General features: G+C 39.4%; 4 protein-coding genes, 1 long non-coding RNA gene, 2 other non-coding genes and 4 pseudogenes across 8 annotated transcripts; 3 read left to right on the top strand and 8 right to left on the bottom strand.

The window, feature by feature from the left end:
- Positions 1-23,575: 23,575 nt before the first annotated feature.
- Positions 23,576-27,415, bottom strand: LOC150012925 (protein SPATA31F1 pseudogene; annotated as a pseudogene).
- Positions 27,416-42,776: 15,361 nt separating this feature from the next.
- LOC150012924 (uncharacterized) lies at positions 42,777-80,005 on the bottom strand. Its single transcript, XM_090275194.1, has 4 exons — positions 79,972-80,005; positions 79,688-79,861; positions 52,251-52,572; positions 42,777-43,699 (listed from the first exon to the last, which is right to left on the bottom strand). Exons 1-4 carry the CDS (start codon positions 80,003-80,005, stop codon positions 43,534-43,536), a joined length of 696 nt encoding a protein of 231 aa, XP_090131320.1. The 3' UTR covers positions 42,777-43,533.
- Positions 80,006-105,204: 25,199 nt separating this feature from the next.
- Positions 105,205-111,944, top strand: LOC150012923 (protein SPATA31F1-like). Its single transcript, XM_090275192.1, has 3 exons — positions 105,205-105,304; positions 105,778-105,838; positions 106,649-111,944. The coding sequence occupies exons 1-3, from the start codon at positions 105,205-105,207 to the stop codon at positions 110,421-110,423; spliced, it is 3,936 nt and encodes a 1,311-aa protein (XP_090131318.1). The 3' UTR covers positions 110,424-111,944.
- A 32,434-nt stretch (positions 111,945-144,378) lies between these two features.
- Positions 144,379-144,538, bottom strand: LOC150012922 (U1 spliceosomal RNA). The gene has a single exon (XR_016510845.1). It is a non-coding gene; the product is annotated as a U1 spliceosomal RNA (small nuclear RNA).
- Positions 144,539-144,712: 174 nt separating this feature from the next.
- On the bottom strand, positions 144,713-175,979 carry LOC150012919 (uncharacterized). The gene is made up of 4 exons (XR_016510541.1): positions 175,488-175,979; positions 151,817-151,883; positions 146,141-146,182; positions 144,713-145,356 (listed from the first exon to the last, which is right to left on the bottom strand). It is a non-coding gene; the product is annotated as an uncharacterized LOC150012919 (long non-coding RNA).
- LOC150012921 (nascent polypeptide-associated complex subunit alpha pseudogene) lies at positions 152,880-153,535 on the bottom strand (annotated as a pseudogene).
- On the bottom strand, positions 157,519-159,089 carry LOC150012920 (importin subunit alpha-1 pseudogene; annotated as a pseudogene).
- Positions 175,980-176,437: 458 nt separating the features above from the next.
- LOC150012916 (DENN domain-containing protein 4C-like) lies at positions 176,438-281,492 on the top strand. The gene is made up of 33 exons (XM_090274071.1): positions 176,438-176,534; positions 203,039-203,360; positions 209,295-209,547; positions 210,396-210,465; positions 212,188-212,357; positions 216,179-216,417; positions 217,926-217,992; positions 219,538-219,596; positions 220,456-220,600; positions 223,323-223,498; positions 229,085-229,185; positions 229,504-229,722; positions 235,322-235,467; positions 236,653-236,688; positions 236,773-236,903; positions 238,953-239,085; positions 241,337-241,543; positions 248,761-248,889; positions 249,070-249,214; positions 249,473-249,619; positions 253,961-254,083; positions 254,975-255,121; positions 258,306-259,465; positions 266,247-266,424; positions 267,144-267,253; positions 267,537-267,712; positions 271,949-272,131; positions 272,914-273,109; positions 274,971-275,216; positions 276,320-276,437; positions 279,448-279,598; positions 280,625-280,689; positions 280,942-281,492. The coding sequence occupies exons 2-33, from the start codon at positions 203,056-203,058 to the stop codon at positions 281,076-281,078; spliced, it is 5,868 nt and encodes a 1,955-aa protein (XP_090130197.1). The 5' UTR covers positions 176,438-176,534; positions 203,039-203,055; the 3' UTR covers positions 281,079-281,492.
- Positions 245,322-245,425, bottom strand: LOC150012918 (U6 spliceosomal RNA). The gene has a single exon (XR_016510930.1). It is a non-coding gene; the product is annotated as a U6 spliceosomal RNA (small nuclear RNA).
- On the top strand, positions 271,137-271,294 carry LOC150012917 (U4 spliceosomal RNA; annotated as a pseudogene).
- Positions 281,493-284,584: 3,092 nt separating the features above from the next.
- On the bottom strand, positions 284,585-288,148 carry RPS6 (ribosomal protein S6). 2 transcript variants are annotated; one of them, XM_090274069.1, is made up of 6 exons: positions 288,066-288,148; positions 287,425-287,556; positions 286,764-286,974; positions 286,502-286,648; positions 284,819-284,976; positions 284,585-284,726 (listed from the first exon to the last, which is right to left on the bottom strand). In XM_090274069.1, the coding sequence occupies exons 1-6, from the start codon at positions 288,069-288,071 to the stop codon at positions 284,631-284,633; spliced, it is 750 nt and encodes a 249-aa protein (XP_090130195.1). In that variant the 5' UTR covers positions 288,072-288,148; the 3' UTR covers positions 284,585-284,630. The 2 variants fall into 2 exon arrangements, with proteins under 2 accessions (XP_090130195.1, XP_090130196.1); XM_090274070.1 differs by lacking the exon at positions 288,066-288,148 and adding an exon at positions 287,948-288,059.
- Positions 288,149-288,358: the final 210 nt, after the last annotated feature.

The raw sequence follows: 288,358 nt of genomic DNA, 5'->3' as shown, positions 1-288,358 counted from the left end.
AATGTTTCTTATATTTTGTATCTTCTTCAATAAGCATCTCTGTTTTTCATATTACATGGCTGGATACCTTCTGGAAAGGCATCATCTATAAGAAAAAACAGAAGATATACAAGGATATTCATTGCAGTTTTGTAATTGCAAACTTCTCCAAGAGAGTGACACTTGAGCTGAACCTTAGAGGGTGACTAAAAATTAACCAGGTTTATTGGGCAAGGAATAGAAAGAGGAGAAGGTGTTATAGCTATGGGGAACAGCGTGTACTAAGGTACAGAGCTATGTGCCATTCTGGTGCATTGGGGAATTATAAAAAATAGGGAATAACTGAAGCAAAGGGTGTATTGCTGATTGGGGGTGGTCAGGGACATGGCTGGAAAGGTGGAAAAGGTCAGAGGCAGAACAGAAATTAATTTCTGTTTTAAGAATCACAGTAATTCTACTCTTTGAGTGAAAATCACGTTCTTTAGGTTGGCATGTATACACAGAGAGATGAGAAATCTAATCCTGCTTGCAGGAAATTCAAACCAAGAGAAGTAGTGAACTACCCTTGAGTTTCTATGTTACTTGAAACAACAAAATAAGGAAGATTAATGAATCATCCTACTTTGATGTCAGATACAGTGGTGAAAGTTCAAGAACTGGTTATCTTCATAAAAATATTACTCTTCTCTTTGCAAGGTCATCACAATGGTTCCCAAGCAAAAAGTTATGTTTTTAGCCAAGTTCATTGTAAAAAAATTTTTGTGTATTGTTAATGGACTTATGTCCACTTGTATAATAAAAGTTACTCCCCAATTTACCATTATCACATCAAATTGGTCATTACCTGCTGTTGTTGCCACTTGTCTGTTTTTAAACTTTTCTAATTCCCTGTTTATCCACCCTATCTGCATATTTTTGTCACTTCTACTGCCAAAGGAAGATTTTTGTTTCACCTCTTCCCACAGCTTAATTGTTCTCTGATCACAAAGACCAAGACCCAAACCAAGTGCCACCATAATAATACCATATATTGCATGAACAAACACTGGGTCAATGGCAGTACTTGCTCACAAGCGGAAGGTTATCAGACTCACCTGATTGGTGACTTGAAACAATTGCATCTTAAAATGTCCTTTTGTGATCCTCAAGTATTTAAGAGTCTCATTGATTCTGATGGAATAATTCATGGTGAAAGAATCAGTGTCACAACTTGGAATCATAAGATTATAGAATTTTAGAGGTGCACACTAGTGTGCAATTCAGAAATTATCTTATCCAGCTTTTTACAGATGAAGCAGGCTGAAGGACTTTGGACAATTAACTTATTTTCTCTTTGTCTTAATTTTCCTATCTAGTAATTTGATCTTAGCAGTAGCTATACCTCAGAGGGTTATTGTAAGTAATAAGTGAGATTATGCAATTGAAGAACTCATAGCGGTGCTTAGCCCAAATATATCATTCAATAAGTGTTTATTGTTATGAATATGGGTACAAGAATGAGCAAGGGGTCCTGACTCTGCTGTTAATTTACAAAGAACTCGGGAAGTTCATCAGTTTTAACAATCGGTGAAATGAGGTTGGACTAAATCAATGGTTTCAATTGTACTGTAGAGCCCTAGGGCTCCTCTGAAGAACTAGAGAAAGGGGGTGGGAGACCAGCAGGCAGGCAGCCAATACCCATCCTCCCTCAAGCAAAGCTGTTTAACTTTCATTTTACTTCTTATATTTTTGTTTGAATAAAAGAGTTCTCAAAAAAGAAAAAACAATAGCAACCACGTAAGGAAATAGTCTTTAAGGTTTTCTAAGATCAAGATTTTATAATTTCACAATGGTCACACTGTGTTCCTCTGTTTTCTGGTTTCAAAATAACTATAGGCACAGAGCCAAGATGACTCTAGGTCTCCTGACAGTAAGGAAGAGACATGATAATCTCTTGAGGTTAATGGGAAGGAGATCCTCGTACGATTAATGCTCAGTAATGATGTCTTGCTTATAGGGAAACAAATCTTGCTCTTTTGCTTCTTAGTTTCCTCTTGGATTGTTCAAGAGGTGCATATTCTTTTGAACAGTGCTGAGGACTATCTACTCTATGATTACCACATTTATTACCCAATCCCTTCCTGGATAATTGAAGATTCAAATCCTCAAACTGAATTATAGTTTGTTTGTTTGTTTGTTTTTTGAGAAAGGGGAACTTTAAGAGAAATTTCACCATCACTTCTACTCAGATTAATTTTTTAAAATAAATTTTTAGAGTAGTTATTGCTGTATTATTGAAACACCTAGGTGAGGTTTGTGTATTTCAGATGTAACTCTGATATAGTTCTAATTTTCATTGAGCACATCCCAGTTTCAAAACTCTAATCAAAAAGGAAGTTGTAGGTATGTCAAAATATTAAATGAGTTAAATTTTCAGCACACAGTAAGCTTATGGTGTATTTTCTATTGGGTTAAGTTATTACAGTAGTCCTGTTTTCCCTGTGTTTCACATTTTCTCAGGATAAAAAATGTTTAGATTAATAAGTACTATATCAGATTTCAGTATATTAATTTCATACTGTTCTTTCTAGCTTGCCTTTTTAAGTGTCTCTGAACTAATGTTTACATTGTATGAAATAGTTAAAGGACATTGATTTTCATAAGACAAGAAATGTAACCCTAAAAGGCGTGCAGTTTTCTACCATGTAATTTTAATTCTCATGTAGAACACACCTAATTCAGACTGTGTTACAAGGTGTTGTAGTCAACATAACAGATCTAAAGGTAAATGAAATAACATGCTTTTTTCTGCATTTTCATGACAACTTTATTAAAGCCTAACTTTCATAGTATTCTTTTTTAAATTTTATTTTTCAATTACATTTACATTCAATATTATTTTGTATTAGTTTCAGGTGTACAGCATAGTGGTTAGAGAATCATATACTTTACAAAGTGGTCTCCCCAATATTTCAAGTATCCACCTGGCAGTATACATAGTTAGTACAATATTATTAACTATGTGCCTTATGTTGTACTTTATACCCCTGTGACTATATTGTGACTACCAATTTGTACTTCTTAATTTCTTCATTTTTTTCACCCCAGCCTTTCAACCTCCCTCCCCTCCAGCAACCATCAGTCAGATCTCTGACTGATGAGTTCTTTTTTTCTTTTTTTTTTTTTTTTGAGGGATAGGGGAAGGGAGGGAGAAAGAGAAGGAGAGACTCATCAATGTGTGAGAGAAACATTGGTTGCCTCTTGCACGCCCCCAACCAGGGACCTGGCCCACAACCCAGGGATGTGCCCTGACCAGGAATCGAACTAGCAATCTTTTTGTTTGCAGGCCAGTGCTCAATCCACTGAGCCACACCAGCTAGGGCTTATTTTGTTTGTTCATTTATTTTGCTCTTTAGATTCCACATATAAGTAAAATGTTATTTGTCTTTCTCTGTCTGACTTATTTCACTTAACATAATACCTTCTAGGTCCATCTATGCTGATACATATGTTAAGATTTAATTCTTTTTTATGCCCTAATAATATTTTATTGTATATATGTACCACAGCTTATTTATCCACTTGTCTATTTTTTTATTAATTAATTTATTTTTTAACAAGGTTACTTGATTTTACTTTATTTTATTTTATTTGTCTGTTTTTAGAGAGAGGGGAAAGGAGAAAGAGAGGGAGAGAAACATCAATGTGTGGTTGCCTCTTACATGCCCCCAGCTGGGGACCTGGCATGCAACCTTAGTCATGTGCCCTGACTGGGAATTGAACCAGCGACACTTGGTTTGCAGGCTGATGCTCAATCCACTGAGCCACAGCGGCCAGGGCTCCACTTGTCTATTGATGGGCATGTGGATTGCTTCTATATCTTGGCTATTGTAAATAACTCTGCAATAAACATAGGGGTGCATATATTCTTTCTAATCAAGGTTGGGGTTTCTTCAGATACCCAGAAGTGGAATTGCTGGTTCATAAGGCAGTTACATTTTCAATTTTTTGAGGAACCTCCATACTGTTTTTCACAGTGACTGCACCAATTTGTAATCCCACCAACAATGCAAAAGGGTTCCTTTTTCTCAACAACCTTGTCAACATTGGTTGTTTGTTGATTTATCGATGGTAGTCATTCTGACAGCTGTGAGGTGATATCTCATTCTGGTTTTAATTTGCATTTCTCTGATGATTAGTAACATTGAATATCTTTTCATATGCCTATTGGCCATCTGTATGTCCTCTTTGGACAATCATGCTTACATACGCATTTTTTTTCAATACAGTGGAAAATATGGTGTATACTATGAAAAGGAAATCTTTTGCCTGGCCATGGCCCTTGTCTCTCAGTTCCCTTACCGTGAGATGACCACTAGTCCCAGTTTTTTAAATTTGTCCTTTCATATATACATATATAAATGCAATTTTCTAATATAAAAAAGCAAAACTTAAATATACATTTTTTAATTTAATCCTAACAAAAATTCTGTAAAGAAGGCAAAAGATGTTTCCTCCCTGATCACAGAAGCGAAAAAGGCTTAGAGAAGTGACTCAGTGATTATAACTATTCTACAACTAATAAGTTGATCACGCCATCAGTTAGTTCTTTATTAAGTATTTCTTTCACCTGGGCATTGGGCTGAAGGTAGAGACAGAGCTTCAAGGCCAAATGCATTATACCTCTATGGTGCTTCTATTATGTGGAATGATTCTTGAATGCTTTACTTTAAAATACTGAATGCTTTAAAATTTGGGGAGGCTTTCTTATAATGTAAACATGCAGGTGTAATAGAGAAATCTTAATTCACAGCGTATAATATACCCAACACCATTCTGCAACATCCAAGGGGAGTATAAAAAGATCTGTTTTTCTAACTACATATTGTATTTGCCTGCCTAGGCATCTAAGTTTTTGTTTTAAAGATTTCTTAGGAAACCCCAGCTGTTACAAGGAAGTGTTTTTGGTTTAATGTTTATGCTGTTAATGTACTCCACCCTCAAATGATCTTAGTGACTAATAGGACTGGCACCAGTTCTCACTTAACAGATGTGAGTTTCACTTAACCAGCCCGTTTTTGTGCCTTCTGCTAATTTGCAGTAATAGACAAAACTAAAGAACTTCTTAAAAATAAACAAAAATAGACAATGATGCAGTTGCTCTTTAATTTTTAAATTGGCCCAACCCACTGGCCTCACCTAAAAGTCATACAGTCAGTTGGTCAGTCTTATGTTCCCTAACATTTAGAGGGCCCTCCCCTGCTGCCCACAGTGACTCAGAAGGCAGCTGCAGATAACCAGAAGGCCTGAGGTTCATGTGACAAGCCATGTGCCTTCACCAGGGCAAACAAAGCAGGTGGGCCATCTCTATGACCCCAGCTTTACATTGCCATTCAGGGATTTTTTTACTTTGCCCTCCTCACACTGCTCTGAATTTTCTCTTTGACCTAATTTCATCTGTGGAAAAAATGCTGTTCAAAGGACCTGCTGAGATTTTGTCTGGGCCTGCCTCCCTGAAGAAAGCCAATAGTTTATTTGCACACCAGGAATGGAAAAAATGTTTCTGTGCTTCAGAGTTGACTGAACACACTCTTTACAGAATCAGTCAATTTCTTCCAGTGGGGATAATTTTCACTAGTTGGGAACATGAAACTCAATATTCAGTAGCCAACCTCTAGATTTCAAAAGAGAGCACACGTTTTCAACGTTTCTTCTAGCTTTTCTTTTCAAGGTTTAAGTCATTTTTTCCCCAAAGTGTGGCCTAAGGACCACCTACATTAGAATCATAAAGGTTAAAGAATCATTGTCTTTGGAGAAGGACCCAGTAATCTGTGATTTTAACAAGCACTACAACTCGTTTTTATACATAAAATTAACTCAGCTGCATCAGAGTTCAGAAGCCTGGGGAAGAGGAATGTTGTTAATACCTCCCCTTGTTCTTACCCCTCTATTTCCTCCTGTCCAACCCCTCAAAAAATGCCATTTCTGGAGCTGTTGCGTGGTCACTGCAGAAGGAAATAGAGGAAAGAATAGGAGCTAAGGAAAGAGCAATGTTCTCTCTTGATTGTACCTGTGTGGGACTGGATCCCCAGCCCATGCTGGGAAAGAGGTCAGACTCCCAAGCTGGGCCACACAGGAAATGAAGAAGACAGACCAGCCAGTGTAGAACAACAGATGCTTCATCAATGTTGTGCCAACTCTTTTTTTTGTAATCTTGGCTTTCTCTAAAAATGCCACCTGGTCCAGTCAAAAAAAAAAAAAAAAAAAGATTCCCACAAATGCGTTAAAAATAGTCATTTCTAAAAGGACTGACTTTTAGAAAGCAATAGACCAGAATGGTTAATTATTCACAAGGCTTGTTAAAAACGCAAATCCCCCTCTCCACTCTAACTCAGTAGGTATAGTGTGGGTTCTGGGAACCTGCATTTGTTAAGGCACCTAAAGTGATTCTAATGCAGATTGATCTGGGGGTATATTAGAATGTTTTTTGTTTAATATACTGGAACCTGGAGCAAATGATAGATTGGGAGAAGGTACTTGCAATGTCTACACCTAACAGATTTAATAGCTAGAAAAGCATATTTCGAAGTGTACTCTCTGGACCCATGGAGACTCAGAGAATTTTCAGGGGGTCTGAAAAGTAAAAAATATTTTATAATAGCACAAAAATTTTATTTGCCTCTTAAAGTGTTGACTTTTGCACTCATTGTTCAAAATCAATGTTGGGTAAAATTGCTGGCCTGGGTACTTAGTGGATAGGGGTGAAGCAGAAAACATAGGAAAGTAGCCTAAGCGGAAGGAAAGACTGATTCTGTATGTATTGATTTTGAGGTGCCTATGTGACCTCCAGATGGAACTGGCAGGTAAGCGTTTATGGATCTGGAGTTCAGCAGAGTTCTGAACTAGACATATTATACAGAATCGATCTTACTTAGGCAAGACGGGTCGTAATTATGCTTCTCTTTCCATATACCCCAATTCTCCAGACTAGGTTAAATATCCCTGAAATTTTCTTTTTGCCCAAGCATACACTTTACCCATCTGTGTGACTTTAGGCAAATTAAACAAACAAACAAAAAAAGCCCTCTCTATTTCTCAATGTTCTCATCTATAAAATGAGGCTAAAGGACCTTTATTATAGGATTACCGTGACAACTAAAGGACTTAATGTGTATTAAATGTTAAGAATATAGCAAGCACTCGATAACTATTAGCTATGTTTTGCAATTATGGCACCTGCACGTTCTCTTTGTAGCACTATCACCATTGTTAGCATATGATTACCAGGTTATAGGCTGCATAAGAATTTGGGTTCAGGTCCCTGCAGTATCCCTAGCACTAGTACATAACAATAGAGGCTAAATAAATACTTATTCAATGAATTAATAAATACGCTTCCCAGGGTTGTGGTTGTACTATTGTAAATTCCTTTCCCTCTTTAGCTTGCCCTTAATTTAACTCAGATCAACAGGTTGAAGTGAGTTCACTGTAACTTCTTGGCTTTGTACATTATTGTGTTCCTAACAATTTATCTGATTGTGCATGTACACAAGGGGTCGATAAGAGCTTAGGGGTTGGTTGAATGATATGGACTGATCCTCATCTCCTGTCCCAACTTCGCCTGTTGTCAGATAACAAGGAAAAGAGCAAAATTAGGGAAGCAACTCTTAGGTTACAGAGATCAAATCTTTTCTTGTATTTTTTGAAACATTAGTCTGGCATTCATAGGAACTTGCCTATTTGTCCATAACTGGTCTGAAAAATCAAAAGCCTAGTGGTCAGTAACCAACTACTTCAGTGCCTCAATATTACAGACAGCATTAAATTCCACACATGCCCCGTGTTGTGAATTAATAGATGTTAGTGTATTCACTATTCTATTTGTTGTACCAAAATCATAACTATATCAGAGCACCAATAACTCACTAGCTATGTCCTGGCTGGTTTTGGCTCAGTGGATTGAGCGTCGGCCTGCGAGCTAAGTGTCGCTGGTTCGATCTTCCAGTCAGGGCACATCAGAGAAGGAAAACTCTGACTCCAAAAAACCTCCGCTGCCTTGCGGCATACCTCTTCAGGGGAAAGGCTAAGGGAGTAAACCCCGACAGAAAATCCGGAGCCGGAGTCCCTAAGGCGGTTCGACGTTGTAGTCAACACCGGCAACTCCTGCGGCGCACCTGAAGCCAAGCTGTATTGACTCCGTCTTTCCCTTGGACCCTTCAGCTGCGAAGAGAGGGGGGGTCTGCTGCATGGGTAACAGCAGACCCTCCATATCACCCTGCCCAGGCTTTGTAGCTTCACTGGAGAGGACACTCCAGCGTCATCGCAAGATGTCGATTCAACACGGGAGGAGACAGATACCGTGTCACTCCCGAGCCGGACTCCACGACCATTCTCGGCGGTGCAGATATACTCTTAAGAAGCTACACCATCGTCTCTCGAGACGGACGGCTGCCGACGAGTGTATTCACTATTCTATTTGTTGTACCAAAATCATAACTATATCAGAGCACCAATAACTCACTAGCTATGTCACTTCGGGTAAGTCATTTATATCTGGAAGTAAATTTCCTCATCGATAAAATGAATTTCTTGGGTTCTGGTCTAAGTTCTCTTCCAATTCTAACATCTTTTTTCCCCCTGTATTCGTCAATGCACCAGGCCAAACAAATTAATTTTTGTTCAGTTTTTCCCCTCTGTTCACAGGGAAAAGAGGTTTATCTTTCTTTCTTTCTTCCATAAATCTGGAGATAAACTATTTAAATTGGGCTTATGAATGACTACAAGGGACTTTTCCTTGAAAATAAAATACTGAAAATATAGACTTTTTTCCTACTTGGCCATTAGGTGTCGCTAAACATCCAGGAAGTGTAAGGAACCAGTCAAGGATTATAAAATTCTGGTTTGGTCCTCCAGCTCACCCCATTCCCACTGTCTCAATTTGTGGTTTGCTTAGTCATGTACTGATATTTGTGCATCAGTGTCTTGCCGTTTGTAGCCAAAAATTTCCTCAACCACCAGAAAATGTGTTTTCCCAATGTCTTAATTTTGCTGTTTAATACAATGTATAGTTATTGAGCATTTGATTTACTATGTATAGAACCAAGGCACTCCACAGTAGAATTCCTACTCATCCTTTAAGACCTAGCTCAGTGCTCCTCCTCTGTGGAGGCTCATCTGAACCTCACCCTCGTTCCTAACCCAGAGCATTGTAGAAAAACCTTTGTCACGATACTTTTGTATTGTGTCTCCCCAAATTCTGGAAAAGACCCGAATTTCCTTCATAATAACGGAAATGCACATTACAGCTACAAAGAGAAGTCATTTTCACTTTGGAGTTTGGCAAAAATCTACAATTTTATGTTTGATTTAGGCTAACAGGAACTCTCATCCACTCTTGGGAGTATACACTAGTTTCTGCTTTCTGGAAGACAATTTGGCAATACCCATCAAATTTTAAACACAGCAATTCATCTTCTAGACATTTTTTAAAAGATATATAGTACTTTCACACATGGACAAATAACTGTATAAGAAGATATTCACTGCAGAATTATTTGTGGTTAAAAAAAAAAAAAAAAGACTAGTCATGACCTAAAAGACTGGTTAAATTGCACGTCTTAATAGTGAATTACCAGAAGTTATAATAGTCAACATTTATTGAGCACTTTCATATGGAGTTTTTCACGATGGCTGGATAGCTCAGCTAGTTACAGCATCTTCCAGATATGCCAAGGTTGAAAGTTGGATCTCCACTCAGGGCAAATACCAGAACTGGCCAATGAATGCATAAATAAATGGAACAACAAATCAATGTGTCAATCTCTCTCTCACACTCTCCCCATCCCTCTTCCTCTTTCTCTCTCTCTCTCTCTAAAACAAAAAGGGGGGAGTTTCTAATGTACTTTTCATAAAAGCCCTAGGAAGTAGGCATTTACGTTACAGATGAAACTGAGGCAAAGAGAAGTTAAATAATTTGTCTAAATCCTAGCTCTTTTTTGGAAGAGCTGATATTTAAATCCAGGTGGTCTTGATTTCAGGGCCCTTTCTCTTAATCATTATGTTACAGAAACAGAGGAGTCCAAAAATCCCTGGAGTTTGAGGCTGGGGGATGGGGAGAAGGAAGCAGCTTTCAGAATGCCTCCACATGCCTGAGGCTGATGGCTGGTGTCTTTCATTATGTAAAATTGCTTGGATGCTTCCAAGGCCTCAGGTGGATGGGAGGAGTCTTGAACAAGGTGATGGTATGGAAAGCACACAGAGCCTACGTGGGGTTCTGTGAATGGTCAGAACTATTGGCAACACCCACTGCGTCAGAGGACGCAGTCAGGGATATATAGGCAGCTGCGAACGCTTTAGGGGGGGGCGCGCTCTGGGGCTGTCTCCCTCGCTGGTGGGTGTTCGCAGAGGTGCTCTGGAGAAGGAGAGGAGATCCACGCGGTTTACAGAAAGAAGACAGTTTGCAAGGAGGCTGAGAATCCACTCGGTTTTGCATTGAGAGCTGGAGGGCACCACAGCACAGAAAGGACCTCGCCAATCAGATTGAGTGATTGGCAGCTGCTGGTAAAGCTGAACTGTGCCTAGGAAGTAGGGAAACGGTGTTTCTGACCTCCCTAAAACTGGCTAGGTTGGTAGAGGGGAGGCAAGGATATGTGTAACTGTTAAATAAACAATTTTCTTTTCACTTAACTATAATATTCAGAGTTGTAATTCTGGCGGCGGGCAATCGGACCCCTAACTAAAGAGCCCGTGGGTTTGTTTTCCAGTGGAACAGCCCAGGGGTTCTGTAACAATTACACTATATTTATGTGTAGTACTGTAGCGGACATATAGGTGCAATGTATATGTGTGTGTATGTGTGTGCATGCATATATATAGCAGGGTGTATGTATATTTGCCATATATATTTGGATTCAAAACAGCCTGGTAATGGTGGCTGCATCGGGCAAGAGAATTGGGGCTAAAAACCAAGGGTGGGGGGGAAAGTTTCTTCCCATTCTACACCAGTGGTTCTCAGCCTTGAATGCATGTTAGAATCATGTAGAGAACTTCAAAAAAATACTTTTGCCTGGGCTCACTTCAGGTGAATTAAATGAGAATCTCTGAGAAAAGGGACCAAGGCATTGGATTTTTCAAAGCTCCCCAGGCAATTCAAATGTGAAGTTAGCATTAAAAAACACTCTCTATACTTTCTTACACCATTTGAGGGGAAAAAAAAAAAAAAAAAAAACTTTAACAATAACAATGTTACTGTAAAAAGAATCTCACATCCTGACCAGCTTGGTTCAGTTGGTTGGGCGTCATTCCTCAAAGTGAGAGGTCGCTGGTTCAATTCCCGGTCAGGGTACACACCTGAGTTGCAAATTTGATCCCTGGTAGGTACAAGAGCGTCAACTGATAGATGTTTATCTCTTACATCGATGTTTCTCCCTCTCTCTTTCTCCCTTCCTTTCCCTCTCCATAAATAAATAAATAAGAATCTCACACAGGGACATTGTGTCTTATGGCATGGATCTCTGGAGAACACAGTATCCTCGTTGACAAGCTTCTTTATTGTGCTAAAAATTACCTCACTAAAAGCTGGTGTATTAGACTGTTAATTTAGCAAAACCCAAACATTTATGTTTTTACCCAAATCCTTAATATATACACATCAATAGACATATCACCCATGACCTGATAAAAATCTTTTGAGTTCTTTATATTTCCTATAATAATATAAAAACTTTTTTTGGCCTAATATGTCTTTCATATAATAAAAATTTTGTTTCAGCTATTATCTGTTTCTTGTTAAAATAGTGGCCGACAAAATTATTTAAATATATTTTACTTTTATGTGCCTGACATCTTTATTTCTCCTTCCTTCATCATATCACTTCCACACAGAAGCATCTTTGTGATCACACAGTACAAAAGAGCTCTAAGAGAAGTTAGCAATTTACACATAAAACACTTTCAGAAATGACAAGTTAATCAGTCACAATTCTGTTCTCTCTTTTTTTAAAAGATTTTGTTTATCTTTAGAGTGAGGGGAAGAGAGGGGGAAAGAGAGGCAGAGAAACATCAGTGCGTGGTTGCCTCTTGCACGCCAACTGAGGACCTGGCCTGCAACCCAGGCATGTGCCCTGACTGGGAATCAAATCAGCAACCGTTTGATTCACAGGCTGGCACTCAATCCAATGAGCCACATCAGCCAGGGTTCTGGCCTCTCTTTTATTGACATAAAACAGCCAGAGATGGACATTCCAGAAAACTCCAGTGAAGGCTTTACTAGGGGTAAAGAAGTAGGACACATACCACTAAACCCAGAAGAAAAGTTCGCACCAGGTCAATGATTTCCGGGTCCTAGGTTAATGAACTGATAAGACTTGGGATGAGGAAGAATAACAGTAGCATGAATGCATTTTTGACAGACCTAAGTAGGGGAAAGGGAATGTTGGCCTGAGGGAAGAGGGATGGGGCTAAGTATGACAGCTGGCAGGTGGATATCAAAGGTCCACTTACACCATCAATACCTAGAGTAGTCCTTACCAACTCACAGAAATTGTCTTTTTGATCAGTAAATTGGCATCCTCTAATGTATCTCTTTCTCCCCTTTGGAAAAAATAGAAGTCCTGGTACTCAACAAATCCAACTCCCTTCATTCTTCAGAATGCTGCTGTTTATAGTGGAGACATTTTTCAAAATCATTTTACTGTAGTTGGTCATGCATTTTACAACCTGTACTGGGAAACTGGGACACAGCTGAAGACTTTCCTACAAAGTGTCCACACCATATTTCTGCACAGAACCTTGAGTATAACCATGGTTTCACTGTGAACTTTGATTTTATCAGATGAAGGCTGAATTTCAACATTGCAATTTTGTTTAGCCATAGTGGATTACTTAATATTTGTTCTCATTTTTACAGATAAAGTGGCCCTTCAGCAAAAGGCTCTCATTTTGCTACAGAGTGGGGGTCTTCAAAAATCCCGAGAGCCTGTAGGTTGGGGAATGGGGAAGAGGGAACAGCTTTTAATATGCCTTTGCATGACTATGGCTAGTAGCTAGTGTCTTTGTTAGGCCAAATGGTTTGGTTCTTCCAAAGCCCCAAGGAGATGGGGTGGGGGGGGGTTGACCATGGAATGATGCAGAAAGAGCACTGAGCCTGTGCAAGGTTCTGTGAATGGTCAGAACTGGTTAGTACGCCCACAGCGTCAGGGATTTAAAAATATGTGGCAACCATTTTAGAGAGGAAGAAGAGGAGAGGAGATCCACACGGTTTTTAGGAAGGAGAGGATCTCCATGTGACTTAGCAGGAATTTTGCTAAAACTGGACAATACAGGGATGAACACAAGAGCCCAAAAGCCAGGGCTTAGTTGAAAAGAGAGTTCAGAGGAGCCCGACTGAAGTTTGGTTAAGTAGAGCCTCTGTCAGTGATAAGGGTCACAGAGAAAAAATCAGATCCCAGAATGGAAGGAAATTAAATTTCTTGTGTACGTGAACCAGCTGCGTCACTGGACTTTCCTCCCGTGGTCCATCAGCGCTCATTCCCACGCGAGGTCACCAGCTGAACCACGAGGGCCCCACCTCGAGACGCAGGGGGCGGGGCGCGCCCACTGGTCCCAGAGATGATCTTGTGCAGAGCGCAGGCGCCTCAGCGACAGGGCGCTGGGAGGGTTGTTGTGCTCGGGGCGCGCGCCTCTAACGCCTCAACCTGTTGCTCACCCCGCGAAGTCAGCTCCGTGCGCTGGTCCCAATACGCCGTCTACGAGCGGCCGCAGGCAGCGCGGGGCACGCGGTGTGACACCCTGAAGGTCCGGGTAAGCAGGAGCGGGGGAAGGGGTGGGGGAGATCCCGCAAACACCCTATGGGTCGTGTCTGTGGGCCTTCTAACAACCCTCCGGAAACTCTGAGGTGGGAGTCGCCCCCAAAGGAGTGTCTGTCTGGAGAGAGATTCCGAAGGCCCGCTCTGTATTTGCTGCCATGGGAAGGGTGGGCCAGTGTGGAGGGCGGCACAATATGGAGGGCACCACAATATGGAGGGCACCGTCCCCAGAGTATCATAACGACGGTTGGAATTGCCTCAGTGGGAAGATCGTTTGGGAACATAGGGGAGCCCCAGGTGCCTGCGCGGTGGAGATGGATCCCTATGTAAAGGAAGACCTTAGAATTTGCCTTAGAACTGTCTGGGAAGAACCTCTGCTGGGACGTGGGCATCCTGCCATGGGATCCATGCCAGGAGTGACTTTCCCTATCCCCTGATGTCTTTGGCCTTGGCCTCCCTTCTGACTCAGTGAGCCCTAACTTGTGTCCCTACAATGTGGTCAAGAGGCAGGGGTGGGTGGGGTGTCCTTGTGGGACTGATGGTTCTGTCCATTTCTCCTCATTAGGATTTTTATTTTAAGTGGTAGCCCAGTTGGCTGCAAGCTGGATTTTAGTGGAGGCAGGAACCTCTATAAAAGCATAGATCGCAAGGGAGGGGAGGACCAGTGAGACCTCTGAAGCAGAGATAGACGACTTGTGTCCTGTTCTGGACCATACAGAGGAAGCAGCAAGATAAGGTAGAATAACTGATGTTGGCAGGTCCTGGAAGAGAAACTCCTTTCAAGGAAGGAAGAAAATGTGTGTAGGTTTTTTGGGCACCGATGTGCCTGGCAGTATAGTAAGCTATGTTTAAACATAAAAATCTTACTCTAGCCTTGTGAAATTATCTTCTGAGAGATAATTAAACTGAGATTCAGACTTAACAACTTGAAAAGGTTACAAAGGTTTGAATCATGAAATCTGTTTTTTTCAGATTTTATTTAGGAAGAAATATCAAAGATAGGCAGAAGGAAGAATGTATGTTTGCCTAAGTTTAAGAGCTAAAACTCTTAGAAGAAAACAGGGGAAGATCTTCATGACCTTGGATTTGGTAATGGGTTCCTAAGTATGACACCAAAAGCACAGACAACAAAGAAAAAAAAAAAAATTGACTTCATCAAAATTTAAGAATTCTGTATATCAAATGACACTATCAAGAGAATAAAGAAAATATTTGCTAGTAATATATCTGATAAGGGATTAATGTTCAGTGTATATAAAGAACTCCTACAACAAAAAACACCCAATTCAAAAATGGGGAAAGGATGTGAATAGACATTTCTTCAAAGAAGTTATACAAATAGCCAACCAGCACATGAAAAGATGCTCAGCACCACTAGTCATTAGGGAAATGCAAAGCAAAATGTGAATCTAAATATTACTTCACAACCCACAGATGGCAACTCTCAAAAAAAAAAAAAAAAAAAAAAAGGAAAATAGTGTTTGCAAGGAGAAATTGATTGTAACCCTGGTGCAGTGCTGGTGGAAATGAAAAATTCTGTTGCTATTGTGGAAAATGTTTCATGTTTCCTCAAAATTAAAAAGAATTTCCATATAACCTAGCAATTCTACTCTGAGGTATATAGTCAAAAGAAATGTGATGTGGTAGGGAAGCTGGCTAAATTCCAAACTTTGGTAGCTCTCTCCTGTGTTAAGAGAAATCCTCCATATCGGTTATGTTGGTTACCTATCATCATTCCTGCTAACCTCAACTCACCACTAAGGCTCTACCTCTGACGAAGCACAGTGGATATGAGATCATTATTACATAGTTTCTAGAGATGAGTTCCGAAGAATAGGTCTTCTCAGCCCTCTCTGACTGACTTTGAACTAGAGAGAGGGTATGCTTTGCTTTCCCCAGTCATCTTTGCAGCAATTCTTCAAGAAAGATTTATTAAACACTTGTTCTACGTAAAGCAGTGGGAACTATCCTGATTGTTTCTCCTTCTGAACTCAAAGGAAATCTGGAGCTCCTTTTTCTACCTGTGACACCCACTAACTTGGGTTGCTTTCCCTTTTCCCTTTTCAGAGGTTTCTTTTGCTTTATTACTGTCATGTTCTACAAGATCAGTGTCAGCTACATTTTGGGGGCCTTTTACAAATATCTGCCACTCCCTTAACAAGAATCAAATGAAAGCATGTAAGGGTAATTTACATTTAACATGCAGGATAAGGTGGTCCTAGCTTATTAGGAGGGCTGAAGATCTTTCACAGCTGTGTATCTTTATAGAATGAGCTGAAGGAGAGGCGTTCCCTAGATGCCTTTTTCTTCCCTAGCTCATACTGTGGAACAGCCTCCACTTGCCTTTGTAAATAATTCCACTGCATTTTTAGCAGGTGCTCTGCAGAGGATGAATGTGTCTTGCACACTCACAAAGTCTGTGCTGCCCACATATACCTTATTACCTGACACACTTCTCTTATCTTCAAGGCTACAGCAGTGCGTTAATTTTCTGTTACTGTGTAACTAATGACCACAAATGTCACAGTGATTTAAAACAACACACAGTTTATTATCTCACAGTCTCTGTGGGTCAGGAGTCCAGCTTGGTCCTCTGCTTAGGGTCTCACAGGCTGTAATCAAGGTATTGGTTGGGATGTGTTCTCATCTGGAGACCTGTCTGGGGAAGAATCTTCCAAGCTCACTCAGGTTGCTGGCAGAATTAATTTCTTTGTCAGACTAAGGGTCCTGGTTTCTTGCAGAATATCAGCTGGTGGCCACCCTCAGCATCTAAAGGCTACACACAGTTTCTAGAGGCCAACTGCAGCTCATTGCCCATCTGCCTTTCCAACATGCCCACTTCATCAAGCCAGAAAGGAGAATCTTTAGGGTGAGTATACTAAAGGACAGTCTTTGTAATGTAATGTAATGTAATGTAATGTAATTGAGTATGACGGTGACATCCCATCACTTTTATCATTTGTTGATTAGAATCAAATCTCAGGTCTGGCTACACTCACAAGAGGATAGGATTACACAAAGCGTGAACAACAGGAGGTAGAAATCATGGGGGTACCCACCTTAGAGACCGTCTCCACAAACAGTACCAAGGAAGTTTAGGTTGTCATCTGTTCTCATTTTTTCCATTTCATTCTGCCAAGTGGGCTTATTCTTCTTTCTTGTTCCCACTGTTATTTACCACCACCTGCCCCCTGAAGTTTTCTCCAAGTCCTTCTCAAGTTACCACAGATTCTTCAACATTCACATTGTCCCTGTGATACTATCTTCTGTATCTCTTTTCTTCCTTTATTAGGAAACAGAAAACCCATTCCACCTACCAGTTGAAGAAGCAAACAGTAAGCATAACTTATGCGGTTTTTGTTAATTGAGTTTCTTTTTAACCTGAGTGTCTCTCCTAGATTTCTTTGAGCATGCGGATAGCCAGTTTTTTTCTCATCAACCATCTATTTTTACCCATTGCTGATTACTGCTGGGAGAGGCAACCTGCCACAGGCCTTCTGCATTCTTGTATATTCTTACAGGTATGGCAAGAATGTAAGGTAATGATGTTTACCAGTTGTTTCTCAGAATTGTATTTGCAACGAGCAGCCTTGACAGATAAGGTAGTATCTCCCCCTGGACAAAGACCAGCCTTGCTGTTTCTTACTATAAAAGCAGTGAATCCCCAAACCTCAGCTATCCTGTCCTGTAACATAGCACCCTGCATGTGCGGACATCTATCATAGATCCTGTGCCACCCACATGGCACTTAGTACACATGGGGACCTGAAGTACAAAATCGTACTAAAACTTTTGCTAAGGCTGTGCTGTCATGAAGTCCTTTATATCTGACGCAGGAATCTGCCAGCATTCATGAAACAGTAACAAGATAACTTGTTAACTCATAATAAGTAAAGTAGAGACCCTGCAGTGTTCTTGACAATTTCTACCACTTGTTTTTCTAGAAATTAGAGCTGATTTTATTCTTTTCTTTTTTTTTTAAAGCACCTCACCTGTATATTTTGGAGCTCACAGCCCTGAACCAAGTCCCTTCCTTGGCCCTCAGGCCAGGCTAAATGTAGACACTGGGGAAAGGGACAGGGAGACTCAGATGGCTACACATCTGAGATGTGAGTGTCCCCCTAAGAATTCGAGTCCTGTGGGTGAAGCTACTTCTTGGTGAGTTGTTGAGAGAGCCTGGGGAGTATTTGACAGTCTCTGGGGTAGCCGAGGTGCAGAGGAGTGCTACACTGGAGCTCCTGGTGCCTGGGCTGAGACATGAGGGATGAGGGAAGTACACATGGCTGACTTACCTCTGCAGTGCAGAGGCAGATTTAACAGCAGGTGCCCCGGGCCCTGACTTCTGAAGGGCCCTGCAAAACCCCAACTTTACACTTTTTTCTAATGACACCAAGTTTGGTTTCATATGTGCAATTTTAATTACATACAAGTTTACAATCAGCAGTAAAACCTGATAGTATGTTTATATTCACTTATTTTCATTATTGTGCTGCATACTATACACTACTACGCTGTGTAGGCCCTGCGCGGCTGCGCTACCACTCATCGGAGCAATAGAATCGTATCTGCTACTTTGTACTTACAAAGGTTCTCCTGCAGTTCAGACTTATGATATACACAAATACGCAGGGATGTAAATTAGTTTGTGGATATGTACTTGTTTCATTTACGGGTTTAAAAATAGTTTTCTGTGCATATAAATAAATATTCAAAGTAAGTTGAAATTATATTAAACTAAAATTAATTCCTGTTGAAATTATATTAAGATAAAATTAATTCCTGTTGTTACATCAGCACCTGGATTTTCGTAGTTTATGAATAATTTTTGAATTTTAATTAATCATTAATTTATTGCACTATAACGAAAAATCTCTTCTCTAGTAATTCTAATCATTCAGACTATTAAATTTTATATTTTTCTTTTCGTTGGTAGCTAGAAAAATGAAATGACATGAAAACTTTGTGATTATTATTATGCTATTATTAATTATATTATACATATATTCAAATTTTATTGTAAATAAAACATTAATAGTACATAATATTTTTTATTTATTTAAAAATATGGTTAGCATGTACTTTTATTTTCCCTGTCTCTCTCTCTCTTTTTTTAAGGGGCCTAATATTTTCTTCTGCACCCAGAGCCTCAACTGACCTTAATATGCCTCTGCTGCAGTGAGTTCAGAATGCACATACCTGCCACCAGCTTGAGATCCTGAAGGTTGGAGGGGGGATGCTATTTCACCCCTACTGGGGTGCTAATATACCCCCACTCACCCCCAGTGTCAGAAGGCCCACTACCTCTTTAGGACAGGTACTGGGGCCAGGCTGTGGGGGTGCAGCCCTAGGAGTTGTGTTGCAAGAGTCTGGAGAGCCACACTGGGAAATGATCACTTGCCCTTTGGCCCCAAACCCCAGGCTCATTTCCTTGGCAGGCAGGAGCTGGGGAGAAATTTTACCTCAGAGGCTGGGGTACTTTTGGAACAGGGCTTGGGGTGGGCTGGACCACTACAGGCGAACAAGGGTCAAAGGGCTGGGTGCCTTGGTGCTCCCGGGTTCTCAGATGAGCCTTGGACCCTCCAGGGGCAAGCTCCTCTGATACTGTGCAGCTGTTACTAAGGGGCCTCTGAATTCCTGGAGCACAAATGAACCTTACCTTCCTAAGTATGTGATATTTGTATGCCCAGTGCAGTTGCAGATACTAGTCAGTGTGTAGCTACCTGGGGTTAGGGTTGCGGTTCTACTTAGGTTAGCATTGGTGCAGTGGTTACAGTTGGGGGTGGTAAGCCTAGGGCCGTGTAAAGATTATTGGGGAAACACCCACCAGCATTACCTTGACAAAATGTGTCTATCTGGCTTACTCTTTCCTTAGAGTCTGTGTCTGCTGTGTCAGAGGGGCTGGGGGATCAGGACTCTGCAATAAACTGGGGACACTCATGGGGATGAGGATGGATGTGTAGGTGAAGGATGGAGCTGCTGCAGAGGACAGTGACTCACTTGCAGACCTTGACATTCTTTTAAAAGCACACAGCCAAGTTGTTGAGGCCAGGGGTATGCATGTGAATCCAGACTATCCTTATTAAAGGGCAAGCAGTGGGGCAGAAATGACAAACTAGAGTTTAGAGAAAGGATAGTCCTGGTCTGAGGTGGCCAAGGAGGATTTATGGAGGAGAGCAGCTCTGAAGGATGGACTTGGACTGCGTTTGTGTTTGAGGGTCTGCAGGGTGGGCTTTGTGTGTCTGCATGTGTGCTTGTGCCCGCTTGAGCATATGTAACTCAGGGTGTTCATGAATCTACATAGATGTGTTTCCTGGACATGCCTCTTGCAACTCTAAACTAGTTTCCATGTGGCATTGTTGAACTTGCGTCTTTCTGTGTATGTATCTGTGTGGCTGGGTGTCTGTGTCCATGTGTCTTTGTGTGTGAGGTTCTGCCTGGCCTTTCATTTCCCCTACCACATGCCCCTGATGCACCTCAGCAGCGAGTGCTATTTACACAAGGAATCTTTTCCCGTCTGGATCCCCACGGGTCTAGCTGCTTGCCCAGGGCCTTGCCCCTGTGGAAAGCCCGCAATATGCACCTTGCCCGGCCATGGACCCTGAGAAGTTATAGTGCAGGAGAAGGACAAGGCAGAAAATGGGGCCAGCTGGCAACCCCCACCCCTCCTTCTAGAAACAGAGATCTGTCTCCAGCCCCTTGCCAGGCACACTATTTCTTCTGCATGCTCTTATCCAGATGAAACATGCAGAGTCCTGGCCTCACTGTCTCTGTGGGTGAGAATGAACAATCTTCTGCAAGCCCAGGCAGTCAACAGCAGCCAGGGTTCAACTACAAGATCCCCAGCATCTTATGTGCCTGTACTGTACTCATTTCTCATACTCCCACCTGAACTCAAAGTTGTCCCCCTTTCTTTCTGCTCCCTGGGGTGGGCATAGGAGCCATTCTTGTCCTTTAGTCTCTGACAGTCCCAGCCTATGCCATGGGTCCCTGAACCCAGCTGCAGCACTAGGCTTTGGATGGCTGGTAAAGAGCCAAGACCCAGCCCCGCTCGCATTGTGCAGGAAGCGGTATCTCCAGAGGGTTTACTCCTGTGCTCATCTTGTGTGTGCTGCCTTTCCTGTGTGGGCTGCGGTGAGCAGGTACACAAGTGAATCAGATGTGGTCTCTATCCTCTAGGACTCCGAGTTTAACAGAAGAGGTAATTTAGTGGAGAAGCCACTGTCCTCCACTGCAGGTGGTCAGCTGCCTGAAATTCCCTCCGTAGAATTCTGTAGTGTCCTGTGCAGAGATCAAGGGAAGGGCTTCAGGAGGAGACGGCCATTCACCATGATGGTACTCAGAGGGCCAGAGGTGAACTTACGCTTCCAAGCGAGCACAGATATATTCCCAGCACCTGCCACACATTCTGCAGTAGTAAATTCTTGAGTCTGTGCTCTCCATGAGGCTTTTAATTCAGATTTCACCCCTCTTAAACCCAGGGGTTGTGCCAGGGTTATGGGATGGGATGAGCAAGGCTTCATCACTCAACAACATCCTACATGAAATCATAGGCTTTGACCCTATCTTTTCTCAGCTTTTCACTTTGCTGAAAATTGAGAATCCTGAAAGTCTCAGTTTCAGCTCATCTCTTTGTTCCCTAACGCTTTGTTACTGGGCTTTGGTCAGCACTATGAACACATGCTGCTCCAGGGCAGGTAGGAGCCTATGGGGGACCATGGGAAAGGGCCTACTTTCCATAAGCTAAGATGTGTGCACATTAACCTTGTCTTCCCACCTGAGGTTGCTGTGACCTTTTTGGGTCACTTCCTTTGTTCTGGGCCCCCCTATAATCTCCCTTGCTCTGTAGCTCTCTACCCAACTCCCACCAGGCAAGGAGGATGTGCCTGTCACAAGACCTCCAATGATCTTTGGGGATAATTTAGGAAGTCACATGGAGGGTGTTGGCTCAGCAGGCCTGGGCCCTAGGCCTCCTCATCCCTTAGGCACAGCATAACCATTCAGAGGGGGACACGTTCTTGTTTCTTCTCTGGCTTTTCTACATCCTACTAGCAGTGAACACATTGTGCTAAGTGCCGGGGTCCTATCAAGAGGAAGGGAGCTCTGAATTTCCTTAGGAATCAGTAAGGAGGGGCAGCCAGTTTCCCCTACCACATTACAAGGAAGTGATAGTACGTCCTACGCTTCCTCCCGTTCTTGGCTCCTCTGTGGGTAAGAAGGTGGGAACGCAGAGGTGTCCAAAACAGAAGTCCACCTCATACTCTCAGGGTAGCTTCTTTGTATGTTTCCCAGTTCTCTGGTCCCACCCCCATGTACCCCTGGTCTCTGGCTAAACACCAGGATGCCACACCTGTTCTCTTTCTCTGTTTCAAGCCCCATCTTCTTCCTCATGCTCTGTGCATCTAGACTCAGCTTTCTCTGCCATTTCTCCCACTGTGTTTCAAGAGCACCCACTTTACACATATGGTCACCAAACTTAACCACTTCCCCACCCTCCAGGCTCACAGACTGCTACCAAATTCTTATGCCCTAAAAACAAAACAGGAGACTTCTGGTCAAGATGGCAGCATAGGTAAACACAGCTTGCCTCCTCGTACAATCACATCAAAATTACAACTGAATTATAAAACAACCATCACCCAGAACCAGCAGAAATCAAACTGAATGGAAGTCTGACAACTACAGAATTACAGAAACCACATACATTCAGACAGGTCGGAGGGACGGAGACGCAGAATGGGCTCGTCCCACATCCATGTGTGGTGGTGATAACCATTCAGGAGGGATATCTCAGGGGAGAGGAATCCCAGGATTTACTGATGAATTGGATGTGATTTTTATGAAAAAACATCAAGGATGACACCAATATTTTCCTAAAGACATGGAAAGATGGTAAAGGTCAGACGTGAATTCCATCTTGGCTTCCCATGGTATCATTGGGCCCTGAGGTGCAATGTGGGCATGAGGATAGTGCTGACAAGAAGGAGTGGCCGGGAATCAACAGGCAAAATTCAAAGTTGCCTTTAATTGAAATGGTGGATACTATGATTGGAGCATGTTTTGCATGTGTGATTAGGTGATGGTGATGGGTGGAGAATCAGGAGTTCCATTTTTTATTTTGAGATGAATATTGGACATCCAAGTATCTATGTTGGTTAGACAATTTGGGCATGAGACACTGGCTATCCCACGAGATCACAAGCTTTGTTGTGCAAGTCCTGTGTCATGTTCATTGTTGTGTTTGCTACAGTACTTTGCATATAGTAAATACTTAAATATTTTAATTGTTGAACATAAGATGCTTACCAAGGTCATTTTTATTGTGATCCTTCTGGAGTCCTTATCAGCAGAGGATACCCCATTTCATAGTGCTTATCATATTAACGTAACGATTCTCTGCTTCCCCTGGCCAGACTTTGGATTCAAATACTATTAAGGCTTTACTATGTGCTAGTCATTATCCTAAGCCCTGGGTATATGAGATACTATTGCAATTATTCAGGCAAGAACGAATGAGAAACTGAACAAAAGGAGAGGTAGTGAAAATAGAGGAGAAGGTGGGGCTGGGAGGAGTTGGTGTGGAATGCTGACTGTGCTTGAGTGTGGGTTAAAGCTCCTTCCCTGGACAGGAAGGACATTTTAGCCTCCCTCCTGCCTTCCCTTAACACACCAGAGCGGAGAGAAGGAGCAGACCGACAAGCCTTTGCTTAGAGATTTAGACTGTATTTTGGGTGGCCCCTGCCCCACCTGCACATAATCAAAGTGACAGGAGCAGTCCATTTCAAGGGATGCACATGCTGGGGAGCCTACATCTTTTAATTGTGCTGGGTGTTCCTGAGCGGGCCAGCATTTCCCTGACGGGAGAATTGAGAGTTGGGTGGGTTCCCAGACTGGGTAGCACAAGCCACTCGAGGACAGTGCCGAGGGCAGTGGCGGGGGTGGCGCAAGCCTGAGGCAGAGTCGAGTTTATTGGAGCAGGAGAGGTGACGGAGCTTGCTGTCTGGGGAATGGGAGACATCCAAGAATAGGCCCACCTGCTTCTCAGTAAGGGGAGGTTGGGCCATGGGGTCCCCTCTTGTCTTCTTCTCTGTCTTTGTTCTCTCTATGGGACTTCTGGTTGGAGCTAGCCTCTTTTCTACATTTTCTTTTCTGGTGTTGGCCATTTTCTCAGCTGTTGAAAACGTGGGTTCCCTTTGCCCTTTGCCTTTTGCCTGAAAGTTTATATATTGCAGAAAGCATTTCATCTTATTTCTCCAGCCCGATTCTGGAAAGCTGGGCCTGTTGTGACAATGGGCTGGCATCTCCTGCCTCTGCAAAGTTTGGTGCTGTAATGGCTTACGCTGAATAAGAGGGCCCAGGGAAGCATGGCTCCGTGACACCTGGATCCCCACACGCTGGACACTCTCAGGAGTCCTTGCTGGTCTGAGGCTGACATTGAGCCTGGTTTGACTGTCTTGCAGGTCATTCTTTAGATTCCCCCCCGTAGGGGCTCCTGGGCGTGGCTCTGGGGGTTTAAGCTGAGCATGGTGCTGGGACCTGTGTGGACAGGGAGCATCAAGGTGAAAGCCATGTTTCTGTCGCCAGGGGCTTTGGGGAGTCCTGTTCAGAAGCGTCCCTTCTGGCCTCTGGGCTTCAGCAGGGTGGCTTTTTTCTCTTGCTGGGGAGAGCACAAACCCTGCATCTCCTTCTCCTTGGTCTCCTGCCAACTTTGGCTTCCCTGAATTCTTTTCCTTTTTAGCCAGCATGGAGACTTGGGTTGAATATTTGCTCTTGCCAGGGCTTTGGGACTCAGGGCTCCAGGGCTCCTCCAGGCTGGGCCTGTTCACACTGGCCTCCAACTGAACACAAAACACCTCGCCCTCTGTCACATCCCCACTGGGTTGTGACATCTCGGAGGACCCGTGGACAGAGCCAAAGGGTGCTGCTCTGGGACTAGGTTGCTTCTGGTTCTGCTGCACCGCCTTTAACTCAAGGCCCAGCTGTTCTTTAAGGCAGAGCCATTTTGGATCTGGGGCATGGGGAGTGTTTGGTGGGATGGGGAGTTTCTGGAGCAGTGATTTTCCTTGGTTGTTTAGACTCCCAAGAGGCGCCTGTGGGGGGGTGTTCGCTGAGCATCCAGTTTGTTCCCTGGACTCCCGGGCCTTTGTGTGAATTCCCCATTGTATCTCTAGGATTTTCTTTCTCAGATGGAAATTTAGTTTGGCCAAGAGGGATTCCTTGAGTAGACAGGGCCTAGCAGACTCTGTCTGGCTTTCTCGAGGCTCCTCCATCTCAATCATTCCTTCCACTGGCACTTCAGGTTGAAAATCATCTGCAGTGTCTGCACAGGTCTCATTGGCACCTTGAAAGCATGGCCCAGGCCTTAGACACTGCTCTTCGGGTAAGGTCATCTGAGTCGGAGGTTCTGTTAAGATTTTGACAGGTTCAGGTACCACCTCTATGGTTGTAGTTCGAGTAGGTTTTGCTGAGGTCATGGCCTCGGAGGGAGCCACAGGATAATCAGGAGGCAGCCCTGACGAGAAGGCCAGATACTTCTGCCGTAAAGTTGTCTTCAGGCTCTCCATGACTTCCTTGGTCAGGGCTTGGGCTGGCTGAGGATGTTCAGTGACAGCTTCTGGGGAGGTCTGTTGTTGCTGATCAAGGGACGCTGGCATCTGGGGCATAACTTTCTGCTGTTGGTCAGGGTCTGTTGCTGCCTGTACCTCCAGTGGTTTGCTTTCTGGGATGCAGGTGAAGGCAGCCACTTCGAGGCCTCCAGGAATAATGCACTCACGAGACCTATACACACGGGCAGGGACCTTGCCCTCGTGAATCTGCCCACATTTGGAGTCGATGTGGCTCTGCAGTATTGCCTTGACTTGGTCAAATAAGTGTGGTATGCGGACTGGGTCCTCAAACGGAGAGCAAGGGTCACCAGCACCAGTGGCTTCTAGGGCCGAGGGTTGGGGGACACTCACACTGGCTAGGGCTGTGCTGCTCCAGGATGGAGTCTGCTGGTGAGTGGGGGACAGGAGCAACTGGAAGGACTGCTGGACCTTTGGGGGCAGACCCCAGCAATGGTGACTCAGCTGCCTCTGGAGGTGGAATTTCAGCAGCTTCCGGGAGTCCACGGTTGGGCAGACAGAGTTGGGCTTTCCTGGAGTTTCTGGAGACTGGGCTGTGTCACAAGGCTTATACGGCGCAGGGGTCTGGGTGTGCTGAACTCCCTGGAAAACAGCTGGCAAACTCCACTGATGCTGCAGCTGCCTCTGAAGCATGTGCCACTCTAAGGCTTCACACTGGGCCAGAGTCAGGAATGGGACATTGACCTGAGCTGGTGGATGGTCACATGGCATGACACAATTTGGGGATGATGATGGGGGACAGGGTGGGTCTGACTCGGGTGGAGTCTTAGACAACAGAGGGAGAAAGGAGAGCTCCCTGAGGAAAAGGGGATCCTTCAAGGGGAGCTTGGACAGACTCCCGTTTGTGGAGTGAACTTGAGAGCCCAAGGTGTCATCCAGGGACTCACTGTGCAGAGAAGGGAGGCCACAGAACAGCTGGCTGTATTTCTGCTGCAGATGGCCCACTGGGTCATTAGCTTTTTTCCGAGGAAGTAGATAGAGGCCACTTAAGTCTTTAAGAGCTGCAGAGGGCAGAGCCAGAGCCATGTGGTTTGGGTTTTGGTGGTAGCGGTGTCTTTGTATTGGGTCTATAAGGGACCATTCAGAAACCCAGAATGCCTGGGTTGCCTGGCCAGCCATACATGAACCCCAGGTCTCGTAGGAAATTATGGCAAATTTCTCAGCAGAGAACCCAGAAGTATCATTTTGGATGAAAGAAGCTGGTTGGTTATTCACTGGTTGGTAAAACAGTGGCAGGTTTGACATGAGCTGCCTCAGGGACTTCTCTACACGTCTGGGCAGCCCCCACCTCTGGAAATGCATCCATTTTTTAACATGTACCTCAAGGAGACTCAGGACTTCAGGACTGGGGAATGGCTGGTGGACAGGCAGGACAGTGACCATAGGCAAGGCTATAGGATGTGTCAGGGTAGTGCTATCTTGGTTCAGAGTCAGCAGCGAGACCCGGGGATGCAAGGGCTGCTGACCTTGGTTCCCGCACACAGGGCTGAGGTTTTGCTGTATCATCTCTTGTGGGTTTACTGGAATCCTAAGCCCCTCAAAGCATGAAGAAGACATAGTGTCTTGGAGCTGGGGCATATCTGACACTTGAAATTCTTGGACATTTTCAGCCCAGTAATGTTGCATACTAACTGTACCAGGTGATTGGGCAGCTGACCAGGTAACTGAGTGTTCTAAATATTCCTGATCCATTAATTGTGATGCTGAAGGGGTTGCAGATGGAAGTGAAAGTTCTTGAGAGCATGTGGAAGGATGCTCCAGACTATGCTCAAAGGACACGTCAGACTGGGACAAAATCTCTAGGCAAGAGGAGCCCTGTGATGGCCCCGGTGAACTGGGAGAGATCAGGGCGTTCTCACCCACCAGCAACTGCTCGATCTCCAGAGCCATTGCATTGCAGATTTGGCAGGAGGTGTCTGCACACAGTACTCGCCGCACACTTCCGTCATGAGGAAGCCAGCTCTGGCTAGAAGAGAAAACATGACTACTGTTAATGATGGTCTCAGGCAACCCATAGCAGTACGGGGCCATGACTGACTGGGAGGTGGGTGAGTTGTCTGCTGTCCTACATTGTGAAGCTCAACCAGAAGATGGGAACAAATGATGGAGAAGCCAATGGTTAGCTGATAGGGAATCACCAGGGTCATCACCAGGTAGAACTTGCACTCAGTCTCATTTGGGTCTGTGAAGGCCACTGCATGGTATTTCATATTCCCCAGCTGTGTAGAATGAGGTTCTTGTTGGAACTCTGCTTCCTGGGGACTGTGAGGTGTATACAACATGTCTGAGGAGCCAGTCTCATTCTCTAAAGTTTTTAAGAACAGGATGAGACGACAAGAAACTGGGCTTCCTCGAGACAGAAGGCGAAGCAATGTCAGCAGTTTTTAGGGGTCTGCCCTAGATAGAGGGGAGCTGTAAGGAGAATATGACAATGATGCCTTACTTATGCACTTAGTCACCCGTTCTCTTAGCCGGCTAAGTTGTCTTGTGGCTGAGTACAATCCCATGTAGGGTCTTTTATGAATTAAGTGCTCGTCAGATTCTGAATTCTAGAACCATTGTGAGCCTAGCCTAGAGAAGAACTGGGAGACTCCTCCCTCATAGATGTCTGAACCCCCTTTTCCCCGGGAACCCTCTCAGCTGGTGCTGCAGCCTCCACTGTGTGTGACTCCCTCCCAGCCATTCTCCCTCTTCTCCTTATCCCTGTCTCAGGCCAAGCAGAAAAGTCATCACAGTCCAGGCTGGAGCTGGGACACTACAAAGAGCGAGTGATCACCTTTTCATGATAGACAGCAGCTCCCATGGCTTCTCAGCTTCTTTCCAGGAAGGTCTCCTAGCTGAGAAACCATGAGACAGTGTTATATGAAACGAGAGAGCATTCAGGGACATCCTGTAGGAAGCTAAAGGCCTTTGAATGAGAAGAGACTGAACATCCCAACAGTCCATGCTCTAAGGCACATCTGCGTACAGCTTAGCCAGTTACGATGTGCTGTCCTGGACCTAATCTCATTAGATCTCCACAGCCATGCTGTGCGTGAGGCTGGGTCTTCAGATGCCCATTTCATGGGTAAAAGACTGAGATCTGAAGTGGCTTTCACAGGGTTATATAAATACTAAATGGCACCGTTAAGGACATCTGTCCTTCTTCCTTATTCTTCACTCCCTGGGCAGAGGTGTTGAATTTTGGAACAATCCCAGGCTCTGATTCTCCACCCAAGAAATTCTGCTAGGAGAATGTCAACTTGAGGGACCAAATCTACAGAACCTTGCTCATAGTGGAGGGGAGTGAGAGAAGACACTGGGACTTTACCTCTTAATGCTGCATCTCTAGCCTTTTGCCTGATTTTTCGGTGACGCTTAAAGACAAAAAAGTTAAGAGTGTGAAGCTGGGACACCGTGTTCTTTTTCATGGTCATAATAAGACAAAACTAATATAAATTTCCAAATCCCTTTCTGTGTACGTCTCTGTTTAATACACTCATGTACATTTCCTTCCTCTACTCCATGCTTTTTACCCCAACGTCTTATTTTCTAGTTATTTCTCATTTACTTCAAGGCTCTCCTTATTCCTTACTTCCTGTCCCCTTTCCCAGGACTAGTTCTCTAGGGGGCTAACCACGACACAGGAGGAATAGTGGAATAGATTAAATGGTGATGGTAATTAGTTCTTACAGCCCTAGGACTTTTGCTTACTAAGTCTACCAACCAGAAGAAGCCCACATATTGGGATGTCCTCTGAGATCCAGTGAGGTAGATTCCATTTCATCCAGGTCTCAACCCAAGGTAGAGACTTGAGAAAGGTAGGCTCTAAGAGAAGTACCATATTAGAATAACTGAATGTATGGTATAAAAATTGGGGAAGAATGTAGAAAGAGACTCTGAGATTTTAAAAGCTTTCTATCTGAGACTTAATTAGTTCAACAGTGGTGTTAATGTTTCCCTACCAGGCAGCAGCTTGTTTTAGGTTCGAGCCTTAATCCATGGTATCTCCTTTTCACTTGCCAGATAATTAGGAAAATAATGAAGAATGTGCCGTATATACGTAAGAAATATCCAACATTCCAAAGAACAAAAGTAAAGTTTAGCATGACCTAAACCTTATTAGTTTGAGGAGGCTAGCCATCCCTATATATAGGCGGTCAGGATCCTAGGGCCTAAAGACCTCACAGAGGATGGAACCAGGTCAGCCGACTGCATCACAAAGCCCTTCTGTTTCACATGGCAGGTGTAGTGTCAAAGACTTTTACCTGTTTTAGGGAAGCTTATGTGGTGATTCAGTTTGTAGATTACGGTGTCTGGTTTTCCGTAAAGATTGCAGAGCCAGAGACTAAAAGTGCCCGCTCACAGGCAGTGTCTGTGCTCCCCTTTGCCTTCACTCTCCACACCCTGCAACAGCCTGACGGCTTGGCTCTCTCCTTCATGACAAGGGTCTGGTCACCCATCCCCAGAAAACTGAGTGTCTAGGGACACAGGGCACCTTGAAAGCATGGCCCAGGCCTTAGACACTGCTGTTCAGATAAGATCACCCGAGTCAGAGGTTCTGTTAAGATAACCATACCTTTCTGAATTCCAAAAGGAAAAATCATGGAGGAAACTTAAATGCATATTACTAACTGAAAGAAGTCAGCCTGAAAAGACTACATACTGTATGATTCCAGCTACATTCTAGAAAAGATAAAAGCATGGAAACACTAAACAGATCAGTGATTGTCAGGGTTTTTTGGGTAGCAATCGATAGGCAGAGCAAAGGTACAGAGGTACAGAGGAAACTCCACCAACTCCCCGGCTGGTACTAGAAATGTAACTGAGAAGCACTCACAAGCTTAGGGAAGGCAGGGTCTGGTTATTGCTCAGCAATGAAGAGTTTTGACGTGACAGGCAATGGTGATTGGAAATCAGAGGTGCATAAAGGGGAGCATAGCTGATGTGGCAGGAGAAGGCCACTGTGGTAGTATCTCTAAATTTATATCTGTGAGGGAAGGGAAGCCTTCATTGTGGTGGGAAGAATTTTTAAACACTGCTTTTAATGAGGCAAGTAGATTTGGCTCACTTCTGGAGCACTGTCTAGTTGTTGTAGTTATTATTGTTGTTGTTGTTGTTGTTGTTGTTATCATCCTAGATCTGCCTCTACTGATGTGACAGCATTCTGCTTGATCAGGAAGATGATTTTCTATAGAGATAAGTAACCAGTTCCAAATAAGGGTCACAACATAATTGCTGCTTGTGGACCTACATATCTTCTCTGCATGTGTGCTGTTTACCTGAGCAGTTTTGTTTTGTTTTTAACCTGATTTTGGTCTCTTTTTGGCAGGACTTTTTTTTTTTCCCAACCAGCTCCAGGACCTATCACTTCTATACCTTGACTATTAATTAATTGATTAATTAATTAATTTTAAAGATTTTATTTACTTTTATTTTTTATTTTAATTTATTTTTTATTGTTTTTCTATTACAGTTGTTCCATTTTTTCCCCCCTTGCTCTCCCCTGCTCCACCTACCTCCCCCCTCTCGCACAGTCCATCCCCATTTAGTTGTCCATGTTTATGGGTTCTTTATACATGTTCCTTGACTAGACCCTTCCCCTGCTTTTCCCCCTTCTCCTCACTCCCCCTTCCCTCTGGTCACTGTCAGTCTGTTCCTTGTTCCCATGCCTCTGGTTCTATTTTGCTCATTTGTTTTGTTCATTAGGTTCCTGTTATAGATGAGATCATATGGTATTTGTCTTTTGCCGCCTGGCTTATTTCACTTAGCATAATACTCTCCAGTTCCATCCATGTTGTTGCAAAAGGTAGGTGTTACTTCTCTTTTTCTGCTGCGTAGTACTCCATTGTGTAAATGTACCATGGTTTTTTGATCCACTCATTCACTGACGGGCACTTAGGTGGGTTTTTTTTAAAAATAATTTATTTATCGATTGATTTTGTTTTGTTTATTTATTTTTAGAGAGGGGGAAAGGAGAAAGAGAGGGAGAGAAACACCACTGTGTGGTTGCCTCTCACTTGGGCCCCCAACTGGGGACATGACGTGCAACCTAGTCATGTGCCCTGACTGGGAATCGAACCAGCGACACTTGGCTCGCAGGCCGACACTCAATCCACTGAGCCACAGCAGCCAGGTCATTGTGGTTTTAATTTGTATCTCTCTGACGGCTAGTGATGTTGAGCATTCTTTTCTATGCCTGTGGCCCTCTGTATGTCCTCCTTGGAGAAGTGTCTGTTCAGGTCCTTTGCCCATTTTTTAATTGGATTCTTTGTCTTCCTGGTGTTGAGTTATGTGAGTTCTTTATATATTGTTAAAGGGTATTTCTTAGATGTCTAGCCAGTAAGATAATCAGCTGAACCTGGGTCCTGGGAACCAGACCCCCGCAGTTGTATGCTTAAACCAAGCAGAACAAGGAACTTGACCTAACTGTTCCTCCTTTGAGCAGTGACCTATTCCTTTGAGCAGTGACTTAGGGAATAGCAGTAACCGATTCCTCTGAGCAATGACTTGGGGAATAATGGGAAAAAATTTTTTTGCTTACACAAGCTGTATTTCTGTCCAAGTTTTTGCACCTGCATGCACCTGAAATGCTTTATAAACCCCCAATCCCTAAGGCCGGGGCTGTCCACCTAAGTCCAGCTTGTGGACTGGTGGGCAGTCGCTGGCCAGCTAATAAAGGCTCTTTAAATTCTAATTTGATTGTCTCTGACCATTTGGTTCTCGCACTTACTTCACAACATTTGGAGGCCCCAGCGAGATATCCAGCCTTGGCTGGGCACGGGTTGTGAGACGGGCCCGCTGCCAGACCCATCTCAAGGGGAGATCTCTGAGAGACGTTCCTCAGCCCCGAGTGGGACGCTGGCGGACGGGTGCCCTCCCTATCCTGATTGACTACATAGAGCCATTCGGATTCTTACCGGTAAGGACCTGGGTAGGGCCATATACACTGAGGGAAAGGTGTGTGTGTGGACAGGCCCAGGGCAGGTGCACCAGGGGAGCCCACGGGAAGGCTGGACGCAGCATTACTTCCAGGGCTCGGGCGAACTACACGACGGTGGGTTCGGCCCATAGGTTCTGTGTTCTGTGGTTCTGTGTCTTGTTCAGTGTCTGTCTTGTACGTCGTTTCCTAAGTGACATGGGGCAGTCGTCGTCGTCGTGTTCATCGTGTTCGCCCCTTCAGTGTTATCTTAAGAATTTCCAGGATTTCCGGAGGCGGGCCTCCTTTTATGGGACGCCTGTCAGCCCCAGACAATTGCGGACTTTTTGTGAATCGGAATGGCCGACTTTCCCAGGGGTCTTTTGGCCCTCTGATGGGTCTTTTGATCTTCGAACGGCCTATGGGGTCCGCCAGGCTTGTACCGGGAGGCCTGGGCACCCTGACCAAATTCCATACATTCAAATCTGGATTGATATTTTAGAAGACCAACCTAAGTGGTTAAAAAGCTGTCAGAAGAAGGTTGCTGTCTTAGAAGCCTCCAAACCGAAGGATGGTCCCATTTCGGGCCCCCCTCCGGTTCTCCCTGACTCACAGGGAAGTCCCCCTCCTGTGAGACTCCCACCATATCCCCGTGCCACCCCAAATTCATCTGGGACAGGCAGAGATCCGCCTTTTAGTCCCCCTCATACACGCTCGGGTCGGGACTACCATCCCCCTCCTGATTCAGGGGATGGGCCAGCGCCTCTTTTGCCTTTGCGGGAGGCTTCGGCCCCTGCCGAGGAAACTGGGCGCCCCTTCATGGTGTATATCCCTTTTTCCACCAGCGATTTATATAATTGGAAGAATCAGAATCCCTCCTTTTCCCAGAACCCCACTGGCCTGATTTCTCTTTTAGAGTCTGTCTTCTTTACCCACCAGCCGACCTGGGATGATTGCCAGCAATTGCTCCAGACTCTCTTTACTTCTGAAGAGAGAGAGAGGGTGAGGGGAGAAGGACGGAAGCTTGTCCTGGGGCCGGATGGTCAACCATCTGCAGACCCAGTGAGACTAGAGCTTGTCTTCCCTCTAGCCCGGCCGACCTGGGATCCGAACAGCGACCAAGGTAGGGAGGCCCTAGGCCAGTACCGCCAGATTCTCCTTCGCGCACTTTGTGCAGCAGCCTGAAAGCCTACCAATCTCTCAAAAGTCACTGAGGTAAGCCAAAGCCAGGGCCCTAATGAGTCACCAGCTGCCTTTCTTGAGCGCCTTCAGTAGGCATATCGCCTTTATACTCCTGTTGATCCTGAGGCACCTGAGAATAGGCAGGCCCTAAATATTGCTTTTGCTTCCCAGTCGGCCCCTGATATTCGAAAGAAAATACAGAAATTAGAGGGGTTTGAGGGAAAGGCCCTGGCTGAGTTGGTAGAAATCGCCCAGCGTGTCTTTAACAGCCGAGAGAATCCTAGGGAATTGAATAAAAGGATGGCCTGAGTCCTCCTAACCATGGCCGGAGAGCCTATGAAGAAAAGCGGCAGACCCAAGAAGGGCCCCCATGCCAAAGGTCAAGGCAGACCCCCCTTGGGACGGAACCAGTGTGCCTTCTGTAAAGAGGAAGGCCATTGGGAGAACGAGTGCCCCAAACGGAAAACTTTAGCCCCCTGCACGGCAGTCCTGGCTCAAGGGACTCAGGACTGACGAAGCCGGGGCTCCGCATTTATTGGCCCCCAGGAGCCCAGGGTACGAATGCAAGTGGGGGGCCGATATATAGACTTTCTTGTGGACACTGGTGCAACTTTTTCAGTACTTCAAGAGGCGCACGGTCCCGTATCCCAGGAGAAGACGCCCATTCAGGGGCCACAGGCAAGACTACATCATATCCATGGACCCAGGCTAGAATAACGGACCTTGGCGGCCACACAGGCACCCATTCCTTTCTTGTTATGCCTGACTGCCCATTTCCCCTCCTGGGTCGAGACCTTCTCCACAAACTGAGGGCCACAATTTCATTCCATCAGGAGGAGCCGGAAGTGACCCTGGGGGTTGCCCCTGCCTCAGTTATGGTCACTTGCCCGCTCGGGGAAGAATACCTCCTCTTAGCAGACCAGGCACACTCCCAGCCCTCAGACCTCCTGGCTCAGTGGCAACATGACATACCAACAGTTTGGGCTGAGACCAATCCCCCACCCCCACCCCACCCCCGGGCCTGGCGGCTCAAGTCCTAGCAGTTGTTGTAACTCTTTTAGGGAATGCGGTGCCCTGCAGGCAGAGGCAATATCCTATGCCAATAAAGGCCCAGCAGGGAGTTGCGGTTCATATTCGGCACTTGCGGGAAGCCGGTATCCTAAAGGCTTGCAAGTCGGCATGGAACACCCCACTCCTCCCAGTTCAGAAGCCAGGCACTGAAGACTACCGCCCGGTACAAGATTTGAGGGAAGTCAATAAACGGGTTGAAACTGTCCGTCCTGCGGTGCCCAACCCTTATACTCTTCTCAGTCTTTTGCCTCCCGATCCGAGGGTATATTCGGTTTTAGACTTAAAGGATGCGTTTTTCTCCATACCCCTGGCTCCAGTCAGTCAGCCCCTCTTTGCATTTGAATGGACTGACCCCGACACCGGGGAACCAGGTCAATTAACATGGACTCGTTTGCCCCAGGGTTTTAAAAACTCTCCAACCCTCTTTGATGAAGCGCTCAGCAGGGATCTTGCCCCCTTCCGAGAGGACAATCCACACATTACAGTCCTTCAGTATGTGGATGACATCTTATTGGCGGCTGAGGACCTAGCCAGTTGCCTGGAAGCAACGGAAGCATTACTAAAATTACTAGCCCACCTAGGGTACAGGGTGTCGGCCAAAAAGGCCCAGTTATGCCAGAAGGAAGTCACTTACCTAGGGTATACCTTAAAGGAAGGTAACCGGACCCTGTCCCCTAGAAGAATCCCGGCCATTTTACAGATCCCGGCCCCCACCACCAAGCGCCAAGTTCGTGAGTTTCTCGGGGCTGTCGGCTATTGCCGCCTATGGATTTTAGGATTTGCAGAACTAGCTAAACCTCTTTATGCCTGCACAGGGGGAACAAAAGAGGCCATAGTATGGACTAAGGCAGAGGAAGGGGCATTTCAGGCGCTAAAGGAAGCGCTCGTCACCGCGCCGGCCCTGGCGCTACCAAGGCTTGACAGGCCCTTCCAGTTACATGTGGCAGGAAATAGGGGTATAGCAAAGGGGGTTCTCACGCAGTGCCTAGGACCTTGGAAGCGACCTGTAGCTTACCTTTCTAAGCGGCTAGACCCAATAGCCGCTGGGTGGCCCAATTGTCTACGGGCTATAGCTGCCACAGCACAGCTAGTAAAAGAGGCTACAAAGCTAACGTTTGGACAGGAGCTACAGGTCATCACATCACATGCCGTAGAGACTTTATTGAGAAGTCCCCCTGATAGATGGTTCTCCAATGCGTGCATTGTGCAATATCAAGTTCTGCTCCTCGATCCAGACCATGTCAAGTTCCTACAGTCAACAGCCTTAAACCCTGCTACCCTCCTCCCAGATGACGACCCACACCAACCTCTCCATGACTGTGTTGATGTACTCACTGCCCTCACCAACTACTGAGAGGATCTCACAGACCTCCCTCTGACTAATCCTAATGTAGTCCTGTACACTGATGGCAGCAGCTTCGTCCAAGAAGGAGTCCGGTATGCTGGGGCAGCTGTTGTAACAAGTGACACTGTCATCTGGGCCCAAGCGCTGGGGCCTGGCTCATCTGCCCAGAGAGCTGAACTCATTGCGTTAACACAAGCGCTTCGCTGGGCAAAGGGAAAGCGGGTAAATATCTACACAGACAGCCGGTATGCCTTTGCTACAGTACACGTCCATGGGAGCATATATCAGGAAAGAGGGCTCCTAACTTCAGAGGGAAAACGTATAAGGAACGCCCAAGAAATCCTTGATCTCCTTGCAGCTATTTGGCTGCCAAAGCAGGTTGCTGTAATTCATTGTAAGGAACACCAGGCAGCTCAAACACCGGAAGCCCAAGGAAATGCCTTCGCAGACCGAGAGGCCAGAAAGGCGGCCCTACAACCAGTGGGGCCTCTAAAACTCCTGCCCCTGGTTCCACCGCGGGTGCTTGCCGGGCCCCCGGTATATTCAGCCAGGGATCAGGAAGTTGCTGTCAGAATGCAGGCTGAAGGCACTCCAGGTGGTTGGAAACGCCTCCCAGACACTCGCATTCTAGTCCCAGAGGCCCTTGGGCGAGAACTAGTCCGGTAAATTCACCAAAGCACTCACCTGGGGGGGACGAAGCTTGCTGAACTCCTCCAATCAGCTTACTTCATTCCCAGGTTGTTTCAGGAAACAAAGGAGGCGAGCCGGCGGTGTCCCCAGTGCGCTGCAGTCAATCCAGCCCCAAGGACCCCCCAACCCCCTCGCCACCGTCTCCGCGGGAATGCTCCCAGAAAGAAATGGGAGATCGACTTCACTGAAATGCCGCCAGCACGGGGAGGGTACAAATACCTCCTAGTCCTATTACATACCTTCTCGGGCTGGGTAGAGGCTTACCCCACTCGGTCAGAGTCAGCTTTAGTAGTGACTAAAAAGTTAATACAGGAAATAATTCCTCGATTCGGCCTCCCTCTAGCCATGGGGTCCGATAATGGCCCGGCTTTCATAAGCCAAATCACCCAACAACTCAGCAAAGCATTAAGTATTAAATGGAAGTTACATTGTATTTACAGGCCCCAGAGTTCAGGACAGGTAGAAAGAATGAATAGGACCCTTAAGGAAACATTAACCAAGTTGAAATTAGAAACTGGCGGAGACTGGCTAGGACTCCTTCCCTTTGTCCTCTTAAGGGCTCGCTGTACCCCTTATTTCCAGCAGTTCACGCCCTATGAAATTATGTTCGGTCGTCCACTGCCACTCTTACCTAAATTAGGACTAGACATTTTTGCTTCTATTACTAATCAGGAGCTTCTAAAGTCCCTACAGGCTTTTTCAGAAAGCACTCAAGACCTGCACTCCCTCCTTCGGGTGAATCGCCCGGTTCCAATCGCAGGGAATCCAGAAGGACCACTGGCTGAGCAAGGGGATCTCGTGTGGGTCAAGCGACGGGACCCTGGAACGTTAGAGCCACGGTGGACTGGACCATACCAGGGGGTACTGAGCACCCCAACGGCAGTAAAAGTAGCAGGAAAGAAGTATTGGATTCATCGTTCACAGGTCAAGCCAGCCAGTGACGCGGGCGAAATTTCCGAAGAATGGACTGTAGAGCGCTCCAACCACCCCCTTCGGGTGCGGCTGCGGTGGCGCTCCCCTCAATCCCCTTAATCCTCCTCCTCCTCTCCCTTGACTCTGCCATAGAAAACCCTTACCGTTTAACCAACTATGCCTGGCAAGTGTCTAGGACCACTGATGGGGCCCTAGTAAGCCAAATCAGTACCCCGGGAACCCCAGTGTCTTCCTTTGACCTCTGCACTCTCCTTGGGAGCAAGTTCTACCCTGTTAGTTGGGGGCAAGGATGGGCCAAAAGACCCCCAAGTCCTATGGGCGCCCACCTCGGCACTGGAGTCCTTAACAGGGTAACTGGGCCAGGGTGTGGGACCCTACAGGCGGAAAGGAAACTACAATCAGTCCAGGTCTATATGTGCCCCTTACCAAAGTCCCCCCAGTGCCAGAGCCAAGGGGAATTTTTCTGCCCTAAGTGGGACTGTGTAACCTTAGCACCCTGGAAAAAGACGGATCCCTCCCTTGCTTTTGATCGTCCCCGTAGTCCGAGGGAGTGCTCTGTGGGGGCTTGCAACCCTTTCAAGCTATGGCCCCACACCCCCAGGCAAAATGACTGGGAAGGGGGAAAATCCTGGGGTCTGCGGCTCTATGTATCCGGCAGAGATCCGGGAGTGTTATTCACTATTCAGAAGCGCCGTCTCCCCCAACTAAGTCTCCCTGTGGGTCCCATAGCTGAACTAGGTCTTCCCCCACGGCCAAAAGTGCCCTCGCCTCCACCAATTCCTAATGCTAGGACGGAGGGTAGGGAAGGTGGGGATTCTATCCCGACCAAGGAAACCATGACCCCTCCTACCCTGTCCAGAGATCCGGGAGTGTTATTCACTATTCAGAAGCGCCGTCTCCCCCAACTAAGTCTCCCTGTGGGTCCCATAGCTGAACTAGGTCTTCCCCCACGGCCAAAAGTGCCCTCGCCTCCACCAATTCCTAATGCTAGGACGGAGGGTAGGGAAGGTGGGGATTCTATCCCGACCAAGGAAACCATGACCCCTCCTACCCTGTCCAGAGATCCGGGAGTGTTATTCACTATTCAGAAGCGCCGTCTCCCCCAACTAAGTCTCCCTGTGGGTCCCATAGCTGAACTAGGTCTTCCCCCACGGCCAAAAGTGCCCTCGCCTCCACCAATTCCTAATGCTAGGACGGAGGGTAGGGAAGGTGGGGATTCTATCCCGACCAAGGAAACCATGACCCCTCCTACCCTGTCCAATGAAGGAGGACAAAAGCAAATTTACAGAACACTACACACTGTTTTCCAGTTCCTGAACCAATCCCACCCTAATATGACAAAAGACTGCTGACTATGTTTAAACCCTGAACCCCCTTACTATGTCGGGTTAGGAGCGAACCGCAGTTTAGGGACAGGAGAAGACATCAAAAACCTTACTCTTCCTCAATTAAGCCAGCAGCCCGGCCACTGCTCGTGGGGTCGGTCCCTCAGACTTACTTTAGGATCTTTTGAAGGTCAGGGGGCCTGTTTTCTATCCTCAGGCTATAAGTTATCCGCTTCCCCTTATCGGGACTCCTGTGCTCAGAGAACTATACTGCCCCCTAGCGACGTGACAGAGGCAGTCCTAGTTGCTCCCCAAGGCACCTGGTTTGCTTGCACGAGTGGGTTAACGCCGTGTGTTTCTTCTTTACATTTCCTGCTTGAGACCTCCTCTAGCTCCCCTGAACTTTGTATTTTAGCACACCTCTTGCTACAGGTCTATTACTATTCTGGAAGCCAGGGAAGGAAACGTTTAGGACTTGAAGGGCTCAGCCGGTACAAGCGCGCTCCCGTCCTAGTAGTCCCAGTACTCCTAGGCTTAGGGATAGCCGGGTCGGCTGCCGCAGGAACATCAGCCCTCATAACAGGAAGTAAAAACTTCAAAGACCTTAGCACCCAAATAGACCAAAATTTAGACACTGTTGAAAATAGTGTAAGTAAACTAGAGGATTCCTTAAGCTCACTTGCTGAAGTAGTCCTACAGATTAGGCGGGGCCTAGATTTATTGTTCCTTAAAAAAGGGGGCCTTTGTTTAGCCCTAGGGAAAACCTGTTGTTTTTATACTAACCATTCCGGAGTAATAAGAGACAGTCTTAGTCAGCTTCGGAAGCGGTTACAAGATAGGGAGGAAGACAGAAAACAAGGAGAAAATTGGTATGAACGGTTTTTCTCCATGTCCCCTTGGGTCACTACACTTCTAACTGCGCTCGCAGGCCCTCTCCTTCCTTTACTTCTAGCCCTAGCTATTGGTCCCTGTATAATTAATTGCCTCGCTAATTATATTAGACTGCGTATCCAAGCTGTCAAGCTATTGGTCTTTAGAAGTCATTATGTCCCCCTCGAAGCTCAGGATTAAAGGATTTGAACTGTTCCATACAACCAGTGGGGAATGTTAAAGGGTATTTCTTAGATGTCTAGCCAGTAAGATAATCAGCTGAACTTGGGTCCCGGGAACCAGACCCCCGCGGTTGTATGCTTAAACCAAGCAGAACAAGGAACTTGACCTAACTGTTCCTCCTTTGAGCAGTGACGTATTCCTTTGAGCAGTGACTTAGGGAATAGCAGTAACCGATTCCTTTGAGCAAAGACCTGGGGAATAATGGGAAAAAAATTTTTTTTGCTTACACAAGCTGTATTTCTGTCCAAGTTTTTGCACCTGCATGCACCTGAAATGCTTTATAAACCCCCCAATCCCTAAGGTCGGGGCTGTCCACCTAAGTCCAGCTTGTGGACTGGTGGGCAGTCCCTGGCCAGCTAATAAAGGCTCTTTAAATTCTAATTTGATTGTCTCTGACTGTTTGGTTCTCACACTTACTCCATAACATATATTTTGGAAATCAAACCCTTGCCTGAGGTATTAGCAAATATGTTTTCCCATACAGTTGGTTCCCCTTTGATTTTGCTGGTACTTTCTTTAACTTTTTAGAAGCTTTTTTGTTTGTTGTAGTTCCATTTATTTATTCTTTCCTTTATTTCCCTTGCCGTAGGAGATATATCAGTGAAAATATTGCTATGTGGGATATCTGAAATTTTACTACCTATGTTTTCCTCCAGGACTTGTATGGTGTCAAGGCTTACATTTAAGCCTTTTATCCATCTTGAGTTTATTCTGGTGTATGAGTGTAAGTTGGTGGTCTAGTTTCATTTTTTTACATGTACCTGTCCAGATCTTCCAACACCATTTATTGAAGAGGCTATTTTTACTCCATTCTATGCTCCTGCCCCCTTTGTCAAATATTAATTCAACATGGAGACCTGGGTTTATTTCTGGGCTCTCTATTCTGTTCCATTGATCTATGTGGCTGTTCTTATGCCATACCAGACATTTTGATTATAGTGGGCTTGTAATATAGTTTGATATCAGGTATTGTGATCCTTCCTACTTTGTTTTTCTTTCTCAAGATTGCTGAGGCTATTTGGGGTCACTTTTGGTTCCATATAAATTTTTGAAATACTTATTCTAGATCTGTGAAATATGCCATTGGTATTTTAATAGAAATTGTATTGAATCTATAGATTTCTTTGGGTAGTACAGACATTTTAATGATGTTAACTTTTTCTATCCATAAACATGGTATGTGCTTCCACTTATTTGTAGCTTCTTCAATTTCTTTCTTAAGTGCCTTATAATTTTTCAAGTACAGGTCTTTTACATCCTTGGTTAGGTTTATTCCTAGGTATTTTATTCTTTTTGAAGCAATTGTGAACGGGATTGTTTTCTTAATTCCCCTTTTTGTTAGTTCATTATAGGCATTTAGAAATGCAATTGATTTCTGGATATTAATTTTGTATCCTGCTACTTTGCTGAATTCATTTATCAGTTCTAGTAGTTTCTTGGTGGAGTTTTTTGGGTTCTCTATGTACAGTATCATGTCACTTGCAAATAAAGACAGTTTTACTATTTCCCTTCCAATTTGGGTGCCTTTTATTTCTTCTTCTTCTTGTCTGATTGCTGTGACTAGGACTTCCAGTACTATGTTGAATAAGAGAGATTAAAGTGGACATCCCTGTCTTATTCTGGATCTTGTAAGGGGCAAGGAAACTGGTGACCTTCAAACCAGTAGATCATTAGCAGCAAAGGGCAAATGTAATTAGATTACTCTGTTTCATAATTTGTTCTGGGCATCAGCAGATGGTTGCAACTTTTATTCCTTCTGTAAAACAAACTCATAAATCTCCTTCTGTCTCTGGAGTTCTCGTCCCCTGTATATCAAAGAAACAGCACATCACCCCCTTAAAATTTTCTTGTGAGAACAAGGGGTGCTGAGTTGAAGAACCAAGCTTCTGCAAAAATATCTCATAATTGTGGGTCACAGACGTTATCTTTAAAGCAAAAAGCAAAAACTAAACATCTTGTGACCATTGCCATTAAGTATCACTGTTTTGTCCTTAATTTGCTCTATTTTCTATTATCTTACGCAAAGTGTACTTTTAAACATTTCTCTGGAACTTGTTTTACAGGCATGCCTTCAGAACATGACTAATAGTTTCTTAATATTGGACTACAGGCTACGTGACAACCAAAGCAATGAAACACTTAAAGTCTATATCTATATTTCTAGACTCTATGATCTAATACCTATACATGTTTATTGTTAACAGCCAGTTTCAGTAGTATTAAGCCACTATCAGTTAAAACATCCAGCTCATAAGGGGCACCAACCCATCACAGCTGACTTTTTATAAAACTGATGTACTTAGCGATCTATTTTACTATATTCTTGTATTTCAAGATTTTTCTTGCATGTCCTTTTCACCTGTACATTATGCTAATTATGTAAGGTGCTCTCCTTTATATTTTACAATTATTTTCTTTATTATTTGGAGTTTTACTTTCAAATCGTTTTGCATTTTTTGAAGGTTTTATTTATTTATTTTTAGAGAGAGGGGAAGGGAGGGAGAAAGAGAGGGAGAGAAACATCAACGTGTGGTTGCCTCTTGCACGCCTCCAACCTGGGACCTGGCCTGCAACCCGGACATGTGTCCTAACTGAAATTGAAATGATGACCCTTTGGTTCGCAGGCTGGTGCGCAATCCACTGAGCCACACCAGCCAGGGCTGCATTTGTTTATTTTTAATAAATGAATGCCAAGGTTGATTTTGCAACTCAAATTGATGGATGAAAGTACAGTTCATTCATTCATTTCATTTATGGTATATGTAATACTTAAGTAACTAAATCACAGGTTCTATGACTACCTTCATAGGGTGAAAAAGTGGAGGAAAAAAAAGTGCCAGCCCTCTCAGAACTATAGAAAGTATCGGCCTCGATTGCTAAGAGACGAAGAGAAAAAATCATAAAGAACAGGCCCAGACAACCCCTCCTGGAATGACTGGCAAAGGCTTGGAAGGACTCTCTGCCTTCACTGTGTAGCCTTTAGATTTCTTTTAGCTCACTGATGCTATCTGTTAGCCTCCATTTGTCAAAGCCCAATAACACGAACAAGAGTTTGCAGGCAAGGAAGTAAGGATTTATTAAGGAGATGGCACCCTGTCCAGAGTCACAGGTAGCTCATCCTCAAAGACCTGGATCCTCAGTGGCTTCCAGGGGATGGGTTACATAGGGGAAAAAAAGCATTATTCATGTTGACTAATGGAGTTTGGGGCATGGTCTCTACTGAGAGAGCAGTCGGTTCTAGGATAGGGGGAACTGATCATTGTATCAGGTCCTGATGTCAGCCACGGAGTTACACTGTCTAATTTTGCAAGGATTTGTTCTATGGGATCATTCTTCTTTCCTGGGTCCAGAGCTAAAACACAGCTGAGACCAAGATATTGAAACTGGAAAAGCAGGTGCTCATGCTGCCTTCATCCACCAGACCCAATAAGCAGAGGCAGGGGTTGAATCTTTATGGGCGCTTTATTCAGATGGTTGGGGATCTGAGAAGACAGCTGGTTTGTACCCTAACAGACCGTCGTAAATTCTACTATAAACCGGCCCTTTTTATAAAGAGAAGAGGAGGTAAGGGGTTTGGAATTCAGGGAAAAGGTTAATTGGATAAAAGCTGCAGCTTTCGTTCATCTGTGCCCTGGGTGGTGGTCTTTGTGTCCTGGACTGTGGAGGACAGACTGGAGTACGATGGCCCACATACTGTCTTGATTGCCGGCAGTCCTCCTGAGGCACAAAGCTGGAACTGCTTATGGGAGCCTGGAAGGCTTAATGATTAAGCAAAGGAGAGAGAGGTGAATGAGTCAGGGTGCTAGGTGAGGCCAGTCTGAGTCAAAGGAAAAACAAAAAAATTAAAAGGCCAGATTAAAGAAAATAATATTTCTGCAATGTTACATTTCTTGATTATGTGCAGGAAAGCAGAGGCTTAGCAGGAAGGACACATCAGAAGAGAGTAGAATTGATTGCAATGATATCCATCTCACATTGTAAACTATTTTCCTGAGCCATTAGTTTTTGGTTCCCCCACATGCTTTCATTTTAAAGTTAGCAAAACAATTGATTCTTGGGCTCAACTTGCTTCACAAAACTGAAAAACTGTGGTAGTTCAAAGATGGCCACAGCTTCTTTGACACTCTTTCTGATGGGGGACTCAAATGTTGGAAAATTTTACTTTCAGGTAACAGCTAATAAGTTTAGTAATCATTGGATGTAAAAAGCTATTGTTTCAGGAACTGGAGGTGTGACCCACCTTGACTCCAGGTAACCATAAGCAGTTCCACCTCTGTGCCGCAGGAAGGCTGACTGTAACAGAACCCACAGGCTGTCCCGATTGAAAGAGAACCACGGGCTGTTCAGTTAGTTATTAGGGGCCCGATTGCCCGCCACCAGAACCATAACTCTCAATACCAGAGTTTGGTGAAAATAAAAAGAATTGTTTATTTAATGGTTATATAGATTTAGATTATTTGTGGATTTCTGCCGTTAAGTCTTATTTTCTTTAAAACACGCACAAACACATAGTTCTGCCTCCCCCTGCCAAACCAGGCTAGTTTTAGAAAAGTCTTCCTACTTCCCAGACACAGTTTAGCCTTACCAGCAGTTCCCAATCATTCGATCCTGACTGGGGAGGTTTCGCCTGTGTTGCGGTGCTCTCCAGCTCTTAATGCAGAACCACGTGGAGTTCCCAGCCTCCTTGTAAACCGCATGGAGTTCTCCCTTCCCTTTCCAAGCCACATGGAGTTCCTCAGCCAAAATGCCGCCTATTTTTAAACCCCTGACTGCATCCTGTGACACACTGGGTGGGGTACCCAGTTCTGACCATTCACAGAACCTTGCGCAGGCTCTGTATGCTCTTTTAGCACCATTCCATGGTCAAAACCCCTTCCATCTCCTGGGCCTTGGAAGATCCAACGCCATTTGCATAACTGAGAAGCTAAGCTACTAGCCATAGTCATGCAAAGGCATGTGGGGATCTGGCCCACAACCCAGGTATATACCCTGGCTGGGAATTGAACCAATGACCCTTCCTTCCCAGGACAGCACTCAATCTACTGAGCCACACCAGCCGGGGCTGAATTTTTTTAAGGAACTTAAAGTTACTCTAAAATTTTAAATATATATATATATATATTTTAAATCCTTAACCGAGGACATGATGTGAGGAACACTGACTGGTTGCCTTCTGTGCACCCTTGGACTGGGGGTTGTCTGTGCCCCGACCAGCAATCAAACCTGCAACCTAGGCATGTGCCTTGACTGGGAATCAAACCTGCAACCTTTCGGCTATGGGATGACACTCCAAACAACTGAATCGCACTGACCAGGCCTAAAATTTTATAATTTTTAAAATAAGTAACTATAAGTAAAAAAATTCCATGAGGAGGAAACTTACAGATATAACACAAAGACAGAAAAATAAAAATATGATATTGACAAAATGAACAGAACACAAAGTGAGGGGTACATAAGAACTTGAGGTGTACATGAGATTAAAAGCCTAAATATCAGAGGTAAAATATCAGAAGAATATTCAGGAGAAAAATTTTCATGTCCTACAGATGGGAAAAACTTTTAAAACAAGACTCCAAAAGCACAGATCATAAGGTTTAAAGTTAATAGATGAGGACAGCAAAATTAATGATTTCTCTTCAAGGAATTAACATCAAGAATAGTTAAGGCAGAGATCAACAAGAAAAAGAAAGCTTTAATATAAAAATGGGCAAGGGATATAAACAGGCGATTCACAGAAAATGCTGGAATAACAAGAGATACTCAAAAATGAGATACTGCTTTATACTAATTAGAATGCAAAAATCAGAGAAGTGATACCAAATGCTGGTAAGGAGGTACATAAATGAAAATTCTTAGACACTACTAGTGGGAGTGTAACCATCTGGAAAGCAATCTCCCAGTGTTTACTGAAATCATGTAAGAAACAACCCAATGGTCTCACTCCTAAGACTTATTCTGGGTGAAACTACTTCACAAGTCCAGAAATAAGACATGCATTTTACAGTGTACAAGAGGGAGGACCCTAAAAAATCCAGAATTATCTTCTGGAGGACGGGCCCCTTATAGTGCAGGCTTTCCCCACTAGGTGAGTGTTCTAGAACCCATATGTATCAGTGTACCAGCTGGCATTGTTGTGAAAGGCTGCGTTCAGCTTCAGTGAATTTTTTTGAATACTCTTTCAATGCATTTGCCCATTTCATGATGGGCGATTTGCAAGTGTACCTGCTTACACTGCACTGAGTGACTGCTCAGCTGTTTTTGACCAAAACAGCATGACCCCCATGCTCCACCCTCCCTATTCACCTGAGGTTGCCTCCAGCAATGTTTTTTATTTCCCCATATGAAATAAAGTCCCTAAAGGGAAACGTTTTGCCAATGTGGAAGAGTTGAAACAAAAAATGGCAGAAGCACTAAAAGGCATTAAAATCAACAAGTATTGTTTTGAGCAGTGGAAAAAATGTCTCAATAGGTATATTACATCAAATGGAGAGTACTTTGAAGCTGACTGAAGTTTAACCATGTAAGAATAAATATACAATATTTTTATAAATAAAATTCCATTTTTGAGATCTCCCCTCGTATTGTATCACTGAAATGGTATTTTTAACAACAAAGAACTGGAAGCAACTGAAGTATCCAACACTAGAATAATGGATAAGTAAAATGAAGTATTAACTTCCTGCCAGAGAAAATAAATAAACTAGATTTACATACAGCAATCCAGATTTTAAACTAAGCCACAAAGATATTTTTTTCACATTATTCTTATAAGTTAAAAATACATAATCCTGCAAAACAACATATTTTATAAGGACATATAGTCACGGATATACCACAGGCAGCACAATGTCTTTACTGGATAAGGCAATGCGAATGGGAATGGGCAGGGAGAGGAAGAAAATAGAAGAGGGCCTTTGCACAAACTACCACTACTATCAGGAATCAGAGTATGATTTCTCTCAGCTCCACACCTGAAGCTAAAAGGAAAGAGAGAAAAAACCCATACAATTGGACATTTTTTATTATTTTATTTTTAAAAGATTTTATTTATTTATTTTTAGAGAGAGGGTGAGGGAGGGACAAAGAAAGGGAGAGAAACATCAGTTTGCGGTTGCCTCTCGCACATGCCCAGCCGGGAACCTGGCCCACAACCCAGGCATGTGCCCTGACTGGGAATCTCACTGGCAACCCTCTGGTTCGCAGGATGGTGCTCAATTCACTGAGCCACACCAGCCAGGGCTGGATATTTTTTAAAAGCAAGTAAAAGCAGACAATAATATGAAGTTCATTTGCTCCATAAAATAAACAGAATATGAAGTATAATTACTTAGGTCAGCATAGCTACCAAACTCTCAATTATTTACTTAATGGCTGATTATAGATAGTCTATAATAGATCATTCTCTTGAGACATAGAATTTTATTTATTTTGTTGATCAAATTTGGAATTACAGTTCAATTACTGTACAGGTAAAACTACCAGTTTATTGCCTTGCTTACATAAGATATCAAGCAAATTCAACAAAATGATTTATTATTCTGATGACAAGATTTCTGTTACATGTCATTCTGAAATAAAAATATGTTCACAGCCACTTTTTCATGAGCAGAAGCAGAACTTTTACCTCTATTGCACAATTCTGATAGATGCTAGACATGCTGGTGTTTTGAGAAGAACCATGATCTGATTTTTCACACACACAGATAGAGAAAGAGAAAGTTAACAATAATTTAAATCTAGGTGGAATATATGATTCTTTCAACTTCTCAGGAAATTTGAAATTTTCATAATAGAAAGTTAGATAAAGTAGAATTATAGTTAAAAAAATAACACAGAGCTAAGACATTTCCGTTGATACAGCCCAGGGATTCTCAAACTCTGATATGCATCTGATTCACCCAGAGAACTGGTTAAAAAACACACATCTCTAAGGCCCTATCCTATACACTCAGTCTCAAAAACTTTAGCCTAGGACTTGGATATTTATATATATTTTTAAGCAAATTCCCCAGGTGACTCTGATACACACTAAAGTTTAAGAACAAATGATATAATCCACAAATAAACACAACTAAAAATAAAAACACTAAGTAACTGTAGTGCTTGTAGATCATATAAAATAATAGTGATAGTATGGTGTGGCTATATTAAAATTCTCTCAGGTCATCTCAACAAATGAGGCTTATTGTATGTGTGGTGGGAGAAGGGAAAGGTAAGAGCATATAAAATAGAAGACAATCCTTCTCCATACTTGCTGAGTAATGCGATTTTCCTACATCTCCACTGCTGCTGCTACTGCCAAGGCTTGTGTTGCTCTGGGTAAGTTCACTGGGGACCAACCCTGAGATACTTGTGTTAGGTGACATATTCTCCTCCAAAATGTGGTCTTCAAGGCCAGCTGGGAAGCTGTAATCTCTATTAATTTCCTCCTTTAATTGAAAAGAATAAAATCACACACATAAATAATATGTTCACCAATGAGAATATATTTACTTCACCTTTTTCAGAATTAAATCATCGGCCCATATTTTCAAAACATTAAACAACTTCTATTATTTGGAATTTCCCTTCCAAACTCAAACATTCAAGTGATGACCTATATAGTATTACTTTAAGATTGTGTTGTGCCCCTGGGGTATGTTTCGGGTGCGGGGTGTCTTTCAATATTCAATGTATAAAATGAAGGAACTTGCCCTTGCTGGTACAGCTCAGTGAATCATTCAAACAGAAGTGTCACCGGTTTGATTCTAGTCAGGGCACATGCCTGGGCTGCTGGCCAGTCCCCAGTTGGGGGTGTGAGAGAGGCAAACGATTGATGTTTCTCTCCCTTTCTTTCTCCCTCTCCCTTCCCCTCTCTCTAATAATAAATAAATACAATCTTAGGGGGAAAAAACAAGCAAACAAGTAAAACGAAGGAACTCTAGAAGCTCACTGCCTGCAGTGGAATCAGGGAGGGCAGCACAAGTACAGTAGGGAGCTTTGGAGTCCGACACAGCCAGACTATGATCTTGGCTTCTGATCACGTTACATGACCTTGCAAAAATGACTTCTCTAACTTTTAATTATACCATCTGAAAAATATGGATAATATAAGACCTTTAAAATAAAGTTGTTGTGAGACTTTCAGCTGGGATTATGATTGTTTGGAATAACCACCACCAATAGGAGAGACATAAAGTATGAAGTTCCAAACACTAGTTCTTGACCACGGTGACTGCTCAAATAAAAATTATTTCAATAAGCAGTTTCCTTTCTAATTTTTGTTTTAAAGACAAAACACTTACATCTTCTGTTATACTATCAAATGATAAAAAATTTAAGTACAGATATGCAAAACAGGAAATAAGATCACTTAAGATACCAACACCCATAGAGTACAACCAAAATCTCAATATATAGTCTTCTAATCATTTAAAAATATGCATAATACATTTTTACAAAAGATCAACCATTTTTTAACATATTTTGTCATTAATTTTTCTACATTGCTCCAACCAGCGTGGCTCAGTTGGTTGGGTGTTGTCCTGCAAAGCAAAAGGCTGCAGGTTCAATTCTTGGTCAGGGCACATGCCTGGGATGCAGGTTCAGTCCCCAGTCAGGGTGCATATGAGAGGCAACCAATGGATGTTTCTCTCCCTTTCTTTCGCCCTGCCCTCCCCTCTCTCTAAAAATAAATAAAATCTTTTAAAAAAATCTTCTACATTATTTATACCCTCCATCCTAATCGAATTTACTGATATATTATTATGTATTTAGTAAGTCCTCCATTGCTTAACCATTCGGAATGCTTTAAATTTTGTATAAGTTACACTGATGAATTCCCTTGTGCTATTTTTACACATACTCCTAATTTTTTCCTAAATTCTGGTTAATAATTATAAACATTTTATAGACTTTTTATTCATTTCTTTCTTTCTTTGAAAATATTGGCTATATCCTATTTGTTATTGCCAGGCACTGGTATCATGAGTATAGCAATGAAAAGAAAGATTAAGATCTGTAACCATTTGGAATTTACAATCTTATATTGCAAGTTCAAATTACTCCATATGAAAAAATTTAAAAATACCGTTAGATAAAATTTAAAATATAAAATGGCTCACTCTTTTTTTTAAAGAATGAAATATCTAGGAATAAATCTAACCAAAGATGTAAAAGACTTATACTCAGAAAACCATAAGACACTGAAGAAAGAAACTGAAGAAGATACAAAGAAATGGAAGCACATATTGTGTTCATGGATAGAAGGAATAACATCATTAAAATGTCCATGCTATAGGTTCAATGCAATTCCTATCAAGATTCCAATGACATATTTCACAAAACTAGAACAAATATTTCAAAAATGTACAGTAGTCCCTTGCTATATCGCAGTTCACTTATAGCGGCCTCAGTGTATCACAGGATTTTAAAAAATATTATATTATTTATCGCGTATTTTTCGCTATATCGTGGGATTTTGCGGTACTGTATACGTATGTTGTTAAGTAGGTTCAAGAGTGTAGAATAAATTTAAGGTTCCTACTTCGCGGGGTGTCTGGAACATAATACCCATGATAAGTGAGGGAATACTGTATATGGAACCACAAAAGGCTCTGCATAGCAACAGCAATCCTGAGAAATAAGAACAAAGCTGGAGGAATCACACTACCTAATATCTAACTACACTATAAGGCTACAGCAATCAAAATAGCATGGTACTGGCATTAAAAAGACACATAGACCAATGGAACAGAATAGAGAGCTCAGAAATAAACCCACACCTTTAAAGTCAATTAATATTCAATAGAGGAAGCAAGCACATACAATGGGCTAAAGATAGTTTATTCAGTTGGTGTGGGGAAAATTAGATAGACCACCTTCTTTCACTATGCACAAAAATAAATTCAAAATGGATTAAAGACTTAAATATTAGACCAGAATCCATAAAAATCCTAGAAAAAAACAAGCATTTAAAATCTCTGACAAAGACTTCCGGCCAAGATGGAGGCCTAAACAGACACGCTGGGTCTCCCTCCACAACTTAGAAGGAATACAACTACCTCAAAACTGGAGGCAACCAGAAGTTCCAGAATATCAAGCTGCATGGAAGTCCAACAAACAAAGATATAAAGACAATATTGTAAAGATGGCAATACTGCCCAAATCGATCTACAGATTTAATGCAATCCCCATCAAAATTCCAATGGCATGTTTTGCATAACCAGACAAGCTGATCCTAAATACTTTCCAAGACACTCTCAGGTGCATGTAATATGTTTGTTTTTTAAATTATTTGTTTGTTTATTTATTTATTTTAAAAGAGAGGGGAAAGGAGAAAGAGAGGGAGAGAAACATCACTGTGTGGTTGCGTCTCACTTGCACCCCCAACTGGGGATCTGGCGTGCAACCTAGTCATGTGCCCCGACTGGGAATCGAACCAGCGACACCTAGCTCACAGGCCGACGCTCAATCCACTGAGCCATAGCAGCCAGGGCTTCCTGTAATATGTTTTTACGAACTAAATGCAATAAACAGAACAGCATAATATATGACATGTATATATGGAAAAATATTATGTATATTCTAAAAGCACATTTGGAAAAAGGCTTTTACAAAGAATGTTCATTAGCTGTGGCCTACATAGTAAATATCTCATAACAACTACACTTCTTCTACACTGTAAATACCCTCCTTCATAGCACTAAAAACCACACATCACAATTACACTTTTTTAAAGCAGAATGGTCCTTTGTTAAGTTCAGGACTTTGATAAAACCCATCACATAACCCAAGGAGCTCTTTTAAAAAACACTGTCTCCCTCTTGACTGGTGTAGTTCAGTGGACTGAGTGCCAGCCTGAGAACCGAAAGGACACCATTTCGATTCCCAGTCAGGGCACATGGTCCCCAGCTGGGGGCGTGCAAGAGACAACCAATCAATGTTTCTCTCCCTCTCCTTCTCCATCCCTTCTCCTCTCTAATAATAAATAAATAAAATCTTTTTTTAAATATTGTCTTATATTATAGTTTCTTGTTCTTTTATGGTTAATTAATAAGATATCTGATAAGCACAACAGAAATGAAATCCCATTCCAGGCTCTAATGTCTTAATTTCAATATTCTTTTGAAAGGAATTGATCTAATGATTCAGGTACAATGCAAAGAAATTCAGTAAGGGTGGACAGAGATATGTAATATCTTATAATACTTCAACCTGAAGTAACAAATAATAATAGAACTACCAAGGATTTCAAATTCCTATTTCCATACACCTTAAATAAACTTTTCCCCTTTCACTATAGCAAAAGAAAATAAGTCATAGTACCCAATGTCGGTAAGGGGTGGTTTCTCTCTCCCTCTTTTATAACAGAGGAACAGTTCTGGGCTTTTCAGACTTCCATAGTTCAAGTTTGCTTGGAGAGCTGATAGAGTGGCTTCAACACAGGTGTAACCTTCAGGTACTGTTTCCCCAGCTGATTTGTTAATAACTGCAATGTCTGTAATTGGAGCTTTAGGTCCAGTTGACTTAGTATCTAAACGATTTATTTCTTGATCCAATAGAGTAGATGTATCAGTGAGACCTGCCACAACGAAGCAGTCAGTCACTCTTGGCCCTTTGTCTTCTATCATGGCTGCTGCTATATTTCCTAAAAGAGGGAAAAAAATCAATTAAACAAAATACTTTATCCTGACATAGTAAAATTAAAATACTCTGTGTTAACAGGGATTAACTAACATACTTTCCAGTTGGATTTATAATCAAAGGGTAACTAACATACTTCCCAGTTGGGTTTATAATCAAAGGGCTGTCATGTTGTAGAAGCATGTGTTAGTATTATCTTGTGAGCTTTTATTTCCTACAATATATAAATTTGCAGCATCAATTAATTTGTAAGGCTACTATGATCCTTTCATGTGCCTAAGCTTCTGTTAGGAATAATCAGACTATCAGAGGTGGACTATGGTACTTTCTGTTGAGCAAAATGCACTTCATGAACAATCCTTACACCATTTTAGAAATCATTCTCTTTTAAGTTACAGAATTCCTAGAGCTAAACTTTACATTTAAACAGAGTTCATCATGAACTATCAAAGTCCAACACACACAAAAATGAAGGTAATGGTAATAAATATAATTAAACCAGTTTCTTAACAATCCAGTTAGGAGTCTATCTCTAATAGTTAAAGAACTTTATGTAAACACCGTGTAAACTACATTTAGAAATCATTAAATATTTTATATGTAAATATCAGATAGAGCATAAAGAACTATAACCAAAGAAGACAAAATTATATAAAATACAGATTAAGAGACTTAGGCACTACATAATAGAAACCTAGAAAAATGAACTTTGAATCAAGATTTCTATTATCTTTAAATTCAGTACCTCTAAAAAGAAAATTAAGTTTTTGAGTTTTAGATACTTCCATAGATTTTATGTGTTTTTTTTAAGTTCCATCATTTCTTGACCCACCCCCCCAAGATTTTATTTATTTATTTTTAGAGAGAGGGGAAGGAAGGGAGAAAGAGAGGGAGAGAAACATCAATGTGTGGCTGCCTCTCACGTGTTCCCAACTGGGGACATGGCTCACAACCCAGGCATGTGCCCTGACTAGGAATCGAACCGTGGACCCTTTGGTTCACAGGCTGGCACTCAATCTACTGAGCCACATTAGCCAGGGTGATTTTATGTGCTTTTTAAAAGCAACTTTCTTGAGGTATAATTTACATGCAATAATACACACATTTAAAGTACAATTTGGTAAGTTTTCACAAATGTTTACATATGCCCATGAAACTAGTAAATATTATCCATCAATAACAAACTTCTCCTTACCCCTTCATTATTCCTCCTCCTGCTCCAAGAGAATGAATGATCTGCTTTCTGTCACTATAGGCTGGTTTCTAAAATTGTTATACATGGAATCATTATAGTACGTATTCTTTTTTGTCTAGCTTATTTTGATATTCATCCATGCTGTTGTATCAATAGTTCATTCCTTTTTATTGCTGAACCTCTGAGTGCCAACATCGCTGTGAGCGACGCTGACAAATTTTCCCAAAAGTGCCAGTGTCGCCCCCACTGATTCTTTTTTCTATGGCTATAAATGTTAATGACAATGGAATAATTTGTATTTTATGTTTTGTTCTCTTTTTTTTGTACCTCAGGTTACATATTGATATAACTTTTTCTCATATTGATCCAAATTTCAAATTACCCATGGCACTCAAAGGATGAATAGTCCACTGTTTAATATGCCTCAATATGCTTATCCATTCACCTATATAATAGACATTTGGGTTATTTTCAGTTTGAGACTATTAAAGCTGTCATGAACACCATGTACAAGCCTTCTGGACATATGCTTTCATTTACTGTAGGTAAATTTCTAAGATGGATCACGTGGATCACCTGGTAGGTATCTGTAGTTCTAAAAAACTGCCAAATAATTCTCTAGAGTAAGTCTACCATTTTAATTCCTACCATTAGTATATGAGAGTTCCAGTTGTTCCACATCCTCTCCAATACTCTTATAAAGTCAGTTTTTGTCCTTTATAATCCTCACCCAAGAATATATTTATTGATTTAAGAAAAAAAGGGAGAGAGAAACATCAATAGGTTGCCTTTTGTACGTACCCCAACTGGGTATCAAACCAGCAACCCAGGTACGTGCCCTGATCAGGAATCAAACCTGCAGCCTTTTGGTGTATGGGACGATGCTCCAACCAACTTAGCCACCCAGCCAGGGCATGGTCAGACTTTTTGATTCAGACATTCTAATACATCTATAGTGATACTTAACTATAGTTTTAATTTGCACCTTTATTAATAGTGATGTGGACCATCTTTTTATGTGCTTATTTTCCATTCATGTATTTTCTTCAGTGAAGTTTCTGTTCAAATGTTTTGCCAATGTTTTAACTGAATTGTTTGTTTACTAATTATTCAGTTTTGAAGATCTTTATATATTCTACAGACAAGTCATTTATCAGGCATAGGTTTTGCTAATATTTTCTCCCAATCTATCACTTATCTTTTTCTCTTTAATAGTGTTTTTTGAAAAGAAGTTTTTATTTTTGATAGGGTCCAATTTGTCAATCTCTTCTTTTATGGATCATGCATGTGGTGTTAATATTAAATAAATCATTGTCTAATCCAAGGTCACAAAGGCTTTTTTCCCATGTTTTCTTTTAAAAGTTTTATAACTTAGGTTTTACATTTAGGTCAATGATCCATTTTAAGTTCATTTTTGTACATGGTGTGAGGTATGAAACAAGATTCACTTTTTACATATAGATATCCAATTTTTTTAGCACCATTAGTTGAAAAGACCATCTTCTCCCCTTATATTAACTGTGTTCAAACACTTATTTCTAATATGTATGTTTATTTCTGGATTTCCTGTTTTGTTCCATTGATTATCTGTCTATATGTCAGTACCACGTGGTTTCAATTAATGTAGCTTTATAATAAATCCTGAAATCATATAGTGTTAGGCTTCAATTCTATTCTTTTCAAAATTGTTTTGAAAAGACTCTTTGCATTTCAATAAGCATTTTAGAATCAGCTTCTTCAAAAAAAAAAGGCTTAGTAAGATTTTCTTCCCTTTTTGCTACAAAGCAACAGAACCTTTATTAACACTTTGAATAGGGTCAGCTATTACTGAAACCGGTAATTTCTAAACCTAAAATTGGGACAAATAGCTAAAATGCAGACTAGTTCCATCACTGGGCACTATGAATACAAAACTGAAGAATTAACAGCCACTTTTTGAGGATAGAACCAGGTGCAGGGTGGCCTCTTTCTGGATGATGTAGTCAGAAAGAGGGGGCCATCTTCTAGCTGCATGCCTGCAAAGATGAGCCTCTGCTGGTGTGTGTGGGGGGTGGAGGATGCCTTTCTTATCCTGGATCTTGGCTATCACATCCTCAGTGGTGTCTCTGAGCTCCACTTCCACAGTGATGGTCTTGCCAGTCAAGGTCTTCACAAAGATTTGCATTTTGACCAGTTAGCGAGTGCAAAAAACACTAGAAGTCCAATCATGTCAAGCCACTTCAACGCACTGCTCTCTACAATGCCAGTCACTTCTAAGTCACCTAGTTAGATTTTAATTGGGATTATGCTGAATCTGTAGGTCAATTTAAGGACTGACATCATTGAGTCTTCTAACTTGTGAACAAAGTTTAGTTCCACTTTTATTTAGATTTTTAAAAATTTCTCTCATCAATATTTTAGTTTACAACATATAAGTCTCTCATATCTTTTGTAAGATTTACCCTTAAGTACTTAATAATTTAGAGACTACAGTAAATGACTATTTCTTCTTAAATCAAATTCCAATTGTTCACTGCTACTATATAGAAATATTACAACTGATTTTTATCTATTGATCTTATATAATAAATCATGCTAAAGTTGCTTATGAGTTGAAGAACATTTTTGTAGGTTCCATCAAATTTTATACACAGGTAATGTTTGTGAATAAAGACAATTTTGCTTCTTTCTTTCCAATGTAGTTGCCTTTTGTTTTTTTTTCTTGCCTCACTGCACTACCTAGAACATCCAATAAAATGTTTAAGAGAAATGATGACCAAAAAATATATACAAATAACCAATAAGCATGTGAATAAATGCTCAACATCATTAATCATAACAGCAAACAGATGAATGGATAGGTAAAATGCAGTATATATCCATACAATGGAATATTATTCAGCCACAAGGAGGAATTAAATTTGATAAATGGTACATGAATGGACTTGGAAAACATTATGCTAAGTGAAATAAGCCAAACAGACAAGGAAAAATATTATGTGATTCCACTTCATGGATACACAAAGTAAAACAGAGATTACCAAGGTTTGGAAAAGGGGAGAATAAAGAATTATTGTTTAATGGGAATGGAGTTTACATTGGGAATGGTGAGAGAGTTTTGGGTATAGACAGTGGCAATAGTTACACAACACTGCCCATGTATTTAATGCTACTGAATTGTACACTTACAAATGGTTAAAATGACATATATTACATATGTACATTTTACCACAATAAAAAAAGAGAAAATGCATCAATAATAATCTCTCCGTATTAAACTTATGAGTTCTGTTAAGTTATAGAAGAAATTACTAGTCAGCTTCCTAATTCAGCGACTATAAATGCCTACGTAACTATTGTTATATGTTACCTTCTTGTTTTTTGAAAAGAATATACCAATTTATCATGACAACAATAATATATCTATTGCCAGTGAGTGTTATAATTGTATTTATTTGCAGTATTAAGAGTAAAGCTGTTGCGGGAAGATTGTTTAAATATACATTTCTTTGATCACAAAAAGGAGAGAGGGGCATATTGAGAGTGGACATCTGTTTTGTTCCTAATCGTAGGCAAAAGCATTATTTCTTTTATCACTAAATATAATGTTACTTGTAGGTTTTCCATACATGTTCTTTTTCAGGTTAAGAAAGTCCCTTTGTATTTCTGAGACTTTTATCAGGAATAGATGTTGGATTTTATCATACACTTTTTCTGCATCTACTGAAATCACGTGCTTTTCCTTTTTAGTTTTTAATATGGTGAATTACACTGATTATCTTCCAAGTTAATAACCAACCCTGCATTCATGAGATTAAGTCCCACTTGATCATGATATATTATCCTTTTTATATATTCTGGATTCCATTTGCTAAAACTTTGATTAAAATTTTATATTTTAATAAGGGGTATTGGTCTGTAGTTTTCTGTTCTTATTCTGTCTTTATCTGCTTTTGGTAGCAAAGTAATGTTAGTCTCACACAATGAGCTCGGAAGAATTTCCTCTTCTTCAATTCTCTGGAAGAGTTTGTGTAGAACTGGTATTATTTCTTCCTTGAATGTTTGACAGAATTCACCTGTGAAATCATCTGGGTTCGGAGTTTTCTTTATGTGTAGAGCTTTTAACTATAAATTCAATTCCTTTAAAGTTTACTCAACTTCTTCTTGAGAAAACTTTCACACTTTGTGTCTTAGTCCATTCAGGCTGCTATACCAGAATACCACAGACTGGGTGGCATATAAACAGCTGAAATTTATTTCTCACAGTTCTGGAAGCTGGGAAGTCCAAGATGAAGGCATTTGCAGATTCAGTGTCTGGTGAGGGCTGGCTTTTTAGTTCACAGAGGCTTTTTTTTTTTTCTTTTTTTTCTTTTTGCTGTAACTCCACATGGCAGAAGGGAGCCAAGGATCTCTCTGGTCTCTTTTAGAAAGGCACTACAACAAAGCACTTTCAAAAGCCCCACCTCCAAATACCATCATATTTGGGATTAGGTTTCAAGACAAGAAGTTGAGAACGGAGTACAAAAACATTCAGTCTATAGCAGTGTCTTTCAAAGAATTTGTCCACTTTATCTAAGTTGTCAAATTTCCTGGCATAAAGTGGTTTATAATATTCCCTTATTATCCTTTTAATATCAGTAGACTGTAGTGATGTCATTCCTCTCATTCCTGATTAGTAATTTGTGTCTTCTCTCTTTTTCCTGGTCAGTCTGGCTAGAAATCTATCAATTTTATTGATCTTCCCTAAGAAATACTTTTCAGTTTCACTTTCACTAATGCTTCTCTGTATTATTACATTTAATTTCTACTTTGATCTGTATTATTTCCTTTCCTCTGTTTAATTTAATTTGCTCTTCTTTTTCCAGTTTCTTAAGCTAGAAGCTGAGATCATTAATTTGAGATCTTTCTTCTTTTCTAATGTAGGTATTTAGTGCTTTGAACCCCTTCCCAAGCAACGTATTTAGTGGCAGCCCACAAATTCGGTATGTTGTATTCTCTTTTCATTCAGTTCAAAATATATTTTAGTTTCCCTTTCTTAAAATATTTTTTCTTTCACCAATGGGCTATTTAAAGGTATGATTTTCAGGTGCCAAATTTTATACTTGGGGACTTTCCAAGAATCTTAGGTTACTGATTTATAACTTAATTACATTGTGGTCAAAAAATACAATGTAGACAGAGGCAAACACAGAAAGATGAGGAGACAGAGAAGTATCACCCAGAAGTGGGGGCAGATCAAGGTCCCAGTGACACAACTAAGCAATGAGCAGATAGCACACCTAACAGATGAGGAGACAGAGAGCTTAACAGAGGCAGAGTTTAAGGCATTGGTGATTAGGATGCTCACAGATCTGACAGCAGAGATTAAACACGATAGGGAAAGAATGAAGGCTATCCTGGCTGAAATGAAGGAAAAGCCATACGAAACAAGTGAAGGGAAGGAAACCAGGGTTCAAATCAACAAACTGGGCCATTAGGAAGAAACAGTCAACCAGTACAGAAGAAGGAAATGAGAATTTTAAAAAATGAGGAGAGACTTAGAAACCTCTGGGACAGCTATAAACATGCCAACATCTGAATCATAGGGGTGCCAGAAGAAGAGGAAGAGCAAGAAATTGAAAACCTATGTGAAAAAATAATGAAGGAAAACTTCCCTTATTTGGGGAAGGAAATGGACATACGCATCCAGGAAGCACAGAGAGTTCCAACAAACTAGACCCAGAGAGGACCACACCAAGACACATCACAATCAAAATGCCAAAGATTAAAGATAAAGAGAATCTTAAAAGCAGCAAGAGAGAAGAAGAGAATGACCTACAAAGGGGTACCTATAAGACTGTCAGCTGATTTCTCAAAAGAAACTTTGCAGGCAACAAGGGACTGGCAGGAAATATTCAAAGCGATGGGAAGCAAGGACCTACAACCACGATTACTCTACCCAGCAAAGCTATCATTCAGAATGGAAGAGCAGATAAAGTGCGTCCCAGACAAGGTAAGGTAAAGGAGTTCATTAGCACCAGGCCATTATTATATGAAGTATTAAAGGGACATATTTAAGAAAAAGAAGATCAAAAACTGAACATTAAAATGAAAACAGTATCACAACTATCAACAACAGATGTTAGGGAATGGAAACAAAGGTAAACTAAGCAGACAACTAGAGTGGGAACAGAATCATAGGTATGGGGAACATGTGGGGAGAGGTTGGCTGGCGGGGGCAGGTGGGGAGCGAGGGAATTGGTGCAGGAATTAAGCATAGTAGAAGGGTGGGGAATGGACAGGGGGATGTTGAGAAGAGCTTTATGCATGACCCATGGACATGGACTAAGGTGGGGGAGCTGCTGGTGGGAGGGGCATTGCTGGGTGGAGGGGAGCAAAAGGAAATAAATTGGGACAACTATAACAGCATAATCAATAAAACATACAAAAAAATACAATATGTATGACTTGAATTCTTTTACATTTATTAAGACTTATTTTATGGCTAAGAATATTGGTCTACCTCGACAAATATACCATCTGCACTTCAGCAGAACGTGTGATCTGTTGCTGTTGAACAGAGGACTCTACAAATGTCAATCAGGTCAAATAAGTTCACAGTGTTGGTCAAGTCTGCCATATCCTTGCTGATTTTCTGTCCTCTTAGTCTATCAACTATTAAGAGTGGTGTTGAAATCTCTGGCTATAATTGTATATTTGCCTATAAGTTCTATCAGATTTTGCTTCATGTATTTTGAAGCTATGGTATTAAGGGAATAAACATTTAGAATTCTATCTTTTTGATTAACTGACCCCTTTATCTCTGGTAAATATTATTGTGTATTAACAAAAGCTTTTGAAAAGAATTAAACTATTTGTAAAAACAAGATATACAGTTTAATAATTACATTACTTTTTCCAACTATAGCTGAGATAATCTTTTGAAGTCAATTTCATTTCACCTTACTATTTAATGGCACACATTTTAATTCAAAAAATGCCGATGACATCAACAAAATGTTATTATCTTCAATTTACAAGGCTGAATGTAGTTTACACAATTCCTCACTCTAACAAGACTTTTTAAAGCTTCAAAAAATCTGTGTGTTCCCTTGTGTTCCAAATCATGCAGAATGAATGATGAACTCTGTTTAAACCACAAAGAAACTACAGTTGTATCAGTTATTTGCTACGTTTAAGCAATTTAAAATAGGTCCTTGGTGATTCCATTTAGAAAGCATTATCAACATCAGTTACGCTGGCTGGGTCATGAAACTACAAAACTGAAAAAGTAAGTCATTTCAGATAAAATCAGTTCCTTTTTCAGGACACAAAGCAGTGTAATTCTCTACCATTGCACCTGCCACTGAAAGTTTTGTAAAGAAGTAGGGTTGTAAAGGAGGGTTGCAAACACAAATGCCTAAAGGGGTCAGCCAGGATAGGAGTCTTGGGAACTAGAGAACGAAGGCAACCACTACCAGTCAGACACATCCAATTGTTGCCAAATGGATTTAGCAAAGCCAGAGCTTCCTTTTCGCCTTTTTATGAGAAACCAGAAATCAGGATTTCTATGCAAATCTCCAGGTTTTAAAATATCAGGAACTAATTCAAACTTCTTAAACACTAGTAAGGTCATACAAAACAGAGAAGCACGGTATATGTACTCTAAAGGTTAAGTCTAGGAAATAATAATTTCTAAATTTCATTTTAAAAAATTGACCTGATTAAATACCTAATTTCACCATTAAAGATATGTGAGCCAATATACCAAACTTCATATCAAATTGGCAATATAACCATAAAAAAGGGGATGAAAGAAGAACTAATCCAAGTAACTTCTGAACAATTCACTTTAACATGAAGAAGTGAAAAGAAATCTTGATTCCTGGCAGTGTGGCTCAGTGGATTAAGTGCCTGCCTGCAAACTTAAAGGTCACCGGTTCGATTCCCAGTAAGGGAACATGCCTGGGTTGCAGGGCATGCAAGAGTCAACTGATCAATGTCTCTCTCGCACACTGACATTTCTCTCTCTCTCTTTCTCTCACCTGTCCCCTCTCTCTAAAAATAAGTAAATAAAATCTTTAGAAAAAGAAAGAAATCTTGAACTTTACTTAGAAGGTTTGCCTTTAACACTGGTATGGTTACAGCAATTCTAAAATTATTCTGTATGTATTCTATAATGGAACAATTGCTGGAAAGGGAGGTATAAATATGAAATGGGAGATAGAAAGTGAAATTTGTATATTACAATGGAATTAGAAATATTGACATGAACTTATAGCTTCAAAATACATAATATACTAAATGTAATGTGGTACCCTGAACTGGATCAAAGAACAGAAAAGCACAGTAATGTAAAAACTAGTGAAAATAAAATCTGCATTTTAATTAATTGTAATATAATAATATTGATGTCCTAGTTTGACAAATGTATCATGCTAACATAAAATGTTAACCAAGAAGGAATAAAGAATGCTGTAGTACCTTTTCAACATTTCTGTAAACTTAAAATAATTCAAAAATAAAATATTTTAAATATGTGTATCAACATTATTGGTAATAGACAAAAAGTGGAAATAGCCCAAGTGTCCAACAACTGAAGAAGACATAAATAGCTTTTCTGCACACACCAGGTCCAGCAGAGGAAGTCACAAGCTATGGATCGCTGATAGCTCCAAACCAATTGACCAGTGCTACTCACAAGCAGTGTCTGACGAAGACCTGCACCAGTGTCTTTGCAGATCTAATACACAGAAACAAATACAAAGCAGCAGCCAAAATGGAAAGACAAAGAATCAGACTCCAAATGAAAGAACAAGAAATTTCTCCAGAAGAAGAACTAGAGCAGCAGTTCTCAACCTGTGGGTCGCAACCCCTTTCACAGGGGTCACCTAAAGCCATCGGAAAACACAGATATAATTACATATTGTTTTTGTGATTAATCAATATGCTTTAATTATGTTCAATTTGTAACAATGGAAACATATCCTGTATATCAGATATTTACATTACAATTTATAACAGTAGCCAAATTACGGTTATGAAGTAGCGACGAAAATAATTTTATGGTTGGGGGTCACCACAATATGAGGAACTGTATTAAAGGGTTGCAGCATTAGGAAGGTTGAGAACCACTGAACTAGATGAAATGGAGGCAATTTATCAGAGAGTTTAGAGTAATGATTATTAGGATACCCAACAGCATGGAAAAAGACATAGAAACCATAAAAAAGGACCAGTCAGAAATAAAGAATGCAGTATCTGAAATAAATAATACACTTGAAGGAATAAAGACTAGGTTAGATGAAGTAGAGGATCAAATCAGTGATTTGGAAGACAAGGTAGAAAAAACACCCAAGGAGAGCAGAAAGAAGAAGAAAGAATTTAAAAAATGAAGAAAACTTAAGAAACATTTTGGATACCATGAAGCATAACAACATCCACATCAACAGAATACCAAAAAGAAAAGGAGAAGAGAGCAATCAAGGGATCGAGAACCTACTTGAAGAAATAATGACCAAAAACTTCCTTAATCTGGTGAAGGAAAAAAACACACATGTCCAAGAAGCTCAAAGTCCCAAATAAGCTAGACCCAAGGACCTACACCGAGACACATCATAATTAAATTGGCAAGGCTTAAGACAAGGAGGGAATCCTAAAAGCCATAAGAGAAAAGCAGGGAGTTACCCACAAGGGAGCACCAATTAAGACTGTCCTCTGATTTCTCAACAAAAACATTTCAGGCCAGAAGGAACTGGCATGAAATATTCAAAGGGATGAAAAGCAAGGACCTACTTTACCCAGCAAGGCTATCATTTAAAATAGAAGAAATAATAAGCTTCCCAGACAAGAAAAAGCTAAAAGGAATTTGTTAACACCAAAACAGTACTGCAACAAAGGTTAATGGGCTTGCTTTAAGAAAAAGAAAAAGAGAAGGAAAAAAAAAAAAAAAGAGGAAAAGAGTCATAATAAAATGGCACTAAATATGTATCTATCAATAATCACCTTAAATATAAATGGCTTAAATGACCCAACAAAAAGACACAGGGTAGCTGAATGGATAAGAAAACATCCCATATATATGCTGCCCCCAAAAGACCCATCTCAGATTGAAAGATATACACAGGCTAGAAGTAAAGGGATGGAAAGATATTTCATACAAATGGAAAGGACAAAAAAGCTGGGGTTGCAGTATTTACATCAATAAAATAGACTTTAAAACCAAGGATATAGTAAAAGACAAAAAAGGACACTACATGATAAAGGGAACAATCCAACAAGAGGGTATAACCCTAGTAAACATTTACACACCCAAAACATGATCACCTAAATATGTGAAGCAAATTTTGATGGATATAAAGGGAAAGACTGACAGGAATACAGTCATAGTCAAAGATCTCAACACCAATGGCTAGATCTTCCAGACAGAAAATCAACAAGGAGATAGCAGACTTAAACAACACACTACATCAAATGGATTTAACTTATATTTTCAGAGCATTTCACCCCAATGCAGCAGAATATATATAATTTTCAAGAGCACATGGAATGTTTTCTAAGACAGACCACATGTTAGGACACACACAAAAACTCAATAAATTTAAGAAGACTGAAATCATATCAAGCATCTTCTCTGATAACAATGCTATGAAATTAGCAATCAATCACAAGAACATTGAAAGACATGGAAGCTAGATAACATGTTATTAAACAATGAATGGGTCGATAACCTGACCAATGAAGAAATCACAAGACTTAAAGAAACCACATCCATCAAGATGAGTAGGAGGCCCACAGACGCAGAAAGGGCTGGTCTCTCACCACGTGTGGCAGATAAAATTTCAGGTGGGATATCTCAGGAGAGAGGAGTCCCAGGCCCACACCAGGACCCCCAGCCCAAGGTTCCAGTGCCAGGAAGTTAAGTCCCCACAGCTTCTGGCTACAAAAACCAGTAGGGATTGAGTCGGGGAAAGAAACTGCTGGAGCCCCAAGCAGTTCCTCTTAAAGAACACACACATGAACTTACTCAAACTTACTCCCTCTGAGCTTCAGTACTGAGATGGCAGCTTGAAAGGCACTAGTGGTATACATGGAGAAATTGAAGTGTCTAGCATCAAGGCAAAGAGAGGCCATTGTCCTTTATCTGAGCCCTTTCCCTTCAGGGCCACGGAACCAGTAGGATGATGCCATATCTGAGACTCCATCAACCTGACCTGCCTTGGAGATCCCCAGAGACTTTGCCCCATCCAATTTATGGGTCCACCCAAACTTCTTTTCCATATAAATGGCTGCTCTTGGCTCATGCTTCACAACTTCCTAAGTCCTACCAAACAAGTAACAGTTGGTCTCAGTAAGCTCCAAGCCCCACAGAAGCTACAGTCAGCTTAGATTCATAGTTTGGCTTTGCCTGCGATTCCCCAAGCCCACCCTAAGTAGCAGCCATCTAAGATTGCTTTATAGCTAAGGCAGGGTGGCCCCGAGCAAATCACGGGTGACCTGCACCACCCAGGAAGCCCCAGAGTCTGCACACCCAGTGGATAGTTACAGACCATGTTGAAGGACCACCACCATGCCCCTGCACAGTTGATCCTCCACAAAGGGCAGAATTTGGTGGTCATTGGTTCTAGACACTCTTTGCAGCTGACTGGCCTGGATAAATCCCTCCCATTGATCTGCCAACAGCAACTAAGACTCAACTACAAGAGAAGGGTGTATTCAGCCTACACGAAGGGCACACAACAAGTACCCAGCTTGGGTGATAGGGGAGGCTGTGCCACTGGACCCTAAAAGATACCTACTATATTAGGCCATACTACCAAGACACGGAATCATAGCAGCTCTACCTGATACACAGAAACAAACACAGGAAGGCTGCCAAATTGAATAGGCAAAGAAATATGGCCCAAATGAAAGAACAGAACAGAACCACAGAAAAAGAACTAATGAAATGGAGATGGCCAACCTATCATATGCAGAGTTCAAAACATTGGTGATCAGGATTCTGAGAGAAATGATTACGTACAGACACAAAATAAAGGATGAAGTGAAGGTTATACAAAGTGAATACAGAAAAATATACAGGGAACCAACAGTAATGGGAAGGAAGCCAGGATTCAAATCAACAATTTGGAAAATAAGGAAGAAATAAACATCCACCTGCAACAGAAAGAAACAAGAATTGAAAAAAATACAAGGAGAAAATTAGGAACCTCTGGGACAACTTTAAACATACCAACATCCGAATCATAGGGGTGCCAGAAGGAGAAGAAGAAATGCAAGAAATTGAAAATATATTTGAAAAAATAATGAAAAGAAAGTTCCCGAATTTGGTGAAGGTAATAGACATACAAGTCCAGGAAGCACAGAGAGTCCCAAACAAGCTAGACCCAAGAGGACCACATCAAGACACATCATAATTAAAATGCCAAAGGTGAAAGATAAAGAGAGAATATTAAAAGTAGCAAGAGAAAGCAGAGAGTTACCTACACAAAGGGGTGCCTATTAAGACTCTCAGCTGATTTCTCAAAGAAACTTTGCCAGCAAGAAGGGACTGGCAAGCAGTATTCAATGTGATGAAAAGCAAGGACCTACAACCAAGACTACTCTATCCAGCAAAGCTGTCATTTAGAATGGAAGGGCAGATAAAGTGTTTCCCAGAAAAGTAAAGCTAAAGGAGTTCATCATCATCAAGCCATTATTATATGAAATGTCGAAGGGACTTACTTAAGAAAAAGAAGATCAACAGCATTAACATTAAAATGACAACAAACTCACAACTATCAACAACTGAATCTAAAAAATGAAAACAAAATCCAACTAAGAAAACCAGAATAGACACAGATCATAGGTATAGGGATCATTGGAGGGTTATCAGCTGGGAGGGAGGAGGGGAAGAAATGAGGAAATGGTGCAGGGATTAAGAAGCATAATTGATTGGTACAAAATAGAAGGGGGGAAAGTTAAGAATGATATAGGAAAGGTCGAAGTCAAAGAACTTTTATGCACAACCCATGGACATGACTAAGGAGGGTGCGATTGCTAGAGGGAAGGGGGGTACTGGGCAGAGGGGAGCAAAGGGAAAAAAAATTGGGACCACTGTAACAACATAATTAATAAAATATACTTTAAAAAATAATCAAACAAACACACATTGATGGGTATCTGTTAAAGGAATACAGGAGTCAACTGAACAAGCACTCAATAGCTAACGCTGGCTACTTTGAGCAGGTCAAGTAGTACTGGATTATAGCCAAAGTATAAAATAAATATCCGTAAGTCCCTACTGATATAAATTAATGATATGAATATATAAAGGAAGGAAAAGAGACAAATGCCTCATGCAAAATAATTCCAAGTAACTCATGTACATATTCTGTCTTCAAAAAGTGAGTATAACTCCCTACTGCTTAAGTGTAGGATGAGCTTAGTGACTTCTTTCCAAAAAATACAGAATGAAAAGAAGGAAGAGGGGAAGAGTTACAGTGGAGAAACATGACAAACACTACCCCAGCAAGGTAATCAAGATCACCATCAAAGTCATAAATCATGTTCGTAGTATGTACCTTGGATATGATGTCATAAAAAATGGCACTTTAGATGGCAGAGACTTCCGGCCAAGATGGAGGCGTAGACAAGACACGCTGCATCTCCCTCCACAACTAAGAAGGAATACAACTACCTCAAAACTAGAAACAACCAGAAGTTCTAGAAAATCAAACTGCATGGAAGTCCAGCAAACAAAGATATAAAGAAGAAATACTCATCCAGCCAGGTAGGAGGGGCAGAGCCACAGTGGAGAGGACACGGTGTGGTGGTGGCAGCAGCAGTGGCAGCAGCCGTGGCAGCAGCGGTGACAGCGGCAGCAGCAGGCCGGCCGAAAGCACAGTCACACGTTTTAAAAAGTCAGGAGCGACACCTGAGGAGCATTCCCAACTCCTCACCAGAGCTTGCAGCTCATGGTCCCAGCACTAAGGAAGGTCAAGCCTCATTGCTTCTGACTGTGCAGACCAGTGGGGGTTGGGGTGGAGGCAGAAACTGCCGCTCTCAGCAGAGTCTGCTTCTTCAAAGGGCTCCCACAGTCCTGGATTATCCGCAGACCCACCCTAGCTGGGAATGACGGTCCGGGCAGCAGTTAGAGCGCCAGTTCGGTTCGGAAGTGGGAGAGGTGCCTGGAAAAGGGACGAGTGCTGGGAAGGCGGCATTGTTTCCTCTCGGACCCCTCCCCCACAAACAGCGCCACAACGTGGTCAAACAGGTCACCCTGTACTGATGAATCCCTAAGGCTCTGCCCCTTACAACATAACAGGAGCGACAGCTCTATCTGGGACGTAGAGGCAAACAAACACAGGAGACTGTCAGAATGAGGAGACAGAGTAGTATGGCCCAAAAGGGGAAACGGATCAAGCTTCCAGTGGGAGAACTAAGCGACCAGGAGATAGCGAACCTCACAGATGAGGAGACAGACAACCTAACAGACGCAGAATACAAAACACTGGTGATAAAGATGCTCACAGGCTTGACAGATATGCTTAAGTACAGCAAACGCATAAGAGAAGAAGTGAAGGCTATGCTAAGTAAAATGAGGGAAAATTCACACAAAACCAATGCTGAAGGGAAGGAAACCGGGGTTCAAATCAATGATTTGGAACATGAGGAAGAAAAAAACAGTCAACCAGTGCAGAATGAGGAAGCAAGAATTGAAATAAATGAGGAAAACTTTCCAAATTTTGCGAAGGACATGGACATACAGGTCTGGGAAGCACAGAGGGTCCCGGGCGAGCTGGAACCAGAGGGGACCACACCAGGACGCATCATGACTGAGATGCCAAAGGTGAAAGATAAAGACAGAGTCCTGAGGGCAGCAAGAGAGAGGCGGAGAGTTGCCCACAGGGGAGTGCCAGTAGGACTATCAGCTCATTTCTCAGAGGACACTTTGCAGGCAGGAAGGGACTGGCAAGCAGTATTCAATGTGATGAAAGGCAACCTGCAACCAAGATTACTCTATCCAGCAAAGCTATCATTTGGAATGCAAGGGCAGATGAAGTGCTTCCCAGACAAGGTGAAGGTAAAGGAGTTCATCATCAGCAAGCCATTATGATATGAAACGTCAAAGGGACTTACTTAAGAAAAAGAAGATCAAAACTATGAACACTAAAACGAAAACTCACAACTATCAACAACTGAATCTAAAAAATAAAAACAAAATCCACGTAAACAAACCAGAATAGGAACAGAATCATAGGTATGGGGATCATTTGGAGGGTTATCAGCTGGGAGGCAGGAGGGGGAGAAATGGGGAAATGGTCCAGGGACAAAGAAGCATAATCGGTTGATACAAAATAGACACGGGGGTGTTAAGAATAATACAGGAAAGGGTGAAGCCAAAGAACTTATGTGCACAACCCATGGACATGAACTAAGGGAGGTGGGATTGCTGGAGGGAAGAGGGGTACTGGGCAGAGGGGAGCAAAGAGGAAAAAATTGGAACTACTGTAACAACATAAGCAATAAAATATACTAAAAAAAAACAACAAGAAACACTTTACCTCTGTAATTTTCCTCACAAAAACCCATAACCTCAGTCTAATTCTAAGAAACATCACAAAAATTCTAATACAGGAAGGGACATTCTACAAAATGCCTGACCAGTACTCCTGAAAACTGTCATGGTCATCAGAAACAAGGAAAGAGAAACTCTCACACCCAACAGTAGCCTAAGGTGATACGACAACCAAATATAATGTGGTATCTGGATGGGATTCTAGAACAGAAAAAAAGACGTCATGTGAAAAAAACAGAAAAATGTGAATAAACTACAGACTTCAGTTAATAGTAATACATCAATATTGGTTCATTAACTAGTATGGTAACAAATATACCCTACTAATGTAAGATATAAAATAGTAGGTCTGGCTTATACGGAACTCTCTGTAAAAATCTCAATCTTTCTGTATATCTAAAACAGTTCTAAAAAATATAGTTATTTTCAAAAAGGTACAAGGATTGAAAAAGATAGAACATGTAAATTTTAATCGGAACACAGCTAGACTGGCCACACTAATAACAGGCAAAGGAAGACTTCAGAGTAGGGATAAAGAGAAACATTTCATAGTAACAATAAAAGTTAATCCATCAAGGTAGAACAATACTAAACAGGTATATATCTAACAAGAAAGTGTCAAAGTCTATGAAGCAAAAACTGACAAAATTAAAATGAGAAATAAACAGATCTAGAATTAAAAAGAGTTCAACACTCCTCACTCAGTAATTCACAGAACAAGTGTACAGAAAATCAGTTAGGGTACATAAAACTTGAAGAACACTATTAACTAACTAAACATATTTAAATCTATAGAACACTCCACTCAACAACAGCAAAATAGAAGCTCTTTTTAAGTGCACATGGAAAATTCACCAAGATATACTATATGCTGGCCCATAAAACAAGCCTGGATAAACTGAAAATATTATAAATCATATATGGAAGAATCTGACCACAATGGAAGGAAATTTAGAATCAATAAGAGAAAGATAGCTTATAAAATCTCCAACTATTCAGAAATCAAACGACACTCTTCTAAATAATCCATAGATCAAAGAAGAAATCACAAGAGAAATCAGAAAAGACTTTGAACTTAATGGAAAAAAAAATCAACTTGTGAGCTATATAAAACAATGTTTAGAAGAAAATTTATAGCTTTCAGCACTTACATCAGAAAAACGTTTTTAATAAATTATCTAAGTGCCCACTTTAACATACTAAAAAAGAAAAACAGTAAACCAAGAGTAAGCAGAGGGAAAAAATTAAAAGCAGAAATAAATAAAATTGAAAATGAACAAGAAATAGCAATAGAAATCAATGTTTCTAAGTCAAGAAAAAAGCAAGAGGGAGGAATTACTAACATGAGGAATGATAGAAGGTATATCATTAATTCTTTAGACACTAAAAACATAACAATAATATTATAAACACTTTCATGTCAATATATTCAACAACTCAAAAGAAAATCTAAATAAAGATTGTCAGCAACCACCAGAAATAAGAAGCAAGGAAGGATTCTTTCCTATAACTTCATTCTGAGGGACCACATACCTGCTGACACCTTGATTTCACACTTATTTCCAGAAATGTGACAGAATACATTTCCTTTGCTTCAAACCACATGGTTTGTGGTCATGTAAGGCAAGCCTAGGGAAGCTTTATGAATAATATTTTGGATGCAGTGGAATAAAAAATGCATTAAATTTAATGTCACTAATTTTTAGTGTGGGGCTACATATATGGCTTAACACTATTTCTAGTGAATAGCCCCAATCTAGCGAGTAACAATAAGGTAAGAAAAAGGAAAACGTATACTGATTGGAAATGAAAAAGCAAATCTGGCTTTCTCTGTAGACATTACAATTGTGTGTGAAGAAAATCCTAAGAAAGCTACATAAAAGCTACTAGAATTAAAAAGTGAATTTAATAAAGGTAACAGAATACAAAGTCAATATACAAAACAATCAACTATTTTTATATACCATTAACGGGAAGAAAATTTTAAATACAGTATCACAAAAGACAGTATCAAAAATAGGAAATAATTAGAGATAAATTAAATAAAATATGTACAGGACCTACAAAATAAAAATACCACAGAAAATCAACTAAAAAACAAAATAAATGGAGAGATATGCCATGTTAAAGTATCAGAAGACTAATAAGCATTAAGATGTCAATTCTCCGCACAGGTTTTTTTGTTTTTAGAAACCCACAAGCTTATTTGACAATTTATATGAAAATGTTACAGATCTAAAATAATCAAAGCAACTTTGAAAAAACACAATACCGAAGGACAAACACTTCCTAATTCTAAGACCTGCTATGAAACAATAGTAATAAAGACAAGATAATATTGGTATATGGATAAAAATATAAACAAATGGAACAAAAAAAGAGGCCAGAACTGACCCACACTAAGGAAAAAATAAAAAGGAATCAGATTGCATATTAACTTCCAACTAATAAGAGGAGAGAGAGAGAAGGAGGGAGGAAGAAAAGGAGCAAGGGGGAAGTTCTGCAGAAGAAAATAAAAAGGTGCTATGATAATATCTATCTCCCTAACGAGAGAGTGTGATTAGGAGACTTCTCTCAGAAAAAGTAACATGTAAATGGAAGAGCATATGTAAGGGCTCTAAGGGAAAGAACCTGAGAGTAGGCTGGTATAACAGTTGCACAATAGACAAGCAGAAAATAGATAGAGACAGGGCTTTCAAGCCAGGGAAAAATGTTTGTATTATATAATAGTTCTCAATTCTATCCACTTTTTCATCCATCCCTACCACTGTTGTTCTCAATTCTCACCTAGATACCTTTAAGCTGTCCTTTCAATTCATCCCTCACAATAGAGCCAAAGATATTTAACAGCTTAAAATCATTAAATGGCCCCCTGTTCCTCACAATGTATGGTCTTAATTTCTTATTTGACATAGCTTACACCCCACTTCCCTCCAAAACTACCTGCATCCAAACACTAAATTACTTGCATTTAAAGTAATTGGCCAAAAACTCTGTGTGGCTTTTTACAATAAAATGAAAGACCATTTTTCATTTTCACCAATAACTTTACTGGTTTAGATATTTTGAGTATGTTGGCTATCTCCCATGTGGTAGAACATTGTTCTCAATTAACATCTAGATGTGATTGCTATCAACTTCAACTGGTCTATTTGACTGTGGAGCACAGTCCAGTGAGAAATCTCCAGCACGAAACTTTGCAAACCACTTTGCAAACCACTCTGGACTTGTTCCATCAGTCACAGCACCTACTCCATACACTGCGCAAATCTTTTTGTGCGTTTCATTTGCGTTTTCACCTTTCTTGAAATAATAAAGCATAATATGCCAAAAATGTTGCATATTTTCTTCCATCTTCAATATTAAAATGGCTACACCAAAAACTCACCAGTTTGGTAAGTTTTTTTTTAAATCACACTGATATGACAGCTGTCACAATACAATTAACAAAATTGTTTGAAATGAAGTTAAAGACAACTAAGCACTACTAGAGCCATCTTATAGAAAAAAGAAGAAACTTTTTGGCCAACCCAATAAAATCCATCATTCTTTCATTACCTGGTGCCTTTTCACATCATTCAAGTTTTAAATCAAATGTCTCCTATGTAAATCACCTCTAATTGACATAATTAGGTATTTTCCTCTTCTCATAGCATTGTTTGCTCTATTCTAGATTTGTTAGGTTGTAGTTATGGTGCTTATTTATAAGATTTTATCATACTAGACTTTAATATTCATACTGTATGTTATTCATCTTTCTATCTCTAGCAGATAGCATGGTACCTATTTAATAATTTTTCATAATTAGAAGATACTCATAACTCTTATGCTTTTAGTATTTAAATAAGCATCCCTAAATTAATATATAAACTGCAAATACACAATTTAAAAAATTGATTCAAGGAATCCTTTAAAATATTTCATATTTTTATAAAAATCCTGTAAAATGACTTTTCTGTAAGTCAAAAGATTATAAATCCAGATTTGTGAGGTTTGGTTGAAATAAGGTACACTTAGAAACACATGTCCTGCAATAAGAATTCTTAGAGGAGCCAGAGCCAGGTACCAGTTCAATCGGTTAGAGCATTGTCCCCAAATGCCAACGTTGCAGGCTTGATCCCTGATCAGAACACATACAAGAATCAACCAATGAATGCATATATAGGTGGAATGACAAATCGATGTCTCTCTCTCTCTTTCAAATCAATGAATTAAAAAAAAAGAATTCTTATAAGAACAGTACTTATTACATTGTAAAAGTAAAATTAGTAGACATAGAAACTTGTAGCAAGTCAGTAACAGTAAGAATTATGAATTTATACTTTGATTCCTACTCAATAGAGTCAAGTCAATATGCACACCAACAGTTTTCCACCTTGCTTTAATTCAGTTCTCAATTAAATGTTGTATTATAGAAGCCCTAATGATCCACTGCAAAGGAAGTTCAAAAAGTGTTTACTTTTTCAAAGGTGAAGGATTAAGAAGTACAAATTGGTAGTCACAGAATAGTAACGGGGATATAAAGTACAACATGTGGCAGGTATTGGGATGGTCAAAAACTCCATTAAGTTTTTTCCATATTTTGACAGCTGTCGTATCAGTACGCATTAAAAAAAAAAAAAAAAAAAAAACACATCACTTCCAGCCAAGATAGAGGCCTGGACAGACACGCTGCATCTCCCTCCACAGCTGGGAGGGAATGCAACTACCTCAGGGTTGGAGACAACCAGAAGTTCCAGAGGATTTAGCTGAATGGAAGTCCAACAAACAAAGATATAAAGAAGAAATACTCATCCAGAAGGGGGTGAAAGGGGAGCAGAGCCGGGGCGGAGAGGACATGGTGTGGTGGCCGCAGGCTGGCGGAAGGTGCAGTCACACATTTAGGAAGGTCAGGAGGCACACCAGGGGAGCACTCCCAGCACCAGACTAGGCCGTATAATTCACGGTCCCAGCACTAGGGAAGGTAAAGCCTCATTGCTTCTCACTGTGCAGGACACTGAGGGTTGGGGTGGTGGGGGGACAGCCTGTGTCTCGGCGGAGTTCACTTGTTTGAAGGGCCCCCACAGTCCTGGAGCGTCAGCAGACCCACCCACCCTGGGAACGGCAGCCAGGGGAACAGCTGGAGAGGTGCTAGTCTCGTTTGCAGGTGGGAGAGGTGCCTGGAAGGGGGGGGCGAATGCTGAGTGGGTGGCATTGTTCCCTCTTGGACCCCTCCCTCACATACAGCACAGCAGCATGGTGGAACTGGTTGCCCTGTACTGATGAATGCCTGGGGCTCCGCCCCTTGGAATGTAACAGGTGTGACAGCTCTACCTAAGACACAGAGGCACACAAAATAGGAGCTTGTCCAGTTGAGGAGACAGAAAAGTATACCCCAACAGAGGGAATGGATCAAGGTTCCAATGGGAGAACTAAGCGACGAGGAGATAGCCAACCTAAGAGAGGCAGAATTCAAAACGCTGGTGATAAAGATGCTCACAAACTTGACAGATATCCTTAAGTATGGCAAATGCATAAGGGAAGAAGTGAAAGCTATGCCAAATAAAACGAAGGAAAATCCACACAAAACCAGTGGTGAAGTGAAGGAAACTGGGGTTCAAATCAATTATTTGAACACAAGGAAGAAAAAAACAGTATACCAGTACAGAATGAAGAAACGAGAATTGAAAAAAATGAGGAGAGCCTTAGGAACCTCTGGCACAACTTGAAACGTGCAAACAACTGAACCATAGGGGTGCCAGAAGGAGAAAAGGAAAAGCAAGAAATTGAAAACTTACGTGAAAAAATAATGAAGGAAAACTCCCCAAAATTGGTGAAGGAAATATGACATACAAGTCCAGGAAGCAGAGAGTCCCAAACAAGCTAGACCCAAAAATGACCACACAAAGACACGTCATAATTAAAATGCCAAAGGTTCAAGATAAAGAGAGAATCTTAAAAGCAGCAAGAGAAAAGCAGAGTTACCTACAAACGGGTGCCTATAAGACAATCAGCTGATTTCTCAAAAGAAACTTTGCAGGCAAGAAGGAACTGGTAAGAAGTATTCAATGTGATGAAAAGCAAGGACCTACAACCAAAATTACTCTATCCAGCAAAGCTATCATTTAGAATGGAAGGGCAGATAAAGTGCTTCCCAGACAAGGTAAAGCTTAAGGAACTCATCATCATCACCGAACTATTATTATATGCAATGTCAAAGGGACTTACTTAAGAAAAGGATCAAAATTATGAACATTAAAATGACAACAAACTCACAACTATCAACAACTGAATCTAAAAAATAAAAACAAAATCCAACTAAGAAAACCAGAATAGAAACAGAATCATAGGTATGAGGATCATTTGGAGGGTTATCAGCTGGAAGGGGGAGAAATGGGGAAATGGTGCAGGGATTAAGAAGCATAATTGGTTGATACAAAATAGACAAAGGGAAGTTATGAATAATATAGAAAAGGTTGAAGCCAAAGAGGTTATATGCACAACCCATGGATGTGGACTAAGGGGGGTGGGAATGCTGGAGGGAAGGAGGGTACTGGGCAGAGGGGAGCAAAGGGAAAAAAAAATTGGGACAACTGTAACAACATAATCAATAAAAAATACTTTTAAAAAACTTATCAAAATCTGTGAATTGTGTGCAGTCGTTTTAATATTGAAGATGAAATAAGATGTGCAACATTTCTAGCATATTATGCTTTACTTCGAGAAAGGTAAAAATGCAACTAAAATCTAAAAGAAGATTTGTGCAGTGTATGGAGAAAACGCTATGACTGACTGAATGTGTCAAAAGTGGTCTGCAAAGGTTCTTGGGACAATTGACATTTTGGCCAAATAATTCTTTGCTGTGGGGCTGTCTTATGCATTGGAAGATGTATAGCAGCACCCCTGGCCTCTACTCACTAAAAGCCAATAGCAGGAGATAGCCGACATACTCAAAATATCCAAATCGATAAAGCTATTGGTGAAAATGAAAAATGTGTCTTTTATTTTACAGAAAAAATGTAACAGACTTTTGGCCAACCCAATATATAGTCAACAATATTGTAATAACTGTGTATGGTGCCAGGTGGGCCCTGGAAATATCGGGGGGAACATATTGTAAAGTATATGATTGTCTAACCACGATATATACACGTGAAACTAATACAAAATAATATGTAAATTGTAATTGAAAATTTTAAACAGAATATTACAGGAAAAAATCTTTTTCTTTTTAATGCTTACCCAAGGACATTTTTTCTCATTGCTTTTAGAGAGAGGAAGGGAGAGAAGAAAACAGAAAGAGAACATTGATGCCAGAGAAGCAACCATGGTTGCCTCCTGTAGGCTCCTGTCCCAGAGATCAAACCCTCAACCTAGGTATGTGCCCCAACTGGAATTGAACCCACAACCTTTTGGTTACTGGACGACGTTCCAACCAGCAGAGCCACACAAGCCAGTGGAAAAAAAAATACTTTTTTAAAGATATAAAAAGAAATTTTGTCTTGTACCATCATGTTAGCAAAGTGATTTCATTATAGCATTATTTTGAGTACAAAAGTGGAATTAATAAAATGTCAAAAAAATAGGAAGAGATTAAATAAACTGTGGTAGTAAAACTACTACAAAACTATAAGAGTAACATGCACCACCAAACAAAACATGTTATGTTTAAAAAGACAAGTATATGAATATTAACAGAATTATAATCAAGTATAGATATAACTAATATCACACCAACTAATATAGTATGCAATTATACTAACCACTATGCTGCACACCTGAAATTAATACAATATTGAAAGAAGAAAATAAACAATATTTTAAAATATATATTATACAGGTGTAATAGAATTAAAGTACAGAAAAATGTAAATGTTAAGAGAATTGATTTTTTTAAATTTCTTTTAATTATGTTATATTGTTTTCCAATAAGAAGATTTTCAAATTCCACATTTGGCTCTATCAGTCCTACTTATATAAGTCCCATGTACAAATATAAGTAGAAAAAAAGTTAAGTTTATAAACTACCTAACATTCATTGCCCCGCAAAAATAGTGTTTTAAAGTTCAAATAATAATGCTAAAGACCTACTGATTCATGCCGGCTACACTATTTACAACTCTTTCTCCAAGTTTTAACTCTTATAAAGTGATCACCAATTCCAACAAGACATCCCATTATTACAATTCTGTCAAATTGAGAATCTGAAAGAGGTACAAATTGTGGCACCAGTATAGAGAAAATAAAGTTTTAATCCATGTATTGCTATGAGAACTATGTGCCCTTTACTATTTAAATTTCAGTAACCATATTATATTGAAACTTTAAATTAGAAGGACCAAATGAAAAAAAACCTGTCTCTCTGACTCAGCAGCTTCTTCACTTTACAACCTGTGCTTAAGTTGCAAGGATAAGACTGAAACCTAACTTTCAAACTTAGCAGCAAAGCCAATGTGAAATCATTATCTGTCTTGGCAAGAAACTCTAAAGGAAAAACAAAATGTTTTGGTCTTTAACTGGCAGATGCATGAAGTGCAAAGGTGCCTTGTTGGGTTATTATTTACCATGCAGAATCCTTTATATATGGCTAAAATTAGCTTTTATTACAGACACTTAACATGTTTCTTTATAAAGAATACCTCAAACAAATAACTTCCAAGTCTGGCACCATGAATTGTTACAGCCCACACATCACTGCAGTTCCTTGTAATTTAAAACATTTGCGTTTTAAGAACAATCTCCACACACCAACTCTACTGCCAATTTCTTCAGCTGAAAGCTCAAGTTTATATTACAAAAGACTATATTTACTCTCAACAACACAATACACTAATTTACAAATTATTCAAGTGTAAAATATTCCAAAATACAACTTCAACATTTCTAACATAGATTTGCTACTATCCAGATTAACAAATCTAAACAGTAGTACACTAAGTGAGGTACTACGGTCAAACTCAAAAGACATTATCAGTTCACTAATATCAGAAATACCAAAGATCAGATCCCTAATCCAAAATGTCCACAGGAGATATCAATTAGGGAAAAGTGTAGATTGAGTTTGCCATTACTAGAAAAACGAGTCCAAGAAACCTATGAGAGGCTTCCGCATGAATACAAATTGAAGTTCATTTCTGAGTTTCTTGTCCCACACGAAGAACGCAGTTTACTAACATTTTTAAAATACCAAGAAAATAATATAATAGGAGGGGTTGTTTTTTCATGGTTATATTGATAGAGAAAAGGTACTAAGGCTCAGAGATGTTCTCCTTTAGTAACTAATTTTGCTCCTTATCATGTGTACACAGAAAATTGCTCTGTACTTCAGATGGCTGCTTAATATACAGGATCACCTCAAATCAAGTATGTGAAAACTTAGCGTCTTCACTAATATTCTCCCCTATCTTACAATACTATACCTTTCAACTTCTAAACCCGAAGACTGAAAGGGAGGACCTACTTCTGTAAACTGGGAGCCTCGGGAGACCGCCTTAACACGGGTTTGCACACAAGTCAGTCAATTTTCCAGACTACAAGGCCTAACAAATCTGCGGCAAAAACACAGACTGCTGAGAGTTTATTCCTGGAGAGGACACTTTCCCTCACATTTGCACAAGGAACTGGTAACTGCCCTAAATTTTACCGTGTGAAACAAACACAGGATGGGGGCGGGGGGGAGCTACTATTAAAAAACTGGGTCATTCCTTATTTGTTCTGAGGCACGGTGTTCGGGAGGGAAAGGTCTGTGAAGCAGGAAAGGGGAGAAAAAACGACAGCATCCTCAATACAGAAAATTACAACTCTTTATAAAGTCAGCACTAGGGGCTCACGAGTTGGTTTTGTGTTTAATCACTTAGAATTGGACGGAACCTGCCTTCCTGGAAGTCATCCCAACAAAGAAGTCCTGAGGAACGGCCACGGTGAGGCAGAGGAGGAAATGCTCTCGATTCACCTGCGACACCTGCCCGAGCCCCCAATTCACCCCCACTGTAACCCGCAACCCCTGTGAAGAATCCGTAGCTCCTCGCCCGCCCCGCCCCAGCCACCCACATCCCCGCCCCCTCCCCACCCTGCCCCCACCCAGGAAGCCGTCGCCCGGGTATAGTAACCCGGGCCCAGGCTCCTCGCGTTTCCACGCAATTGGTTCTCAGGAGCCCTGCGGCGCGGGGAGGCCCTGCCTGGCACAGCCTCTCCCCATCACGCCCCGCAGGATCCGGGGATTCCCTGCCCCCGGAAACTGCGGAGAAACTAGGCCGGGAATGCCAGCACCGGCCACTCTCCGCCTGCTTGGCGACCCCTTGCACGTAGGCCTTCAGACCTCCCCACCTCCGAGGTGCTACCTGCCCAATGCCCTCCTCGCACCGGAGCGCGGGCCCGGAGGGGTGCACACGGGGATCCTCCGCAAAAGGGCCTTCACGGCAGACTCACCTGCCGCCCGCTCCTCCTTCAGCGCCACCCGGACACAGCCCCTTCCTGCGGCATGAAAGCGCCGGCTTCGCGGCCTGGGAGCCCTGGGCAGGGCCGGGCAGGGGACTTGCTCTCGCGGCCGCCGCCGCCACCACCACGGCCCTATCTGCGCCTGCGCCGCCTCACTGGCCGGGTCTCAGGGGAGCCGCATGCAGGGAGCGGTTACGGCCGAGAGCGCGAACTCGCGCCAGCGCCTCTTCTCACCGGAGGCTGGCCGCAGGGGCGGCGGGTCGCCTAGCAGTTGCCACAGGCACAGCCGTCCAGACAGCTGACGGCCATATTTCTGTTTCCTTTTTTTTCTTTCCTCCTCTCCTTCCGCCCCTTTCCCCAGAGCAGCACTTTACTACCCTCCTCCCTCCCCTTTTCCTACTGCGGGGGCGGGTGGAAAAGGGCGTAGGGGAGGGTTGGGGCGGGAGGATGCGGGGCGGGGCAGCACTCGAGCCCCGCCCCCGGGGAAGGCCGCAGCCCGGCAGCCAAGGCCACTCTCTTCTTCGCCCGCTGTCGCGACCCCCGCGCGCGCGATGGACACCACCCCAGCCAGCTAGGGGTCCCCTGCTCCGCTTCTGAGTTGCGGGCCAGGAGCAGAAACAGCTGGGGAGAAAGGGCCCAGGGTGCTGCCTTGCACCCGTTTCCTTCGGGGCCCAGACTCGCCGCGTGCTGAAGGCTTATTGCTTTGGCCTCACGCAGGTGGCGGCTGCTTCTCGGGTCTTTCAAAGATTGGGAAAGTGAGGCCGAATCGCTCCAAGTCACGGAGGAGAGTGCCGGGAGGGATGCTGGTCTCTCTGGACGAGAAAATTCCTTCCCAAGGTGGGAGTTAGAATTTCCACACATGACTGTGGGCCTCCGAAGCCGGAGAGAGGCCCGCCGACTGGTGCTTCCCGGCTGCAGCGCCCCGTGAGAGTCCTTGGCGGCGCGCCACGTTACCAGCCTCGGCCGAGATTTCAGAATGGGAACTCCGAATGTGGAAATCGCTTATTTAAATAATCAGTGCTCTCCTGCCTTCTAAGTAAGTGTAGCTTCCTTATCTACACGGACACAGGCATGGTCCTTTGGCCTTCATGAAAATTTTGCGAGAACTTTTTGGCAACATTTTGAAGTGATAATACGTGAGAAGGATTAACAACTAACTAGTTATTCGATAAGAAGCAAGTGGTTTGAAACAAATTAGAGCCCTTACCTCCTGCCCCCACCTACTCCCCAAAATTGGCGCGTGACTTTACAGATTCCATGGCAGGTCAAAATTAGAACTGGTAGGAACTCTGCACATCTGCGTATTCACATATAATGACAGTTTTCCTGAGAATCACTCTCTCAGTCTGTATTTTTGACAAAAAATATGAAATCAAACCTCGGTCGTGAGGTTTGCTTGTGTGTATGGTTAATTTGAATTTTGTAGCAAACAGCAGAAACTGTTTTCCTAACCACATTAGCAGTCTGAATCCATTCAGTAGAAATGCACAGCAATAGAAATAAGGCTTATTTAGTAATGCTTTTGAGTCATTTTGAATCCATTAGAAACCAATCTTGGACATTGACAATGTAAACAGAAGCTTAATGCTTTGAAATTTAGCTTGTGGACTTGTCCTTCCTTTCTCAAGGTCAAATTATTTAATAGTTTAAAACAGTTACTATAGCCCTGGTTGGTGTGACTCAGCTGGTAAGAGTGTCATGTGGTAGACCATCACAGCTCTGGTTCCATTCTCCCTCAGGATAAAAAAATTTTTTTAATAAAGAAACATTTAATATAGACAAAAAATTTTAATGGGTACATTTTATTAACACTCATGATTCAGAGTTCTTTCCTCTTTTCCTGGTTTTTTGCACCCACAGAAGTGAATATGAAAGAAGCCAGTATATCTCTTTCATTTGATTGTCAAGTTTTTCTCAGTTGGCAATGTAAGATTTAAGAATTTCTGTTGTTTCAAGATACAAGATAGAAGAATCACTCAGCCCTTTGCGGAAGAGAATATAGATATCTGACTGGGCATGGTCACTGCACATTTCTGTGGATCAGCAGTGGAAAAGAATTGAATGGAAATGTTGGAATTTTTTTTACATAGGATTTTTATAATAGGTTTTTTTTCGACAGCCATCTTCAATCCTGCATCATGCTGCATTATTTTCATCTTATTCTCTTCAAAAACTTCTAAATGTTGCTTTTCATGGAAATGTTCAATGATCTTTATACTTCTATACTTTTTTATGTTTTGTTCAATTGCATGTTTAACGGAAGTATTATACCTCTAACAGCTCAATCTGATTATTGTAATTATTATTGTAATTTCTGAATTCCATACTATATTGTAAGCCCTGTGAGATCAAGGTTGGCATATGTCAAATGTGTACTCCCATATCTTGTTTCTCTTCCAGATCCCCAGTACCTAGCAGAATAACCAATATATAATAAGCTCTTAAAAAATATATGAACGACAGAAATAAATCAGTCTATGTTTCCCCTGCTTTCTTCTACTTCATCCTTAGGCAAGTTACTTAATTCTCCTAATCTGTAAAGTGGGTAGAATGGTATTTATAAGAACTGTTTATTATTCATTCATAATACGCTATAACTATCAAACACTAGTTCAGTAATCAATAAAGTACTCAGCATGTGATAGGCAGACTGTCCCTGTAGCTTACAATAATCCCTCCTGGTTTATGCCTTTGTGGGGTAGACTTATTCACTTTTTTTTTTCATTTGGAGTACATTTATAAAAGGTAAATAAACATTATTTCAACACACAAGTTTAATAAAACACAAATGTAAATTGTAAAACATGTTATTTGTAAGAAAAAGATTTCTTGTATTTACAAGGCTCTCATGTATAGTTTTCTATCATCCTTTTAAGAATGAAGCATTACATTCTCAAGAAGGAATAAGTTTAATTAATTAATTAAAATAGAAGCCATTCAACACGTTTTAAAAAGAAATCTGATTTTTGGGTCCTCTCAAACTCCCAGTTGTCATAAAATACAATAAATGCATTTCAAGCAAATTCACAAATCAACTACACAGTATCACATATACAGACTTTTATAAATTATTCTTGCTGTACTTTTCCTACCATTATTCGGAGAAATCACTAAGACGTTCACAGAGTTAATTTCCAATAAAAGGATAAGAAAGCATACAGTCTTATGGAAATTGTATGCATAATCAGGACACACTGAACACATTTCATCACATGATTTCCAGTAATAAGTCACTTCTTATACTCATTCATTTTAAAGATTACCAACTTCATTTTTCTTAAACAAGAACTAATTTTCCACTTACCTATAATTTCCATTGAATTAAATGAGAGTGAAGTTGTTATAAATATTTACAGATGAGTGAAGTAAAAAGTTATCTTTATAGCCTAAAGATTTTATACTGTACACTTTGCAAGAACAGAGCAAATTGATAAGATAAACACTATAATAACAGACTACAGTTTCAACAAAAATAATAATCATATTAATTAGATATTTATTACCTTAACTTCGGTGTTCTTTAGTACACAGAAAATAAAATTACTATATGCCCATAAAAACCAAAGATGAAATAATAAGTCACTATGGGTGTTTCTTCTATTTCACCAATATTAAGTGAAACTCAAGGCAAAGGTACACAAAACAAGTATTTCCTATATTCAAGTAATGCATAATTCAAGAATAACTAAACTGCACAAGGATTAAGAAATACTTTCAACAGTCCTAAATTCTAATAATAAACAGAAAAATAGGGATAAAGACAGCAATGATCAATGCTCCCCAACTATATGCCATCAATCTTTGACAATTACTCTGCAGAAGTCTTTATAATATATACTGTTAAAATTAATCAGAAAATACATAAACGGTTCATTCTTGAATGCCAATACTATGACGTTTAATAAAAATCATAAATATGAAAATGCACCGTTATAAACACAAAGCACTAGAATTTTATAAATAAAGTGAATACCCTAGGATAAAAATAACTGGAATGAAGAAACAGGTAAATTTATAAGCAGTAATGGGGACTGGGAACTGCACTTAAAATTTATATTATGCCAGCCATGTCCTCAGACATAATATTTAATGTTCCATAAAAAGGAAGGAAAGGAGAATAAATGAGATTAGCCTTACCACCACCGATACAGAAAAGTTATACCTGAAAGCTGTGGTTTCAACATTTTTTCTCCTTTTATCATAAATATATTTATGACCTTATGTAATACCTGGCTTACGTACACAAATCACTACTGGAAGCATTGCCTATTATAGAAGGGCTTTGTCTTCTGTGTTTATTACAAAATATAATTCATTTAAAAGGTGAATTATAAGCTCAATGGGGAAAATAAGCAATGAAAGTTATCCCAGTTATGTAAATATATGTTTTTGGCTCAGAAGATAGAAATTAAGGAAAATCAGGACAAACCTACTTCAATTAAATACACTCAAGATTTTTCTGTATATGTGTGGGAAGGAGAAGTAGAAAATGTAAAAATCTTACAATATACCGATCCCATACCCAAGTTCTTACTTTCTCTGCCTAGTAGAACAGTGTGTTATAGAAAGTGATGAGGATTACAATGACATTATGACAAGTAGGAATGAAATCAATGCAGATGTAGTAGGTTAATCTAGCTTTTGAGAAGATAATGAGTTTTATGAATGGTTTTGTTACAGAAACAGGGGAGTCCAAAAACAAACCCCAGAGTTTGCAGCTGGGGGATGGGGAGAAGGAAGCAGCTTTCAGAATGCCTCCACATGCCTGAGGCTGATGGCTGGTGTCTTTAATTATGTAAAATTGCTTGGATGCTTCCAAGGCCTCAGGTGGATGGGAGGAGTCTTGATCCAGGTGACAGTATGGAAAGCACATAAAGCCTATGTGGGGTTCTGTGAATGGTCAGAACTATTGGCAACACCCACTGCGTCAGAGGACGCAGTCAGGGATATATAGGCAGCTGCGAACACTTTGGGGGGGCGTGCTCTGGGGCTGTCTCCCTCGCTGGCGAATGTTCGCAGAGGTGCTCTGGAGAAGGAGAGGAGATCCATGCGGTTTACAGAAAGAAGACAGTTTACAAGGAGGCTGAGAATTCTGGAGGTTTTGTATTGAGAGCTGAAGGGCACCACAGCACAGAAAGGACCTCCCCAATCATATTGAGTGATTGGCAGCTGCTGGTAAAGCTGAACTGTGCCTAGGAAGTAGGAAAACGGTGTTTCTGATTTTCCTAGGACTGGCCAGGTCTGGGAGGGAGAGGCAGGACTATGTGTAAATAATTCTTTTTCTTTTCACCAACTCTGGTATTAAGAGTGTAATTCTGGCGGCGGGCAATCGGACCCCTAACTAAAGAGCCCATGGGTTTTGTTTTCAATTGGAGCAGCCCACGGGTTCTGTAACAATTGGTACCCCAGATGGGACTCTGTATCAGTTTTATTGAATTGTAAGCAATTAAAAATGATTTTAGAGACTTCAAAAATTCAAAAAACTGTTCATAAGCATTCTCATTCAGAGATGGTAGTTTATTTAATAAAACCTATTTGAAAAGATATACATATTTAACTAAAAGCCCGATTTCTTAGAAATTGACTGAACTTTCCCCTGAAAATATAATTTTTGATAGCAGAGGAAAAGAACTCATTTCTTGTAACTTCTTAAAAATATTATGGCCCAAATTTCCAACAATAAGCAGAACTGTCATACTGGCCCATGTTAGTGGCTTAGCATCCTTATAGCCAGTGTTTTGAACTCTGCATCTGATAGATTGCTTATCTCCATTTTGTTTATTTCTTTTTCTGGAGTTTTGGTCTGTTCTTTCACTTGGGCCATGTTTCTCTGTCTCCTCATTTTGGCAGCCTCCCTGTGTTTGTTTCTATGTATTAGGTAGAGCTGCTAGGACTCCCTGTCTTGGTATCGTGGCCTAATAGAGTAGGTGCCCTGTAGGGTCCAGCGGCACAGTTCCCCTATCACCCAAGCTGGGTACTTGAGGTGCATTCTTCGTGTGGTCTTAGTATACCCTCCTCTTGTAGTTGAGCCTTGGTTGCTCTCAGCAGGTCAATGTGAGAAATTGATACAGGTCAGTCAGTTGCAAGGATTAGATGTGACCACTGGCCACCAACCTCCATCCTCCGTGGAGGATCAAGTGTGCAGGGGCAGGGTGGTGGTGCTCCAATATGGTCTGTAGCTGTCCACTGGGTGCATGGGCCCTGGGGTTTCCTGGGTAGTGCAGGCCAAGGTCAGCTCCAATCTGTGCTCTCCCAGGGCCACCCTGCCTGGGCTATAGAGCAGGGGTCTCCAACCCCTAGGCTGCAGACCAGTACCAATCCGCCGCCTGTTAGGAACTGAGCTGCACAGCAGGAGGTAAGTGTCAGGCGAGCAAGCGAAGCTTTGCTTGAATTACCGCCTGAGCTCTGTGCATCCCCTGCACTCTGCTGGTCTGTGGAAAAATTGTCTTCCACAAAACCGGTTCCTGGTGCCAAAAAGGTTGGAGACCGACCAGTGCCATAGAGCAATTTGAGATGGCTGCTTCTTGTGCTGGGCTTGGAGATTCCCAGCTGAAGCCAAGCTGTGAATCTAGGCTAGTTGCTGCTAGTGCCATGCGTGGGGCCACTTAACAAAAGGCACAGGGGCTGGAGCTCAATAAGGTCAGTTGTTGTATGTTTGAAAGGATATAGAAAGTTGTGAAGCTTGAGTCAAGACCAGCTTTTTCATGTGGAAAAGCTACTGTTAACAGCTATGAGTTGGGTGGGATGGAACCTCAGAGGATCTCCAGGGCAGGGCAAATAGTGTTAGCCAGGTTGATGGAGTCTCAGATACGGCACCCTACTAGCTCTGTGGCTCTGCCTGCTTTCTGTCTCAGGGAAAGCTGTCCCCCAGCTCTCACCTTGATGGCAGCCACTTCAGTTCCTCCCTTACTGCCACTGGTGCCTTTCAAGCTGCTACCGTGGTGCTGAAGCTCAGAGGGAGTGTGTCTGAGCAAGTTCGTGTGTTGATTCTTTAAGAGGACCTGTTTGGAACTCCAGAAGTTTGTTGCGCTGATTCAATTGCTGCTGGTTTTTGCAGCCAGAAGTCGGGGGAATTATTTTGCTGGCACTGATACCCTGGGGCTGGAGGTCCTCCCGTGAAGCTGGGACTCCTCACTCCCAAGATATCCCTCCTTGATTTTTATCCACCACACATGTAATATGGGGCCAACCCATTCCACATCTCCACCCCTCCTATGAGACTGGATGGATGTAGTTTCTTTAATTCCACAGTTGTCAGACTTCCATTCAACTCAATTTCTGCCAGTTGTGAGTGATGGGTTATTCTATAATTTAGTTGTAATTTTGATGTGGCTGTGAGAGGAGGCAAGCTGTGTTTACCTATGCTGCCATCTTGAGTGGAAGCGACTAAGTGATTTACTTTCATGTTTTACTACTCCAACCCTTTAGGGAAATTGTCATTGTGGTTTGTCATGAGATAATGTATGTAAAGCCTCTGTCATATTGACTGGCATAGTATTTTTTTTTTCAGATTTAATGTGTTTTATTGATTAAAATATTACATTTGTGCCAATTTGCCTTCCCTCTGCTCCCCTCCACCCGGTGGCCCCCCTCCCTCCAGTTGTCCCCCCCCCTTTTAGATTATGTCCATTAGTTGTGCATACAGTTCCTCCCAACCTCTCTCCGTCTATTCCATTCCCTCCTACCTTGATCCCCAATTCCTATATCATCTCCCTCCCTTTCCCCATTCCCCCTCCCTGTTGACCTCCCCCCAATATGCTTCCCGTACCCACAGTTCCTTTTCCACTCTCGTTGCCTATTTAGTTTGCCTTTGTTTCATCTCCCTAGCTTCTGTTTTTTTAAACCAGTCCCTTTAACATCTCATATAACAGTGGTTTGGATCTAATGAACTCTTTCAGTTTTATTTTGTCCTGGAAACACTTTCTCTGTCCTTCTATTCTGAATGACAATTTTGCTGGATAGAGTATTCGTGGTTGTAGGTTTTGGATTTTCATTACTTTGAATATTTCTTGCCAGTCCCTTCTTGCCTGTAGGGTCTCCCTTGAGAAGTCAGCTGATAGTCTAATTGGGACCCCTTTGTACATAATTCTTTTCTTCTCTCTTGCTGCTTTTAAGATTCTCTCTTTATCTTTAATTTTTGACATTTTGATTATAATGTGTCTTGGAGTGGTTCTCCCTGGGTCCAGTCTCTTGGGAACTCTCCTTGCTTCCTGGACCCGCAAGTCTATTCCCTTCCCCAAGTCTGGGAAGTTCTCCTTTATTATATTTTCACTCAATTTTTCAAGTTCTAGTTCATCTTCCTCATTCTCTGGCAAACCAATGATTCTTATGTTGGGTCTTTTATAGCTGTCCCAGAGGTTTCTGATCCTCTCATTGTTGCTTCCCATTTCCTCTCGCTGCATTGGTTGACTGCTTGTTCCTTCTCCATATTCCAGTTTGTTGAAATGAACTCTGGATTTTTTCTCACCTTCTATCTCGTATGCGGTTTTGTTCCTTTCGTTATGAATGTTTTTCGCTTCTTTCTTATCTTTTTCCTGCTCTTTTGTGAATTCTGTAAGCCACCTGATAACAATGGCCCAGAACTGAGCCTCTGACAGGTTTCTTATCTGTTCATCTGTCAGGTTCTCTATCTGCTGCCTGGTGAGTTGTGTTACCGGGATCTTTATAGTTGTCTGCCTCATTTTGACAGATGCGTTTTGTTTTCTTGGGCCGGCTGTTGGGGCAGTGCCTGTGTACTCGTAATGACCCAGCGACCGGCGCCATTTGGCGTCACAAATCAGCGACCGGCGCCTGCCTGTCCGCGACCTATTTCGCAGCCCTGTGGTGCTTTCTTTGGGGGCGGGGGTCCAAGATGGATTCACACAGTTATTCAGCTAGGAGACCGGGATCCGTCCTCCCATCCCCCTGGGCCTCACTGTTCAAGGCGATGCGGCGGCCGCTCTCCCCAGCGCCGGGGTCGCGCACCGCCAGGGGCTTGTGCAGCCGGGATTCCTCGCCGCCTGCTGCTCAGGGTGCGACCGCAAACAGCACTGCCCTCTTTAACTCTTACCTGCCCAAATGGCACCGCTGGTTTATAACTTCATATGTTGGACTTCCGTGTAGTTTTATTTTCTGGAATTTCTAGTTATCCTTTGTTTTGAAGTAGTTGTATTCCTCTCTAGTTGTAGAGGGAGACCTAGCGTGTCCGTCTAAGCCTCCATCTTGGCCGGAAGTCTTGACTGGCATAGTATTTGAACAGGGTTTAGCACACAGCCATACCCATTTGTTAACTATTATCTATCACTGCTTTTGCACTACAGTGGCAGATTTGAAGAGTGTGTCAGAGACTATATGGCCAGCAAAGACAAAAATATATGCTATCTGGTGGACTGAATGTTGGCCTGTGAGGCAAGTATCGCTTGTTCAATTCTCAGTCAGGGCACATGAGTAGGTTGCACGTCAGATCCCCAGTTGGGGGCGTGAGTGAGAGGCCACCACACAGTGATGTTTCTCTCCCTCTCTTTCTCCTTTCCCTTCTCTCTAAAAACAAGCAAATAAATAAATAATTTAAAAATATATATATGCTATCTGAATCTTATTTATTTATTTGTTTATTTATTGTAGACAGCAGACATTTTGGCTGAGGAACTCCATGTGGCTTGGAAAGGGAAGGGAGAACTCCATGCGGTTTACAAGGAGGCTGGGAACTCCACGTGGTTCTGCATTAAGAGCTGGAGAGCACCGCAACACAGGCGAAACCTCCCCAGTCAGGATCGAATGATTGGGAACTGCTGGTAAGGCTAAACTGTGTCTGGGAAGTAGGAAGACTTTTCTAAAACTAGCCTGGTTTGGCAGGGGGAGGCAGAACTATGTGTTTGTGCGTGTTTTAAAGAAAATAAGACTTAACGGCAGAAATCCACAAATAATCTAAATCTATATAACCATTAAATAAACAATTCTTTTTATTTTCACCAAACTCTGGTATTGAGAGTTATGGTTCTGGTGGCGGGCAATCGGGCCCCTAATAACTAACTGAACAGCCCGTGGTTCTCTTTCAATCGGGACAGCCTGTGGGTTCTGTTACAGTCAGCCTTCCTGCGGCACAGAGGTGGAACTGCTTATGGTTACCTGGAGTCAAGGTGGGTCACACCTCCAGTTCCTGAAACAATAGCTTTTTACATCCAATGATTACTAAACTTATTAGCTGTTACCTGAAAGTAAAATTTTCCAACATTTGAGTCCCCCATCAGAAAGAGTGTCAAAGAAGCTGTGGCCATCTTTGAACTACCACAGTTTTTCAGTTTTGTGAAGCAAGTTGAGCCCAAGAATCAATTGTTTTGCTAACTTTAAAATGAAAGCATGTGGGGGAACCAAAAACTAATGGCTCAGGAAAATAGTTTACAATGTGAGATGGATATCATTGCAATCAATTCTACTCTCTTCTGATGTGTCCTTCCTGCTAAGCCTCTGCTTTCCTGCACATAATCAAGAAATGTAACATTGCAGAAATATTATTTTCTTTAATCTGGCCTTTTAATTTTTTTGTTTTTCCTTTGACTCAGACTGGCCTCACCTAGCACCCTGACTCATTCACCTCTCTCTCCCTTGCTTAATCATTAAGCCTTCCAGGCTCCCATAAGCAGTTCCAGCTTTGTGCCTCAGGAGGACTGCCGGCAATCAAGACAGTATGTGGGCCATCGTACTCCAGTCTGTCCTCCACAGTCCAGGACACAAAGACCACCACCCAGGGCACAGATGAACGAAAGCTGCAGCTTTTATCCAATTAACCTTTTCCCTGAATTCCAAACCCCTTACCTCCTCTTCTCTTTATAAAAAGGGCCGGTTTATAGTAGAATTTACGACGGTCTGTTAGGGTACAAACCAGCTGTCTTCTCAGATCCCCAACCATCTGAATAAAGCGCCCATAAAGATTCAACCCCTGCCTCTGCTTATTGGGTCTGGTGGATGAAGGCAGCATGAGCACCTGCTTTTCCAGTTTCAATATCTTGGTCTCAGCTGTGTTTTAGCTCTGGACCCAGGAAAGAAGAATGATCCCATAGAACAAATCCTTGCAAAATTAGACAGTGTAACTCCGTGGCTGACATCAGGACCTGATACAATGATCAGTTCCCCCTATCCTAGAACCGACTGCTCTCTCAGTAGAGACCATGCCCCAAACTCCATTAGTCAACATGAATAATGCTTTTTTTCCCCTATGTAACCCATCCCCTGGAAGCCACTGAGGATCCAGGTCTTTGAGGATGAGCTACCTGTGACTCTGGACAGGGTGCCATCTCCTTAATAAATCCTTACTTCCTTGCCTGCAAACTCTTGTTCGTGTTATTGGGCTTTGACAAATGGAGGCTAACAGATAGCATCAGTGAGCTAAAAGAAATCTAAAGGCTACACAGTGAAGGCAGAGAGTCCTTCCAAGCCTTTGCCAGTCATTCCAGGAGGGGTTGTCTGGGCCTGTTCTTTATGATTTTTTCTCTTCGTCTCTTAGCAATCGAGGCCGATACTTTCTATAGTTCTGAGAGGGCTGGCACTTTTTTTTCCTCCACTTTTTCACCCTATGAAGGTAGTCATAGAACCTGTGATTTAGTTACTTAAGTATTACATATACCATAAATGAAATGAATGAATGAACTGTACTTTCATCCATCAATTTGAGTTGCAAAATCAACCTTGGCATTCATTTATTAAAAATAAACAAATGCAGCCCTGGCTGGTGTGGCTCAGTGGATTGCGCACCAGCCTGCGAACCAAAGGGTCATCATTTCAATTTCAGTTAGGACACATGTCCGGGTTGCAGGCCAGGTCCCAGGTTGGAGGCGTGCAAGAGGCAACCACACGTTGATGTTTCTCTCCCTCTCTTTCTCCCTCCCTTCCCCTCTCTCTAAAAATAAATAAATAAAACCTTCAAAAAATGCAAAACGATTTGAAAGTAAAACTCCAAATAATAAAGAAAATAATTGTAAAATATAAAGGAGAGCACCTTACATAATTAGCATAATGTACAGGTGAAAAGGACATGCAAGAAAAATCTTGAAATACAAGAATATAGTAAAATAGATCGCTAAGTACATCAGTTTTATAAAAAGTCAGCTGTGATGGGTTGGTGCCCCTTATGAGCTGGATGTTTTAACTGATAGTGGCTTAATACTACTGAAACTGGCTGTTAACAATAAACATGTATAGGTATTAGATCATAGAGTCTAGAAATATAGATATAGACTTTAAGTGTTTCATTGCTTTGGTTGTCACGTAGCCTGTAGTCCAATATTAAGAAACTATTAGTCATGTTCTGAAGGCATGCCTGTAAAACAAGTTCCAGAGAAATGTTTAAAAGTACACTTTGCGTAAGATAATAGAAAATAGAGCAAATTAAGGACAAAACAGTGATACTTAATGGCAATGGTCACAAGATGTTTAGTTTTTGCTTTTTGCTTTAAAGATAACGTCTGTGACCCACAATTATGAGATATTTTTGCAGAAGCTTGGTTCTTCAACTCAGCACCCCTTGTTCTCACAAGAAAATTTTAAGGGGGTGATGTGCTGTTTCTTTGATATACAGGGGACGAGAACTCCAGAGACAGAAGGAGATTTATGAGTTTGTTTTACAGAAGGAATAAAAGTTGCAACCATCTGCTGATGCCCAGAACAAATTATGAAACAGAGTAATCTAATTACATTTGCCCTTTGCTGCTAATGATCTACTGGTTTGAAGGTCACCAGTTTCCTTGCCCCTTACAAGATCCAGAATAAGACAGGGATGTCCACTTTAATCTCTCTTATTCAACATAGTACTGGAAGTCCTAGTCACAGCAATCAGACAAGAAGAAGAAGAAATAAAAGGCACCCAAATTGGAAGGGAAATAGTAAAACTGTCTTTATTTGCAAGTGACATGATACTGTACATAGAGAACCCAAAAAACTCCACCAAGAAACTACTAGAACTGATAAATGAATTCAGCAAAGTAGCAGGATACAAAATTAATATCCAGAAATCAATTGCATTTCTAAATGCCTATAATGAACTAACAAAAAGGGGAATTAAGAAAACAATCCCGTTCACAATTGCTTCAAAAAGAATAAAATACCTAGGAATAAACCTAACCAAGGATGTAAAAGACCTGTACTTGAAAAATTATAAGGCACTTAAGAAAGAAATTGAAGAAGCTACAAATAAGTGGAAGCACATACCATGTTTATGGATAGAAAAAGTTAACATCATTAAAATGTCTGTACTACCCAAAGAAATCTATAGATTCAATACAATTTCTATTAAAATACCAATGGCATATTTCACAGATCTAGAATAAGTATTTCAAAAATTTATATGGAACCAAAAGTGACCCCAAATAGCCTCAGCAATCTTGAGAAAGAAAAACAAAGTAGGAAGGATCACAATACCTGATATCAAACTATATTACAAGCCCACTATAATCAAAATGTCTGGTATGGCATAAGAACAGCCACATAGATCAATGGAACAGAATAGAGAGCCCAGAAATAAACCCAGGTCTCCATGTTGAATTAATATTTGACAAAGGGGGCAGGAGCATAGAATGGAGTAAAAATAGCCTCTTCAATAAATGGTGTTGGAAGATCTGGACAGGTACATGTAAAAAAATGAAACTAGACCACCAACTTACACTCATACACCAGAATAAACTCAAGATGGATAAAAGGCTTAAATGTAAGCCTTGACACCATACAAGTCCTGGAGGAAAACATAGGTAGTAAAATTTCAGATATCCCACATAGCAATATTTTCACTGATATATCTCCTACGGCAAGGGAAATAAAGGAAAGAATAAATAAATGGAACTACAACAAACAAAAAAGCTTCTAAAAAGTTAAAGAAAGTACCAGCAAAATCAAAGGGGAACCAACTGTATGGGAAAACATATTTGCTAATACCTCAGGCAAGGGTTTGATTTCCAAAATATATGTTATGGAGTAAGTGTGAGAACCAAACAGTCAGAGACAATCAAATTAGAATTTAAAGAGCCTTTATTAGCTGGCCAGGGACTGCCCACCAGTCCACAAGCTGGACTTAGGTGGACAGCCCCGACCTTAGGGATTGGGGGGTTTATAAAGCATTTCAGGTGCATGCAGGTGCAAAAACTTGGACAGAAATACAGCTTGTGTAAGCAAAAAAAATTTTTTTCCCATTATTCCCCAGGTCTTTGCTCAAAGGAATCGGTTACTGCTATTCCCTAAGTCACTGCTCAAAGGAATACGTCACTGCTCAAAGGAGGAACAGTTAGGTCAAGTTCCTTGTTCTGCTTGGTTTAAGCATACAACCGCGGGGGTCTGGTTCCCGGGACCCAAGTTCAGCTGATTATCTTACTGGCTAGACATCTAAGAAATACCCTTTAACATTCCCCACTGGTTGTATGGAACAGTTCAAATCCTTTAATCCTGAGCTTCGAGGGGGACATAATGACTTCTAAAGACCAATAGCTTGACAGCTTGGATACGCAGTCTAATATAATTAGCGAGGCAATTAATTATACAGGGACCAATAGCTAGGGCTAGAAGTAAAGGAAGGAGAGGGCCTGCGAGCGCAGTTAGAAGTGTAGTGACCCAAGGGGACATGGAGAAAAACCGTTCATACCAATTTTCTCCTTGTTTTCTGTCTTCCTCCCTATCTTGTAACCGCTTCCGAAGCTGACTAAGACTGTCTCTTATTACTCCGGAATGGTTAGTATAAAAACAACAGGTTTTCCCTAGGGCTAAACAAAGGCCCCCTTTTTTAAGGAACAATAAATCTAGGCCCCGCCTAATCTGTAGGACTACTTCAGCAAGTGAGCTTAAGGAATCCTCTAGTTTACTTACACTATTTTCAACAGTGTCTAAATTTTGGTCTATTTGGGTGCTAAGGTCTTTGAAGTTTTTACTTCCTGTTATGAGGGCTGATGTTCCTGCGGCAGCCGACCCGGCTATCCCTAAGCCTAGGAGTACTGGGACTACTAGGACGGGAGCGCGCTTGTACCGGCTGAGCCCTTCAAGTCCTAAACGTTTCCTTCCCTGGCTTCCAGAATAGTAATAGACCTGTAGCAAGAGGTGTGCTAAAATACAAAGTTCAGGGGAGCTAGAGGAGGTCTCAAGCAGGAAATGTAAAGAAGAAACACACGGCGTTAACCCACTCGTGCAAGCAAACCAGGTGCCTTGGGGAGCAACTAGGACTGCCTCTGTCACGTCGCTAGGGGGCAGTATAGTTCTCTGAGCACAGGAGTCCCGATAAGGGGAAGCGGATAACTTATAGCCTGAGGATAGAAAACAGGCCCCCTGACCTTCAAAAGATCCTAAAGTAAGTCTGAGGGACCGACCCCACGAGCAGTGGCCGGGCTGCTGGCTTAATTGAGGAAGAGTAAGGTTTTTGATGTCTTCTCCTGTCCCTAAACTGCGGTTCGCTCCTAACCCGACATAGTAAGGGGGTTCAGGGTTTAAACATAGTCAGCAGTCTTTTGTCATATTAGGGTGGGATTGGTTCAGGAACTGGAAAACAGTGTGTAGTGTTCTGTAAATTTGCTTTTGTCCTCCTTCATTGGACAGGGTAGGAGGGGTCATGGTTTCCTTGGTCGGGATAGAATCCCCACCTTCCCTACCCTCCGTCCTAGCATTAGGAATTGGTGGAGGCGAGGGCACTTTTGGCCGTGGGGGAAGACCTAGTTCAGCTATGGGACCCACAGGGAGACTTAGTTGGGGGAGACGGCGCTTCTGAATAGTGAATAACACTCCCGGATCTCTGGACAGGGTAGGAGGGGTCATGGTTTCCTTGGTCGGGATAGAATCCCCACCTTCCCTACCCTCCGTCCTAGCATTAGGAATTGGTGGAGGCGAGGGCACTTTTGGCCGTGGGGGAAGACCTAGTTCAGCTATGGGACCCACAGGGAGACTTAGTTGGGGGAGACGGCGCTTCTGAATAGTGAATAACACTCCCGGATCTCTGGACAGGGTAGGAGGGGTCATGGTTTCCTTGGTCGGGATAGAATCCCCACCTTCCCTACCCTCCGTCCTAGCATTAGGAATTGGTGGAGGCGAGGGCACTTTTGGCCGTGGGGGAAGACCTAGTTCAGCTATGGGACCCACAGGGAGACTTAGTTGGGGGAGACGGCGCTTCTGAATAGTGAATAACACTCCCGGATCTCTGCCGGATACATAGAGCCGCAGACCCCAGGATTTTCCCCCTTCCCAGTCATTTTGCCTGGGGGTGTGGGGCCATAGCTTGAAAGGGTTGCAAGCCCCCACAGAGCACTCCCTCGGACTACGGGGACGATCAAAAGCAAGGGAGGGATCCGTCTTTTTCCAGGGTGCTAAGGTTACACAGTCCCACTTAGGGCAGAAAAATTCCCCTTGGCTCTGGCACTGGGGGGACTTTGGTAAGGGGCACATATAGACCTGGACTGATTGTAGTTTCCTTTCCGCCTGTAGGGTCCCACACCCTGGCCCAGTTACCCTGTTAAGGACTCCAGTGCCGAGGTGGGCGCCCATAGGACTTGGGGGTCTTTTGGCCCATCCTTGCCCCCAACTAACAGGGTAGAACTTGCTCCCAAGGAGAGTGCAGAGGTCAAAGGAAGACACTGGGGTTCCCGGGGTACTGATTTGGCTTACTAGGGCCCCATCAGTGGTCCTAGACACTTGCCAGGCATAGTTGGTTAAACGGTAAGGGTTTTCTATGGCAGAGTCAAGGGAGAGGAGGAGGAGGATTAAGGGGATTGAGGGGAGCGCCACCGCAGCCGCACCCGAAGGGGGTGGTTGGAGCGCTCTACAGTCCATTCTTCGGAAATTTCGCCCGCGTCACTGGCTGGCTTGACCTGTGAACGATGAATCCAATACTTCTTTCCTGCTACTTTTACTGCCGTTGGGGTGCTCAGTACCCCCTGGTATGGTCCAGTCCACCGTGGCTCTAACGTTCCAGGGTCCCGTCGCTTGACCCACACGAGATCCCCTTGCTCAGCCAGTGGTCCTTCTGGATTCCCTGCGATTGGAACCGGGCGATTCACCCGAAGGAGGGAGTGCAGGTCTTGAGTGCTTTCTGAAAAAGCCTGTAGGGACTTTAGAAGCTCCTGATTAGTAATAGAAGCAAAAATGTCTAGTCCTAATTTAGGTAAGAGTGGCAGTGGACGACCGAACATAATTTCATAGGGCGTGAACTGCTGGAAATAAGGGGTACAGCGAGCCCTTAAGAGGACAAAGGGAAGGAGTCCTAGCCAGTCTCCGCCAGTTTCTAATTTCAACTTGGTTAATGTTTCCTTAAGGGTCCTATTCATTCTTTCTACCTGTCCTGAACTCTGGGGCCTGTAAATACAATGTAACTTCCATTTAATACTTAATGCTTTGCTGAGTTGTTGGGTGATTTGGCTTATGAAAGCCGGGCCATTATCGGACCCCATGGCTAGAGGGAGGCCGAATCGAGGAATTATTTCCTGTATTAACTTTTTAGTCACTACTAAAGCTGACTCTGACCGAGTGGGGTAAGCCTCTACCCAGCCCGAGAAGGTATGTAATAGGACTAGGAGGTATTTGTACCCTCCCCGTGCTGGCGGCATTTCAGTGAAGTCGATCTCCCATTTCTTTCTGGGAGCATTCCCGCGGAGACGGTGGCGAGGGGGTTGGGGGGTCCTTGGGGCTGGATTGACTGCAGCGCACTGGGGACACCGCCGGCTCGCCTCCTTTGTTTCCTGAAACAACCTGGGAATGAAGTAAGCTGATTGGAGGAGTTCAGCAAGCTTCGTCCCCCCCAGGTGAGTGCTTTGGTGAATTTACCGGACTAGTTCTCGCCCAAGGGCCTCTGGGACTAGAATGCGAGTGTCTGGGAGGCGTTTCCAACCACCTGGAGTGCCTTCAGCCTGCATTCTGACAGCAACTTCCTGATCCCTGGCTGAATATACCGGGGGCCCGGCAAGCACCCGCGGTGGAACCAGGGGCAGGAGTTTTAGAGGCCCCACTGGTTGTAGGGCCGCCTTTCTGGCCTCTCGGTCTGCGAAGGCATTTCCTTGGGCTTCCGGTGTTTGAGCTGCCTGGTGTTCCTTACAATGAATTACAGCAACCTGCTTTGGCAGCCAAATAGCTGCAAGGAGATCAAGGATTTCTTGGGCGTTCCTTATACGTTTTCCCTCTGAAGTTAGGAGCCCTCTTTCCTGATATATGCTCCCATGGACGTGTACTGTAGCAAAGGCATACCGGCTGTCTGTGTAGATATTTACCCGCTTTCCCTTTGCCCAGCGAAGCGCTTGTGTTAACGCAATGAGTTCAGCTCTCTGGGCAGATGAGCCAGGCCCCAGCGCTTGGGCCCAGATGACAGTGTCACTTGTTACAACAGCTGCCCCAGCATACCGGACTCCTTCTTGGACGAAGCTGCTGCCATCAGTGTACAGGACTACATTAGGATTAGTCAGAGGGAGGTCTGTGAGATCCTCTCAGTAGTTGGTGAGGGCAGTGAGTACATCAACACAGTCATGGAGAGGTTGGTGTGGGTCGTCATCTGGGAGGAGGGTAGCAGGGTTTAAGGCTGTTGACTGTAGGAACTTGACATGGTCTGGATCGAGGAGCAGAACTTGATATTGCACAATGCACGCATTGGAGAACCATCTATCAGGGGGACTTCTCAATAAAGTCTCTACGGCATGTGATGTGATGACCTGTAGCTCCTGTCCAAACGTTAGCTTTGTAGCCTCTTTTACTAGCTGTGCTGTGGCAGCTATAGCCCGTAGACAATTGGGCCACCCAGCGGCTATTGGGTCTAGCCGCTTAGAAAGGTAAGCTACAGGTCGCTTCCAAGGTCCTAGGCACTGCGTGAGAACCCCCTTTGCTATACCCCTATTTCCTGCCACATGTAACTGGAAGGGCCTGTCAAGCCTTGGTAGCGCCAGGGCCGGCGCGGTGACGAGCGCTTCCTTTAGCGCCTGAAATGCCCCTTCCTCTGCCTTAGTCCATACTATGGCCTCTTTTGTTCCCCCTGTGCAGGCATAAAGAGGTTTAGCTAGTTCTGCAAATCCTAAAATCCATAGGCGGCAATAGCCGACAGCCCCGAGAAACTCACGAACTTGGCGCTTGGTGGTGGGGGCCGGGATCTGTAAAATGGCCGGGATTCTTCTAGGGGACAGGGTCCGGTTACCTTCCTTTAAGGTATACCCTAGGTAAGTGACTTCCTTCTGGCATAACTGGGCCTTTTTGGCCGACACCCTGTACCCTAGGTGGGCTAGTAATTTTAGTAATGCTTCCGTTGCTTCCAGGCAACTGGCTAGGTCCTCAGCCGCCAATAAGATGTCATCCACATACTGAAGGACTGTAATGTGTGGATTGTCCTCTCGGAAGGGGGCAAGATCCCTGCTGAGCGCTTCATCAAAGAGGGTTGGAGAGTTTTTAAAACCCTGGGGCAAACGAGTCCATGTTAATTGACCTGGTTCCCCGGTGTCGGGGTCAGTCCATTCAAATGCAAAGAGGGGCTGACTGACTGGAGCCAGGGGTATGGAGAAAAACGCATCCTTTAAGTCTAAAACCGAATATACCCTCGGATCGGGAGGCAAAAGACTGAGAAGAGTATAAGGGTTGGGCACCGCAGGACGGACAGTTTCAACCCGTTTATTGACTTCCCTCAAATCTTGTACCGGGCGGTAGTCTTCAGTGCCTGGCTTCTGAACTGGGAGGAGTGGGGTGTTCCATGCCGACTTGCAAGCCTTTAGGATACCGGCTTCCCGCAAGTGCCGAATATGAACCGCAACTCCCTGCTGGGCCTTTATTGGCATAGGATATTGCCTCTGCCTGCAGGGCACCGCATTCCCTAAAAGAGTTACAACAACTGCTAGGACTTGAGCCGCCAGGCCCGGGGGTGGGGTGGGGGTGGGGGATTGGTCTCAGCCCAAACTGTTGGTATGTCATGTTGCCACTGAGCCAGGAGGTCTGAGGGCTGGGAGTGTGCCTGGTCTGCTAAGAGGAGGTATTCTTCCCCGAGCGGGCAAGTGACCATAACTGAGGCAGGGGCAACCCCCAGGGTCACTTCCGGCTCCTCCTGATGGAATGAAATTGTGGCCCTCAGTTTGTGGAGAAGGTCTCGACCCAGGAGGGGAAATGGGCAGTCAGGCATAACAAGAAAGGAATGGGTGCCTGTGTGGCCGCCAAGGTCCGTTATTCTAGCCTGGGTCCATGGATATGATGTAGTCTTGCCTGTGGCCCCTGAATGGGCGTCTTCTCCTGGGATACGGGACCGTGCGCCTCTTGAAGTACTGAAAAAGTTGCACCAGTGTCCACAAGAAAGTCTATATATCGGCCCCCCACTTGCATTCGTACCCTGGGCTCCTGGGGGCCAATAAATGCGGAGCCCCGGCTTCGTCAGTCCTGAGTCCCTTGAGCCAGGACTGCCGTGCAGGGGGCTAAAGTTTTCCGTTTGGGGCACTCGTTCTCCCAATGGCCTTCCTCTTTACAGAAGGCACACTGGTTCCGTCCCAAGGGGGGTCTGCCTTGACCTTTGGCATGGGGGCCCTTCTTGGGTCTGCCGCTTTTCTTCATAGGCTCTCCGGCCATGGTTAGGAGGACTCAGGCCATCCTTTTATTCAATTCCCTAGGATTCTCTCGGCTGTTAAAGACACGCTGGGCGATTTCTACCAACTCAGCCAGGGCCTTTCCCTCAAACCCCTCTAATTTCTGTATTTTCTTTCGAATATCAGGGGCCGACTGGGAAGCAAAAGCAATATTTAGGGCCTGCCTATTCTCAGGTGCCTCAGGATCAACAGGAGTATAAAGGCGATATGCCTACTGAAGGCGCTCAAGAAAGGCAGCTGGTGACTCATTAGGGCCCTGGCTTTGGCTTACCTCAGTGACTTTTGAGAGATTGGTAGGCTTTCAGGCTGCTGCACAAAGTGCGCGAAGGAGAATCTGGCGGTACTGGCCTAGGGCCTCCCTACCTTGGTCGCTGTTCGGATCCCAGGTCGGCCGGGCTAGAGGGAAGACAAGCTCTAGTCTCACTGGGTCTGCAGATGGTTGACCATCCGGCCCCAGGACAAGCTTCCGTCCTTCTCCCCTCACCCTCTCTCTCTCTTCAGAAGTAAAGAGAGTCTGGAGCAATTGCTGGCAATCATCCCAGGTCGGCTGGTGGGTAAAGAAGACAGACTCTAAAAGAGAAATCAGGCCAGTGGGGTTCTGGGAAAAGGAGGGATTCTGATTCTTCCAATTATATAAATCGCTGGTGGAAAAAGGGATATACACCATGAAGGGGCGCCCAGTTTCCTCGGCAGGGGCCGAAGCCTCCCGCAAAGGCAAAAGAGGCGCTGGCCCATCCCCTGAATCAGGAGGGGGATGGTAGTCCCGACCCGAGCGTGTATGAGGGGGACTAAAAGGCGGATCTCTGCCTGTCCCAGATGAATTTGGGGTGGCACGGGGATATGGTGGGAGTCTCACAGGAGGGGGACTTCCCTGTGAGTCAGGGAGAACCGGAGGGGGGCCCGAAATGGGACCATCCTTCGGTTTGGAGGCTTCTAAGACAGCAGCCTTCTTCTGACAGCTTTTTAACCACTTAGGTTGGTCTTCTAAAATATCAATCCAGATTTGAATGTATGGAATTTGGTCAGGGTGCCCAGGCCTCCCGGTACAAACCTGGCGGACCCCATAGGCCGTTCGAAGATCAAAAGACCCATCAGAGGGCCAAAAGACCCCTGGGAAAGTCGGCCATTCCGATTCACAAAAAGTCCGCAATTGTCTGGGGCTGACAGGCGTCCCATAAAAGGAGGCCCGCCTCCGGAAATCCTGGAAATTCTTAAGATAACACTGAAGGGGCGAACACGATGAACACGACGACGACGACTGCCCCATGTCACTTAGGAAACGACGTACAAGACAGACACTGAACAAGACACAGAACCACAGAACACAGAACCTATGGGCCGAACCCACCGTCGTGTAGTTCGCCCGAGCCCTGGAAGTAATGCTGCGTCCAGCCTTCCCGTGGGCTCCCCTGGTGCACCTGCCCTGGGCCTGTCCACACACACACCTTTCCCTCAGTGTATATGGCCCTACCCAGGTCCTTACCGGTAAGAATCCGAATGGCTCTATGTAGTCAATCAGGATAGGGAGGGCACCCGTCCGCCAGCGTCCCACTCGGGGCTGAGGAACGTCTCTCAGAGATCTCCCCTTGAGATGGGTCTGGCAGCGGGCCCGTCTCACAACCCGTGCCCAGCCAAGGCTGGATATCTCGCTGGGGCCTCCAAATGTTGTGAAGTAAGTGCGAGAACCAAATGGTCAGAGACAATCAAATTAGAATTTAAAGAGCCTTTATTAGCTGGCCAGGGACTGCCCACCAGTCCACAAGCTGGACTTAGGTGGACAGCCCCGGCCTTAGGGATTAGGGGTTTATAAAGCATTTCAGGTGCATGCAGGTGCAAAAACTTGGACAGAAATACAGCTTGTGTAAGCAAAAAATTTTTTTCCCATTATTCCCCAAGTCATTGCTCAGAGGAATCGGTTACTGCTATTCCCTAAGTCACTGCTCAAAGGAATAGGTCACTGCTCAAAGGAGGAACAGTTAGGTCAAGTTCCTTGTTCTGCTTGGTTTAAGCATACAACTGCGGGGGTCTGGTTCCCAGGACCCAGGTTCAGCTGATTATCTTACTGGCTAGACATCTAAGAAATACCCTTTAACAATATATAAAGAACTCACATAACTCAACACCAGGAAGACAAAGAATCCAATTAAAAAATGGGCAAAGGACCTGAACAGACACTTCTCCAAGGAGGACATACAGAGGGCCACAGGCATAGAAAAGAATGCTCAACATCACTAGCCGTCAGAGAGATACAAATTAAAACCACAATGACCTGGCTGCTGTGGCTCAGTGGATTGAGTGTCGGCCTGCGAGCCAAGTGTCGCTGGTTCGATTCCCAGTCAGGGCACATGACTAGGTTGCACGTCATGTCCCCAGTTGGGGGCCCAAGTGAGAGGCAACCACACAGTGGTGTTTCTCTCCCTCTCTTTCTCCTTTCCCCCTCTCTAAAAATAAATAAACAAAACAAAATCAATCGATAAATAAATTATTTTTAAAAAAAACCCACCTAAGTGCCCGTCAGTGAATGAGTGGATCAAAAAACCATGGTACATTTACACAATGGAGTACTACGCAGCAGAAAAAGAGAAGTAACACCTACCTTTTGCAACAACATGGATGGAACTGGAGAGTATTATGCTAAGTGAAATAAGCCAGGCGGCAAAAGACAAATACCATATGATCTCATCTATAACAGGAACCTAATGAACAAAACAAATGAGCAAAATAGAACCAGAGGCATGGGAACAAGGAACAGACTGACAGTGACCAGAGGGAAGGGGGAGTGAGGAGAAGGGGGAAAAGCAGGGGAAGGGTCTAGTCAAGGAACATGTATAAAGAACCCATAAACATGGACAACTAAATGGGGATGGACTGTGCGAGAGGGGGGAGGTAGGTGGAGCAGGGGAGAGCAAGGGGGGAAAAAATGGAACAACTGTAATAGAAAAACAATAAAAAATAAATTAAAATAAAAAATAAAAGTAAATAAAATCTTTAAAATTAATTAATTAATCAATTAATTAATAGTCAAGGTATAGAAGTGATAGGTCCTGGAGCTGGTTGGGAAAAAAAAAAAGTCCTGCCAAAAAGAGACCAAAATCAGGTTAAAAACAAAACAAAACTGCTCAGGTAAACAGCACACATGCAGAGAAGATATGTAGGTCCACAAGCAGCAATTATGTTGTGACCCTTATTTGGAACTGGTTACTTATCTCTATAGAAAATCATCTTCCTGATCAAGCAGAATGCTGTCACATCAGTAGAGGCAGATCTAGGATGATAACAACAACAACAACAACAACAACAACAATAATAACTACAACAACTAGACAGTGCTCCAGAAGTGAGCCAAATCTACTTGCCTCATTAAAAGCAGTGTTTAAAAATTCTTCCCACCACAATGAAGGCTTCCCTTCCCTCACAGATATAAATTTAGAGATACTACCACAGTGGCCTTCTCCTGCCACATCAGCTATGCTCCCCTTTATGCACCTCTGATTTCCAATCACCATTGCCTGTCACGTCAAAACTCTTCATTGCTGAGCAATAACCAGACCCTGCCTTCCCTAAGCTTGTGAGTGCTTCTCAGTTACATTTCTAGTACCAGCCGGGGAGTTGGTGGAGTTTCCTCTGTACCTCTGTACCTTTGCTCTGCCTATCGATTGCTACCCAAAAAACCCTGACAATCACTGATCTGTTTAGTGTTTCCATGCTTTTATCTTTTCTAGAATGTAGCTGGAATCATACAGTATGTAGTCTTTTCAGGCTGACTTCTTTCAGTTAGTAATATGCATTTAAGTTTCCTCCATGATTTTTCCTTTTGGAATTCAGAAAGGTATGGTTATCTTAACAGAACCTCTGACTCGGGTGATCTTATCTGAACAGCAGTGTCTAAGGCCTGGGCCATGCTTTCAAGGTGCCCTGTGTCCCTAGACACTCAGTTTTCTGGGGATGGGTGACCAGACCCTTGTCATGAAGGAGAGAGCCAAGCCGTCAGGCTGTTGCAGGGTGTGGAGAGTGAAGGCAAAGGGGAGCACAGACACTGCCTGTGAGCGGGCACTTTTAGTCTCTGGCTCTGCAATCTTTACGGAAAACCAGACACCGTAATCTACAAACTGAATCACCACATAAGCTTCCCTAAAACAGGTAAAAGTCTTTGACACTACACCTGCCATGTGAAACAGAAGGGCTTTGTGATGCAGTCGGCTGACCTGGTTCCATCCTCTGTGAGGTCTTTAGGCCCTAGGATCCTGACCGCCTATATATAGGGATGGCTAGCCTCCTCAAACTAATAAGGTTTAGGTCATGCTAAACTTTACTTTTGTTCTTTGGAATGTTGGATATTTCTTACGTATATACGGCACATTCTTCATTATTTTCCTAATTATCTGGCAAGTGAAAAGGAGATACCATGGATTAAGGTTCGAACCTAAAACAAGCTGCTGCCTGGTAGGGAAACATTAACACCACTGTTGAACTAATTAAGTCTCAGATAGAAAGCTTTTAAAATCTCAGAGTCTCTTTCTACATTCTTCCCCAATTTTTATACCATACATTCAGTTATTCTAATATGGTACTTCTCTTAGAGCCTACCTTTCTCAAGTCTCTACCTTGGGTTGAGACCTGGATGAAATGGAATCTACCTCACTGGATCTCAGAGGACATCCCAATATGTGGGCTTCTTCTGGTTGGTAGACTTAGTAAGCAAAAGTCCTAGGGCTGTAAGAACTAATTACCATCACCATTTAATCTATTCCACTATTCCTCCTGTGTCGTGGTTAGCCCCCTAGAGAACTAGTCCTGGGAAAGGGGACAGGAAGTAAGGAATAAGGAGAGCCTTGAAGTAAATGAGAAATAACTAGAAAATAAGACGTTGGGGTAAAAAGCATGGAGTAGAGGAAGGAAATGTACATGAGTGTATTAAACAGAGACGTACACAGAAAGGGATTTGGAAATTTATATTAGTTTTGTCTTATTATGACCATGAAAAAGAACACGGTGTCCCAGCTTCACACTCTTAACTTTTTTGTCTTTAAGCGTCACCGAAAAATCAGGCAAAAGGCTAGAGATGCAGCATTAAGAGGTAAAGTCCCAGTGTCTTCTCTCACTCCCCTCCACTATGAGCAAGGTTCTGTAGATTTGGTCCCTCAAGTTGACATTCTCCTAGCAGAATTTCTTGGGTGGAGAATCAGAGCCTGGGATTGTTCCAAAATTCAACACCTCTGCCCAGGGAGTGAAGAATAAGGAAGAAGGACAGATGTCCTTAACGGTGCCATTTAGTATTTATATAACCCTGTGAAAGCCACTTCAGATCTCAGTCTTTTACCCATGAAATGGGCATCTGAAGACCCAGCCTCACGCACAGCATGGCTGTGGAGATCTAATGAGATTAGGTCCAGGACAGCACATCGTAACTGGCTAAGCTGTACGCAGATGTGCCTTAGAGCATGGACTGTTGGGATGTTCAGTCTCTTCTCATTCAAAGGCCTTTAGCTTCCTACAGGATGTCCCTGAATGCTCTCTCGTTTCATATAACACTGTCTCATGGTTTCTCAGCTAGGAGACCTTCCTGGAAAGAAGCTGAGAAGCCATGGGAGCTGCTGTCTATCATGAAAAGGTGATCACTCGCTCTTTGTAGTGTCCCAGCTCCAGCCTGGACTGTGATGACTTTTCTGCTTGGCCTGAGACAGGGATAAGGAGAAGAGGGAGAATGGCTGGGAGGGAGTCACACACAGTGGAGGCTGCAGCACCAGCTGAGAGGGTTCCCGGGGAAAAGGGGGTTCAGACATCTATGAGGGAGGAGTCTCCCAGTTCTTCTCTAGGCTAGGCTCACAATGGTTCTAGAATTCAGAATCTGACGAGCACTTAATTCATAAAAGACCCTACATGGGATTGTACTCAGCCACAAGACAACTTAGCCGGCTAAGAGAACGGGTGACTAAGTGCATAAGTAAGGCATCATTGTCATATTCTCCTTACAGCTCCCCTCTATCTAGGGCAGACCCCTAAAAACTGCTGACATTGCTTCGCCTTCTGTCTCGAGGAAGCCCAGTTTCTTGTCGTCTCATCCTGTTCTTAAAAACTTTAGAGAATGAGACTGGCTCCTCAGACATGTTGTATACACCTCACAGTCCCCAGGAAGCAGAGTTCCAACAAGAACCTCATTCTACACAGCTGGGGAATATGAAATACCATGCAGTGGCCTTCACAGACCCAAATGAGACTGAGTGCAAGTTCTACCTGGTGATGACCCTGGTGATTCCCTATCAGCTAACCATTGGCTTCTCCATCATTTGTTCCCATCTTCTGGTTGAGCTTCACAATGTAGGACAGCAGACAACTCACCCACCTCCCAGTCAGTCATGGCCCCGTACTGCTATGGGTTGCCTGAGACCATCATTAACAGTAGTCATGTTTTCTCTTCTAGCCAGAGCTGGCTTCCTCATGACGGAAGTGTGCGGCGAGTACTGTGTGCAGACACCTCCTGCCAAATCTGCAATGCAATGGCTCTGGAGATCGAGCAGTTGCTGGTGGGTGAGAACGCCCTGATCTCTCCCAGTTCACCGGGGCCATCACAGGGCTCCTCTTGCCTAGAGATTTTGTCCCAGTCTGACGTGTCCTTTGAGCATAGTCTGGAGCATCCTTCCACATGCTCTCAAGAACTTTCACTTCCATCTGCAACCCCTTCAGCATCACAATTAATGGATCAGGAATATTTAGAACACTCAGTTACCTGGTCAGCTGCCCAATCACCTGGTACAGTTAGTATGCAACATTACTGGGCTGAAAATGTCCAAGAATTTCAAGTGTCAGATATGCCCCAGCTCCAAGACACTATGTCTTCTTCATGCTTTGAGGGGCTTAGGATTCCAGTAAACCCACAAGAGATGATACAGCAAAACCTCAGCCCTGTGTGCGGGAACCAAGGTCAGCAGCCCTTGCATCCCCGGGTCTCGCTGCTGACTCTGAACCAAGATAGCACTACCCTGACACATCCTATAGCCTTGCCTATGGTCACTGTCCTGCCTGTCCACCAGCCATTCCCCAGTCCTGAAGTCCTGAGTCTCCTTGAGGTACATGTTAAAAAATGGATGCATTTCCAGAGGTGGGGGCTGCCCAGACGTGTAGAGAAGTCCCTGAGGCAGCTCATGTCAAACCTGCCACTGTTTTACCAACCAGTGAATAACCAACCAGCTTCTTTCATCCAAAATGATACTTCTGGGTTCTCTGCTGAGAAATTTGCCATAATTTCCTACGAGACCTGGGGTTCATGTATGGCTGGCCAGGCAACCCAGGCATTCTGGGTTTCTGAATGGTCCCTTATAGACCCAATACAAAGACACCGCTACCACCAAAACCCAAACCACATGGCTCTGGCTCTGCCCTCTGCAGCTCTTAAAGACTTAAGTGGCCTCTATCTACTTCCTCGGAAAAAAGCTAATGACCCAGTGGGCCATCTGCAGCAGAAATACAGCCAGCTGTTCTGTGGCCTCCCTTCTCTGCACAGTGAGTCCCTGGATGACACCTTGGGCTCTCAAGTTCACTCCACAAACGGGAGTCTGTCCAAGCTCCCCTTGAAGGATCCCCTTTTCCTCAAGGAGCTCTCCTTTCTCCCTCTGTTGTCTAAGACTCCACCCGAGTCAGACCCACCCTGTCCCCCATCATCATCCCCAAATTGTGTCATGCCATGTGACCATCCACCAGCTCAGGTCAATGTCCCATTCCTGACTCTGGCCCAGTGTGAAGCCTTAGAGTGGCACATGCTTCAGAGGCAGCTGCAGCATCAGTGGAGTTTGCCAGCTGTTTTCCAGGGAGTTCAGCACACCCAGACCCCTGCGCCGTATAAGCCTTGTGACACAGCCCAGTCTCCAGAAACTCCAGGAAAGCCCAACTCTGTCTGCCCAACCGTGGACTCCCGGAAGCTGCTGAAATTCCACCTCCAGAGGCAGCTGAGTCACCATTGCTGGGGTCTGCCCCCAAAGGTCCAGCAGTCCTTCCAGTTGCTCCTGTCCCCCACTCACCAGCAGACTCCATCCTGGAGCAGCACAGCCCTAGCCAGTGTGAGTGTCCCCCAACCCTCGGCCCTAGAAGCCACTGGTGCTGGTGACCCTTGCTCTCCGTTTGAGGACCCAGTCCGCATACCACACTTATTTGACCAAGTCAAGGCAATACTGCAGAGCCACATCGACTCCAAATGTGGGCAGATTCACGAGGGCAAGGTCCCTGCCCGTGTGTATAGGTCTCGTGAGTGCATTATTCCTGGAGGCCTCGAAGTGGCTGCCTTCACCTGCATCCCAGAAAGCAAACCACTGGAGGTACAGGCAGCAACAGACCCTGACCAACAGCAGAAAGTTATGCCCCAGATGCCAGCGTCCCTTGATCAGCAACAACAGACCTCCCCAGAAGCTGTCACTGAACATCCTCAGCCAGCCCAAGCCCTGACCAAGGAAGTCATGGAGAGCCTGAAGACAACTTTACGGCAGAAGTATCTGGCCTTCTCGTCAGGGCTGCCTCCTGATTATCCTGTGGCTCCCTCCGAGGCCATGACCTCAGCAAAACCTACTCGAACTACAACCATAGAGGTGGTACCTGAACCTGTCAAAATCTTAACAGAACCTCCGACTCAGATGACCTTACCCGAAGAGCAGTGTCTAAGGCCTGGGCCATGCTTTCAAGGTGCCAATGAGACCTGTGCAGACACTGCAGATGATTTTCAACCTGAAGTGCCAGTGGAAGGAATGATTGAGATGGAGGAGCCTCGAGAAAGCCAGACAGAGTCTGCTAGGCCCTGTCTACTCAAGGAATCCCTCTTGGCCAAACTAAATTTCCATCTGAGAAAGAAAATCCTAGAGATACAATGGGGAATTCACACAAAGGCCCGGGAGTCCAGGGAACAAACTGGATGCTCAGCGAACACCCCCCCACAGGCGCCTCTTGGGAGTCTAAACAACCAAGGAAAATCACTGCTCCAGAAACTCCCCATCCCACCAAACACTCCCCATGCCCCAGATCCAAAATGGCTCTGCCTTAAAGAACAGCTGGGCCTTGAGTTAAAGGCGGTGCAGCAGAACCAGAAGCAACCTAGTCCCAGAGCAGCACCCTTTGGCTCTGTCCACGGGTCCTCCGAGATGTCACAACCCAGTGGGGATGTGACAGAGGGCGAGGTGTTTTGTGTTCAGTTGGAGGCCAGTGTGAACAGGCCCAGCCTGGAGGAGCCCTGGAGCCCTGAGTCCCAAAGCCCTGGCAAGAGCAAATATTCAACCCAAGTCTCCATGCTGGCTAAAAAGGAAAAGAATTCAGGGAAGCCAAAGTTGGCAGGAGACCAAGGAGAAGGAGATGCAGGGTTTGTGCTCTCCCCAGCAAGAGAAAAAAGCCACCCTGCTGAAGCCCAGAGGCCAGAAGGGACGCTTCTGAACAGGACTCCCCAAAGCCCCTGGCGACAGAAACATGGCTTTCACCTTGATGCTCCCTGTCCACACAGGTCCCAGCACCATGCTCAGCTTAAACCCCCAGAGCCACGCCCAGGAGCCCCTACGGGGGGGAATCTAAAGAATGACCTGCAAGACAGTCAAACCAGGCTCAATGTCAGCCTCAGACCAGCAAGGACTCCTGAGAGTGTCCAGCGTGTGGGGATCCAGGTGTCACGGAGCCATGCTTCCCTGGGCCCTCTTATTCAGCGTAAGCCATTACAGCACCAAACTTTGCAGAGGCAGGAGATGCCAGCCCATTGTCACAACAGGCCCAGCTTTCCAGAATCGGGCTGGAGAAATAAGATGAAATGCTTTCTGCAATATATAAACTTTCAGGCAAAAGGCAAAGGGCAAAGGGAACCCACGTTTTCAACAGCTGAGAAAATGGCCAACACCAGAAAAGAAAATGTAGAAAAGAGGCTAGCTCCAACCAGAAGTCCCATAGAGAGAACAAAGACAGAGAAGAAGACAAGAGGGGACCCCATGGCCCAACCTCCCCTTACTGAGAAGCAGGTGGGCCTATTCTTGGATGTCTCCCATTCCCCAGACAGCAAGCTCCGTCACCTCTCCTGCTCCAATAAACTCGACTCTGCCTCAGGCTTGCGCCACCCCCGCCACTGCCCTCGGCACTGTCCTCGAGTGGCTTGTGCTACCCAGTCTGGGAACCCACCCAACTCTCAATTCTCCCGTCAGGGAAATGCTGGCCCGCTCAGGAACACCCAGCACAATTAAAAGATGTAGGCTCCCCAGCATGTGCATCCCTTGAAATGGACTGCTCCTGTCACTTTGATTATGTGCAGGTGGGGCAGGGGCCACCCAAAATACAGTCTAAATCTCTAAGCAAAGGCTTGTCGGTCTGCTCCTTCTCTCCGCTCTGGTGTGTTAAGGGAAGGCAGGAGGGAGGCTAAAATGTCCTTCCTGTCCAGGGAAGGAGCTTTAACCCACACTCAAGCACAGTCAGCATTCCACACCAACTCCTCCCAGCCCCACCTTCTCCTCTATTTTCACTACCTCTCCTTTTGTTCAGTTTCTCATTCGTTCTTGCCTGAATAATTGCAATAGTATCTCATATACCCAGGGCTTAGGATAATGACTAGCACATAGTAAAGCCTTAATAGTATTTGAATCCAAAGTCTGGCCAGGGGAAGCAGAGAATCGTTACGTTAATATGATAAGCACTATGAAATGGGGTATCCTCTGCTGATAAGGACTCCAGAAGGATCACAATAAAAATGACCTTGGTAAGCATCTTATGTTCAACAATTAAAATATTTAAGTATTTACTATATGCAAAGTACTGTAGCAAACACAACAATGAACATGACACAGGACTTGCACAACAAAGCTTGTGATCTCGTGGGATAGCCAGTGTCTCATGCCCAAATTGTCTAACCAACATAGATACTTGGATGTCCAATATTCATCTCAAAATAAAAAATGGAACTCCTGATTCTCCACCCATCACCATCACCTAATCACACATGCAAAACATGCTCCAATCATAGTATCCACCATTTCAATTAAAGGCAACTTTGAATTTTGCCTGTTGATTCCCGGCCACTCCTTCTTGTCAGCACTATCCTCATGCCCACATTGCACCTCAGGGCCCAATGATACCATGGGAAGCCAAGATGGAATTCACGTCTGACCTTTACCATCTTTCCATGTCTTTAGGAAAATATTGGTGTCATCCTTGATGTTTTTTCATAAAAATCACATCCAATTCATCAGTAAATCCTGGGATTCCTCTCCCCTGAGATATCCCTCCTGAATGGTTATCACCACCACACATGGATGTGGGACGAGCCCATTCTGCGTCTCCGTCCCTCCGACCTGTCTGAATGTATGTGGTTTCTGTAATTCTGTAGTTGTCAGACTTCCATTCAGTTTGATTTCTGCTGGTTCTGGGTGATGGTTGTTTTATAATTCAGTTGTAATTTTGATGTGATTGTACGAGGAGGCAAGCTGTGTTTACCTATGCTGCCATCTTGACCAGAAGTCTCCTGTTTTGTTTTTAGGGCATAAGAATTTGGTAGCAGTCTGTGAGCCTGGAGGGTGGGGAAGTGGTTAAGTTTGGTGACCATATGTGTAAAGTGGGTGCTCTTGAAACACAGTGGGAGAAATGGCAGAGAAAGCTGAGTCTAGATGCACAGAGCATGAGGAAGAAGATGGGGCTTGAAACAGAGAAAGAGAACAGGTGTGGCATCCTGGTGTTTAGCCAGAGACCAGGGGTACATGGGGGTGGGACCAGAGAACTGGGAAACATACAAAGAAGCTACCCTGAGAGTATGAGGTGGACTTCTGTTTTGGACACCTCTGCGTTCCCACCTTCTTACCCACAGAGGAGCCAAGAACGGGAGGAAGCGTAGGACGTACTATCACTTCCTTGTAATGTGGTAGGGGAAACTGGCTGCCCCTCCTTACTGATTCCTAAGGAAATTCAGAGCTCCCTCCCTCTTGATAGGACCCCGGCACTTAGCACAATGTGTTCACTGCTAGTAGGATGTAGAAAAGCCAGAGAAGAAACAAGAACGTGTCCCCCTCTGAATGGTTATGCTGTGCCTAAGGGATGAGGAGGCCTAGGGCCCAGGCCTGCTGAGCCAACACCCTCCATGTGACTTCCTAAATTATCCCCAAAGATCATTGGAGGTCTTGTGACAGGCACATCCTCCTTGCCTGGTGGGAGTTGGGTAGAGAGCTACAGAGCAAGGGAGATTATAGGGGGGCCCAGAACAAAGGAAGTGACCCAAAAAGGTCACAGCAACCTCAGGTGGGAAGACAAGGTTAATGTGCACACATCTTAGCTTATGGAAAGTAGGCCCTTTCCCATGGTCCCCCATAGGCTCCTACCTGCCCTGGAGCAGCATGTGTTCATAGTGCTGACCAAAGCCCAGTAACAAAGCGTTAGGGAACAAAGAGATGAGCTGAAACTGAGACTTTCAGGATTCTCAATTTTCAGCAAAGTGAAAAGCTGAGAAAAGATAGGGTCAAAGCCTATGATTTCATGTAGGATGTTGTTGAGTGATGAAGCCTTGCTCATCCCATCCCATAACCCTGGCACAACCCCTGGGTTTAAGAGGGGTGAAATCTGAATTAAAAGCCTCATGGAGAGCACAGACTCAAGAATTTACTACTGCAGAATGTGTGGCAGGTGCTGGGAATATATCTGTGCTCGCTTGGAAGCGTAAGTTCACCTCTGGCCCTCTGAGTACCATCATGGTGAATGGCCGTCTCCTCCTGAAGCCCTTCCCTTGATCTCTGCACAGGACACTACAGAATTCTACGGAGGGAATTTCAGGCAGCTGACCACCTGCAGTGGAGGACAGTGGCTTCTCCACTAAATTACCTCTTCTGTTAAACTCGGAGTCCTAGAGGATAGAGACCACATCTGATTCACTTGTGTACCTGCTCACCGCAGCCCACACAGGAAAGGCAGCACACACAAGATGAGCACAGGAGTAAACCCTCTGGAGATACCGCTTCCTGCACAATGCGAGCGGGGCTGGGTCTTGGCTCTTTACCAGCCATCCAAAGCCTAGTGCTGCAGCTGGGTTCAGGGACCCATGGCATAGGCTGGGACTGTCAGAGACTAAAGGACAAGAATGGCTCCTATGCCCACCCCAGGGAGCAGAAAGAAAGGGGGACAACTTTGAGTTCAGGTGGGAGTATGAGAAATGAGTACAGTACAGGCACATAAGATGCTGGGGATCTTGTAGTTGAACCCTGGCTGCTGTTGACTGCCTGGGCTTGCAGAAGATTGTTCATTCTCACCCACAGAGACAGTGAGGCCAGGACTCTGCATGTTTCATCTGGATAAGAGCATGCAGAAGAAATAGTGTGCCTGGCAAGGGGCTGGAGACAGATCTCTGTTTCTAGAAGGAGGGGTGGGGGTTGCCAGCTGGCCCCATTTTCTGCCTTGTCCTTCTCCTGCACTATAACTTCTCAGGGTCCATGGCCGGGCAAGGTGCATATTGCGGGCTTTCCACAGGGGCAAGGCCCTGGGCAAGCAGCTAGACCCGTGGGGATCCAGACGGGAAAAGATTCCTTGTGTAAATAGCACTCGCTGCTGAGGTGCATCAGGGGCATGTGGTAGGGGAAATGAAAGGCCAGGCAGAACCTCACACACAAAGACACATGGACACAGACACCCAGCCACACAGATACATACACAGAAAGACGCAAGTTCAACAATGCCACATGGAAACTAGTTTAGAGTTGCAAGAGGCATGTCCAGGAAACACATCTATGTAGATTCATGAACACCCTGAGTTACATATGCTCAAGCGGGCACAAGCACACATGCAGACACACAAAGCCCACCCTGCAGACCCTCAAACACAAACGCAGTCCAAGTCCATCCTTCAGAGCTGCTCTCCTCCATAAATCCTCCTTGGCCACCTCAGACCAGGACTATCCTTTCTCTAAACTCTAGTTTGTCATTTCTGCCCCACTGCTTGCCCTTTAATAAGGATAGTCTGGATTCACATGCATACCCCTGGCCTCAACAACTTGGCTGTGTGCTTTTAAAAGAATGTCAAGGTCTGCAAGTGAGTCACTGTCCTCTGCAGCAGCTCCATCCTTCACCTACACATCCATCCTCATCCCCATGAGTGTCCCCAGTTTATTGCAGAGTCCTGATCCCCCAGCCCCTCTGACACAGCAGACACAGACTCTAAGGAAAGAGTAAGCCAGATAGACACATTTTGTCAAGGTAATGCTGGTGGGTGTTTCCCCAATAATCTTTACACGGCCCTAGGCTTACCACCCCCAACTGTAACCACTGCACCAATGCTAACCTAAGTAGAACCGCAACCCTAACCCCAGGTAGCTACACACTGACTAGTATCTGCAACTGCACTGGGCATACAAATATCACATACTTAGGAAGGTAAGGTTCATTTGTGCTCCAGGAATTCAGAGGCCCCTTAGTAACAGCTGCACAGTATCAGAGGAGCTTGCCCCTGGAGGGTCCAAGGCTCATCTGAGAACCCGGGAGCACCAAGGCACCCAGCCCTTTGACCCTTGTTCGCCTGTAGTGGTCCAGCCCACCCCAAGCCCTGTTCCAAAAGTACCCCAGCCTCTGAGGTAAAATTTCTCCCCAGCTCCTGCCTGCCAAGGAAATGAGCCTGGGGTTTGGGGCCAAAGGGCAAGTGATCATTTCCCAGTGTGGCTCTCCAGACTCTTGCAACACAACTCCTAGGGCTGCACCCCCACAGCCTGGCCCCAGTACCTGTCCTAAAGAGGTAGTGGGCCTTCTGACACTGGGGGTGAGTGGGGGTATATTAGCACCCCAGTAGGGGTGAAATAGCATCCCCCCTCCAACCTTCAGGATCTCAAGCTGGTGGCAGGTATGTGCATTCTGAACTCACTGCAGCAGAGGCATATTAAGGTCAGTTGAGGCTCTGGGTGCAGAAGAAAATATTAGGCCCCTTAAAAAAAGAGAGAGAGAGACAGGGAAAATAAAAGTACATGCTAACCATATTTTTAAATAAATAAAAAATATTATGTACTATTAATGTTTTATTTACAATAAAATTTGAATATATGTATAATATAATTAATAATAGCATAATAATAATCACAAAGTTTTCATGTCATTTCATTTTTCTAGCTACCAACGAAAAGAAAAATATAAAATTTAATAGTCTGAATGATTAGAATTACTAGAGAAGAGATTTTTCGTTATAGTGCAATAAATTAATGATTAATTAAAATTCAAAAATTATTCATAAACTACGAAAATCCAGGTGCTGATGTAACAACAGGAATTAATTTTATCTTAATATAATTTCAACAGGAATTAATTTTAGTTTAATATAATTTCAACTTACTTTGAATATTTATTTATATGCACAGAAAACTATTTTTAAACCCGTAAATGAAACAAGTACATATCCACAAACTAATTTACATCCCTGCGTATTTGTGTATATCATAAGTCTGAACTGCAGGAGAACCTTTGTAAGTACAAAGTAGCAGATACGATTCTATTGCTCCGATGAGTGGTAGCGCAGCCGCGCAGGGCCTACACAGCGTAGTAGTGTATAGTATGCAGCACAATAATGAAAATAAGTGAATATAAACATACTATCAGGTTTTACTGCTGATTGTAAACTTGTATGTAATTAAAATTGCACATATGAAACCAAACTTGGTGTCATTAGAAAAAAGTGTAAAGTTGGGGTTTTGCAGGGCCCTTCAGAAGTCAGGGCCCGGGGCACCTGCTGTTAAATCTGCCTCTGCACTGCAGAGGTAAGTCAGCCATGTGTACTTCCCTCATCCCTCATGTCTCAGCCCAGGCACCAGGAGCTCCAGTGTAGCACTCCTCTGCACCTCGGCTACCCCAGAGACTGTCAAATACTCCCCAGGCTCTCTCAACAACTCACCAAGAAGTAGCTTCACCCACAGGACTCGAATTCTTAGGGGGACACTCACATCTCAGATGTGTAGCCATCTGAGTCTCCCTGTCCCTTTCCCCAGTGTCTACATTTAGCCTGGCCTGAGGGCCAAGGAAGGGACTTGGTTCAGGGCTGTGAGCTCCAAAATATACAGGTGAGGTGCTTTAAAAAAAAAAGAAAAGAATAAAATCAGCTCTAATTTCTAGAAAAACAAGTGGTAGAAATTGTCAAGAACACTGCAGGGTCTCTACTTTACTTATTATGAGTTAACAAGTTATCTTGTTACTGTTTCATGAATGCTGGCAGATTCCTGCGTCAGATATAAAGGACTTCATGACAGCACAGCCTTAGCAAAAGTTTTAGTACGATTTTGTACTTCAGGTCCCCATGTGTACTAAGTGCCATGTGGGTGGCACAGGATCTATGATAGATGTCCGCACATGCAGGGTGCTATGTTACAGGACAGGATAGCTGAGGTTTGGGGATTCACTGCTTTTATAGTAAGAAACAGCAAGGCTGGTCTTTGTCCAGGGGGAGATACTACCTTATCTGTCAAGGCTGCTCGTTGCAAATACAATTCTGAGAAACAACTGGTAAACATCATTACCTTACATTCTTGCCATACCTGTAAGAATATACAAGAATGCAGAAGGCCTGTGGCAGGTTGCCTCTCCCAGCAGTAATCAGCAATGGGTAAAAATAGATGGTTGATGAGAAAAAAACTGGCTATCCGCATGCTCAAAGAAATCTAGGAGAGACACTCAGGTTAAAAAGAAACTCAATTAACAAAAACCGCATAAGTTATGCTTACTGTTTGCTTCTTCAACTGGTAGGTGGAATGGGTTTTCTGTTTCCTAATAAAGGAAGAAAAGAGATACAGAAGATAGTATCACAGGGACAATGTGAATGTTGAAGAATCTGTGGTAACTTGAGAAGGACTTGGAGAAAACTTCAGGGGGCAGGTGGTGGTAAATAACAGTGGGAACAAGAAAGAAGAATAAGCCCACTTGGCAGAATGAAATGGAAAAAATGAGAACAGATGACAACCTAAACTTCCTTGGTACTGTTTGTGGAGACGGTCTCTAAGGTGGGTACCCCCATGATTTCTACCTCCTGTTGTTCACGCTTTGTGTAATCCTATCCTCTTGTGAGTGTAGCCAGACCTGAGATTTGATTCTAATCAACAAATGATAAAAGTGATGGGATGTCACCGTCATACTCAATTACATTACATTACATTACATTACATTACAAAGACTGTCCTTTAGTATACTCACCCTAAAGATTCTCCTTTCTGGCTTGATGAAGTGGGCATGTTGGAAAGGCAGATGGGCAATGAGCTGCAGTTGGCCTCTAGAAACTGTGTGTAGCCTTTAGATGCTGAGGGTGGCCACCAGCTGATATTCTGCAAGAAACCAGGACCCTTAGTCTGACAAAGAAATTAATTCTGCCAGCAACCTGAGTGAGCTTGGAAGATTCTTCCCCAGACAGGTCTCCAGATGAGAACACATCCCAACCAATACCTTGATTACAGCCTGTGAGACCCTAAGCAGAGGACCAAGCTGGACTCCTGACCCACAGAGACTGTGAGATAATAAACTGTGTGTTGTTTTAAATCACTGTGACATTTGTGGTCATTAGTTACACAGTAACAGAAAATTAACGCACTGCTGTAGCCTTGAAGATAAGAGAAGTGTGTCAGGTAATAAGGTATATGTGGGCAGCACAGACTTTGTGAGTGTGCAAGACACATTCATCCTCTGCAGAGCACCTGCTAAAAATGCAGTGGAATTATTTACAAAGGCAAGTGGAGGCTGTTCCACAGTATGAGCTAGGGAAGAAAAAGGCATCTAGGGAACGCCTCTCCTTCAGCTCATTCTATAAAGATACACAGCTGTGAAAGATCTTCAGCCCTCCTAATAAGCTAGGACCACCTTATCCTGCATGTTAAATGTAAATTACCCTTACATGCTTTCATTTGATTCTTGTTAAGGGAGTGGCAGATATTTGTAAAAGGCCCCCAAAATGTAGCTGACACTGATCTTGTAGAACATGACAGTAATAAAGCAAAAGAAACCTCTGAAAAGGGAAAAGGGAAAGCAACCCAAGTTAGTGGGTGTCACAGGTAGAAAAAGGAGCTCCAGATTTCCTTTGAGTTCAGAAGGAGAAACAATCAGGATAGTTCCCACTGCTTTACGTAGAACAAGTGTTTAATAAATCTTTCTTGAAGAATTGCTGCAAAGATGACTGGGGAAAGCAAAGCATACCCTCTCTCTAGTTCAAAGTCAGTCAGAGAGGGCTGAGAAGACCTATTCTTCGGAACTCATCTCTAGAAACTATGTAATAATGATCTCATATCCACTGTGCTTCGTCAGAGGTAGAGCCTTAGTGGTGAGTTGAGGTTAGCAGGAATGATGATAGGTAACCAACATAACCGATATGGAGGATTTCTCTTAACACAGGAGAGAGCTACCAAAGTTTGGAATTTAGCCAGCTTCCCTACCACATCACATTTCTTTTGACTATATACCTCAGAGTAGAATTGCTAGGTTATATGGAAATTCTTTTTAATTTTGAGGAAACATGAAACATTTTCCACAATAGCAACAGAATTTTTCATTTCCACCAGCACTGCACCAGGGTTACAATCAATTTCTCCTTGCAAACACTATTTTCCTTTTTTTTTTTTTTTTTTTTTTTGAGAGTTGCCATCTGTGGGTTGTGAAGTAATATTTAGATTCACATTTTGCTTTGCATTTCCCTAATGACTAGTGGTGCTGAGCATCTTTTCATGTGCTGGTTGGCTATTTGTATAACTTCTTTGAAGAAATGTCTATTCACATCCTTTCCCCATTTTTGAATTGGGTGTTTTTTGTTGTAGGAGTTCTTTATATACACTGAACATTAATCCCTTATCAGATATATTACTAGCAAATATTTTCTTTATTCTCTTGATAGTGTCATTTGATATACAGAATTCTTAAATTTTGATGAAGTCAATTTTTTTTTTTTCTTTGTTGTCTGTGCTTTTGGTGTCATACTTAGGAACCCATTACCAAATCCAAGGTCATGAAGATCTTCCCCTGTTTTCTTCTAAGAGTTTTAGCTCTTAAACTTAGGCAAACATACATTCTTCCTTCTGCCTATCTTTGATATTTCTTCCTAAATAAAATCTGAAAAAAACAGATTTCATGATTCAAACCTTTGTAACCTTTTCAAGTTGTTAAGTCTGAATCTCAGTTTAATTATCTCTCAGAAGATAATTTCACAAGGCTAGAGTAAGATTTTTATGTTTAAACATAGCTTACTATACTGCCAGGCACATCGGTGCCCAAAAAACCTACACACATTTTCTTCCTTCCTTGAAAGGAGTTTCTCTTCCAGGACCTGCCAACATCAGTTATTCTACCTTATCTTGCTGCTTCCTCTGTATGGTCCAGAACAGGACACAAGTCGTCTATCTCTGCTTCAGAGGTCTCACTGGTCCTCCCCTCCCTTGCGATCTATGCTTTTATAGAGGTTCCTGCCTCCACTAAAATCCAGCTTGCAGCCAACTGGGCTACCACTTAAAATAAAAATCCTAATGAGGAGAAATGGACAGAACCATCAGTCCCACAAGGACACCCCACCCACCCCTGCCTCTTGACCACATTGTAGGGACACAAGTTAGGGCTCACTGAGTCAGAAGGGAGGCCAAGGCCAAAGACATCAGGGGATAGGGAAAGTCACTCCTGGCATGGATCCCATGGCAGGATGCCCACGTCCCAGCAGAGGTTCTTCCCAGACAGTTCTAAGGCAAATTCTAAGGTCTTCCTTTACATAGGGATCCATCTCCACCGCGCAGGCACCTGGGGCTCCCCTATGTTCCCAAACGATCTTCCCACTGAGGCAATTCCAACCGTCGTTATGATACTCTGGGGACGGTGCCCTCCATATTGTGGTGCCCTCCATATTGTGCCGCCCTCCACACTGGCCCACCCTTCCCATGGCAGCAAATACAGAGCGGGCCTTCGGAATCTCTCTCCAGACAGACACTCCTTTGGGGGCGACTCCCACCTCAGAGTTTCCGGAGGGTTGTTAGAAGGCCCACAGACACGACCCATAGGGTGTTTGCGGGATCTCCCCCACCCCTTCCCCCGCTCCTGCTTACCCGGACCTTCAGGGTGTCACACCGCGTGCCCCGCGCTGCCTGCGGCCGCTCGTAGACGGCGTATTGGGACCAGCGCACGGAGCTGACTTCGCGGGGTGAGCAACAGGTTGAGGCGTTAGAGGCGCGCGCCCCGAGCACAACAACCCTCCCAGCGCCCTGTCGCTGAGGCGCCTGCGCTCTGCACAAGATCATCTCTGGGACCAGTGGGCGCGCCCCGCCCCCTGCGTCTCGAGGTGGGGCCCTCGTGGTTCAGCTGGTGACCTCGCGTGGGAATGAGCGCTGATGGACCACGGGAGGAAAGTCCAGTGACGCAGCTGGTTCACGTACACAAGAAATTTAATTTCCTTCCATTCTGGGATCTGATTTTTTCTCTGTGACCCTTATCACTGACAGAGGCTCTACTTAACCAAACTTCAGTCGGGCTCCTCTGAACTCTCTTTTCAACTAAGCCCTGGCTTTTGGGCTCTTGTGTTCATCCCTGTATTGTCCAGTTTTAGCAAAATTCCTGCTAAGTCACATGGAGATCCTCTCCTTCCTAAAAACCGTGTGGATCTCCTCTCCTCTTCTTCCTCTCTAAAATGGTTGCCACATATTTTTAAATCCCTGACGCTGTGGGCGTACTAACCAGTTCTGACCATTCACAGAACCTTGCACAGGCTCAGTGCTCTTTCTGCATCATTCCATGGTCAACCCCCCCCCACCCCATCTCCTTGGGGCTTTGGAAGAACCAAACCATTTGGCCTAACAAAGACACTAGCTACTAGCCATAGTCATGCAAAGGCATATTAAAAGCTGTTCCCTCTTCCCCATTCCCCAACCTACAGGCTCTCGGGATTTTTGAAGACCCCCACTCTGTAGCAAAATGAGAGCCTTTTGCTGAAGGGCCACTTTATCTGTAAAAATGAGAACAAATATTAAGTAATCCACTATGGCTAAACAAAATTGCAATGTTGAAATTCAGCCTTCATCTGATAAAATCAAAGTTCACAGTGAAACCATGGTTATACTCAAGGTTCTGTGCAGAAATATGGTGTGGACACTTTGTAGGAAAGTCTTCAGCTGTGTCCCAGTTTCCCAGTACAGGTTGTAAAATGCATGACCAACTACAGTAAAATGATTTTGAAAAATGTCTCCACTATAAACAGCAGCATTCTGAAGAATGAAGGGAGTTGGATTTGTTGAGTACCAGGACTTCTATTTTTTCCAAAGGGGAGAAAGAGATACATTAGAGGATGCCAATTTACTGATCAAAAAGACAATTTCTGTGAGTTGGTAAGGACTACTCTAGGTATTGATGGTGTAAGTGGACCTTTGATATCCACCTGCCAGCTGTCATACTTAGCCCCATCCCTCTTCCCTCAGGCCAACATTCCCTTTCCCCTACTTAGGTCTGTCAAAAATGCATTCATGCTACTGTTATTCTTCCTCATCCCAAGTCTTATCAGTTCATTAACCTAGGACCCGGAAATCATTGACCTGGTGCGAACTTTTCTTCTGGGTTTAGTGGTATGTGTCCTACTTCTTTACCCCTAGTAAAGCCTTCACTGGAGTTTTCTGGAATGTCCATCTCTGGCTGTTTTATGTCAATAAAAGAGAGGCCAGAACCCTGGCTGATGTGGCTCATTGGATTGAGTGCCAGCCTGTGAATCAAACGGTTGCTGATTTGATTCCCAGTCAGGGCACATGCCTGGGTTGCAGGCCAGGTCCTCAGTTGGCGTGCAAGAGGCAACCACGCACTGATGTTTCTCTGCCTCTCTTTCCCCCTCTCTTCCCCTCACTCTAAAGATAAACAAAATCTTTTAAAAAAAGAGAGAACAGAATTGTGACTGATTAACTTGTCATTTCTGAAAGTGTTTTATGTGTAAATTGCTAACTTCTCTTAGAGCTCTTTTGTACTGTGTGATCACAAAGATGCTTCTGTGTGGAAGTGATATGATGAAGGAAGGAGAAATAAAGATGTCAGGCACATAAAAGTAAAATATATTTAAATAATTTTGTCGGCCACTATTTTAACAAGAAACAGATAATAGCTGAAACAAAATTTTTATTATATGAAAGACATATTAGGCCAAAAAAAGTTTTTATATTATTATAGGAAATATAAAGAACTCAAAAGATTTTTATCAGGTCATGGGTGATATGTCTATTGATGTGTATATATTAAGGATTTGGGTAAAAACATAAATGTTTGGGTTTTGCTAAATTAACAGTCTAATACACCAGCTTTTAGTGAGGTAATTTTTAGCACAATAAAGAAGCTTGTCAACGAGGATACTGTGTTCTCCAGAGATCCATGCCATAAGACACAATGTCCCTGTGTGAGATTCTTATTTATTTATTTATGGAGAGGGAAAGGAAGGGAGAAAGAGAGAGGGAGAAACATCGATGTAAGAGATAAACATCTATCAGTTGACGCTCTTGTACCTACCAGGGATCAAATTTGCAACTCAGGTGTGTACCCTGACCGGGAATTGAACCAGCGACCTCTCACTTTGAGGAATGACGCCCAACCAACTGAACCAAGCTGGTCAGGATGTGAGATTCTTTTTACAGTAACATTGTTATTGTTAAAGTTTTTTTTTTTTTTTTTTTTCCCCTCAAATGGTGTAAGAAAGTATAGAGAGTGTTTTTTAATGCTAACTTCACATTTGAATTGCCTGGGGAGCTTTGAAAAATCCAATGCCTTGGTCCCTTTTCTCAGAGATTCTCATTTAATTCACCTGAAGTGAGCCCAGGCAAAAGTATTTTTTTGAAGTTCTCTACATGATTCTAACATGCATTCAAGGCTGAGAACCACTGGTGTAGAATGGGAAGAAACTTTCCCCCCCACCCTTGGTTTTTAGCCCCAATTCTCTTGCCCGATGCAGCCACCATTACCAGGCTGTTTTGAATCCAAATATATATGGCAAATATACATACACCCTGCTATATATATGCATGCACACACATACACACACATATACATTGCACCTATATGTCCGCTACAGTACTACACATAAATATAGTGTAATTGTTACAGAACCCCTGGGCTGTTCCACTGGAAAACAAACCCACGGGCTCTTTAGTTAGGGGTCCGATTGCCCGCCGCCAGAATTACAACTCTGAATATTATAGTTAAGTGAAAAGAAAATTGTTTATTTAACAGTTACACATATCCTTGCCTCCCCTCTACCAACCTAGCCAGTTTTAGGGAGGTCAGAAACACCGTTTCCCTACTTCCTAGGCACAGTTCAGCTTTACCAGCAGCTGCCAATCACTCAATCTGATTGGCGAGGTCCTTTCTGTGCTGTGGTGCCCTCCAGCTCTCAATGCAAAACCGAGTGGATTCTCAGCCTCCTTGCAAACTGTCTTCTTTCTGTAAACCGCGTGGATCTCCTCTCCTTCTCCAGAGCACCTCTGCGAACACCCACCAGCGAGGGAGACAGCCCCAGAGCGCGCCCCCCCCTAAAGTGTTCGCAGCTGCCTATATATCCCTGACTGCGTCCTCTGACGCAGTGGGTGTTGCCAATAGTTCTGACCATTCACAGAACCCCACGTAGGCTCTGTGTGCTTTCCATACCATCACCTTGTTCAAGACTCCTCCCATCCACCTGAGGCCTTGGAAGCATCCAAGCAATTTTACATAATGAAAGACACCAGCCATCAGCCTCAGGCATGTGGAGGCATTCTGAAAGCTGCTTCCTTCTCCCCATCCCCCAGCCTCAAACTCCAGGGATTTTTGGACTCCTCTGTTTCTGTAACATAATGATTAAGAGAAAGGGCCCTGAAATCAAGACCACCTGGATTTAAATATCAGCTCTTCCAAAAAAGAGCTAGGATTTAGACAAATTATTTAACTTCTCTTTGCCTCAGTTTCATCTGTAACGTAAATGCCTACTTCCTAGGGCTTTTATGAAAAGTACATTAGAAACTCCCCCCTTTTTGTTTTAGAGAGAGAGAGAGAGAAAGAGGAAGAGGGATGGGGAGAGTGTGAGAGAGAGATTGACACATTGATTTGTTGTTCCATTTATTTATGCATTCATTGGCCAGTTCTGGTATTTGCCCTGAGTGGAGATCCAACTTTCAACCTTGGCATATCTGGAAGATGCTGTAACTAGCTGAGCTATCCAGCCATCGTGAAAAACTCCATATGAAAGTGCTCAATAAATGTTGACTATTATAACTTCTGGTAATTCACTATTAAGACGTGCAATTTAACCAGTCTTTTAGGTCATGACTAGTCTTTTTTTTTTTTTTTTTAACCACAAATAATTCTGCAGTGAATATCTTCTTATACAGTTATTTGTCCATGTGTGAAAGTACTATATATCTTTTAAAAAATGTCTAGAAGATGAATTGCTGTGTTTAAAATTTGATGGGTATTGCCAAATTGTCTTCCAGAAAGCAGAAACTAGTGTATACTCCCAAGAGTGGATGAGAGTTCCTGTTAGCCTAAATCAAACATAAAATTGTAGATTTTTGCCAAACTCCAAAGTGAAAATGACTTCTCTTTGTAGCTGTAATGTGCATTTCCGTTATTATGAAGGAAATTCGGGTCTTTTCCAGAATTTGGGGAGACACAATACAAAAGTATCGTGACAAAGGTTTTTCTACAATGCTCTGGGTTAGGAACGAGGGTGAGGTTCAGATGAGCCTCCACAGAGGAGGAGCACTGAGCTAGGTCTTAAAGGATGAGTAGGAATTCTACTGTGGAGTGCCTTGGTTCTATACATAGTAAATCAAATGCTCAATAACTATACATTGTATTAAACAGCAAAATTAAGACATTGGGAAAACACATTTTCTGGTGGTTGAGGAAATTTTTGGCTACAAACGGCAAGACACTGATGCACAAATATCAGTACATGACTAAGCAAACCACAAATTGAGACAGTGGGAATGGGGTGAGCTGGAGGACCAAACCAGAATTTTATAATCCTTGACTGGTTCCTTACACTTCCTGGATGTTTAGCGACACCTAATGGCCAAGTAGGAAAAAAGTCTATATTTTCAGTATTTTATTTTCAAGGAAAAGTCCCTTGTAGTCATTCATAAGCCCAATTTAAATAGTTTATCTCCAGATTTATGGAAGAAAGAAAGAAAGATAAACCTCTTTTCCCTGTGAACAGAGGGGAAAAACTGAACAAAAATTAATTTGTTTGGCCTGGTGCATTGACGAATACAGGGGGAAAAAAGATGTTAGAATTGGAAGAGAACTTAGACCAGAACCCAAGAAATTCATTTTATCGATGAGGAAATTTACTTCCAGATATAAATGACTTACCCGAAGTGACATAGCTAGTGAGTTATTGGTGCTCTGATATAGTTATGATTTTGGTACAACAAATAGAATAGTGAATACACTCGTCGGCAGCCGTCCGTCTCGAGAGACGATGGTGTAGCTTCTTAAGAGTATATCTGCACCGCCGAGAATGGTCGTGGAGTCCGGCTCGGGAGTGACACGGTATCTGTCTCCTCCCGTGTTGAATCGACATCTTGCGATGACGCTGGAGTGTCCTCTCCAGTGAAGCTACAAAGCCTGGGCAGGGTGATATGGAGGGTCTGCTGTTACCCATGCAGCAGACCCCCCCTCTCTTCGCAGCTGAAGGGTCCAAGGGAAAGACGGAGTCAATACAGCTTGGCTTCAGGTGCGCCGCAGGAGTTGCCGGTGTTGACTACAACGTCGAACCGCCTTAGGGACTCCGGCTCCGGATTTTCTGTCGGGGTTTACTCCCTTAGCCTTTCCCCTGAAGAGGTATGCCGCAAGGCAGCGGAGGTTTTTTGGAGTCAGAGTTTTCCTTCTCTGATGTGCCCTGACTGGAAGATCGAACCAGCGACACTTAGCTCGCAGGCCGACGCTCAATCCACTGAGCCAAAACCAGCCAGGACATAGCTAGTGAGTTATTGGTGCTCTGATATAGTTATGATTTTGGTACAACAAATAGAATAGTGAATACACTAACATCTATTAATTCACAACACGGGGCATGTGTGGAATTTAATGCTGTCTGTAATATTGAGGCACTGAAGTAGTTGGTTACTGACCACTAGGCTTTTGATTTTTCAGACCAGTTATGGACAAATAGGCAAGTTCCTATGAATGCCAGACTAATGTTTCAAAAAATACAAGAAAAGATTTGATCTCTGTAACCTAAGAGTTGCTTCCCTAATTTTGCTCTTTTCCTTGTTATCTGACAACAGGCGAAGTTGGGACAGGAGATGAGGATCAGTCCATATCATTCAACCAACCCCTAAGCTCTTATCGACCCCTTGTGTACATGCACAATCAGATAAATTGTTAGGAACACAATAATGTACAAAGCCAAGAAGTTACAGTGAACTCACTTCAACCTGTTGATCTGAGTTAAATTAAGGGCAAGCTAAAGAGGGAAAGGAATTTACAATAGTACAACCACAACCCTGGGAAGCGTATTTATTAATTCATTGAATAAGTATTTATTTAGCCTCTATTGTTATGTACTAGTGCTAGGGATACTGCAGGGACCTGAACCCAAATTCTTATGCAGCCTATAACCTGGTAATCATATGCTAACAATGGTGATAGTGCTACAAAGAGAACGTGCAGGTGCCATAATTGCAAAACATAGCTAATAGTTATCGAGTGCTTGCTATATTCTTAACATTTAATACACATTAAGTCCTTTAGTTGTCACGGTAATCCTATAATAAAGGTCCTTTAGCCTCATTTTATAGATGAGAACATTGAGAAATAGAGAGGGCTTTTTTTGTTTGTTTGTTTAATTTGCCTAAAGTCACACAGATGGGTAAAGTGTATGCTTGGGCAAAAAGAAAATTTCAGGGATATTTAACCTAGTCTGGAGAATTGGGGTATATGGAAAGAGAAGCATAATTACGACCCGTCTTGCCTAAGTAAGATCGATTCTGTATAATATGTCTAGTTCAGAACTCTGCTGAACTCCAGATCCATAAACGCTTACCTGCCAGTTCCATCTGGAGGTCACATAGGCACCTCAAAATCAATACATACAGAATCAGTCTTTCCTTCCGCTTAGGCTACTTTCCTATGTTTTCTGCTTCACCCCTATCCACTAAGTACCCAGGCCAGCAATTTTACCCAACATTGATTTTGAACAATGAGTGCAAAAGTCAACACTTTAAGAGGCAAATAAAATTTTTGTGCTATTATAAAATATTTTTTACTTTTCAGACCCCCTGAAAATTCTCTGAGTCTCCATGGGTCCAGAGAGTACACTTCGAAATATGCTTTTCTAGCTATTAAATCTGTTAGGTGTAGACATTGCAAGTACCTTCTCCCAATCTATCATTTGCTCCAGGTTCCAGTATATTAAACAAAAAACATTCTAATATACCCCCAGATCAATCTGCATTAGAATCACTTTAGGTGCCTTAACAAATGCAGGTTCCCAGAACCCACACTATACCTACTGAGTTAGAGTGGAGAGGGGGATTTGCGTTTTTAACAAGCCTTGTGAATAATTAACCATTCTGGTCTATTGCTTTCTAAAAGTCAGTCCTTTTAGAAATGACTATTTTTAACGCATTTGTGGGAATCTTTTTTTTTTTTTTTTTTGACTGGACCAGGTGGCATTTTTAGAGAAAGCCAAGATTACAAAAAAAAGAGTTGGCACAACATTGATGAAGCATCTGTTGTTCTACACTGGCTGGTCTGTCTTCTTCATTTCCTGTGTGGCCCAGCTTGGGAGTCTGACCTCTTTCCCAGCATGGGCTGGGGATCCAGTCCCACACAGGTACAATCAAGAGAGAACATTGCTCTTTCCTTAGCTCCTATTCTTTCCTCTATTTCCTTCTGCAGTGACCACGCAACAGCTCCAGAAATGGCATTTTTTGAGGGGTTGGACAGGAGGAAATAGAGGGGTAAGAACAAGGGGAGGTATTAACAACATTCCTCTTCCCCAGGCTTCTGAACTCTGATGCAGCTGAGTTAATTTTATGTATAAAAACGAGTTGTAGTGCTTGTTAAAATCACAGATTACTGGGTCCTTCTCCAAAGACAATGATTCTTTAACCTTTATGATTCTAATGTAGGTGGTCCTTAGGCCACACTTTGGGGAAAAAATGACTTAAACCTTGAAAAGAAAAGCTAGAAGAAACGTTGAAAACGTGTGCTCTCTTTTGAAATCTAGAGGTTGGCTACTGAATATTGAGTTTCATGTTCCCAACTAGTGAAAATTATCCCCACTGGAAGAAATTGACTGATTCTGTAAAGAGTGTGTTCAGTCAACTCTGAAGCACAGAAACATTTTTTCCATTCCTGGTGTGCAAATAAACTATTGGCTTTCTTCAGGGAGGCAGGCCCAGACAAAATCTCAGCAGGTCCTTTGAACAGCATTTTTTCCACAGATGAAATTAGGTCAAAGAGAAAATTCAGAGCAGTGTGAGGAGGGCAAAGTAAAAAAATCCCTGAATGGCAATGTAAAGCTGGGGTCATAGAGATGGCCCACCTGCTTTGTTTGCCCTGGTGAAGGCACATGGCTTGTCACATGAACCTCAGGCCTTCTGGTTATCTGCAGCTGCCTTCTGAGTCACTGTGGGCAGCAGGGGAGGGCCCTCTAAATGTTAGGGAACATAAGACTGACCAACTGACTGTATGACTTTTAGGTGAGGCCAGTGGGTTGGGCCAATTTAAAAATTAAAGAGCAACTGCATCATTGTCTATTTTTGTTTATTTTTAAGAAGTTCTTTAGTTTTGTCTATTACTGCAAATTAGCAGAAGGCACAAAAACGGGCTGGTTAAGTGAAACTCACATCTGTTAAGTGAGAACTGGTGCCAGTCCTATTAGTCACTAAGATCATTTGAGGGTGGAGTACATTAACAGCATAAACATTAAACCAAAAACACTTCCTTGTAACAGCTGGGGTTTCCTAAGAAATCTTTAAAACAAAAACTTAGATGCCTAGGCAGGCAAATACAATATGTAGTTAGAAAAACAGATCTTTTTATACTCCCCTTGGATGTTGCAGAATGGTGTTGGGTATATTATACGCTGTGAATTAAGATTTCTCTATTACACCTGCATGTTTACATTATAAGAAAGCCTCCCCAAATTTTAAAGCATTCAGTATTTTAAAGTAAAGCATTCAAGAATCATTCCACATAATAGAAGCACCATAGAGGTATAATGCATTTGGCCTTGAAGCTCTGTCTCTACCTTCAGCCCAATGCCCAGGTGAAAGAAATACTTAATAAAGAACTAACTGATGGCGTGATCAACTTATTAGTTGTAGAATAGTTATAATCACTGAGTCACTTCTCTAAGCCTTTTTCGCTTCTGTGATCAGGGAGGAAACATCTTTTGCCTTCTTTACAGAATTTTTGTTAGGATTAAATTAAAAAATGTATATTTAAGTTTTGCTTTTTTATATTAGAAAATTGCATTTATATATGTATATATGAAAGGACAAATTTAAAAAACTGGGACTAGTGGTCATCTCACGGTAAGGGAACTGAGAGACAAGGGCCATGGCCAGGCAAAAGATTTCCTTTTCATAGTATACACCATATTTTCCACTGTATTGAAAAAAAATGCGTATGTAAGCATGATTGTCCAAAGAGGACATACAGATGGCCAATAGGCATATGAAAAGATATTCAATGTTACTAATCATCAGAGAAATGCAAATTAAAACCAGAATGAGATATCACCTCACAGCTGTCAGAATGACTACCATCGATAAATCAACAAACAACCAATGTTGACAAGGTTGTTGAGAAAAAGGAACCCTTTTGCATTGTTGGTGGGATTACAAATTGGTGCAGTCACTGTGAAAAACAGTATGGAGGTTCCTCAAAAAATTGAAAATGTAACTGCCTTATGAACCAGCAATTCCACTTCTGGGTATCTGAAGAAACCCCAACCTTGATTAGAAAGAATATATGCACCCCTATGTTTATTGCAGAGTTATTTACAATAGCCAAGATATAGAAGCAATCCACATGCCCATCAATAGACAAGTGGAGCCCTGGCCGCTGTGGCTCAGTGGATTGAGCATCAGCCTGCAAACCAAGTGTCGCTGGTTCAATTCCCAGTCAGGGCACATGACTAAGGTTGCATGCCAGGTCCCCAGCTGGGGGCATGTAAGAGGCAACCACACATTGATGTTTCTCTCCCTCTCTTTCTCCTTTCCCCTCTCTCTAAAAACAGACAAATAAAATAAAATAAAGTAAAATCAAGTAACCTTGTTAAAAAATAAATTAATTAATAAAAAAATAGACAAGTGGATAAATAAGCTGTGGTACATATATACAATAAAATATTATTAGGGCATAAAAAAGAATTAAATCTTAACATATGTATCAGCATAGATGGACCTAGAAGGTATTATGTTAAGTGAAATAAGTCAGACAGAGAAAGACAAATAACATTTTACTTATATGTGGAATCTAAAGAGCAAAATAAATGAACAAACAAAATAAGCCCTAGCTGGTGTGGCTCAGTGGATTGAGCACTGGCCTGCAAACAAAAAGATTGCTAGTTCGATTCCTGGTCAGGGCACATCCCTGGGTTGTGGGCCAGGTCCCTGGTTGGGGGCGTGCAAGAGGCAACCAATGTTTCTCTCACACATTGATGAGTCTCTCCTTCTCTTTCTCCCTCCCTTCCCCTATCCCTCAAAAAAAAAAAAAAAAGAAAAAAAGAACTCATCAGTCAGAGATCTGACTGATGGTTGCTGGAGGGGAGGGAGGTTGAAAGGCTGGGGTGAAAAAAATGAAGAAATTAAGAAGTACAAATTGGTAGTCACAATATAGTCACAGGGGTATAAAGTACAACATAAGGCACATAGTTAATAATATTGTACTAACTATGTATACTGCCAGGTGGATACTTGAAATATTGGGGAGACCACTTTGTAAAGTATATGATTCTCTAACCACTATGCTGTACACCTGAAACTAATACAAAATAATATTGAATGTAAATGTAATTGAAAAATAAAATTTAAAAAAGAATACTATGAAAGTTAGGCTTTAATAAAGTTGTCATGAAAATGCAGAAAAAAGCATGTTATTTCATTTACCTTTAGATCTGTTATGTTGACTACAACACCTTGTAACACAGTCTGAATTAGGTGTGTTCTACATGAGAATTAAAATTACATGGTAGAAAACTGCACGCCTTTTAGGGTTACATTTCTTGTCTTATGAAAATCAATGTCCTTTAACTATTTCATACAATGTAAACATTAGTTCAGAGACACTTAAAAAGGCAAGCTAGAAAGAACAGTATGAAATTAATATACTGAAATCTGATATAGTACTTATTAATCTAAACATTTTTTATCCTGAGAAAATGTGAAACACAGGGAAAACAGGACTACTGTAATAACTTAACCCAATAGAAAATACACCATAAGCTTACTGTGTGCTGAAAATTTAACTCATTTAATATTTTGACATACCTACAACTTCCTTTTTGATTAGAGTTTTGAAACTGGGATGTGCTCAATGAAAATTAGAACTATATCAGAGTTACATCTGAAATACACAAACCTCACCTAGGTGTTTCAATAATACAGCAATAACTACTCTAAAAATTTATTTTAAAAAATTAATCTGAGTAGAAGTGATGGTGAAATTTCTCTTAAAGTTCCCCTTTCTCAAAAAACAAACAAACAAACAAACTATAATTCAGTTTGAGGATTTGAATCTTCAATTATCCAGGAAGGGATTGGGTAATAAATGTGGTAATCATAGAGTAGATAGTCCTCAGCACTGTTCAAAAGAATATGCACCTCTTGAACAATCCAAGAGGAAACTAAGAAGCAAAAGAGCAAGATTTGTTTCCCTATAAGCAAGACATCATTACTGAGCATTAATCGTACGAGGATCTCCTTCCCATTAACCTCAAGAGATTATCATGTCTCTTCCTTACTGTCAGGAGACCTAGAGTCATCTTGGCTCTGTGCCTATAGTTATTTTGAAACCAGAAAACAGAGGAACACAGTGTGACCATTGTGAAATTATAAAATCTTGATCTTAGAAAACCTTAAAGACTATTTCCTTACGTGGTTGCTATTGTTTTTTCTTTTTTGAGAACTCTTTTATTCAAACAAAAATATAAGAAGTAAAATGAAAGTTAAACAGCTTTGCTTGAGGGAGGATGGGTATTGGCTGCCTGCCTGCTGGTCTCCCACCCCCTTTCTCTAGTTCTTCAGAGGAGCCCTAGGGCTCTACAGTACAATTGAAACCATTGATTTAGTCCAACCTCATTTCACCGATTGTTAAAACTGATGAACTTCCCGAGTTCTTTGTAAATTAACAGCAGAGTCAGGACCCCTTGCTCATTCTTGTACCCATATTCATAACAATAAACACTTATTGAATGATATATTTGGGCTAAGCACCGCTATGAGTTCTTCAATTGCATAATCTCACTTATTACTTACAATAACCCTCTGAGGTATAGCTACTGCTAAGATCAAATTACTAGATAGGAAAATTAAGACAAAGAGAAAATAAGTTAATTGTCCAAAGTCCTTCAGCCTGCTTCATCTGTAAAAAGCTGGATAAGATAATTTCTGAATTGCACACTAGTGTGCACCTCTAAAATTCTATAATCTTATGATTCCAAGTTGTGACACTGATTCTTTCACCATGAATTATTCCATCAGAATCAATGAGACTCTTAAATACTTGAGGATCACAAAAGGACATTTTAAGATGCAATTGTTTCAAGTCACCAATCAGGTGAGTCTGATAACCTTCCGCTTGTGAGCAAGTACTGCCATTGACCCAGTGTTTGTTCATGCAATATATGGTATTATTATGGTGGCACTTGGTTTGGGTCTTGGTCTTTGTGATCAGAGAACAATTAAGCTGTGGGAAGAGGTGAAACAAAAATCTTCCTTTGGCAGTAGAAGTGACAAAAATATGCAGATAGGGTGGATAAACAGGGAATTAGAAAAGTTTAAAAACAGACAAGTGGCAACAACAGCAGGTAATGACCAATTTGATGTGATAATGGTAAATTGGGGAGTAACTTTTATTATACAAGTGGACATAAGTCCATTAACAATACACAAAAATTTTTTTACAATGAACTTGGCTAAAAACATAACTTTTTGCTTGGGAACCATTGTGATGACCTTGCAAAGAGAAGAGTAATATTTTTATGAAGATAACCAGTTCTTGAACTTTCACCACTGTATCTGACATCAAAGTAGGATGATTCATTAATCTTCCTTATTTTGTTGTTTCAAGTAACATAGAAACTCAAGGGTAGTTCACTACTTCTCTTGGTTTGAATTTCCTGCAAGCAGGATTAGATTTCTCATCTCTCGGTGTATACATGCCAACCTAAAGAACGTGATTTTCACTCAAAGAGTAGAATTACTGTGATTCTTAAAACAGAAATTAATTTCTGTTCTGCCTCTGACCTTTTCCACCTTTCCAGCCATGTCCCTGACCACCCCCAATCAGCAATACACCCTTTGCTTCAGTTATTCCCTATTTTTTATAATTCCCCAATGCACCAGAATGGCACATAGCTCTGTACCTTAGTACACGCTGTTCCCCATAGCTATAACACCTTCTCCTCTTTCTATTCCTTGCCCAATAAACCTGGTTAATTTTTAGTCACCCTCTAAGGTTCAGCTCAAGTGTCACTCTCTTGGAGAAGTTTGCAATTACAAAACTGCAATGAATATCCTTGTATATCTTCTGTTTTTTCTTATAGATGATGCCTTTCCAGAAGGTATCCAGCCATGTAATATGAAAAACAGAGATGCTTATTGAAGAAGATACAAAATATAAGAAACATTGTACATAGGACAATGATGCCTCAGTGCCCTTCAAAGTAGGCACCTTGGGACCTCACACAGTTCTCCTAATTGCTATCAGCTGCCCTGTCATATTTTCCTGAATCTCATTGACAGTCTGAAATCTCTTTCCTTTCAAAGGTGATTCTAGTTTTCCGAAAAGGCAAGAAGTCACAGGGCACCGAATCTGGACAATAGGGGGCACGGAGTCACCTGGGCAATTTGATGTTTTGCCAAAAAACTCTGCACTGAACAAGATGTGATACACAAGCAGGAGTGCTGTCCTGGTGAAGCTGCCAATCACCAGTTGCCCATAGCTGCCGCCTTCTGAATCATTTGAATAGTTTCCACAGAGGAATGTTCAAGCTTAATGCAAAATTTGATGCAGATTTGTTGCTCTACTGGCGCAATCATTTTGAATGCAACAGAAACACAGTACACATGCTCACTCAACTTCACCCACTACCCCCACTGACTAGCACAGTGAAGTCATCATTATTCACACATGCACATTTCATTCTACTCCCCTGCTGTCGGGTTATGTCGATGTGGCACTGATCATTCTCATTATATTAACAGTGGCTGGACTTTGGCTGCACGACCTCGTATGTCTTTACACACATACCTGACTTTCCCCTTAGTGGAAATTATTAGAAGTGAAATTACTGTGACAAAAATTATTCACATGTTTAAAGATCTTAATACATACAAGAACTTTCTGCCTTAAATAGTAGGAATGATACAACGTTTTTAATGTCAATCAGTTCCTGACTTGCAGAAGACAGGCAAACAAGTGGCTCCTTCTGCTTCATTCCTCTGGCCCCTGCACTCTCCTGGTGCTGATACTACTTCCTTTTCATAAACATCCCTGCTTCTGTTTCTAAAGTAGCCTCTAACATCTGGCTCAGCTCCTCCTCTTGCTATAAACCTCTCCCTCTGCCCCTGTTGCCCTGGAGCCACCCACCTGCTTTACCCAGCTCCTACTGAGACAGGCCAGTAGCCAGGACAAGTGGAATAGGGAAACTGAGACAAAGAACTGAACAAAATGACCGAGCAATTTACAGTCAGATACAAAATGTCACCTCCCTAGAGATAACATCGAGGTCTCAGGTATATTTCAGCTCCAGACCCAGAAAAGCAGCAAAATGAGGTGGGAGAAACCAGGACTAGCTGCAATGACTAACAAGCCCCTGTGCTGGCACTCACCAATGGGTGGAAACCATGTCCCTGAGAGAGCACACCTGGAAACGTTGATAAATATTCTGCTGAAACCCTCCCTTGAGACCTCCCCTAAGATCCCTGCCTCCAAGTGAGAGAGAGAAAAAGCCTTAAAACAAAGGACCCAGGGCTCCTGCTCTCTGGAGAGCAGCCCACACCATTCCCTTTTCCCTCTTCTTTCCTCACTTCTTCACCCCCAGTCATGCATCTCATAAACTCTAAGGGTCCCTATGAGACTCACAACCAGGGGAGCAATGGGCAGCAGTAGCTCATCCAAGGCTAATCCCCTGAAACTGTCCGCAAGGCCCCCTTTTCCCTGACTTCCCAGTGCGCTAAGACAGCTCAGCCTGGAATCTGTTGCTTCTTCCATGCTGAACCCTTCCTTGTTTCACTGTCCCCAGCTTTAGTAAGTGCATCCTCCTAGTCGCCTGCACTCATATTGTGAAATCTTTCCTATACGAAGTCAAGAACCCACACATTACAAGCTGGCTCTACGCAGACCCACTCAGGGCCAGATCCCCATGTTCTATAACACTACTACTCCTGCCAGAGGGAGGGTCCAGGTCATAGAATATCAGATTAAGAGGAGCCAAGTGGTCCGAATTCAGGAATTTCAAGGGGCCCTGAAGCTATGATTTACTACATCAGTGGCTTTCAAGGTAACGCCTTAGGATTTTTCAGAGATGCTTTAGGGACCTCTAAAGGCAGAGAGGGAAGGGAAGAGAAGGCCAAAGCTCCAGGGGCCACCTCCTGTGCATCAATAAGGGTGCTGTCTGGACTGCTAAAATCAACTTAATAGATTGGAAAACTAAGACAAAGAGAAAATAAGTTAATTGTCCAAAGTCACACAGTCACCATGTTATCTTCCTAAGAGCTTCAGCCTGCTTCATCTGTAAAAAGCTGGATAAGATAATTTCTGAATTGCACACTAGTGATCACCTCTAAAATTCTATAATCTTATGATTCCAAGTTGTGACACTGATTCTTTCACCATTAATTATTCCATCATAATCAATGAGACTCTTAAACATTTAAGGATCACAAAAGGACATTTTAAGATGCAATTCTTTCAACTCATCAATTGGGTGAGTCTGATAACACAGGGGAACAATTTTAACATAATTCCTGTTGAGTTCGATTTTTCAGCTGTTTTAAACTTAAATAGGCATGCTGATTTCAAAACTGCAGTTAGTTTTCTTCTATAACATCAAGTTTTTCCTCTACAGCTTATCTTAATGTGACCACTAGGCTGGATCAAGCCTGGATCGAGGGAAGCACCAGTGCTCTCCTATTGGCTGAGAGCAAACCTTCCTCAAGTGGGGAGGGGTGGGGGATGACCTTGGAGACCAGCGACAAGTTCATACTTGTCTAGGCTATTCAGTTACACATGAGACATTGTGGTGAGAGGTTGTGTGCTGCTCTGTAGAGTGAACTATATTCCGAAGTGTATCCGAGTTCTTGTCTGTATACAAGGGGTTAGCAGAATTTATTTTTTTATTTACATACACGCTTATTTCCTCACCTTCAGATCATGTCTGCCTCTGCTATTTCTCATCGTAACTGCCTAAACAACCCTAATTCGTTTTGTTACATCTGTGGCAGTTTCACCATTCCCAAAGGACAAACATCAGCGCATCTGTCAGGCAAGCCTATTTTGCATATTTTAAAGTAAAACTTGGTGATCAAGATAAGTCTTGGGCCCCTCACAAGGTGTGCAAGCAGTCTGTCGAGAGTTTACGGATGCAGACAAAGGGAACACGTGATAAATTGCCATTTGGTATATCTATGGTTTGGTAAGAGCCCAGAGATCATTCAAGTGACTGTTACTTTTGTATAGTGAAAACATCAGGATATAACAAGAAAAATAAGTGTAAAATAGAGTATCCTAGTCTATCAGCTATATGCCCAGTGCCTCATTCAGCTGAAATCCCAGTGCAGGTTTTCACTGAACTATCCTCTTTTGAAAAACAGGAGTATGGTGAAGAACTAAGTGACAGCAACGATGAAGATTTTGAAATTGAAGATGACTCAGTTCATAAGGGATTTGATCAGCATGAGTTGAATGATTTGGCATGAGATTTGGGACTATCCAAAAAGGCTTTAGGACTCCTAGCATCAAGACTGCATGAGAAAAACTTGCTTGAAAAAGGCGTGAAGGCATCCTACTTTTGATCAAGAGAAAGTGCATTTCTGCAGTACTTTTGAAGTGACGGTGGCTTTGTGTATTGCCATAACATACGTGGTTTAATGGAGGAATTGGGAAGTCCAATCTATAGCACAACTGAATGGCGATTGTTCATCAATAGCTCAAAGTGGAGCTTGAAGGGTGTCTTCCTCCGCAATGGCAATTTATTTGGTGCAATTCCAATTGGCCATTCAGTTTGTTTTCATGAAGAATATGAAGACATAAAGAGAGTCATTGATCTGTTGCAATATCACAAGCACAATTGTGTTGACCTTAAAATGGTCTGCTTCCTTCTTGATCAGCAACACAGATACACCAAGTATCCCTGTTTTCTGTGTATGTGGGACAGCGGAGCTCGTGAAAAGCATTGGGTGGAGTCGAATTGGCCTCCAAGTTCTGACCTCAAACCTGGTGATCCACACATTCTACATGAGCCACTTGTTGACAGAAAGAACATTCTATTCCCACCTCTGCATATAAAACTGGGCCTCATGAAGAAATCCGTTTAAAGCTTTGCCAACCGAAGGAGACTGTTTCAAGTATCTCATTTTGGCATTTCCCAGCCTGTCATTTGAAAAAATAAAATACCTTTATATGTATGTTTGGTAGCAGAACTTTCCTACTTGTACACAATTTGACTAGTAACAATATATAGCCTTTCAATGAATAAAATAACTAAATAAACAGTCCATTCAGGTAATTTTTTCTTTATTTTCCTTTGTATGTACATTTTGTATGATTTTGGGGACAAAGGGAGGATATCTTGTACCTTAAAAAGTTGATGTGGTAGAGAAAAACTGGCTTCATTTTTGGTTTCAGATGCCAAAGTTAGTTAAAAACAAGTGTCAGATCTAACTCAACAAAAATTGTGTTCTCAGTGTAACCTTCCGCTTGTGAGCAAGTACTGCCATTGACCCAGTGTTTGCTCATGCAATATATGGTATTATTATGGTGGCACTTGCTTTGGGTCTTGGTCTTTGTAGTCAGAGAACAATTAGGCTATGGGAAGAGGTGAAACAAAAATCCCCCTTTGGCAGTAGAAGTGACAAAAGTATGCATATGGGGAGGATAAGCAGGGAATTGTAAGAGAAGTTTAAAAAAAGGCAAGTGGCAACGACAGCAGGTAATGACCTTAGCGGCTTGCTTGGATAATAGAATGCAGTAGGAGTGACATTCTGAGACTTCTGAGGTTATTTTATCAGATGATTTGCTCTGGGTTAAGCCAGATGCCAAGTGAAGAAGCCCAAGTTAAACACACAAACAGAGAAACCTGAGGAGCCCCAGCTGTTACAGACCTCCTAGCCCAGTTGTGAGACACTTGAGTAAAGAAGCATACAAATAGGTCCAGCCCCAGTTACCATACGATTGCAACCATGTGAGAGATCCCAAGTGATAACCCAACTGAGTTCCATTTTCCCCCAAAACTTTGGAAGATAATAATGAGGGTTTTTTAAAAAGATTTTATTTATTTATTTTTAGAGAGGGGGGAGGAAGGGAGAAAGAGAGGGAGGGGAACATCAATGTGTAGTTGCCTCTTGCACGCCCCCACTGGAACCAGGCTCGCAACACAGACATGTTTCTTGACTCAGAATCGAACTGGCAACCCTTTGGTTCACAGGCTGGCACTGAATTTCACTGAGCCACACCAGCCAAGTATGAGGTGATTTTTTTTTAAAAGATTTTATTTATGTATATTTAGAGAGAGGGTAAGGGGCAGAGAAAGAGAGGAAGAGAAACATCAACATGTGGTTGCCTCATGTGTGCCCCCAACTGGGGACCTGGCTTGCAACGCAGGCATGTGCCCCAACTGGGAATCAAACCGGCAACCCCCAGGTTTGCAGGCCGGCACTCAATCCACTGAGTCACACCGGACAGGGTGACGTGATGTTTTAAGTCACCACGTTTTATTTTATTTTATTTTATTTTTGTGGCTTTTTAAAAAAGTATATTTTATTGATTATGCTATTACATTTGTCCCAAATTTTTTCCCCTTTGCTCATCTCTGCCTGGTACTTCCTTCCCTTCAGGAATACCTCTCCTCCCTTAGTTCATGTCCATGGGTCATGCATATAGGTTCTTTGGCTTCTCCATTTACTTTACTATTCTTAATGTCCCCTTGTTTATTTTGTACCAACCAATTATGCTTCTTAATCCCTGCACCTTTTCCCCCATTCTCCCCTTCCCCCCTCCCCACTGATAACCCTCCATATGATCTCCATATCTATGGTTCTGTTCCAGTCCTAGTTGTTTGCTTACTTTGTTTTTGATTTTTAGATTCATTTGTTGATAGTTGTGAGTTTGTTGTCATTTTATTGTTCATAGATTTTATCTTCTTCTTTTTCTTAAATGTGTCCCTTTAACATTTCATATAATAATGGCATGGTGATGATGAACTCCTTTAGCTTTCCCTTGTCTGGGAAGTACTTTCTCTGCCCTTCCATTCTAAATGGTAGCTTTGCTGGGTAGAGTAGTCTTGGTTGTAGGCCCTTGCTTTTCATCACATTGACTACTTCTTGCCAGACTCTTCTTGCCTGCAAAGTTTCTTTTTAGAAATCAGCTGACAGTCTTAAGGGAACTCCTTTGTAGGTAACCCTCTTCTTTTCTCTTGCTGCTTTTAAGATTCTCTCTTTATCTTGAAATTTGGCATTTTAATGATGATGTGTCTTGGTGTGGTCCTCTTTGGGTCTATCTTGTTTGAGACATTCTGTGCTTCCTGGACTTGTATGTTTATTTCTTTTGCCAAACTTGAGAAGTTTTCTTTCATTATTTTTTCAAATAAGTTTTCATTTTTTTGCTCTTCCTCTTCTTCTGGCACCCTTATGATTTGGATGTTGGTATGTTTAAAGTTGTCCCAGCCCTGACTGGTGTGGCTCAGGGGATTGAGTGTTGTCCTGTGAACCAGAGGGTTGCTGGTTCAATTCCCAGTCAGGGCACATGCCTGTGTTGCGGTCCAGGTCCCCAGTTGAGGGCATGCAAGAGGCAACAACCACATATTGATGTTTCTGTTCTTATCTTTCTCTCTCCTTTCCCCTCTCTCTAAAAAAATAAATAAAATCTTTTTTTTTTTTTTAAGTTTTCCCAGATGTTCCTAAGCATCTCATTTTTTTCAGTTCTTATTTCTTCATTCTGTACTGGTTGACTGCTTATTTTTTCCTATGTTCCAAATCATTGATTTGAACCTCAGCTTTCTTCCCTTCACCATTGGTTTCATGTCGGTTTTACTTCATTTCACTTAATATAGCCTTCACATCTTCCCTTATGTGTTTGCTGTACTCAATCATTTCTGTGAGCACCATTACTTCCAATGTTTTGAACTCTACATCTGTTAGGTTGGCTATCCCCTCCTCCTTTAGTTCTCCCTCTGGAGCCTTGATATGCTCCCTCTTTTGGGCCATATTTCTCTGTCTCCTCAACTTGATATCCTCCTATGTTTGCCTCTGTGTATTAGGTAGACCTGTCCTACCAGCTACCTTGTAAAGGGTGGACCCTTACGTATTCATCAGCATTAAATAACCTATTTCACCACCTTGTGGCATTGCGTATGGGGGAGGGGTCAGAGATGACACAACTTCACTTCCTTGGTACTCACCCCTTTTCCGGTTACTTCATCCACTTCCTGTATGTGACAGCACCCCTCTAGCTGCTGCCCTGGTGATAGTTTACTGAGTGGGTGGGTTTGCATATGTTCTAATGTTGCGGCTACATAGCGAGATTAAACACTCCAGAGCAGTGGATTAAAGCAAGCAAAGGATTTTTATTTGCCAGCTGTCGGGCAGAGAACTTGTCTCAAACAAAGCACCGACAAAAATGGGATTTGGGGGCAGAGGTTTATATAGGATTTGGCTCCCTATCTAGTGAGAAGCAGCTTTTGGGAAGGGGCGAGGTGGCAAGACAGGGCTGCAGGAGTGTCAAACAGGAATAAACCTCTCAGGGCCAAAAGTTCGCAGGGCCATAAAGTTATCTCTGGTGGCAGCATAGCCCTCCAGCCAGGAATGAATTCTCTGCGAAACAATTTATCTTCAAAGGGCTAGATATCCTGTAAAATATAACTTCACAAATGTTATAAATAAGACACAAGCAAATAGAAGGAGATAGAGGCTGAGGTCTTTTAGCTGGTAAATCACCAATTGCTGCAACACTCTTCCCTTACATTCCTTTCTCTAAGGCTTTCTAGCAAGTCTTTGCTACTTCTTACAGAGAACATCTGAAGCTCCTACATGTTTACATATTTAGCAAACCTCAGTGACTTTTTACAGAGAATAGCTGATGCCTCTACACTAAGGCTGTGGAGGCCCTCTAAATGGACTCTCCTGAGGTACGGGCAGTTTCTTCCTCCACCCCAAACCTTCACTGGACTCCACAGCCAGAAGCAATGAGGCTTTATTTTTCTGGTGCTGGAACCGTGAGCTGTGTAGTCTGGCCTGGGGCTGGGATCACTCCCCAGGTGTCACTCCTGGCTTTTATAATGTGTGATTGCTCATTCTGCTGGCCAGCTGTAGCCACTGCTGCTGCCACACTGTGTTATCTCTGCCATGGCTCCACTGCTCCTACCGGTCTGGATGAGTATTATTTCTTTATATTTGTTGTTCGTTGAACTTACATACAGTTTGAATATCTGGTAGTTCTGGTTGTTTTCGTTTTGAGGTAGATGTAATCCTTCTTCTGGTTGTGGAAGGAGGCGAAGCGTGTCTACCTATGCCTCCATCTTGGCCAGAAGTCTAAGTCACCAAGTTTTAGAGTGGTTTGTAATACAGCAATAAGTAAACTAGAATGATATCCACTACATGGATGGGAAAACTGAGATGTACAATGATTAAGTAACATGTCCAAATCAGGTGGGTAAGTAATTTCAAATCCAAAACCACTAGCTGGTGGCAGAGTCAGGAGTTAAGCCCAGGCAGCTTAGCTCTTTCAGCTGTTTTAGTAACCACTGCACTGTTCTGCCTTTGCATTAAAAATCTTACAGACACACACACACAGATACATTTTAAAAGGCAAGAAGAAAAAATTAAATGCCTAATTTCTTCTTTCTGTATCTATCAGGGATCACATTGGACTTTCCCAGGCATTACTGTAGTTACAGAGAAATAAGTTATTAAGTCTTTGAGGGACCACCAGGGACAACATCAGAGAGGAGGACATCTAAGCTGCATCTTTTTAAAAAATTCTCACTCAAGAACACTCCCCCCACCCCCGCCCCATTGTTTGTAGAGAGGTGAAGGGAGAGTGGAAGGGAGAGAGAGAGAAATATTAATTTGAGAGAGAAGCATTGATTGGTTGCCTTATGTACATGTCTGGACTGGGATCTTACATGCCCACACCTGGGATTGAATGCCCAATCTAGGTATATGCACTGACTGGGAATCAAACCTGCAATGTTTCAGTTTTTGGATGACGCTCCAACCAAATGAGCCACACCAGCTAGGACACTAAACTGAATCTTGAAGGATATCAGAGATAATTATGCAAGGAAGGGGTTAGAAGGCAGTAGTAGTGCAACACATTTAGACTGTCAAGTACAAAGAGAAAGGAGCTGATGCTGGGAAGATGTGCTGGGGTAAGGAGTCTGGATTTCATCCTATAACCACAGGGAGCAATTAAAGGTTTTTCAACAAGTATATAATGTGATAGGTAAAAGATAATTTTGGAAATAGCTACAAAGGAAAGATAGAACCCAAACAGACAAATGCTATAGAACAGGTGTAAGAGGTTAAATGCCCAAGGAAGTAGGGGAAATGGAAGGGATATTCCTGAAGTATGATTGACAAGCCTGGGCAAGCAATTAGATAACAGAGATATGAGAGAGGCCACCCTCCCAGATGAACTTCAATGTCTCTAGTTCGGATGACTGGTTGAAGCTTTACCTGTATGTAGCTCAGTAATGCTTCAAGAATCAGAGTGTCACCTCCTTTCTGAAGACAAACAGGTGTTCAAAGTAAAATGAGTATTGAGAACAGAGGTACTTCTCAAACAGGTTAAAAACCCAAACTATTCATGGAAAGATATCCTATGTTTATGGATTGAAAAACAATATTGTTAAGATACCAGTACTCCCCAAACTGATCTACGCATTCAACAGAACCATACCAAAATCCCAGCTGTCTTTTTTTTCAGAAATCAACAAGCTGATAATATGAAAATGCAAGGGATTCACAATAGCCAAAACAACTTGGAAAAAGAAGAAAGTTGGATGACTCAACACATCCTGATTTTGAAAATTAATACAAAGCTATAATAATCAAGATAGTATGATACTGGCATAAGGATAGATAGATAGTTCAATAAAATAAAATTGACAGTCCAGAAACAAACCCTTACATTTACAGTAAATTGATTTTTGACAAGATGCCAGACAATTCAGTGGAGAAAAAATATTCTTTCCAACAAATAGTGCTGGGACAAATGTATGTGAATACAAAAGAATAAAGTTGGACTCCTGCCTCACACACTACATAATAATTAACTCAAAATGGACCACAGACCTAAATATAAAAGCTTAAGCCACAACGCTCTTAAAAGAAAATACAGGTGTAAATTTTCAGGATCATGGATTAGACTATGGTTTTTTTTTTTGTTTATTTGTTTGTTTGTTTGTTTGGGGGTTATGCTTGAGTTTTATTTTTATTTTTAAAATTTTATTGTTGTCTAGCTATAGTTGTCTCAATTTTTCCCCCACTTCTTCCTGCTACCTCCCCCCTCTTCCACAGTCAATCCCCACCCCATTGTCCATGTCCATGGATCCTTTATACTTGTTCCTTGACTAGACTCTTCCCCTTCTTTCCCCCATGACCCATGTCCTCCGTCCCCTCTGGTCGCTGTCAGTTTGTTCCTTATTTTCATGCTTCTGATCCTATTTTTCTCATTTTTTTTTTTTTTTTTTGTTTTTTGGATTCCACTTATAGTTGAGATCATATGGTATTTTTCTTTTGCCACCTGGCTTTTTTCACTTAGCATAATACTCTCCATTTCCATCCATGCTGTCAAGAAGGGCAAGAGTTCCTTCTTTCTTTCTGCTGCATAGTATTCCATTGTGTATGTTTGGGGAAATCACAGGGGTCAGCACATCCAGAGCATGATGGGTGAGCCTCACCCTGGGAGAACCACCTTCATGATCACGGTATCTCTCCTGCCAGGTAAGTATAGACTATGGTTTTTTTTAATATAAGACACAAGCAGCACAAGCAGCTAAAGAAGAAATAGATATATTGGTATATAGATAAGTGTATAACTGTTTGCTTTCAAAGAAAGTGAAAAGACAAACCACAGAATAGGAGAAAATATTTTAAAATCATATGTTTTTTTTGGGGGGGTACCAAATTACTTTATTTGAAGGAACGGTACAAGTAAAGGACATAAGTGGATGAGTTGGTATAAGGTATAGAAAAGTAGGTAACTCCAACATGCATGTATGTACTGTTCTGGTGACCAGGGAAGTCACTCCTATGGCTGTGGGAAGGCAGCCTAAGCCTTAGCTCTCTTTACAGTCTCCCAGAGTGTGCTTGTCAAAGAGATACCCTCCCATGCCAGATTCAGGGGCCCCCAACCTGTGCAACTTGGTTACGTGGTCACCCAATTCTTTGATGGATTTCACCTGCTCATCCAAGTAGTGAGTCTCAATGAAGTCACACAGAGGGTCATTTTTTTTAGTGACCAGTTTGTGCAAGTCCAGTAGCGACTGATTCACACTTTTTTCCAAGTGTAATACACACTCCATTGCATTCGGCTCATTCTCCCCATCATCTTGGTCTGGTTTCTTGATATCCTGAAGGAAGATTCGGCCCCCTCATTGGTTCTGCAACTTCCTCAGTTTCTCAGCATGTTCCCTCTCTGCATGAGATTGGTGAAGAAAATATTTGGCCAAGTTCTTCAAAGCCACATCATTGTGGTCAAAGTAGTAAGACATGGACAGGTAGACATAGGAATTGTGGAGTTCCAGTCCTGGTAGTAGTTCTGGTGTACCTGTGAGGTGGATGTGGATGTGGTCATCATGACGGGTGGCTGAGGACAAGTAGCTTTGTGGCGCTGGAGTGGTGGCCTTGGAGTGGTCAGAGGGTGCTATGAGGAGGTGGCAGAGGGATGGATCCGGGGGGCTGGCTGGGATAAGAGTTGAGTGCCAGGTTCCGTTCCAGCACTGTTGAAGCAGGAAATCATGGTGACTCTCTGCGAAGACTATAAAATCATGTTTGATAAGGGCATTCTTTATATATCCCAGATATGTGATGAAAATGTGAAAAAAATTGGAACTCGTACATTCCTGCTGGGAATGTAAAATGGCACGGCCACTGTGGAAAAACAGTTTAGTGGCTCCTTATAAAGTTAAACATAATTATTAAGACCTAGCAATTCTACTTCTAGGTATACAGCAGTCCCTCTCTATATCGCAGTTCACTAATTGCAGCCTAACTGTATCGCGGGATTTTTAAAATATTACATTTAATTATTTATCGTGGATTTTTCATTATATAGCAGGATTTTGTGGTACTGTATACGTATGTTGTTAAAGTTACATAGGTTTAAGAGTGTAGAATATGTTTAAGAACATAAGTAGTGTTTATAAAAGTGTGGAAAAGGTTAATAAGGGAGTGGGAATGGTTTATAAGTGTGTGGGAAAGGTTTATAAGGCTTTAAAATATATATAAATACTAAAATAAATGTAAGGTTCCTACTTCGCGGATTTTCACCTATCGTAGGGGTTCTAGAATGTAATACTTTATACCCAAAAGAATCGAAAACTGGTACTCACCTACTTGTATGCCATTGTTCATAGCAGTATTATTCTCAAGAGCTGAAAGGTCGAAACAACTCAAATGTCCATCAATGGATAAACAGAAGGTAGTATATTCATCCATTAAAAGGAATGAAGCATGGATGCATGCTATAATGTGGATGAACCTTGAAAACATGCTAAGAGAAAAAAGCTAGACACAAAATGTCACATATTGTATACTTCCATTTAAATTAAATATCAAGAATAGGTGACCCACAGAGACAGAAAGTAGATTAGTGGTTGTCTGCAATTGGGGGACAAGGGAATGAGGAGTGACTGCTAATGGATACAGGGTTTCTTTTGGGGGGCGATGAAAATGTTCTGGAATTAGACAGTGATGATGATCATACAACTCTGTGAATACACTAAAAGCCATAAATTCTACACTTTAAATTGGTGAATTATATAGCATATTAATCAGGATTCTCCAGATAAGCAGAACAAGGGAATACATATGTAGGTATTTATTAGCGGAAGTTTTTACAAGGATTGGCTCACATGGTTACAGGGGCAGAGATGTCCCACAATCTGCCATCAGCAAGCTGGAGAACCAGGAGAATAAGTGGCATAACTCAGTGTGAGTCTCAAGGCTTGAGAACCAGGGGAGCTTTTGGTCTAACTCCTAGTCTGGACATTCCAGCCCAGGAGAAGGGAAATTCCACCTTTCTTCTTCTTTATGTCCCAGTCCAGCCCTCAATGGATTGGAGGTTGCCCACCCACACTGAGGACAGATCTCCTTTTCTCCATCTACTGAATCAAATACTAATCTCTTTCAGAACTCACACACCCAGAAATAATGTTCTGCCAGCTATCTAGGCAGCCTTTAGCCCAGAAAAGCAGACACATAAAATTAGCCATCACATACGGTATATGAATTTTATCTCAGTTAAGCTATTAAATTTACCAAGATTTGGGTGAAAATTACTCAGTGACTATGCATAATTTTCAATGTAAGGGTTGGAAATGTATCATAAAAATATAACAAAGGTTGGATGGGACAATGCAAGTTCTATATTTCTAAGTGTAAAATCTATATTTTCATAGCATAAGTTAGTGACTAATATAAAATTTCATTATTAAAGAGTATTTAATTATATTTTCACTCAATTTTTCAAGTTCTAGTTCATCTTCCTCACTCTCTGGCAAACCAATGATTCTTATGTTGGGCCTTTTATAGCTGTCCCAGAGGTTTCTGATCCTCTCATTGTTGCTTCCCATTCCCTCTCTCTGCATTGGTTGACTGCTTGTTCCTTCTCCATATTCCAGTTTGTTGAAATGAACTCTGGATTTTTTTTCCTCACCATCTGTCTCGTATGTGGTTTTGTTCCTTTCGTTATGAATGTTTTTCGCTTCTTTCTTATCTTTTTCCTGCTCTTTTGTGAATTCTGTAAGCCACCTGATAACAATGGCCCAGAACTGAGCCTCTGACAGGTTTCTTATCTGTTCATCTGTCAGGTTCTCTATCTGTTGCCTGGTGAGCTGTGCCACTGGGATTTCTATAGTTGTCTGCCTCATTTTGACAGATGCGTTTTGTTTTCTTGGGCCGGCTGTAGGGGGCAGTGCCTGTGTACGGGTCACAATTCAGTGACCGGCGCCTGTCCGCGACCTATTTCGCAGCCCTGTGGTGCTTTCTTTGGGGGCAGGGGTCCAAGATGGATTCACACAGTTATTCAGCTAGGAGACCGGGATCCGTCCTCCCGCCCCCCTGGGCCTCACTGTTCAAGGCGATGCGGTGGCTGCTTTCCCCAGCGCTGGGGTCGCGCACTGCCAGGGGCTTGACTGCAGCCGGGATTTTTCGCCGCCCCGCCGCTGTCCCAGGTGCGACCGCAAACAGCGCTGCCCTCTTTAACTCTTACCTGCCCAAATGGCACCGCTGGTTTATAACTTCATATGTTGGGCTTCCGTGTAGTTTTATTTTCTGGAATTTCTAGTTATCCTTTGTTTTGAAGTAGTTGTATTCCTCTCTAGTTGTAGAGGGAGACCTAGCGTGTCCGTCTAAGCCTCCATCTTGGCCGGACTTGGGGAAGGGAATAGACTTGCAGGTCCAGGAAGCAAGGAGAGTTCCCAAGAGACTGGACCCAGGGAGAACCACTCCAAGACACATTATAATCAAAATGTCAAAAATTAAAGATAAAGAGAGAATCTTAAAAGCAGCAAGAGAGAAGAAAAGAATTATATACAAAGGGGTCCCAATTAGACTATCAGCTGACTTCTCAAGGGAGACCCTACAGGCAAGAAGGGACTGGCAAGAAATATTCAAAGTAATGAAAATCCAAAACCTACAACCACGAATACTCTATCCAGCGAAATTGTCATTCAGAATAGAAGGACAGAGAAAGTGTTTCCAGGACAAAATAAAACTGAAAGAGTTCATTAGATCCAAACCACTGTTATATGAGATGTTAAAGGGACTGGTTTAAAAAACAGAAGCTAGGGAGACGAAACAAAGGCAAACTAAACAGGCAACGAGAGTGGAAAAGGAACTGTGGGTACGGGAAGCATATTGGGGGGAGGTCAACAGGGAGGGGGAGTGGGGAGAGGGAGGGAGATGATATAGGAATTGGGGATCATGGTAGGAGGGAATGGAATAGACGGAGAGAGGTTGGGAGGAACTGTATGCACAACTAATGGACATAACCTAAAAGGGGGGGGACAACTGGAGGGAGGGGGGCCACCGGATGGAGGGGAGCAGAGGGAAGGGAAATTGGCACAAATGTAATATTTTAATCAATAAAACACATTAAATCTGAAAAAAAAGAAGAGTATTTAAGTATTACATTAAATGTTCTAAGTGTCAGACCTCCTTTCCTTAGCTTTTCCACAGATGTAGAATTTTAGCTCTGGCTCAAATTATACAGTTAAAATGAGAATAGAAAAATATGACTCTCTTAAACTGTAGATATGAAATTAAGACTAATTTGCTGGCAGCATGGTGAAATGGGTTAAAAAAGTTTTGTAGATATAGCTCATTTTTCAAATAAGATCTATATTGGAAGTCTAGCATGTGAAACAGATGAAAGTATTATTGTATAAATGGAACTCCTTTGGTTGAGGTATGGGAGGAAGGAAGCCTTTGCCTCTAATCCTCCAAACGAAAATAACTCAGTCCAGCCAGATCAAAGCAATTACTTAGTGTTCCTGGAACACAGTTTAAAGGTGTGGGGACACAACATCTCAGTCTTTGGTGAAGTACAGGAACTCCATGGGCTTCTGTTTTCTATCTGTCAGATGAAGGGTTAAACTAAAACTATTGAAAGCCCCTTCCTATTCTCAAAGTCTGTAATTATATGACCTAAAAACAGCTAATACAAAACTTCTTAGTGACTGGCTTCTAAAATGTTTAAGGAATTCAAAGATCAAAACAAGACTTGAGCTATAACCACCTTTCCCAATCCCATAAAATAAACAGCAAACTTCGGGTGAAAATAGAAAATAGGGCAAAGGTTTATATCAAAGTCAATGAAATAGGCTGAGCAAAGGGCAGCTGGTTTCCATTGATGTTTCTTATCTCTTAGATAAAGGTAGTTAACGGGCAGTAAATACAAACAAAGGATCCGGTATCCTAGGAAGGGATGGGGTAGGGGGCAATACAGACCTTCCATCCCGGGTGGTAGCACCTTAAGGAGAAACAGAACAAAGAGTTTCTATTGAGACCAAGAACTGGCTGCAGGTCGGACAGCTGTGGGTCCTGACACTTGAAGTCCTAAGAACTAGAAACAAGTTGAAGAGCTGAGGTGGGTGGAGCAGAGACTGTATTGGCTAAGGTGCTGCCAGTACAGGCAGAAGAAGCCCTCACGCAAACATCTGAGGGAGAGAGCACATTTCCTCCTAGAGACATGGTCTCTTTGGTATGCAAAGTGGGGTCTGTGGACCAGTGGAGTGGGCAGCACTAGTCAGTTTATTAGAAATGAAGATAAAAATAAAAAAGAAATAAAGAATCTGAGGCCCAACCTTCAACTATTGAATCACAATCTGCATTTTAACAAGATCCCTGGTGATTTTGTATTAAAGCTGGGGTGTAGCTTCACAAAGATATCACTAGGCTATACCTAGTGATAGGGAAAACTCCTGAGCACTTAACCAATTGTATCTTCTGAGTTCCATCAATCTTTTTGTTTAAATTTTATTTATTGATTTCAGAGAGAGAGAGAGAGAGAGAGAGAAAGGCGGGGGGTGGGGAGAGTAAGGAGGGGCTGTAGGAGGAGTTGCCTGAGGCAATGGTAAACAGCCTAGGATGGCATTGGCTGAGAAGCCCAATGCTCCTAGAGCATGTGGAATTATGGGCCAGAAGATTTAAAATGAAAGGAGTGCAGAGACTGGCTCTTGGGTTCTCTCTTCCTCAAGGATGCCTGGATGATGATTGTACTACAGCTGCCTGTGTTTCCCAAAGGATGGTATTTTGGATGGGAGAATAAACTCAAGGCACAGCCTAGAGCAGGCTGGCCTGGCAGAGGGTGGCAGGGTTATTCTTGAATGTTCTAGAGGGGATGGGCTCTGAGGCAGAAGCCTTCCTTTCTTCCAAAATTGTGTAGCTTTTGTATCTTACGCTGTTTTAGGTTGTAAACTAATCCTATAGAAATAAGATAATTAAAAACTAACTGGGGGAATGATTGGGGAACTCAGGAATTATATAGAGTTTAGCCTTAACTGATAGGCTTAAGTGACTAATGCATGTGGAAAGCTGTTTTTCCAAAATTGTGTAGCTTTTGAATAAAGACTCCTTTCCTTTATCACCAAAACCTTTGCCTCTGGAATTTTGCCGAGAGGGTGATGGCAGGCAGCAGGAACCCACTCGCTGTTCAGTTACACCAACATTCAATGTGTAAAAATAATATAAAAGAAACAACTTTAAAATTGAGTCCAAGAACTGCTGCCATCAGAGAGAAACTGCTTTGTTCATCTTACTCCTTAAAACTTTGTAATTTTAAAACTGGGAAAAATATCCTTTGGACTGGGCCTAAAGCAGCATCATATTTCAGACAATTGCATTATGACTTACAAAATGAAAATTAAAGACATTCTTTAGAATTGGCATCACTGTGTTAGCCTACCTGTACCTATTGAAATTCCTTCCTTCTCCTCATGTAATTATTCCCCTTCCCTTTCTCTTAAATACCCCCTTGTCTTTACCTTCTAATTGGAACATTATTTGGGTTTCTACTTGGATCAGTGAGTGCTTCCTGAATAGTTATTCTTTTGGATCTCAGACTCTTACTTTTTGGTCTTTTATTTTTAGGCTAACAAATAAATAGTTGAATAAATGAATAAAAATACAACTGGTACTTTAAAGGGTAAGTTTTATGGTATGTAAATTACATCTAAAAAAAAAAGAGAGAAAGATACAATTGATAAGGGTGGTCTCCCAGTGTTAACATAATAGAAAAACCTGTAGACATTTTTTATAAAAATGTGAGTCTTTTATGCATTTGAGATTAAGGAAGAAATGTAAAGGAAGTTACATGAAGGTGGGAGAAACAAGTCAGGGATCAGATTACAGGTTAAGACTGTGTGCTCTTTCTTTTTTTTTTAACCCTCACCCAAGGACATGTTTTATCTATCTGAGAGAGAAACAGTGGTTGGTTGTCTCCCATACTCGCCCGACTGGGGATCGAACCTGCAACCTTTTGGTGTATGAGACCACCTGCCACTTACCTGAGTCACTTGGCGAGGGCAAGATTCTGTGTCCTCTTGAGAGTGGTTGTGCCTTAGAAGCAGGGGCCTGAAAAAAAAAAAAAAAAGGCATTTCAAAGGTTTATTAACCTAGATGCCCAGAGACAATGGACAGGGCTTGCTTAAATCAAAGATAAGCCTTTTACAAAGAGGTTATACGCCTGAGGCAATGACTACCCACCAGGATCTGCCCAGATAGGAATTCATAAATCAGATCACCATGAGGTTACTTTCCCTAGGACCCCTGTTTTCATCCACAACAGGAACACACTAGACTATAAGCTTCATCAGGGGAGAGCCCATGTCTGGTTTGTTCACTACAATATCCATACCACAAATTTAGTATATGCCTAGGACATGCTTAGGAATTACAGGGTAGGGCAAAAGTGGGTTTACAGTTGTAACTACACAAAACACAGTTTATTTATACATTATTATTTATTGTATTATCTGCCCTATGACCAATTGTAAACCCACTTTTGCCCCACCTTGTATTTGAGTAAGTGAATGAATGAATAAGTGAAAGGAAGACAAGTCACTTATTCATAAATATACCTGAAAATGGAATAGGTAATTAGCTACTCTTGGAGGAACCTACATTTCTTTAATCCCTGAACTCCCACGACATCAAGGTTGAATTTACCTGACTTTGAAAAGATCTTGAAGCTGATGTGAGTAGACATCATATAATGCTTACCATCATAAATTAATTATTTTAAGTTAAATTTCAATTGTTTATAGCATAAAAATGGGGTAAACTTTAAGCTAAAATGGGTCAGCCTTACACATTCTTATTTCTGAAATATTTTTAGAAATGTGACTTATATTGTCTATAAAAAAGACCCTCTGAATGAATCCTGCCATGGAAGGTCTGGGCAATATTGGGAAAATAAAGAAGGTTAATGTTGGCCTTTTCAGGATTTTTTTTTTTTTTTTTCATTCTACAAGAAGTCATGACTTTGCTAATGATAGAAACAGTACGAATTTCCAACCTAGCTGCAGTTAGTCTTTTGAAACATCAGAAAAGATCCTCCTTTTTAGATGGTTACATTGTTAAATCCATAATAGCACTTACAATATCATTGCTGTTGTTCTTCAGGGCTTGCTGCCTTTGCTGTGGATACATTCGCTTGTGACATGGCCAGTTGTATGTCCTTAACTTCCACATCTGTTTCATCAGCCTCTTCCTCTTCACTCTCCTCTTGTACAGTTGGAGTCTGTGTGTTTTCTTGAATGTCTGAGACAGCTTCACCTTGAACTTTGAATTTCTCAGAAGCTACTAGCTGTGCTTGCTGAGATAAATTTTTGAACCTGGCTTCCCACAAAACTATGTAGGTATCTGAAGCTGGACTCTTGTAGACATTTGGTTTTGTGATGACAAAGAGGATAGTCTTAGATTTTCTGATAGTGACCCTAGTAGCCCTGTAACCTATCGAAGACCCAGTTTGAATATAGTCTCCCATGTCTTCTTTTCACTCAGCTCTGTTTTGCTTTACTGACTGAATCTTCTTGGATTTCAGCTGCTGCTGCCGGCTGGGCTTGTTGTGTGATTGCCTGGTGCTGATCCATCACTGTCAGATTATGTTCCAGATCTTGTCTCAGCCTGGGGCTGTGGCAACTCCTGCTCTGCAGCAGGGTTTTTGTGGCTTCACCTGGCATTTTGCGCAGGAAATGCAGAACCAAGATGGCATCAGAAAGAGAAGAAACACCAGGACTTTAATTTAAAAAATATTTTAGTGTAGCCCTGACCAGTATGTCTCAGTTGGTTGAGGGTCATCCCACAAAGTGAAGGGTTGCTGGTTCCATTCCTAGTCAGGGAAGATGCCTGGGTTGCAGGCCTGGTTCCTGATTGGGGCATGTGTGGGAGGCAACCAATTGACATTTCTTGCACACCTCGATGTTCCTCTCCCTGTCTTTCTCCCTTCTTTCCCCTCTCTCTAAAACTAAGTAAAACCTTAAAAATATTTTAGTATAATGTTTGATAATCAGAGAAGGAAAACTCTGACTCCAAAAAACCTCCGCTGCCTTGCGGCATACCTCTTCAGGGGAAAGGCTAAGGGAGTAAACCCCGACAGAAAATCTGGAGCCGGAGTCCCTAAGGCGGTTTGACGTTGTAGTCAACACCGGCAACTCCTGCGGCGCACCTGAAGCCAAGCTGTATTGACTCCGTCTTTCCCTTGGACCCTTCAGCTGCGAAGAGAGGGGGGGTCTGCTGCATGGGCAACAGCAGACACTCCATATCACCCTGCCCAGGCTCTGTAGCTTCAGCTTCACTGGAGAGGACACTCCAGCGTCATCGCAAGATGTCGATTCAACACGGGAGGAGACAGATACTGTGTCACTCCCGAGTTGGACTGCACAGCCATTCTCGGCGGTGCAGATAGACTCTTAAGAAGCTACACCATCATCTCTCGAGACGGACGGCTGCCGACAAAAAAATGTTTGATACATACAAAAGAATATGTTATGTGAATATGTGTTATAAGAAGATGTATTCTGCTTTAGAACAAGAACATTAACATTTAGTTCCTTTGGGGATCTTATATATATTTTGAAAGGATTTTCATTTCTAGTTACCCAGCATTAATGTGAAAGGTTTGAAAAATCCATATTAAATTAGGTGCTACTTGCTGACAATAGCTTTAGCTTATACTATTCTTGGGCATTTTTATAGCATATTTTTTCTGATAATAAAGTGTATGTATTCATTGTAGAAATTTTTGAAAAATATGGTAACATAAGAAAATAAAAATAATAATAACACCATTATATCCAGACAATTGTTAACATTTTTAAATACACAGGAGCATGTACCCACATGCACACACACTCACACACTAATACATTTTATTAGGTGTCTTCAATAAAATTAGGAATTCCTACAAATCCTTAACAGTGGAATTTCAGGCATTTTGACAGGCTGATGGGAAACTTATTTGGGGCTAGGGTTTTCCAAAATTGTACCAAACAAAGCATTTGCATTTCCAGAAAAGATAGCATTATAGTGATACTCTCATATTCAGTTATTAAGTGTAAATGATTGAACATTATAATTCAAACAGATTGGCATCAAATTCATATACTCACAATAAAGATGAAGGGTATTGAGCTAAATTCATGCTAAGTAAGCATATGCCCAATACCTCATGCATTCACATGTTCAGATAAAAATTTATCTGGACTGACGGGTGATGACAGAATCAGAAGGGTTTTCAAGGTGGAACGACACCAGAACAGAACTAAGGTACAAGAAAAGCAGTCTGTTCTAATAAACTATCCATGAACCAGAAAGCTATTGAGGCAATTGTGTCCGTATCTGGGCAGTAAATGAGGAGATGAACATTAAATGAAAGACAGGTCTCCAATGTGTATCACATGGATGTCTTCTCTAACTGAGATATGGCAACTAGTCTAGCAGGTTCTTCTTGTCCTCTTGGGGGAAAAGACTGGAAAACAGATAACTCTTGCAGAGTGTTTTTGAATTGACGCATTTTGGTTTATATGTGAGGACCCTCCACCTCAGAAGAGATTATATCTAAAGATCATATCTAGAGACTAAGAAAGATGTTTTTCTAGCTGAGCTAATATTTCACCTGTGGTTTCAGTCTCTAGAACACAGAAAATAATATCACAGTTTAAGAAGTGTATAGGTGGAGCTTGAGGGTGTCAACGTCAGGAATTTGAATTGAGACATAAGCTCAGGATGGAACAAAAGCTAAGAAAGATGCCAAAGATAGGATCCAAAATATGAAAAACCAAATAAACTAAAATCAGAATCCAAAGCTAGATTCACAAGTCAGTCTCACAGCAGAAAAGGCCAACAGTGAGATTTAGAATACAAAAAAGTACAGGAGGACTAGTGTCAAATAGTAAGCTTCTATAAATTTTTCTAAAAAGAGCTAAAAATATAAACAGTCATCTACATGAGTGAATCTGGCAAGCTTTGAGGGGGAGGAGGTCAATTCATCCTTCATGAGGCCAAACATTCATACTTGGGAGCCAACCTTGAGTCCTGACTATGGAGTATGTTATGGATTAAATCAGCCAGTATAGGCATTTAGCAAACAATGTTAGGCAAATAAATTAATACACCTTACATCTGTTTAAATTGTTATATTGAGAGGGCGTCCTGAGAATTAATTTTCAGTTGTGATGTCTTTAGGTAGAAAAAAATTGTGTGACTCACTTGAAAGGTCATCACTTGTATATTTATCAGAGAATTATCATTTGTATGCTATAACAAGCTGTTGCCAAAAATCTAAAAATAATAGCCCAATCTTGCAAAAAGTCATTACATGGGCTTAATAGTTTTGCTAGGCTTGATGTTCCACTATAGCTTTAGATTTCAAATTCAGCCTTCTGGTCATTGTTTGTTCCTTTGGGTTTCATAGCTATAAATTATGTTAGGTGTTATCTTGATTAGGGTCACATTGTCCAAACAATTGGATTTCAGGAACAGGAATGGTTAACAGAGAGGTAGGTGAACACATTTTTACATTCCTCTTCTAATATAAGAATACATATAGGGCTATTGCTAAACACTATATTTAGATACAAAATCTATTAGGAAAATTTTTATTGAAAACATACACCACATTTCAAAACATATCATATTTTGGTTTTATGCCCATACCCAGTAGGAAGGCTTCTTTGTAATTGATGCTAAATGTACGTATTCTAAAAGGTATCCTGAAAAGATGGTCCCCACTTTTCAGGCTAATCTAGTCTCAAAATTCCTCTGGTAATAAGATCTCAATGAGGTTTTTCTGTAGCTTTATCAAGTCCAGACTACGGTCTTGCCACAAAAACTTACTTCAAGAGTTAATTGAGATTTAGTTTTCTTAGTTCCCCTGCTCCCCACCCCACCCTCATCTGTTAAAGGTCCTTATCAGTTTCTCCTAACTACTTTGTTCTCTTTCCACTTGGCTTAAGAATAAAGAAAGAAATGATAGTCACAAGGACACATCCTTATATTGACAGAGAAAGCTCCAATCCACAGGGAGTCATTTGCTATTTTCCTAAATAGAGAGCAAAGCTTCCCCACCAGCAGCAATCCAGCTGTTCTCTATTTGCTTTTGTTTCCTTCACAGTTTATTTCTGATAGACTGTCTTATTTTTTAACTTATACCAATGCATACTCTTTATTAAACATTTTATAAAAGCTTTTATTAGATTAATGTAATATGTGTTCGTTGGAAATACAATTAAGCAAATTGAAGAAAATGTATTCTCCATTATCTCACCGATCTTAGTGGCAGTGTTTTCCTACACATACACACAGGCATATGAATATTCACAGTAACTTAAAAAGCAATCATCTGTGCACGTCGTTTTTTAGCCTGCACTTTTCCACATAAAAATACTTTCGACATCAATCCTAATATATGTGATGCATAGTATTCCGTCTCATAGATGTCCTAAAATTCAGTTGTTGAATATTTGCTATTTTATTTTTTAAGGGTTGAATTTAATCTTTAAACAGGACGCTGCAAGATGTGGAATTCCACATAGATATAAGAAACACATTGAGAGGCGAAGCTTCATATAGTATGTACCATTTGGAACTGTTCCAGTATAGTTTTACTGTAAAAAAAAAAAAAGAATAACCAACCACATTTAAAGGAGTTCTTAGCAGAGAAACAGTAAGATAAACTGGTACCAAATACAGTACACAACAGACAACTTTATGCCTCAGGAGAGATCCCAGGAGTGCCATACTGAACTTGGAATGTATAGCCTTCAGAGGTAGTTTCTGGCACAACATTTTGATCCTCTTCTTGAAGCTTAGTACACACACTAATTTTCATGGTTTTGTAGAGCTTCAGCTTTGTCCAAATCTCCACATTCTTCAATCATTATACTAAGTTTCTCAGTCTCACCTAGATTCTCAGCAGCCTAAAAGATATTTGAAATGGCATCCAGAATAACCAAAATGATTCTGATATCTTTCACAGTTAAGAGATTCATCAGTGGTTCTATTATGTCACAGGGAACAAGATATACAATCTGTGCAACTGTTCCACCACTTGTATAGTTGGTCACAGCCCACACAACTTTGTTTTGTATCTTAAAGCCTGCCTTAGAGAGAACACCAGTGAAGAATGGGGCTAACCCATGATTCACAACTTTCTGCATCTGGCCCTGGCTGCCAGCTGTGATATTTCACATTGTCCACATAGCTTCCTTCTGGAGTTCATTAGCAGGCTTGGAAAGAGAGAAAATACTTTCACATCTGTTCATTTGTCCCAGTAATAGTATTTCCTATGGCTCTTAGCACAGGAGTCACAACTGGTAACTCAGTAGCTCCTAGGAATGTCACAAGTTGGGGTATAACTCCTGTTTTCATGACCATTTCGATCTGTTCATTTGGACCATCAATAAAGTAGGAAATGGTCCAACAGCTATCTGCTAATACTTTTGGATCATCATGATGTAGAAGACAAACTAAAGTAGGAAGAATTTGCTCAATGGCATCTAATGGGTAGCATGTTTCTTGTGACAAAGGTTTGAAAGTGTCCAGGTAAGTTTAGTTAAGTAACCATATGCTAAAGGTGATAAACCAGGAGGAACTGCAAGAAGAGCCAACAATGGGCCATTTGGACCATATGTGATAATCAAGTCTCAGAAAACTGAACCATCACCTGCCATGTTTCCTAGAGCCCATACAGCTTGTTCACTGATATGAGCAGGGGGAGATGTCAACAGAGAAATGAATGCCGGGATAGCACCAGCATCTGCAACAGCCTTGGTCTGTTCTGATGTCCTGGAAGCAATGTTAGAGAGGGCCCAGGCAGATTCAATTGAATGGGGCTATGATCAGTGCTGCCCAAGAAGGACACAGATTTTGGAATCAGACCAGCCTAGATTATGTTGCCTATGGGTGTCTGTTTTTCCCTAGAAAGCAGTTTCCTAACAGCTTGAGTAGCTTGGAGCTGGCTTTACAAATTGTTGCTATTTGTGCCTCTGACAATGTCCTCAACAGACCAATTTACAGGGCCCTGGTTGTTGTGGGTTGTTTTTTTGTTTGTTTGTTTTTTTGTCTGTTTGTTTTTTGTTTTTCCTTCAGTGGAGAAGCAACATCATCCGGAAACAAGCTTACATTTCTCCTTTTCAGCATCTGATCATTCTTCTTAGCTTTCCTCAACTCCAGATTAATTTATATTCAGCACTGCCTCATGTCTGAACTGTCTTTCGCCTTGTTCTTGAATGTGTTAGAGCAGGTAGTTGGTAAATTAGCATTCCCGTTGGTGGACATGGTTATGAGACAAGGGGAGAAAGCCACCCAGCTAACTCAGGCTTTCAGGAGACGGTGTGGAGTGCACAGATTGCAGGTCCACTGCTCTGACTCTGAAAACATCCACCACAGACAAACCCAAAGATGGTGTGCAAATATTTGCTATTTTAAGCTATAGGATTTAAACAATCTCATAATAATCTTAACTAAAAATTAACTAAAATGTAGCCTTACTTATGTTTTAGTTAAAATTTCTGCAGAGGAATTTATTGGATAAAAACCTATGCATAGTCCTGGTGGCTCAGTGGATTGAGTGCTGGCCTGCAAACTGAGAGGTTGCCAGTTTGATTACAGGTCAGGGCACATGCCTGGGTTGCTAGCCAGGCCCCTAGTTGGGGGCATTCGAGAGGCAACCAATCAGTGTAATTCTCACATGTTGATGTTTCTCTCCCTCTCTTTCTGCCTCCCTTCCCCTCTCTCTAAAAATAAATATTAATAAAATCTTTTTTAAACTATACACAAAACTATGCATAGTTTTATGGCATTTAATAAACACTCAAACTGCACTGCAGAAAGTACAAATGAATTAACTATTCTAGCTGGTTTATAAAAGTGCCTTTTTCTGCAACACCATTATTTCCTCTTATTATCATTCTTTTTTAACCTCTTTTTGCTGATCTGCTGGGTGAAAGGGAGTATCTCATTGTTTTGTTTTGTTTAACCTCTATTACTAGTAAGTGCATATATTTATTGGCCAAATATTTGCATATATTTATTTGTATTTCATCTAAATTGTCCTTCATGTTATTGTCCATTTTTCCCATGTAAATATCATCTTTTATGCCATTTCTTATGTAAATGTGCTGTTTGTATTTTTATTATTGATTTGAAAGAGCCATTTACATATATTACCAGTAGTAAACTTTCATATATTTATTATAACTTGCTCTGTAATAAAGTCTCCCAAGCTGGAAAAATCTAAAATATTCATAAATAAGTGATTGATTAAATGCATTATCATTCCATCATGTAATAGAATATACAAGGCTAATGTTAGAAAAAGTAAAGTAGCTCTATATGTGCTGACAAGGAAAAATGTCCATGATTTATCATTGAGGGAGAAAAACTAGGTCCAAAATATCACTTAGAATGATTCTTGTTTTGAAAAGGTTATATATTTAGGTATACACACTATATGTGTATGTTTGTACTCAGATAGGTCTAAAATATATAAATAAATTATTAGAAATAGTTACCTATGGGGTGAGGAATTGAAGTAATTTTTATATAACCATATTGTATGATGTTTTTATATTAATGTACAATGAATTCATAATGAATATGCATTGCTTTCCCAACTGAAAAGTACAAATCAATAAAAATGGAACACATTTTAATTTTCGTGTAGCCATATCTTTTCCTGTATGGTTTTTACCTTTGCTGTCAAACCTAGAAAATTCTTTCTTGTGCCAAGATTATATCATTATTTTTTAAATTTTATTTTAGCATTTTTAGAGCTTTACTTTTTGACATTTGCAACTTTAATCAATTACAACTTATTTTGCTGTGGTGTGAGTCAAAAAACAATAAAAATCCATCTTTCCCAACATTATCTTATTATAAATTATTTATATATGGTCTGTCCATAAAGTATCCAGCCATGCACTATGAAAAATAGAGACATTTATTGAAGAAGATACTAGATATAAGAAACATTGTACATAGGACAATGATGCCTCAGTCCCTTTCAAAGTAGGCACCTTGGGACCTCACACAGTTCTCCTAGTTGCCATCGTATTTTCCTGAATCTCATCAATGGTCTGAAATCTCTTCCCTTTCAAAGGTGATTTTAGTTTTGGGAAAAGTCAGAAGTCACAGGGCACCAAATCTGGGCTGTAGTGGGGCTGAGTCACCTGGGTGATTTGATGTTTTGCTAAAAGACTCTGCAAGAGATGTGATGCATGAGTGGGCATGTTGTCTTGATGAAGCTACCAGTCTCCAGTTTCCCATTGCTGTGGCCTTCTGAATCACCCAAATACTTTCCACAGAGGAATGTTCAAGCTTAATGCAAAATTTGATGCATATTCGTTGCTCTACTGGCTCAGGCATTTTGAATGCGACAGCCACACAGTACACTTGTTCACTCAATGGTGCCTCCACCCCCACTGACTAGTACAATAAAGTCATCATTATTCACACATGCACATTCCAGTCCACTCTTCTTGGTTGCCAGGTTACATTGATGTGGTGCAAATCATTTTTGTTATATTAACAATGGCTGGACTTTTTCCATACAGACTACACACACACACACACACACACACACACACACACACACACACACACACCAAAAGTGGATTTACTTATTAAAAATTGTGTATTTATTCTTACATATTTAAACTTCAGTCACCCTCAAAGTACTCTCCATTTGATGCAATACACCTTTGAGATGTTTCTTCCACTGCTCAAAATAGTTTTTGAACTTGTTGATTTCATGTCTTTTGGTGCTTCTTCCACTTGTTTTGTTTCATCTCTTCCACATCAGCAAAAAGTTTCTTATTTAGGGTATTTTTCATTTTGGAAAACAAAAAAATGTTGCTCAGGGAGAGACTGGGGGAATAGGGAGGATGGAGCATGGAGGTCATGCCAGTTTTGGTCAAAACTGCTGAATGCTCAGCATGGTGTGGGGAGGTGTGCTAGTAAATAACTCATCATGAAATGCACAAATGAGTTGAAAAAGTTTAAAAAAAATTCGCTGGTGCTGAACACAACCTCTCACAACAATGCCAGCTGGTACACTGATACATATGGGTTCCTAGAACATTCACCTAGCTGGGGAAGCCTGTACTACATGGCGCCTGCCTTCAGGAAATAACTACAGTTTTTTGGGCACCCCTCCCCTAATTTTGAATCCACAGTTAACTATTAAATGAAATTTATTGAGCATAGTACTTGAACTTTACTTGGTAGGAAAAACACTTTGTAGACTAACTGAAACCAACTTAGAGAAAAATTTAAATTACAGAATATATCATGCAATGTTACAATTTTTGTCTGTATTTAATACAGACAAATAACCTGCAAGAGAAAAGTACCTTTGAACACCAAAACACTGAGGGATAAATAAATAAATAAATAAATAAATAAATAAATAAATAAATAAATTTAGAATAGTGTTACCTAAGGTGCTTCAGGTATAATACTCTTGGATAATATTGTAAAGGCAAAAAGCTATGTCACAACACAGTTGATAGTTTTGGGGGGGGGGTTTGTTTGTTTTGTTTTGTTTTTTGGAGAATAGTTTGCACGTACTATTTGACTAGGCTTAAAATGAATTATATATAATCAGAAGAACATATTGAGGATTCTCTTGTATGTAAAAAACACATTTGTCAGGATTAATGAATATTCATTTGTTATATAAATCACAACTAAAAATATTTTAAATTTAAGTATGGAGTGACAGATCTAGATGTACAAACTTTGCGGTATATGAGGGTCACTGAAAATTATCTGTTCAAAATCCCTGCTTTCACAAAAAAATGCACTATGTTCTCCACTAATCTTCTTTTGGCGATTTCTTCTGCCTGTGTTTAACCCTTTCATATGAAAATATCTTAGGCCCTGGCTGGTGTGCTCAGTGAATTGAGCACTGGCCTATGAAACAAAGGGTCACCAGTTTGATTCCCAGTCAGAGCACATGCCTGGGCTGCAGGCCAGGTACCCAGCTGGGAGTGAGCGAGAAGCAATCGCACATTGATGTTTCTCCCCTCTCTTTCCCCTCCCTTTCCCTCGCTCAAAAAAATAAGTAAAATTTATTAAAAGAAAGAAAGAAAGAAAAAGAGAAAAAATGTCTTAGGACAGCAATATTAATAATGAACCAGGACTCCAGAATCAGATAGAGCTGGGATCCAATTTAGTCTCAAAGTCTCTTAAACATGAACAAGTTATTTAAGCTCTCTGAAATGCAGATTTCTTATCTATAAAATGAAGGAAATTACAGTACCTACCTCATAGGATTCTTATAAGTCTTAACTGAGTTAATACACATAAGCATTTATCAAACCTCCTGGTAGCTATTATAATTAAATATTATTATTTATGAAGCTTTTATTCATATATAAAGCAATGCATACTGTTCCAAAAAAAAGTTGCTCTAAACTGATCTTAATATAAATATTTTAATATTTATTTTCCAATATTTCAATGGAATTTTTCACAGAAGTGGAACAAACAATTCTAAAGTTTGTATGGAACCACAAAATACCCCAAAGGGCAAAGGTAATCTTGAGAAAGAAGAACAAAGCTGGAAGTATCATGCTCTCTGATTTAAAACTATATTACAAAGCTATAGTAATTAAAACAGTATAGTATTGGCTTAAAAACAGACACATAAATCAATGGAACACAATAGAGAGTGAAGATATATAAGCACACCCATACATGGTCAACTAATTTATGACACAGGAGCCAAGAATACACAATGGGGGAAAGGACAGTCTCTTCAATAATTGGTGCTGGAAAACTGCACAGCATCATGCAAAAGAATCAGACTGGACTGCCCTCTTACACCATACACAAAAATTAACTCAAAATTGATTAAACAATTGAACCTAAGGATCTAAAACCATGAAACTCCTGGAAGAAAGCAGAGGTGGTAAGCTCCTAGGTCTTGCTGATGCTTTTTTGAATCTGACACCAAAAGCAAAAGCAACAAAAGCAAATAATTTTGAAAAGCTTCTATACAGCAAAGGAAACCACCAGTAAAATGAAAAGCCAACTTACTAAATGGGAGAAAATAATTGAATATCCCGTATCTGATAAGTGACTAATATAAAAAAATATAAAAAACTCATATAGCTCAATAGCATAAAACAAAATCCAATTGTACAATAAAAGGGGCAGAGCAGCAGATGAGGGAAACAAAACAAAACAAAAAAAAAGGACAGAAAATCTGGAAAAATGTGTATTTTTCCAAAGAAGACATATAATGGCTAACAGGTACATAAAAAGATGTTCAACGTCATTAATCATCAGGGAAATGCAAATCAAAAACAGCAATCAGAAATTACCTCACAGAAAGACAAGAAATAAAAAGTGTTGGTGAGGATGTGGTGAAAAACAAACCTTTGTGCAATGTTGGTGGGATTGTAAATTAATGCAACCACCATGAAAAACAGACAGAGATTCCACAAAACAGTATAAATAGCCTTGGCCAGTGAGGCTCATTTGGTTGGAGAGTTGTCCCATAAATATAAGTGTTGCAGGTTTAATTCCTGGTCAGGGCACATAGAAGATACAACCAATCAATGTTTCTCTCTTGCATTGATGTTCCTCTCCCTCTCTCTTCCTCCCTCTCCCCCCTCTCTAAAAGTAAATAAGCATGTCCTCAGGTGAGGATTAAAAAAAAACATTAAAAATAGAACTACCATATGATCCAGCAATTCCACTTCTGGGTATTTATCTGAAGAAAACAAAAACACTAAGTCAAAAAGATATATGCACCCTTATGTTCATTACAGCATATTTACAGTAGCCAAGATATGGAAACAATCTAAGTGTCCATTGATGGATGAATGGATAAATTGTTTTATACACATACACATGCACATACAAACATACACAATGAAATGCTATTCAGCCATCAAAAAGAATAAAAGCTTGCCATTTGTGACATGAATAGACCTCGAAGACATTATGCTAAGTGAAATAAGTCAGACAGAGAAAGGCATATATCCTATGATTTCTTATATGTGGATAAAAACAAAAGAAAAAGAAAGAAACAAACTCATAGATACAGAGAACAGATCGGTGGTTGCAAAAGGTGGAAGGTGGGGGAGGGGTGAGAGAAATGCTAAATTGTTTTTGTTTAAATAAATTGAATAAAGCCCTGGCTGGGTAGGTCAGCTATTTAGATCATCATCCCTGTATGCCAAGGTTGTGCATTCGACCCTCAGTTACAGCATATACAAGAAGCAACCAATGAATGCATAAATAAGTGAAACAACAAATCAGTGTTTCTCTCTCTCTCCTTTCAATAAATTAAATAAATAAATAAATTGAATAAAAAATTTTAAAATATGTAAACTGTAGTTTTCCAAAGCCATTCAAAATTTAATAAAAATTGATATCAACTTATGTACATTAAGTTACTTTTTAAAAAATTTTTAATTTATATGAGAGAGAGAGGAAGGAAGGAAGGGGGAAAGAGGGGGAGAGAGAGAGAGAGAGAGAGAGAGAGAGAGAGAGAGAGAGAGAGAGAGTGAGAGATGATTCTTACATGTGCCCTGACTGGGGATGGAACCTGCAACCTTGTTGTATCGAAATGTGCTCTAATAAATTGAGCTACTGGTCAGGGCACTTTAATCTTTTCTGTATTTTAAAATTCACTTTGATGTAAAATACAAATATATGCTAAAATTTGATATATGTTCCTAGTGAAAAACATTTCTGGAGAACAGTCATATAAATCAGTCTTAAGATCCATATTCTATTTACTCACACAAAAAACCCAGTTAATTTTAGTCACATATATTTACTTCCTGAAAAACAGGGGAAGCTTTATTTCACGTAGGCTTATGTAATTAATTACTTGAATTGATTAAAAAGAAGTATCACTTCATTTAGAATTTCTCAGATGAGGACTTCAGGCCCAGAAAAGTAAGTGACCTCTTCAGGTTGCTGGTGTAGGCAGTGGCCTATCTGGTACCAAAAGCCCAAAACTTGTAACTCATTTCTTTCCAGGAAACTGTAGAAATTCTAAAGTGAATTCAATCATCAAATTATCTGCAATAGCAAAAATTAGGGGAATTTTGCTTTTCCATAGTTTCCATTTCTAGAACTCATTAAGTTTCATTTTTTAAAAATGCACCAGGCTTAAAATAGAAGCCAAAATAGTTTTTTTTTTTTTTTTAAAGTCTCAATTAGGTAAATAAAAAACAACTGACAGGGAAGTGGTAGCGGTAGTGGAGAAGCCAGGGAAGGCCAGGTATGAAATACTATTCTGGCTATGCATAAGGTCTTAAGTAATCAGATAACTGGGCAAACCACTACAAGAATTAGTCCTAATTCTTGTCTCTCCCAACCCCACTTTGAGATTCTAGCTAAGTGTCTGGTAAGTCCCAAAGAATTCTGAATAAATTAAGAGTGTTCAAAGCTGACTATAATTCCTATTGATAATTGCAAGCACACCATTTGCAAAAGCCCCCTTTTCACTTCCCAGCATAATTGGTTTTCTTGTCTTTACCACCTTTTATCATATTACATATTTTTCCTGTTTATTTTGTTTATTGTCTACCTTTCCTCACTAGAATATAAATTCCTCAAAGGCAGGAATTTTTGTCTGTTTTGTTCTTAATTTATCTGCAGTGGCTAAATAGTGTAGGCACACGGCAGATATTCAATAAAAACTTAACTGAATGAGTGAAAAATCACTGAACTTTTGCCTTTCCCTTACATAATATGAATGGAATTTAAGCATGTTTTCTAGCTAAATTCTATAAGTAATTGCAGGCCTTTCTCTAAAGGCAAAATCCTTTTCTAACATCTTCTTCAAAGAAGTTATTTTCAGCACACCAGGACAATATTACTAATAGTGTCCTGATTTTAGGTGACTCCTGAGCAAACCAATTGATAAATCCAGTGTTAAAATAATTTTTATATATTTAAAAAGTGAAAGAGCTAAAGAATATTAATTTCCAAGTTAAAAAGAAAACAAACTGTTATTAAACTGAATCTAAACAGGTAAATGTAAAAATGCTTTTGAGTTTTGTCTCAAAATAGGATGGAATCTTTAGAAAAATTACCTTAAAGTACTTTATAAATATTAAACAAGTTAGCACTCTGCTTAAAAACTCTGGAGATGCCATGACTTACAAAACATGTAGTGAAAAAGGCTTGTGAACACTGAGTGATTAAAAAAAAAAAATTCAGTAGAGATGAGAGTATGTATTCATGACTCAGAACCTCTGAAGCAACACTGGAGATGGTTGCTTGTTTTTTTCTTGAGCTTTCCAGAAATCATGGTACTTTTACATGACTTCCCTACAATTAAAAAAAAATATTTTAAAAGATGGTGCTCTTGTAGCCCTGGTTGGTGTGGCTCAGTAGATTGAGTGCCAGCCTGCAAACAAACGGGTCACTGGTTCAATTCCCAGTCAGGGCACATGCCTGGGTTGCAGGCCAGGTCCCCAGTTGGGGGCACGCAAAAGGCAACCAAACACTGACGTTTTTCTGCCTCTCTTTCTCCCTCCCCTCCCCTTTCTCTAAAAATAAATAAATAATATCTAAAAATAAAAATAGGAAGATGGTGCTATTTTTAAAAAATATAAAGCAAAAACATATCAAAAGACAATATATAAGGATTTATTTTCTTTCTTTTTCTTTTTAACCACTGAAATATTTCAAATCACCTCTATGCAGTCTGGCATATTGATTGCCATAATTCCAATAGATTAAAAAATGAAAACAACTTGATCAATAAACATTGCTGAAAACCTATAGCTAAAAAAGCACCAATGGTGCTGTTCACTTCTTGCCTACAAAGTTTACAGATCAGACCATCAGCTTCATTAGGCCAGTGATTCTACTAGACCTGGAGCTTCCACCCAAGCCTAAAGCAAGTGTATAAGAATCTTTTTGAAATTGTGATGCTGGATTATTCCACTATGGTTACAATTCTCGTTATCATCTTCAGTTACTGTTCAAAATATAAGTCCTTTTTGTCATGCTTTTCGTGCTGCTCACACCTTTGCTTCTTATTCTTATTGCTGACCTTCCACTAGTGGGGAGTGCCAACAGGGCATTAGGGAGTGGCTTCAGAGCTCCCATGATCTCCTACAGCTATGTCCATTCTTTAGTATAAATACGTGATATTTTTTTCCAGCAGTGAAACGCCTGCTCTTTCTTCTAGACATTCTGGAGCCTTCTCCACTCTCTCTTCCTTTTAGCTCTTTCCACATTGGCTCCTGAGATTTTCCATGATTAACACATTTCCCTTCAACATCCTTAACCTATTCACTGAACGCTTTCCATCTGGCTCTCCCCTGAGGACTCATAACTGAATTTGAACCCTTCCATGAGCACATTGCTTACCCTTGTCTGTAGAGAAAGCCGTTCACTCTGTAGTAGGCAATATATCTGGAAATCACAAATTGGGTCTCTATTCACCTATTATTAGTATTATTTACCTATTATTAGTATTTATTAATTTATTCGTTCATTTTGGTAAAAATCTTTGCTCCCTTGGGGTTCCAGCCATTTGTGACCCACTCTCTAGCCATGTTTCTTTACTTTATTTTTCTGACCTCCTGTCAGGATGGGACAGTAAACCAAACTAACTTTTGTTGGTTTCCTATACATGAGTTGGCAAACTTTTACTGTAAAGAATCAGATAGCAGCCCTGGCTGCTGTGGCTCAGTGGATTGAGTGTCGGCCTGCGAGGCAAGTGTCACTGGTTCGATTCCCAGTCAGGGCACATGACCAGGTGGCACGTCAGGTCCCCAGTTGGGGGTGTGAATGAGAGGCAACCACACAGTGACGTTTCTCTCCCTCTCCTTCTCCTTTCCCCTCTCTCTAAAAATATATATATGCTATCAGATTCTTATTTATTTATTTGTTTATATATTTTTAAATTATTTATTTGTTTGTTTGTTTGTTTTTAGAGAGACACCTCTAAGGAGAAAGAGAGAAAGAGAAACATCACCGTGTGGTTGCCTCTCACTCACGCCCCCAACTGGGGACCTGACGTGCAACTTAGTCATGTGCCCTGACTGGGAATCGAACCAGCGACACTTGCCTCGCAGGCCAACACTCAGTCCACCAGATAGCATATATTTTTGTCTTTGCTGGCCACATAGTCTCTGACACACTCTTCAAATCTGCCACTGCAGTGCAAAAGCAGTGATAGATAATAGTTAACAAATGGGTATGGCTGTGTGCTAAACCCTGTTTAAATACTATGCCAGTCAATATGACAGAGGCTTTACATACATTATCTCATGACAAACCACAATGACAATTTCCCTAAAGGGTTGGAGTAGTAAAACATGAAAGTAAATCACTTAGTCGCTTCCACTCAAGATGGCAGCATAGGTAAACAAAGCTTGCCTCCTCTCACAGCCACATCAAAATTACAACTAAATTATAGAATAACCCATCACTCACAACTGGCAGAAATTGAGTTGAATGGAAGTCTGACAACTGTGGAATTAAAGAAACTACATCCATCCAGTCTCATAGGAGGGGTGGAGATGTGGAATGGGTTGGCCCCATATTACATGTGTGGTGGATAAAAATCAAGGAGGGATATCTTGGGAGTGAGGAGTCCCAGCTTCACGGGAGGACCTCCAGCCCCAGGGTATCAGTGCCAGCAAAATAATTCCCCCAACTTCTGGCTGCAAAAACCAGCAGCAATTGAATCAGCGCAACAAACTTCTGGAGTTCCAAACAGGTCCTCTTAAAGAATCAACACACGAACTTGCTCAGACACACTCCCTCTGAGCTTCAGCACCACGGTAGCAGCTTGAAAGGCACCAGTGGCAATAAGAGAGGAACTGAAGTGGCTGCCATCAAGGTGAGAGCTGGGGGACAGCTTTCCCTGAGACAGAAAGCAGGCAGAGCCACAGAGCTAGTAGGGTGCCGTATCTGAGACTCCATCAACCTGGCTAACACTATTTGCCCTGCCCTGGAGATCCTCTGAGGTTCCATCCCACCCAACTCATAGCTGTTAACAGTAGCTTTTCCACATGAAAAAGCTGGTCTTGACTCAAGCTTCACAACTTTCTATATCCTTTCAAACATACAACAACTGACCTTATTGAGCTCCAGCCCCTGTGCCTTTTGTTAAGTGGCCCCACGCATGGCACTAGCAGCAACTAGCCTAGATTCACAGCTTGGCTTCAGCTGGGAATCTCCAAGCCCAGCACAAGAAGCAGCCATCTCAAATTGCTCTATGGCACTGGTCAGTCTCCAACCTTTTTGGCACCAGGAACCGGTTTTGTGGAAGACAATTTTTCCACAGACCAGCAGAGTGCAGGGGATGCACAGAGCTCTGGCGGTAATTCAAGCAAAGCTTCGCTTGCTCGCCTGACACTTACCTCCTGCTGTGCAGCTCAGTTCCTAACAGGCGGCGGACTGGTACTGGTCTGCAGCCTAGGGGTTGGAGACCCCTGCTCTATAGCCCAGGCAGGGTGGCCCTGGGAGAGCACAGATTGGAGCTGACCTTGGCCTGCACTACCCAGGAAACCCCAGGGCCCATGCACCCAGTGGACAGCTACAGACCATATTGGAGCACCACCACCCTGCCCCTGCACACTTGATCCTCCACGGAGGATGGAGGTTGGTGGCCAGTGGTCACATCTAATCCTTGCAACTGACTGACCTGTATCAATTTCTCACATTGACCTGCTGAGAGCAACCAAGGCTCAACTACAAGAGGAGGGTGTACTAAGACCACACGAAGAATGCACCTCAAGTACCCAGCTTGGGTGATAGGGGAACTGTGCCGCTGGACCCTACAGGGCACCTACTCTATTAGGCCACGATACCAAGACAGGGAGTCCTAGCAGCTCTACCTAATACATAGAAACAAACACAGGGAGGCTGCCAAAATGAGGAGACAGAGAAACATGGCCCAAGTGAAAGAACAGACCAAAACTCCAGAAAAAGAAATAAACAAAATGGAGATAAGCAATCTATCAGATGCAGAGTTCAAAACACTGGCTATAAGGATGCTAAGCCACTAACATGGGCCAGTATGACAGTTCTGCTTATTGTTGGACATTTGGGCCATAATATTTTTAAGAAGTTACAAGAAATGAGTTCTTTTCCTCTGCTATCAAAAATTATATTTTCAGGGGAAAGTTCAGTCAATTTCTAAGAAATCGGGCTTTTAGTTAAATATGTATATCTTTTCAAATAGGTTTTATTAAATAAACTACCATCTCTGAATGAGAATGCTTATGAACAGTTTTTTGAATTTTTGAAGTCTCTAAAGTCATTTTTAATTGCTTACAATTCAATAAAACTGATACAGAGTCCCATCTGGGGTACCAATTGTTACAGAACCCGTGGGCTGCTCCAATTGAAAACAAAACCCATGGGCTCTTTAGTTAGGGGTCCGATTGCCCGCCGCCAGAATTACACTCTTAATACCAGAGTTGGTGAAAAGAAAAAGAATTGTTTATTTACACATAGTCCTGCCTCCCCCTCCCAGACCTGGCCAGTCCTAGGAAAATCAGAAACACCGTTTCCCTACTTCCTAGGCACAGTTCAGCTTTACCAGCAGCTGCCAATCACTCAATCTGATTGGGGAGGTCCTTTCTGTGCTGTGGTGCCCTTCAGCTCTCAATACAAAACCTCCAGAATTCTCAGCCTCCTTGTAAACTGTCTTCTTTCTGTAAACTGCATGGATCTTCTCTCCTTCTCCAGAGCACCTCTGCGAACATTCGCCAGCGAGGGAGACAGCCCCAGAGCACGCCCCCCCAAAGTGTTCGCAGCTGCCTATATATCCCTGACTGCGTCCTCTGACGCAGTGGGTGTTGCCAATAGTTCTGACCATTCACAGAACCCCACATAGGCTTTATGTGCTTTCCATACTGTCACCTGGATCAAGACTCCTCCCATCCACCTGAGGCCTTGGAAGCATCCAAGCAATTTTACATAATTAAAGACACCAGCCATCAGCCTCAGGCATGTGGAGGCATTCTGAAAGCTGCTTCCTTCTCCCCATCCCCCAGCTGCAAACTCTGGGGTTTGTTTTTGGACTCCCCTGTTTCTGTAACAAAACCATTCATAAAACTCATTATCTTCTCAAAAGCTAGATTAACCTACTACATCTGCATTGATTTCATTCCTACTTGTCATAATGTCATTGTAATCCTCATCACTTTCTATAACACACTGTTCTACTAGGCAGAGAAAGTAAGAACTTGGGTATGGGATCGGTATATTGTAAGATTTTTACATTTTCTACTTCTCCTTCCCACACATATACAGAAAAATCTTGAGTGTATTTAATTGAAGTAGGTTTGTCCTGATTTTCCTTAATTTCTATCTTCTGAGCCAAAAACATATATTTACATAACTGGGATAACTTTCATTGCTTATTTTCCCCATTGAGTTTATAATTCACATTTTAAATAAATTATATTTTGTAATAAACACAGAAGACAAAGCCCTTCTATAATAGGCAATGCTTCCAGTAGTGATTTGTGTACGTAAGCCAGGTATTACATAAGGTCATAAATATATTTATGATAAAAGGAGAAAAAAGGTTGAAACCACAGCTTTCAGCTATAACTTTTCTGTATCGGTGGTGGTAAGGCTAATCTCATTTATTCTCCTTTCCTTCCTTTTTATGGAACATTAAATATTATGTCTGAGGACATGGCTGGCATAATATAAATTTTAAGTGCAGTTCCCAGTCCCCATTACTGCTTATAAATTTAACTGTTTCTTCATTCCAGTTATTTTTATCCTAGGGTATTCGCTTTATTTATAAAATTCTAGTGCTTTGTGTTTATAACTTTGCATTTTCATATTTATGATTTTTATTAAATGTCATAGTATTGGCATTCAAGAATGAACCGTTTATGTATTTTTTGATTAATTTTAACAGTATATATTATAAAGACTTCTGCAGAGTAATTGTCAAAGATTGATGGCATATAGTTGGGGAGCATTGATCATTGCTGTCTTTATCCCTATTTTTCTGTTTATTATTAGAATTTAGGACTGTTGAAAGTATTTCTTAATCCTTGTGCAGTTTAGTTATTCTTGAATTATGCATTACTTGAATATAGGAAATATTTGTTTTGTGTTCCTTTGCCTTGAGTTTCACTTAATATTGGTGAAATAGAAGAAACACCCATAGTGACTTATTATTTCATCTTTGGTTTTTATGGGCATATAGTAATTTTATTTTCTGTGTACTAAAGAACACCGAAGTTAAGGTAATAAATATCTAATTAATATGATTATTATTTTTGTTGAAACTGTAGTCTGTTATTATAGTGTTTATCTTATCAATTTGCTCTGTTCTTGCAAAGTGTACAGTATAAAATCTTTAGGCTATAAAGATAACTTTTTACTTCACTCATCTGTAAATATTTATAACAACTTCACTCTCATTTAATTCAATGAAAATTATAGGTAAGTGGAAAATTAGTTCTTGTTTAAGAAAAATGAAGTTGGTAATCTTTAAAATGAATGAGTATAAGAAGTGACTTATTACTGGAAATCATGTGATGAAATGTGTTCAGTGTGTCCTGATTATGCATACAATTTCCATAAGACTGTATGCTTTCTTACCCTTTTATTGGAAATTAACTCTGTGAACGTCTTAGTGATTTCTCCGAATAATGGTAGGAAATGTACAGCAAGAATAATTTATAAAAGTCTGTATATGTGATACTGTGTAGTTGATTTGTGAATTTGCTTGAAATGCATTTATTGTATTTTATGACAACTGGGAGTTTGAGAGGACCCAAAAATCAGATTTCTTTTTAAAACGTGTTGAATGGCTTCTATTTTAATTAATTAATTAAACTTATTCCTTCTTGAGAATGTAATGCTTCATTCTTAAAAGGATGATAGAAAACTATACATGAGAGCCTTGTAAATACAAGAAATCTTTTTCTTACAAATAACATGTTTTACAATTTACATTTGTGTTTTATTAAACTTGTGTGTTGAAATAATGTTTATTTACCTTTTATAAATGTACTCCAAATGAAAAAAAAAAGTGAATAAGTCTACCCCACAAAGGCATAAACCAGGAGGGATCATTGTAAGCTACAGGGACAGTCTGCCTATCACATGCTGAGTACTTTATTGATTACTGAACTAGTGTTTGATAGTTATAGCGTATTATGAATGAATAATAAATAGTTCTTATAAATACCATTCTACCCACTTTACAGATTAGGAGAATTAAGTAACTTGCCTAAGGATGAAGTAGAAGAAAGCGGGGGAAACATAGACTGATTTATTTCTGTCGTTCATATATTTTTTAAGAGCTTATTATATATTGGTTATCCTGCTAGGTACTGGGGATCTGGAAGAGAAACAAGATATGGGAGTACACATTTGACATATGCCAACCTTGATCTCACAGGGCTTACAATATAGTATGGAATTCAGAAATTACAATAATAATTACAATAATCAGATTGAGCTGTTAGAGGTATAATACTTCCGTTAAACATGCAATTGAACAAAACATAAAAAAGTATAGAAGTATAAAGATCATTGAACGTTTCCATGAAAAGCAACATTTAGAAGTTTTTGAAGAGAATAAGATGAAAATAATGCAGCATGATGCAGGATTGAAGATGGCTGTCGAAAAAAAACCTATTAAAAAAATCCTATGTAAAAAAAATTCCAACATTTCCATTCAATTCTTTTCCACTGCTGATCCACAGAAATGTGCAGTGACCATGCCCAGTCAGATATCTATATTCTCTTCCGCAAAGGGCTGAGTGATTCTTCTATCTTGTATCTTGAAACAACAGAAATTCTTAAATCTTACATTGCCAATTGAGAAAAACTTGACAATCAAATGAAAGAGATATACTGGCTTCTTTCATATTCACTTCTGTGGGTGCAAAAAACCAGGAAAAGAGGAAAGAACTCTGAATCATGAGTGTTAATAAAATGTACCCATTAAAATTTTTTGTCTATATTAAATGTTTCTTTATTAAAAAAATTTTTTTATCCTGAGGGAGAATGGAACCAGAGCTGTGATGGTCTACCACATGACACTCTTACCAGCTGAGTCACACCAACCAGGGCTATAGTAACTGTTTTAAACTATTAAATAATTTGACCTTGAGAAAGGAAGGACAAGTCCACAAGCTAAATTTCTAAGCATTAAACTTCTGTTTACATTGTCAATGTCCAAGATTGGTTTCTAATGGGTTCAAAATGACTCAAAAGCATTAATAAATAAGCCTTATTTCTATTGCTGTGCATTTCTACTGAATGGATTCAGACTGCTAATGTGGTTAGGAAAACAGTTTCTGCTGTTTGCTACAAAATTCAAATTAACCATACACACAAGCAAACTTCACGACCGAGGTTTGATTTCATATTTTTTGTCAAAAATACAGACTGAGAGAGTGATTCTCAGGAAAACTGTCATTATATGTGAATACGCAGATGTGCAGAGTTCCTACCAGTTCTAATTTTGACCTGCCATGGAATCTGTAAAGTCACGCGCCAATTTTGGGGAGTAGGTGGGGGCAGGAGGTAAGGGCTCTAATTTGTTTCAAACCACTTGCTTCTTATCGAATAACTAGTTAGTTGTTAATCCTTCTCACGTATTATCACTTCAAAATGTTGCCAAAAAGTTCTCGCAAAATTTTCATGAAGGCCAAAGGACCATGCCTGTGTCCGTGTAGATAAGGAAGCTACACTTACTTAGGAGGCAGGAGAGCACTGATTATTTAAATAAGCGATTTCCACATTCGGAGTTCCCATTCTGAAATCTCGGCCGAGGCTGGTAACGTGGCGCGCCGCCAAGGACTCTCACGGGGCGCTGCAGCCGGGAAGCACCAGTCGGCGGGCCTCTCTCCGGCTTCGGAAGCCCACAGTCATGTGTGGAAATTCTAACTCCCACCTTGGGAAGGAATTTTCTCGTCCAGAGAGACCAGCATCCCTCCCGGCACTCTCCTCCGTGACTTGGAGCGATTCGGCCTCACTTTCCCAATCTTTGAAAGACCCGAGAAGCAGCCGCCACCTGCGTGAGGCCAAAGCAATAAGCCTTCAGCACGCGGCGAGTCTGGGCCCCGAAGGAAACGGGTGCAAGGCAGCACCCTGGGCCCTTTCTCCCCAGCTGTTTCTGCTCCTGGCCCGCAACTCAGAAGCGGAGCAGGGGACCCCTAGCTGGCTGGGGTGGTGTCCAGCGCGCGCGCGCGGGGGTCGCGACAGCGGGCGAAGAAGAGAGTGGCCTTGGTTGCCGGGCTGCGGCCTTCCCCGGGGGCGGGGCTCGAGTGCTGCCCCGCCCCGCATCCTCCCGCCCCAGCCCTCCCCCACGCCCTTTTCCACCCGCCCCCGCAGTAGGAAAAGGGGAGGGAGGAGGGTAGTAAAGTGCTGCTCTGGGGAAAGGGGCGGAAGGAGAGGAGGAAAGAAAAAAAAGGAAACAGAAATATGGCCGTCAGCTGTCTGGACGGCTGTGCCTGTGGCAACTGCTAGGCGACCCGCCGCCCCTGCGGCCAGCCTCCGGTGAGAAGAGGCGCCGGCGCGAGTTCGCGCTCTCGGCCGTAACCGCTCCCTGCATGCGGCTCCCCTGAGACCCGGCCAGTGAGGCGGCGCAGGCGCAGATAGGGCCGTGGTGGTGGCGGCGGCGGCCGCGAGAGCAAGTCCCCTGCCCGGCCCTGCCCAGGGCTCCCAGGCCGCGAAGCCGGCGCTTTCATGCCGCAGGAAGGGGCTGTGTCCGGGTGGCGCTGAAGGAGGAGCGGGCGGCAGGTGAGTCTGCCGTGAAGGCCCTTTCGCGGAGGATCCCCGTGTGCACCCCTCCGGGCTCGCGCTCCGGTGCGAGGAGGGCATTGGGCAGGTAGCACCTCGGAGGTGGGGAGGTCTGAAGGCCTACGTGCAAGGGGTCGCCAAGCAGGCGGAGAGTGGCCGGTGCTGGCATTCCCGGCCTAGTTTCTCCGCAGTTTCCGGGGGCAGGGAATCCCCGGATCCTGCGGGGCGTGATGGGGAGAGGCTGTGCCAGGCAGGGCCTCCCCGCGCCGCAGGGCTCCTGAGAACCAATTGCGTGGAAACGCGAGGAGCCTGGGCCCGGGGGACTACCCGGGCGACGGCTTCCTGGGTGGGGGCAGGGTGGGGAGGGGGCGGGGATGTGGGTGGCTGAGGCGGGGCGGGCGAGGAGCTACGGATTCTTCACAGGGGTTGCGGGTTACAGTGGGGGTGAATTGGGGGCTCGGGCAGGTGTCGCAGGTGAATCGAGAGCATTTCCTCCTCTGCCTCACCGTGGCCGTTCCTCAGGACTTCTTTGTTGGGATGACTTCCAGGAAGGCAGGTTCCGTCCAATTCTAAGTGATTAAACACAAAACCAACTCGTGAGCCCCTAGTGCTGACTTTATAAAGAGTTGTAATTTTCTGTATTGAGGATGCTGTCGTTTTTTCTCCCCTTTCCTGCTTCACAGACCTTTCCCTCCCGAACACCGTGCCTCAGAACAAATAAGGAATGACCCAGTTTTTTAATAGTAGCTCCCCCCCGCCCCCATCCTGTGTTTGTTTCACACGGTAAAATTTAGGGCAGTTACCAGTTCCTTGTGCAAATGTGAGGGAAAGTGTCCTCTCCAGGAATAAACTCTCAGCAGTCTGTGTGTTTTTGCCGCAGATTTGTCAGGCCTTGTAGTCTGGAAAATTGACTGACTTGTGTGCAAACCCGTGTTAAGGCGGTCTCCCGAGGCTCCCAGTTTACAGAAGTAGGTCCTCCCTTTCAGTCTTCGGGTTTAGAAGTTGAAAGGTATAGTATTGTAAGATAGGGGAGAATATTAGTGAAGACGCTAAGTTTTCACATACTTGATTTGAGGTGATCCTGTATATTAAGCAGCCATCTGAAGTACAGAGCAATTTTCTGTGTACACATGATAAGGAGCAAAATTAGTTACTAAAGGAGAACATCTCTGAGCCTTAGTACCTTTTCTCTATCAATATAACCATGAAAAAACAACCCCTCCTATTATATTATTTTCTTGGTATTTTAAAAATGTTAGTAAACTGCGTTCTTCGTGTGGGACTAGAAACTCAGAAATGAACTTCAATTTGTATTCATGCGGAAGCCTCTCATAGGTTTCTTGGACTCGTTTTTCTAGTAATGGCAAACTCAATCTACACTTTTCCCTAATTGATATCTCCTGTGGACATTTTGGATTAGGGATCTGATCTTTGGTATTTCTGATATTAGTGAACTGATAATGTCTTTTGAGTTTGACCGTAGTACCTCACTTAGTGTACTACTGTTTAGATTTGTTAATCTGGATAGTAGCAAATCTATGTTAGAAATGTTGAAGTTGTATTTTGGAATATTTTACACTTGAATAATTTGTAAATTAGTGTATTGTGTTGTTGAGAGTAAATATAGTCTTTTGTAATATAAACTTGAGCTTTCAGCTGAAGAAATTGGCAGTAGAGTTGGTGTGTGGAGATTGTTCTTAAAACGCAAATGTTTTAAATTACAAGGAACTGCAGTGATGTGTGGGCTGTAACAATTCATGGTGCCAGACTTGGAAGTTATTTGTTTGAGGTATTCTTTATAAAGAAACATGTTAAGTGTCTGTAATAAAAGCTAATTTTAGCCATATATAAAGGATTCTGCATGGTAAATAATAACCCAACAAGGCACCTTTGCACTTCATGCATCTGCCAGTTAAAGACCAAAACATTTTGTTTTTCCTTTAGAGTTTCTTGCCAAGACAGATAATGATTTCACATTGGCTTTGCTGCTAAGTTTGAAAGTTAGGTTTCAGTCTTATCCTTGCAACTTAAGCACAGGTTGTAAAGTGAAGAAGCTGCTGAGTCAGAGAGACAGGTTTTTTTTCATTTGGTCCTTCTAATTTAAAGTTTCAATATAATATGGTTACTGAAATTTAAATAGTAAAGGGCACATAGTTCTCATAGCAATACATGGATTAAAACTTTATTTTCTCTATACTGGTGCCACAATTTGTACCTCTTTCAGATTCTCAATTTGACAGAATTGTAATAATGGGATGTCTTGTTGGAATTGGTGATCACTTTATAAGAGTTAAAACTTGGAGAAAGAGTTGTAAATAGTGTAGCCGGCATGAATCAGTAGGTCTTTAGCATTATTATTTGAACTTTAAAACACTATTTTTGCGGGGCAATGAATGTTAGGTAGTTTATAAACTTAACTTTTTTTCTACTTATATTTGTACATGGGACTTATATAAGTAGGACTGATAGAGCCAAATGTGGAATTTGAAAATCTTCTTATTGGAAAACAATATAACATAATTAAAAGAAATTTAAAAAAATCAATTCTCTTAACATTTACATTTTTCTGTACTTTAATTCTATTACACCTGTATAATATATATTTTAAAATATTGTTTATTTTCTTCTTTCAATATTGTATTAATTTCAGGTGTGCAGCATAGTGGTTAGTATAATTGCATACTATATTAGTTGGTGTGATATTAGTTATATCTATACTTGATTATAATTCTGTTAATATTCATATACTTGTCTTTTTAAACATAACATGTTTTGTTTGGTGGTGCATGTTACTCTTATAGTTTTGTAGTAGTTTTACTACCACAGTTTATTTAATCTCTTCCTATTTTTTTGACATTTTATTAATTCCACTTTTGTACTCAAAATAATGCTATAATGAAATCACTTTGCTAACATGATGGTACAAGACAAAATTTCTTTTTATATCTTTAAAAAAGTATTTTTTTTTTCCACTGGCTTGTGTGGCTCTGCTGGTTGGAACGTCGTCCAGTAACCAAAAGGTTGTGGGTTCAATTCCAGTTGGGGCACATACCTAGGTTGAGGGTTTGATCTCTGGGACAGGAGCCTACAGGAGGCAACCATGGTTGCTTCTCTGGCATCAATGTTCTCTTTCTGTTTTCTTCTCTCCCTTCCTCTCTCTAAAAGCAATGAGAAAAAATGTCCTTGGGTAAGCATTAAAAAGAAAAAGATTTTTTCCTGTAATATTCTGTTTAAAATTTTCAATTACAATTTACATATTATTTTGTATTAGTTTCACGTGTATATATCGTGGTTAGACAATCATATACTTTACAATATGTTCCCCCCGATATTTCCAGGGCCCACCTGGCACCATACACAGTTATTACAATATTGTTGACTATATATTGGGTTGGCCAAAAGTCTGTTACATTTTTTCTGTAAAATAAAAGACACATTTTTCATTTTCACCAATAGCTTTATCGATTTGGATATTTTGAGTATGTCGGCTATCTCCTGCTATTGGCTTTTAGTGAGTAGAGGCCAGGGGTGCTGCTAAACATCTTCCAATGCATAAGACAGCCCCACAGCAAAGAATTATTTGGCCAAAATGTCAATTGTCCCAAGAACCTTTGCAGACCACTTTTGACACATTCAGTCAGTCATAGCGTTTTCTCCATACACTGCACAAATCTTCTTTTAGATTTTAGTTGCATTTTTACCTTTCTCGAAGTAAAGCATAATATGCTAGAAATGTTGCACATCTTATTTCATCTTCAATATTAAAACGACTGCACACAATTCACAGATTTTGATAAGTTTTTTAAAAGTATTTTTTATTGATTATGTTGTTACAGTTGTCCCAATTTTTTTTTCCCTTTGCTCCCCTCTGCCCAGTACCCTCCTTCCCTCCAGCATTCCCACCCCCCTTAGTCCACATCCATGGGTTGTGCATATAACCTCTTTGGCTTCAACCTTTTCTATATTATTCATAACTTCCCTTTGTCTATTTTGTATCAACCAATTATGCTTCTTAATCCCTGCACCATTTCCCCATTTCTCCCCCTTCTAGCTGATAACCCTCCAAATGATCCTCATACCTATGATTCTGTTTCTATTCTGGTTTTCTTAGTTGGATTTTGTTTTTATTTTTTAGATTCAGTTGTTGATAGTTGTGAGTTTGTTGTCATTTTAATGTTCATAACTTTGATCCTTTTCTTAAGTAAGTCCCTTTGACATTGCATATAATAATAGTTCGGTGATGATGATGAGTTCCTTAAGCTTTACCTTGTCTGGGAAGCACTTTATCTGCCCTTCCATTCTAAATGATAGCTTTGCTGGATAGAGTAATTTTGGTTGTAGGTCCTTGCTTTTCATCACATTGAATACTTCTTACCAGTTCCTTCTTGCCTGCAAAGTTTCTTTTGAGAAATCAGCTGATTGTCTTATAGGCACCCGTTTGTAGGTAACTCTGCTTTTCTCTTGCTGCTTTTAAGATTCTCTCTTTATCTTGAACCTTTGGCATTTTAATTATGACGTGTCTTTGTGTGGTCATTTTTGGGTCTAGCTTGTTTGGGACTCTCTGCTTCCTGGACTTGTATGTCATATTTCCTTCACCAATTTTGGGGAGTTTTCCTTCATTATTTTTTCACGTAAGTTTTCAATTTCTTGCTTTTCCTTTTCTCCTTCTGGCACCCCTATGGTTCAGATGTTTGCACGTTTCAAGTTGTGCCAGAGGTTCCTAAGGCTCTCCTCATTTTTTTCAATTCTCGTTTCTTCATTCTGTACTGGTATACTGTTTTTTTCTTCCTTGTGTTCAAATAATTGATTTGAACCCCAGTTTCCTTCACTTCACCACTGGTTTTGTGTGGATTTTCCTTCGTTTTATTTGGCATAGCTTTCACTTCTTCCCTTATGCATTTGCCATACTTAAGGATATCTGTCAAGTTTGTGAGCATCTTTATCACCAGCGTTTTGAATTCTGCCTCTCTTAGGTTGGCTATCTCCTCGTCGCTTAGTTCTCCCATTGGAACCTTGATCCATTCCCTCTGTTGGGGTATACTTTTCTGTCTCCTCAACTGGACAAGCTCCTATTTTGTGTGCCTCTGTGTCTTAGGTAGAGCTGTCACACCTGTTACATTCCAAGGGGCGGAGCCCCAGGCATTCATCAGTACAGGGCAACCAGTTCCACCATGCTGCTGTGCTGTATGTGAGGGAGGGGTCCAAGAGGGAACAACGCCACCCACTCAGCATTCGCCCCCCCCCTTCCAGGCACCTCTCCCACCTGCAAACGAGACTAGCACCTCTCCAGCTGTTCCCCTGGCTGCCGTTCCCAGGGTGGGTGGGTCTGCTGACGCTCCAGGACTGTGGGGGCCCTTCAAACAAGTGAACTCCTCCGAGACACCGGCAGTCCCCCCACCACCCCAACCCTCACTGTCCTGCACAGTGAGAAGCAATGAGGCTTTACCTTCCCTAGTGCTGGGACCGTGAATTATACGGCCTAGTCTGGTGCTGGGAGTGCTCCCCTGGTGTGCCTCCTGACCTTCCTAAATGTGTGACTGCACCTTCTGCCAGCCTGCGGCCACCACACCATGTCCTCTCCGCCCCGGCTCTGCTCCCCTTTCACCCCCTTCTGGATGAGTATTTCTTCTTTATATCTTTGTTTGTTGGACTTCCATTCAGCTAAATCCTCTGGAACTTCTGGTTGTCTCCAGCCCTGAGGTAGTTGCATTCCCTCCCAGCTGTGGAGGGAGATGCAGCGTGTCTGTCCAGGCCTCTATCTTGGCTGAAAGTGATTTTTTTTTTTTTTTTTTTTTTTTTTTTTTTAATGCATACTGATACGACAGCTGTCAAAATATGGAAAAAACTTAATGGAGTTTTTGGCCATCCCAATACCTGCCACATGTTGTACTTTATATCCCCGTGACTATTCTGTGACTACCAATTTGTACTTCTTAATCCTTCACCTTTGAAAAAGTAAACACTTTTTGAACTTCCTTTGCAGTGGATCATTAGGGCTTCTATAATACAACATTTAATTGAGAACTGAATTAAAGCAAGGTGGAAAACTGTTGGTGTGCATATTGACTTGACTCTATTGAATAGGAATCAAAGTATAAATTCATAATTCTTACTGTTACTGACTTGCTACAGTTTCTATGTCTACTAATTTTACTTTTACAATGTAATAAGTACTGTTCTTATAAGAATTCTTTTTTTTTTTAATTCATTGATTTGAAAGAGAGAGAGAGACATCGATTTGTCATTCCACCTATATATGCATTCATTGGTTGATTCTTGTATGTGTTCTGATCAGGGATCAAGCCTGCAACGTTGGCATTTGGGGACAATGCTCTAACCGATTGAACTGGTACCTGGCTCTGGCTCCTCTAAGAATTCTTATTGCAGGACATGTGTTTCTAAGTGTACCTTATTTCAACCAAACCTCACAAATCTGGATTTATAATCTTTTGACTTACAGAAAAGTCATTTTACAGGATTTTTATAAAAATATGAAATATTTTAAAGGATTCCTTGAATCAATTTTTTAAATTGTGTATTTGCAGTTTATATATTAATTTAGGGATGCTTATTTAAACACTAAAAGCATAAGAGTTATGAGTATCTTCTAATTATGAAAAATTATTAAATAGGTACCATGCTATCTGCTAGAGATAGAAAGATGAATAACATACAGTATGAATATTAAAGTCTAGTATGATAAAATCTTATAAATAAGCACCATAACTACAACCTAACAAATCTAGAATAGAGCAAACAATGCTATGAGAAGAGGAAAATACCTAATTATGTCAATTAGAGGCGATTTACATAGGAGACATTTGATTTAAAACTTGAATGATGTGAAAAGGCACCAGGTAATGAAAGAATGATGGATTTTATTGGGTTGGCCAAAAAGTTTCTTCTTTTTTCTATAAGATGGCTCTAGTAGTGCTTAGTTGTCTTTAACTTCATTTCAAACAATTTTGTTAATTGTATTGTGACAGCTGTCCTATCAGTGTGATTTAAAAAAAAAACTTACCAAACTGGTGAGTTTTTGGTGTAGCCATTTTAATACTGAAGATGGAAGAAAATATGCAACATTTTTGGCATATTATGCTTTATTATTTCAAGAAAGGTGAAAACGCAAATGAAACGCACAAAAAGATTTGCGCAGTGTATGGAGTAGGTGCTGTGACTGATGGAACAAGTCCAGAGTGGTTTGCAAAGTGGTTTGCAAAGTTTCGTGCTGGAGATTTCTCACTGGACTGTGCTCCACAGTCAAATAGACCAGTTGAAGTTGATAGCAATCACATCTAGATGTTAATTGAGAACAATGTTCTACCACATGGGAGATAGCCAATGTACTCAAAATATCTAAACCAGTAAAGTTATTGGTGAAAATGAAAAATGGTCTTTCATTTTATTGTAAAAAGCCACACAGAGTTTTTGGCCAATTACTTTAAATGCAAGTAATTTAGTGTTTGGATGCAGGTAGTTTTGGAGGGAAGTGGGGTGTAAGCTATGTCAAATAAGAAATTAAGACCATACATTGTGAGGAACAGGGAGCCATTTAATGATTTTAAGCTGTTAAATATCTTTGGCTCTATTGTGAGGGATGAATTGAGAGGACAGCTTAAAGGTATCTAGGTGAGAATTGAGAACAAAAGTGGTAGGGATGGATGAAAAAGTGGATAGAATTGAGAACTATTATGTAATACAAACATTTTTCCCTGGCTTGAAAGCCCTGTCTCTTATCTATTTTCTGCTTGTCTATTGTGCAACTGTTATACCAGCCTACTCTCAGGTTCTTTCCCTTAGAGCCCTTACATATGCTCTTCCATTTACATGTTACTTTTTCTGAGAGAAGTCTCCTAATCACACTCTCTCGTTAGGGAGATAGATATTATCATAGCACCTTTTTATTTTCTTCTGCAGAACTTCCCCCTTGCTCCTTTTCTTCCTCCCTCCTTCTCTCTCTCTCCTCTTATTAGTTGGAAGTTAATATGCAATCTGATTCCTTTTTATTTTTTCCTTAGTGTGGGTCAGTTCTGGCCTCTTTTTTTGTTCCATTTGTTTATATTTTTATCCATATACCAATATTATCTTGTCTTTATTACTATTGTTTCATAGCAGGTCTTAGAATTAGGAAGTGTTTGTCCTTCGGTATTGTGTTTTTTCAAAGTTGCTTTGATTATTTTAGATCTGTAACATTTTCATATAAATTGTCAAATAAGCTTGTGGGTTTCTAAAAACAAAAAAACCTGTGCGGAGAATTGACATCTTAATGCTTATTAGTCTTCTGATACTTTAACATGGCATATCTCTCCATTTATTTTGTTTTTTAGTTGATTTTCTGTGGTATTTTTATTTTGTAGGTCCTGTACATATTTTATTTAATTTATCTCTAATTATTTCCTATTTTTGATACTGTCTTTTGTGATACTGTATTTAAAATTTTCTTCCCGTTAATGGTATATAAAAATAGTTGATTGTTTTGTATATTGACTTTGTATTCTGTTACCTTTATTAAATTCACTTTTTAATTCTAGTAGCTTTTATGTAGCTTTCTTAGGATTTTCTTCACACACAATTGTAATGTCTACAGAGAAAGCCAGATTTGCTTTTTCATTTCCAATCAGTATACGTTTTCCTTTTTCTTACCTTATTGTTACTCGCTAGATTGGGGCTATTCACTAGAAATAGTGTTAAGCCATATATGTAGCCCCACACTAAAAATTAGTGACATTAAATTTAATGCATTTTTTATTCCACTGCATCCAAAATATTATTCATAAAGCTTCCCTAGGCTTGCCTTACATGACCACAAACCATGTGGTTTGAAGCAAAGGAAATGTATTCTGTCACATTTCTGGAAATAAGTGTGAAATCAAGGTGTCAGCAGGTATGTGGTCCCTCAGAATGAAGTTATAGGAAAGAATCCTTCCTTGCTTCTTATTTCTGGTGGTTGCTGACAATCTTTATTTAGATTTTCTTTTGAGTTGTTGAATATATTGACATGAAAGTGTTTATAATATTATTGTTATGTTTTTAGTGTCTAAAGAATTAATGATATACCTTCTATCATTCCTCATGTTAGTAATTCCTCCCTCTTGCTTTTTTCTTGACTTAGAAACATTGATTTCTATTGCTATTTCTTGTTCATTTTCAATTTTATTTATTTCTGCTTTTAATTTTTTCCCTCTGCTTACTCTTGGTTTACTGTTTTTCTTTTTTAGTATGTTAAAGTGGGCACTTAGATAATTTATTAAAAACGTTTTTCTGATGTAAGTGCTGAAAGCTATAAATTTTCTTCTAAACACTGTTTTATATAGCTCACAAGTTGATTTTTTTTTTTCCATTAAGTTCAAAGTCTTTTCTGATTTCTCTTGTGATTTCTTCTTTGATCTATGGATTATTTAGAAGAGTGTCGTTTGATTTCTGAATAGTTGGAGATTTTATAAGCTATCTTTCTCTTATTGATTCTAAATTTCCTTCCATTGTGGTCAGATACTTCCATATATGATTTATAATGTTTTCAGTTTATCCAGGCTTGTTTTATGGGCCAGCGTATAGTATATCTTGGTGAATTTTCCATGTGCACTTAAAAAGAGCTTCTATTTTGCTGTTGTTGAGTGGAGTGTTCTATAGATTTAAATATGTTTAGTTAGTGAATAGTGTTCTTCAAGTTTTATGTACCCTAACTGATTTTCTGTACACTTGTTCTGTGAATTACTGAGTGAGGAGTGTTGAACTCTTTTTAATTCTAGATCTGTTTATTTCTCATTTTAATTTTGTCAGTTTTTGCTTCATAGACTTTGACACTTTCTTGTTAGATATATACCTGTTTAGTATTGTTCTACCTTGATGGATTAACTTTTATTGTTACTATGAAATGTTTCTCTTTATCCCTACTCTGAAGTCTTCCTTTGCCTGTTATTAGTGTGGCCAGTCTAGCTGTGTTCCGATTAAAATTTACATGTTCTATCTTTTTCAATCCTTGTACCTTTTTGAAAATAGACTATATTTTTTAGAACTGTTTTAGATATACAGAAAAATTGAGATTTTTACAGAGAGTTCCGTATAAGCCAGACCTACTATTTTATATCTTACATTAGTAGGGTATATTTGTTACCATACTAGTTAATGAACCAATATTGATGTATTACTATTAACTGAAGTCTGTAGTTTATTCACATTTTTCTGTTTTTTTCACATGACGTCTTTTTTTCTGTTCTAGAATCCCATCCAGATACCACATTATATTTGGTTGTCGTATCACCTTAGGCTACTGTTGGGTGTGAGAGTTTCTCTTTCCTTGTTTCTGATGACCATGACAGTTTTCAGGAGTACTGGTCAGGCATTTTGTAGAATGTCCCTTCCTGTATTAGAATTTTTGTGATGTTTCTTAGAATTAGACTGAGGTTATGGGTTTTTGTGAGGAAAATTACAGAGGTAAAGTGTTTCTTGTTGTTTTTTTTTAGTATATTTTATTGCTTATGTTGTTACAGTAGTTCCAATTTTTTCCTCTTTGCTCCCCTCTGCCCAGTACCCCTCTTCCCTCCAGCAATCCCACCCCCCTTAGTTCATGTCCATGTGTTGTGCACATAAGTTCTTTGGCTTCACCCTTTCCTGTATTATTCTTAACACCCCCGTGTCTATTTTGTATCAACCGATTATGCTTCTTTGTCCCTGGACCATTTCCCCATTTCTCCCCCTTCTGCCTCCCAGCTGATAACCCTCCAAATGATCCCCATACCTATGATTCTGTTCCTATTCTGGTTTGTTTACATGGATTTTGTTTTTATTTTTTAGATTCAGTTGTTGATAGTTGTGAGTTTTCGTTTTAGTGTTCATAGTTTTGATCTTCTTTTTCTTAAGTAAGTCCCTTTGACGTTTCATATCATAATGGCTTGCTGATGATGAACTCCTTTACCTTCACCTTGTCTGGGAAGCACTTCATCTGCCCTTGCATTCCAAATGATAGCTTTGCTGGATAGAGAAATCTTGGTTGCAGGTTGCCTTTCATCACATTGAATACTGCTTGCCAGTCCCTTCTTGCCTGCAAAGTGTCCTCTGAGAAATGAGCTGATAGTCCTACTGGCACTCCCCTGTGGGCAACTCTCCGCCTCTCTCTTGCTGCCCTCAGGACTCTGTCTTTATCTTTCACCTTTGGCATCTCAGTCATGATGCGTCCTGGTGTGGTCCCCTCTGGTTCCAGCTCGCCCGGGACCCTCTGTGCTTCCCAGACCTGTATGTCCATGTCCTTCGCAAAATTTGGAAAGTTTTCCTCATTTATTTCAATTCTTGCTTCCTCATTCTGCACTGGTTGACTGTTTTTTTCTTCCTCATGTTCCAAATCATTGATTTGAACCCCGGTTTCCTTCCCTTCAGCATTGGTTTTGTGTGAATTTTCCCTCATTTTACTTAGCATAGCCTTCACGTCTTCTCTTATGCGTTTGCTGTACTTAAGCATATCTGTCAAGCCTGTGAGCAGCATCTTTATCACCAGTGTTTTGTATTCTGCATCTGTTAGGTTGTCTGTCTCCTCATCTGTGAGGTTCGCTATCTCCTGGTCGCTTAGTTCTCCCACTGGAAACTTGATCCGTTTCCCCTTTTGGGCCATACTTCTCTATCTCCTCATTCTGACAGTCTCCTGTGTTTGTTTGCCTCTACGTCCCAGATAGAGCTGTCGCTCCTGTTATGTTGTAAGGGGCAGAGCCTTAGGGATTCATCAGTACAGGGTGACCTGTTTGACCACGTTGTGGCGCTGTATGTTGGGGAGGGGTCCGAGAGGAAACAATGCCGCCTTCCCAGCACTCGTCCCTTTTCGAGGCACCTCTCCCACTTCTGAACCGAACTGGCGCTCCTCTAACTGCTGCCCGGGCCGTCATTCCCAGCTAGGGTGGGTCTGCGGATAATCCAGGACTGTGGGAGCCCTTTGAAGAAGCAGACTCTGCTGAGAGCGGCAGTTTCTGCCTCCACCCCAACCCCCACTGGTCTGCACAGTCAGAAGCAATGAGGCTTGACCTTCCTTAGTGCTGGGACCATGAGCTGCAAGCTCTGGTGAGGAGTTGGGAATGCTCCTCAGGTGTCGCTCCTGACTTTTTAAAACGTGTGACTGTGCTTTCGGCCGGCCTGCTGCTGCCGCTGTCACCGCTGCTGCCACGGCTGCTGCCACTGCTGCTGCCACCACCACACCGTGTCCTCTCCACTGTGGCTCTGCCCCTCCTACCTGGCTGGATGAGTATTTCTTCTTTATATCTTTGTTTGCTGGACTTCCATGCAGTTTGATTTTCTAGAACTTCTGGTTGTTTCTAGTTTTGAGGTAGTTGTATTCCTTCTTAGTTGTGGAGGGAGATGCAGCGTGTCTTGTCTACGTCTCCATCTTGGCCGGAAGTCTCTGCCATCTAAAGTGCCATTTTTTATGACATCATATCCAAGGTACATACTACGAACATGATTTATGACTTTGATGGTGATCTTGATTACCTTGCTGGGGTAGTGTTTGTCATGTTTCTCCACTGTAACTCTTCCCCTCTTCCTTCTTTTCATTCTGTATTTTTTGGAAAGAAGTCACTAAGCTCATCCTACACTTAAGCAGTAGGGAGTTATACTCACTTTTTGAAGACAGAATATGTACATGAGTTACTTGGAATTATTTTGCATGAGGCATTTGTCTCTTTTCCTTCCTTTATATATTCATATCATTAATTTATATCAGTAGGGACTTACGGATATTTATTTTATACTTTGGCTATAATCCAGTACTACTTGACCTGCTCAAAGTTGCCAGCGTTGGCTATTGAGTGCTTGTTTGGCTCCTGTATTCCTTTAACAGATACCCATCAATGTGTGTTTGATTATTTTTTAAAGTATATTTTATTAATTATGTTGTTACAGTTGTCCCAATTTTTTTTCCCTTTGCTCCCCTCTGCCCAGTACCCCCCTTCCCTCTAGCAATCGCACCCTCCTTAGTCATGTCATGGGTCGTGCATAAAAGTTCTTTGACTTCGACCTTTCCTATATCATTCTTAACTTCCCCCCCTTCTATTTTGTACCAATCAATTATGCTTCTTAATCCCTGCACCATTTCCCCATTTCTTCCCCTCCTCCCTCCCAGCTGATAACCCTCCAATGATCCCTATACCTATGATCTGTGTCTATTCTGGTTTTCTTAGTTTGATTTTGTTTTCATTTTTTAGATTCAGTTGTTGATAGTTGTGAGTTTGTTGTCATTTTAATGTTAATGCTGTTGATCTTCTTTTTCTTAAGTAAGTCCCTTTGACATTTCATATAATAATGGCTTGATGATGATGAACTCCTTTAGCTTTACTTTTCTGGGAAACACTTTATCTGCTCTTCCATTCTAAATGACAGCTTTGCTGGATAGAGTAGTCTTGGTTGTAGGTCCTTGCTTTTCATCACATTGAATACTGCTTGCCAGTCCCTTCTTGCTGGCAAAGTTTCTTTGAGAAATCAGCTGAGAGTCTTATAGGCACCCCTTTGTGTAGGTAACTCTCTGCTTTCTCTTGCTACTTTTAATATTCTCTCTTTATCTTTCATCTTTGGCATTTTAATTATGATGTGTCTTGATGTGGTCCTCTTGGGTCTAGCTTGTTTGGGACTCTCTGTGCTTCCTGGACTTCCTTCACCAAATTCGGGAACTTTCTTTTCATTATTTTTTCAAATGTATTTTCAATTTCTTGCATTTCCTCTTCTCCTTCTGGCACCCCTATGATTCGGATGTTGGTATGTTTAAAGTTGTCCCAGAGGTTCCTAATTTTCTCCTTGTATTTTTTTCAATTCTTGTTTCTTCTTTCTGTTGCAGGTGGATGTTTATTTCTTCCTTATTTTCCAAATTGTTGATTTGAATCCTGGCTTCCTTCCCATTACTGTTGGTTCCCTGTATATTTTTCTGTATTCACTTTGTATAACCTTCACTTCATCCTTTATTTTGTGTCTGTACGCAATCATTTCTCTCAGAATCCTGATCACCAATGTTTTGAACTCTGCATATGATAGGTTGGCCATCTCCATTTCATTAGTTCTTTTTCTGTGGTTCTGTTCTGTTCTTTCATTTGGGCCATATTTCTTTGCCTATTCAATTTGGCAGCCTTCCTGTGTTTGTTTCTGTGTATCAGGTAGAGCTGCTATGATTCCGTGTCTTGGTAGTATGGCCTAATATAGTAGGTATCCTTTAGGGTCCAGTGGCACAGCCTCCCCTATCACCCAAGCTGGGTACTTGTTGTGTGCCCTTCGTGTAGGCTGAATACACCCTTCTCTTGTAGTTGAGTCTTAGTTGCTGTTGGCAGATCAATGGGAGGGATTTATCCAGGCCAGTCAGCTGCAAAGAGTGTCTAGAACCAATGACCACCAAATTCTGCCCTTTGTGGAGGATCAACTGTGCAGGGGCATGGTGGTGGTCCTTCAACATGGTCTGTAACTATCCACTGGGTGTGCAGACTCTGGGGCTTCCTGGGTGGTGCAGGTCACCTGTGATTTGCTCGGGGCCACCCTGCCTTAGCTATAAAGCAATCTTAGATGGCTGATACTTAGGTTGGGCTTGGGGAATCGCAGGCAAAGCCAAACTATGAATCTAAGCTGACTGTAGCTTCTGTGGGGCTTGGAGCTTACTGAGACCAACTGTTACTTGTTTGGTAGGATTTAGGAAGTTGTGAAGCATGAGCCAAGAGCAGCCATTTATATGGAAAAGGAGTTTGGGTGGACCCATAAATTGGATGGGGCAAAGTCTCTGGGGATCTCCAAGGCAGGTCAGGTTGATGGAGTCTCAGATATGGCATCATCCTACTGGTTCTGTGGCTCTGTAGGGAAAGGGCTCAGATAAAGGACAATGGCCTCTCTTTGCCTTGATGCTAGACACTTCAATTTCTCCATGTATACCACTAGTGCCTTTCAAGCTGCCATCTCAGTACTGAAGCTCAGAGGGAGTAAGTTTGAGTAAGTTCATGTGTGTGTTCTTTAAGAGGAACTGCTTGGGGCTCCAGCAGTTTCTTTCCCCGACTCAATCCCTGCTGGTTTTTGTAGCCAGAAGCTGTGGGGACTTAACTTCCTGGCACTGGAACCTTGGGCTGGGGGTCCTGGTGTGGGCCTGGGACTCCTCTCTCCTGAGATATCCCACCTGAAATTTTATCTGCCACACGTGGTGAGAGACCAGCCCTTTCTGCGTCTGTGGGCCTCCTACTCATCTTGATGGATGTGGTTTCTTTAAGTCTTGTGATTTCTTCATTGGTCAGGTTATCGACCCATTCATTGTTTAATAACATGTTATCTAGCTTCCATGTCTTTCAATGTTCTTGTGATTGATTGCTAATTTCATAGCATTGTTATCAGAGAAGATGCTTGATATGATTTCAGTCTTCTTAAATTTATTGAGATTTTTTTGTGTGTCCTAACATGTGGTCTATCTTAGAAAACATCCCATGTGCTCTTGAAAAGTATATATATTCTGCTGCTTTGGGGTGAAATGCTCTGAAGATATAAATTAAATCCATTTGATGTAGTGTGTTGTTTAAGTCTGCTATCTCCTTGTTGATTTTCTGTCTGGAAGATCTAGCCATTGGTGTTGAGATCTTTGACTATGACTGTATTCCTGTCAATCTTTCCCTTTATATCCATCAAGATTTGCTTCACATATTTAGGTGATCATGTTTTGGGTGTGTAAATGTTTACTAGGGTTATACCCTCTTGTTGGATTGTTCCCTTTATCATGTAGTGTCCTTTTTTGTCTTTTACTATATCCTTGGTTTTAAAGTCTATTTTATTGATGTAAATACTGCAACCCCAACTTTTTTGTCCTTTCCATTTGTATGAAATATCTTTCCATTCCTTTACTTCTAGCCTGTGTATATCTTTCAATCTGAGATGGGTCTTTTGGGGGCAGCATATATATGGGATGTTTTCTTATCCATTCAACTACTCTATGTCTTTTGGTTGGGTCATTTAAGCCATTTATATTTAAGGTGATTATTGATAGATACATATTTAGTGCCATTTTATTATGACTCTTTTCCTCTTTTTTTTTTTTTCTTCTCTTTTTCTTTTTCTTAAAGCAAGCCCTTTAACCTTTGTTGCAGTACTGTCTTGGTGTTAACAAATTCCTTTAGCTTTTTCTTGTCTGGGAAGCTTATTATTTCTTCTTCTATTTTAAATGATAGCCTTGCTGGGTAAAGTAGGTCCTTGCTTTTCATCCCTTTGAATATTTCATGCCAGTTCCTTCTGGCCTGAAATGTTTCTGTTGAGAAATCAGAGGACAGTCTTAATTGGTGCTCCCTTGTGGGTAACTCCCTGCTTTTCTCTTATGGCTTTTAGGATTCCCTCCTTGTCTTAAGCCTTGCCAATTTAATTATGATGTGTCTCGGTGTAGGTCCTTGGGTCTAGCTTATTTGGGACTTTGAGCTTCCTGGACATGTGTGTCTTTTTCCTTCACCAGATTAAGGAAGTTTTTGGTCATTGTTTCTTCAACTAGGTTCTCGATCCCTTGATTGTTCTCTTCTCCTTTTCTTTTTGGTATTCTGTTGATGTGGATGTTGTTATGCTTCATGGTATCCAAAATGTTTCTTAAGTTTTCTTCATTTTTTAAATTCTTTCTTCTTCTTTCTGCTCTCCTTGGGTGTTTTTTCTACCTTGTCTTCCAAATCACTGATTTCATCCTCTACTTCATCTAACCTAGTCTTTATTCCTTCACGTGTATTATTTATTTCAGATACTGCATTCTTTATTTCTGACTGGTCCTTTTTTATGGTTTCTATGTCTTTTTCCATGCTGTTGGGTATCCTAATAATCATTACTCTAAACTCTCTGATAAATTGCCTCCATTTCATCTAGTTCAGTGGTTCTCAACCTTCCTAATGCTGCAACCCTTTAATACAGTTCCTCATATTGTGGTGACCCCCAACCATAAAATTATTTTCGTTGCTACTTCATAACTGTAATTTTGCTACAGTTATAAATCGTAATGTAAATATCTGATATAAAGGATATGTTTCCATTGTTACAAATTGAACATAATTAAAGCATATTGATTAATCACAAAAACAATATGTAATTATATCTGTGTTTTCCGATGGCTTTAGGTGACCCCTGTGAAAGGGGTTGCGACCCACAGGTTGAGAACCGCTGCTCTAGTTCTTCTTCTGGAGAAATTTCTTGTTCTTTCATTTGGAGTCTGGTTCTTTGTCTTTCCATTTTGGCTGCTGCTTTGTATTTGTTTCTGTGTATTAGATCTGCAAAGACACTGGTGCAGGTCTTCGTCAGACACTGCTTGTGAGTAGCACTGGTCAATTGGTTTGGAGCTATCAGCGATCCATAGCTTGTGACTTCCTCTGCTGGGCCTGGTGTGTGCAGAAAAGCTATTTATGTCTTCTTCAGTTGTTGGACACTTGGGCTATTTCCACTTTTTGTCTATTACCAATAATGTTGATACACATATTTAAAATATTTTATTTTTGAATTATTTTAAGTTTACAGAAATGTTGAAAAGGTACTACAGCATTCTTTATTCCTTCTTGGTTAACATTTTATGTTAGCATGATACATTTGTCAAACTAGGACATCAATATTATTATATTACAATTAATTAAAATGCAGATTTTATTTTCACTAGTTTTTACATTACTGTGCTTTTCTGTTCTTTGATCCAGTTCAGGGTACCACATTACATTTAGTATATTGTGTATTTTGAAGCTGTAAGTTCATGTTAATATTTCTAATTCCATTGTAATATATAAATTTCACTTTCTATCTCCCATTTCATATTTATACCTCCCTTTCCAGCAATTGTTCCATTATAGAATACATACAGAATAATTTTAGAATTGCTGTAACCATACCAGTGTTAAAGGCAAGCCTTCTAAGTAAAGTTCAAGATTTCTTTCTTTTTCTAAAGATTTTATTTACTTATTTTTAGATAGAGGGGACAGGAGAGAGAAAGAGAGGGAGAGAAATGTCAATGTGCGAGAGAGACATTGATCAGTTGACTCTTGCATGCCCTGCAACCCAGGCATGTTCCCTTACTGGGAATTGAACTGGTGACCTTTAGGTTTGCAGGCTGGCACTTAATCCACTGAACCACACCGCCAGGAATCAAGATTTCTTTTCACTTCTTCATGTCAAAGTAAATTGTTCAGAACTTACTTGGATTAGTTCTTCTTTCATCCCCTTTTTTGTGGTTATATTGCCAATTTGATATGAAGTTTGGTACATTGGCTCACATATCTTTAATGGTGAAATTAGGTATTTAATCAGGTCAATTTTTTAAAATGAAATTTAGAAATTATTATTTCCTAGACTTAACCTTTAGATTACATATACCATGCTTCTCTGTTTTGTTTGATCTTCCTAGTGTTTAAGAAGTTTGAATTAGTTCCTGATATTTTAAAACTTGGAGATTTGCATAGAAATCCTGATTTCTGGTTTCTCATAAAAAGGCAAAAAGGAAGCTCTGGCTTTGCTAAATCCATTTGGCAACAATTGGATGTGTCTGACTGGTAGTGGTTGCCTTCGTTCTCTAGTTCCCAAGACTCCTATCCTGCCTGACCCCTTTAGGCATTTGTGTTTGCAACCCTCCTTTACAACCCTACTTCTTTACAAAACTTTCAGTGGCAGGTGCAATGGTAGAGAATTACACTGCTTTGTGTCCTGAAAAAGGAACTGATTTTATCTGAAATGACTTACTTTTTCAGTTTTGTAGTTTCATGACCCAGCCAGCGTAACTGATGTTGATAATGCTTTCTAAATGGAATCACCAAGGACCTATTTTAAATTGCTTAAACGTAGCAAATAACTGATACAACTGTAGTTTCTTTGTGGTTTAAACAGAGTTCATCATTCATTCTGCATGATTTGGAACACAAGGGAACACACAGATTTTTTGAAGCTTTAGAAAGTCTTGTTAGAGTGAGGAATTGTGTAAACTACATTCAGCCTTGTAAATTGAAGATAATAACATTTTGTTGATGTCATCGGCATTTTTTGAATTAAAATGTGTGCCATTAAATAGTAAGGTGAAATGAAATTGACTTCAAAAGATTATCTCAGCTATAGTTGGAAAAAGTAATGTAATTATTAAACTGTATATCTTGTTTTTACAAATAGTTTAATTCTTTTCAAAAGCTTTTGTTAATACACAATAATATTTACCAGAGATAAAGGGGTCAGTTAATCAAAAAGATAGAATTCTAAATGTTTATTCCCTTAATACCATAGCTTCAAAATACATGAAGCAAAATCTGATAGAACTTATAAGCAAATATACAATTATAGCCAGAGATTTCAACACCACTCTTAATAGTTGATAGACTAAGAGGACAGAAAATCAGCAAGGATATGGCAGACTTGACCAACACTGTGAACTTATTTGACCTGATTGACATTTGTAGAGTCCTCTGTTCAACAGCAACAGATCACACGTTCTGCTGAAGTGCAGATGGTATATTTGTCGAGGTAGACCATATTCTTAGCCATAAAATAAGCCTTAATAAATGTAAAAGAATTCAAGTCATACACATTGTATTTTTTTGTATGTTTTATTGATTATGCTGTTATAGTTGTCCCAATTTATTTCCTTTTGCTCCCCTCCACCCAGCAATGCCCCTCCCACCAGCAGCTCCCCCACCTTAGTCCATGTCCATGGGTCATGCATAAAGCTCTTCTCAACATCCCCCTGTCCATTCCCCACCCTTCTACTATGCTTCTTAATTCCTGCACCAATTCCCTCGCTCCCCACCTGCCCCTGCCAGCCGACCTCTCCCCACATGTTCCCCATACCTATGATTCTGTTCCCACTCTAGTTGTCTGCTTAGTTTACCTTTGTTTCCATTCCCTAACATCTGTTGTTGATAGTCGTGATACTGTTTTCATTTTAATGTTCAGTTTTTGATCTTCTTTTTCTTAAATATGTCCCTTTAATACTTCATGTAATAATGGCCTGGTGCTAATGAACTCCTTTACCTTACCTTGTCTGGGACGCACTTTATCTGCTCTTCCATTCTGAATGATAGCTTTGCTGGGTAGAGTAATCGTGGTTGTAGGTCCTTGCTTCCCATCGCTTTGAATATTTCCTGCCAGTCCCTTCTTGCCTGCAAAGTTTCTTTTGAGAAATCAGCTGACAGTCTTATAGGTACCCCTTTGTAGGTCGTTCTCCTCTTCTCTCTTGCTGCTTTTAAGATTCTCTTTATCTTTAATCTTTGGCATTTTGATTATGATGTGTCTTGGTGTGGTCCTCTCTGGGTCTAGTTTGTTGGAACTCTCTGTGCTTCCTGGACGCGTATGTCCATTTCCTTCCCCAAATAAGGGAAGTTTTCCTTCATTATTTTTTCACATAGGTTTTCAATTTCTTGCTCTTCCTCTTCTTCTGGCACCCCTATGATTCAGATGTTGGCATGTTTATAGCTGTCCCAGAGGTTTCTAAGTCTCTCCTCATTTTTTAAAATTCTCATTTCCTTCTTCTGTACTGGTTGACTGTTTCTTCCTAATGGCCCAGTTTGTTGATTTGAACCCTGGTTTCCTTCCCTTCACTTGTTTCGTATGGCTTTTCCTTCATTTCAGCCAGGATAGCCTTCATTCTTTCCCTATCGTGTTTAATCTCTGCTGTCAGATCTGTGAGCATCCTAATCACCAATGCCTTAAACTCTGCCTCTGTTAAGCTCTCTGTCTCCTCATCTGTTAGGTGTGCTGTCTGCTCATTGCTTAGTTGTGTCACTGGGACCTTGATCTGCCCCCACTTCTGGGTGATACTTCTCTGTCTCCTCATCTTTCTGTGTTTGCCTCTGTCTACATTGTATTTTTTGACCACAATGTAATTAAGTTATAAATCAGTAACCTAAGATTCTTGGAAAGTCCCCAAGTATAAAATTTGGCACCTGAAAATCATACCTTTAAATAGCCCATTGGTGAAAGAAAAAATATTTTAAGAAAGGGAAACTAAAATATATTTTGAACTGAATGAAAAGAGAATACAACATACCGAATTTGTGGGCTGCCACTAAATACGTTGCTTGGGAAGGGGTTCAAAGCACTAAATACCTACATTAGAAAAGAAGAAAGATCTCAAATTAATGATCTCAGCTTCTAGCTTAAGAAACTGGAAAAAGAAGAGCAAATTAAATTAAACAGAGGAAAGGAAATAATACAGATCAAAGTAGAAATTAAATGTAATAATACAGAGAAGCATTAGTGAAAGTGAAACTGAAAAGTATTTCTTAGGGAAGATCAATAAAATTGATAGATTTCTAGCCAGACTGACCAGGAAAAAGAGAGAAGACACAAATTACTAATCAGGAATGAGAGGAATGACATCACTACAGTCTACTGATATTAAAAGGATAATAAGGGAATATTATAAACCACTTTATGCCAGGAAATTTGACAACTTAGATAAAGTGGACAAATTCTTTGAAAGACACTGCTATAGACTGAATGTTTTTGTACTCCGTTCTCAACTTCTTGTCTTGAAACCTAATCCCAAATATGATGGTATTTGGAGGTGGGGCTTTTGAAAGTGCTTTGTTGTAGTGCCTTTCTAAAAGAGACCAGAGAGATCCTTGGCTCCCTTCTGCCATGTGGAGTTACAGCAAAAAGAAAAAAAAGAAAAAAAAAAAAAAGCCTCTGTGAACTAAAAAGCCAGCCCTCACCAGACACTGAATCTGCAAATGCCTTCATCTTGGACTTCCCAGCTTCCAGAACTGTGAGAAATAAATTTCAGCTGTTTATATGCCACCCAGTCTGTGGTATTCTGGTATAGCAGCCTGAATGGACTAAGACACAAAGTGTGAAAGTTTTCTCAAGAAGAAGTTGAGTAAACTTTAAAGGAATTGAATTTATAGTTAAAAGCTCTACACATAAAGAAAACTCCGAACCCAGATGATTTCACAGGTGAATTCTGTCAAACATTCAAGGAAGAAATAATACCAGTTCTACACAAACTCTTCCAGAGAATTGAAGAAGAGGAAATTCTTCCGAGCTCATTGTGTGAGACTAACATTACTTTGCTACCAAAAGCAGATAAAGACAGAATAAGAACAGAAAACTACAGACCAATACCCCTTATTAAAATATAAAATTTTAATCAAAGTTTTAGCAAATGGAATCCAGAATATATAAAAAGGATAATATATCATGATCAAGTGGGACTTAATCTCATGAATGCAGGGTTGGTTATTAACTTGGAAGATAATCAGTGTAATTCACCATATTAAAAACTAAAAAGGAAAAGCACGTGATTTCAGTAGATGCAGAAAAAGTGTATGATAAAATCCAACATCTATTCCTGATAAAAGTCTCAGAAATACAAAGGGACTTTCTTAACCTGAAAAAGAACATGTATGGAAAACCTACAAGTAACATTATATTTAGTGATAAAAGAAATAATGCTTTTGCCTACGATTAGGAACAAAACAGATGTCCACTCTCAATATGCCCCTCTCTCCTTTTTGTGATCAAAGAAATGTATATTTAAACAATCTTCCCGCAACAGCTTTACTCTTAATACTGCGAGTAAATACAATTATAACACTCACTGGCAGTAGATATATTATTGTTGTCATGATAAATTGGTATATTCTTTTCAAAAAACAAGAAGGTAACGTATAACAATAGTTACATAGGCATTTATAGTCGCTGAATTAGGAAGCTGACTAGTAATTTCTTCTATAACTTAACAGAACTCATAAGTTTAATATGGAGAGATTATTATTGATGCATTTTCTCTTTTTTTATTGTGGTAAAATATACATATGTAATATATGTCATTTTAACCATTTGTAAGTGTACAATTCAGTAGCATTAAATACATGGGCAGTGTTGTGTAACTATTGCCACTGTCTATACCCAAAACTCTCTCACCGTTCCCAATCTAAACTCCATTCCCATTAAACAATAATTCTTTATTCTCCCCTTTTCTAACCCTTGGTAATCTCTGTTTTACTTTGTGTATCTATGAAGTAGAATCACATAATATTTTTCCTTGTCTGTCTGGCTTATTTCACTTAGCATAATGTTTTCCAAGTCCATTCATGTACCATTTATCAAATTTAATTCCTCCTTGTGGCTGAATAATATTCCATTGTATGGATATATACTGCATTTTACCTATCCATTCATCTGTTTGCTGTTATGATTAATGATGTTGAGCATTTATTCACTTGCTTATTGGTTATTTGTATATTTTTTTTGGTCATCATTTCTCTTAAACATTTTATTGGATGTTCTAGGTAGTGCAGTGAGGCAAGAAAAAAAAACAAAAGGCAACTACATTGGAAAGAAAGAAGCAAAATTGTCTTTATTCACAAACATTACCTGTGTATAAAATTTGATGGAACCTACAAAAATGTTCTTCAACTCATAAGCAACTTTATCATGATTTATTATATAAGATCAACAGATAAAAATCAGTTGTAATATTTCTATATAGTAGCAGTGAACAATTGGAATTTGAGTTAAAAAGAAATAGTCATTTACTGTAGTCTCTAAATTATTAAGTACCTAAGGGTAAATCTTACAAAAGATATGAGAGACTTATATGTTGTAAACTAAAATATTGATGAGAGAAATTTTTAAAAATCTAATAAATGTGGAACTAAACTTTGTTCACAAGTTAGAAGACTCAATGATGTCAGTCCTTAAATTGACCTACAGATTCAGCATAATCCCAATTAAAATCTAACTAGGTGACTTAGAAGTGACTGGCATTGTAGAGAGCAGTGCGTTGAAGTGGCTTGACATGATTGGACTTTTAGTGTTTTTTGCACTCGCTAACTGGTCAAAATGCAAATCTTTGTGAAGACCTTGACTGGCAAGACCGTCACCGTGGAAGTGGAGCTCAGAGACACCACTGAGGATGTGATAGCCAAGATCCAGGATAAGAAAGGCATCCTCCACCCCCCACACACACCAGCAGAGGCTCATCTTTGCAGGCATGCAGCTAGAAGATGGCCCCCTCTTTCTGTCTACAACATCCAGAAAGAGGCCACCCTGCGCCTGGTTCTGTCCTCAAAAAGTGGCTGTTAATTCTTCAGTTTTGTATTCATAGTGCCCAGTGATGGAACTAGTCTGCATTTTAGCTATTTGTCCCAATTTTAGGTTTAGAAATTACCGGTTTCAGTAATAGCTGACCCTATTCAAAGTGTTAATAAAGGTTCTGTTGCTTTGTAGCAAAAAGGGAAGAAAATCTTACTAAGCCTTTTTTTTTGAAGAAGCTGATTCTAAAATGTTTATTGAAATGCAGAGAGTCTTTTCAAAACAATTTTGAAAAGAATAGAATTGAATCCTAACACTACCTGATTTCAAGATTTATTATAGAGCTACATTAATTGAAACCACGTGGTACTGACATATAGACAAATAATCAATGGAACAAAACAGGAAATCCAGAAATAAACATACATATTAGAAATAAGTTTTTGAACACAGTTAATATAAGGGGAGAAGATGGTCCTTTCAATTAATGGTGCTAAAAAAAATTGGATATCTATATGTAAAAAGTGAATCTTGTTTCATACCTCACACCGTGTACAAAGATGAACTTAAAATGGATCATAGATCTAAATGTAAAACCTAAGTTATAAAACTTTTAAAAGAAAACATGGGAAAAAAGCCTTTGTGACCTTGAATTAGACAATGATCTATTTAATATTAACACCACATACATGATCCATAAAAGAACAGATTGACAAATTGGACCTGATGGTAGACTTACTCTAGAAAATTATTTGGCAGTTTTTTAGAACTACAGATACCTACCAGGTGATCCACGTGATCCATCTTAGAAATTTACCTACAGTAAATGAAAGCATATGTCCAGAGGGCTTGTACATGGTGTTCATGACAGCTTTAATAGTCTCAAACTGAAAATACCCAAATGTCTATTATATAGGTGAATGGATAAGCATATTGAGGCATATTAAACAGTGGACTATTCATCCTTTGAGTGCCATGGGTAATTTGAAATTTGGATCAATATGAGAAAAAGTTTTATCAATATATAACCTGAGGTACAAGAAAAAGAGAACAAAACATAAAATACAAATTATTCCATTGTCATTAACATTTATAGCCATAGAAAAAAGAATCAGTGGGAGCGACACTGGCACTTTTGGGAAAATTTGTCAGCGTCGCTCACAGCGATGTTGGCACTCAGAGGTTCAGCAGTAAAAAGGAATGAACTATTGATATACGCAACAGCATGGATGAATATCAAAATAAGCTAGACAAAAAAGAATACGTACTATAATGATTCCATGTATATCAATTCTAGAAACCAGCCTATAGTGACAGAAAGCAGATATTCATTCTCTTGGAGCAGGAGGAGGAATAATGAAGGGGTAAGGAGAAGTTTGTTATTGATGGATATATTTACTAGTTTCATGGGCATATGTGAAAACTTACCAAATTGTACACTTTAAATATGTGTATTATTGCATATAAATTATACCTCAAGAAAGTTGCTTTTAAAAAGCACATAAAATCACCCTGGCTCGTGTGGCTCAGTAGATTGAGTGCCATCCTGCGAACCAAAGGGTCCACGGTTCGATTCCTAGTCAGGGCACATGCCTGGGTTGTGAGCCATGTCCCCAGTTGGGAACACGTGAGAGGCAACCACACACTGATGTTTCTCTTCCTCTCTTTCTCCCTTCCTTCCTCTCTCTCTAAAAATAAATAAATAAAATCTTTGGGCGGAAAAAAATCAAGAAATGATGTAACTTAAAAAAAACACATAAAATCTATGGAAGTATCTAAAACTCAAAAACTTAATTTTCTTTTTAGAGATACTGAATTTAAAGATAATGGAAGTCTTGATTCAAAGTTCATTTTTCTAGGTTTCTATTATGTAGTGCCTAAGTCTCTTAATCTGTATTTTATATAATTTTGTCTTCTTTGGTTATAGTTCTTTATGCTCTATCTGATATTTACATATAAAATATTTAATGATTTCTAAATGTAGTTTACACGGTGTTTATATAAAGTCCTTTAACTATTAGAGACAGACTCCTAACTGGATTGTTAAGAAACTGGTTTAATTATATTTATTACCATTACCTTCATTTTTGTGTGTGTTGGACCTTGATAGTTCATGATGAACTCTGTTTAAATGTAAAGTTTAGCTCTAGGAATTCTGTAACTTAAAAGAGAATGATTTCTAAAATGGTATAAGTATTGTTCATTAAGTGCATCTTGCTCAACAGAAAGTGCCATAGTCCACCTCTGATAGTTTGATTATTCCTAACAGAAGCTTAGGCACATGAAAGGATCATAGTAGCCTTACAAATTAATTGATGCTGCAAATTTATATATTGTAGGAAATAAAAGCTCACAAGATAATAGTAACACATGCTTCTACAACATGACAGCCCTTTGATTATAAACCCAACTGGGAAGTGTGTTAGTTACCCTTTGATTATAAATCCAACTGGAAAGTGTGTTAGTTAATCCCTGTTAACACAGAGTATTTTAATTTTACTATGTCAGGATAAAGTATTTTGTTTAATTGATTTTTTTCCCTCTTTTAGGAAATATAGCAGCAGCCATGATAGAAGACAAAGGGCCAAGAGTGACTGACTACTTCGTTGTGGCAGGTCTCACTGATACATCTACTCTATTGGATCAAGAAATAAATCGTTTAGATACTAAGTCAACTGGACCTAAAGCTCCAATTACAGACATTGCAGTTATTAACAAATCAGCTGGGGAAACAGTACCTGAAGGTTACACCTGTGTTGAAGCCACTCCATCAGCTCTCCAAGCAAACTTGAACTATGGAAGTCTGAAAAGCCCAGAAGTGTTCCTCTGTTATAAAAGAGGGAGAGAGAAACCACCCCTTACCGACATTGGGTACCGTGACTTATTTTCTTTTGCTATAGTGAAATGGGAAAAGTTTATTTAAGGTGTATGGAAATAGGAATTTGAAATCCTTGGTAGTTCTATTATTATTTGTTACTTCAGGTTGAAGTATTATAAGATATTACATATCTCTGTCCACCCTTACTGAATTTCTTTGCATTGTACCTGAATCATTAGATCAATTCTTTTCAAAAGAATATTGAAATTAAGACATTAGAGCCTGGAATGGGATTCCATTTCTGTTGTGCTTATCAGATATCTTATTAATTAACCATAAAAGAACAAGAAACTATAATATAAGACAATATTTAAAAAAAGATTTTATTTATTTATTATTAGAGAGGAGAAGGGATGGAGAAGGAGAGGGAGAGAAAAATTGATTGGTTGTCTCTTGCACGCCCTCAGCTGGGGACCATGTGCCCTGACTGGGAATCGAAATGGCGTCCTTTCGGTTCTCAGGCTGGCACTCAGTCCACTGAACTACACCAGCCAAGAGGGAGACAGTGTTTTTTAAAAGAGCTCCTTGGGTTATGTGATGGGTTTTATCAAAGTCCTGAACTTAACAAAGGACCATTCTGCTTTAAAAAAGTGTAATTGTGATGTGTGGTTTTTAGTGCTATGAAGGAGGGTATTTACAGTGTAGAAGAAGTGTAGTTGTTATGAGATATTTACTATGTAGGCCACAGCTAATGAACATTCTTTGTAAAAGCCTTTTTCCAAATGTGCTTTTAGAATATACATAATATTTTTCCATATATACATGTCATATATTATGCTGTTCTGTTTATTACGTTTAGTTCGTAAAAACACATTACAGGAAGCCCTGGCTGCTGTGGCTCAGTGGATTGAGCGTCGGCCTGTGAGCTAGGTGTCGCTGGTTCGATTCCCAGTCGGGGCACATGACTAGGTTGCACGCCAGATCCCCAGTTGGGGGTGCAAGTGAGAGGCAACCACACAGCGATGTTTCTCTCCCTCTCTTTCTCCTTTCCCCTCTCTTTTAAAATAAATAAATAATTTAAAAAACAAACATATTACATGCACCTGAGAGTGTCTTGGAAAGTATTTAGGATCAGCTTGTCTGGTTATGCAAAACATGCCATTGGAATTTTGATGGGGATTGCATTAAATCTGTAGATCGATTTGGGCTGTATTGCCATCTTTACAATATTGTCTTCCAACCTGTGAACATGGAAGGTCTTTCTTTTTTTGCTTCCTTTTTTTTATTTTTGATTATGGTGTTAACGGTTGTCCCAATTTCTTTACCCCCTGCTCTCCCGCACCCTGCAGTTGTCCCTCCTCCCTTAGTCCATGCCCATTGGTTGTACATATAGTTCTTCTCAACATCTTCCTGTCTACTCCACTCCCTCTACTATGCTTCTTAATTCCTGCATCATCTCCCTCCCCTTTCCCCCTTCTCCCTCCCCGCTGACCTGCCCCCAATATGTTCCCTGTACCTATAATTCTTTTTCCGCTCTCGTTGCCTACTTAGTTTGCCTTTGTTTCAATTCCCTAGCTTCTGCTCTTGGTTGTTGTGATACAGTTTTCATTTTAATGTTCATAGTTTTGATCCTCCTTCTTCTAAACCAGTCCCTTTAACATCTCATATAACAGTGGTTTGGATCTAACAAATTCCTTCAGTTTTACTTTGTCCTGGAAACACTTTCTCTGCCCTTCTATCCTGAATGACAGCTTTGCTGGATAGAGTAATCGTGGTTGTAGGTTTTTGCTTTTCATTGCTTTGAATATTTCTTGCCAGTCCCTTCTTGCCTGCAGGGTCTCCCTTGAGAAATCAGCTGATAGTCTAATTGGGACCCCTTTGTACATAATTCTTCTCTTCTCTCTTGCTGCTCTTAAGATTCTCTCTCTCTCTCTTTAATTTTTAACATTTTGATGATAATGTGTCTTGGTGTGGTTTTCCCTGGGTCTAGCCTAACCGGAACTCTCTGTGCTTCCTGGACCTGTAAGTTCATTTCCTTCCCCAAGGTTGGGAAGTTATGGTTCATTATTTTTTCACATAATTTTTCAATTTCTAGTCCTTCTTCTTCACCCTCTGGTAATCCTATAATTCGAATGTTCGTTCGCTTATAGCCGTCCCAGAGGTTTCTGAGCCTGTCCTCATATTTCTCACTTTTTGTTTCCTCCTTCTGCACTGGTTTACTGTTTGTTCCCTCCCTATGTTCCGATTTGTTGATTTGATCCATGGCTTTCCCTTCCTCACCACTTGTCTTGTATGTATTTTTGTTCATTTCAGCAGGACTAGCCTCCATTCCTTCCCTGTCTTGATTCAGCCCTGCTGTTTGGTCTGTAAGCTGCCTTATGACTATAGCTCTGAACTGAGCCTCGGAAAGATTCGCTATTTGTTCATCGGTCAAGGCTTTTATTTGTTTTTTTGTTAGCTGTGTGATTGGTATTTCAATCATTAATGCTGCCATTCTGACCATTTTGTTTATTTTTCCTTCTTGGGCGGGGTGCTGTCACACCTCCTATGCTATATTGGGCGGAGCCCCCTGTGCTTGTCACAACCTGGCGACCTTTCTCACCACACTGTGGCGCTTTGCGTTGGAGCAGGGGTCCAAGATGGAGTCCTGCTATTACTCTCTGCTGAGGTACAGGGAGCCGCCTTTCAATGGGGTCTGCCTTCCTAGGCATTGGAATCACGAGCCAACGGATCTGGGCAGGGGCCGGCTGCTAGGCGCTTCTCTCCTCCCCCCAATTACAGGTGTCTGCTTACCGGGTCCACTGTTCGCTGCTGCGACTGCCACCTGCAGCACAGTTTAATCTCTCTCAGCCTCGGGTTCGCACTTCCTACCCCTCCAGACGATTATCACTTGTTTATGACTTCATATGCTGGACTTCCATGTAGCTTTATTTTCTGGAACTTATTATTTTTGTTTTTGCGGTAGTTGTAATCCTTCTTAGTTGTGGAGGGAGGTAGAGCGTGTTGGTCTATGCCTTCATCCCGGCTGGAAGTCAAAAGGTCTTTCTTTTTGTTCAGGTGTTCAGCAATGTTTTGTGGAATTTAATTTTTCACCTTCTTGATTAATTTTATTTCTAAGCATTTTATTATTTTGGATTTTATTATATAATAAATAGGATTGTTTCCTTAATGCCTTTTTTTGATTGTTCATTGCTGGTGTATAGAAGCATGACTGAATTTTAACTTTATGTGTTCATATTGTACCCTGCAAGTTTGCTGAATATATTAACTCTAATAGTTTTCATGTGGATTTTGGGATTTTTTAAAATTATAGGATTGTACCCTCTGCAAATAGAAATAACTTTATTCCTTCCATTCTAGTTTGTTTTATTTGCCCCCATCCCTCTTCTTTTATTGGTCTGGCTAGAACATAGATTACAGTGTTGAACAGCAGTGGTAAAAGCAGGCATGCTTGTCTCATTCCTAATCTTATCTGGGAAGCTTTCAATCTTTCACCATTGAATATGATGTTAGCTGTGGGTTTTTCATAAATGCCTTTTTATCATGTTCAGGAAGGTTCCCTATATTCTTTTATTCCTGACTTTATGAAAGAATTTTATCATAAAAGTGTGTTGGATTTTGTGAAATGCTTTTTCTTTGCTAATTGAGTTGATCCAGTGGCTTTTCCTTCTGCTGCATTTGACCACCACTTGTTATGCTCATCACTTCCTCCAGTGTTGCAGTAGAGCTCTGGTGAAATTATCCTAAGGTCCTCGTTATGTTTAAATACCCAAAGTCAAAGGACAATTTGTCTTGTCTTGCTCGAACTTTAAGCAGCACCTGTTTATCATCCACCCTGTTTAGCCCCCATCATTTTCATTCAGCTCAGTGCAGTTAGGATGGTGGTCATACTACTTTGTAGGATCATTGTAACAGAAGCCAGGTTAGAAAGGGTTGAGAAATGATTGGCATTTGGAGTAATAGAGGCTTTTTTTGGAAAGCTAAGGAAAAGAGGAGATAGTAATGGGCCTTGCTATTCCAGGTGTGGTTCATGGGCACATGTTGTCCATAGGGCCTGAGAGCATGCTAGATACTCAGAATCTTAGGCACTGCTTCAGGTTTACTGAATCAGAGCCTGCGTTTTAACAAAATCCTCAGAAGTAATGCTTTAGGATACCTGAGGGGTGGAGGGCACGTGGAGTCAAGGCCTGTTTTTTTAACCTTTCTTCCAGAGGATAACTTGGAACATCTTTATGTTGAAGGAAAGAAACCAATGGAGAAGGAAGAGCTGAAATATAGGAGTAAGAGGAGATATTTGAAAGAACAAATTATGAAACAGATTAAAGGGGTAATAGCAGCAGCATAGGTGACTGGATTAGCTTTTAATGGGAGGGGCTCTTCCTTTGAGAAGAGGAAAGGAGGTTAAAATGAGTGTGAATACAAATTGTTGGTTGAGGTGGAGCCATACAGGACATGTAATGTATTTACTCTCAGTTATTAAAAATTTTTCTCTAAGGTTAACATAGGTAATATCCATAGGAAGATGACTATAGGATAATTTTTTAATGCTATCCATGTCAGTTGAAGGGAAACTAGCCAGGGGCTTATGTTCTAGCCCTCACTGTTTCCTGTTAGCCATTCTTTCACAGCCATCTTTCCACACTCTCCTCCCAACCCCCCACCATTTAGTCATAATTGAAAGGATGTGAATCTCCAAACGATTATTGTTGTTTGTGGGTCAGCGGCACATCTTAAAAAATGAGATGATGACTTACATGATTATACTTTGATGCTTTCAGGTTGCAAGTGGCTCTTTCATATATATCTTTATAGTTCCCTAAGGCATCTAATTATTATTAAAGTAGTTTACTGATCCAGGTTTGCTAGAATGTATATTTGTCTTTTAGTTAATATTCATGGTAAATATTTCTCTTCAGAACAAATAATTGTTAATATCTGGTGATCTAAATGTTTTTACCTGTCCCTCCCCACTCCCCTCCACCTCTTTAAGCACATTTCATGAGGTTTGGAAAATCTTTTAACTGCTGTAAGACAGGCACCCATCTCATTTAAATATGAAACAGCATTGTCCAACTTTTGGTCTTTTTGATTTATTTATAAACTGAGATAAGATATTTACAAAAATAGTTTTTATTTCTGGAAAAGATATTAAGTAAGATATAATATTTCCTCATAATATTAAATACTCTATATAAAGTATAATTTAACAGGATAATATCTTCTATGCCAGATATGTTTATTAAGATAAAGAATCACAGACTACTCTCCGAAGTTCTTATCTTACTTCATTTATTAGATTCATTGACTTCCAAAGAAGTATTTTCCTCCAGCATTTCTGTTTTTTGAAATTTTTCAAATGTACAGAAAAGGTAATAGAAATTATGTTTTGAAATGGGAGAGTGTGAGTCTTCTGAATTTATTCTTATAATATCCCCTCCCATCCATTTCCATATGAACTGAAGGACACGTTGCCAATTTCTATAGGAAAAAAGGCAACTAGGATTTAAATAGGAACTGTGTTTACTCTGTAGATCTCTTTGGGAAATATTGATATCTTATCATAATAAGTTGCTTATCCATGACCATGAGATATCTTTTTTATTTATTAGCTTATCCAATAAATAAGGGAGTTTCAAAGTTTGACAAGAATTATGAAGGAAAATCTTGTGAAAATATCTGATTACTTGTTCACTAGGAATTGGTCTGAGCATGTTTGTGGTGTTACCCTTGTCTTGTTTCATGTTTCTTATAATACACAATGAAAAAAATCAAGTTCTTTGACCCTATTTACACTACTTAAAATTATATTCTAGCTGTTTAAAAATAGTTAAGAGAGCTATAATTCCCAAAGTAATAATTTTAGTTTTGGTTTCCAATTAAGATTTGGGAAATGATAGAGGAGATCAAAAAAATGTTTTTTTAAGAAGAAAATCAGCATTAATCTGAAATTTGTTTACTTATCAGTTTCTCCCCTCCTTGCCATACAGAGTTCTATATGAAGGGAAAGAAAGACTTATTCCAGGATGTGAAGTGATCCAAGCCACACCCTATGGTCGCTGTGCCAATGTCAACAATAGTTCAACTACTTCACAAAGAATCTTTATCACTTATCGAAGGGCTCCTCTAATTCGACCCCAGAATTCCTTGGCTGTAACAGATATTTGTGTTATTGTAACCAGTAAAGGAGAAACCCCTCCTCATACTTTCTGCAAAGTTGACAAAAACTTAAATTGTGGAATGGTAAGAATAGTTTCATGTTTTAAAAAAAGATTAAGATTAATTTTTGGATTCCTGTTTATTATTGGGAATATAATTTACTCTGTTTATATTTTCATGATTTTTATTATTTTTGGCTTTCTAATTTTTGATTCATAATAATTTTAAAAATCCTTAGCTATCTGATGTTTTAGAATAATTTCATCAGAAAATAGATATTTAAAGTCAGAATTTGGGGGGTACATTCTAATATTGCTTTTGTTGCACTGTTATATAGAGGTGGGGGTCCCCCCCCTATATAGGTTTGTTTTTAAGTATTTACATATTTTTTACAAGGGCTCTCATGAAGAGGAAAATTGAAGACATACATTTGGTTTACAGTTTTATGAAATTAAAGTTTACTATTAGGTCAGATTTATTTTGAAAAATATGTTTATATCAAACTAGTATTAGCTTAAATGTGATATAGGCAGAGATGTCTAATGCACTCATGGCTGTTAGTCAACAGGTTTGGCTCTTAAGGTAATGACTTTATAGCACCCCAGTGACCCTAGTCTCTCTTAGTTTAAATTCTAGTACTCACTTTACTTTGTTCTCTCCCTTTCAAATAAAGGCAGTTTTAGATGATTACAGAATTCTGAACTTTTTGAAACTGCCTTCATGTCAGTTTGATATTTGTGGCAATGTTATTTTACTCTTCTGGTGTTCTTAACTTCATGTTTTGCTCTATTTCATACGATATAGTCTGTTTTGATAAACATGTGTTTTAAATAGACTTCACTGAATAAATATTCAGAATCTTTAGAAGATATTCAACAAAATGAGAATTTTTTCTCTTTTGTCTTTTTTAAAACCTAATTTATATTTTGCAGTGGGGTTCCAGTGTGTTTTTGTGTTATAAGAAGTCTGTGCCTGCTTCTAATTCAATAGCATATAAAGCTGGTAAGTAAATTTTTAAGAAATGGTTTCTTATTACTGTAGTTATCATTACACATTAACATTTTGTTAGGAGAGGCAGTGTAAGCTCCCTTATGTCATTTGTGGAATTGATCTATTTATAAATGAAATTATCTATAATTTTAGCAGGTAAAGGCATAAGTTTTCTTAAATACATTACACATTACAAGATATATTAATATTGTCTCCTCCCCAAAAGTGTTGTTAATTAAATAGAAAACTTCATCCTAAGCAAACATTTGTGAAATAAACATACAGGCTTTTAGTCTACACTAACAGATTTAACAAGTCAGTGGAAAACTGCTTACTTTCTGATCTTTTTTATTTTGGCAATCAGAAAGGTGTCAAACTGCATCTTTACTTCTTATATTTCCTTCTTTTATCTCTGTGTGTCTGATTTGAAACCACATGTTACTTGCCATGAAAGGTGGACTTGCTTCCTTTCTCCCTTGTTGCAAAGAATCAGCTATATGGAGGAGAGGAGGGCCTGAGAAACTTTTCTGCCATGAAGTGTTTGAGAAATCTATCGCCACATACTTACTGCACAGTAAAGTGTCCAGGGCTGTAAAGATTTAAGTGTGACCTCTTCATCCCGCTGGTATGGTGGGATAAAAACTGAAAATACAGGTATGCTCCAGTTGTAAATAAAAGAGAAATACTGGAATACTTTTTTTGTGAAAACAAGCAATGTCAAATACTTTTTGATCATACACAATTTTTGGAATAAAGTTTTATTTGAAAGAATTTAGGCAAATTTATATCTGAAAAATGTTGATTGTCCTCATAAAGACAGTCATACTAATGAATTAAACTATTTAATTTATAATATAAACATTAAAAATTCAGTATCATTTTAAAATGTGATACTGTTAATATTGCTATAATGTGTTGGTTGTATATGATTTTCTTAAAATATTTTTTTTGGTGGGGAGAAAGTGTCACTTTAAAAAAAAAACCTTACATAAACTTAAAAAAAAATTACATAAACTTTGTGTATTCAGGTATTTTTTTATAAGACACATATTTTAGAATACAGAGTTTTAAAGACTGAATTTGTACTCTAAAAATCTGCTACTGATTTTCAAGTGTGTATCTTAGATGTTGTCTGCACATAAAGACTAAGGAACTAATACCATGGAGCTACTTTATTATGAAGGGGCTTTGTTATGCTTCTTAGAGTCCCCACCCCACCCCCCACTTACTTGTTCTCACATACTCTACTCAGTCACAAATGGTTTCTCTCATTTACTTCCCATGTTGCATGCCTTTTGCACTGCTTCTCTCTCAAGATGAGTTTAGGGGCTGTGGTAATTTCTATTTTCTTGGTATTATTTCATAATACTTGTCCCTTCCCTGAATTTTTTACAGAAGTCTAACTGAAATGGTAAATTTTCTTCTGTGTTTTTCACCATTTCTATAAGATGTTGGCAGTACAGGATGTAGAAGAAAATACATTAAGATTTGTGATCCTGTTGAGTAGAGTTTTAACTAGTATATTTAATGCATTTTAGAACTAAAAGCCCATAGGTTAAAAAAAAAGGCAAATTTGTTCATTTCTGATATGGCAAGAGAAAAATTGATTTTAAAATTTCACACATAAATATTTCCATGAAATTTGCTATTAAAGTATCCTAATAATGTATCACATATAATATATGGAAAAGTAACTATTTTAAAAAACTTATTATTGTCTCCTTTCTTTAAAAGGTTTAATATTTAGATATCCAGAAGATGATTATGAGTCATTTCCACTTTCAGAATCTGTACCTCTCTTCTGCCTTCCCATGGGAGCTACTATTGAATGTTGGGATCCTCAAACCAAATACCCACTTCCAGTTTTTTCAACTTTTGTACTAACAGGTTCCTCTGCTGAAAAGGTATATTTTATCTCTTTTATTTAACCTATTTTGTTCATCTTTTAATCCTGTAAAATGATGAATCTGGCCTACGTTTAATTGAATGTTAGGATTATTTGTGTAGAATAAATTTTGGTTTAAATTGGTACTGTAATGCCCAAGATGAAAGGTCAACATGAAAACTGCTATCAGGATGACGCTGAAGCTTCTACAGAAACAAATATAAAGTCTTTCTGGAGAGACGCCCCCAAACTCAGGCCTTAAAATGAGATATAGGAAAAGTTAGAAAACAAAGATACCATAAGAAGAATGGACAGGGTTTATAATACAAACCTGGATTAGACTTTTCAGTAAATGAAATGAGAGTGTAACAGTGTGAAGGATATTATAAATTGAATATATAATTGAAATGATTCAAGACCTAAAAGAGGGGCTTCAAGCATCAAGGAAAGATCAGGATATTTTGACAAACAAATAGATTAGAAAAGAAACATGTAGAAATGAAAAATATGGTTCTTAAAATTGAATTCAGTGAGTGGTTTAAACAACAGAGAAGACATACATGAAAGAAGAATTAATGAAATGGAAGATAGATCACTTCAAATGTAGCACAGAAAACATAAAAGGAGTTTAGAAATATGTACAGGGTAGAATCATAAGGACCAATAGATATTTAGTGAATTTCAGGAAAGATCAGAAAAGGGAGTGGTAGCATATTAAGAGCTAATTGGTTGAGAGTTTTTCAGGGTTGATGAAAAATTGAGTCTTTAGATTAAAGATACACTCTGAACCTTCAGGAGAAAAATAATAAAAATATAAAACCACCTCTTTTCATAAAGGGACACCAAGACAGAAATCAACAAAAAGAAGAGACATTTACTTTCAAAGGAACAATTATTAGATTGGCTAATTTCTCAACAACAGGGGTCAGAAGGAAAATAATATATTAAAATGGAAGAAATAAGCACAGATAGTTTAAACAGAATTCAGAAAGCACTAGCCACAGAGAAAAGATGAGAATAATAGATCTCATTGGAGTTAAGAACATCTATTTATTCAAAGACATCATTAAGAAAGTGAAAAAGCAGGCCCCAAGCTGAGAGAAAGTGTGATATATGTATTCAAGATGGGTCTTGTATCCAGAATAAACATAGAACTTCTACATTATCAGCAAGGAAAAGAAGCAACCCTGTGGCCCAGCAATTACACCCCTGAGCATATCCTAAGAGACAGGAGGTATACATTTTCCAAAAACATGTATATGCTTTATTTGTAATAGTATGAAGCAATAATAATAGCATAGAACGATAATTTAAAATAAAAAGATATTCAAAATAAATATTAGAAAATTAAGTAAAACTGATATAGAAATGTAAAATTTTCTTAGGAGATTTGTTAAAATAGGCAATTTTATTGAAAATCTTAAAGCTGATTCTTATGGCTCAAACAAAATATAATATTATATATATATATATATATATTTATATGTATATATGTGGCCTCATACAGGCTACAAGTTTACAACCGCTCTATTAAAGACAGTGAAATTTAAGATCCAGCACAGTATCTGGAATATAGTAAAATACTCACTGAATGAGACCAACTATATGAAATAGATTGCTTACAACTAAGCTGACTCTTTAGTTTAATGATCATTTAACAATTCTCTTCTCTGAAAGCAATAAATATAAATGAAAATTTTAAGATCTTTAAACTCTTGAGTTACCAAATTTGATCACTAGAGAACTATAAGCCTCATTGAGATCCTTGTTTAAAAAAACCTCTGAGATCACTTTGAAATAATTTTATCTGGGAGTGTTGTATCTGTAAAGACAACAGTTAATGTGATTATTTATATAAACAAAATAGTTGGAAAATTTATGTAAGTATTACTATCTAGTTTGAGAAGTTTTCCATTACCTTACACAGAAGCTTCCCTCACTCCATCCCAAGTCCCTGGTAACCCCTGTTTTACTTTTTGTCTCTACGAATTTGCCTATTCCAGGTAGCTCATGCAAATGGAATAATATTTGTCTTTTTGTGTCTGGCTTATTTCACTTAGCATAATGTTTTCATTGTTCATCCATGTTGCTGTATCTATCAGAATTTCACGTTTTAAAGGATGACTAGCATTCCATTGCATGTATATGCCACATTTTGTTTATACATCCATTGGTGGACATTTGGGTTGTTTCCATCTTTTGGCTATTATGAATAATGTGGTTATGAACATTGGTGTACAAATATCTATTTGAGTCATTGTTTTGAATTCTTTAGGGTATACAGGTTTCCCCTACTCTCCAAAAGTAGAACATTTCTATGAATTCATTTGCAAGTCAAAATGGTATAAAGTAAAGAAACAGTTGCCATTAATTTATATAGAAAAAATTTTGAGCATTCCCAGATTCCAAAAATAACCTAAACCGTATCAAATAACACATTAAACCTAAAATAACACTAACATATAGTAAAAACAGGAATGATATGATAAATACGCACTATGCTTTGTACCCATCAATCCACTTAAACAATAGACCTTTTCAGTTTATCCATTACTGGATGCCAACTAAAGGAGACCACTTTGTTACTTATAGAACCAATAGAAATTTTTGCAGCTTTTAGGATTCTTTCTCTCTTTGTGTAAATATACAGATGTGGACCAGGCAAGTTCCAACATATGTAGGATGTTTTTATTTAGTTCACAATCAAAATGCTTAATTACATCATTTTATGCTAAGCATAATACCCTTATGCGATCTTAGGCTTTTCTGATACCTTAGCATATATCTTGCTAACAAAAACACAAAATAAATCAAGATAAAACACAGATGCTCACAGTGTCGGGGAATGATGTGGAGATGCTGAGTGTGGTTCCCTAGGAAGGGGTGCACGCTGCCTCTAATGATGGCTGCAAAACAAATGCTGAACGCTGTTTTCTCTTTTTGCCTTTTTTAATGGAAGTGAAAAGCCCCTTTGGATTTATTTCTTTTAGCATAAACAGGTGCTAAGTAGGTCTTTTGTAAAAGCGATGTGGCATAATGTGAGCTTTCAAAAAGCAGAGAATGAATGTGAGAGGGGACCCAAAACACTCCGTAATTATCTTCTAGAGGGCTTACCCCGCTAGGTAAGTGTTCTAGGAACCCATCTGTATCAGTGTAGTAGATGACTTCGTTGTGAGAGGCTGTGTTCTGCTTTAGTGAATTTTTTTTGAAGACTCTTTCAACACGTTTGCCCATTTCATGATGACGCGTGGGTTACGAGTGCACCTTGCCTACACCACGCTGAGAGTTCAGCAGTTTTTGACCAAAAAACGGCATGACCTTTGGGCCTCACCCTCCCTATTCACCTGATCTTGCCCCAAGTGACTTTTTTTGTTTCCTTGGATGAAGAAAGTCCTCGAAGGGAAACATTTTGATGATGTGGAAGAGGTGAAATAAAAAAACAAAGAATCACTAAAAGGAGTTAAAAAATTATTTTGAGCTGTGAAAAAAAATCTGGATAGGTGTATTGCATCAAATGAAGAATACTTTGAAGGTAACTGAAGTTTAAACATGTAAAAATAAATAACACAATCCGTTTTTTGGGGTCCTGTCTCATACTTGTATACCTAAGAGTGAAATTGCTCTATATCACTGCGTAAATCTTTATTTAACTTTTGGGGGGACTGCCAAACTGTTTTCCACAGCAGCCACACCATTTATATTCCCATCAGCAATACCTAAAATTTTCTTTTTATTTATCTGCTATGCATTCTAAGCAAATATTTCTGTGGAATAAGAGAAAGAGAGAAATTAACTTTAAAAAACCTTCAAATCTTATAATGGAATTCTGTTGCTCTATAGGTATATGGAGCTGCCATCCAATTTTATGAGCCTTACTCTTGGGAACTTCTAACAGAGAAGCAGCTTATGCAGCTGGGCCTGTTGACACCTGTGGAGAGAAAAATGGTCTCCAAGTCCATCAATTCAAACAAATGCATTTGTTTACTCTCACACTGGCCTTTTTTTGAAGCTTTTAGAAAATTTCTCATGTTTATCTACAAACTTTCAGTGTCTGGACCACATCCTCTTCCCATTGAAAAGTATGTATAATGATTAAAGAGATGTCTGGGAGAAGAACTGGGTATATATATTGTATATTATTTCATTGTTTACCTGACTTTAAGCTGCAAAGTTGGAAGAATGAGTCACAGTCACCCTACCTTTTACTTGTTCCCCTTTTCACCTGAATCATTGACTATGAATTTAAAATTGAGGAGTGGTGGGCAAGTATGACAAAATAATAACCTTTTGAGAATTTAGCTGAGGAAGGAACTTAGATGTGCTGTATTGTGTGTGTTCTTCCTATTCATTCTCTTAATAACCAAAAGAAAAATAGCTGTTTATGCACACACACATATACACACCCAACCAGACAAGTGGCTGTTCCAAGTTCTAACTATAGAACATCTCTAAACTGATTTAGTAATTAATAAGTGAGTTAATTGATATTAAAAGTGAGGTTTTGGTTTTAGCATTGACAGAACTCTAAATGTTTTTCCCTTTGATTTATAATGCCTTTTGTCATGGAAATCTTTTGTCAGCAAGAAGAATATATGTGGAGCCTGTCTTTTGAAAACTACATTTTTCTGACTTCTAGTGGCACATCGACTTTTGTTTGTTATAGTAAATAACTTATGTACCCTGCTAACAAACTAAGGGGGTGTCAAGAGCTTGGTGGAAATGTAGAATGTTACTGTATGTGTAAACATAGGTTTTCCTTACAAGTTGAAAAATCTCAACGTTATATCAAATAGAGTACCAGAAAAATGTACTAGTTTAGTGGATAAGTTGCAGGTAATTATTTGTAGGTTTTAAAATAATGCTGTTCAAAATCACCTTTAAAAAATTGTAAAGTACTGTGCTTAAACTTATCACAACTTGGTATAGAAATACAGTTTTGACCTTCAAGTTGTACCCTTGGAATGCCAATCTAATGGTTCATAAATCTAGATTTAATTTTCAGCTGTCAGATTAACTTAAAATTGTTTGAATTAAAATTTAATGTGAGTCCCAAGCTAGCAACATTTTGAAAAAGTAAGTTTCTATAAATAGTTTTTGAAAATAAAAGCAATGCATTGATCAGTTTTTTTTCCCTCAGTTGAAGAAATACTTTATATTTTAATGGCCTCTAAGATATCAAAACTCTGAGAAACTTAGCATTACTTATAGGTGGAAAAACAGGATAAGTGGTTTGCCCAAAGTTATACTAAAGTAATTAACTTATTAGTTTTAATTTATTATATCACAATTATTTGGTCCCCATGTTGGCACTGATAACCAGGACAATAAATATTTGCTTCTTTCATGTTACTCTTATTTTTCTGGCAATAATAAGGTATAATAATAATATGAACTTATAATCAGGAAATAACGTGCATTTCAGAAGTTTAATTAGGGTGAGTATATTTCTTTAAATTGAATTAAGGTAAGTTTTAGGTAAGTGGTTTTGTCAAATATGGGATGATATATAATGATATTTAAGATTTGTTGAAATCTATGAAGCATTTTGGGAAAGTAATTATGATCTTTATTCCTAAAATTTTTCCAGGCATATTTCACATTTTATGCAAAACATCCCTTTTCCTTCACCACAAAGACCAAGAATCCTTGTACAGGTAATCAAAATGTGTACATTTGAGGGGAGCCCTACATATATTCATTATAGTCATTGCAGAGTGGGAGTTCTGTGGCTCTTTGGGTTTGAGTGAAGCAATATGCAGTCATAAATTGCTTGAATTTCCTTTATTTTATCTTTATTGAACATCCTTTATACTGTTTTTTTCTTTTTTTAAATTTTATGTGTACAGAATTGGAATAATTATAAATTCTTGGTTCATGACATTTTCAACACTGGTCCATATATGGTGTTTATGTAGCTGATTTCAATAACTTAAAACCCAGAATTATGTTATGAGCATGTTTTTAATAAGGGAGTGACTAATATTAAATATGAAAAGAGTTATGGTTGGAGGATGAAAGTGAAATAGTCTATACTATTTCTCTTCAAACTCCTATGTTAAAGACCTAGTTTCTTTTTATTCTCAATCAGTGGCATACCTACATAAGTATACAGCTTGTGACATATGGAATTTACTGTGTGAGATCTGTATAGACATGAACAGGTCTATACCCCATCCAAAGACATGAATTCACTGATCGTGGTCTTGGATGTGTGAGCATTGTCATTTTGCCATAAAAGTTTCTCATTGGCATGCTCTCCATTTACAATCCTCTCTCTTCCTGGACCCATAACAGTTCTCAGATTGGCAGTGTGAGTAGCATTGATCTATAGAGGCAAGCAATTTTATATTTTTTTCCAAGATGTTATCAACATAGGTGATATGGTGGCATTAAGTCAAATATTGTTAATTTTGAATGTGTTCTGTTTGGCAAGTTTTAATATGTATCAAGTAACTTCCAAGTGCTTACCAGTGTGCAGAGTAAATACATTTGAGACTTTTAAAGAGCAATTATTTCAGCCCTGGCCTGTGTTAACTCAGTTGGGTGTGGTCCCTCAAAGCAAAAGGTTGTAGATTTGGTTACTGGTCAGGGCACATGTGAGAGAAAACTGATTGATATTTTTCTCTCACTTCAGTGTTTCTCTTCCTCTCTTCCTCTCTTTCTGCCTCCCTTCTCCTCTCTCTAAAAATAAGTATGTCACACCTTTTAAAAAAAGGAATTATTTCATAATTTTTAAATAACTATATTTTACCCAATTAAGTTAATCAAAATTCAGTTGGATTAACAATTTAATTGAAAAGAACTAATACAGTTACCTCTGAGTGAATACAGCTATTGCTTTATATCTTTTTCTTTTTTAAAAAAATTTATTTATTTATTTTTAGAGAGGGGAAGGGAGGGAGAAAGAGTGGGAGAGAAACATCAATGTCTGGTTATCTTTTGCACACCCCCAACTGGGGACCCAGCTCGCACTCCAGGCATGTGCCCTGACTGGGAATTGAACCAGTGACTCTTTGGTTTGCAGGCTGGCACTCAGTCCACTGAGCCACATCAGCCAGGGAATATTGTTTTCTATTTTAATACATGTTTCCAAAACTGTTCTATTAGTTTGCACAGTATTTTCCATTTTATCCTTGATCTCAATATTTAGGTTTCACAACTGGCCTGGTTAATTTATCTTATCTTTTTTTTCTCTTAAGCTATCAGTCCATGATGCACTCATATTATCACAGCCAGTTTCTACACCTTTACCACTGAGGTAAATAATGTGATCTACAATGATATACTCATTTATTTGGAGCAGCATGTTTAAAACATTTTAAGGGTTCGGATAAGAAAGTGCTATTTTTACAAACAATGTAAGGACAGCCTTAATGTTTCTAACTTTGATAGCCGGATGGATGGTGGGACCATTTTAAATATGGAATACTTAAGAGAGTTGTAAGATTAGATCTAAGGAATACTTTCCTTTTCTTATCTCCCCTCCTCATATTCAGTTAATAACTAAATGTTCAAGTTGAACTGATTTTAACCTCTTAACATGTCTTAAATCTATTAGATTCTCTTCATCTGCATCACTCGTCCAGGTTAGCATGATATCTCATCTGGACTACTTAAGGGCCTCTTTAATTGATACCCTTTTGCTCTTTTCTTTCTTTAGTTCTTTATTCATGTTGCAGCCAGTGTATTCTTTTGAGAATGCAAATATAATTGTGTCATTTTTATTTTGGCATAATCTCTTACTGTTTTCACCCCTTCACTTACTATGCGTTAGTCATAGGTTTATTTCAGTTTCTGAAACCTGACAAGCCTTTATATATGTCCCTTCACCACCCTGCCCAACCCTCACCTCCATTCTTTTGAGCTCTGCTCTCATGTAGTTGGTTGATCTTCAGAAATATCTTTCCCAATAAATACCCCTTTGTTACCAAGGGATGAGTTTGAATCATTCTGTTAGACTATCTCATGAGATTTGCTACCTTTCAGTGATAGCCAAATCAGGACCTGAAATCAACACTAGATTCTCACTCTGTTAAATTCTAGCAAACAATTTAATAAGCAAATCTTAACCTGTTTTAGCAAATAGTTCATAATCATCTCTCTTTTTCTCTTTCTAGTGGAGCCAACTTTAGCACCTTGTTAATGAACCTGGGTCCTGAGAATTGTGCAACACTGCTGCTCTTTGTTTTACTTGAGAGTAAGATTCTGCTGCATTCTCTTAGGCCAGCTGTGTTGACTGGAGTAGCCGAAGCTGTTGTAGCTGTAAGTATAGAATTTTTCCTTTAATACAGAATCACTGATAGGATTTTTACTCTAAAGGGAAATTTCCTTCAACGAAAGCAACTTTGGGATTACCAGTGTAAATGTAACAAAAATAATAGGGTGGTAAAGAGAAACATTTTCTGTTTGAGAGAAACCTTCTAATTCTGATTTTTCTTATTTTAGAGTTCTTCAGAGAATCTATATGCTTACAAAGTAATAAAACTTGTGAATGAAACTTAATTACATTAAATGAGGGGCTCTGGCCAATTTCACCTGTCCTAGTATTGGTGGAAATAAATTACACAGTTAGCTTTCTCCCAAATTTAACTTTTAATCATCATGAACCAGTAACATATAGGAAATTCTAAGTGATTTTTGAAATAGAATAATGTGCAAATGCTTACTAAGTAGCATGGAGTAAGGAGGACTGAATAAATACTTGTTAAATCAGCCAGTGGGATATGTCTCCAAGATCTTAATCTGGTCAGAGGAATGCTGTTAGAACTGAAAACAGTGATAACATGTGAGATGGTTTATAGGAAGCAAAGAACTTCATTGCATATATATTAATTTTTCAAGCCACCACAGTGGCACGTGAAATAAAAAGTCATTATTAGATGAAAACATTTGTTAATGAACTGCCAGTCTTAGAAAATTCCCAGTCTCTTGATTGATTTCAGCAGTAGAGTTCAAGAACAGGTAGAAAAGTTGCAACATGAAATTGGAAATTTTATGAGAACTGCAAGATTGCATGGAATTTATGTAACTGTTGTTGGAGAGCTCCCTGAATTGCATGTCGAACCACTGGTAAATGAGGATTTGGCAGTTAAACAATTTGAAGAAGAGAAAATTGAGAAGAATGGTGATAGGATAAATTCTTCAAAAGGAGAATGATTTGAGTACCAAAGAATATCAAAGAATTAATGGAGCCTTGTAGCAAAAATTAGTGAAACCAATGAGTATTTTTGTAACAATGGTCCTGTTTATGATTGCACTGCAAAAGTTAAAGGTGAAGACAAGGGTGTCATGTATTGCTGTCAGATACTTTTATATTAAAATTTCTTACATAGTTGCAGGTGTAATGTTGAACTGAGGATAGTTTTCACTGAAGGAAATCTGAAGTCCTTGCAAGTCCATGTGTGAGTGGCTCTGTCCCTCTGTTCTTTGATCTCATTTTATACTACTCTCTCCCTTGATCACTCTGTTCCAGTCACACTGTACTACTCCTTGCTACCCCTGAAGTATATTAGGCAAGGCCCATACCTTTAAGCCTTTGCTCTAACTCTTCTTTCTCTTTGAAGCACTCTTCTAGATACCTCCTTGGCTAAATCCCTCCCTCACCTCCTTCAAGTTTCTGTTCAGTTGTCACTTTTTTAAAGGAGGTAGGCCTGTGAGGCCTATTTAACACTTGTTTCCCCTCCCTTCTCTTGCGAACTCTAATCCCCTTTACTTGGCTTTAGTTTTTCTTTTTTCTGTAGCACTTAACAGTTCCTGTCATGGTATATATTTCATTTATTATGTCTTCATTTTGTCTCTTCCTGCTAGACCAGGTGTTGGCAAACTATGGCCCATGAATCGAATCCTGCCTGCCACCTGTTTTTGTTAAGTTTTACTGGAACATGGGCCATTTATTTACATATTATCTATGACTGCTTTTGTGCATGAAAACAGAGTTAAGTATTTGTGACAAACAATAAGACTCACAAGTCCTACAACATTTCCTATCCTGTACAGAAAAAGTTTGGTGACTTGTATGCTACACTACATACCTCACGAGGGCAGGTATCTGTTTTATTCACTGTAATGCTCCATCATGTAGAACTGTGTTTGGCATATATTTGTTGAGTAAGTAAATGATTGAAGATAAAATCCCAATTCTGAATAACCATTTGGAATGACTGGTAGAGATAATAAATGTTTGTAGGCATGTCTTTGGGGTGAGTGATGATGGATAAAATAAGAATTGAACTAGACCTTGAAAGACAGCAAGGCTTTTTATACTAGAGGAAAAATTTTATCATCAATGATTAAAAATTTAATTAGCTGATTATTAAAATTTTAATCTGGAGTTTTAATTTAACTTTATATTAAAAAAATACAAATGTATGTGATACAGTTAAGGTAGATATTTGTAAAGGAAACTTGGTAAGGATTCTTTAGGTATGTTTTATATTGATTAGTATTTTTAAGATGTCAGGCTTCACTGAAGTTGGATTATTTTATGTTTATTTTAGTGGTTAGGAATTTATTTTTGAAAATTTCAGTTGACTATTACCATTCCTAAGGGAATCATTTTAATTTTCTTTGGTTCCTTGGTCCTCCTAGTTGGATTTTAGTCAAACAAAGGTTATTTTGAGACTTAAGAGATGGATGAAATGCATGAGATTAAAGATTATGAGTTTGTTTATAATTTTTTAGGCAATTCTCTACTTTGAATTTTTCTATAAAACTGAATGTGGGTTTTATATAGACATCAAAAGAACATGAAAAGAGCTGTTGGCATTTCTATTGTGCTTATGATCATATCATACTTAAAGGTGTTAATTACATTGGCTCATAAGTATTGCTTAATAATGTTTTATAGTCATTTAGTTTTGGAATAATGTTGAAGGTAAAAGAAACTAGACTTAACTGCTTCTTAATGGTCCCTTTCAGTAATATTAAATACATAATTTTATTGCAAATTTCAAATTTGGCTAATTTTTAAAAAATTTTTCCCCAGATGATCTTCCCATTTCAGTGGCAATGCCCATATATTCCCCTTTGTCCTCTTTCACTGGCGGCAGTGCTTAGTGCACCTTTACCATTCATAGTTGGAGTTGACTCAAGGTATTTTGATCTTCATGACCCACCACAAGATGTTGTCTGCATTGACTTGGATACAAACATGTTATATGTGTAAGTTGATTCTTTTTGTATTATCTGCCATTTATATTTTTCCTCACATATAGTTACAGCTCATTGAAAGGATCTAGAAATTGCTGTTTTTAAAAGTTATTAATAGGTCTTCATCAGTGAATCTCAACTAGAGCAAAGTATCAAAATCCTTTAAAGCTGTGTGGTTTGGAAAAGAACATCATCTATGTTATAGTTTATATCTGGATACTAATGTTAATGGCAGGCAGTTAATATTTATATGTTAATCAAAAGAGAATATGGATTTTAAAAAAAGATTAAACATTGCTTTCAGAGCTCAAGAGTTGATAGACATTCTAGGCTTAATTCAAAATCGATGTGTAAGTTTTTAAAAAATGGGCTTATCTGTTGAGTTTAGTCACAATATAAGGTAATATTATGTTATTTCTGTAATTTGTCAAGATTTGAATTTTATAAGGGTGTATTTTATTGCAGAGAAATTGATATTAAAAATTAATTATAGTTTGTGTTTGCTGGAGGTGATAAATATATACAGTGGTGGTGTAACTGGGTTTCAGAGAGTAGCGTACCACCATTAATAAAGGAAACTGCTCCACACTCCCTCAACCCCTCACACGGGAAAGAGTAGTAAGTATTGAAAATTTCTTAGTGTTGGTGCCAACTTCCAGGTCTTGGAGTAATTTTATTCTGTACTGTTTGAGATTAGCATAAAATGAAAAGAGTAATAATTTGGGGTGAGACTTCAGTGGTCACAGCGACGGAATTGGTTTGGAAAATATCCCAAAGTGAACCAAAGGAATTACTTAAGGAAGGAAGAAAACATTTGCTATAACTTTAAAAATAATTTTGAAATGGATCTACCGTTGTATTTTGAAACTATAATTGTGGTAGCTCTTTACTGTATATATGTAGATTTACTTATAGCCTGGAAATAATGACACTCTTGTATGCACTAAACATTTCTTATAGCAACATTTTGTTGTTTTTTAGCTGCTCTCCCTGAAAAACAGTTAGTTCAGGCTGGCATACATTGTGATGCTTTTGAAAATGATTATTTATGAAGTAGTAACTCAGATGTTTACCTTAATTTACTGACTCTTGTGAATAAAATAATATTCTAGAGATTCCTAATTTTGCCAGTTTTAAATAACATCTATAAAATTTCTGTTGATTAAAACATTATTTTTAAAAATAACTTTGAGTTCTTTGCTTAGTTGTACTTAAAGAATAATGAAGTGTTCTACGTACTTGAGAATTATAGAGGATAATGTAAATAAATCCCGTGTAGCCACCACTTAGGTTAAAAAATGTAATATTTAACCAGTAAATCTGAAAGCCCTGGATAGTCCTCTGCAACATACCTTGCCTCATCTTGAATTTGGTTTTTATTATTTCCGTGTGTTTTTGGAAACGTGTTAATCTAAATAATATTTTGCTTTGCATGCATAAATTTTTTTATGTTTGTATAGTTGTCTGTGATTTGCGTTTTTACTTAACATTCTTTATGAGGTTCATCCTTTTGATACATGTAGCTCTACTTCAATTTCAGTGTTTATCAGTGTTGATGTATATTTAGATTGCACCTTGATTTTAAAAATATTATTATTATTTATTTTTTTAATCCTCACCCAAGGATGTGTTCATTTATTTTAGAGAGAGAAGAGAGGTGGGGGTAGAGAGAGATAAATATTGACGTGAGAGAGAAACATTGATTGGTTGCCTCCTGTAAGCACCCCCAACCAGGACTGAACCCACAGTCTAGCTGTGTGCCCTGACTGGAGGTCGAACCCGCAGTCTTTTGGTGTAGAGGATGACACTCCAACCAACTGTACAACCCAGCCAGGGCTGTACGTAGATTTTTGCAGTTATGAACAAGGCTGCTCTGATCACTATTGTGCATATTGGGTGGAAATTCCTCTGAAACAGATATATACCTTGAGGAGCCAGTGTTCATTGGTAGGCTTTGCTAATGCCACATTACTCTTCCACGTGTTCCTCCTCTTCAGCAGCAGATGAGAGTTCTGTTTTTTTCGTGTTTTTGTCAATACTTGTTATGGTCAGAATTTGACATTTTTGCTATTTTGATGGTAATGAGATCTCACTGTGGCTTTAATTCACATTTGCTTAGTTATTTACAGAGGAGTTTAATTTCTTCTTGTCCTTTGGTTTTCCTCTCCTGCTAATTAAATTTCCCTGCCTGTTTTTTTTTTTTTTTTTTTTTGGTAGATTTTCCTGTTGCGTTGTTTGCATTTTTCTTTTGATTTGTGTAAGTTTTTTTAACATAATCTGGAATTCTTGGTTTGTTATATGTATTGCAAGTAGCTTCTTTCATATATACTTGTCTTTTCATTCTATTTAACGTGTCTTGATGAACAGAAGTTTGTTTAATTGATTAAATTTATCCATTTTTCATATGGATTGCTGTTTTTGGTACTTGTATATGAAATCCTCTGCTTGAGGTTATGAAATACTATCTTGGATATTCTTAAAAGTTGTAAGGTTCTGCCTTTCTCTGTCTTTAATTCAGCTAAATTTGATATTAGCATATGATATAACATAGATACCATTTTATTTATTTTTTCACATGGATAAACAATTGTCAAATAGCATTGTTTATTGAATAGTGAGTTCATCTCTTTCCCACTAGTCTTCAGTGTCAACATCATTTATGTATCAGGTACTATATTAGTGTATATATCTGTCTATTCAGGCTTATTATTCTGTTCATTTTAGCCTCTTGCCAGTTATACACTATGACTTTAAAATTAAATTATATATAACATGGATGAACCTTGAAAACATCATGCTAAAAACCTTATATTATCCCATTTATATGAAATATCCAAGGCAAATCGATAGAAAATAGACTAGTAGTTGGTTGACATGGGAGGATGTGGGAATTGGAGGTTAATGACTAAGGGGATGCAGGGTTTTTTTTTGAAGTGATGGAGGTATTCTAAAACTGATGGTGGTAGTGGTTACACAACTCTGTGCATATACTAAAAATCATCAAATGGTAAATATCAGGTGTGCGAAATGTATGGTATATGAATCATGTCTTAATAACATTGTTTTAAAAAGTTGTGCTGTGATATAACAAGTCCTTTTATCCATTTTAAAAAATGATTTTGATATATTTGGTCCTTTGCTTTTTCATATTAACTTTAATACAAGCTTAAGTTAGTTCCACACAAAATTATGTTGTGATTTTGGTTAGAATTCTGTTAAATTTATTATATTCATTTGGGTACAAATGACATCTTTTTTACTTAGTCTCCCTACCCGTGAATGTGGTATTTTAGTTCATAAATCTTTAAAAAATTTCAATAAACTTGTAGTTTTCTTGATAAAGACCATGCACATCTTTTGTTAGACTTACTTATTCCTAAGTACCTTATAGTTTATTGTTTCTGTAAACAGTATTTTAAATTATGTTTTCTGCTTGTTAGTTGCTGGGGTATAGAAATATTACTTATTTTTCTGCAATGGTCAGCTGCCTAGCAACTTAGTTGAATTATTTTATTTTATTTTATTTTTATTATTTCTAAGATTTTATTTATTTACTTTTAGAGAGAGAAAAAGGGAGGGACAAAAAGAGGGCGAGAAACATCAATGTGTGGTTTTGTCTTTTGTTTGCCCCAACTGGGGACCTGGCCTGCAACACAGGCATGTGCCCTGACTGGGAATTGAACCTGTGACTCTTTGGTTTGCAGGCTGGCGCTCGATCCACTGAGCCACACCAGCCAGGGCTGAGTTCTTTTATTTTACTTCGTCTGTAAATTCTTTTCAGTTTTGTGGCTATAAGCAATCTCATTATCTACAATTCTTATTTTTGAATTTCTTGTCTTAATTCTCTGGCTGAGACCCTAGTGTAATGTTGAATAGGAGAAGTCATAGCCAGTATCTTGTTTTGTTCCTAATTATGATTATTGCTTTAAGGCAAAAATTGATATCCAGCCCAAGGAGTGCATTTATAAATAAAATTTTATTGGAACATAGGCCTGCTCATTTGTTTACATATGGTCCAAAGCGGCTTTCATGCTAGTGGCACATTTTAGTAGTTGTGACATAGGCACCATGGTCCTCAAAGCATGAAATATTTACTGTCTGACTCAAAAGGTTCCTAGTCACATTCTAGGGTCTTGATTACTCAATAATAAATTAAGGAATTTTTCCCTGTTACTTCTAGATTAATATATTTTTAAAAACCATAAATATTGAATTTTATAATAGTTTTGTACAACTATTGAGTTGAATGTTAAGTTTTTCTACTTTAATCTTTGTGTGATATAATACATGATAAAGTAATTTAGTTGTGCCCTGGCCAGTGTGGCTCAGTTGGTTGGAGTGTCGTCCCATCATCAAAAAGTTGTGGGTTTGATTCCCAGTTGGGGCACATATCCAGGTTGTGGCTTCAATCCTGATCCCTGATCCCCAGTCCTGGTGCATATGCGCTCTGTATGATCTCTGGTCCTAGTGCATGTAGGAGGCAACCAATCAATGCTTCTTTCTCGCATTGATGTTTCCTTCTTTCCTTTCCTCTCTTCTTTTCTTGCTCTTAAAAAGCAAAGAAAAAATTGTTCTCGGTGAGGATAAAAATATAAAAATAAATAAGTAAATAAATAAAGTAATTTAGTTGTAAACAGTCTGTATTCCTGAAATAAACATCACCTTGCTCTTGTTTTTTTGATGTACTTCTGTATGACATTTTCTAAGAATGTAAGAAGTTTGCGTTGATGTTCATAAATGATACTGGCTTGATGTGTAGAGCAGTAGGCACAACCCATGCTTGGTACATAGTGCTTTCATCTTTGTGAAATTTTAAATGTTTCTTCTTTCTGTTAAAATAATTTAATTTGACTTGTGCATTATTTAAAACTGTTCTTTTGAACTTCCGGGTTTTTTTTTTGTTTGTTTTTTTAAATGCTAAATCAGTCGAATTGTGGACAGAACATGCTTTATATGCCACTGACTTTCCGGTATTTGTTGAGATTTGCTTCTAACAGGTAATTTGAAATCTCAAGTCAATTAAGTTTGACACTTTTTTTTTTAAGTTTATTTGTTTATAGAGAGAGGAGAAGGGAAGGGAGAAAGGGAGTGAAACACAATGTGTAAGAGAAAGATTGGTAGGTTGCCTCTTGCACTCTCCCCAACCAGGAACTGACCTACAACCCAGGCATGTGCCCTGACTGGGAATCGAACCTTTTGTTTTGCAGGATGACGCTCAACCAACTGAGCCACACTGGTCAGGGCAACACTTTAAATATTATAATTCTAAAATACTTTTGAGGCAAGACTTCAGTATTGCATTCATAACTCCACTTTAAATATTATAATTCTAAAATACTTTTGAGGCAAGACTTCAGTATTGCATTCATAACTCCAGTATTGAAAATCTATGCAGGGGAATTAGTATGAGTGATCAAATTTTGACTCAAGGTAATTGAAATGAAAAGAGATGTTCCTTGAAAACTACTTATTCCGATTGTCTATATCAATTGTTTTAACCTCACTAAAGATACCCTTTTCGTATTCTTTTTTCCTTTGATATAAGAATTTTGAGGAAAAACAGATGAGAAACTTTATTACTTATGTTTTATTTAATAGAGCCGATGATAAGAAGAACATGAACTGGAAGCAGCTTCCCAAAAAGCCATGCAAAAATCTGCTTTGCACCTTGAAGAAATTGTATCCCCAGTTATCTTCAGGTAAATGTGAGGAAAAAGGAATATTTTAATGAAAATTCTTCTTAAATTTGAACACATTTACTCTGCTTAAAAGGAGTCTCATTACAAAACAAAATTTTAATAACAAGAAATTAATATTATAATTCATGACTTTTTAAGTATGTTATCTCTGCCTTGTGTGCTTGAGCATCTCTGTTAGCTCTTCCAATGATCCCATTACATTAATGGAGAGAGGAATTTCAGAAAGTCACGGGCTTTATTTTGACAGTTTCCTTAATTGTTCAGTCATAATAGGTATAACATGTCAGTGTCATTTTCTCTTCTTATTTTATTTGTCAGTTCACCGAAAAACTCAAGAAGGTTCAGCAATTGAGATGACTCCAATTGAAGCAGATTTCTCCTGGCAAAAAAAGATGACTCAACTTGAGATGGAAATTCAAGAGGCATTTTTGCGCTTTATGGCATCCATTTTAAAAGGATATAGAACATATCTCAGACCAATCACAGAAGCTCCTTCAACTAAAGCCACAGCTGCTGATTCATTGTTTGACCGACAGGGTGAGTGGTATTGAAAATCCAGTTACTTTTTATAGAAATGAAAAGTTACTTTCTATTTGGTATTGCTACCAAGAAATACTATCTAAATTTTTAGAAATTTATATTAAAATATAATGAACTTTTGTCTACTTGTAATCTGGCTCTATGAATGGAATTTCTTTTAATTTTTTTACCTCATTTTTTTCTCTTAGAAATCTGAAGCTAAAGGACTTTAATTACAAAAAGTCAAAGATGTTGCTTCTATTTACAATACTACTTTGTTATCTTAATAGAATGTGATTTGCTTTAGGTCTTTCTTCAGTTTTGCATAGATTTTGGATTTATATACCCTTCGTTTTAAAACATTTCCTGACAATTAGTTTTTGGAATAAATCCACCAGTTTTTAAATTTTTTCAAAAAATATACCCTTGTTCCAGGGGAAAACACTATACAGTATTCATCTTTTTTAGTATTTGTTATTTTAGGGAGTTATAAGTCATTCTGTTATTATTCAGCTACTCTTGTAATATATATGTAGTAGCAACCTTACAGATTCACTAATATTTATATAAAAATTATAATACATTCCCATACTTTTACCTGGCAGTTACTTTTAAAATAATCTGTATTTTCCCAGTAATCCTTTTGTCTTTTATCATTTCTACTTCAGAATAACTTATCTCTCACTGTGGGAGAAGGGGTGGACTGGGTGGGTGGGGAGCAATGGTGGAAAAAGTGGGACAACTGTAATAGAAAAACAATTAAAAAAAAATCTTATCTCTCAAATATTTAGCCACTACTTTCCAAGTCCAACTGGTTATTATCTAGGGATATAAAGAAGTATAAAATCTAGCTTTATGAGATACTAAATGGAAAATAATTAAAACATTTTTTTAAATACAGCAAGTACTCAAGAAAATAGGTTTTATACAGTTTATTCGGTGAGAAGTTCCAAAAATTCAGAAATATAGAAACATTCTTTCAATGAATATTTCAGAAGACTAAGGATGAAGAGCATGACTTGGAAGAACTTAGATAGATGGAGATGAACAGGAAAGGCTTTCAAAAAACAATAGACATTAAAAAGCAAATCTGAATTTGAATTTCTTCCTTCCTGTTTATGAAGCCTTCCTGGGGTTCTGTTTTCTCATTAATAAAATGGGGATAATACCTAGTTCATGCACGGTTGTGAAGATTAAATGAGAAAATACATGTGGAGCAACTAGTAAAAATACAATATGCAGTACACATGATAACAGCTATTATTGTTAGTGGTAGTAACAAAATGAAAGAAACCTCAACAACCAAAGAACAAGATATGTTATTAGTTTTCCAGGTCTGCCATAACAAAGTATCATGGACTCGGTGGCTTGAACAACAGAAATTTATTTTCTCACAATTCTAGAAGCTAGCTAGAAGGCCTTCTTGCCTTTAGATGGTTGTCTTCTCCCTATGTCCTCATATGGTCTTTCTTCTCTGTGTCCAAATTGCCTCTTTTTGGAAGGACTCTGGTCACATTTGATTGGAGTCCACTCTTAAGTACCTCATTTTCACTGAATTGTTTTTTTTTAAAGACCTTATCTGCAAATACAGTCACATTCTGAAATACTAGGGGTTAAAACTTCAACCACATGTTTGGGAAAAAAAGATTTAGTGGTACAATTTGACCAAAGTGAAAAGTTTTAGCGGTGTTGGTGGAAGATGAGGCTGTGAAAATAAGATCAGAGCTCAGATTATGGGTAATATTTAGGGTAGTCTTAGAATTTATATTAATTGATATATTAATGGAATTTATAAAGATAGATACTCAATTAGTGTCTGAGGCCTAAGGATTTTGTTGGTAATAGGATGACATGAGGTTTAATGGGGAATACAGACATTAGACAAAATAACAAAAATACTATTTATATTTTACTAAGTGTGTTGTAAAGGACAGTATTGGTTACAATGAGTGCTAGGTCAGGGAAGGTTTCCCTGAAGAGGTAACAGTTAAGCTTGGGCCTGAAAAATGAATAAGAATTAGCTATTGGTTTTGGGATAACTTTTTCTTAGGGAATACTTTCATTAACATATATCGAATCATATAGGCATCTTCCAACTTAAGCAGTAGTAGCAATCAACATTCTGCTATTTGTGTTTCAGCTCTCTTGAATGGTCTCCCTCTCTCTTTAAATTCCAGATAGGACATCATTTCACCCATAAGTTGTGTTAATTATCTTTATAATTTTCTGAACTTATCTGTGCTGATTATATCATTGTGCTATTTAACATTTCTTCCATCATCTGTATTTCCTGTAAACTTGTAGTTGGAGCAAGAGCCATTGTCCAATAGAAATATAATGTAAGCCACATACATAATTTAGAATTTGTAGTGGACACAGTTAAAAAACAAGTAAGCAATAGGGGAAATTATTATTTTTTAATTTATTTTAATTAACTGTATTAGGGGTAACATTGGTTAATATCATTAGATAAGTTTTAGTGTACAACTTTATAACGCAACATCTGTATACTCCGTTGTGTGCTCACCACCCAAAGTCAAGTCTTTTTTCATCACCATATACTTGACCCCCTTTACCCTCTTTGTCCTCCTTTCATTCCTTTTCCCCCTAGTAACCACTAATCTGTTATCTATTTCTGTGAGTTTGTTTTGCTTGTTCATTTGCTGATTTTTCTTTTATGTCCCAGATATGAGTAAAATCACAGTTCTTGTCCTTTTCCATCAGACTTACTCCACTTAGCATGATACTCTCAAGATCCATCCATGTTGTTGCATTTTAATAACGTTTCTCCAATGTAATATATCCAAAATAGTATTATTTCAACATGTCATTTAATTTTTTAATTTAATGGATATTATATATATATATATTTTTCTTTCTAAGTCTTTGAAATTGGTGATTAGAAAAGCATATCTTAGTTTGGACCAGCCAGTTGTCAAGAGATAAATTGCCACATGAGGGTAGTGTTTACTGAATTAAACAGTACTGATCTAGAGCTTGATCAGACTCAAGTTCAATTTTCTTGGCAAGTAGTGGCAAAATACTTGGTGCTCGGTACTTCCTATTTTGAGGCACATACATATCTGGCTTTCCCATTTTTAGTGCTCTTAAGATTGATCAGTGGATGTAATTTTAGGCCTCATTCATTCATTATGGTTTCCCATCAGCGTTTCATTTCCTCGTTTCAACAGTTTTTGTTAATTGCCTGTATCCATTAGAAGAAGGAAAAAAATCTTTTCTTTACTACTTGTCAAGAATAATCTATTTCTATTTTATGTAAGCATTTCTCAACTAAGTATTATTTCAGTGTGACGGAGTGAGGACCACAGTATGTGGAATGACAGAAGTATCAGAGAAAGAAAGGCTGGAGGGAAAAGTGGCTCAAACACCATGCTTCTAATGGTGTGCATGAGCCAGATCATGTAAGATTACTTAGAACCAGTGAAGAATTTTAGTCCTTATTCTAAGAGTACTTGGAAGCCAGTTAAGGATATTTAAGTAGGTAATAGGGTCAGATTTACATTTTTAAGTCTCTTTAGTTTCTATGCAGATATTGAATTAGAGGCACCCAAAGTATGGATCTACTGATTAGTTGGTTAGTGCATTGGTCCAAGTTACTAGTGGAAGTGTCTTGAATTAGCTGGTGATAGTATGAATAGAAGAGTGATTTTTAGGAGGTAGATTGGATAAAACTTGGTGATTGAATATAAGATGTACAGTAGTCCCTCTCTATATCGCGGTTCACGTATCGCGGCCTCACTGTATCATGGGATTCTTTTAAATATTATATTTAATTATCGCGAATTTTTATATCACGGGATTTTGTGGTACTGTATATGTATGTTGTTAAAGTTACATAGGTTTAAGAGTGTAGAGTATGTTTAAGAACATAAGTGTTTATAAAAGTGTGGAAAAGGTTAATAAGTGAGTGGGAAAGGTTAATAAGGGACTGGAAACAGTTGATAAGTGTGTGGGAAGGGTTTATAAAGCCTTAAAAATATATATAAATACTGAAATAAATGTAAGGTTCCTACTTTGCAGATTTTCATCTATCACAGGGTGGGGGTGGGGGGTGTCTAGAACATAATACCCATGGTAAGTGAGGGAATACTGTAAGATAGAGGGAGCTGTCAAGAGTAACTGAGATTTTTGTCTTTAACAACCAAGTCAATGGTTGTGCTTTTTATTGAGCAGAAAAACAGCAGAAAAGGGAGGATTTGATTTTTTTTAAGGAAAGGGGTTTATTGTTGTTGTTTTTGTTTTGTTTTGCTTTGTGTTTTTAATGAGAGAGACTTGAGTGTGTTGATAAGTAGCTAATAGAGAGAAAGAATTGTTCTGATTAATACTGAGGGGCTGGAATCCCAGGCTGAGGTGGTAGGCTTAGCCTTAAGTAGGAGGACCAGGCATATCCATTGTAAAAAGAAGGAAGGAAGGAATGATGGCTGCAGAAGGAATCACATATTTTGTAGTGAGATAATGAAGGTGGTTCTCATTTAATGATTTCTATTTTCTCTGCAATATAAAATATGATCACTTGGGGTTGGGGAAAAAAGACATGGAAGGTGAACATTTAAAAACCAGAAATAGCTGTGAAAACACAGATAAAGGGTTGCTGGTCAAGGATGAAGGTACAGTAGTGATGATCCTGATCCACCAGTTATGGAACTTTTTTTCCCCCTTTTAACTTGTGCTCAGCCACACTGGTGCAGATACAGAGAAAGCAGGCAATACCAGGGCTACGTTATACTAGGTGGGTTTGACAAAAAAAGACAAAGGGCATAAGAATTGACAAGAAAAAAGGTAATTGAAATGATGGACATGGGCATGGAATCAGTATTAGGTAGAGAAGTGAAAACAGGAGGGCTTAGGTAGAATGGAAAAGGGTAAATGGATTATAGATTTCAATGAGTCTAGCTTCTACCTCCCCACCCCGAAAAAGAGCCTTGGTGGGAGTACTTAAATAAGCAAACTAGATAGATAGGGGTAATGGTCAGAAAAATAACATGTAAAGTAGATATTTGGGAGGCAGAGGTATTTTTAACGATAGCAGGAACAGTGCAGAGAGTGTGTGTGACTGTGTAGTAGTTGGTGGTTGAGGTAGGATAGACCACAGATCATTGAAAGTGTTGGATGGTTTGTGCTCAGTGTGTGTTGAAGAAAGATAGTAGGAGTTGGAGAGGAGAAAACTCTGAATTAGGTGCCCTGATCTTCACTGAATGAAGGAGAGTGTCCCTAAAGTCCGCAGATGACTGCAGTTGATATGATAAAGGGTTAAATAGCCAGATGCTTGAACCTTCAGTGAGCAGAAACTTTTACAAGACTATACAGAAATAATTGGTGACATTGCAGAGGAAGTACACTGACAGCTCTTGCTCAAGAATATGCAGACTATCAGAAATTTCTACTTGAGAGCTATAGGGCTAGCGGTTTCTTATAAAAGATTCACATTTCATTGAAAAGGTTATTGAAAACATTTTCGTGGTTGAATCAGGCAGAAGGAGCTATGGTTACTAGAAGCTTCTATAGTGATATATTGTATATAAAGAGACTAATATAATGTAGAAGTTTAATGTTTAATATAACTTTAAAACTTTAATTATAATTTTTTTGTTTTTAGGATTTTTAAAAAGTCGAGATCGTACCTATACAAAATTCTACACCCTTTTATCCAAAACACAGATTTTTATTCGATTCATTGAAGAATGTAGTTTTGTAAGTGATAAAGATACTGGACTGGCATTTTTTGATGACTGCATAGAAAAGGTAAAGCTTTGTCCTATATATCAATGTTAAGGAAAAACTTTAACAGTTTAACTATTTGTATGTATAATCATCATCATTATTATTAGCCCAAATGGTCTGAGGGAGGCAACATAGGGGGTGTGTGTGTGTGTGTGCATGCATGCATGTGTCTGTGGGCATGTGGGTGTTGACATGGGCATGCCAATGTCTAATTCTGGGCTTAATATGAGTCATTTTCCTTGTGATACCTAGTTTCTACCATACATAGGTAATTTTTTTCTTTGACTCTCAATTTGTTTTTGTAACTATTAAGTACTAAGAACATTCCATTGATCCTTCTAAGTCTTGTATTTTCTAATTTATATGAATAAGGTAAGATTAAGGAGTTCATTTAAAAAGTTTAGTTTTATAGGTAATGGAGTCTTGTGTTCTTTTGTTTTAATGTCTTTCCAAATACTTTTGCCAATATACTGTTTTTGTCCTAATGGAGGCTGTTTGGAAATATGTTAAATTTTAAAGCTTTACTCACCCATCTGAAGGAAGCCCAAGTTGATTCTTAACAGTCAGTTGATGATTGACTTAGATTTTTTAAAAAATTTTTAATAGAATTCTTATTTTTGCTATGTGGATCTTGAGGCTGATTATTTATGCAAACTATATACTATATAAAATTCAAGAGTATATCCAAAAAAGGTAGAATATTATGACATTGTATTTTTTTATGGGCTCCTAATGATTCATATGCCGTAGAAAACTTAACTTTTCTCCCATTCTGTCAGTATGATCTCAGACTTCAGGGATACAATTAAAGTTATTTAACATTTTAGTTTACTTACAAAATTGATAGTCTAATATCATCCAGTTAGAGTGATGCTTAGATAATATCAATCACTAATGCAGGGGTTCATCCAATAATAATGAAATTTTTGATTTGAGAAGCCAGATTTCCCTTGTGATTAGTCATCTTTTGCTTGTGAAGGATTCATGAAAAAACTAATCAAAATAAATTATTTCTATTTTAATAGCCATAAGAGAAGTATTATACTTTAGCCTCATATAGTATAGTGTCCCAAAAATATATTGTGAAGTGTTTTGTATCAGCCCAGTATTAAATAAAAAGGATAATTTTTTATTAAAGAATTTAAGATAATCTCTATTAAATTCACAGTAGACATTTCCACTAAGAATTCTTTTCTTCTTTTCTAGTTGTTTCCTGATAAAGGCATGGAGAAAACAGATAAGGTATTTTTTCTTAAAATTAAGTTTTGAAATTTAGGATTAGGTCTTGTTTGTATACAAAGTAATTGGAAAAAAATCTATTTTCAGGTTGATTTTGATTCAGCAGATGATACCAAACTGATAGAGCTAGATGATTCACAAAAAAGTGAGCACACTGTATTCATAATGCCACCAGAGCCACCTCCGGATGATGGAAAGGACCCACCACCAAAGTACAGGTAGCAGGAATTTTTTAAAAGAGCTCTTTGGGCACAGCTTTAGTAATTTATTTTGATAGTTTCTGATTAATAGTAGATACATATATTAGTTATTTATGAAGGTCATTTTCAAAATTTATTCAGTGAACTACTGGAGATGAATATTTTATAGTGTGATTGGGTAATGTAAATTAAGAATTGGACAGCCTTGTTGGAAGATAAGTCAGATGTTGGTCACTGTTCACCTAAACATTTAACCATATTTTACTCTCTAAAAAATTTATTTACTTTTGTGAGGTTCGTCCTCCCTTTTGGGGGTTTTGTTGTCAATTTAATGACTGTGAAATTCATATGCTTGATGTCAGATTAGACTTAAAAGTAGAGGGTCAGGAACCATTCTTTATTAAAATAAATGTAAAGAATAGGATTTGGATGGGAATCTTTTGAGAAATCAAGGGTATTTGATTGTTACTGTTATAATTGTGATAATACAAAGTTTAATAAACTTAGAAAATTAAACATCGGCGAAAAAGAAAATTAGGACATCATTTTAGCACCAATACTTAGTCTTTTAACAATTGTATGTAAATTTTTCCTTTTCGTGCATAAATTTGCATTTATTTAAAACAAATATGAGTTCATCTTGTACATATTCTTTGTAATCTGTGTTTGCCTTTAATAGTCTGAACATATGTCCATGCCAAAAAATATTTTTGTGTCATATCATTTGGAATGACCACATTGCATGCATTTATTGTGATTTGTTTCATTAGTTTCCTGTGGATTTGTTTGTAGTTCTTTGCTATCTATATCTTTGTGTATATATCCAGTTATTTCTTAGGCTATATTCTTAAAAGAATATCGGGAGCAAAGGAAATATAAAATAACTGTTCTAAAAATATGGAAATATAGAATTAATATGTAATCGCAGAAGTAGTGCGTAAGAAATGAGTATATACCATAGGGATTGAATGGCTTAATTAAGTACCATTCTTTTTTACTTTGGCTTAATCACTATACATTGGAATCCAGGTATTGACAAACAAAATAAATAGGGAAAGGCAGTAAGTATCTCCTAGAAGAAAATTGGCCAAAGGAACTAAGTAGGCAATTCACAGAAGAAATCCCAATAGTCAGTAATATGAAATGCAAACCAAAATGATGAGTAAAAGCAGTTTTAAAAATATTTTATTTATTAGTTTTAGAGAGGGGGGAAGGAAAGGAGAAAGAAAGGGAGAGAAACATTGATCTGTTGCCTCTTGAACCTGCCCCAACCAGGACCGAACTTGCAACCCAGGCTGTATGTTCCCTGACCAGGAATTGAATCAGTGACCTTCTGCTTTGTGGAACAGTGCACAACCAACTGAGCCACACTGGTCAGGGCAGAAGCATTTTTAACTTATCATATTGAGGATAGGCTATGTTAGAGTATATGCAAGTATAGCCTTTCTGGAAATAATTTGGTAGTGATTATAATACTTTTGATTCTCTTGATAAATATTGACCATAGCAAACCCTGCTATTGGGCATTTTCCTAAGAAATTAAGCAAAAATATTTACAAAGATATATGTACAGAGATACTTAATTGCAAAAATTCAGAAATAAGCTGAAAGTGTCCAACAGTAAAGAATTGGTTAAAATTATTGTGTACCCCTAAATTAAAAATAATATGAATTTTTCCTTTTAGATATCAGTACAAAGTACTTTTATAAAGAAAAACAATTACAAATTATACTAAATATTATTTTTTAAATATAAATTATCATTGAACACATGGGTTCTCTTGCAAGGGTTAATTCTTCTGTTAAGTAAGATACCAGGTTTTCTGTCTTCTAGGGTTTGGTTGAAAATAACAAATAGGGTGGAAAGAGCCCAACTTTCTGTGTAGGTGGTCTATGTATTTTATAACTATATCATCTTATATTTTTGAGAACATTTTTCTGTATAAGGATTTTGGGGAATAATATTGGGTATTATTAGAGGTTTATAAATATTCACCTAAATTCTGGAATAATATGAAGAGTTAATGTGTTTTAAATCAGCAGTTCTATTTTTGCTTTTTATTTTAGTTACAAATACTTTCCAAGACTGGACCTTAAGCTTTTTGACAGACCACAGGAGTTGAAACTTTGTTTTAGTAGACACCCTACTGGGAATAGCATTACAAACAGTCCAGCTCTCATGGCTAAGAGAACTAAACAGGTCAGATATTCTTTAATACATGTTAATTTAAAATGTAAAATATGTATATGTGATATGCAGCTCATAGTTTAGAATTATCACCCACAGTGACCATTTGAAGACCCACTATGGTTGATAATGAACTAGATTTCTTGCAACCTTACTTATATTGTAATATTGAGACTGAAGTTTTTGAATGCTTATGTTTATGCTTTAGGAAAATCCTTGGGAACCAAATACACTTTTAAACTAACTTTGTTGAGATATAATTCACATACATACAATTCACCCATTTAAAGTATACTCAGTGGCTTTTTGTGTATTCACAGAATTGTGCAACCACCACCACAATCAGTTTTAGAATATTTTTGTTACCCCTAAAAGGAAGCTCTTACCCCTTAGCTCTGAACTCCCAGTTTTTTCCTGCCATAGCCCTAGGCTACTCCTCATCTATTTTCTGTCTTTGTAGTTTTGTCTATGCTGGGCATTTCATATAAATGGAATGTACAACACGTAGCTCTCTGTGGCTGGCTTCTTTCACTTGTAATAATGTTTTTAAGGTTAATGAATATTGCAAGGTGCATCAGTACTTTATTTTTTTTTTAGTGCTGAATAATATTCCGTTGTATTCATCCATTTTCTTTATCCATTCAAGGATATGTGAGTGGTTCCTGCTTTTTGGCTATTATGCATAGCTGCTATGAACATTTGTGTACAAGTGTTTGTGTGGATGTATGTTTTCATTTCTCTTGGGTATACACCTAGAAGTAGAATTGCTGTATCATATGGTAACTCTATGTTTAACCTTTTGAGGAACTGTCAGACTGTTTTCCAAAGTGGCTACACCATTTTACATTTCCCACCAGCAGTGTATGAGTGTTCCAGGTTCACTACATCCTTGTCAGTTCTTGTTATTATCTGCCTTTTTATTTTTATTTTTTATTATAGTATCCTCGTGGGTGTGAAATGGTAGGTATCTCATTGTGATTTTGATTTGTATTTCCCTCATGTTTAATGTAAATGAACTTTATACTAAATATCACATTCTAAAGAGAGTTCAAGTGAGTTAAGTTAGGACAACCTAGACATCTTGCTTTAATACCATACTGATACAAGTGTAAAGAGTTAAGCTATAGTGGGCATGAGTTAAAAATTAGACATTTTGGGGTTCTATAAAACATGGAAAGTTTCAGAATGAAATTCTTAGTTCAGATTTTACAATTCATGTACAGTCTGCCAAATCTGAGCGATAACCCAAGGTGTTCCTTGATTTCAGTACACATTTCCCTCAGTGTTGTCTGAAGGGAAATTTTTTTTTACCCTTACAGGCTTACTAAAGGCAAATTTTTTAAATGGGAGAATTTGGTTACTAAGTATTTAAGTCTCATTTTCATCACCATTTTTTTTTTCCAGGCTAGCTTAAAAAAGGAAAGGAACTGTATTTTCAAATCTGTCTTCGAGTCTCATAAAAATAGATCACAAGAAAAATTAATACACCAGGATATTTTTATTTAAAACACTCCGCAGTAGAGGGATCTTTAGTGCAAGGCACACAATAGCAGTTTGACATATTTGGAAAGCTCTATAGTTTCTGGGAGTATGTTTAGTTTGATAAAGCTCAGCAGATGATTTTGATACCTATCCCCTGTTCCACCTAAATCAGAATCAAAGTCAGAAGTTGAAAACATGACCATTGAACGGTTAGGTAGGAAGGTATGTGATCTTTCTCAGACTGTGTTGTCTTGAAAGGAGTAGGTCTTTTTATGTAACAGTCAGTGAAGGAATGAATTATCAGACTGTAGTGAGGGAGGGTTAAGTGAAAATCTTGGCAGAAAATAGACTAGGGCGTCTTAACTTTTTAGCTGGAAGAAGAGTGACAAGAGTCACTTTTTAGGAATGACATTGAAGAACTGATAGGCTATAAATGGTTAAATCCCTTTCATTCATCAAACAAATGAGTGCCTTCTATGTGAAGGGCACCTAATTAATCATTATATTATAAAAATATGAATGATATTTTTAAGGAATTTCTAGTCTATTAGGAGATGCATACTTGCTAACAAATAGTTACAGTACAACATAAAGTGCTTCTGTAGGTGAATGTTGAAGGAACCATGTGGCACTAAGTAGGAAGCTATTCACAAAAGTAAAACTATGAAATGCTTGATTTTAGAGTCAATTTTTACTTAAAATCTTTTCTTTCCTTCTCTTTTCACTTTCCATATCCTAATGAATTTTTGTAAATACCATGTTTTATATATTCTCTTTCTAGGAGATAAAAACAGCTCATAAGTTGGCGAAGAGATGTTATGCAAATCCACCACAATGGGCCAAGTGTCTCTTCAGTCATTGTTACAGTTTATGGTTTATTTGTCTCCCAGCCTATGTTAGAGTTTCTCATCCTAAGGTCAGAGCACTTCAGCAGGCATATGATGTACTTATTAAGATGAGGAAAACAGATGTGGATCCACTAGATGAGGCAAGTATAACAAATTGAGAATGTTACTAAGATAAATTTTATTTTTGTATTTTAAAGAACATTTATGTCTCAGTTGCTTTAAGTGTCCTCAAGTATTTTCATTAAGCAGGAAAGGTAATAACATTTACTCTGTTTCAAAGAGAGTGTTCTTGTTTTTTATTTTTAAATATATTTATTTTAAACATTACTGCTTTGGAAAGAAGCTGAAACTTACCTAGAGCAGATTTTTTGCCCTTATTAAATAGAAAATAAAATTTATTTTATTTTATTTTTGATAAAACTTTGTTAGGAAGCATATAGGGTATAAGATTTTAGTGAGTGGCTTTCCATATAGGACCTGTGTCCCAGGGTGACTTACAAAACCAAACTGTGTTTCAGATTATGTATCTGAAATATAGATCCCAGTTTCCCAACCTTGGCACTACTGATATTTTGGCCCACAAAATTATTTATTGTGGGGGCCTATCCAAGCCTGTTTTGCACATAGTTGGTTAAGTTTAGTGACACCCCTGGTCTCTGTCCACTAGATGACAGTAGCAACCCCCACTTCCTTGGCAATCAGAAATGTCTCCAGGCATTGCCAAGTGTCCCCTGGAGGACAGAATTGCCCCACTGATTTACATAATAATAGTACTTCCCTCATAAATTTAATTTGAGGGTTAAGTCAGTTAATATACATAACATGCCTAGAATAGTACTGACTTATGGAAAGTGAGCACTGAGTGAATGATGTGGTAAATTCTCTTAAGCCTCAGAACCATCCTGAAAGATAGTGATATGCTTAAAGAAACTGAGTCGCTTATTTAATCTGTCTCTTTGCTATTTTTTCCCTTTAAAATTATATTTAGTGTTAAAATAATTATAAATGATATAAAGAATCAGAATTTAAAATGAAGTTGAAATAAAAATTTAGCGTAATGATGTCTGAAGGAAGACGAGAACACAAGGATAGAACAGAAATAGGACTGAGGAGAGCACATTACAGGCTTCAGCAGTAACTAATGTTTTTCTTTAAAAAAAAGGATCTGAAATTAATACAGCATTTACAAAATGATTTGATAATGCTCTGGACACACTAAAACTCATTTTTCTCTAAGTATTATCTGTATATTATAAAAGCTTTTAAAATTAAAAGATATGGAACAAATACTAATATCTGTTATCATATTTCATTACATTTTCTCTCATCTGATGTTTATAAAACTATTTGGAAATTGAAAGTACAGTGGTACCTCAGTACTCGTTAATTCGTTCCAGAACTCATGATGAGCCCTGAAACTGATGAGTACCAAACAATGAAGCATTTTCTCTTACAGTACGGCGTCATGACTCATACAAGTTCTAACAAATGTGATGAGTCCCAAGCAAGCACCAAGTGCTGAAACTTTTTTTTTTTTTTTGGTCAAAATGTGACAAGTACAGAATTTGATGAGTTCTGAAGCCGACTAGTACTGAGGTATGACTGTACTTGATCAGAATCAAGTGCTTTGCACCTCATACACTTTAGTGTTTTAAAAAATTCTGATAATTTTTAAGTGTTTTGGTGTATGCTGTATGAGAGAGCAAATGTGGATTATGTTACTGTACTCTAAATTGAAAGCACAATACTTGGATATTTCTTTGATAAGTTGTAAGTTCATGAGACATACCACGAATTGCCTGAAAAGTATTTTGTTCCAGTGGTATTAAAGTTCTGAGGTAGTGTCTGGTACAAATAATTACATTCTCTTTTCTAACATGCAGTGATTAGAACTAGTAAGCTAAGAAACTTTTTATGACGATTTCCCCAATAAACACTATGATAAAAGCTTTAAAATGATAAGGTTAATTTTTTCTATTTCTACCTCTAACAAGTTATGTTGAGAGATTTATGCTGAAGTAATTGCATTTCTACTACTGGAAGAAAGAAATGTTTAATATTTAAGAATCATATTTGCTAGGTATATTTGGTACATTTTATCTCTTTATTGATTAAATATAGAATAGCACATTAAAGTTTTTACAATATTTTTATGTACATTATTTCCTACGATATTCTCAGCAACCCTGTGAGGTAGTTTGTATATTAGCTACATTTTAAAAAGGAAAAAATGTGAAACTAAGGTGACTTGATGCACACACAGGCCACCCAGCAAGTAAGTGGTTTTCATATTGAGGTCCATATTCCATTAGAACCCACTGATTCACTTATATGCTTATTAATGTTTTAATTTGACAGCTTTGTGTCCTATATTTTATGTTTGTAAAAGTTATAATAAGCTAGATTTTAAAATAAAACTTTAGAAGACCCAGAAATAGCATATGCCACCTAGTCTGAATTAAAATTAAAATGTATAATGCATTTTGCTTTTTAATACTACTTACTGAATTTTTAATGAAAATGAAATATTTGTCTCATGCTTATTTATATATTGTCTCATCAGTCTAACAGATATTGTTGAGTAACAAACCACCCCAGAACTTTGTGGCTTAAAACAGCTATTTTATTAAGTCTTATTATTTTATTTGCTGAGAATCTAGGAAGGATTCTGGGTGATTTTTCTGCTCCATACTGCATTAACTAGAATCACTTGATAATAAGCAGTTGGTCCCTGATCTGGTCTGGAGAGTCTAAGACACCTTAACTGAAAGGCAGGGCAGGTACCTTGGTCAGCTTGACTGGAAGGCTGGCTCAGGTGGGACCCTCTCCCTCCATGTAGTATCAGGACCTCTCCATGTGGTATTGGGCTTTTTTCATGACACCTTAGAGCTCCAAGAGCTTTTATCTCAAGTGAGGAGGTATTGAAGAAACTGTCAGTTTCTTAAGGCTGAAGCCTGGAAACTGGTGCAGTGTCACTTCAGCCGAGTTTTGTTGGTCATGCAACAGAATTAATTAAGTCCTTACCCCTCAGTTCAAGGAGAGGGACATAGACCTTTCAGTGTGAGGAGTAGCAGAATTGGTCACCATTTTTTATCTACCACAGACATCCAAAAGATAACATGCTGTCGGCAACACAATGCTATAGTTGGAAAATTATATCCCTGATGTTATTACTGTTTATTTAGTTTGCTGCCTGGCTCTTACACAAGTAAACCTGAAAGGTTAGGGGAACACTCTACAGGCTTCCTAATAAATTCATCATTTAGAATCATTTTAGGAAATTCAGATAAATTCCAATTTGATATCAAAAGCGATTTTCTTACAGTTGAAAAGGACTTGAAGATATTTTAGTATAACTTCAATCTCAAACTGAGATGCTCTAGAAAGTTTGTAACATAGGATCTTGACTATGTTTGAATGCCCATAATTGTTATAAAGTATGTGTGTTTTATGATGAGCGCAGTTACACCTCCCTATGGCTTTTTGGAGTTGCACAAACTGTTTACTCCCTCTTTTATGTGACAACTCTTCAGGTATTTGAAGTACCCTCTTTTGTCACATTTTTCTTCATACATCTTACCTAGTTCCTTCAGTTGTTCCTAATTCATGTAGTTTCATAAACTATCTACAACCTGGTCATTTATAGAATTCCTCTAACAGTTTCTGACCTCCTCCTGCTCCTAAATTATACTCTGCATTTCTTGCTTCATAGTACTCATCTTTATGATCCTCTGCCTCTTCAGATCTCTTTTCACATTCCATTTCTTCTTTACTCTTGAGTATAATTTCCTTCCTCATACCATTTTACTTTTCCCTTTAGTAGAAAGATCAGCTTGGCTATATGATACAGTTGTTAAGCAACTCTGATGCAAAGAGAGCATATTCTGTGAGTCCCAAGAAGAGTGTCTTCTATATGTATATTTCCGTATTTGCCTCATGAATTTGTGTGTCATCCTTACACAGGGGCATGCTAATCTCTGTATCTTTTTAATTTTAGTATATGTGCTGCTTGAAGCAAGCATTCCTTATTCTCAGAATAAACTATTTATTATAAATAAGTATGTGGCTGCCCTTTTACTATTTCTATAAACTGATTCACCTCTTAGCCAGGGATCATTAAAATTCCTGTTTCATTCTTCATGTTTTCTACCATCATCTTCTGATACTAATATGCGAGATTCTAACTTTTAGGAGTACGCAGACTTGTCCTCTTATAATCAAATCTAGCCACCCATAGTAAATACATATCCTCAGAAAAGCCTTTGCTAATTGCATTACAGTGTTTTTAACTTTTTCGCATACTTTTTAAAGCCATGGGTTTACAACTTTTTTTTTTGTTATATAAGCATCCTGGAGGTTGCTGTCTTTAATTCCTTTGACATAATATATAAAACATGATTGAGGGGAGAACTATTTTAATCATACTTGATTTTAAAAATTAATTTCTTCTCAAATTATGGAGAATAATAGTCATTTTCTTTATGTGAACTTAGTTTCTGAAACAAATGGCACACATGTCTTACGTACAGTGGTTAATAATGCTGGTACTTCCATTAATGAATAAGTTTTACAAATAATTTACCAAGACTCTCAAACCACAACAAAGGGAAAATAGAGCTTAGTAACTTTGAGAAGGACTGGGTAAATCATTTAAAAATCTCTACAAGACTTCTGGTCAAGATGGCAACATAGGAAAACATGGCACACCTCCTCGCACAACCACATCAAACTTACAACTAAAATATAGAACAACCATTGCTCAGAACCGTCAGAAATTGAGTTGAATGGAAATCTAACAACTGTGGAATTAAAGAAACCACATTCATCCAGACTGATAGGAGGACCAAAGAGGTGGAATAGGCTGGTCCCACATCCACGTGGGGTGGATAAAAATCCAGGTGGCATATCTTGGGAGCAAGGAGTCCCGGCCCTACTCCAGGCTCCCTAGTGCAGGGTTGCAGTGCCAGGAAGATAAGTCCCCACAACTTCTGGCTCCAAAAACAAGCAAGGATTGAGTCGGTGGAAGAAACTTCTGGAGTCCCAAGTAGTTCCCCATAGAGAACTCACACATGGGATTTACTCCCTCTGAGCTTCAGCGCAGGGGTAGCAGCCTGAAAAGCACCAGTGGCATACAGGGAGGAACTGAAATGTCTGGAATAAAGGCGGCAGCCAGAGGACAACATTTTCTAGACAGAAAGGTGGGCAGAAGCCATTGTCCTTTTTCTGAGCCCTTTCCCTACAGAGCCACAGAGCCAGCAGGTGGGTGCCATATCTGAGACTCCATCATCCTGGCTAACACTATTTGCCTTTCCCTGGAGATCCCTTAGACTCTGTTTCACCCAGCTTACAGGCCCACCCAAACTGTTAACTGTGACTTTTCCATATGAATGGTTGGTCTTGGCTCATGTTTCACAACTTCCTCAATTCTATCAAACAAGCAACAGTCAACCTCAGCAAGCCCCCAGGCCCAGCACTAGCAGCAGCCAGCCTAGATTCACAGCTTGGCTTCATCTGGGAATCTAGCCCAGCCCAAGTAGCAGCCATCTCAGATTGCTTTATAGCTCAGGCAGGGTAGCCTTGGGAGAACACAGGTGGGGGCTTACCTTGGCTTGCACCACCCAGAAAACCTCAAAGCCTGTGCACCCAGTGGACAGCTATAGACGACATTGGCACACTACCACCCTGCCCCTGCACAATTGATTCTCCACAGAGGGCAGATGTTGGTGGTCAGTGATCACAGCCACTCCTTGCAGCTGACTGGCCTGGATAAATCCCTCCCATTGATCTGCGAACAGCAACCAAAGCTCCAATACAAGAGGACGGTGTACTCAGTCCACACAAAGGGTGTACCTCAAGTGCCCAGTTTAGGTGGTAGGGCAGGCTGTGCCACTAGGCCCTACAGGACACCTATTAGGCCACACTGCCAAGACAGGGAGTCATAGCAGCTCTACCTTAAACATAGAAACAAACACAAAGGCTGACAAAATGAAGAGACAGACATGACTCAAATGAAAGAACAGATCAAAACTCCAGAAAAAGAACTAAACAAAATGGAAATAAGCAATCTATCAGGTGCAGAGTTTAAAACATTGCTTATAAGATTGCTCAAGGAACTTAATGAGGACCTCAGCTGCATAAAAAGATCCAGCCTGAAATGAAGGATACACTAACTGAAAGAACAATTTACAGAGAAACAACAGTAGAGTGGATGAGGCCGAGAATCAAATCAATGATTTGGAACACAAATAAGCGAAAAACAACCAATCAGAACAAGAAAAAGAGTCCAGAAAAAATGAGGCTAGTGTGAGCAGCCTCTGGGACAACTTCAAACATTTCAGCATTCACATCATAGGAGTGCCAGAAGGACAAGAGAAAGAACAAGAAATTGGAAATCTGTTTGAAAAAGTAATGAAAGAAAACTTCCCTAATTTGGTGAAGGAAATAGACATTCAAGTCCAGGAGACACACAGAGTCCCAAACCAGATGGATGCAAAGAGGCCCACTCCAAGACACATCATAATTAAAATGCCAAAGGTTCAAGATAAAGAGAGAATCTTAAAAGCAGCAAGAGGAAAGCATTCTTATGAAAATTTTGCAGGCCAGAAGGGATTGGCAAGAAATATTCAAAGTTATGAAAAGCAGAGACCTACAGCCAAGATTGCTCTACCCAGCAAAGCTATCATTTAGATTCAAAGGGTAGATAAAGAGCTTCCTAGACAAGAAAAAACTAAAGAAGTTGATCATCACCAAACTGTTATTATATGAAATGTTAAAGGGACTTATTTAAGAAAAAGATCAAAACTATGAACAATAAAATGTCAAGAAAATACATCTCTGTCAATAGTTGAATATAAAAAACAAACCAGGCAAACAAGAACGGAAACAGAACCGTGCTTGTGGAGAGCATTTTGATGGTTGCCAGATGGGAGGGGTTGTGGTGGAATGTGTGAAGAGGTGAGGGGATTAAGAAATATAAATAGGTAGTTACAGAATGTGTTCTTTCATTTAGGCCATGTTTCTTGTCTCTTTATTTTGTCAGCCTCCCTGTGTTTGTTTCTATGTTTAAGGTAGAGCTGCTATGACTCCCTGTCTTGGTAATGTGGCCTAATAGAGTAGGTGTCCTGGAGGGTCCAGTTGTAGCCAAAGAACTTAATATGCATGACCCTTGGACATGAACAGTTGTGTGGGGCTTGCTAGAGGGAGTATGTTTGGGTGCTGGGTGGAGGGGAGCAGGGGAGGAGGAAAAGTTGGGACAACTGTAATAGCATACTCAGTAAAATATAGTTAAAAAATGAAAGAATCTACAAGTCATAGATGGACTGTGCTAACTAATGCTTTAATGTTATTTTTTTGTTAGGTGTGCTATCGAGTAGTAATGCAGCTTTGTGGACTTTGGGGTCATCCTGTTTTAGCAGTGAGAGTCTTATTTGAAATGAAAACTGCTAAAATAAAGCCAAATGCTATTACTTATGGTTATTATAATAAGGTAAGTAAGATTGACATTGGGCAATATATGCTGCTTATTAAGATTGATAATTTTTTTTGTACTTTTTAGAGGTTTTGGGGTATTATCTTTATATATGTATTAATGAGTATATGCATATATATATATTTTTTAATCAAACATTTTTAATAATCATCATTTTTACCTTTATTTTACATTTAGGTAGTTTTGGAGAACCCATGGCCTAGCAGTACCCGCAGTGGTATCTTCTTATGGACGAAGGTACGGAATGTGGTCCATGGCTTGGCACAATTTAGACAGCCGCTTAAAAAGACCATGCAAAAGTCACAGGTCTCCTCAATATCAGGTAATACATGTGATTGGAAAGGTACTTGCTGGCCGAACCATAAGCTTTATAAGTATCTGAATTTTAAATAAATGAAGAAGAAAACTTAGATTCTGGTTGATATTTTTATATATAAATAAAGACAGATACCTTAATCCAACCCCCCCCCACATATTTAGTAAGTGTTTTACAACTTTAAATGAACTGTGGATCATTGATGTTTATTTATATAGATTTTCAGTGCATGAATTATTGAACTACTGTTGTCCTTATCTTTAGTTCCTCAGAATGCCACAGGTGGAAGTGATGGGGACACAGTGAGCCACGGTAGTCTGGATAGTTCTAATGATGCTAACAATGGGGAGCACACAGTCTTCGTCAGAGATTTAATCAGGCTTGATTCCATTGATAATCACTCTAGCACAGGTACTAAATCTGGATTTTACTAACCCTTCATTTACTCTCATGTTAAGTCTTTCTGTTTTTTTAAAAGATTTTATACCCCTCTTGACTTTGTGCAATATGGGTACTTTAAAAATACTATATATAAGTAAGGGAAGAAGTTAACACCTTTGATTGCTGCTCACTTCTCTTTATTTCCTGTAGTTAACTTTTGAGTGCCGTGCAAAGGGCTCTAGCATGGAACTTCTTTGTATTTGTTCATCGTTCATTTGTGAAAGTATATGGTATAGTTGTTAGGAAATGTGAGCTGAGGAACGTTAATATTGGTGACACACTTGTAAATCTTTTCTTTTTCATTAAGTAGGAAATACTTATTAAAGATTTGAGATTATGAATATTAAAGAGGGAAGAAAATGCATTACATACCATGAGAAAAAGTATTCTCTGAATAGTCATTATCTTAAATGACACTTACAAAAATCTGAGAAACTCCTGAAGCTACTTTTACATACAAAGCTGTGGGCATAACCTCTGTCATCTGAAGGTAGAATTAAACATAAATGAAAAGGAGCACGTTGAGCAGATGTATGTGTGTTGCACATCCTTCTTGTTTGTTTTTCTTTTTGTATTAATATCTCAGGCTTTTTTTAAAAAAGAATTCTGAGTCTAATACCTGTGCTTCATCTTATGAACTTGTCTCAATGACTGAAGTTTCCTTCTCTCTGCTCTTTGTTGCTCTGCTTCTTGCTCTGTGCTGTTGCTTGGTGCTGCATTTGTCCTTGGCTGTCATGGTGTGGGGGTGCAGACAGACTTGTATGACGTGAAGCTATGGATACACGTGTGCATTTATTCTACCCTTGAATGTTAACCACTTCAGGTAATTTCCCATTTATTAGGTTAAATTTGCTGACATGCAAGGGTGGGGGAGAAGAGACCTTTTGTTGTCTTGTTACCAGTGGAAAACAATTTCAGTTTTCTTGGCTTTATTTCCTTCAGATAAATGTAATCATATATGCTATGCACTACTAAAACTATTCAACTAATATTTGATGATCAACTTGCAAACATATTTGTTAACTTATTTGAAAATATACTATGCCCTACCGTAATTCTTATTTTGAGGCTTGTTTATAACATTATTGTGTTAAATAGTTTTATAGGCATTAAAGATTTCAGTGTTCTAGTGGTTCTGGTGGTTTTTGCTTGCTAAAGCTGATCTAAATTCTTATGCTGAATACTACCCCCCCTAATTACAGAAACCTGTATAAATCATTGAAAGTCAGCATAAGGCTAAGTTACAATCCTGCTGGTGAATTACCTTTCTTTTTTCAAGTAGGAATTTTTATCAGACTTTCATATTAAAGCCACCTTATTTTATTTCCTCCTGTATTTTTTCTAATGCTGAGAAATGAAATGGATTTTACTTATGAAATACCAAGAAAATAAATTTGTGACATGAAACCATTTCACCATGAATAATAATAATGATAACTACTATTCGTATCCCTCTAGATTTTTAAATTTGTCTCCTTTAGTAGAAAAAATGATCTAGTAATCCTGGGTGATTGTCATAAAGATTTTAGTAGTTGGGGAAGAAACTTCAGATCCTTTTTCCATATATTTCTTTTCAGCTGCATTTCAAATGGCTAAAGTCCCAGTACTGAATTTACAGTGATTATATATCTGTAGTTTCTAGTGATGTCATTTGATACCTTTGGAGACTTGTAGCCCAGATACTTAAGTTACTTTTTTCATTAAGGATTATCCTGTAGAATCTTTCCACTTGGTACCTGATACTGAGTCACTCATCTTGTTGGGGAGCATATCCGGGTTTAATCAGTTTACTCAGTTTCCAGTCTAGTGTCCTTTTATGGCACCACAGTGCTTTAACAGCCTTTCTGAGGGGGCCAATAAAAACGTGACTAAAGTTAGTCATTCTAAATATCATGTAAAGAAGTTTAGTTCTTTTGTTACATATATGGCAAACCCAACACTTGAGTGGTAGTGTAGCAAGTGGTAGTAGAAGGTATAACACACTGTATTTTTTATTTTATGTGTTTTTCTTTTTTTAATAGTTTATTTTTTAATTGTATTCTTTCCATTACCACTTATCCCCCTTATACCCTTTTCTAGCCTCCACCCCCAGCAGTCACCACACTTGTGTCTGTGTCCATGAATTTTTGTGTTTTTTTTTTTTTTTTTGGCTTGATCCTTCTGCCCCCAAATCCCCTCCTCTGGAGCAGTCTGTTTTATGTTTTTCATTGATGTTCTTTATAAAAGGATTGTCTAGTAACTGGTCTTAGTTTTGGTTTTACACTTGATCTTAGCCAAAAGACCGAGAAGTGATTAGTTTTGGTTTTAAATAATATAAGTTTAAAGCTAAATAAACTTTTTAAAAACTTCATTTTGAAATAATTTCACACTTATAGAAATGTTGTAAGAATAGTACAGAGAACTCTTGAATAACTTTTATTGAGATTCACTCACTTTTAGTTTGCCACATTTGCTTTATTTTCTTTCTATGCACATATACACATTATTTTCTCTAAATCATGTGAGAGTAGGTTGCATACATCTTATCCTGTTACTTCTTAATACTTTAGTAGTATTTTGTCTTATATAACCACAGTATAGTTAACAAATTTAGGAAAACTTTGGTAAACTGCTTTAATCTATTGTTTGCATTCCAATTTTGTCAATTATTGTAATGTCCTTTGTAGTACTTTAGCTCCCTCTATTTGTCTCCTTCAGCCTGGCACAGTTCCTCACCCTTTCTTTGTCCTTCATTACCTTGAACCTTTTCAAGAATTCAGTCCAGTTATTTTGTGGAATGCTTCTCAATTGGAGCTTGCCTGATTTTTCCCTGTGATTAGATTAGGTTATGCATCAATGGCTCTACTACAAAAGTGATATTGTATCCTTTCAGATTATCACATTGCGGAGACACACAATGTGTGTCTGCTCCTCATTCGTGATGTTAATTTTGATTACTGGTTTCAGTGTTTGGTTTCTCTTAGTTACTATTACCCCCCCCCCCTTGCAGATAATAAGCTATCTGTGAGGAGACACTGTTAGACTATGCAATAATATCCTTTCTTATCACAATTTCTCTTTTAAATTTAGCATCATTGATGATTATTGCCTGAATCAGTCTTTACTGTGATGGTTATAAAGTAGTGGTTTTGCCAGCTCTATCCTCCCTCCATATATATCCTTTAGGCATGCCTTCATCTTATTTTTGAGCACTTTGTTCTAGCACAATAAAATATTTCTGACTTATTCTTCTATATTCCCTGCCTGAGCTTCCGGAACCAGCTCTTTCTTCAAGGTTCCTAGGTTCCTTTTAATGGGCAATAGATTTTAGAAATCAGCATCTGGGCTCTAGGTGTGTTTACCACTCCAAGGTGTTACTGCTTCTAGACTTTCTTAGAAGAACTAGAAAATATGTGTGTGTGTGTGTGTGTGTGTGTGTGTAAAATACTTCTTATTACAATTAACCCTACAGGTTTTTCTCTGCCTTCCTTCATCCCATTTTTAAAAAACAATTTCCACATTAAGAATCTTAGCTTCTGAAAACATCATCACATTTACTCATTTGCTCAGTCCTGTAGTACACATAAAATAATTTCAGAATTGCTGCACCCCTCTGAAAAACAAACCTCCTCAGGAGTTTAGGAATTGACTGTTACCCCCAGGCATAGGGTATATATTCAAAATTATGTGTTCCAAAGTTACTTGGATTAGTCTGCCCCATCCTTTCAGTATGTTTATATTATTCATATGAAATACAATTGCTTTCATTTGTTTCTGTTTGTATTCAATTTTAGTTACTCCTCATCCCCATTTTATTGATTTAATTTTATGAATATGTAGAAGTTAATACATTTCCAAGAATAAAATATAATAAGCCATATTTATAGAAGTGTCCTTTCCCTTCAATCCTATTTTGCCCCATAATCTTATTGGTAACCAGTTTTGTTTTCTGATTTATTACACCTTCATTTCTTCTTGCAAAAGTAAGCAGATATATGTCTGTTTTATTTCATCTTCTTACACAAAAAGTAGCATTCTATAGACACACTCCAAAAGAAACTTTTCAAGATATCTTGTGCAAGTCTATTAATTTACAGATGAGGAAAATTAAGGTTCAGTGCTTTCAAATATGTAATGGTTTTTAGTCTCTTATGTTCCTATTTTTACTGTTCCTTGCTTCTTATTGTTTTAAAATGTTCTGTGTGCTTTGTAAGCTTTCTTGTCTTCCATTTCTCTAAGTTGTGTAGATCAGTGGATTTTCTTCTAAAATTTTATAGCTGGACTATAAGTATATGAAAACATTTTTATGTAAACCTGCATTATTTCTCATAGGTGGTCAGTCTGACCAAGGCTATGGGTCTAAGGATGAACTTATAAAGGATGATCCAGAAATTCATGGGACTGATGAACAAGCAGCAAGAGAATTGAAAACTAAAATAAAAGTGCAAACAGAAGGTTAAGTACTGACATTTTCTAGCTTTACTTAGAAAAATACCTCTGTTAACTAAAAGTGTTGTTTGATAATTTTGGTGATGATTTTTAGAATTGTAAGGTCTGAGTTTATAAGATACTATGTACCATTATTTAGGATGGATTTTAGTAGGCTCTGAATTTTAGAATATAGGCTATCTTCAGAGACTATCTTCAGAGCCCTCAATATTGTAGGAAACTGTGGCTATTAAAGTATTTATTTGCCAAAGTTATATAGCTACTTTTTGACAGAACCAAGACTAAACTTGGTTGATATTTTAGTGCCCCCCTTTATTTAAAATGCTGTTTCACTAAAAATCTTTCACATACCAAAGTGGGTATTTTTCATTGTTGGGTTAAATATAGTCTTTGTGGTTTCTTTATTTTTTTTTTATGGGACTCATTGAGGTAGAAAAGATTTGTAGTAATCATTTTATGGAATATGGATGAATATTTTAGCTTTATGGTAATAAGATGTTCTTCCTGTCTTTTTACACGAAAGTGTATTTTCTTCAATGATGTCATTTATTTTATTCTCCAATTATGTAGAAGCAAGTCCATCTCCTACTTGAAAGTGATGAGGAGTACAGCTGAAGGCCAAAGCTTTAATTTATTCATTCAATGAATTCATTCGTTCAAGAATGCTCAAGTTAGGATTATTGAATACTAAAATAAAGCTGTTATTTCTGTCAATACTGGCCACATTTATGGCATAAAGTAAATGAGACATAATAAGTCAATAAAAATAATCATGTATTCATCCCCACTTGAGGAAGAAAGCTATGTACATAGAATATATTAAAATCAATACATGGTTTCTGCTCAATATTGGCCAAAGTAGGAATGATAACATTCAAACATTTTTCTTTTCCTCAGAGACGTGTGTTGTCTCTGCTGTGGTGGCAAAACATTCACAACCTAGCGGAGAGCCACAGAACCCTACTGAGCCTCCTGCATGGAGTAGCAGTATTGTGAAAGTTCCATCTGGTATATTTGATGTCAATGGCAGGAAAAGTAGCACCGGTGAGTCTTTATGTATTGGTTATTAAATATTTAGAATATACTTCTACAGAAACCTGGCTGCTGTGGCTCAGTTAGTTGGAGTGGTGTCCTATATACCAAAAGGCTGAGGGTTCAATTCCTGGTCAGGGCTCATACCTGGTTGTGTGTTTGATCCCCTGTCCAGGCACATCCGGGAAGCAACTAAGCGATGTTTCTCTTTCTCTAAAAGCAATAATAAAAATGTCCTCGGGTGAGGAATATACACATGCACGAGCACACACACTTTTCTGTAGATATACACGTGTCTTTATTAATGACGTTACATTTTGACTAATTACAATGAACATGCTGAAAAGCCAGAAGTAAGTTTCAGTTCTATAAATGAGCTAAATAAGTTAAAACAGTTGTTAAAGATATTTAATTTTTGAAAGGAGGGTTATTTATAGAGTGTTTAGTTGTTATTTGGAATACCTTTTCTTGTTGTAATGCCTATTCTCAGGTTGGTCTCACTTTCTCATGGTTGATAATGAGAGGTGACTACCAGTCAGGGCTCTCATCTATTTTTTAGAAAGCATAATGACCTGGAAAACTTGGCAGGGAAGTCTTTGATTAGGATTTTTTAGAGCCTCATATACTTTCAAGGACAGAGATGCAGTGATGTGATGGAATTTTAGGGCTTATGTGTGATAGGGTGATTCCTGTCACTGAAAGGTAATGGAAAAAAATGATTGACATCACTTACTCTCTACACAAAATACTTTAATTTTGGCCCAATTATTATAAGCACCATGAGCCACTTCTTATTTGTGATTAGGTATTTGTAATGAATAACTGTTATGTGTGACTCCCTTGAATTTGAGTTTACTACTTTCAGTTATGTTATAGCCTACCAAGTACTCTTTTTTTTTTTCCCCAAAGATTTTATTTCATTTTTAAAAAGCGAGGAGGGGAGGGCGAAAGAGGGGGAGAGAAACATTGATGTGAGAGACACACACCTATTGGTTGCCTCTTGAAATGCCCCCCAACTGGGAACCAAACCTGCATCCCAGGCATGTGCCCGGACAAGGAATCAAACCAGCAACCTTCCTCTTTGTGGGACGACACCCAACCGACTGAGCCACATGAATCAGGGCACCTCCCAAGTACTCTTACGGCATACATCTAAGTATACACTTTTAAAGAACAATGAAATTGGCCTGTGTCTTGGTGTCCTTTGTTAGTAGCTACAGTTCACTTTCTTTAAAGTCGACTGTCATATCTGTAAGTGTATCTATTGTGTGACTTAACAGAACTTAATTTTACCACCTTTTTAAAAAATGTAGAAATATTTCTTATTCCTCAAGGCTTTTTGTTTTGTTTTGTTTTGTTTTTTGTATCTACTGTGATACCAAGTCAGTTATATCTTTTTGTGGGGAAGGGATAGTGCACAAAAAAGCGGAGCTAAACGTTTTTTGAACAAATAAATTGGTATGTATATTCTCTATCCCATGTTTCCAACTTGTTGATACGAGGTTAAAAAGAAAAGGGCAGAATTTTGTTCATCAAAGGGTTAGAATCTTCTCAGAATACTGAAGTGGCCATGGTCTGGAGACTGGTGTGGTTTCTTGCCTTTTTTACTCATCTTATTTCTGTGTTACATCTTGATCTAAGAAGATTTATGTTAAGAAAGAAGGAAGTGGTAATGGGGCTTTTGCCAATACATCAAACAGTCAAATTCATTTTAAAATTGAACTAAATGTGCCACTAAATTCCTGGAAATAGTATGAGAACTAGTAAATTTGCCAAATATTGGTAAAAATTTTTCAAAGCAGGTATAATTTTATAAAATAGGCTAATATGATTCCCCTAAAAGCTTAAAAGATATTCCTAAATCCTCATTATTAGTTCTGTTTAATTGGTATAATTATGACTATTAGTTGGTACCAATTTGGAAGATTAAAAAGAAGCTTGAAATCAATTTGGAAGATTAAAAAAATATTATCAAAGGCTTTCCCTCCAAATTTCCCAGATCGTTATGCTTTTTAAAAAACAAATGAGAGCCCTGACTGGTTCAGTGGGTCGGGCGACATCCTGCAAACTGAAAGGTCGCCAGTTTGATTCCCGTTCAGGGCACATGCCTGGGTGGCAGGCTTAGGTCCCCAGTTGGGAGTGTGTGAGAGGCAACTAATTGATGTTCTTCTCTCATATCAATACTTCTGTCCCTTTCTTTCTCCCTCCCTTCTCCTTTCTCTAAAAATAAATCAAATCTTTAAAAAAACAAACAGGAAGATCTGACACCATTAAAGATTTAAAACAACAAAAACACAAACAAATGGGAATCCTAAATATGAATGAATAGATAAACTTAAGTCTGGGTAATGATTCAAATAGAAAATAGCTTTTGGTTTTGAAATGAAAAATATTGCATGGTAGCAAAGAGTAAAAGACAACATGCTTTCCCAAAGTTGTGGGATAGGGTATTCCTAGAGCTCCTGGCATAATTTTGTGCTACTTGATAAACAAGACACTTGTGAGGGCTGGGATCATATCTGTTTTATTTGACATTGTATTCCTAGCACCTCTCATAGTGGATGTTGGTACACATCCAGGTATTTGTTGAAGGAGTGAATATATCTGAGCAATTTTTAGCTACTCAGATTTTATTAGCCTTCTTGGAGTTGGCCAGTTCAAAGCATTCTATTCTTGATTCTTTACTTCAGGGCAGCTATTTTACTTTGGAGCAGTAAGACTTTGGCTTTGGCAAATATATAATTCCTCCATGACTATGAATTTGCTTTGTGCAGAGTAGATTCCTGGCAAATATTTGTTGAATTAGATATATGAAAGCTAAGATAGAAGAGATTATTTCTTTTTAGATCTGTTATTTGATACAGAATATATTTCTTAAATTGAATATAAACCCTTAAAATGTAAAATATAGATCTATATTGTTCAATGTGATATATTTTAGTGAACAATGCAAATATATACAGCATATATTGCATGATCTATTTTGGAGGATTATACATTAAAATATTATTTCTGGGATGCAGGGTTGAAGGGAGTTTTGTTTGTACTTCTTTCTTCCTATATACCTTCTATTTACTTTCTGAACTTTCTGAATCTTTTACAGAATATGTGTCACTTTCAAAAATTAGAAAATAAACTTTTTAATAAAAGTTACCTTAGAAACCATTCATTTTTAATATTGTACATCCCCTTTTAGGTAGTACTTCAAATGTGCTATTTTCTGCTCAAGATCCAGTTGAAGATGCAGTCTTTGGTGAAGTAACTAATCTCAAGAACAGTGATAGAGGAGAAAAAAGACAAAAGCATTTTCCAGAGAGGAGTTGTAGTTTTAGTTCTGAAAGTCGAGCGGGAATGTTGCTTAAGAAGAGCAGTTTGGATTTGAATTCAAGTGAAGCGGCTATCATGATGGGAGCAGATGCGAAGATTCTCACAGCAGCATTGACGTGTCCTAAGACTTCTCCACTTCATCCTGCGAGAACCCACAGCTTTGAGAGTGTTAGCTGTCATCTAGCTGATACTAGGACTTGTGTGTCTGAAAGCACTTGGGATTCTGAGCACCGATCTTCAGTGTTAGAGATGCTTGAGGAAAGCCAAGAGCTCCTAGAACCTGTGGTTGATGACAGTGTTGCTACAACTACTATGACAAAGGATACACATGACAGTCTACAAAATGAAAGGAACAGTAATCAGTCCAGAGACTTAAAAGCAGGATCCAAAGATCTAATAAATAAAAGAAGTAGTTTCTATGGTATTGCTAAAGCTGTTGAGAGGGAAGATGTTGAAACTGGACTAGATCCTTTGTCTCTTTTAGCCACTGAATTTATAGGAGAAAAAACTTCTGATTCTGAGGACAAGTTGTTTTCTCCAGTTATTGCACGTAATTTGGCTGATGAAATCGAAAACTATATGAACCTAAAGAGTCCCCTGGGTAGCAAGTCTTCTAGTATGGAATTACATGGAGAGGGGAACAGAGAGTCTGGAACTACCCCATTTATTCAACCTTTAGAGAGGAGATCAAGCCTACCTTTAGATCATGGTCCACCAGTGCAGGAAAGTCCTGAAAGTGAAAAGAGCTCCCCTACAGCATCACGGTCTAAAACTTTTACTGGACGTTTCAAGCAGCAACCTCCCTCTGGAGGTCACAAGGAACGTTCAAGTTCTTTATCAGCACTGGTCCGCTCTTCGCCTCATGGCTCTCTGGGCTCTGTGGTAAATTCTTTGTCAGGGCTAAAGCTGGATAACATACTCTCAGGACCCAAGATAGATGTCTTGAAGTCTGGTATGAAACAAGCAGCAACAGTTGCCAGTAAGATGTGGGTAGCTATGGCATCTGCCTACAACTACTCAGACGATGAGGTGAGAATGTTTCATGTGTGTGCTTTATCTAATATTGGAACGTTTGTAGTACTTTTTTTTTTTTTTTTTTTTTTTAATGCGTGCGCTTCGTTCTGAAGTACTTTTTATATACAACTTATTATTTAGAGATTTCTAGAATGGTTTTTATATTTTAAAACTTGATGCATATCCTATTTCTTGAAATAACTTGAACATACATGTAAGGAAGTTAATAATGAAGAAATAGAGTATCAGGACTATATATAATTGCATAGATTAGTCTAAACTAACACATTAAGTTTATTCCTTTGAGAGCACTAATGATTAATGTTTTAATTTAATAATGATGCCATGTTACATTTGCATAGCACTTCAGTTTTTAAGTAACCTTACCTTTGTTATCTTTTAATCTATATGAAGGAACTCTATGACTTGAATTGTAGATTTACTACTGCATAACAAAAACTTGTAATTATTTTAAAAATTATTGTAAAGAAAAGTAGTCATTAGATCTTCTTATGAAAATAAGTGGGGAAATTTTGTTTATTTGTTTTATAGAAAAACTTTAATTAAAATTTCTTTGTTGCCCTGATTGGTGTAGCCCAGTTGGTTGGGCATTGCCCCGCAAAGTGAAAGGTTGCCAGTTTGGTGCCCAGTGAGGGCACGTGCAAGAGGCAACCGAGCGTTGTTTCTTTCTCACATGGATGTTTCTCTCCCTCCCTTTCTCCCTCCCTTCCTCTCTCTCTATGAATAAATAAATAAAATCTCTTAAAAAGGTTTTTTACTATCGTGTTTTAAAAACTATAGTACTTTACTGGAAAAAACAGATCCCTATAAATGTTTGTTATTATTATTGTGGCACTATGTTCTCGGGATTGTTATTATAACCTGTATATATTTTTATACATGAATATGTATGCATACACATATTTATTTAGTTTTTAAAGCAATCCCATGGGTTGGTACTACTTTTATCCCCATTTTATAGATGAGATATCTGAGATTCAGAGAGGTTAATTAACTTCCACAGGTCACAAAACCAGTGAGTTGCAGAACTGGAATTTTCAGTCTGGGAGGACTGGCTCTAGAGTCCACGCTCTTACCCACCATAGCAGCGAAGGGAGCAATATCTTAGAAAACGTTCTTGTGGGGAGTGCCCAAAAAAGAGGAAAGCAGATTGTATCTAAGTTGGCTTTTGATTGATAAATCTAAAGTTTTGGGTTAAAGCAGTAAGATGGCAGAATGTGTATCTGAGAGAATAATGGAAAAAGTATGAAGGTTTAAAACATCATGTACTTTCAAGATAATATAATCAATTCAGATTGCTCAAGTTATACATAGAAAGTATAGACAGGAAATTAAATTGGACAAATAAGACTTGTATACCATTTGAAGGAAAAATGTATTCTGTAGTCAAACTTAATTGAATTAAAAGTACAATAAGTAATATAATTCAAATTGTATTTTGTATATAAAGAGCTTACAAAGTCAGTTAAGAAAAGAAAAATAAGCTAGCTTCAAAAGTATCTTAACCTGGCATTAAGAGTGAGTCATTTTATATTTGAAATTTTATCTAACAGTATTTTTTAAATTTTTTATTTTATTACCTTTTTCCTTTTTGCTCGATCCCTCCACCCCCTAACCTCCATCCCTATAGTTGTCATCCTGCTCTCTATTGGGTTTCTTTGGATATATTCTCAGATGTGGCATTGCTGGATCAAAAGTCTATATTTAATTTTTTGAGGTATCTCCATACTGCTTTCCACAGTAGTTGCCACCAACAGTGCAAAAGAGTTCCCCTTTTCTCCACATCCTTGCCATCGTTTATTGTTTGATTTATTGATGATAGCCATTTTGACAGGTGTGAGGTGATACTAATGTCACTAATCATCATTTTTCTGATGATTAGTGACATTGAGCATCTTTTCGTATGTTGGCCATCTGTATGTCCTCTTTGGAGAAGGGTCTATTCAGGTCCTTTGCCCATTTTTAAGTTAAATGTTTGGGGGGTTTTTTGGTGTTGAATTTTGTAAGCTCTTTATACACTTTGGATATTAACCACTTATCAGGTGTGTTGCCAGATATGTTCTCTTAATTTTGTGGCTTGTCTTTTTGTTTTGTTGATGGTCTCCTTTGCTATGCAAAAAAATTTTAATTTGATGTAGTCCCATTTGTTTATTTTTTCTTTTGTTTCCCTTGCTGGGAGAGCTATATTAGATAAAATATTGCTATGAGCTATGTCAGAGATATTTTTTTAAGTATGTTTTATTGATTATGTGGTTACAATTGTCCCAATTTCTTTTCCCTTTGCTCCCCTCTTCCCTGTACCCCCTTCCCTCCAGCAATCCCACCTCCCTTAGTTCATGTCCATGGGTTGTGCATATATGTTCTTTGGCTTCACCCTTTCCTATACTATTCTTAACTTCCCACTTTCTGTTTTGTACCAACCAATTATGCTTCTTAGTCCCTGCACCATTTCCCCATTGCTCCCGCTTCCCCTCCCAACTGATAACCCTCCAAATAATCTTCATACCTATCATTCTGTTCCTATTCTGGTTGTTTGCTTAGTTTGTTTTTGTTTTTATTTTTTTAATTCAGTTTTTGATAGTTGTGAGTTTGTTGTTATTTTAATGTTCATACTGTTGATCTTCTTTTTCTTAAATAAGTTCCTTTAACATTTCATGTAATAATGGCATGGTGATGGTGAACTCCTTTAGTTTTCCCTTGTCTGGGAAGCACTTTCTCTGCCTTTCCATTATAAATGGTAGCTTTGCTGAATAGAGTAATCTTGGTTGTAGGTCCTTGCTTTTCATCACTTTGAAGACTTCTTGCCAGTTCCTTCTTACCCTCAAAGTTTCTTTTGAGAAATCAGTTGATAATTTTATAGGGAATCCTTTGTAGGTAACTCTCTGTTTTTCTCTTTCTGCTTTTCAGATTCTCTCTTTATCTTGAACCTTTGGCATTTTAATTATGATGTGTCTTGATGTGGTCCTCTTTGGGTCTAGCTTGTTTGGGACTTTGTGTGCTACCTGGGCTTATATGTCTATTTCCTTCATCAAATTTGGGAAGTTTCCCTTCTTTATTTTTTCACATAAACTTTCAATTTCTTGCTCTTCCTCTTCTCCTTCTGGCACCCCTATGATTTGGATGTATGCACCTTTAAAGTTGTCCCAGAGGTTCCTAAGTATCTCCTCATTTTTTTCAATTCTTGTCTCCTCATTCTGTACTGGTTGACTGTTTTTTTCTTATATTCCAAATCGTTGATTTGAACCCTGGTGTCCTTCCCTCCAGCATTGGTTTTGTGTGGATTTTCCTTCATTTCATTTAACATAGCCTTCACTTCTTCCCTTATGCATCTGCCATACTTAAGCATATCTGTCAAGTCTGTGAGCATCTTTATCACCAGTGTTTTGTACTCTGCATCTGTTAGGTTGGCTGTCTCATGACTGCTTAGTTCTCCCACTGAAACCTTGACCTGTTGCCTCTTTTGGGCCATACTTCTCTGTTTCCTCATCTTGACAGGCTCCTGTGTTTGTTTGCCTCTATGTCTTAGGTAGACCTGTGGCACCTGTTACGTTGTAAGGGACGGAGCCTTAGGTATTTGTCAGTACAAAGTGACCCTTTCACCACATTGTGGCACTGTGTGGGGGAGGGGTCTGAGAGGGAACAATGCCACTTGCTCAGCACTCACGCCTTTTCCAGACACTTCTCTCACTTCCGTATGGCATTGGCACCTCTCTAGCTGTTGCCCTGGTCATTGTTCCCAGAGTGGATGGGTTTTCAGATGTTCTAGGACCGTGGGTGCCCTTTAAACAAGTGGACTCTACTGTGAGACCCGCAGTTTCTGCCTCCACCCCAACCCTCATTGGTTTGCACAGTCAGAAGCAATGAGGCTTTATTTTCCCCGGCACTGGAACTGTGAGCTGTGTGGGCTGGTGTGGTGCAGGGAGTGCTCCCCAGGTGTCCCTCCCTACTTTTTAAAACGTGTGACTGCACTTTCCACTGGCCTGCCACTGCTGCCACCGCTGCTGTCACAACCACACCGCGTCCTCTCTGCCCTGGTTCTGTCGTCCTACCTGTTTGGATTATTATTTCTTCTTTATATCTTTGTTGGACTTCCATGCAGCTTGATATTCTGGAACTTCTGGTTGTCTCCAGTTTTGAGGTAGTTGTATTCCTTCTAAGTTGTGGAGGGAGACCCAGTGTGTCTGTTTAGGCCTCCATCTTGGCCAGAAGTCTTTGTCAGAGATTTTAATGCTTGTTTTTTTCTAGGATTTTTATGGATTCGGGTCTAATATTTAAGTCTTTAATCCATTTTGAATTTATTTTTGTGCATAGTGAAAGAAGGTGGTCTAATTTTCCCCACACCAACTGAATAAACTATCTTTAGGCCATTGTATGTGCTTGCTTCCTCTATTGAACATTAATTGACTATAAAGGTGTGGGTTTATTTCTGGGCTCTCTATTCTGTTCCATTGGTCTACGTGTCTTTTTAATGCCAGTACCATGCTATTTTGATTGCTGTAGCCTTATAGTGTAGTTTGATATTAGGTAGTGTGATTCCTCCAACTTTGTTCTTATTTCTCAGGATTGCTGTTGCTATGCAGAGCCTTTTGTGGTTCCATATACAGTATTCCCTCACTTATCATGGGTATTATGTTCCAGACACCCCGCGAAGTAGGAACCTTAAATTTATTCTACACTCTTGAACCTACTTAACAACATACGTATACAGTACCGCAAAATCCCACGATATAACGAAAAATACGCGATAAATAATATAATATTTTTTAAAATCCTGTGATACACTGAGGCCGCTATAAGTGAACTGCGATATAGCGAGGGACTACTGTACATTTTTGAAATATTTGTTCTAGTTTTGTGAAATATGTCATTGGAATCTTGATAGGAATTGCATTGAACCTATAGCATGGACATTTTAATGATGTTATTCTTTCTATCCATGAACACAGTATGTGCTTCCATTTCTTTGTATCTTCAGTTTCTTTCTTCAGTGTCTTATGGTTTTCTGAGTATAAGTCTTTTACATCTTTGGTTAGATTTATTCCTAGATATTTCATTCTTTAAAAAAAAGAGTGAGCCATTTTATATTTTAAATTTTATCTAACAGTATTTAAAAGAATTTTCATATGGAGTAATTTGAACTTGCAATATAAGATTGTAAATTCCAAGTGGTTACAGATCTTAATCTTTCTTTTCATTGCTATACTCATGATACCAGTGCCTGGCAATAACAAATAGGATATACCCAATGTTTTCAAAGAAAGAAAGAAATGAATAAAAAGTCTATAAAATGTTTATAATTATTAACCAGAATTTAGGAAAAAATTAGGAGTATGTGTAAAAATAGCACAAGGGAATTCATCAGTGTAACTTATACAAAATTTAAAGCATTCTGAATGGTTAAGCAATGGAGGATTTACTAAATACATAATAATATATCAGTAAATTCGATTAGGATGGAGGGGTATAAATAATGTAGAAGATTTTTTTTAAAGATTTTATTTATTTATTTTTAGAGAGAGGGGAGGGGAGGGCGAAAGAGAGGGAGAGAAACATCCATTGGTTGCCTCTCATATGCACCCTGACTGGGGACTGAACCTGCAACCCAGGCATGTGCCCTGACCAAGAATTGAACCTGCAGCCTTTTGCTTTGCAGGACAACACCCAACCAACTGAGCCATGCTGGTCAGAGCAATGTAGAAAATCTAATGGCAAAATACGTTAAAAAATGGTTGCTGTTTTGTAAAAATGTATTATTATTTTTAAATGATTAGAAGACTATATATTGAGATTTTGGTTGTACTCTGTGGGTGTTGGTATCTTAAATGATCTTATTTCCTGCTTTGCATATCTGTACTTAAATTTTTTTATCACTTAATATAATAGTATAACAGAAGATGTAAGTGTATTGTCTTTAAAACAAAAATTAGAAAGGAAACTGCTTATTGAAATAATTTTTATTTGAACAGTTACTGTGGTCAAGAACTAATGTTTGGAACTTCATACTTTATGTCTCTCCTATTGGTGGTGGTTATTCCAAACAATCATAATCCCAGCTGAAAGTCCCACAACAACTTCATTTTAAAGGTCTTATATTATCCATATTTTTCAGATGGTATAATTAAAAGTTAGAGAAGTCATTTTTGCAAGGTCATGTAACGTGATCAGAAGCCAAGATCATAGTCTGGCTGTGTCGGACTCTAAAGCTCCCTACTGTACTTGTGCTGCCCTCCCTGATTCCACTGCAGGCAGTGAGCTTCTAGAGTTCCTTCGTTTTACTTGTTTGCTTGTTTTTTTTCTCCCTAAGATTGTATTTATTTATTATTAGAGAGAGGGGAAGGGAGAGGGAGAAAGAAAGGAAGAGAAACATTGATGTGAGAGAAACATCAATCGTTTGCCTCTCTCACACCCCCAACTGGGGACTGGCCAGCAGCCCAGGCATGTGCCCTGACTAGAATCAAACCGGTGACACTTCTGTTTGAATGATTCACTGAGCTGTACCAGCAAGGGCAAGTTCCTTCATTTTATACATTGAATATTGAAAGACACCCCACACCCGAAACATACTCCAGGGGCACAACACAGTCTTAAAGTAATATTATATAGGTCATCACTTGAATGTTTAAGAGTTTGGAAGGGGAATTCCAAATAATTGAAGTTATTCAATGTTTTGAAAATATGGACCGATGATTTTAATTCTGAAAAAGATGAAGTAAATATATTCTCATTGGTGAAGGTATTATTTATATGTGTGTGGTTTTATTCTTTTCAATTAAAGGAGGAAATTAATAGAGATTACAGCTTCCCAGCTGGCCTTGAAGACCATATTTTGGAGGAGAATATGTCACCTAATACAAGTATCTCAGGGTTGGTCCCCAGTGAACTTACCCAGAGCAACACAAGCCTTGGCAGTAGCAGCAGCAGTGGAGATATAGGAAAATCGCATTACTCAGCAAGTATGGAGAAGGATTGTCTTCTATTTTATATGCTCTTACCTTTCCCTTCTCCCACCACACATACAATAAGCCTCATTTGTTGAGATGACCTGAGAGAATTTTAATATAGCCACACCATACTATCACTATTATTTTATATGATCTACAAGTACTACAGTTACTTAGTGTTTTTAGTTGTGTGTATTTGTGGATTATATCATTTGTTCTTAAACTTTAGTGTGTATCAGAGTCACCTGGGGAATTTGCTTAAAAATATATATAAATATCCAAGTCCTAGACTAAAGTTTTTGAGACTGAGTGTATAGAATAGGGCCTTAGAGATGTGTATTTTTTAACCAGTTCTCTGGGTGAATCAAATGCATACCAGAGTTTGAGAATCCCTGGGCTGTATCAACGGAAATGTCTTAGCTCTGTGTTATTTTTTTAACTATAATTCTATTTTATCTAACTTTCTATTATGAAAATTTCAAATTTCCTGAGAAGTTGAAAGAATCATATATTCCACCTAGATTTAAATTATTAACTTTCTCTTTGTATGTGTGTGTGTGTCTCTGTCTGTGTCTCTATATATATACATACACACAGACACTTACATTTTTATACTGAGCCATTTGCAAATAAATATCAGACTTAATGATATTCCCCCCTGAATGCTTAAGTATGCATTTCCAAAGAGTAAGAACATTCTCATAATGGTTATGATGGTTAATTTTCTCTAGGTGAAGTTCCATTTCCAAGAGGCATTAAAGGGCAGGACTTTGAAAAATCAGATCATGGTTCTTCTCAAAACACCAGCATGTCTAGCATCTATCAGAATTGTGCAATAGAGGTAAAAGTTCTGCTTCTGCTCATGAAAAAGTGTCTGTGAACATATTTTTATTTCAGAATGACATGTAACAGAAATCTTGTCATCAGAATAATAAATCATTTTGTTGAATTTGTTTGATGTCTTATGTAAGCAAGGCAATAAACTGGTAGTTTTACCTGTAAAGTAATTGAACTGTAATTCCAAATTTGATCAACAAAATAAATAAAATTCTATGTCTCAAGAGAATGATCTATTAAGATTATCATTGTGGAGGTTTTCAGTGTCTGCATTTTTCTTCTCTTAGGTTTTGATGTCAAGTTGTTCACAGTGCAGAGCTTGTGGAGCTTTAGTTTATGATGAAGAAATTATGGCTGGATGGACGGCAGATGATTCAAATTTGAATACAACTTGCCCATTTTGTAAAAGCAACTTCTTGCCTCTTCTCAATGTAGAGTTTAAAGATTTCAGAGGCTCTGCAAGGTTAGTATTGTAAAAGCTCTCTTGAGAGGTAAGTGCCCCCAAACAGCATGACTCCTGGGGGAAGAGTGAAATGTTCGTGTATTTTCCCCATATCCCTTTCCTTTGTCTCCATCACTTTCAGTATGGGTATTTGAGCAGATAATAATGGTTATGTAGGAGACTACTTTGCCATTGTATCTAACATATAAATATCAGTAGCAATTAATCTTGCCACTAAACTTTATAGGTAATTGAAAACTCTCATATTAGGTATTATTGTAAACTTTATGCCTCTAGACCTTAATTATGTCTTCTAAAAACAATAAAACTAAAAGGTGGGGGGTGTGGTTTGATTTCTTCTTAACTGGTAGTCCTCTGTACAGTGAAATGACCAAATTCTAAGCAATAAGAAAGAGACTATCTATAATCAGCCATTAAGTAAATAATTGAGAGTTTGGTAGCTCTGCTGACCTAAGTAATTATACTTCATATTCTGTTTGTTTTCTGGAGCAAATGAACTCCATATTATTGTCTGCTTTTAGTTGCTTTTAAAAAATATCCAGCCCTGGCTGGTGTGGCTCAGTGGATTGAGCACCATCCTGCGAACCAGAGGGTTGCCAGTGAGATTCCCAGTCAGGGCACATGCCTGGGTTGTGGGCCAGGTTCCCGGCTGGGCATGTGCGAGAGGCAACCGCAAACTGATGTTTCCCTTTCTTTGTCCCTCCCTCACCCTCTCTCTAAAAATAAATAAAATCGTTTAAAAATAAAATAATAAAAAATGTCCAATTGTATGGGTTTTTTCTCTCTTTCCTTTTAGCTTCAGGTGTGGAGCTGAGAGAAATCATACTCTGATTCCTGATAGTAGTGGTAGTTTGTGCAAAGGCCCTCTTATATTTTCTTCCTCTCCCTGCCCATTCCCATTCGCATTGCCTTATCCAATAAAGACATTGTGCTGCTTGTGGTATATCCGTGACTATATGTCCTTATAAAATATGTTGTTTTGCAGGATTATGTATTTTTAACTTATAAGAATAATGTGAAAAAAAATATCTTTGTGGCTTAGTTTAAAATCTGGATTGCTATATGTAAATCTAGTTTATTTCTTTTCTCTGGCAGGAAGTTAATACCTCATTTTACTTATCCATTATTCTAGTGTTGGATACTTCAGTTGCTTCCAGTTCTTTGTTGTAAAAATACCATTTTAGTGATAGAATACGAGGGGAGATCTCAAAAATGGAATTTTATTTATAAAAATATTGTATATTTATTCTTACATGGTTAAACTTCAGTCAGCTTCAAAGTATTCTCCATTTGATGTAATATACCTATTGAGACATTTTTTCCACTGCTCAAAACAATACTCTTTGATTTTGATGCCTTTTAGTGCTTCTGCCATTTTTTGTTTCACCTCTTCCACATTGGCAAAACGTTTCCCTTTAGGGACTTTATTTCATATGGGGAAACAAAAAACATTCCTGGGGACAAGCTCAGGTGAATAGGGAGGGTGGAGCATGGGGGTCATGCTGTTTTGGTCAAAAACAGCTGAGCACTCACTCAGTGCAGTGTAAGCAGGTACACTTGTAAATCGCCCATCATGAAATGGGCAAATGCATTGAAAGAGTATTCAAAAAAATTCACTGAAGCTGAACGCAGCCTTTCACAACAATGCCAGCTGGTACACTGATACATATGGGTTCTAGAACACTCACCTAGTGGGGAAAGCCTGCACTATAAGGGGCCCGTCCTCCAGAAGATAATTCTGGATTTTTTAGGGTCCTCACCCTTGTACACTGTAAAATGCATGTCTTATTTCTGGACTTGTGAAGTAGTTTCTCCCAGAATAAGTCTTAGGAGTAAGACCATTGGGTTTCTTACATGATTTCAGTAAACACTGGGAGATTGCTTTCCAGATGGTTACACTCCCACTAGTAGTGTCTAAGAATTTTCATTTATGTACCTCCTTACCAGCATTTGGTATCACTTCTCTGATTTTTGTATTCTAATTAGTATAAAGCAGTATCTCATTTTTGTTTGAGTATCTCTTGTTATTCCAGCATTTTTTGTGAATCGCCTGTTTATATCCCTTGCCCATTTTTATATTAAAGCTTTCTTTTTCTTGTTGATCTCTGCCTTAACTATTCTTGATGTTAATTCCTTGAAGAGAAATCATTAATTTTGCTGTCCTCATCTATTAACTTTATACCTTATGATCTGTGCTTTTGGAGTCTTGTTTTAAAAGTTGTTCCCATCTGTAGGACATGAAAATGTTTGTCCTGAATATTCTTCTGATATTTTACCTCTGATATTTAGGCTTTAATCTCATGTACACCTCAAGTTCTTATGTACCCCTCACTTTGTGTTCTTCTGTTCATTTTGTCAATATCATATTTTTATTTTTCTGTCTTTGTGTTATATCTGTAAGTTTCCCCCTCATGGAATTTTTTTACTTATAGTTACTTATTTTAAAAATTATAAAATTTTAGGCCTGGTCAGTGCGATTCAGTTGTTTGGAATGTCGTCCCATAGCTGAAAGGTTGCAGGTTTGATTCCCAGTCAAGGTACATGCCTAGGTTGCAGGTTTGATTGCTGGTCAGGGCACAAACAATCCCCGGTCCAAGGGTGCACAGAAGGCAACCAGTCAGTGTTCCTCACATCAATGTTTCTCTTTCTTCCTCTCTCCCTTTCTCTCTCTCTAAAAGCAATGAAAAAATGTCCTCGGTTAAGGATTTAAAAAATATATATGTATTTAAAATTTTAGAGTAACTTTAAGTTCCTTAAAAATACTCAGCCCTGGCTGGTGTGGCTCAGTAGATTGACTGCTGTCCTGGGAACGAAAGGTCATTGGTTCAATTCCCAGCCAGGGCACATACTTGGGTTGTGGGCCAGATCCCCAGTTGGGGGTGTGTGAGATGCAACCAGTCTATCTTTCTCTCACACATTGATGTTTCTCTCCCTCTCTTTCTCCCTTCCTCTCCCTCTCTCTAAAAGTAAATAAAATCTTTAAAATAAAAATTCAACTCGAGTTTTTATTGGGATTGAATTAGTTTTATAGATTAATTTAGGGAAAATGGATATTTTCAATATTATTCTTTTATTTGTGAGCATAGTATATATCTTAATTTTTTAAGATTTTTTTTAATGTACTTTTAAAGTATTCTCCATAAGACTTGTACTTTTTTGTTGCATAATTGTGTTTCTTAAGCTATTTTGGTATCTTATTTTATATTTTCTAATTGAGTATAAAGAAGCATTATTGATTTTCCTTCATAGTATGTCAGTATGGAAAATTTCAGACTTACAGGGTGTTTAAAGATTTTCTTTTACAATGACACACAAATATTCACCCCTACTTTCTACAGTTAACATTTTGCTGTACTTGCTTTATTACTGATTTATCCTTCTAGCCAGCACCATCTTATATTTTTATTCATTTAAAGTAAAATATAGCTGTGCGCAGTGGTAGTATTGTAGCCAATGAGGTTTATCTGAGGTAGGATTATTGCTCATTGAAAATAAATAAGTAAATAAAATAGAATGTAGATATTAATACACTTCACCCCCAAAGACTCCATTCTGTATGTAATTATTGGAGTTCAGTATTTATTTACCTTATTTTTTCTTTTGAGATAAAGTTGGTATCCAATAAAATGTACATATCTCACATGTGCCATTTGATAGTGAATGCACACGTTTGTGCAAATTCAAACCTTTATCAAGATGCAGAACATTACTATTACCTGAGAAAGTTCTCTTCATGTCCCTTGCAAGGCCCAACCTTCACACTGTTCCCACCCAGAAGGAGAGAGAGACAAAAGGAAAATAAAACTCTGAATGAATAGAGGGGAGAGGAAATGACTAGGAACAAAATGGAGATTTTACAAGGGGGAAAAAGTGGTATTAAACTATTATAGACATGTTAAAATGCTGCTGTTTCACTTTTTAACTCATAAAATCAGTGAAATATTTTGCTTTTTATCTTTGTTCATAGCTTTCTTGAATGGTTTTCAAAAACTGAAGGGATCTTATATTCAACTATAATGGCCTCTCTAGACCTTTCATCTGAATAGGACAGGAGAGAATGAATGAAAGCAGGAGTGGGGGTGGAGGGGAAAAGAGAGTGTTTGAAATAGGCAATGTTTCTATGGATTATATAATTCATTAATTACTGCTTTGCCATAAAGTGATTCTACATAATGAAGTATAGAGGACTTGAGGGTTTTTAAAGACTTATTTTGGGGACTGCTTTGTATTTTTTAGCTTCTTCCTGAAACCAAGTACCTCTGGTGATAGTTTACAAAGTGGCAGCATTCCGTTGGCAAGCGAACCTTTAGAGCACAAACCTGTATCCAGTTCAGGAGAACCTGACTTGATGAACTTTATGGATTTCCCAAAACAAAACCAGACCATAACTGAAGAAACAAGCTCTGCAGTTGAATCAAGGTATCATAGGTTATAGAGAACTTCTCATGGTAAATTGGATATCCTTGTAAAAATTATATCTTTAAAGATAACCTGACTCATGTAGGCATAACTTCTGGCATTTAAAAAATTTAATTTTAACTTTTTACTACCGTATATTGTTAAAATATCTAGCAAATGAATCTGACGATTAACAGTTTTTTAAGCTATGTTTACTGTTTTATAGAGCCTTGTACAGAAAGAACTTACGAACCAGTAAAAAGTATTTTCCCCTTTAGTGTAGTCATTGCCAGTTTCCAATGACATACTATCTTTCCTCTTAAATATTTATTGAATCAAACATTTATTGAGAGACTTTTGTATGCTAAACATATGCTAAATACTAAAAAAAGTAAGTAAGTTCTCTGGTCTCTGTCCTTAAGTGGATCATAGCCTGGTAGAGATGAAATAATTTATCAATTAATCTACATTACCTTTTTGCACGCAGTGTAGTTATTTCTACGTGATTTTGTTAAATAAAGATGAAATAATGTTTGAATAAAGCAACTGGATGGGCATTTAATCTTTTTAAAATGAAACCTGTTATCTACCATATGTCCTCTTCCCACCCTTCACCAGAGTCATTCACTCTATCCTGTTCCTTCAGCCAGTTTTACAGAAATGCCTGAAGAAAATTTTATTCTTATAAGGCAATACTGACTACTCAGATATATTCAGTAGACTCAAAATTCATTGCAAAAATACTTTAGCTCTACAGATTTTGATTGTTTTACAGAACCAGTATTTCTTCTTCATTTTTTAAGTGATGAAATAAAGAATGCCAGTGGAGATGTTCAAACTATGGAAATTTCACCTGTGCCTAACAGTTTATCAAAGCGGAATGTATCTTTGACTCGAAGTCACAGTGTTGGAGGTCCTTTGCAAAATATTGACTTTTCCCAGCGACCATTTCATGGCATTTCAACAGTTAGTCTTCCAAATAGTCTGCAGGAAGTTGTGGTATGTAACAACATTATGATTACACTGTGTGTTCGTGTATATATTTATTAGAACAGTACATGATTCTTCTGTAGATGATGTATTTGAATGACATGAAAAGTGATAAGAATTTTTCATAGACTAAGAACTTTTTAAAAATTAAAATATGTTAAAATATGTACAAAAATAAACAGAAGAGTAACATAAATGAGTACCTTTGACCCCATCATCTAGATCCAATAATTTTCAGCTTATGGTCATTCTTTCTGTATATCCTTATTCACTTCATTGCAGGTTATTTTGAAGGAAATTTCAGACATCGTGTATTTCATTTGTAAATATTTTAGTTTGTGTCTCTAAAAGATAAAGGCTTTTAAAAACTACAGTGCCAGTATCAGACCACAAAATAATAATATCAACATTTTCAGTTTTTGTTCAAATTTCTAATTGTCTCAAAAGTGTCAAGTACGTCTGTTTTGTAGTTTGAGGAATCAGGATCAAATAAGGCCCATGCATTGCAATTGATTGATCTGTTTTTTAGTATTTTTTAATCTGTAGTCTCCCTTTTTTCTTTTGCAATTTATTTATTGATTACAACCCTATAAATTGGTAATTGTACCTTGAGGTTTGGTCAAATTCAGGGGTTTTTTGTTTTGTTTTGTTGTTCACTTGTTTGTTTTTATAAGACAACATCATCAGTGGCAGTATGTTCCTCTGGTGGAGATGTGAACTATCTTTGTGATGTTAATATCTACTAATGCCTCATTGCCTAGATCAATTTATAAAATAATGATAGCCTAATTCTGTTATCTTTATTATATGGAATATATCTGTGTGGAAAAAATTTCCCCAACTTCTGTTTCATTTTCTAAAGATGCAATTTATGTTGGAAAGGCAAGAAAAATGTTTGATCCCCCCAACCCATTTTATTTATCAGTTTTCACAATAACAAGTTGGGTTCCTAGCATTCTCCAAGGTAATCAGTTAATATGGGGGAATAGGGTATTGTTATGAAGAATTGATTTTTAACATATATGTTTACATCCATTGTTGTCCTTATTCTTATTGATGTAAATTACATCATCCAGTCTTTGGTCTCCTAGAACTCTACAATTTAGTGCTTTATTTCTTGTTACACAACTCTAGTAGCCTTTTAAAATTATTTTAGAAATTGTCTTTCTTATATGACAAGATGTTTCATGCTCATGCCATATTATTTCCTTTTCCAGACCTAGAATCAGCCATTTCTCTAAGAAACCCTGCTCCTTTTAGAGGGAAATGGTATTTGGATATCTCAGACTGGGTATTAGGGGTACTTATTACTGAGTTGGTCATAAACATTTTCTTCTGATTATATTATATACAGCTTACAAAGACTAGGTTTTTTTTCCCATTCATTATTTTGTTTGATTTGTAAAAGTGCTCTTTAATTACTTTACTTTTTATTGCAATCAAATGTAAAACTGACTTAGATATAATTTTAAAAGGAGTCAAAGAATATTAACACAGAATATTACCCTATTTGTTCAGTTGTAAGAGGAAGATAAAGTCACATATATTAATTTTTTAAAAATTGGCAATGAAAAATCAATCCCACACAGGCCATTGCTTTTATCAACATGGTAGAAAAACTGTCATGTTTATAGTAGGGTCTGTTGTATGGATTATTAGCTTTATCTTATTTAACTTTAAGGTAATTATGATTAAGTTTTTTTTTTTTTTTAGGTTTTCATTAAGGTATTCTACTGCATGTAGAAATGGCCTTGAAATAACTGATTTTGAAAGGATAGATAGAGAAGTATAATCTCATTGAGAAATACTCTTCGACATACAGAATTTATTAGGTAATATTCACATCTTTATATATTTTTATTTTTTTAAGGATCCTTTAGGAAAAAGACCCAATCCTCCCCCAGTTTCTGTGCCCTACTTGAGTCCTCTAGTGCTTCGTAAAGAACTTGAATCATTGCTAGAAAATGAAGGCGATCAGGTGATTCACACATCCTCTTTCATCAATCAACATCCAATCATTTTCTGGAACCTCGTATGGTATTTCAGACGTTTGGACCTTCCTAGTAACTTGCCAGGACTTATCCTCACATCTGAACATTGTAATGGAGGTATACAGGTAGGGTATCATCTTCTGTTGGTGTTGGTTAGGATGAGGTTTAACTTAAAGTAACAGAAAATATGCAACAATAGTGGCTTAACAAGATGTAGATTATTTCTCTCACTTAAAAGTTTGGGTAAGTCCAGGGATGGTATTGTTAGGGACCAGAGATGCTTCTGTCTTTTTGCTCAGCTGTACATGGCCTCCATTTCAAAGTTCTACACTAGAATGGCTGACTCTACTTCTAATTCCACTTAACAGTAAGGAGAAAATGGATGGAAGAGAGTATGTCTTCCTTCTTTAGGGACAGTTCCTGGAGTTGCACATATGTATTTCTTTGGCCTGATCTTAGTTACATGGTCATTTCTAGTTGCAAGGGTAGCTAGAAAATGTAGCTTTTATTCTCAACTATCAGTACTCCCAGCTGAAATTTTCATAACAACCATTTTTTAAAAGACTCATACTTTGTACACCTAAAACCAATACAATATACAATTGAAAGAAGAAAAAATTCATATTACCCTTATTTTTCAGATGATATAATTAAAAAGTTAGAGAAGGTAAGTAATTTTTGCAAGGTCATAACCTAATACATGATGGGGAGCCATGATCACACTCTGGTTATCTAATTGTAAAGTTCCTATTCTACTTGTGCTGGGAACCCCTATCCCACTGGAAATAGTGAGCTCCTAGAGTTCCTTCATTTTGATCTTGAATATTGAGAGGCACCCCACATTCCACACATATAGTAGGGGTACACCAAAATCTTAAAGTATTACAAACTACTTTGACCCATTTATTTTTAGTAGTCAGTACACCAAGGTAGTAGAAACTATTGCACTTACTCTTACCTTAAAACTTATTGTAGTGGCAGTTAATCTTTGATGTAGCCACTGTGCTAGTTACCAGGTTGTAATTCCAATCCTTGAAATTTAGAATGAGAAAACTGCACTTCAGAAAATAATAAGAACATAAATCTTCAGATTTAAATGAAAATTGTTGCACAGAATTTTAGGTTTGGAGTTTTGAAAAAACTCATCTGTTTTATATAATGAAGTTTTGGTAGGTCCCCTGATAATTATTATGGTGGAGGTACTAATACTTTCTATTGATCTTTTTAGCTTCCTCTATCATCCCTGTCCCAGGATAGCAAACTTGTATATATTCAGCTGTTATGGGATAACATCAACCTTCATCAAGAACCAGGAGAACCTCTGTATGTCTCATGGAGGAATTTTAGTAAGTAAAATAGAATTTAAGACATAAAAGACTCAAACTGGAAACAACCCAAATATCTATCCACAGGTGAATGAATAAGAAATTGTGGTATAAGCTATCCATCCAGTCGAGTGCTGTTTAGCAGTAAAGAAGAATGGACTACTTTATTTAGCAGTGAAGAAGAGTGAACTGGAATTACTGTGAAGAGAGAAATAAGTTCCTTATGTTAAAATTTTTCATTAAGATTTTCTATTTTAGTTCAAATTGATTTGCTCTTGTAACTGACCCATTTAACTATGTTAGTTCTCCACATGAGTTGAAGAGTATTGTTTTGTGATTTTTCTGTCAAATACCAATTTGGTTAAATATTTGGAGACTAAATTCTGTATAGTGGAACAGTAATTTGGATGTGTTGGTATAGGACCACAATTTCATTTATATGGAAACTAGTCTCAAAGATTCTAGCTCATTTCTTTATATTTAGAATGTATTTTTACAAGTGATTGAAAGGGTTATAATCCAGTTCAGAAGCCCTGGGAACAACAGAGTAGATAAGGGAGCAAATGATATCAACAGGCAGTTCATGGAAGAAACATTAAATGGTTTATACAAACTCTTTCAGTTTGCTAGGGCTACCTTAACAGAATACCACAGACAGGGTGGCTTAAACAACAGGTATTTCTCACAGTTGTGGAGACTGGAAGTCCAAAACCAGGGTGTTGACAGTTTTGGTTTCTCCTGAGGCCTCTCTCCTTGGCTTGCAGATGGCCTTTTCCCTGTATGTGTCTTCATCTCCCTGGAATCCTTTTCTTAAAAGGACAACAGTTGTATTGGATTAGGGCTCCACTCTTATGATGTCATTTAACTTTAATTACCTCTTTAAGGACCTGATATCCAGATATAGTCACGTCAGGGGTTAGAGCTTCAATGTATGAATTTGGGGGGACGACGACATAATTCACTCATAACACAAATATGAAAAATGCTCAATTTCATTATTTAGTGAAATATGACTTTTTAAAATGAAAATATAAAATTATATACATCAGGATGGCAAAAAATTTTAACAATAACATCCAATATTGTTGAGGATATGGAGGAAAAGAATGTTGTACTGTTAGAAGTGTAAAATGATGGAGTTCTGGAGAACAATATGGCAAACATCATCTCGATTTAATGTGTGAATACCCTTTAACTCAATCACAGTAAGACAACTGTTTTCTATAGAAATAATTTGTACAAAGCTGTCTGTACAGTGATGCTTACTTCAGGGTTGTTTATAACAATGAAAAACTTTTAAATAAATACCTATCAGGAAAATTGTGAAACGTCCACACTATAAAATGTTGGCAGCCAAGAAAAAGAATGAAAGCCATTTGTATGTGAATGTATGAAAGGATGTATGCCCATTGTGTTTGGTGGAAAAAAGGCGGGTTGCAGAACAGCATTTGATCTTCTCCCTTTTTTGCAGGGAAAAGAATAGAAAAAAAAGTATATGTTTTTAAAATATGCATAGGAAAAGGTGTAAAACCATATATCCCAAGCTGTTAACAACAGTGGCTACTCAAAAGAGAAAGGGAAATGTTCACTATTTTTTGCTGTTTTGTACTTTCAACAGTCTATTCCTACTTTGCAACCTAAATGCCGTATCAGCTGATGAATGGATAAAGTTCGGTATATGCATACAATGAAATATTTGGCAGTAAAAGTACTGAATGCTGATAAATGCTACAGCATGGATGAATTTTAAAATATCATAGAAGAAGCCAGTCACAAAAGAGCACAGAAAGCATGATTCTATTTATATGAAATATCCAGAATAGGCAAATCTGTAGAGACAGAAAATAGTGGTTACTTAGGGCTGAGGGGTTGGGAAGATAGAGGAGTCACTACTAATAGGTGGGATATTTCTTTTGGTGGTGACAAAAATGTTTTAAAGTTGATTGTGATGGTTGCTCAATTTGCAGAATATATTAAAAACCACTTCTTTGTACAATTTAGAAGAGTGAATTGAATGAGTTGGGAATTATATCTCCAGTAAAGGTGTTATTTTAAAAATTGAATTAAAGGAGAAACAGAGAAGTTACATATTATATTTGGGTTAGGCTCTAAAATCACAACAGCATGAAAATCAAATCTATAGCAAGGTAATCATTTAGCAAGTAGAAGAGCTAGTCTCAAAATGTATAGCAGCCAGTATTTCCTCTTGTATTGTAACAGAATTTTGCTAATTATTTGGTTGAACACAATGAAGTATTACTAGTTCCCTTTATTAAGGGGCTGTGTTGTATGAAAAATACAACAGCATACTGTATGACAGGGACTTAGAATCAGGCTGGACTGGGGAGTTATTGGATACATATTCCCATCTCAACAAATGTGGGTATAAATAAAATTATGGTTGCTGGAATTTGTTGTGATATTGAAGTTTTCCCTTTTTCTTGGCCAAGCACACAGTTAATTTTGTATATTTTTCATGTTAGTGTGATTCAATTTGAGATTATCACTGAAGCACTTTTTTAACCTATGAAATCTATATAAATGTTTGTTCTTAATAATTATAGAATTAGCCTTTATCAATTAGGATTATATTCTGCTGTATTTAATAGAAAATAACAGAACTTAAAACACTTAAAGATTATTTTCTCACATTTAAAAAATTATGAAGTAGACACTCCAGGACTGATAGGCAACTGCTCTGTCACCAATGACCCAGGCTCTTTCTGTTGTGCCTGCTTTTCCATCAACAGAGGTTGCCTCATGGTCACAAGATGGCTGCTCGAGTACAAGTTACCACACCCCAGCCTCAAACAGGAAGCCCTCAGTTCAGGGAAAATGCAAAAGGACAGGTCTCTCTTGAGGAAAGCAGGAAAAAGATTTTTTTTAGCCAGTCACATTGCCACATAACTCTACTAGTATGGGGGAGGCGATGTTCAATAGAAAACTAGAAAATGCTACAGCTCTGGAAAAATACTTCTTTAATCACTAGAGTGGATAAATATATTCTTAATTATTGTGTTTTTATTATTAGATTCTGAAAAGAAATTGTCTGTCCTGTCAGAAGAACAACAAGCAACAAGCACTTTAGTAGAAACCATCAAGCAGAGTATTCAACATAATGATGTTCTTAAACCTATCAATCTGCTTTCACAGCAAATGAAGCCAGACAAGAAAAGACAAAGGTAATAATTCAGTGTTTGCTACTCAAAACAATGTCATGTTTTAAAAAATTATTTTAAAATATATCTAGTTGTAAAAGAAGCACTACTCACTGTAGAACATCTGACTGTTTTAAAAAGTGCTACCAAAATGTGTACATTCATACTTGAGCACAAATAAAATAAAAATGCCTGTCTGGGGGGAATAGATTAAATTTTAGGAGGTAATTCATTCATTTCTAAAGTGTATTGAATCTTTGGGGAACATTTCTGCTGTTCACTGGAAACCCTCTGTTAGTCTGTTAACATTGATGTTATACATATGTTCTACTTTTCTATACTTGAGGGACATTTAAAAAATGGGTTTAGGAGTGGAAACAATTTAGGGAAGTGATGGAAGCAGTGAATTACAAAAGATATGGAGCTCTCCTGATCCTCATACTTTTGTCTGCTGACATGCTTGGGATACTCATCCCAGCATCATCATAAGTGAATTTTGCAGTGTAAGTTTCGGGAAAGCTACATGGAACATCATCAAAATCGGCATTACTCTCGAATTTTTTATTCTGTGTAAATACTCAGAAACCAGTTTAAGTTCATTTTTAACAACTGAGCCATGAAGCTCATTTTTAAGGCTTCATTTGTGACATTTTTATGTCCACAAACCAAATAAAGGTGATTTATCTTTTATTGTTGAATTAAAGGGTCAAAGGGTTTTAGACTCCTTAGAAATTAATTTATTTCATCAAGAGACAATAGATGAGAAGACTCTGCTTTTGCAAATTTTGAAACCATTGTTTCTGGTGTGAAGCTTTATGCCCATTAACTTTTTAATTTGAAATAGATATTCACAGGAAGTAGCAAAAATAGTAGAGTTCAGTGTACCCTTCCCCCAGCTTCCCCCAGAAGTGACATCTCATGTAACTACTACATATCAAAATCAGGGCATTGACATATCTACATTACTGTTAGCTAGACCACAGATTTTTTTTTTTTTTTTACCATTTTTGTACTCTTTGCCCATTAACTTTAAAAAAATTTGTTTTATAGGAGTTTATACAGAGAAATCCTCTTCTTATCATTAGTGTCCCTTGGAAGAGAAAATATTGATATTGGTAAGTTGGTTAATTAGGGATTATTTTTTTTCTTACATTTTATTTTCTAATGTAATTTTTACATTTTCTCAAGTAATTTTGTTTCCTATACTAATTTAAAAAATTTTAACTGGTATGGGTAAATACTCCATTTGCCTTTAGAAAGATTTCTACTCTTGAATATGCAGTATATATATATATGATTTGGCTACTTTTAAGTGCATGACTTTTCCTTTAACAAACTGCAATTGCATTTTTGAAAATGTCTTTCAGAGGCTTTTGATAACGAATATGTACTTGCATACAATAGTCTACCTTCTGAAGTCCTTGGAAAGTTGCAGAAAATTGATGTTCCGCCAAGTGTCAGTGTGGAATGGTGCAGGAAGTGTTTTGGAACACCTCTCATTTAAACAAGGGATTCACTAGATTCTGACACACAAAGCTGGTGGAATAGATTCAGTCTGGAAACATTCAAGGTTTGTTCCAAATGCTAAGAATTGGTGAAAACTGAAATGAAGTAACTCTTGGAACAATATATGATGAAATGTAATTCATGCTGAATACATCTCCCCAGGAAAAAAATGCCATTAAATTCCACAGGGTTTTTTGATGTTGAAAATTTGCAACTTCTGAACAGTTTATCTGCTGAAAACTGTTTGGATTTCTCAATATTTGTAGTAGTTTGATCATGAGAAACCATATTTGTCCTTGGCATTTTGTTTTATATTTGAAGCTAATTATGTTTGGGGAACCAGCAAATTAATGTAAACTTGCCTAAGCCCAACACAAATGAAATATCTCAATTATAAGAGCAAATCTTTGTATGTTTGTGTATATATGTGTGGCTGTGTAGGTATGTGTATATACAGCCATATTATATTTATTAAAATTTGTAGATTGCATGTTGCAATTTTCTGAAAGGGGTCTATTAAATGACTACTACTTAACTCATCTGTAGTCGTCAATCTCGAAATTATCTTTATGTCTGGCAGCAACTGCCTTACCTGAATTTTAAATTTAATTATGTATCTCCACCTCTCATATTTTGTATTTTCCTTAATGGATTGTATCTTGAATATCCAGTGACGTCCTTCCATATTCCCAATACCATGTTAAAATGCAACAGCTTTAAAATTGGGGTAAATGAGCCAGTTTAAGTTAAATTGGCTTCAAAATTCACAAAATCAAAACATGCTTAAAATGCTTGTATATAGTCTCTGGACCTGAAATTGTTCGGGCACAGTAAATGATTGCTGTTGGTCACTTTTAAAAACCTGTGGGATAAACTTGCACTGCAGTTTTATTCTTGTATAATATATAGATCTGTATGCTTATTTGTGCATTTGTAAATATTGTTTTTTAGGATGAATCAATTAAGTCTTAATACTTTAAAGCTATTGAGCTCTTTGCCAGTAGGTTTAAGAAAATCATGACCTCACCTGCCTGACAATTAGGCCTTTTGTTGAAAACACCCCTTAGGAACAGTAAGATTGCCTTAACTCTGCTTGGTTTAAAAAGCCAGTCATTCTGTAGGTGCTTTTATTGTAATTATGCATGACTCAATCAGTGGATACAAAAAATAAAAATAAAAATTACTTACTGGTAGTGAACAGCACAATCTCCCTTCCATTTGGTGTAATCTTTTACATATTGTTATTGTACCATTCTTTGAACATTTCAGGGTTAATCTGACCTATGCAGATTCTAGTTTCATTTTACTGTGAAAGTGCTAACTGAACTTGTCAGCAATTATGTACAATTCTCATTACCTTAAAAACAGATCTTTTTTACTATCTCAGAGTATATATTTTGCAGCCTAAGACTTGGTACTAGTTTTAACACTTATTGCCCCACGAGTTTTTAATTTCTTTTGCATATAAAAAGATGGGAGGTTGAATGAAAAGAAAAATTGTTTGCTGTGCTTGTTACAATTTTAAACTTCCTGAAATATATAAATTTGAACCTTTGTGATCTTTGGAATTCCAATATTGTTTTTCCATTTCTTCTCTGTAGCCGTAAACTAAATTACTTCCCACTTAAAAAAAAAAAACTAATTTCCTTACACATTTTAAGAATATTTGGCTATATTGTTATCTAATAACTTTTTGTAACATTCTAAATTACAGCTATTGCGTGCTACAGTCATTTAGAAACAGAGCTGATTTGTGTTATAATTATTTGAAGGCCTTTTCTAGCACCTACCACTGAAAGGGTACCACTAAAAACTTATACCAAAAAAACCATATCTCAAATTATTCAAATCTACAGGACATAGACAATATCTAGAATGAGTTGTAGCACTGTATGAAACATAACCTGATAACTTCTGAAAGCAGTTTTTCAAGTTAGTCCAGATTTAGTCTAAAACCTTATACCGTTTTTGGATTTGACAGCCTAATTTCACTTTTGCTGCATTTTTAGTTGATTATAGCATCCTGCATGGTTAATAATGAAAATAAGTCTCCCATTAACTTTGGGATGTCCAGTTGTTGCCCTTTTACATCATTTTTAGTACCTAGTAGTAATACAAGATTGATCATGTTTATAATCTTAATTCTTGGGATATTTTCTAACATCCTTTTAAATCCTCATAATCTTAAATCTGCCAGAATTAATAAACTAGAAGTTTAGGAAAGCCCTGTCTATTCACTTTAGGGAATGCGCTCAAAATCAGAAAGTGGTGTGGTTTGTTTTATGCATTAGGATCAACCATGTATGTAGTGGTTAGTAAAGAATTCTAGGCTATATACCAAACTTGCCTTTTGGATTTAAATTGTCCCCTGTGACAGTAGCATGTCCTTTGTTTGGGATTCTTTAAAAATGCTAATTTCCCCTTTTGTAACTTTAATTTATATTGTCAATTGCCAATTAAGACTTTTCATGTTGGGGATCTTACCGTCTTAAGAGTCTTGCTTCTCACAGTATGGTCCAGGAACTGGCATTATTGGCCTCAAATGGGAAGTTATTTGAAAAATTTACCCACTTGTGGCTTAACTATTATTTTAGCAAATAAGGGGCCCATTTTCTTCACCCTGAAAGCCTAATGTGCCTTCTTTTTAAGACCTTCTACACTGCAAAGTATAGTTTTTACTGTAATTACCAGATTAGATATGGCACATTAGCAAAGGTATAAGACTTTTTCTCTTTGTGCATCCTTCATTGATACAAGTGTTTAAACAGGCATAGTCAACTCCTTTTCAGAGAATAAAAATATGAATAACTCACTGGAGTTGAAAAGCTTTCTATTAACATAGTAAATTTGCACTGGTTTTAAAAGCGTTGTGAACTATTTCAAAATGGTATCCATTAGCTGTGCTTTAACAAGTTTTCTTTTTATCACCTATGACAAATGCCCCTCTTCACAAGGGCATTTTCATTGTGCATATATGTTTAAGAAATACTGTATGCCTCAAAATAAAGTGTATAAAAGAATAGTTCTACTCACTTATTTTCCTGAAACTGTTCCATGCCTTGTTGAAAGTGCCTTACACTAAGACTATTTTTCCTGAACCACCCAGAATCCAAGAGACCCTAACCCTATCCTGGGCATCTCTCCCACTCTCAAGTATGGGCCCAGCCTCTGGATTTGAAGGATATCATTTTTGAAAAATTTTATTTATTTATGTGGGGCGGGGGGGGGGGGGGGGGGCGGGGGGCAGGTGGGGAAGAGTTGCTGTCTTGCACACCCCTGATCAGGTATCTTGCCTCCAACCCAGGCACATACCCTGACCTGGAACCAAAGTGGCAACCTTTTGGTTCATGGGCGGAAGCTCGATCCCCTGAGCCACATCAGCCAGGGTTCACCTTCAAGTTTTATGTGTTGTTAAGATTGCTTTACACAAACCCCCCTTTATTATGACCTGAGTCTCTCTCTCTTAATTTATCTAAATTTTATATTCAATGAGAAGTCAGTAAAGAAGATTTTATGTTAGTTCTTATTTATTTGTTACTCTTAGAAAACCTCATTTTTGACTGGACTCAGACTTAGAAGTAGAAGCTCTCAGAGAGGACAGCCTGCGTCTCTTGGCAATCTGTTCCTGGCGTTTTTCTTTGGCCTCCTAAACAAAACAAGAGAGTCAAAGCTTGTCACTGTTAAACATGCAAACCCAAATTAAGTACTCCCCCTTCACCCCAATCATCTTAGACTGACCTTCATCCTCTTAGCCAAAAGTTTAGCATATTCTGCAGCCTCTTCCTTATTTTTCTTAGTACGTTGTTTCTTCAGAGCAATGCGCCGACGTTTGTGTTGCAGGACACGTGGAGTAACGAGTCGCTGAATCTTAGGTGCTTTAGTCCTAGGTTTCTTACCTAAAAATTTAAATTAATGGCTGATCACTTCTCAATATCCTTAGTTCATTAGGATACACATATACATTTTAAAAACTTTAGAAACAGACGCAGACTCAAGTTAGTATCTACAAACTTATTTGTATAAGACTTTTTAAATCGAATTTGACTGTCAACAGAGGCTAAATATTGTCCAAATATAAAGAAAATTGAATCCTTATAAAAAGGGACCAAGCTAATTTTACTTACTAGCTGTCAGTATTTTCCTAAATCAGCACATTTAATCCTCATAACACAGCTCATTTAAGTCATGCCTAGTTTTGTCAAGCTCAAGATCATACGTAAATTTGGTTACTTTCCTTAACAATGAAGTCATGCTCCAAGCTTTTTTCTATTCACTTTGATTTCCCTCCCACAATTTGGTTATGAAATCTTTGTACCATATGACACAGAAGCAGTATTTTAGCAATCTGAAAACGAAGTAAATAAAGCATTATCCCCATCACTATTCCATCATGCTTTTAAGTCTGATTTAGCTTGAATCTATACTTTCCTGCCAATCCAGGGAACTGAACCATGAGCATTAAGAATAGGCAGCTTGTTCTTCACAGAATATCTTCATTTAGTCTAAACTGATTTATAATTCAATATCCTACGGATTACAGATCTGCTTTAGAGCATAAGTCTTTTCAGTTGTAATCATTTTAACTGTGGACACCTTGTACAAACAATACCCCAGGCTCAACTGTTCAAGTTCTGTTAAAAGTGAGATAAATGATTTAAAATGAAGACACAAGAATCATCTTAACACCTACCAACTAGCGCACTTACTATACTGATGGTATTTCCAAAGATGTGACTATGGGGAACTCCTGTATATACTTTTTAAGTGTAAATTTCATCAGGCTAAAACTATACATGAAAATCCAACCTGAGCTAACATGCCCTTCATTCCATTTAATGTAAATATTCATACGTCACTACAGAAGTATTAACGTTACAGAACACTGCAGCCACAGACCACTGTGGTGATGACACCCACTCCCTAGTATACTTCTCTACCTTCTAACTGTCCTAACTCTTACTATTGCTATCCACATCCCACAGATAAAAACGAGGGCCAGAAGTTAAAGCAAGTTCAGTTGATGAAAGCATGTATCTGTTTTGTAAAACAAAAAATCAGAACCCCTGATATGAAAAAGCAAAAGTGTGGGGGGGATGATGGCACATTCAATCATAGCCACAGAATTTTGTCGTTCTTCCAAGTCTTAACCCAAGAGCAATGAACTTATTGTCTGATTATCTTTGGATAAACTTACATATCAATGACCAACAGGACAATTTTCAAAAGTTTGTAACACTCTATAGAGAGAAGGCATTGGATGTAATGAGAATCAATGCCAACTGTGTATCTTGACCCTCCTCAGTATTTTCCTAAAACCTCCAGGTAAGTTGTGGTCTTACATTTTATTTTCCAGTGAGCACTCAAAATCTAGTGACAGATTACTGAAATTAAGCAAACCCTCAATTTCATACTCTCCCTCACCTTCTTTGTTCAGGGGCTTTCTCACAACATACTGGCGGACATCATCTTCTTTAGAGAGGTTGAAAAGCTTGCGGATCCTGCTGGCTCTTTTGGGCCCCAGGCGCCGAGGCACAGTAGTATCAGTGAGACCAGGAATATCTTTCTCCCCTAAGAGATGTGAACAAAGACATTTAACTTCCATCCGAAGTTACTGTTTACACATTGGTAAAAAACAAAACAACGCCATCAGTCAAACCGGGTACGGCAGGAACACAAGCTTCACCTTTTTTCACAATGACCAAGTTGAGAACGCTGAGGTTGGCGTCCACAATGCAACCCCGAACAGATTTGCGCTTTCGCTCTCCAGTCCTCCTGGGTCTGTAACAGGAATGGCCCTTGCTCAGCAGCAGGCGGACGCGGCCGTGGGTCAAGACCCCCTGCTTCATGGGGAAACCTTGTTTGTCGTTCCCACCACTGATTCGAACCACATAACCCTGTACGAAAAGACAGTGGTAGATTTGTAAAATACAACTTGAAACTTCTCAAAATAACTTTTTCTCCAGCCACTCAGTTTTGTTTATATTTCCAATTTGCCAAGCTGAACTAGCAAATTCCTTCCAATCATGCCATATTTCTAACCTGTTTTACTAGAGTTAACAGTTCCCAGGGGAATATTAGTATCAACAAACAACAAACCAGAAACACCCCTTCTTGGCACTTTTAAAGACACCCTTTGGAGACCATCAGCTTGAAGCAAGCACAATTACCTGTTTTCTCAACTGAGCTACAAAACCCCGCCAGATGATAGCTCTACCTCACAGGATGACATTCTGAAGTAACATGAGCTAACACAAGCCAGAGTCTGACACCCACTACACATACCAATTACCAATAGCGTTTACCACCTCTTGAATATCTGCAACAATTCGGTAGTCAACTCTTACCTTCCATTCTTCACCCAGAGCGTCAGCGGCAACTTCTGTGGCCATACGCTTCTCATAAAAGGTCCGAAGTTTGCGTTCATCGTCCACTTCAATGAGTTTCTGGCAGCCAGTGGCTGGGAAAGAGATGTTCAGCTAAGGATTAAGGGGGAGGGGGTGTGGAGAAAAACTTTATGAAAATTGTGAAACCACCTACAAAGATACTGCGAAAACCCTTCCATGTAACCCTATAATCTAAAAACTACAAAGCACGTGTGCGCATAATGCGCAACAGGCACCGCGCTAAAAGGACAACTTTTAGCACGCAGGCCCTGCACAATGACTCCGGAAGCGAAGGGTGTTCCGCAGCCGTTCATCCCCTCGGAGTAGAGCCCACAGCCCAAATACACCAGGGCCGTATTCGTCTCGGCTAGGCCCAAGGTGGCCGCCACCATTACGCTCCCGGGCCAACGCAGCTACAGCGGCAATCGCTCACCATCTGGTCTCCGAAAGAGCTCCAACCACATAAGAGAGACCTTTCTCTTACCTCAGAGCTTTCTCTACCTAGAGCCAGGGTTTTGGAGAGTTAAAACTGCGGCAATGCCGTGTTCTGGGGCTCGATTCCCGGTCCCTAAGTCTAACCAACAACCGCCGTCTCTCCCTACCTTCATCCTGAGGCACCCGAATGCCTCCAAGGCGCCACGAAAAAGAGGCCCGACTTCCGTTTATCCCAGGTCACATAGTCACTTCCAGTTCTCGCGAGATGGACAAAAAGAGTGACGTAGCGGAAATAATCATGGGTAGACGGCACTTCCGGGGGTGGGACTAATTTGCAGTCAGCAAGTGCGCTCCGCAGTTCGAGTTGCACTTGTGGCGTTGCGTTAGTGTGGTGGGTGGTGTAGTTCTGAACGTTTGACTCTCCTTTGCCTCATCTTTTCTGCGTTACTCTTGGCTAGGA

Source organism: Furipterus horrens, unplaced genomic scaffold (assembly GCF_987537825.1).
Source record: "Furipterus horrens unplaced genomic scaffold, mFurHor1.1.pri manual_scaffold_4, whole genome shotgun sequence".
NCBI lineage: Eukaryota > Metazoa > Chordata > Mammalia > Chiroptera > Furipteridae > Furipterus > Furipterus horrens.
The sequence above is the reverse complement of the archived record's forward strand: the minus strand, read 5'-3'. Positions and strand labels throughout refer to the sequence as shown.

What these genes read in the sequence shown, in the direction of transcription:
- LOC150012924 (XM_090275194.1), bottom strand. Translation starts at nt 80,005, where the DNA reads ATGGCCGTCAGCTGTCTGGACGGCTGTGCCTGTG. An exon ending in TCTGGACGGCTGTGCCTGTG is followed by an intron (nt 79,862 to 79,971) that starts GCAACTGCTAGG and finishes GGCTCCCCTGAG; the next exon opens with ACCCGGCCAGTGAGGCGGCG. An exon ending in GAAGGAGGAGCGGGCGGCAG is followed by an intron (nt 52,573 to 79,687) that starts GTGAGTCTGCCG and finishes TCCCTCTTTTAG; the next exon opens with GAAATATAGCAGCAGCCATG.
- LOC150012923 (XM_090275192.1), top strand. Translation starts at nt 105,205, where the DNA reads ATGAAAAAGAACACGGTGTCCCAGCTTCACACTCTTAACTTTTTTGTC. An exon ending in TAGAGATGCAGCATTAAGAG is followed by an intron (nt 105,305 to 105,777) that starts GTAAAGTCCCAG and finishes ATGGTTTCTCAG; the next exon opens with CTAGGAGACCTTCCTGGAAA. An exon ending in CTGCTGTCTATCATGAAAAG is followed by an intron (nt 105,839 to 106,648) that starts GTGATCACTCGC and finishes TTTCTCTTCTAG; the next exon opens with CCAGAGCTGGCTTCCTCATG.
- LOC150012916 (XM_090274071.1), top strand. Translation starts at nt 203,056, where the DNA reads ATGATAGAAGACAAAGGGCCAAGAGTGACTGACTACTTCGTTGTGGCA. An exon ending in CTTATGGTTATTATAATAAG is followed by an intron (nt 248,890 to 249,069) that starts GTAAGTAAGATT and finishes TTTTACATTTAG; the next exon opens with GTAGTTTTGGAGAACCCATG. An exon ending in TGATAATCACTCTAGCACAG is followed by an intron (nt 249,620 to 253,960) that starts GTACTAAATCTG and finishes TATTTCTCATAG; the next exon opens with GTGGTCAGTCTGACCAAGGC.
- RPS6 (XM_090274069.1), bottom strand. An exon ending in CTCTGGGTGAAGAATGGAAG is followed by an intron (nt 286,975 to 287,424) that starts GTAAGAGTTGAC and finishes CTTTTCGTACAG; the next exon opens with GGTTATGTGGTTCGAATCAG. An exon ending in CTTGGTCATTGTGAAAAAAG is followed by an intron (nt 286,649 to 286,763) that starts GTGAAGCTTGTG and finishes CACATCTCTTAG; the next exon opens with GGGAGAAAGATATTCCTGGT.